This window comes from Dromiciops gliroides, chromosome 4, assembly GCF_019393635.1.
Source record: "Dromiciops gliroides isolate mDroGli1 chromosome 4, mDroGli1.pri, whole genome shotgun sequence".
Lineage (NCBI taxonomy): Eukaryota > Metazoa > Chordata > Mammalia > Microbiotheria > Microbiotheriidae > Dromiciops > Dromiciops gliroides.
This window is the reverse complement of record NC_057864.1, coordinates 322988017-323276374: the sequence shown is the minus strand read 5'-3', so window position 1 is coordinate 323276374 and position 288358 is coordinate 322988017. Positions and strand designations below refer to the sequence as shown.

Here is a 288358-nt window from a genome sequence, read left to right as displayed (position 1 = left end):
TTCTGTAGCTACAAAAATGTCTAATCTACCTTCCACATACAATATCTTCAAATGCTTGAAAAGAGTTGCAATACCATCCCTAATTCCTCTTTTTCCAGGACAAGAATACCAGGTTTCTTCAATCAGTCATCATATGACATAGTTTACCACCCTCTTAGTATGTTTGTTCTTGTTTGATTATTCCTTAGCATGTCATTGTCCATCTAAAAAATGTGGTAGCCAGAATTGAATACAGCACTCCAAATGTGTATTTAACATGGAAGAGTATAGTAGTACCATTCCTGCCCTTGTTCTGGATCCAAATACCCAAATGATTCTATAATCTCACTGATAATAAAAGTTCCCGCCAAAAGGCAGCCATCCTTTTTCATAAGATTTTTTAAAAAAATCATTTATATTCCAACCTAGTGCTACCTTTGGCAGCTCTCTCTCTACAACTGGCAGCACAGTAAGAAAGATTATTCTTTTTATTATGTTCTAACACTACAAAGTTTTCCCAAAATACTTAATCAATGTAGACTATCATGATGCCACACTAAGGTACCCATAGGAATACCCTATAAGTGTTTCCAAAGAGACTTCCTAATGGGCTCTTCTGCTATGAAAAAAATGTCCACAAAACCACGTAACTGCTTATTTTATTTTTCTCCCTACAGTTCTTTAGGTTAGTTCCCAAGCTGGCACCTTTTTTGGCTACCCACTTGGAATTATGTGAACAAGTTCTCCTTGGAACAATATGCCTTCTTTTCTTTGGCATTATTTAAAAAATGTAAGTGCATCTAAAATAAACTTTAGAGAATCTTCCTTAAGTGTCTTTCAAAGTTACTTGTTCAAATCAAACTCAAGATAATTATTTTAAAGCTGTTTCAGAGAAATTATAGAGACCAAAATTGGCAGTATAAAAAAATAATTGCCAATCACATATAGCTTCTTTTCACCTAGGTATTAGTACTTCAAAATTTGAGAATCCATTATTTTATGTGTTTGCTCTTTTCACTGATACAGATTATAATCCCTCGTACTTCATTAGGTGGCTTAAAGAATTACCAGGGCCAAGATAAATAAATAAATGAGCAAGCGAAGAAATATATGAATATATTAATAGATAGATGATAGATACATAGATATGGATAGATAGATAGATAGATAGATAGATAGATAGATAGATAGATAGATAGATAGATAGATGATAGATAGATAGATAGATAGATAGATAGATAGATAGATAGATAGATAGATAGATAGATAGATAGATAGAAAGAACCATCCACCAGCCAGCCCTCCATTTATGAGCTTTTCTGAATTTATCTAGGTTGTGAATACAGCCCATATTTAAAGCCTTTCTAGCTTGGTGGGATATAAGACAGACTGAGTGTGAAAGTGAAGCAACTTTAGAGATACCCAGCTCAACCTGCTAATTTAGTAGCCAACAGTCTGAAGGAGGCTGATTCACTCAAGATTACAAAGGACCCACCAGAACTTGGGTTTCATTGGCACAGCCTTCAGGAACCTAGGGTTACCACCACATATGAAATCCTGCCAGGTACATAATGTACATTGTTCTTTCTCTTGTTATTTTATTCTCCTTTAGATTTAAACCTAAGGCTTTAGTAATGAGGCAGTCATATAGCAGATAAAAGCCTCTGAGCCTGGAAAGATCTGGTACACTTGTTGGCTATATGACTCTGGGTAAGTCACTTCTCAGGGCACCAGACAGCTCTTAAAGCTGAAGCGCCAAGGCTGATATGCTTTGGTGGAGTGACTATCCTCTTCAGGAGTTTCCTAAACCAATGAATCCAGTTTCAATTTTTTTTACAAAAGGATTTTATCTGTGTGTTTAAAGATTTTAATAGCAGAGCCCCCATAATAAGATATAAGCATAGTAGCATCGGCTCATAGTATCATAGTTCTAGAGCTGGATGGTGCTCCAGAGTTGATCTGGTGTAACCTCATTTGACAGATGAGGAGACTAAGGCTAGAAAGGTAAAGCATCTTGCCTGAGCTCCCACAGATCAGAGGTAGGATTTGAACTTTGTTCCTTTGACTCCAGAAACAGTGTTCTTCCCACTGTGCTATGCTTTAGCAGATGATTAGTGGAAAAATAAAATAAAATGTGAATTTTGACTAACAGAATTGATTTGGCTTTCTCTTTCCAATTTTTTACTAAACTCATTCTTGACTTATGGAAATGAACTTCTCAACAGAGCTGTGTTATTGACTCTTTGTCAATAAGTGACCTTATTTGGGTTTCTCTTGGCAAGGATACTGGAGTGGTTTGCCATTTCCTTCTCCAGTTCATTTTACGGATGAAGAAACTGAGGCAAACATGGTTAAGTGACTTACCCAGGGACGTACAGCTAAGTAAATTTCTGAGGCTGGATTTGAACTCAGGAAGATGAGTCTTCTTGACTCCAAGCCCAGCACTCTATCCACTGTGCCACCTAGCTCAACAACTACTACTATCACCTCAACAATTACCACCATCACCTTGGAACCCTCTGGAAGCACCAGGAGATTGTCATAGTTGAGATTCTATTGTCTGGCTACATTTGGTCACCTATGTGTTCATTCTCTTTCACAGGACTTATGTTTAGAAGAGCATATCTACTCATAGATAACACCATACTAGATATAACTATTAAATAAAAGAAAACTATCTCATCAACTGGAAAGATGAACTCAAAGAATTAGAACCAGACAAAAACTGACAGAGAAATAAACCACCAATTTGCCCTTAAGGGATTTCAAAAAGAGATCTTTTAGGCTTTAATATTATCTTTGTATTTCATGGTAATTCAAAGACTGAGGAGAGATATAAAATATTTATTAAACAACATACTATATATGTCCACATTCCTGTCTGAAAAGACTGTTGCAGTGGGGACTAGATGTTAAATTCTTGGGGATGCTGTATCATCAGTTCTACTGTAACTAATCATATGCTTTCCTAAAAATTACCTTGCAATTCAAAATCTTGGGAAAGAAAACAAACAAACAAATCCTCAGGGCATATGGGGAAAACAGAATTGAGGCAGAACACCCAAAACTTCATCGATGACACATTAAAAAAAAAAACAAACAAGATTGGAATGTAATAAGAGTAGCACAATTTTATGAATGTTAAAAGGCTAAGAAATATGTAAATACAGGGTGGGCCAGAAGTCACAAAGGGATCTGATGTTTTAATAAATTTTTGAAAATGACTTTTTATTTTTTGCCATTTATGAGATTTGATTTTTCACCCATAATGTAAATTCATTTCCTATACACACTGTATATGATGCTATGATACTGTAAATTAAAAACAAAAAATAAAGGTGTTATTAAATATTTGTGACCTTTGGCCCACCCTGTACTACAATAAATAGTGGCAGCATCCCCAGCCTGGGGCTGCTCCTTGGTATGCTGCTCAGCCTGTACCCCCATTCCAACAGGACCCAGGAGAGTAGGTGGGAGGGTAGGTGGGGCCCTTGATCAAAGTGGGGCAGAGAGGAATAGTGGCTGGCCTCCTCATTGCACAGCTCCTCCTGTACAACAAATTTGGTACTTTACTTTGAAAAATACCTGGTTTCCCTGTAGAAGTGGGCATCAGAAGGGTTGCAGCTTGTGAATTACTATGAAGTGATACAGTTTTCTGTGTTTGCTCCCTGTTTTTGTTTTATTTTTTACAAAATCATGCATAAGGAAACACAAAATTCAATTTGTTATTCTCTAATCATTCCCTAATATAGCAATTATTTTGGAACAAATTCCTGTTTTCAAAATAAATGTTACAGCATAACTAACTGTAAAAGGAAGATGTGTTTTAGCAAGAGTTTATACAGGCTTCTTTTTTTTTTTCTCGGGGCAATGAGGGTTAAGTGACTTGCCCAGGGTCACACAGCTAGTAAGGGTCAAGTGTCTGAGGCTGGATTTGAACTCAGGTATTCCTGAATCCAGGGCCAGTGATTTATCCACTGCGCCACCTAGCCGCCCCAGACAGGCTTCTTTTAATGCTAATATTCTTTGACTCAGTTATTCATATTTAAAGATACAATGCTTGCTATATAAGAATTTAGAGGAAAACCTGTTGGGGAAAAGACACACACACATACACATTAAACTTGATATGGAATGATGATTTCAGCTAAAAGTGGGGGGGCGGTCTGTTTTTACTACAGAAACGAAGAATTCAATTGACTTATTGTTATCCTTTTTCATGAATAAAAACTAAAAAAAAAAAAACAAAGTTAAAATATTCCCCTCAGAACTGACCAAACATCAAATTAAACTCATGTCCCTGGGTATTTTCACTAATTAGTAATTAGTTTTTCCCAACTGGAAAGCTTTAGGAGTAAGACACTTAATGACCCTATTTCCTCTGGGGCTTGAGTGTCTATAGATTGTCGGGTCCTGGGGCAGTCACTCACTCACACTGCTTTCCACCTTCTCCATCCACATTGCTGGTTCAGCAGTCTGGCTCAGACATATGTGCCCTTTTGCTCTTTGGAAAGAATTTACTCCTTGCCATTCTGGTAATGGATGCTGTCCTTTCCCTCGCTATTTTATTCTCCTTAAGGTTTAATCAGAATTGTCAAAGGGTTTTCTTTTTATAGTTGTTAGGTCTTCCATGATCTGCTTGGATCTCTTCAATGAAGGAATTCTGCTTATGCCTTGGCATAAGCATGTCTTATTTTCATTTTCTTTTTTTAATGCGATAACCACATTGAAAGCCTCTCAGTATAAAATCTACACATATTTCCCCCTATTATTTGTCAGCAGATTCTAAGACTAGGTCATTTATCTATGAATTTATTTATTTATCTACTTATCCCTTCATTGATTTATTTTTCTATGATCTATTTATTCATTTATCTATTTGAGTAGTGTTGCTTACCAGAAAGCAGCTATTATTTATTTATTTCTTCTACATTTTGTTGTCAAGGTAGTCAGATTTATAAGGACTGATGAGAACTTTTTATCACCAACACCATTATATGTGTGTGTATATAATATACATGTGTGTATTATGTATACACACATACATATATAAACACACATGCCGGCACGTCCATGCATACATGTCACATACATGGTCTATGTGAACATGTAGGCTGTGTATGCCTGTGTGTATAGCTGGGCATGTATGTATATACATATGGGCACATATATATGAACAGGGGTATTTGTGTGTGTGAGAGAGAGAGAGAGAAAGAGAGAGAGAAAAAGTTGTGACAGCATTCATATTTCTGGGTTCTATCCCTGATTGATACATTTCAAATGGGAAACAAGATAGAAGTGGTGCTAAATGCTTAACAGTGATAACATTTTTTAAAATTGCAAAGCACCGAAATCCTATAGCTATCCCCAAACCAACCAAAATACACTCTTTCTGACTTCCTTGCATTGTTTTACCATCTTCCTCCATCTATTGACTGAAACCTGTGTACTGATATCTATGCTCTAATGACAGTCATAGAATATTTTAATAACTTCTTGAATCTCTGAGGTTTTCATGGTGGGTGCCTCCTTCACTAAAGCAGATAGCAATCCTTTGTTGCATTAGTATGTGAGAAAATAATGGGGTTTGGGGACTCCCAGAGACCCCCTCATTTGAAGGCCTGTCTGACTTTTTTTTAAGACTGGCCCAGAGTTAGTCAAGTGGGACCTGGGACTGTGAATAAGGATTAAAACCACACTGACTGGAAGGTTTTTTCCCCCTTGGAGGGCTCCATACTCTGACATGGGCTCCCTACTCTGACATCAGCATTCACTGCTCCGGACCACCCTCAAATCCAGTGAACCAATAGATTTGAATGATGCCAGCCAAATTAGCTTTGAGCAACGTGTAAGGGCGGGCTCTCCTCCAGTCCACAGGGAGCTTATACAGATACTTGCTCTCTTCGTCCTCAAATTTGATGAGAGCAGATGCAGCCCACTGTAGTTCCCCACTATCTCTCTCTCCTGTTTCCTAGGTAGGCTTTCCTAACTTTCTGAGCCATGTGTTCTCCTTATTAATATTTAATATGCTTTAATAAATGCTTAATGCCCCCACACTGGTGCAGTAGCCTCTAATTTCTAAGTAACAAATATATAATAAACCCCAGCTATGTTCCCTAAACTCAGGACAATAATAGGACGATCCATATATAATTTTATTCACCACAAGTACATCATCTTAGAGATGACCTCTACCTGAAAAATTGATCACATGGCTGCCAACCTGGTTATGAGGTTTGGACTTAGCTAGGTTGCTCCTAAAGTAACATATATACAGTCCACCATTGGGTATGTGTACTTCAGTTCAATTTAAAGGATATTATAGCCTTACTCTGTGCAAAATAAGAAATATAGTGGATAGGGATGACTTTTGAATCAGGGAGACCCGGGTTCAGGTATCATCTCTGACACATACTGGCTGTTAGATTCTGAGCAAGTCATGCAATCTCTTATTGTCCCAGACAACTCTCTGAGATGATAAGTTAAGGAACAGCATTGGTAGGTGGCATTTCCTTACTGGGAGCTCCTATCAATAAAATCATAGTTTCCATTAAAAAAAAGAAAAGAAAATGATGCAAGATAATATAGTGTGTAGGATCTGACAGAACCTGTACTCTTATGCCAAAGGTTTTGGTATCCCGAGGTTACCTCTTTGTCTTTATAAGTCATTAGAGTTGAACTATACAGGAAGCTTATAACCAGGCACTTGATAAATGCTTGTTGGTTAATTCAGTCTGTATTTACAGAAACTTGTTGACTTCGAGCATCTTATTGAATTGATAACCATTCTGTCACCTAATTATTTACTAGTTTTGACAGGTCAATTCATAGCAGTGATGCTGGTTTGGGTTAATACATAGACTCAATACACTGATAAATTATGATGTTGTTTGAATAGGTAGTATTATTCATTTATTTCTTCTTTCCCACCACTAGACACATAAGCCAGGTCATGTACTCCAAAGCTTCTTAAAATGTGGGTCATGACCTCATATGGGGTAACTGAATGTGGGGGTTGTGAAAAATTTGGCAACAGTAAAAGGTTATTTATACCTATTTTATATACCTATATACCTGGGCTCGGGTAGAAATTTCTCAGGCAAAAAGGGATCACGAGTGGAAAAAGTTTAAGAAGTCTTGATATACTCTCTAAGGTACTCAACCTACTTCTAAGTTGATTCTTTACAATGAACCCAACCTCCTGCTCTCCAAAGACTGTGGCCAAGGCCATTCTCTTCACCTGCTTAATTAAACCATATTATACCCTTGAATATTGAATTGATTCTCCATTGTTCTTCACATCAAGGCCAGCCTTGTAATTTTCTGTTTGCCAACTTTTTCTTTGCTATTCGATCACACAGCTTCTCTTTCTTGTTCCTAACACCTTTTAAGCTTGCTGACATGTTACCACTCAGAACTATTTTGGCCAGGTTTTCAAAATCTCAACTTGGTATGTTAGATAACTCCCTACAATTGAAATCTGTCCCCCTTTCTCAAACTGTTTAATAATAATGACTCACCTTAATATGGCATTTTAATATTTTCAAAACACTTTGAGTACATTATCTCATTGGAGCCTAACAACAACCCTGTAACAACATTCTCATAGGTATTATCAACTTTATCTTATGGATGAGGAAACTAAGGCTTAGGGTGGCTTGTGGTCACATATTGAGTAAGTAGAGAAGGTAGGATTTGAATTTAGGTCTTCCTGATTCCAAGGCTAGCTCACTAGCCACATTACCCATTATCCCTCAAAAATAAGTGCTTTGTAAATTTACACATATGCTTATACATATATTTATGACTAATGACAGAGTCAAAGTTCTAATAAATGGCACAGAATACTTTTGTATAGGTCTTAGAAATAGATCAGGACAATCAGGGCCAACAAAAATTTTGTTTGGTCTGAAAAATGTGTATGATCTGATTTCCCTCTGTCATGCGAGGGAATTGGGATGCTGTGAGGCTGAGTGAGGCAGAACTGGGAACAATGGGTGGAGGTTGGAGAATGACAGATTGAGATTTTATTAGAAAAGGAACTTCCTAACCATTTAAGCTATCCTAAATTAGAATGGGATGCCTTGGGATTCAAAGAAATTTCTCCTTATTCAAGATCCTTCAAGAAAAGGCTAGTTGAGCACTTGCTGGACATGTTGTAGGAGGTATTTTCTTTTGGGCTTGTAGATTAGACAAAATGGTGCTCTGGCATTCTGTGACATTTTTTCCTTCCCCATCTTCCACTAAGGCAGTAATGGATACAAGTGGAAAGCAAATGTTTGGAGTCCTAAGGGAGGTATTTAGAAGTCACGGGAACCATATTGGGGCTGGTTTATGTGCGTTGGGAGTTTAAGAAATAGCCTATGAGTTGTCAACATGTTGGTGAGAAAGGTGTTCAAGATTATACCATGACTGTAGAACTTGTGCAGTTTGGTGCAAGTAGGGAGGGAGTAAAACAGATATAGTGAAAGTGGTTGTAAGTTTAGTATTGGCTGGAGAGTAAGAGTTAGTGTATGCTAGTGTGAGTTTAGAGGCAGATAGGTGGCTCAGTGACTAGAGTGCTGGGTCTGTTGTCAGGATAGACCTTAATTCAAATCTAGCCTTAAAAAATGAGAAAGTAGCTGGGTGACCCTGGGCAAGTCATTTAACCTCTGCTTTCCTTAACCTACTGGAGAAGGAAAGGGTAAACCACTCCGGTATCTTTGCCAAGAAAACTCCATGGATAGTCTGGTCCACAAGGTCACAAAGTGTTGGATGTGACTGAACAACACCACTACCAAGTGTGACTTTGGAAACTTTAGCAATAGGTTTGGGACTTGGAGAGAGAGAGAGAGAGAGAGAGAGAGAGAGAGAGAGAGAGAGAGAGAGAGAGAGAGAGAGAATAGGGAGTGAATGTGAGTGTGGCTGAAGGCTGAGAGCTTGTAAAGGACATTTAGAAGGAAGAAGAATTCATGGTGTAAAGCCTGTGTTTAGATTGTTATCATCACTACTCTTGGTCCCCTGCCCCTCCTTCAACTCTTGTGATTGCACAATGTATTCTAGTATATGGAGTAAGTTTTTTGTACTGGCCAAAATAAAACACAAACAAGTTTTGTTGTTAGTTTGGGCTGATGATATTAAATGGGATTATATTTGTGAAATGCTTAACAGTACTTAACAATGCTTATTCTCTTTCCTAATGCAGGCTAAAACATAGAATATCAGCTTAGAATCCCAGAAAACAATGACCTTAACCTCTTTGCTTGATTTTTGTGCCTATTCAGATTAATTTGACTGCCAAGACAAAGACAATACTAGGAGTACAATGGACTTTGTATCTCCTAACTTTATGTAGCTTCTGTGAAACTCCTGTGGAATTTTTTTTGGCAGAGCCCCTAGAATTGGGTTTTGATGAGAGATTATTCATAAAGAATTAAATAAGAGGCACAAGAAATTTCTAACTGTAAGTCAGAGAGATGTCTGGAGCAATGGACTTAGAATATCAGCCATAGGTAGCAAAAGAAAAGACACAATTTCAGCTTGAGGGAGCTCTGCCTCAATTTTGTTCAACTGTCCTTATCTGGGGCTGGTTTTGTCTACAGGCTAAAAATTTGTCATCTTACCCTTATCAGGAAGAGGATGTGGTAACCTGTGGTATAGAGTACTCTATGTATAAGGGCAGGGGGGAGTACTTTCTTAGCACTTTATTTCATATATAGTATGATAAAATAGCCTTTGTTTTTGAATGTTTATTTGCTAGTAAAAGTAAATGCATTTTATGGGTTTGTGAACTATTCCTGTGAGTAGATTCTGGTTCACAGAATGCCTCCAGCCCAGGGTAGCTTCATGAAGGAGCTCATATTTGAGAGGAGGTGCCATAGGGTTGTGGTAAAAATTATTGGAATTTAGCTGACTCATTTGGGAGGGGCCACACCTGGCCCACCCTGAAGTTACATATGCTGCTGCGGTCAGAAGGAGAACTCTCCATAGGCAGTTTTTGAAGGACCTCCCCTTTTGGGGGAGGAAGATTGAATGCTCCCTGAGGGGAGGCTGAGGGCTTCCAGAATGCTAGCTTTCTCTCTCTTCTGCCTTTCCGGTGGTGCAAGCAACTGCAAATGTCCCAGGTGTGGTGAGTGAACACAAATTCCTTTGAATTAGCTTAATTGGAAATGATCTGGGGATTGCATAGACTTAGTTTAGAGTTAAGAGAATTTATCTGTATTTCTTTTTTCCCTATTTCCTTATCTTTGATTTTTATTAGTTTCACCTTTGTTGTTTAATTCCCAAGTAATAAAAATCAATCTTTTTGTGGAACTAAAGCTGTAAGGCTCCTTTCTTATTGGCCTGTGAGAAATATCTAAAAGGGCAGTTCAGAGAGGAGGGAGCTTTGAACCTAAAGGTCCCTCATTATTTCCAGGACCCCAAAATTTCAGCTAGTCACCCAATTAACTTTCCATATATTAAATTTCGGCCCCTAGAGTTTATATGTACTTTTAAAGATAAGAAGAGTCCCTGTATATTCCCGCTCTTAAAAAGAATGACCTTCATCTTTAAACTAGCTTTAATTTCAGTATAAATATAAACTATATAATTTCAGTATAAATATAAACTATGCTGACTGGAAATACTAAAAATTTATGTTGTTGTTGTTTAGTTGTTCAATCATGTTCTACTCTATGTGACTCCATGGACTTTTGTCCATAAGGTTTTCTTGTCAATAATATTGAAGTGGTTTGCCATTTAGTTCTCCAATGTGTCCCCATTTTACAGATGAGGAACTAAGGTAAATAAGGCTTAAGTGACTTGCTAAGGGTTACATAGCTGGTAAGTGTCTAAGGCTAGATTTGAACTCACATCTTCCTGACTCAAGGCCTAATATTCTATCCACCATACCACCTACCTCTCCCCAAATTTACATAAGGTAATCTCAAGGCAATTCTTTTATACCTCCCTATGTGACTTAAGTATCCCACTCACCACACCAGCATTTCCAATTTTTTAATTCCTCCTCATACTTCCTATGACTTCTCTTTCTACCCTCTAGGCTAAGAAACTTACCTTATATTTCACTAAAAAACTGAGGTCATTTACCAAATCTCCCTCTTAAATTCTGTTCCTCGTTTCATATCTCCCAGATGCTGTCTACCACTATCTCTTCCTTTGCTACTGTTTCATATGGGGATGAAGACCTTTTTGTCAAGGTAAACTCCTCTACACAGACAAGTGATCCCATTCTATCCCATTTCCCCAGTAGATTGTCCCTTTATCATACCCACCATCTCACTTATCTTTAATCTTTCCCTGTCTACTGGCTCTTTTCCTATTATCTACAAACACAACCATGTCTCCCCCATCCTAAAAACAAAACAGAGCAAAAAAAAAAACCCCTAAAAAACTGCACCTCATCCATCTATAACTACCGGTTAACTACCCTATACCTCTCCTCATTTTTGTGACTAAACTCATTTAGATGACTCTCTATGATTGAGTTGTAAGATGTTGCCAATTTAAACCTGAGAACTACAAGCATAACCATATCTTGGTTGTATTAAACATTGTTACTCAGTACCTAGTACTAACTTGTGAGCCAGAGTTTTTGCTTTTTCTCTTTTTCATCCTAGGCTATAAATACTAGCTGGAAATTGCCTGCAATCAGAGCTTACTTAACTGAAAGAGATTTTCTTTATGAAACAACTTCCCTCTCTCTTCTGTGCCTTGTGATATGAATATTTTTTGCCCAATTTGGATCCCAAGACTGTGAATCATGTGGTTTTCCCACAATATCACCAACATGAAATGAACTATGATGAAAGACTATAATATTAGACTCTTTCTAGTATAACACTCTGAATTATGGACTTCTGAACCCCCTCCTCTGTTCTTTTGGATATGGATATCGTTGGAGTGGGATAAAGGGGAGACACCAAGAAGCATGAGTGATGTGATAGTTATGCCACTAACCTCAAAGAGTCTCCTTCCTAGATGCTACTTTCTTGGATGGAATAATGAAGTTTGGTGAAGAAGTTAAGGAGCAATTCAGGAAACTCAGCCCTTATAGCTAAGCTCTTGATGCTGTAGAAGAGCTATCTTCCAGCAATACTGATTCTCAGGAAAAGCAAGAGTAGACCCTGGACTTTCTGGGACTTGTTTTGCATATTTTTAGTTAAGCAAACAAGATAGTCTTTGTTATGGGCAGGGTGGGAATAGCTGTACTTGCCTGGGTGGTGTACTTAGCAATCCTTAGTGCTTAGTACTGTGACTTTCATATAACAGGTACTAAGAAAAAAAATGCTTGTTGAATCTCATTTGATTTCCTATTTTATCCTAATTAAATAGCACGATTATTTACTTTATTAATGTATGGCTCCTGTCTGGTGGTTGGATAGAGAATGCAATTGAATGAGGGCCTTTACTGAATTGTTAACTTCCACATTAAACCTGAATAGCAGCATGATTTTAGAACTGAGAGAGATGCTTATTATACAAGTGTTTGCAAGAGCACTAATTGAAGGGTGGCATATTGAGGAGTGCCTGGAAGTAATCTGAGTCCTACCTAGTCACTGTGTCACATGCCTGGACTGAATTCTTGCCTTACTCCTGACTCACTGAATCTTTTTCCCCCCTTCAAGATGCAACTCAAGCACCATGATGTCTTCCCTGATCCTTCCCTACAACTGCTGGTGTTCTCCCTCCTGAACTATCTTGAATTTAATTACTTTGTATATATTTATAATTATTCACCTTAATTTATGCTATATGTATATGATTTATATGTACTTATTTCCCTCATAATGTAAATTTCTTTTTTTATGGGGCAATGAGGGTTAAGTGACTTTCCCAGGGTCACACAGCTAGTAAGTGTCAAGTATCTCTTTAGTCGGATTTGAACTCAGGTCCTCCTGAATCCAGGGCCGGTGCTTTATCCACTACACCACCTAACTGCCTCATAATGTAAGTTTCTTGCAAGTAGGGATTATTTCAATCTTTCTACTTGTTTTCCTAATGCCTACAGTGCTTGGTACTTAGCAGACACAATCAATCTGTTTATTAACTAATAGCATATATATAATTGCACAACACGTTGCCACTTTCACTTTTCTCTTTCTTAATCATAGGTGGTATATAAAAAGGTTTATAGTATATTTATATGATTAAAAGAGTTAAATAAATTATAACTGAAATTATAAAATTATACTTACCTGATATCATGTATAGGGCAGCTAAGTGGTATAGAGGATAGAGTGTCAGACAAGGATTCAGGAGGACCTGAGTTCAAATTCAGCCTCAGACACTTAATGTGACCCTAGGCAAGTCACTTAACCCTGTTTGCCTCAGTTCCTCTGTATCTGTATCATCATCTATGAAATGAGCTGGAGAAGAAATGGCAAAGCACTCCAGTATCTTTCCCAAGAAACTGCAAACTTTCCCAAGAAACTGCATGGGGTCATGGAGAGTCAGCCATGACTGAAACAACTTAGCAACGACAAAACCAACAATATTATATATGATTCAAGTGCTCACAGTTCTATGATCTGTTATGATTTATAAGGAGATCCCTTTACAAAAACTCTGTGAGATAGGCCATATACACAGACACACACAAATTTATAATCACACACTCAGAAATATAAAGAAGCTCCTATATCATCTAATTTAACCCATACCATCTCAAACACCCTCAACAAATGGACACTTCTGTTTAAATACTGGGAAATTACTACCTCCTGAAGCCAAACATTCTCAAAGCTCTAATTGTTAGAGGTTTATACTTATAATGTATTAGAATATGACTCTCAAATTTTTGCCCAGAGTTTCCAGTGCTGTTTTGATCCAAGCAAAAACCATTCTTGTCCCTCTTCCCTATGAAAGCCCTTCAAATGCTTGAACATAATTATTTTGTTCATCTAAGCTTCTCTTTCCCATGCTAAAAGCTTACAGACCCTCCAAATGATCCTTGTTTAGAATGGTTTCTACTATCTTCCCCATCCCCAGCACCCTTCCTAAGATGTACACTGAGAACTGAACACTTTGCACTTTGATAAGGGTGGAGAACAGCAGGCTCAGAGCCTCTCTAATCCTGGAAACAATGGTTTTTAATGTAACCTCAAGGTCATGAATTTTTTTGACTACTATGTCATGCTGTCTTAAAACACTGAAGAATTAAGATTGTGAGTCACCCAAAAAGCTTTTGGAGAAGCACATCAAGAATAGGAATAGTCAGCAACATATTACAGACAAAGAACTGCAGAAGAGATGTCCAACCCATGGTGAAATCAAGGGCTGATTTATAGATAGCCTGAATATTTCATTACTATCTTTTTTTTTATTTGCGGGGCAATGGGGGTTAAGTGACTTGCCCAGGGTCACACAGCTAGTAAGTGTCAAGTGTCTGAGGCCGGATTTGAACTCGGATACTCCTGAATCCAGGGCTGGCGCTTAATCCACTTCACCACCTAGCTGCCCCCCCCCCCAAATTTCATTACTATCAACACAATGTCATGAGAATGAAAGGAAGACTTCCAACTGGATGACTTAACACTCTGGAAAGAATTTATGAAATGACTAAGAAAAGGTTGTCACATAGGATGAGAGGACATGGACGAATTATAATAGGCGTCATTGAAAGGAATACCCACATTGTTTCAGTCACAAGTCCATTGAAATAGTGTGTCACCATATTGATTCATAGTGATCATATCGTCTGCTAAAATCTACATATCTTTCTCCTATAACCAATAGTTATTTAGTCCTATTTCCTACAGTCTGTACTTGTGCACTAAGTATTATTATCTCTATTTTACATGCAGGAAAACATTATAGAAGGGGAATGATTTGGCTACTCTCACATAGCTGATATGTATCAGAGTTAGACTAGAACCCATACCCTGACTCCAAGGAGGCACTTTCCGCAACAATAACTGGGTCTTACTAGACACACTTACCCATTATCCATGCACATCATGTAAATAACTGCATTCAGTATTCAGAGGAAGGGAAATGGCTAAGGAATATGTCTGAGCTGTCTCTTGAAAAGCTTATGTAACTATTCAGGTGTTTAACAACCTTAAAATGTCTACCTATGTTTTTTCATGAGCCTGTATCTCCAGCCTGAAGGATGGATTTTGCAGCACTGTGCTACTACATGAGATAAAGGCAAAGGAAAAAAGGGAGCCGACATCAAAGTCCCATGATGGTTGTTCCTGCATTACCTACTGTACTTTAGGTTATTTCAGTGCTGGGGGTGGTCCTGAGTAGCTGGAGCTTGCAGGGACTACATTTATCACTTCAATTCACCCTTCACAGCACTGAATTTTGTCACTTAGAGGAGGCTCTTTAAGCAGAGTCATAATGTACATAACAAGGCTCAGCAAGAACCAGTGAGTATAGTCATATTTCTCCTCTGAGGAGCATTATTTGTCTTATTTTAGCAAGATGGTTTTATTCAGACGACCCTAGAAAGTAATTAATTATATTTAGTCATAATTTCACTTATTTCTAGTCTCATATGAATAAGTGATCATTACAAATCACTAATCATTAAAAGACTATGTACTGTTAGAGGATAGGCCACAGAGTCAGGGAAATCTGGGTTCAAAAACTCTCTGATACATACTAGACTTTAGACCCTTAATTTTCAATGCCCCAGGCAACTCTCTAAGGTAGTGAATTTTAGAATAGTTGTTTATTTTCATTGGTAGAGGGAGTTGGAAATCATAGGTCCAGACCCTTCTGCCACCTCAAACCTGCAATTAAAAATAAAATAAATGACAGATAAATGAATAAGTAAACATTTATATATAGAAAGAGACAGAGAGATAGACAGAGAGACAGACACAGATACAGAGAGAGGAGAGAGGCAGAGAGAGAGAGACAGAGAGAGAGAGAGAGAGAGAGAGAGACAGAGAGAGAGAGAGAGACAGAGACAGAGACAGAGAGAGAGAGAGAGAGAGAGAGAGAGAGAGAGAGAGAGAGGGAGGGAGAGACAGAGAGAGAGAGGAGAGACAGAGACAGAGACAGAGCAGGTGTACCTACTTTCCAGTAATGGAGATTTCACAGTCTCACATATTTAAAGTAGCAATGGATTCCAGAGGTTCTACCCTTTTATTTTAAAGAAAATGAGACCAAGGCTCTAAGATATTAGGTGATTTGCCTGAAGTGGCACAAGTACTAATGTAACAAGGCTTATCTTTCTTCCTTAAACTCCATGCTTGCTTTTGACCACTGTGCTACTGAGTTCTATAGCTATGTCATATTCTCTAAAAGTAAGAAAAATGAAGAATTTTGTATTTTAAAAATCCTCAGTGGGGAAAATACAGTAAAAGGACCTCTTGGCCTAGTGGGCATGCGAGTCATCAGACAATAATTTCATCAGGATACCCAGAGCAAATGAGTTTCTTTCCTACTACTATCTGTTTTTTCTTTCTCACAGTTGGCAATTTAGTCATGTGTTTTATCTGCAATAGAGGTGAGGACCTCCTTATTGTTTTCCCTAGTCCCATTCGGTTTTAAATTCAGTGTATTTGTACTTCTTTTGATGTGGAAATTGTTTCTTTTCTTTTTTTAAAAAAACTTGTTCATTAAGGTTATAATTTCTATTAACTCAGAAAACCCTATGTTTTCCTTCCTCTGACTTTGCCATCATCATAAATTAAAACCATGAAATGTTTAACTATGCCTGACAACAATAAATAATTTTTCAAAATAGGCTGAAAAAATCCTCATTTGCTTTCAAAATAAAGTTTGACCTAGTAACATGAAAGCTAGGGGAATTAGAGCAATTCAGAAATCCTTAACTTGTTTCTAATGCATAAGGCATTTTTTATATGTGAACTGATCCATGTAATTATCCATTTCTGTTTATACTTTCGAATATCAGATGCACTTGTATTATGTGGGAAATATTTAGGTTAATTTTGGCTTAACTTTGTTAATTTCCATTCACTTTATAGCAGGCTTATTTCATGAAAGGCCTTGTGATTCAAAGGCCTTTCACTGGATTTGAAGTCAGAAGATTTGGGTTCGAATCCTAGCTCTTCTGCTTTCTTCCTCTTTAATCTTCAATGTCATTCAACCCTTTAAACCTCAATTAAACCCACGTAAAATGAAGCAGTTGGACTAGATGATTTTTAAGGTCCCTTCCAGCTCTATGACCTATGATCCTATATTTATAAACAACAAAAAATAGAGGAAATATATTTAAAAGGAAATTCTGTATGAGAAACAAGGATACTGAAACTAGTAATTTTGCCATTCCCCTCACCTCCCACCAAACAACAGGAGAGAAAATTTCCTCATCCTATCCATGTCAATGTTTTTGGTTTTTATCATCCAGACCTTTGGAATTAAGGGTACCTTAATACATGGGATGAAAAATGGGACCTATAAGAAAATTGGGACTGGACAAAAATAATTTGATTAAAGTTAAGCCTTGTAATGCCCTTCATTTATTGGAAAGTCTCTTTCGCAGATGAAGTCCTACTAGTTTTCTGTTTACTAGCTTACTAGTTTTTGATCAGTCATTTTTTTCATGTCCAACTCTTCTTGACCCTATTTTGGGGTTTGGTAGTTTGACATTACCATTTCCAACTCATTTTACAGATGAGGAAACTGAAGCAAAAAGAGTTAAGTTGCCCAGGGTCACAAAGCTAGTAAGTGTCTGAGACTGGATTTGAACTCATCTTCCTGACTCTATTCCATCTCCTATTACCCATAATAAATATATAATTATTAATGTTCCTCAGTTGTTCAGCTGTAGTCCTTCATATTATGATTTGTTAACATATCAGATTGAGAACTGGAAAGAACCTTGGAAATCTTATTTTACAAATGAGGGAGCTGAGGCTGGGAGAAATTAAAGGATTTGTCCAAATTGGCCAAAGAAGGATTGGAATCTGGATTTTGGGACTCTAAATTTATTTTTCTTTCTTACCACACTGCTTTTCACACATCAGCCACTAAAACCAAATGTTGAACGACAGATTTTTACATTTACATTTACTTTGATAGGATTTATGCTTTCAAAAAAAAAAGTGAGGGTAGGTAGGAAGAAAGTCTCTTAAGGGAGAGAATTGTGTGGTTCTTTGATGTCCTCATGCTTAACCTTTGAATCCCAATGAAGTTTCTTCCCTTAAAATAAAACAGAACAAAAGAGGACCAAAACAGCATTTCCTTCAATGTACTGACATTGGAGGTGTTCAGAGAGAAATTATCAGCAAAAGACAGCATGGGGAAGCTCAGAATTATAGTGTTCCAGACCAGAGGGTTTTAACCCAAGGTTCATGGTCCCTTTGAGATTTTAGGCTGTTCATGAACTTGGATGAAAAAGACAATTTATCTTTTTTCAATATAATGTATTTTATTTTCTGCATTCACAAACATTATTCAGAGAAAAGATCCATAGGCTTCCCCAAACTGCCAAAATGATACATTTGACAAACAGAAAAGTGAAAAATCCCTGGATGTAGGGGCAGCTAGGTGGCACAGTAGATAGAGCAGTGGCCCTGGATTCAGGAGGGCCTGAGTTCAAATCCGGCCTCAGACACTTGACACTTACTAGCTGTGTGACCCTGGGCAAGTCACTTAATCCCAATTGCCTCACTCAAAGAAAAAAAAAATTCCCTGGATCTGGATACATATCATAGGGTCTATTTCCCTGCCTCAGGGGAAGATATTGTGAGGAATGGTACAGTTCCCTATAGGAAAACCTGATTTTTTCTTTTTCCTTTTTTTGCCTTCTTTCTTTTTTTTTTTTTTTCTCTGTGGGGCAATGGGGGTTAAGTGACTTGCTGGTAAGTCACACAGCTGGTAAGTGTCAAGTGTCTGAGGCCAGATTTGAACTCAGGTACTCCTGAATCCAGGGCCGGCGCTCTATCCACTGCGCCACCCAGCCGCCCAAACCTGATCTTTTTTAAAAAAATATTTTCTTGGCACTCGCTCTCACAAGATTAATCTCATTATCCATTGTTCCCTTAGCTAGGGCACTGATGTCTGAACCACAATAGAGCAGTTACCACAAGTCTTGGAGCATGACAACCCAGGCTTTTTCCTAGGCCCCATGTTTGTTCATCTTACAGGTTGTTAGCTCCATGTAGTGAATCACAGAGAACACGGATGTGCATTCAATTAGTTGCTTAGCTCAAAGGCATCAATCTGTAGATTCACACATCCATTACCTCTTCTGGCAATAGCTTTTACCCAGTCTGACTGCTATTCTGAGACAGCAAAAAATTTAAGCTAAGTGACTGTACAGGTTTTTTGTTTTTTTTTTTCTTGATGACATAGTTAATTTCCAAGGAGATTTACTTTCAAGCAAGGGTCAGTATGCAGGAAATTAGTGAGGATAAGTTTTGTGGACTTGACCTACTTCCCAAATTCTTTTTATAAAATACTGCTACTAAAGTTCAGTATTTAGAGCAAATGACTCTGAAGTTAAAATGGTAGCAGGATGGGCGAGAGATTTGACTTTTCATCTCTTGGAATATCATACCTTTTTCATAGACTCAAAAAATCACAGGGGGGCAGCTAGGTGGCGCAGTAGATAAAGCACTGGCCCTGGATTCAGGAGGACCTGAGTTCAAATTCGGCCTCAGACACGTGAAACTTACTGGCTTGTGACCCTGGGCAAGTCACTTAACCCTCATTGCCCTGCAAAAAAAAAAAAAAAAAAAAAGAATTCCAGAGGTAGAAGACATTTTTTTAATCTAATTCACCCCCATACCAGATAAAAGATTCTACTCTGTAGTGTCCCTGACAAGGGATTTAGCAAGTCAGTCAGTCAGTCAACATTTATTAAGCACCTGCCATGTGCCAGTCACTGTACTAAGTGCTGGGGATACAAAAAAAGAGGCAAAAGACAGTTTCTGACCTCAAGGAGCTCACAATCTAATGAGGGAGACAACCAGCAAACAAAATATGGATGAACAAGTTATACATAGGATAAATAGGACCTAATTAAAAGAGGGAAGGCACTAGAATTATGAGAGGTTTGGAAAGGCTTCTCATAGAAGATAGGATTTTAGTTGGGACTTGTAGGAAACCAAGGAAGCCAGGAGGAAGAATAAGAAAGGGGAGTATTCCAGGTTTGGGGGACACAAGCAGAGAAAATTCCCCAAAGGAGAGAGAGTGTCTTATTAATGGAACAGGAGAGAGGCCAATGTTACTGGATCAGAATCACTGGCAGAGCATAAGGTATAAGAAGATGAGAAATATGTGGAGTGGTGGCAGGGGTGGGGGGAAGAGTAGGTTATTAAGGGCTTTGAACCCCAAACAGAGAAGTTTATATTTGATCCTGGAAATGATAGAGAGCTGCTGGAGTTTATTGAGTAGTGGGGAAAGAAAATCAGTCAGACCTGTACTTTCAGAAAATCACTTGGTGGCTGAAGGGAAAAATGGACTGGAGTGGTGGAACACTTGAAGCAGACCAACCAATAGGCTTGGCTTGGGCATTTCCAGTGGCAGGTAAGTGCCTATTGTCCAAGGCAACCCATTCCATTTTTGATAATTCTTAAGAATTTTCTTCAATATTGTCCCCAAATCCACCTCTTTTAACTTCTACCCACTAGTCTTCTTCAGTCATAATAACCATAACAAAACTAATCAAGACTACTATTATTAGAATTGGGCATGCAACTAAAAAAAATTAGAAAAAGAACAAATTAAAAATGCCCAATTAAACATCTAATTGGAAATCCTGAAAATCAAAGGAGATATTAATAAAATGGAAAGTAAGAAAACCACTGAACTAATATATAAAACTAGAAGATAGTTTTATGGAAAAAATAAGATAGATAAACCATTGGTTAGTTTAATTTTAAGAAAAGGAAAGAAGAAAGCCAAATTACCAGCATTAAAAATGAAATGGGTGGGGGCAGCTAGGTGGCACAGTGGATAAAGCACCAGCCCTGGATTCCGGAGGACCTGAGTTCAAATCCGACCTCAGACACTTGACACTAGCTGTGTGACCCTGGGCAAGTCACTTAACCCTCATTGTCTGCAAAAGGAAAAAAAAAAAAAGAAAAAAATGAAATGGGTGAATTTACCACCAATGAAAAGGAAATGAAGACAATTGTTAGGAGCTATTTTGCCCAATTATATGCCAATAAATCCGACAAATCTAAGTGCAATGGATGAATAGTCATAAAAAATATAAATTTCCCAGATTAACAGAAGAGGAAATAGAATACTCAGATAACCTCAAAGTAGAAAAATAAATTGAATGTCATCAATAAGCTCCCTAAGGAAAAAAAAAAAAACCAGAGCAGATGTATTTGCAAGTGAATTCTACTAAGCATTTAAAGAACAATCAGTTCCAAAACTATATAAACTATTTGGAAAAGGAGGCAAACAAGAAGTCTTACCAAATATGGTTCTGATACCTAACTGAGGGAGATCAAAAACAGAAAAAGAAAATGGCCAATTTCCCTAATGAATGTTGATGTAAAAATTTTAAATAAAATACTACCAAGGAGATTACAGCAATATGTCGCAAAGATAATACATTAAGACCATGTGGGATTTATACCAGGAATGCAGGACTGGTTCAATATTGAGAAAACTATTAGCATAATTAACCATAATAGTAACAAAATCAACAGAAATCATATGATTATCTCAATAGATGCACAAGAAGCTTTTGACAAAATACAATACACATTCCTATTAAAAAATACTAGAGTTGGGGGCAGCTAGGTGGCACAGTGGATAGAGCACCCACTCTGGAGTCAGGAAGACCTGAGTTCAAATCCGGCCTCAGACACTTAAGACTTACTAGCTGTGTGACCCTGGGCAAGTCACTTAACCCTCATTGTCCGCGCCCCCCCCCCCCCAAAAAAAAAACAAGAAAAAAATACTAGAGTGCCTAAGTGACCAAATGAAAGAATATTTTATTCTAATTGGACTGTGTGGGAGAGTTGTAATTCTTTAAAGAGGAATACCTAAGGACACCCACTACCAATTTCCCCCTGTGACATATTTCTGGCACCCATGGGAAATTCCTCTTTCCTCTCACCATAAAACCCAGAGGTAAGAACTCCTTTTGTATATTCTCTCCCACATGACTCTATCCCTTGCCAGTACTCGCTCACAGAAGAGTAGTGGGGTCAGCTTTTGCATGCAACGGCAATAGGTCTCCCTCCCTCTCAAAAAGCTTGGCCAGACATCTGAACCACATTCAGACCCTCCCCTGGGGCAGAAAGAGAAGATTCAGAGGGATTCCCCTTTGGGTGCATTCTGGACAAATGGGCTAAATTTGATCTTGGAACTTATAAACTTGGGGAAAAAAACAATTGAAATGATTTTATGCTAGAGAAAGCCCTCATGGCCTTAAGCCAAATCAAGTCCCTACCATACTGGCAGTGGGCCCTAGTTTGCTATCTCATAGTTGTTAGTTTATTTTTCTGTTTATATTTATCTAGCGCCATACTTGTGTTTCTGGAGAGAAAGTTCTTGCTTACAAGGTTAATCGCTGCAAGACCATAAGAAGGGCGAGTATGCTGGATCTTTTTTTAATTTCCAAAATGGTTACAGGGGAATAGAATCAAAATGGATGACATCATGTATCCTAAAGCCTCTCTTTCCACAAACAGTTTCTTCTATAGGGCTGAGCCCCTCTCTTTCCTCATGGCTTCTGCTATGGGAGAGGGGAGCAATCTTATAGCATCTAGTACCTAAGGATTTAATATGGTTGAAATCTGTTATATACTGCCACTTTTAAATCTTTTGTAGTGGAATAGTTTAAAATCAGGAATTATTTGTAATGTGTAAAAGTTGCAAAGAAAAATATTTATGTATGTAAGTATGTGTGTGTATACACACACACACACACACACACACACACACACACACATATATATATATATATATATATATACATGTCTCTTACCATTGAACCACACTAAGAGCAGCCTTTGGTTTTAATTTATTTAACTCTGGTAAATGGGCCATGCCCTGTCAGTTCTGCTAAGACCTGGGGACCACAAAAGCCTTGACAAAAAAAAAAAAAAAACGTAGTCACACTTTAACTCTGACTAGTTATCTGATAAGTTTCTAAGGTAAGGTCAGAGGTCCCAGCTATTTAGAGAAAAGGAGTAAAGAAATTTTAAACATAGCTGGGAAACTCACCATGTTATGTGAATTTATGGATGTCAAATTTTTAAAAATTCTATTAAAATGGGAAATCTGAGTTTATCTATGTTTGTTATTTAATCTGGAATTAGAACATGCATAGAATTGCATGCAAACTAGTTGAGTCACCTTAAATATGTTCCCACTGTGTTAAGGAATTCTGAAGGCAGTACACTTATCCCAACTCTTTTTGTTACTAAGCTTCTTAAAGCAAAATTCATTTGTGTAATACTAACTTAAGGATGAAAAACATCTGACATTATGGGACTGTTGTTATTCTGAGTCTAACTCCAGGTATGATCATCGAGGAATACTACTGAGCCAATGAGTCATGGTGCCAGCAGTCCTAAGGGGGTTTTGTGGATTGTCATGGGAAAGGCTGAGAGAACAGCTTTTATCAAAGGTTGCAGTAGGGTTCTCCTGACTTTCCCCAACATGACACATAGAATGTAAACTGTCCCACCTGGCTGATTTTAAGCCTGGCCCACTGCAATTGACTATCTATACAACCTCTGCCTGGAGTGCACATGAAGCTTGGAGAAGCATTATTCCCTGAGAGCTTTGTCCCTATAATCATGTCATCTGATCAGCATGAACACAATATTGGCTCTTCATCCCTTAGGTTAATACTGCAAATGGGTTACTATAGTGAGGTGCAGGTATAAGGTTTAAACTATTTAACCTAGAAATTCTAGTCCTTAGGAGTATACCTGCCAAGATAAATTGAGGAACTACATGAACATAATCACAGAATACTTTTCACACAAATAAAGTCAGATCTAAACAACTGAAAAAAATATTAATTGTTCATGGGTAGGCTGAGCCAGTGTAATAAAATGACAATTCTACTTAAATTAATTTACTTATTCAGTGTCATGTCAATCAAACTACCAAAATATTATTTATAGAGCTTAAAAAAAACAACAGAATTCATCTGTAAGAACAAAAGGTCAAGAATATCAAGGGAATTAATGGGGGAAAATGTGAAGGAAGGTGGCCTAGCCATACCAAATCTCAAACTGGATTACAAAGCAGTAATCATCAAAACTATCTGATACTGACTAAGCAATAAAGTAATGGGTCAGTAGAATGGATTAAGTATGCAACACAGTAGTAAATGACCATAGTGACCTAGTGTTTGATAAGCCCCAAAACTCCATCTTTTGGGACAAGAACTCACTATTTGATTAAAGCTGATGGAAAAACTGGAAAACAGTTTGGCAGAAACTAGGTATAGACCAAACACCTTATATTGTATACTGAGATAAGGTCAAAATTGAGAAATAAAGGGTGATACCAAAAGCAAATTAGGAGAGTAAGGAATAGTTTATTTGTCAGATATATGGAAAAGGAAAAAATTTATGACCAAACAAGAAATAGTGAGAATTATGAGATATAAATGGATAATTTTGATTATATTAAATTTAAAAGGTTTTTTTTTTCACAAACAAAACCAATATAACCAAAATTAAAAGGAAATCAGAAAGGTAGGAAATAATTTTTATGGCAAGTGTTTCTGATAAAGGCTTCATTTCTCAAATATATAGAGAACCAAGTCAAATTTATAAGAATAGAAGTCATTTTCCAATGATAAATGGACAAAGTATATGACCAGGAAGTTTTCAGATGAAGAAAAGAAAGCTATCAACAGTGATATGAAAAAGTGCTCTAAATTGCTACTGATTAGAGAAATACAAATTAGAACAAGTCTGAAGTACGATCTTACACTAATGACAGAAAAGGAAAATGGTAAATGTTGGAGGGGATGTGGGACAATTGGAACACTGTCAGTGGAGTTGTGAACTGATCCAACTATTCTGGAGAGGAATTTTGAACTATTCCCAAATGGCTATAAAATTGTGCATGCCCTTTGACCCAGCATTACTAGATCTGTATCCCAAAGAGGTTTTTTGGTTTTTTGTTTGTTTGTCTGTTTTAGTAATGCAATTGGGGTTAAGTGACTTGCCCAGGGTCACACAGCTAGTAAGTGTTAAGTGTCTGAGGCCGGATTTGAACTCAGGTACTCCTGACTCCAGGGCCAGTGCTCTATCCACTGCACCACCTAGCTGCTCCAGAGATTTTTTTTTAAAGGGAAAAGAATCTATTTGTACAAAAATATTTATAGGGGCTCTTTTTTGTGGTGGCAAAGAGTTGGAAATTGAAGGGATGCCTATCAATTGTGGAACGGCTAAACAAGTTGTGATTGTAATGATTACAATGGAATACTACTGTATTTTACTATAAAGAATGATTAGAAGGCTGATTTCAGAAAAACCTGGAAAGACCTATATGAATCAATACAAAGTGAAGTGAACAGGACCAGGAGATCTTTGTACACAATAACAGCAATATTATACAATGATCAACACTGAATGACTTACCTTTTCTCAGTAATGCAGTGATCCAAGAAAATTCCATAGGACTCAAGATGAAAAATGGTATTTATATCCAGAGAAAGAACTGATGAAGTCTGAATGAAGATTGAAGCATAATATTTTTCAATTTTCCTTCCGCCCCCCCCCATTTTCCCCGTTTTGGTCTGATTTGGTTTGGTTTCTTCTTTCACAACATGACTAATATGGAAATGTGTTTTACCTGATTGAATACATATAACCTATATCAAATTACTTACTGTGTTGGGAGAGGAGAGGTAAAGGAGGGAGAGAGAAAAATTGGAAGTCAAAAATTTTAAAAATTGAATGTTAAAAAATGTCTACATGTAATTAGGAAAAATAATATTTTTGAAAGAAAAAGAAAAATATTATTATTACTTTCATTATCATAGGTATATACTTTAAAGTTTGCAAAGCATTCTGCATACATTATCACATTTTATCTTCACAGCCACCCTGTGAAGTAAGTGCTATTGTTTTCTCTATTTTATAAATAAGCATACTGAAGCTGAGGAAACTTAAGTAACTTGCCTAGGGGTCAAAAAATTAATAAGTATCTTTGGCAAGTTTTTGATCTTAGGTTTCCTGACTGCAAGTCATATGAATTAAATCTAATGCCTCTCTCATGATCCTCAAATTCCTTTCATATCCCACCTAGGTTTTCTCCTCTACTAAATACTAGAACTTCCAATTTTGTTTTAATTTTATTTTTGGTGGGGCAATGAGGGTTAAGTGACTTGCCCAGGGTTACACAGTTAGTAAGTGTCAAGTGTCTGAGGCCGGATTTGAACTCAGGTCCTCCTGAATCCAGGGCCAATGCTCTATCCACTACGCCACCTAGCTGCCTGGAACTTCTCATTTTTTACATGAGAATTACTCTCTAGTTTCCTTTTCCTCAGCCTATATTTACAAAGTTGATTTTTTTTAAGTCGAAGAGAAGATTTTTTTCACTGTTAAAATGAACTATTTACTTATCTCTATTAAACTTTGCTAGGTTCAATTGGAGCACTCATTCCACCATTTCAAGAAAATGTTGGTTCTTCCTGAATTTGTCGTTCAAAGTTGTTATCTCTCCTAGCTGTGTATCTCAAGTATGGTTAACTTGCTCTCTATATATTCATCCACATTTTTTATCAGTTATCCTTGACTTCAATTCTTAACTATTTTTAAAAATTTTCTCTTTCGATGTGAAGATTTTTATCCATAATAGAGAAGAAAGAATCAAAATGAGTTTGGTAATTTTTTAATATTTCTTGACTATTTACATCTGTTTTAGCAATGAGTCTATCCTTTCTTTGTTGTTTTGCCCTGAAGATAGATTTAAAAGACATTGTTCTCAGAATTTGCTGCAAACTCACTGAACAATTTTTAAAAAAAATTATTAAGTACCAGCTATGTTTAAATCACTTTGTTATACTCTAAAGGCAATAAAATTATCTTAACTTCACAAAAAGACCTGAAAGACTTTACTCATGACTAAATAGTGGTGCCATTAACAGAATTAGAGAATGATGATTTCCTGATGCAAGTTACAACAGAATACACCACTTATACTACCTGATAAATCCAGACTCTAAAAGGAAAAGTAGCTCATCATTCATATCCTACATCATTAGAGGCAGATTATAGAATTATAGAATCCCACAACATCATCACTTCTTTCTTTCTCTTCTTTTATTCTCACTTGAATATTGTTGATTATATTTATTTTTCCTCAGTTCCATGAAATTCTCATTAACTATATATTTCCTTGATGTATAGTATGACACTACTTCTCTTTCTAGCATGTTTCTTTCTGAACAAGTCATAACCTTCCATTGTTATTTTCTAATCATGAGTCACATCCCACCAAGCATTAATGATAGCTGTGAGGTCATTTATATTATATTGTGTTTAAAATCTCAATTATACTTTCTTTACCATTGGTATGCACCTCAAATTAGTATTCATCATGCACAAGTAAAGTCCAATTTGTGTATTACTTTCTGTATCATGAAGAGGAGAAAAATAAAGGGAGCAGGGTTAATGGGAGTGGAAAGATGTAAAGTTATTTGTAAAATGGAATTGTATCATTAATTATAGTAGAAGCTAAATATATTGAACATTTATTTCATAAAATTATTTCTCTTATCTTTCCTGGATCATCAGCTTTCATCCACACTCAGGTCACTTAAATTTCATTAAAGAGAAATCTCTTCAGTGTAAATTTAACTTATTACTATTGTTTCATCATCACTCTTTTAAAAGTTATTGATGTGTAATCATACTTAAAAATGTGTCCCTCTTTACTAAGCAGTGTTCTTTTGAACAACAGCAACTATTCTTTTTTTTTTTTTTTTTTTTTGCAGGGCAATGAGGGTTAAGTGACTTGCCCAGGGTCACACAGCTAGTTAAGTGTCATGTGTCTGAGGCTGGATTTGAACTCCGGTACTCCTGAATCCAAGGCCAGTGCTTTATCCACTACGCCACCTAGCTGCCCCCAACAGCAACTATTCTAAATTTTGATGACAACCTGATTTTCTCCAGCAAAGTCACACAAATGAGGCCTATAATTTGATTCCTGGCATTCTTACTTAATAAAAGATTAAAAGGGGTAGGGTGAACCTGATACAGATATTTTCTAATTATAAGTAGCTAAAATCTTTTCTTCAAATTCCATTGATTTTTTTAGTTTTGTTTCCATTTTTAATTTAAAATGTTTTGATAACTTTTTAAAAATCAGCTTCATTTCCAAATATCCCCTTCGCAATCCTCTTATACCTATAACAATCCCAGATAACCAAGACTAAAAATAAGAAAGTTTTTTTTTTAAAAAGATAGTTCATCAAAATTAAGCAGAACATCAACTGAGTATTGTAGTACATCTCTGCAACGGTCCATACCCATACTTTTCCAGTTCTAAAAAGCAATGGAGGATATATATTCATAACTTTCCTCCAGGGTCAAGCTTGGTTAATCTAATTACATAGCATTCAGTTTATTTTCTTATTGTTGTTGTTACTGTTTGTTTATTCTTTCCATTTATATCGTTGTAGTCATTGTCTTATTCTTTTCCTAGTTATGCTTACTTCATTTTCCTCAGTTAACGTATTCCCGTGTTTCTCTAAATTCATGTTCACTATTTCTTATGGCAAAGTAATATTTTATTATATTCATGAACCACTATTTATTTTTATAGTTCTTTACTTTGGTAAAAAAATATGACTATGAATACTGTGATATATAATGCTAATTTCTATATTTTACCTCCTTGAAGTATTTGTCTAGCAATAAGATCTCTAGTTATAGGGAGGTTATAGGTTGAAATATTTAGAGAAGTTATAAGGTTGAAATATATGAAAAATTAAGTCATTTTTATAGCATAATTCCACATTGCTTTCCAGAATAGTTGAATCAATTCATAGCTTCACAATGGTGAGTTAGTATGCTTGTCTTTGATAGGACTTCCAAAATTAAATACTTCTGGATTTTGAAAGCATCAAATAATAATACAATAAATGAAATTGATTCTATCTTCATTGTTAGGAAACATCTACTTACCAGTGAACAGGTCATTTTGGAATAAATTAGCTATATACTGTCAGATCAATCCACTTATTAGCACAAAAATGGAAGTCAATAACAAATTAGAAGGAATCGTGATAGAGACTTCAAATTCTTTGAGAGCTTCTTAGAGTTGTGACTTGTCCAGAATCACATAATCAGTATGTGTCAGGTAGGAATTGAATACAGGTCTTCCTGGCTTTGAGGCCTGCTCTCAATACCAGAACAGAAGAAAGAATAAAAATGAGAGCATTTGATTTGCATTTGGGGCATTTCTAATCTGACATGTAAATAAATTGTTGAAATTTTGAGTTTTCACTTCACACCCAGAAAACTGTCAAAGATGACAAAACAGTATAGTTAATGTTAGAAGAGTTGTGGCAAGATAGGTACATTGATGAATTTTTAGTGGAACTCTGAATTGTTATAATCATTCTAAAAAGCTATCTATAATTATGTAAAAAAGCAACTAAATTATCCATATCCTTTTACCTAGAGATCCCAGTGCTAGGCATATAGCACAAGAAAATAAATTATGCGTGGAAAGGCCCTATATACACCAAATTGTTAATAGCAGTTTTTCTTGTGTGATAGCAAAGAAGTAGAAACAAAGTAGATATCCATTGATTGAAAAATGGCTAAACAAATTGTGGCATATGAGTATAATGAATATTACTGAGTTGTAAGAAATAATGAACATGCATACAGAGAATCATGGAAAAACTCATGAACTGATGCAAAATGAACTAAAAAGAAGTAAGAAAACAACATGAACAATGACTATGGCAATGTAAATGAAAAAACAATAAATCAAATGTAACTATGTGGAATTATACTGACCAATTGTTTCCCTGAAGAAATATTTGACGATACTTATGAGTACTCCTTTGGAATACCTTTGTATGTAGTACTACATATAATGTAAGGCTTTTTTTCTGTGCTATTTAGCTTCAGGAAGCATTTTGTTCTTCCATTTTTTTAACTTTATTCTAAGGGAAAGCTCTTAGAGGGGGTAGTTGTAGGAATATAGTGGGAAATGTATGTGATAAAAAACCAAAAGATTACAATTAACATCTTTGTTGACAAAATAGTCGTTGATGCCGGAAAATAGGAAATGAATTTTAAAAGACTCTGAAATGTAGACTATCCCCATTTCCTAAAATACTTTTTGAGTGGTCTGGACCTCTGATTTTATCAGTGCAAGGAACTACTGTTTATGGAAATTCCCTCTACTGCTTCATATATACTACTCCATATATTGTTTGGTTTTGCTAAATTTTCTTAATATATAAAATAAACTTCATAGGATTACAAAGGAAACAAATTATAATAAATTTATCAAAACATTTTTAAATGACTTCACAGATACCGGGTTGTGAACCCCTGGACTAGATCTTTAAGGTTCCTTTAAAACCTTAAATACTATAATATAGTATAATTGTGGAGCTGATAACCATGAATACCACTTTATATGCTCTCACAGGGTTTTGAAAATCTGTAGCAAATAGGCATCAGACCATTCTTTCATATCTAAAATTCAGTTCACTATAACCATGTAAACTAGCCTGCAAAAATTTCTGTCATTTATCCAGATAACTATCTACCTTTAAAGCTATTTCTTAGGAAAATAATATTAGTTAATAAGTTAATTACTAGTTAATTAGTTAATAATTTTTAAAAAGAAAGAATTAGAGAATATAAAGTTATTATGATCTTAAAGAATTATATTTAAATGCATATTTGTTATTAAATTTAAAAATTTTTAAATGATAAAAAAGATTTTAAAATAGGCTACATTTTTAGTCACAGGGTTGACTGAAAGATGGAGAATATAGAATTCCACTATTGTTTGTTAACTATTAAAAGTAAAAAAAGAATTTTCTTCTGTAGACCAAATTGCTGCCTTAAACTTCTTCAACCAGGTGTGTCTCATGCATATGTGAATATTTTTCAAAGGCCCTCTGATTATAAATATCAAGGAATTCAATGAACAGGGCAATATAACTTTGCCAAATGTATTTACCACCAATCTAGTAAAGAGAACAAATGGAATAGGAATTCTCTAATGATGGTAAAATTCTGTGTGCCTCTGTTTGCAGATGATGCTGTACTGATTGCCTCAAAGCTCAGAATATTCCAGAACCTCCTAAATGAGATCCATAATCACTCTAGAAACCCTGGCCGTACTTTAGCCCAAGAAAAACTAAGTGCTGAATTCCAGACTTATATACAATTGACTAGTCAGCAAATATATTAGATATACACTGTTGAATAGACAATTTGCTGGGCCTAGGGTAATCACCCCAATCTTCTTTTTGAAACAAAGGACCATATTTTTTAAAACAATAAACATTTTTATTTAAAATTTTGAATTCCAAATGTTATACCTCCTTCCCACCCACCCTCTCCCTAAGGTGGTAAACAATCAGATATAGGTTATACATGTAAAACATGACCATATTAGTAATTTTGTATAAAAACTTGAAAAAAAGAAAAAATGAAAGTGAAAAATGCTTCAGTTTGTGTTCAATCAATATCAATTCTTTCTTTGGAGGCTCATAGTATGCTTCATCATTAGTCCTTTGGGATTGTCTTGGATCATTGTATTTCTGAGAATAGTTGAGTCATTCACAGTACTTCTTTGAACAATATTGCTCTCATTGTGCACAGCATTTTCCTGCTCACTTCACTATCAGTTCATACAAGTCTTTCCAGTCCTTTCTGACATCATCCTGCTTGTCATTTCTTATAGCACAATAATATTCCATCACCATCATATACCACAGCTTGTTTAACCATTCCCCAATTGGTGGGCATTCCTTTGATTTCCAATTCTTAGCCACCCAAAAAGAGCTGCTATAAATATTTTTGTACAAATAGGTCTTTTTCTCTTTTGGGGGACAGGACCATCTTTTAAACATCAGAATTCTTCTAGTCACCCTATCTAATTATAAGTCATGGAATATCACATTTTCTAAAGATTAAAATCTTGAGTCACTGAAAGAGCAACAGAGAAATTAGCGGTATGTGTGACTAGATGATGACATATAGCCAATAATGAAGGGCACAAGAGAAACATATTTAAGGATATTCTCAGAGAAATATGTGACCAAAAAAGGAAGTAGGCTGTTTAGGTAGTGAGAAGAGAAACAACTGGTGGATGGTCTGTTTGCTCCATTGCTATCTATGCAATGGTAAGAGACCTAGAGGATAGCTACCAGTGTACTAGTTGAACACCCTACAGAATATTCTGCAAGGACATAGCAAAGACTCCTACAGTATGAGTAGGTGCGTATATATGATCTGCAGCACAGAAGGAAAGATCCTCTTCAAGGAGATCACAAATACCTCAAATTATCAAAGTATTTCTAGCCACATCCACTAAACCCCTACTGCAGTGCCTCAGACAACATGGAAGGAACCCTAATTTCTGGAAGTCAAATGACAACAGAGTTTAAGTCCTACCAAGTTGCAAAAAAATTTTTAGTAAGCGTTAAACAATGAAATATATGCTTGTTGTTCAAGAACCAAAAAAGCTAAGTTCAGAGTTGCTCATCACAAGGTTGGTTGCCAGATGGTTTATTTATTTTTTCCCTACCCACAGCAAGTCATGAAGATTGTCAAGATGTAAAAGAGTTGCCATTTGTATAAAAAAGAATGTGTACCCATACTGAGGAAATCATATATTCTTATAGTGTTGAATTATTCTTACTCAATCTTTCCCCATCTTGGTACAATTCATTGTCAACTTTCATAGGATATGTTACAGTACATGTCCCTATTGTATTTTTGTTTTCTTTTTGTAATTTTTTATTTATTTTAAACTTAAACACAAAACAAGAAAAGAAAAAAACTGCCATGTACACAGCAGAAAATAAGAGAGGATTCAATATGAAATGATGAATTTCCTTTTCAAGAAAACTTATGTAATAAATACTACATATTGTTTTCGATGCTGCCCAGCTTTTCTCTGCTTCCTTGTAGGCTTTCTTTTGTTCTCTGCTCTGTACTTTTTACTTTTTTTCCCCTTCCTTTTCCCCAACCCTCACCCTAAAGAAGGCTACAATTAAACACAGATACACACATATGTATTTGTGTGCACACATACATAGATATCTATAAACATATACATACATACACATATACACTCACACACATATATGTAACACCATACTTTGCATTCCTACTTGTCATCTCTTTTCTCTGAAGGAGGATGGCATCTTCCTTCATAGGTTCAAGTCTTTCCATGTTTTTTTTTAAATCAACCAGCTCATTGTTTCCTACACCACAGCAATATTCCAACACAATCATATCATATCTGAGAGACTGTCTATGAAAGATTCCCTCCTCATACCGTTTTATACATTCTTTCTATTCTTGGTTCTAGCACTACCTGCCCTACCCCCTACTAGCTTCTTCTGTATCAATTCTTCCTTTCATGCTTCATTTGTATGAGATACTCTTTTTTGTCTCTTCCTACATAGTTTTTTTTGAATCATCACATCATATACAGCTCAACCCAAGCCTTTCTTTCAAACAACTCAAATAATGATGACAGTCTTAAGAATACTAATAACATTTTCATATATAAGTAGTAAGCAGTTTGACCATATTGAGTACCTCATAATTGGTCTTTAATGTTTACCTTATATTTCTCCTGGATATTACATGTTGAATTTTTCCATTTAGTTCTGTTGTTTTTGTCACAGATACCTAAAAAGTCACTCAGTACTTTAAATATCATTTTTTTCCACTTTGCTGGGTAAGTTACCCTTGGGGATAACCCCAGCTCTTTTGTGCTAAGAAATATAGTATTCCAGGACCTATAGTCCTTCAGTTTTGTTGCTGCTTGTGTAATCTTTATTATAACTCTGAGATATTTAAATTTTTTTCCTGTTGCTTGCAATATTTTCTCCTTAATCTGGGAACTTTGAAACTTGGCCCTGATATTCCTGTAAACTTTCCTTTTGGGATCTCTTTCAGGTGGATTTTTTCTATTTCTGATTTGTCTTCTTGTTCTAGTACTTCAGGGCAGTTTTCCTTGATAATTTCTTATAATTTTGTATCAAGACTCTTTTATTTATCCTAAGTTTCAAGTAGTCCATCTATTCTTATATTATTTCTCCAGATCAGTTATTTTTCTGATGAGATATTTCACATTCTCTTCTATTTTTTCATCTTTTGATTTTCTTTTCTTTTTATCATTATTATTTCTTGTTGTCTTATAACATCATTAGCTTTTCCTTGCCTAATTCTACTTTTCAAGGAAAGTTGTTTTTTAAGTTTTTGATTCTCTATTTCAAGTTGGTTGACTTTCTTTTCATAATTTTCTTGATTTTCTTGGATTTCTCTTGTCTTTTTTCTTCTTCTAATTGTTCCTTGATCTTTCTTATTTGATTTTTCAAATTATTTTCGTTTTTCCAAGAACTCTTGTTTGTTCTTGATACCATTTGACATTTCTCATTGGAGAAAAAAGAGTGGCTTTTTAAGCTTTATTATCTTCCTCTGAATATGAATGCAGATCTTCATCTTCATAGTAGCTATCTATGGCTGAGTTCTTTCTCCTTTTCTTACTCTTTTTTATTTTGTTTTTAGTAGCTATTAATATAATCAGGTTCTAGTCCCAAGGTGTGGAGAATGATGTCCCAAATCTCAGGTCCTTCTTACTGAGGTCTGTCCCAGGGACCAACCTTAGGCTCTCCTCTTCACTCCTAAGTTATAGTTAGGGTCCCCAGATAGGCTATCCCACAAATATTCTTGCTCCCTGCAGTCTCTCTGATGGCTGCAAACCACAGCTATCCTCTATGCCCTGGAACTGAAACCAGGGACTTTACTCACCTGCCAAGTGTCTACAGCCAACAGAGTCCCCACCCCTCTGCTACCAGACTCACCAGGCTTGTGCTACCTCCTTCTCCTCTACCACCACAGCCTGGGACACATTTGGTCAGCACAGCTATGATAGCTGGTGTCCCTCAAGATGGAAGGTCCTTCGGTCCTCTCCTCTGTGAGATGAAAGTTTCTAAGGTTGAGGCTTCCTTCCAACCCAGCTGCCCACGGAGCTTGTTGTTTGTTGATTCCACAGAATTGGAGGTATTTGCACTTCATTCACAATTGGGGTTAGTGCTTGATGTGGATTTTTGTTTCTCTACTTTCACTCTGAGGCAGTCTGTCTTTTTTTGGAGGGAGGACCTACTCCTCACCTGACTTATTCAACCATCTTCCCTGAATTCCTCTCTATTGTATTTTTCAAAGATTTTTTTAAATGATGCCTTATGTTTTACATCACATTCAGTTTTATATAAATATAGAGATAGAGATATATAGATATAGATATGTATACTTTACCTAAAATATCATCATTGATAATAAAGATTAACAAGAAAAAAGGGCAGTTCAGCAAACCAACAGAGACTATTCTGACAGTATTCATGATATCTCACACCCTTGGCCCTCCACTCCTATAAAAAGGAAAATTCATTTTTGAAATTCTCCTCCAGCGACAATGTTGGTCATTTTAATTATTCAGCATCCAGTTTTGGGGGGGTTGGGTCTTTTTTTTCTTTGATTGCTCTACTTATATAGTTGTATTCATTGTTTTCCTTGCTTTGTTTACTTCACTGTATATTCATATGTTTTTCTATACTTATCTGAACTTTTTTTATTTTTAGGGTTTTTTATAGCACAGTAATATTCCAAGACATTAACATTCCACAATTTGTTTAGCCATTCCACAATCAATGGGTAATTATTTTGTGACCAGTTTTTCTGTTTGTTTGGTTGTGGGGTTTTTTCCTACCAGAAAAAAAAAAACTATTGCAATGAATATTTTGGTGTACATGAGAATATTTTTTTTTCTCTAGTTATACCCTTGGAGTATATACGTAGCAGTGGCACCACTGAGTCGAAGAGTATGGATATTTTAGACATTTGTTAAGCATAATTCCCATTTGCTTTCCAGAATAACTGAACAAATTCACAGCTCCACTAGTATATCTATCTTTCTGTAGTCCTGTTGCTGTTTGACTCTATTATATTTATTTTTTAAAATTTAAATAAACAAATTAACAAGGTCACTTTGCATTTGTTTCATCTCTTCCATAGCTTTGGCAAACCTGTCTACTGTGATATGAAAATGTTTTCAGGAAGTAGTAGGAATCTCACAGCATATGGTTTAGGTGCTTAGAATGGTGTTTTTAATCAAGATTAATGTAACATATACAGTGAAAATATCTCAGTCAGAGGTTCTTCATCCTTAAAAGGCCTCACCAGTTTGAAATAAAAAATTCCTGCCCATTACACCATTTGGCTCTATGAGGAAAATAATTTATCTCTAGAAAACTGCTCAAGAAAATTACTTCTTTCAGAGAACCAGATGGTTTATCAAGAAGAAGCCATTTATTTTAAAGAGGTGAATACCTTAATTCCAAGAATATGTATGTGGTATGACTATAAGGTAGTGAGACTGATTTTTTTTTTGCAATTGTATTACAACTTTTAAACCCAAATGAGTATTGCTCCCTTTTAAAAGTAATTATCTCTGAGAGAAATACATTTATTTCAGTAGTGCTTCTCTTTGTCTAGTCACCCAGTTTTGCAACATTAAAGTCATCCTATGGGGCAGCTAGGTGGTGCAATGGATAGAGCACCGGCCCTGGAGTCAGGAGTACCTGAGTTCAAATCCGGCCTCAGACACTTAACACTTACTAGCTGAGTGACCCTGGGCAAGTCGCTTAACCCCAATTGCCTCACTAAAAAACAAAAACAAAAACAAAAACAAACAAAACAAATAAACAAAAACATTAACGTCATCCTTTATTCCTCACTCTTACCCTATACATTGTCTAATCTTGGTCTCTCATATTTCCCTCTTTATTTCCTCCCACACAACTACCACCCTAGTTCTAACTTTTGGTTTAATAATTGTATTCATTTCCTCTTAATCACTGAATGGACATTGTCTCAGGAAAACTGAGACCTGAGAGAGACTTTAGCTTAAAAAGGGCAGTTTCCCACTGCATGGGGGTCATCTTCAGTCATCCTGATGTATATCTTGCCACTGGACCCAGCAGACTCTGGAGGAGAGAAAGAGGCTGGTGACTTTGTACAGCCCTCCCTCACTTAAATCTAATTCACTACAAGTCATGAATGACATCACCTCCCAATGTCATGGTCCTCTTCAGGAATGAAAGACAAACAACAGTAAACCCCTTCCTATTTGGTCTCCCTTCCTCAAGTCTTCCCACTCCAATACATCCTCCACCAAAGCTACAAAAGTTCCTTTCCTAATGTGCAGGTCTTACAAAGTAATTTCCCTACTCAAAAATTCCAGTCCATCCCTCTTACCTCTAAAATCAAACAAATTCTGATGGCATTTAAAATCTAGTCATATCAATCTACTCACTCAGGTCCTTGTATGTGACCCTCCATCACTGTCTTCAATACCTGGAATATTCTAATTTTTAGAACCTCTGGCTTTCTTCATGTTTAACTCAAAAACAACCTTCCACAAGAGGTTTTTTCCATCCCTCTCCCCCCATCTTTTTGTGCCTTCCCATCTAATTGTCTAATTGTACCGTGTATCTTCTCTCTCTCTCTCTCTCTCCCCACATACAAATATACATTATGTATATATCTCTAACTCTATTAGAATATTATCACTGTAAGAACATGGGCTCTTCTCCTTTTTCTCCTCTTCCTCCTCCTCCTCCTCTTCCTCCTCCTCCTCCTCCTTCTCCTTCTTCTCTTCCTCCTCCTTCTCCTCCTCCTCCTCCTCCTCCTCTTCCTCCTTCTTCTCCTCCTCCTCCTCCTTCTTCTCCTCCTCCTCCTCCTTCTTCTCCTCCTCTTCCTCCTTCTTCTCCTCCTCCTCTCCTCTCCTCCTCCTCCTCCTCCTCCTCTTCCTCCTTCTTCTCCTCCTCCTCCTTCTTCTCTTCCTCCTCCTCCTCCTCCTCTTCCTTCTCCTTCTCCTCCTCCTCTTCCTCCTTCTTCTCCTCCTCCTCCTCCTCCTCCTCTTCCTCCTTCTTCTCCTCCTCCTCTCCTCTCCTCCTCCTCCTCCTCCTCCTCCTCTTCCTCCTTCTTCTCCTCCTCCTCCTTCTTCTTCTCTTCCTCCTCCTCCTCCTCCTTTTCCTTCTCCTTCTCCTCCTCCTCCTCTTCCTCCTTCTTCTCCTCCTCCTCCTCTTCCTCCTTCTTCTCCTCCTCCTCCTCTTCCTCCTTCTTCTCTTCCTCCTCTTCCTCCTTCTTCTCCTCCTCCTCCTCCCCCCCTCCTTCTCCTCCTCCTCCTCCTCCTCCTCCTTCTTCTTCAGCACAGTGGGCACATGTAATAATGTGGGGTGTGGGTTGATTGACTGATTGACAGACTGAGATAAGAAACAGTATTTGTCAATTGCTGGATTTGTGGAGTGAGTGAATGTAGAGATTCCAGGATAATACAAAAGTTTTGAACCTCAGTGACTGGAATAAAGCACTGACAAAGCCAGGGAAATCTAGAGAAGGATACCAGAGTTGTAAGAGGGTTATATAAGGATTGGAGGGAGGGAATGAGGAAGTTTGGTCTGTCCAAAAGACTTTGAGGAGATAGATACTTGCCTTTCAAGACCATCTAAAATCTGGCCATATTATATTCCTTCCATTTATTCTATATCCTATTCAAATTAGACTATTCTCTCTATCCTTTCCTATTCTAACTCTATTCTCTCATTCATATAAAGTCCATGTCTGAAATGACCTTCTTCCACATCTCCAACTTTTGGATCAATAACAATAGATCAACAACAAACATCTCTTAAGGACCTTCTACATTCTGGCCATTGTCCCGGGTGCTGGAGATGCAAAGATGACAGTGAAACAATATCTGTCTTCTAAGAGATTACAGTTTTGGTATATGATTGTAATGGAATGTTATTGTGCAATAAGAAATGTCAAGCAGGATGATTTCAGAAAGGCTTGAACTTACACAAACTGATACTGTAGTGAAGCGAACAGAACCAGGAGAACATTGTACACAGTAACAGCAATATTGTTCAATGAAGAACTGTGAAAGACTTAGCTATTCTCAGCAGTACAATGATCCAATACAATCCCAAAAGACCAATGATGAAGCATACTATCTGCCTCCAGAGAAAGAACTGCTATTGATTGAACACAGACTGAAGCATAATGTTTTTCGCTTTCTTTTTTTTCTTTTATTCCAGGCTTCTTATACAACATGACAAATATGGAAATGTTTTACATAATTGTGCATGTGTAACCTATATCTGGTTGTTTACTGCCTCAGGGAGGGGGAAGGAGAGGGACGTAAAGAGGGAGGGATAAAATTTGAAACTCAAAACTTTAAATAAAAATGTAAATTTATTAAAAAACAAAAAAAGCATTTACAGTTTAGACAGGGAATATGTATGCGTATGTATGTATGTAGATAGATATTAAGGGAGTATATATGTATGTAGATAAATGTTAACAGAGTAAGAGAGTTTGAGAAAGAAACAAAGAAAGAAAGAAGGAAAGGAAGGAAGGAAAGAAAGAGAAAGGAGGAAGGGAGGGAGGAAGGAAAGAAAGAAAGAAAGAAAGAAAGAAAGAAAGAAAGAAAGAAAGAAAGGAAGGAAGGAAGGAAGGAAGGAAGGAAGGAAGGAAGGAAGGAAGGAAGGAAGGAAGGAAGGAAGGAAGGAAGGAAGGAAGGAAGGAAGGAAGGAAGAAAGAAAGAAAGAAAGAAAGAAAGAAAGAAAGAAAGAAAGAAAGAAAGAAAGAAAGAAAGAGAAAGGAGGAAGGGAGGGAGGAAGGAAGGGAGAAAGGAAGAAAGGAAAGAAGGAAGGAAGGAAGGAAGGAAGAAAGAAAGAAAGAAAGAAAGAAAGAAAGAAAGAAAGAAAGAAAGAAAGAAGAAAGAAAGAAAGAAAGAAGAAAGAAAGAAAGAAAGAAAGAAAGAAAGAAAGAAAAAGAAAGAGGGAGGGAGGGAGGAAGGGAGGAAGGAAGGAAGAAAGGAAGGAAGGAAAGAAGGAAGGAAGAAAGGAAAGAAGGAAGGGAGGGAGGGAGTTAGATCTATCTAGATACATAGATAGATAGGTAAAATAGATTCAGGGTAATCTAGGTGAAGCTAGATGGCACACTGGATAGAGTCCTGGGCCTGGAGTCAGAAAGACCTGAGTTCAGATATGGTCTCAGATACTAAATAGTTGTATGCCTCCAAGTAAGCCACTAAACCCTGTTTGCCTCATCTGTAAAATGAGCTGGAGAAGGAAATGGCAAACTTACCCAGTATCTTTGCCAAGAAAACCCCAAATGGGGTCACAAAAAATCAGACAGGACTGAAATGACTAAACAGTAAAAACAAAACATTTGGGGTAGGAGGAACTAAGAGTTGCAGAAAACAGGAAATGCCTTCACATAGTAGGTAGCCCTTGAGCTGAATGCTGGAGAAAACTAGGGATTCTAAGAAGTAAGGTGGGCGTTCATTCAGTATAAAGATATAGAGATAGTGGATAGAGCACCAGCCCTGGAGTCAGGAGTACCTGAGTTCAAATCTGGCCTCAGACACTTAACAGTTACTAGCTGTGACCCTGGGCAAGTCACTTAACCCCAATTACCTCCCTAAAACAAAACAAAAAAACAACAAAAAAATAAAACAAAGATATAGAGATAGGAAGGGGAATGTTGTATATGGTGAACAGTAACAAGACCAACATGGCTGGACTATAGTTCTTATGAAGGAGAATAGAATGGAGGAAGGCTAGAAATGTGGTTGCAGCCAAGTTGTGAAGGCCTGTAAATGCTGAACAAGAGATTATATTTCAACTGAAAAATAATAGGGAGACACTGGAGTTTATCAAATAGGAGTGACATGGTCAGGCCTGTGCTTTAGCGAATTTACCTCAGTAGCTGTGTAGAGAATGTTATTAGAGTTGGAAGTGATGAGGCATAGAGACAATTTAGGAGACTATGAGAGATTATGAAGGCCTAAAATTGGAATGATAGTTATGTAAGTGGAAAGGAGGGTTTGTGGGTAGAATGGGCTATTTTAATTTTGTTTTATGTTGTATGTGTTTAAATTATCATAAAAACAGTTTAAAAAAGTATTGTATAATTTTAACATGAAAAGGTTGTAAGTTCATATTAAGATAAATTTAAGTTCCTGATTTAATGTTCTTAAATTATAATTTTAAAGTATTTTGTATGTTTAATGCAAAGCAATTATTTTAATTTCAAAATATTTGCATCTGAGGTTTCAAAAAGAAAGGGCACTATGAAATGTGAAGACAGTGTCAACATTCCATTCTTTGGCTTATTTGCACTGCCAACACAACAAATAATTTTTTTTTTAAATAGGGGGCAGCTAGGTGGCACAGTGGAGAAAGCACCAGCCCTGGATTCAGGAGGACTTGAGTTCAAATCCAGCCTCAGACACTTGACACTTACTAGCTGTGTGACCCTGGGCAAGTCACTTAACCCTCATTGCCCCACCAAAAAAAATTAAACTTTAGTGTGGGATGGGAAGGTGAAAAGGGAATACACATTTATATAACTCTTATTATGTTCCAGGCACTGTGCTAAGTGTTGTTGTTTTTTTCTTTCTTTCTTTTTTTTTTAGTGAGGCAATTGGGGTTAAGTGACTTGCCCAGGGTCACACAACTAGTAAGCGTTAAGTGTCTGAGGCCAGATTTGAACTCAGGTACTCCTGACTCCAGGGCCGGTGCTCTATCCACTGCACCATCTAGCTGCCCCTTGTGCTAAGTGTTTTACATATATTATCTCATTTAATCCTCACAACAATCCAGTGAGTTAAGTGCTATTATCATCTCCATTTTGCAATTGAGGAAACTAATTCAGACAAAGGTTAAGTTGCCCATAGTTACATGAAGCTAATACGTATTTGAAGCTGGATTTGAACATAGGTTTTCCTGACACCAGCAGTGCACCATATAGCTGTCTCAGATATTACATATAATTAAAACAAAAATATTTTTAAATGATCTATTTCATGAAAACAAACATTTTTATCAGGTTGGGTTTTCAAAAAATTTTTGTGCAAGCCCTCCCTCCCAAGGGACTTTTTTTTAATGCAAAATGTGCTGAAACAGAGTTATGATCTTTGATGACATTTATTTGTGGTATTTTATTCTTTAACATAAGCTGTTGGAGTAAGAACAACATTTTCTTTGAATATATATGTGTATATGTATATGTATGTGTGTCTCTATGTATATATATGGGGAATGACAGTGGGCTATTCAATGTATTCTAACTTCAGCTATCCAATGGTGTAAGATACAGTTTCTGAAAATGAAACTGTATTTTTGGCATATGGAGGGATTTGGGGTAGTACAGGAATGAGAGGAACATTCACAGTGTAAAGTGTTTTCTTGTAAATACCTGGCAAAATAGTGCTTCAGATAGCTGGGAGGATGGATGGAGGGATTCCACTCTTTAGCCATCAATGGTCTGTACAGAATTGTAAGAGGAGTAGTCGCATGGACTACAATAGTAATCCAAATTCATACAGTCTTTTCAGCTCTGTATAGTTCAGTGTTTTAAATTACAATACTTAGGGCAAAAGTGAACATCTTAAGCTAATTGTTCTAAATCTTCATAGATAAAACATTATATTTCACATGGGTTCATGAATTTTGTAATACATTTGTAATCAAATTATTTACATAGGCAGAGGTCCCACAAAAATATTTACCCAGAAGCCCACACCCTAGGGGTGGGTTTGTGGACTTGATCAATGTTTGTTTTTCTCTATTCGGTTCAGAACACATGATTTTTAAAATTATTTTTAAATTATTATTTCCTGTTGTATAGTTTTAGGATTTTTTGTCAAGTTTTTCAAGGAGAAATAAAATCTTTAATCTATTTCCACACATCCTGTATTCAAGGTCATTTGCTTTGACCTATAGAATTAATATGTTTTTTGTTTGTTTTTTACATTGTAGTCATCTACTTCAATTCTGCTGGTTTCCTTTGGCATCATTGTGTTTCCAATCTGTTATTCTCTCTCTGAGATAATTCTTTGGAAAGATTTTCTATTCATATTTATTTTTCCTAATCCTATTTTTTTTAGATTAAGTAGTTCTCACTGCTGATCTAAATTTATTCCTAAATTCTGATTTCATTTTTTTCAATTTTCTTTTTTGAACCTTCTTCAAGCTGCTTATTGAATTCCAGGGGGTGTTCCAGATTCTCTTTTCACCTATGTAATTTTGCTTCATTTTCCTTTAGGCTATAATACTGATACAAGTTTCTCTGGTTTATATATGAGGTTTTACTCTTTCATCTAGCTTTATGATCCTTTCTGTTGGTTTATCTGCATATAAGCTAGGTTTTTATTCAGGCTCTTTTATCTATTAAACTCTCGATCTTTTAACCTTTCTTTGATATTTACTATAACTTGCCCTAAGTTTCCTTCCTTACCCTTTGTCTCCTCCCCTTTCCACTGCTACACAAGCTCCCAAGTTTCTCATACAGGTGGTCTTCAGTCTTCTTGAGATGGAGGATATGGGTATAAACTGGTCCACATCACATGAATGATCCAAGCTGGGTTTCTAGTTCTCTTGGTTCTTTGCTTCATTTCTTATCTAGCCTTAATCACTGAGTGGGTGTTGCCTCAGGCAAATTGAGACCTGGAAAATACCTTAGCTTAAAAAAACCAGGTCTGCCACTTCATCCAGAGCCATCCCCAGTCATCCTGATGTGTATATCTTGCCAATGGATCCACATGGCTCTGGAGGAGAGAGTGAGGCTGGTGGCTTTGCATAGCCCTCCCTCACTTAAGTCTAATTAACTTCGTCATGATGTCACCTGCAGATGTCATAGTCCTTTTGAGAATGAAGGACAAACAAGAACAATAAGCCTTAGCTGCAAATGCTCTTTCTCCTGTAAACTGGGATTTTGTCCTTCACTTTGTACTTATCACATTTTATTATACTCATATATTCTTCCCCTTCCTCCCTGCCCTCTATTCAATCTTCTTTCTCTTGAATGGCTACAATGAATCAGTCCCTGCCACCTCTTGTGGGATTGGAGTTGAGATTCAGGATTACTCATAGAATCACAATGTGATTCTATGCACTGTACCTAACCTAAGAAGTAGGTTGGGGAATGCTAAGTGATAGCTTTAATTATTTAAGGTTTTTAGTGTTATTTCTTTTTAAAATGTTTATTGAAATCTTATCTTTAAATTACCTTTATTCCTTACTATGTTTTTCCTTCTTCCTTAGCCTCCAAATAATAATTTATAACAACAAAAAAGAGAGACAAAAAAGGACAGCAAAACTAACCAAAATATCAATTACATCTGGCATTATATTCAGTGTTCTACAAACATAGTGTCTCATAGTGTTGACAAGGGAGGAGATTACCTTCTAATAGTTATTTAGGCCCAAGCATGGCCATTATAATTGCATAGATTTCAGTGTGACTTTGTTGTCTTCATTCTTTTCATTAACATTGTTGTAATCATACTTGTATATATTGTTTTCCTGGTTCTGCTTACTTTACTTTGTATCAGTTGATATATCTTCCCATGCTGCTCCAAATTCATTGTGTAATCTTTTCTTGTGCTACATTTATATTTCATCACATGCATGTTCCATAATTTAGTCATTCCCTAATTTGGGGGCATCTGCTTTGTTTCCTTTTTTGTTACTAAAACATGGTGCTATATTTTTGTGTTTGTTGACCCTCTCTTTTTAGCTTTGACCTTTTCAGGGATACACCTAGCAGTGGGATCTTTGGACCAAAAAGAATAGATTTTTTGGTCGCTTTCTTAGCACAATTCCAAATTATTTTCTAAAATAGTTGAGATAATGCACAGTTCCACCAACATTATATTAATGGACCTGTATTTCCTCAATCCCTCCTACAATGAACTTCTCGTCTCTCATCACTTTTAACAATTTTCTGAGTATAAGGTGAAACCTCAGAATTGTTGTGATTTGCAGTTCTTTTAAAATTAATGGTTTGAAGCAATCTTTCATCTGTTTGCAAGAGTTTTCCATTTTTCTTTTGAGAGCTGTTTGTTCATATCATTTGACAGTGTATCCATTAGGGAATTATTTTTTGCATCATGTAGTTTTTTTTTTAGTTCTTTATATGTATTGACATCTAACTTATCAGAAATATTTAAAGTAAAAACTTTTTTTCCTAGTTGAAAGTTTCTATTCTTATTCTAGTTTCAATGACTTTGCTTAGTACAAAAGCTTTTCAACTTCATGTTTCTATTTTATCTTGGGTTTTTGTGGGGTTTTTGGTGGGGCAATGAAGGTTAAGGGACTTGCCCAGGGTCACACAGTTAGCAAGTGTCAAGTGTCTGAGGCTGGATTTGAACTCAGGTCCTCCTGAATCCAGGGCCCATGCTTTATCCACTGAACCACGTAGCTGCCCTCCCTATTTTATCTTTTATAGTCACCTCTATTCTTGTTCAATTAAGAATTTTCCTTCTTCAAGTGCTATTTCATGAGGATTTTACCTTGTAGCTATAATCCCTCCATATCTGGTACATAAGTTTGTTTTATCTTATATTTGGGGTTATTAAAAGTTTGCATAGAGTTACTATGCCATTTTTGCCAGTCATGTGATTGTTTTTGCATGATTTTCACAGGCTAGTTCATCACCTCTAGTCAAGCTGCTGGTGGAATTAGTCTAACTGTTCCAAAAAGAGAAGTTTCACACTTTGGGAAGCTCCACAGTTTATAGGTGTTGCTACTTCTAATTATGGTAAATCACTTGGGAAGAAAAAGAACTGCACATACCACATATTGCTCTTATTCTTACATGATACATAAAACCTTAAGTGAAAGAAGAAAAAGTCCTAAACTTAGTAAAATATCTGGATGAAATGGAGAAATTTTGTTCTTACTTTGTTAGTGTATTAGATATAAATAAATGCCCCTTTCTGGAGTCTTCTCCTTATAGGGCTTAACTAGGATAAACTTCTCACCTCCCTTTCTCTGGACTTAAAAAAATAGAAAACAATGTTTATATGATTCTGTAAATCAGGTAGATCTGGGTATATGGTTTACAAAAAAGCCATTGTCAAAAACAAACAAACAAAAAAACAAAACATGAGTTCAATCTTTAAAATTAAATGGAGGGGGCAGCTAGGTGGTGCAGTGGATAAAGCACCAGCCCTGGATTCAGGAGTACCTGAGTTCAAATGTGGCCTCAGACACTTGACACTAGCTGTGTGACCCTGGGCAAGTCACTTAACCCCCATTGCCCTGCAAAAAGAACAGGAAAAGAAAAGTGGGATATGGTGTGACTTCAAGACCCTTCAAAAAAAAGATCTCTTTAACAAAAAATTAAATGGAGGGGACAGAGCCAAGATGGCAGATAAAACACAGAAATTAGCCTGAATACTTCCCAAAACGCATCCAAAAAACTTTAAATTGTGAGAAAATAATGGGTTTGGGTTTGCCCAGAGGCCCCTAGAGGGGATAATATTAAGATTGATTGGATTGACTTTGCTGGTTAACTCACTTAAAGTTAACTTAATTAAACCACACCTACCTGAAAGCCTGGCCCTCAGAGGGTGTGTTCTCTGAACTCTGACCTCAGCACATTCTTCTCATGGACCATCCTCAAGTCCAATAAACCAATAGATTTGAATGATGATAGCCAATTAGCTTTGAGCAGTGTGGAAGGACCGCCTCTCCTTCAGACCTCTGGAGGAAGCTTACACACACACACACACACACACACACACACACACACACACACACACACATGTTCTCAGACGTGCAGGTGGTGGAGGACTTGGAGAAAGAAGGAAGCCAGGCTGAGCTGAGCTTTAGGCAAGATAGGCCTTCTTAACTTTCTGAGCCATATGTTCTCTCTTTAGTAATATTTGGTATGCTTTAATAAATGCTTAATGCCTAAAACTGGTGCTAAAGATTCTAATTTATAAGTAGCAATATATTAGAAACCACAGCTAATTCTCCCTAAACTTGGGATAATAATAAGGTGTAAAGAATTAATTGTGATTTGAGGTTTTTATGACCCCATCTTTTGGCTAGAATTTTTAAAACCCAGGTGCACTGGCCCAGGGCTCAGGCGCTGTGCCTCCATAACAGCGCAGTGCTCCACCCACTGGCTGTAGCTGTCACCATAGTGCTGGCAGCTCATGTTATTACCACTCACTGATGCCTACGTGGGCCTGGCAAAATTATAATTACTGGAAGCCCAGTGAGAGCAGTCATGTGACTGTCAGTCAGGGCTGCCAGCCTATTAGCTTGGGGCTATGTGTGGACAGCCTTGGGTCTGCTGGGAAGGAGAAGGGAGGAGATTCGCCATTCTGGCATTGGAGCCAGAAAGAGAAGAGATGCAGCTGCATGTTCTGCTGAGCCCCAGGTGGTGGTGTGATTCAGGTCGTATTATTTTCCTTCCCCCATTCTTTTTTTTCCTTTCCCTTAATTCTACTAATCTTGTGTTTTTAAGTTTGTTCTTGTTAATAAACCCTGTTCTGATTTTGAAGGAGGCTGTTAATCACCTTCCTTGCCCCAATATTGTGGCGAGCCACCTAACTAACACTCCCCAATTAAAATTTGGACCTTACAAATACGACTACAATTAATTTTACTCACCACAAAATAATGCCTTAGAACAAATTCTGAAGTGGCAGAACCTACAAAAAATGGTGTGAAACAATTTTCCAGCTCAAGACAACTTAGAAGATCATGAGAAAAGGTATGTTACCCTGGGATGAGAGTGGAGCACACTACAGTACAGGCTGTGCCCCAGCAAACCAGGAGCAGTTCTTGGGAGCAAGTGAATCATTGGTGGCACTGGCAGTTTCCAAACTTCTTAGCCCACAGATAGTAAGTGGGTCAAACAACTGGTCAGAAGGAGATTACTAGGGTCCATTTGCTGGTACCAGGGACAGGACTCTGTCTCATTTCCTATACTTGGATCTGAGTCACAGTCCTGGGTCTCAATCCCAGGGTGAGCAGTAGCACACCAGACTTTCCAGCTTGCTCACAGTTTCAGGGTGGAAAAAAGTGCTTATGGTCACTCACAGACCAGAGCACAGGCCAGGAGAATAGTGAGCACACCTCTTCCTAGATCATACCATGTTGGAAGAACCAAAAACTTACAGATACCCAGAATTATCTCTGAAAACAGTTGTGCAAAAACCTTGAAGTTTGAGAAAATACCCCTCCACTTAGGAATAAGAGTCCTACTTTAGCATAGAGTTAAAAGTCAAGAAATAGACTAGAACAATGAACAAAAAGCAGTAAAGTATCCTGACTATAGAAAGTTACCATGGTGACGGGGAAGATCAAAACACAAACTCAGAAGACAACAAAGTCAAAGTTACATCCAAAGCCTCAAAGAAAAATGTAAATTGACCTCTGGTTCTGGAAGAACTCAAAAAGAATTTTCAAAATCAAGTGAGGATTTTAATTTATTTAAGAATTATTGAACTACCTTAACACCATGATTACAAAAGGGCTCAGATATCATATTTCAAGAAATTATTAAGAAAAACTGATCCAGAGAGTAAAATAGAAATGGAAAGAATACACCAAATACATCTTCAAAGAGATGCAAAATGAAACCCAAAAATATTATAGTCCAATTCCAGAGCTCCCAGGTCAATGAGAAAATATTGCAAGCAGCCAGATTTAATAGCTTCCACATTAAAGAATCAGAGGGTTTAGGATATGATATTCCAAATGGCAAAGGAGCCAGGACTACAACCAAGAATCACCTATTAATCAAAATTAAGTATAATCCTTCAGGGGTAAAAATGGATGTTTAATGAAATAGAGGACTTTCAAGAATTCTTGATGAAAAAACAAGAGTGGAATAGAAAATCTGACAAGATTAATAAAATTCAAGATTCAAGAGAAGTATAAAAATGTAAGCAGGAAAGAGAAATCGTAAGGGAGTCAATAAAATTAAAACTTACTCTCATCAGAATTGGCTCAAAGAGGGTATAACATATACACTCAGTTGGGTATAAAAATCTATCTTACCATACAGGAAAGTAGGAGGGGAAAGAGATAAGAGAAGAGGCAGGCTGACAGAAGGGAGGGCAGATTAGAGGAGATAAAAGTCAAAAGCAAAATACTTTTGAGAATGGACAGGATGAAAGGATAGAGAAGGAGAGTTGGATACATGGGGGAAACTAGGATGGAAAGAAATAAAGAGTAATCATAACTGAAAAAATTACAGGAAGTTTCTCTGATAAAAACCTCATTTTTCAAATATATAGAGAAACGAGTAAAATTTATAGAAATAAGAGCCATTCCTCAATTGATAAATGGTCAACAGATATAAACAGGCAGCTTTCATAGGACATAATCAAAGCTATCTATAGTCATATAAAAGTGCTCTAAATCACAATTAACTAAAAAATATACAAATTATAACAACTCTGAGCTACCACCTCACACCTATCAGATTGGCTAATATGACAGAAAAGGAAAATGACAAATGTTGGAGGGGATATGGGTAAATTGAGACACTAATGCTTTGTTGAAGCGGTATACTGATGTAACCATTCTGTAGAACAATTTGGAACTATGCCTAAAGGGCTATAAAATCATGCATACCCTTTAACCAAACAACACCACTACTACTAGGTCTGTATTCCAAAGAGATAAAAGACAAAAAGGAAAAGACCTATATGTATAAAAATATTTATAGCAGCTCTTTTAGTGGTGGCAAAGAGCTGGAAATTAAGCGGCTATCCATCAATAGAGAATGGCTGAACAAATTGTTGCATATGATTGTGATGGAATACTATTGTGCTATGAGAAATGATGATCAGGATGCTCTCAAATAAACCTGGGAAAACCTATATGAATTGATGCAAAGTAAAATTAACAGAACCAGAAGAAAATTGTATAGCAATATTGTATGAACAACTATAAATGACTTAAATGCTCTCAACAATACAATGATCCAAGACAATTCTGAAGGATTTATGATGAAAAATAATATCCACTTCCAGAGAAAGAACTGATAGAGTCTGAATGCAGATGGAAACATACTTTTTCTTTACTTTTCTCGGGTTGTGGTGTGGTTTTTATTGGGGGGGGGTCTGTATTTTCTTTCACATGACTAACAAGAAACTATGTTTTGTATGACTGATCATGTATAATCTATATCAAATTGCTTGCCTTCTCAATGATGGGAGGAGACAAAAGAGGGAGGGATAGAATTTGGAAATTAGAAAAATTTAAGAAAAATGTTAAAAATTATTTTATATGTAATTGGGGGAAATATTAAATTTTTAAAAGATTAAATGAAGGTTGTAAAATTTCAAGGTCAGTATTTTTTTGCATGGCAAGAGATCTCCTTTGAAAAATTATAATTAATAGGTCTGTGGCCCTGGAACAATCTACATAAAATGAAACTTTTGTGACAAGAAATGGAAAATACACATTAGACAAGTAGTCAGAAGACTTGTGTTCTAGGATAGATCTCATACTAGCTACATGACTTCAGGTATGTCATTTCAGTCATAACTTGGAATTATGCTAAGAAAGTGACAAAAATTCTATTCCTTTTGATCCAGTAGATTCTTTGTTTCTCAATCTAGCACATGAAAATAATAGTACCTGACCTCGTTTACATCACTGAGTTCCCATGAGGATTAAATAAAATTTATTTATTTGTATTGCAACTGTTTTGAAAACTGCAAACTTCCATGAAAATATAAGGTGTAATTGTTATGCTGATGATGACAATATTTTAAACAGGGAAGAATTAATTAAGCAAAAAACACCACTCAATAATTTTACACCAATGGCAAGTTGTCAAAGCAACTTTTAAGCTAATTTTCATGATGCTTTTGATGATATTGTGCTTCCATAAACATGGCATTGAGTTCTTATTTTTTTATAGTTTTATTGGTTTTATTTTTAGATTATAAACATTTATAGATCATCCTTAGTTCTTGAAAGGTGTTTTATAGCAAAGTGGAACAGTTAAGAAAACGAAATAATACACTGACCTCTTCTGAAATTTCATGCAACATTTCACACTTCTAGCAAATCCTCACCTTTTTTTATTTTACTAGCAGGAATCTATTTTCTTTCTTCCTCTCCCCATTGGGAAAAAAAATAGTTTCTTTTAACAAATATGTATAGTAAAGCAAAACAAATTCCCTCAATGTATACAAAATATATGTGTCTCACGGCACCCTAAATCTATCACCTCTTTGTAATGGATAGTATGTTACATCATTAGTCTCCTGGAATTGTGAATGTTTATTGTATTGATCATAGTTCTTACAGCTTTAAATTTAGTTGTTTTTACTGTATTGCTATTTTATAAATTGGTCCCTTTATTCTGCTCATTTCATTCTCTATCAGCTTATAAAATCATCAAAATAGAAAGGATAAAAGAAGATACAATGAAAAAAATTGATTATATGTAATCTTAAATATTTTTAAACAAATAAATCAAATAAGTTAAAATTAAAATAGAAGCAATTAACTAGGAAAAAATTTTACAGCAACTTTCTCAGATATCTCATATCTTAGATACATAAGGAACTAATTAAAATTTATAATAAAAAATCCATTTCTCAATTAATAAATGGTCCAATGATATGAACAGACAGTTGCAGAGGAGAGAAGAAAACTTTGTTTATTTTAAGCCATATGAAAAAAATGCTCCAAATAACTATTAATTATAGAAATGCAAATTAAAGTATTTCTGAGATTCCACCTCAAACACATCTGAATAGCAAAGATGATAAAATAAGAAAATGATAAATTTTGGAGAGGCTATGGGAAAACAAGAACATGATGCACTGTTAGTGGAGCTGTGAATTAGTGTAACCATTACAGAAAATAATTTGGAATTATACACAGAAAAGTTACTGGACAGTTATACCATTTTTAGGGCTATATCCAAAAGAGATCAAGGAAAAAGGGAAAGATCATATGTGTGTAGAAAATATTTATAGTAGCTCTTTTGGTGATGGCAAAAACGGGAAACTAAGGGATTGTCCATCTGCTGAGAAATATCTAAATATGTTTTGGTATAAGAGTGTGATGGAGTACTATTGAGCTATAGGAAATGAGAAAGTATATTATTTCAAAAAGACATGGAAAGAATTATATGAAATGATAGAGTAAAGTTGAACCAAAAGAACAATTTATACTTTAACATCAATATTACAGAAACTAACAATTGTAAGAAAGAGAAGAGAGACAAATAGGCAGGCAGGCAGATTGGAAGTCTAACCAGCCAAAATAGACAGAGACAGACTTGGATTTTTGCCTTTCCTGCCACAAAGGAGGGAGAATTCCCAAAAGAGACTATGGATGGCCTCCATATGTCTTTATTATATTTTATCCCATTACTTGTAGTCAAGATATTCTACCTCTGTTGTAGTTTATCTTAAATAAAAGTCACATATTAGGGTAATCTTACATAAAGTTGTCTAGTCCAAGTTCCCATGTGAGGGGGGACATCCCCCATCAACCTGTTAAAAATCCTATAATGTGTTTAATGTGTTTTTTTTAATCAATTACTTCATTAATCCTCTGGTTACTTCAGCCTGATCTATTCAGTTTTGACATACCTGTGGCCTCCTGGATCATGGCTTCCCTCCTTTTGATGTTCAATGTATCCTGCTGATTTCTGGTTCTTATATTGATTCTACTACCAGTAAATAAGAGTGGAAAAAAATAAGAATGAAGATTATAAGTGAGTGGCTTATAATAATGGCTTTTTGCTTTAAGGAGACAACTCTTTGGACTGGTAGCATTTGAATTAGTATTCACTGCTATCACTATTTTGTGTTTGTCTGTAGGGTAGAGGAAGACATTTCAAAGTCCTGACCTTGACACATTTTACCTATTTCTGCATACTCTCTTCCTTGGAATTGGATTCTCTCTAATTCTATTAATTGAGATATTAGCTGTATGCCAGTGATTCCCGAATCTCTATCTTAAATACATATTTCTTCCCAGAACTCCTGTATTTCTCACTATCTGCTAAACATCTTTGTCTGATATCTCAAAAAATTCAAACTCAACATATCCCCAAGTGAATTCATCCTCTCTACCTCCAGATCTGACCTTCTTCAACTAGTTTCTCTATTTATGTTTATGGTACTGGTTATCACTCAGGTTTGTTATTTATCTCTTCCCATTTACTGGCCATATTCAGTTGTCATATCTTGATGATTATACAGTTACAATATCTCTTTTACGCTTCCATTCCTTTCCATTTGAACTTTAGTTCAAACCATCATGTATCTTCACTTAAACTGATTTTTATAGCACACGTAGTTGTACGAAGAAGAAGAAAAAAAGACCTGGGATTAGTGATTTAGAAGATTCTTAAGTGTCAACACTGTGACCTGAACATCATAATCAATGTCAATGAATCTATATATTGGGCTGCATTAAAAATACAAATTATCTAGAATATATTTCTAATTGTTCTATCAGCACTTTACTCCAGGCAAGTAGGTTGGCCTTGGAATCATAAACACCTGAGTCTGAATCCTGCCTTAACATTTTCTAGCTGTATAACCCTGGGTAAGTCATTTAATCATCCTTGGCCTTTGATTATATGAAAGCTATATGATATAAACATCACTTATTGGAGTTTTAAATGGGAGTCCTATCTATGTACTTATTTGGATTAGATGAGATTGAAGGCCTGGAGAACTCTGAGATTGTGTGGTTCAGTGATCTTTCTATTCCATGCCTACCCCTTCCCTAATTCAGATTTATTATTACCTGTTCCTTTAAAAAAGCTCTTCTAGTTGCATTAGGAATTAAATCTGTGGGACAAATTGGGCACTAAATGACTCCTCAGCATGTTAAGATACAAGTGAATATACTTATGAATATAAATGCAAAGTATTCATAAGGGAATACAAATTAATAATTTTACTGCTAAGAGGGGGTATGGCTTATGTTGGAAAGTTCAACCTATGTTTATGAAAAGCCATATCAGAACAAGAGAGACAGATAGACAGAGAAGGAGGGAGGAAAGAAGAGAGGAAGGAAAGAAAAAGGGAAAAAGGAAAGAAGGGAGGAAGGATAGAAAAAAGAAAGAAGGAACAAAGCAAGGAGGCAAGGGGAGGGGAAAAAAGGAAGGAAGCAAAGAAGGGAGGGAAGAAGAGAGGGAAGAGTGGGAGGGAGGGAGAATCAAGAACATGAAAGAAAGAATGGAAAGGGAAAAGGAAGGAGAGGAGAGGAGAAGGGAGAAGAGGAAATGTCAAAGAAAATATGAAAGAGAGTAAGTAAAGCTCTCCTTTCATTTATACGAGGACATGCATTGAGCAATTAATTCATTTGGCTAATCTATTAGTTCTTTATGAAATATAATAGTAGTTGGAATTAAGTGGTTGAGGGGAGAGAGACTCTGTTACAAAGAAAGTACATTATTAGATCTTTATATTCACAATAAATAGGTAATATTTAACAGCAATGGCACAATTAGTTGTTCAAACCCAAGGAAGCAGCAACACCTGTAATAAATCCTTGTAATTCAACTGGGAGAGGAAACTTAGTTGCAATGAAAAGCCATTTCAAACACTTTTTCTTCTCCCTAGCTGTATTTGTTATTACCTAAATTTACATTTTTATATTTCTGTTAAAGGGTTAAAACACAAGTGCTGCACACTAAAGGAAACACCTTCTGTTTTCTCTATTTCTTCTATGTAGATCATGAAAATACACCTAAAATAATTTCAAATTTATCTTGATCCCTTAGTAACTAGATATGTACAAAACAGAAAAAACAATAATACCAAATGCTTTTACATGACTTTTACACACAAGTGCATCACCACCAATTGATCTGTTGGTATAATTAGTTTAATTGTGCTGAAAATGAAGCTTCACACTCAAGGAAGCTCCTCAGCTTCCAGGCTTGTACAGGTGTTGCTGCTTCCTTGGGTTTGAACAACTAATTGTGCCATTGCTGTTAAATATTACCTATTGAAAATTGAAAGGATAAGTGCTCATTCATTCATTTATATGCACCACTCAATTACTCATTCTTTTTTTAACAGCAATATAAATAAAACGATTTTATTCCAGGCTCTCCAAACATTTTACCAACATTATGGTTACACCAATTACAGTAAATCTCCCAAGATCAAAAAGGAGAGCATGTACCACGAGTTATTCTTAACGTTCCACCTTTTCTATCTTTTCCAGATATAAAAACCTGGGGAAATTTTGTACAAAGTTCCTATGAAAGAGTAAGATATGAATGAATGCCTCTTCTTGGATCCTCTCCGGAGCAGCTCCTGACAGAAATGTATTTCTCAACTTCTTCTTTCTGAATCTCAAAAAAAAAAAAGTTTCCCAGATGTGAAGGATATCACCGCTTTCTATCACATTTTGGAAAAAAAAAATAATTTGCTCAAAACTTGAAGCTAAACTATGTCTGTGGAAGTTCAAAGTCAGATATTTTATGTAAGAAAGGAGTTCCTAGCTCACAGATTGGAAATGTTAATAGATTTGTTGTCCTAGAAAAATTTATTTAAGATAAAACTTACATGACAAGAGATTGAAAAAGCACATTAAGCCAAGAATCAGAAAAATTCTGTTCTAGACCCAGTTCTTTACACGTTAGTAGTTCATCATTCTGAATCTGGATTTTAACCTATCACACCAGAATAACAGTACCTGATCAGATCAGAGATGTTAAATGACTTGCCAAAGGTCACATAGGAAGTAAATAGCAAAGGTAGGTGGGATTCAAACACAGGTTCTCCGACCCCAAAGCCAGGGCCTCTTCCAACTTCCCCAAAAATACTACCTCTTCCTCATGTAGATAGTTGTAATATATTACTTTGTAGAGAACTTAGAATGATTGTTTTTTCCACTCCAGAATTCTCCTTCCTTCGTCATTAATAACAGAGAGCAATATTAAGGAGACCTGTATAGGATGGGATTTGAGAGCTAAATTGACTTTCTTTTTCCTTAAGTAGCTTTCAAGATTTTTTTTTAATGTATCTGTTACTTGAATGAATCTGAACAAAACAGATGCAACTTTCTTTCAGAGGCAGGTGTTTAATGAGAACTTGTAAGCACCTGAACTTTTGGAGAAATTTCACAAATATTCAAACATATTAAAATGTACATTTATAAATTAAAAATATAATTTGAACAATAGGATTAAATTAATATTAAAGCAAGGAAATAGAATTAGAGGACAAAGTGATGCCTCTTTTAGAATCCTCTGGGAACAACTTACTTGATATGAGTCATGTGGTCTAACCAATTCCAAATCATGCAAAGAAAAAGGTAAAGAAAGAAGACCAGTGGCCAAGTCTAGGAGAGAGACAGAGAAAGGGCAAGAATTCTATCTGGCCACTGTTTTACCTACCAGAAAAAAGCAGAAATGAGGAGAAAAGCTGTGATTCAGCCCTTATCCTGTCCACCAACAAAGAGAACATGTTGATGGCAGATAGTAGGATGTTAGAGATAGTTTTTAAAAAGTGAGAAAAGGATGCTGTTGGACCAATGTCATCACTGCCAGAAAGAAGTATCTCCCAAAAAAGAACATTAGTATCCTGTGTGTCTCTTCATTACATATTTTCCTGTAGTTCCTGTTATGATGTCCCATTTCTGTTCTTTGACCTCATTATAACATAATGAAAATATAGTCATAATCTTGCATATATATCTCCTCCTCCCTGCAGGCCAAGTTCCAATTGGGGAGCTTCTCCATCATCCTAATAAAAGTACTGTAATGCTTGTAGTTAGTGACTCAGTTTAGCCTCTGGTTACCTATTGCTGTTATTTGTCCTGTGTTCTCAAATGACATCATGAGGGTGATGGCTTGCCTAGCACAGGGATTGGATTTAAATTCGGCAGAGCTACACAAAGTCCTCAGCAGCATTCTCTCCTCCAGAGTTGTGGCATGACAAGAGCCAATACAACTGGCAATGGCCCATGAAGGTGATGGAGAGAGTGAAACTGATGACTTCGTGTAACTGCCTCACTTATATTCAATTCATGCAAGGATCAAGGTATCACCCTGTGAGATCATTGGTTCTTTCAAAAAGAAAGGGACAAACAATAACTATATGCCAAGCAATTTACAAATTTGTCTCATTTGATCCTCACAAGAAACCTGCAAGGTTGGTGCTATTGTTACTCCCATTTTACAATTGAAGAAACTGAGGCACAGAGTACAAATAAGTGCCTGAGGGCAAATTTGAATTCAGGTTTTCCTAACTCTAGGCCCAGCCCTCTATGCACTGTGTCACCTAGCTGCCCAGTTGTAACTGAAATTATAGGCATTCACCACCATGCATAAGCCATATATACTCTTCTGTGAATTTTTTTAAACCTTCAGCGACCCACTTTTATTTCTTTCCTTCTTTTGGGGGTAGGGTGGGTACAACACTATTGCTAGTTTCTCTGCCCCTCAAAAAGAAAAAGAAAAGAAAGCAATCCTTATAACAAATAGTCATAAGTGAGCAACACAAATCCAGGCATTGGTCATGTACCAAAAATTATGTCTTATTCTGCATCTTGAATCTATTGCCCCTCTTTCAGGAGGTGGATTGCATGCTTCCTTGTCTGTCCTCTGTAGTTGTGGTTGGTATTGCACTGATCAAAATGCTCAAGTCTTTCCAAGTTGTTTTTCTTTACAATATTATTGTTACTTCAGTACATTGATTTTTAAAAAACCACTAATGAATTAATCACCTTTGAAAATAACAATCTCATTTCACCACAATATGAAAATGATAAAGAATTCAATTCCCCTTAAAACCATGTACATACCTCTTTACTTATAAATTTACAACAGATATCTAAAGTGGTTTATGGAAAATAAAAAGATAACTTTCCCCTGAAACTTTAATTCAGATGCTCAAACCAAACACAATCTGCCTTTTGAGTCAGATATAAATGATGAGGCATGTACACTTTCAATCTTTCTCTGGTTGACTAAAACCAGGAGACTTTGAGGGTCCTGGATTAGCTCCTCCTTTCCCATTCTTCCATATTGCCAGAAGAAAAAAGAAAGAGACCTCAACATTCTTTGTCACTTTCCAGTCCTGTATTCTCTCCATTGAGCACGATTTATGTATTTACTTCTCTGACAGGATGACAGGGTGATTTGCACTTCTTCCTGAAAAAGGCAGTAAAATGGAAAAGTGAGTGAGGAAGGAAAGAGCTCAAAAATAACCTCCGGATCGGCAGCACAAGGCTAGGCTCTGTTCTTGGATGCCAACAAAAACAACAAAGTTAATGATTTGGTCCACAGTTTGAGGTAAGAATTGGAGACCAAATAGGATAGGATTTAGCTCCCAGCGGGTGACAAGAGCCAGAAATTTGAACAGGCTACATTGTTCCCTTTGTTTCTGCAGCAATAACAGGTTGACAAAAGACTAGAGGAGAGCTTTTAATTTCTTTATTTAGCCTTTCAAAAAACTTTCATTTTGCTCCCCCATGACTCCTATGCTAACTGTGAGGCTGGACCATTGCAAATGGAATGAAAGTGCAGGGAGGGTCATGAGGTCTATGTAATTTTTTTTTTCCTTAATGTTATGGCTTGAAGTTTAAAACCTCTTAAGTGTTGTGCAGTAAAAGTATATATGCTGTCCTGTTTGGGGAAACAGGTCAATAAACTTTTTTCCTACTGTTGCCCATAAAAGAGAAAACCTATTCTCTTTAGTGTTTCCCCATGAAATCCTAGTTTTCCTAGGAGTCATCCCTCTCAACAAGCAAGAGAGGGTTTTGAAGATCTATACGTATATATTGCTATTTCCTACCGAGAAATAGCAATAAATCCTTCTAGTAGGAGTTTACGGTATAAGCTATAGTCACCATGACAAATGTAAGGTAAAAGTATTGCTGTAAATATTTATCTTAGCCCAAATAAAAGCTTTAAAGGTACTCTTCATGTGCTGTTAATTTCACTTTCCCCACCATAAACTTCCAACTACTCCTTGTCAATTTCACGCTGGGAAGTAAAGCAAGACCAACAAGAAAGGGCTTTTAGCAGTGTTCCAACCCTCTTCCCCCTCCCCCCCACCCCCCACCCCCCAAAAAAGCGGGGAAGAGACGGGGAAAGCAACCTGAAAATAGCTTTGAAAGTTGTACCTTTTGTAGTGAAGAGAATTATATGATTGGGGGGGGGGGGGTGCGGAGAAGGGGGGCCGCGGGCGGGCAGAGGCTGGCGACTTGAAATAGACACAGCTAATCAAGTGCTGAGTTTCTGATCAGTTCTCTTAAAGAGCTCATACTTTTTTTCCCAAAAGTGGTCATGCAATTTGTGTCTTTAACAATAAGAATGATAGACTCTGAAACAGGAATCTCTTAGGCCAGAGACCTATTTTTATGTATAATACTGAAATTCTCTCGTGCTGGGTTTTTCTTTTTTTCTTTTTCTATTATTCTTGGTGAATTATATCCTCCTTCAACTCATAATTAGAGGAACAGATGGCTGAGGCTTCTTATTGTAAAATCGCACGTCCATTAAATAGTAATTTACACATTCTTATTGATTATTCCTTGCAACAGAGAAAGTTATGGACTGATGCTATGAACAACAAAAAGGAAGAAAAATAAACAAAATACATCTCTTCATTAAACTTTACATTGGTGGCATCACAATTACTGTTTCTAGAGTTGTTTTAAGCCTAAGTACAAGTGCTAAATCTTTGTTTTAGGTTCCTCTCACACCTATGGTGTGGATGTAGGTTCATACTTCTATATACTGAAATTTGATCCTTTTTCAACTAATTTTCAACCATTTTCTCAAAGAAAATGTTGCAATTCCAGGCTGTCTCTCTTTATGACCATTCTGAAGGAACCACTAAAGTGATACTTGAGAGCATTTCTCTTTAGGTTTCAATAGAGGACATACATAACTGAAATAAGACCATGATTTTTCAAATTCTGAGAAGAATATATATTTCCACTCAGCAAGTGAAGCACTAGAATTTGTGTTAGGATGTTTTGCCTAAACATCTAAGTCCTTGACAAGTGATATTGCATCCCTCCCATCTTTGTGTTTTTGCACTTCCTTCTCCTCAAGTTTTAGAACCACTAGTTTCCTCCAAATGTCATCCCATGGTTCATATCCTACATGAAGCCCTTTTTTTTAAAAAAAAAAAAGATAAACATTTTATTTTTAATTTTTAAAAAATAAACATTTTTATTTAAAGTTTTGAGTTCCAAATTCTATCCTCCCTTCCCCCTCCCTCTCCTCCCCACTACCCAGGCAGTAAGCAATCAGATATAGGTTATACATGTACAGTTATGTAAAATATTTCCAAATTAGTCATTTTGTATAAGAAGACTCGAATAAAAGAATAAAAATGAAAGAAATTCCTCTCAGCTACTTATTTCCCCAATTAACTTGCATTTACTTTGTATATATTTTGTATCTATTTGTATGCATACTCCTCCTTGATTCCCCCTAGAATATAACCTTCTTGAGGACAGGAATTGCCTCACTTTTGTCTTGGTATTCATAGTGCTTAAAACAGTGCTTTGAACATAGTAAGTAGTTAGTAAAAGCTTCTTGATTGATTCCAAGTCTATCTCTACCACCACTGTTCCTCACAGAGCCTGGATCCATTTGCCATGTACAGAATAGCATATTTCTGTTTTATCTACATGAAATCTTATTGAATTACCTTCTCCAGGGGCAGGTGGTGGCGCAGTGGATACAGCACCAGCCCTGGATTCAGAAGGAGCTGAGTTCAAATCCAGCCTCAGACATTTGATACTTACTACTAGCTGTGTGACCCTGGGCAAGTCACTTAACCCTCATTGCCCCGCCCCCCCCCAAATAGAATATATTGTCTTATTATAAACTCAGTGGGTGTGTCCCAGGGCCTCACTACTTTGGAAAGAAGTGAATACTTTGGAAAGGAACTTTGTTTTCTTTACAAGATGTAAAATTCCTAACTTCTGAACCCTGATTAGGGCTGTGCTCTGGCATGGCTGTTCAAAGTTCAAAAGTTCTAATTTGTTCCAATTATATGGCTTTAGTTTTGGCACTGATGAAGTCTCCTCAATAAAATGTGGATTCTTCACCTTGATTTGTACTGCTGCATTTAAACCCTGGTGAAGATGATTCATTCACAGAAAAGTTTATGTACTTGGGATAGATTCTTCAAGTTGGCCTTTAAAATAGAGGGCAGAAGTCATTCCCCAGTTCAGAAATGGTCAAAAGATATGAACAGTCACTTTTCAGATGAAGAAATCAAAGCTATCTATTGCCATATGAAAAAATGCTCTAAATCACTATTGATTAGAGAAATGCACATTAAAACAACTCTGAAGTACCACCTCACAGCTATCAGATTGGCTAATATGACAAAAAAGGAAAATAATAAATGTTGGAGAAGCTGTGGAAAAATTGGAACACTAATGCATTGTTGGTGGAGTTGTGAATTGATCTAACCATTCTGGAGAGCAATTTGGAACTATGCCCAAAGGGCTATGGGACTGTGCATACCCTTTGACCCAGTGATACCACTAATAGGTCTGTATCCCAAAGGGATCATAAAAAAGGGGAAAGGACCCACATGTACAAAAATATTTATAGCATCTCTCTTTGTGGTGGCAAACAATTGGAAAGCAAGCGAATGCCCATCAACTGGGGAATGACTGAACAAGTTGAGGTATATGAATGTAATGAAATACTATTGTGCTGTAAGAAATGATGAACAAGCAGATTTCAGAAAAACCTGGAAAGACTAAAGTGGATGGTTGCTGAGTGAAGTGAGCAGAACTTGGAGAACATTGTACATAGTAACAGCAATATTGTGCAATGATGATCAACTGTGATAGATTTGGCTCTTCTTAGCAGTGTAGTTATCCAAGATAATTCCAAAGAGCTCATGATGGAAAATGCTCTCCACATCCAGAAAAAAGAATTGTGGATTCTGAATGCAGATTGAAGCGTACTGTTTCTACTTTTTGGTTGTTTTTTTTTTCTTTTTTGAGGTTTTTCCCTTGTGTTCTGATTCTTCTTTCAGAACATGACTAATACAGAAATATGTTTAATGTGACTATACATATGTAGACTATATCAGATTGTTTTATGCTTTGGGGAGGAGGGACAGAATGGAGAAAAATTTGGAACTGAGAATCTTACGAAAACAAATGTTGAAAACTATCTTTACATGTAACTGGAAAATAATAAAATAATTTTATGCTTTAAAAAAATAGAGGGCAGAGACACAGGTACATACCAAGAGCCAGAGGCAGAGTTTGAGGATTGGACAGAAAAAGGCTGAGATCAGATATACCTGGGCTTTGTTCCAAGGAGGTTTAGATGAGTGGGTGGTCTTGGAGCATTTTACATATTCAACTTAAGTTAGAATTATAAATGTGGAACGCTATCCAGGTTTCTTGAAAGTGAGGTTCATTAGGAGGGTTGATGGATCAACTTTCTAGCAATCCCTTGGGTTTGAAGCCTATTTCTGCTACTCTGGGGCAGCAAGGTGGCACAATGGATAAAATGCCAGGCCTAAAGTCAGGAAGATTCATCTTCCTGAGTTCAAATCTGGCTTGACACTTGGGCAAGTCACTTAATCCCATTTGCCTCACTTTCTTTATCTGTAAAATGAGCTGGAGAAGGAAATGGCAAACCACTCCAGTATCTTTGCCAAGAAAATCCCAAATGGGAGCAGCTAGGTGGTGCAGTTGATAATCACTGGCCCTGGATTCAGGAGGACCTGAGTTCAAATCCGGCCTCAGGCACTTGACATGTACTAGCTATGTGACCGTGGGCAAGTCACTTAACCCTCATTGCCCCGCCAAAATAAAAAAAAAATCCCAAATGGGGTCATGAACAGTAGGACATGATTGAAAAATGACCGAACAACAAATCTTCTATGTGACCTTCTTTTACACCCTTTACTTCTATGGGTCTCAAATTCCTCCAATGTAAAAAAGAAGTAGATGGTGTGTGTCTTTGTGTGTGTGTGTGTGTGTGTGTGTGTTTAATTACTCTTATCCCTCTCCATCCTCCCACACAAAAGGAAAAAGAAAAGGGGGGGGGGGTTTAGACGATGACCTCCAGGGTCCCTTTCAGCTCTAAAGGTGCCATTAGAACTGTTGCTCCCTAGATTTTTTACTCAGACCAACCTTTTTTTTCAAACTTCAACCCTACAATTTTACTGCCAACCAGGCAACATTTGGATCTGTTCACACTTTTATCTACTTTACGTCCTGCAGTGACCAATACCAGCCATAATGAAAGAAAGGACCCTAATGCAAGAGCACAAGGAATCCATCTTAGAAGTTGAGCTTTTGATGAATGGGTCTCACTTGAAATAGAAAATAGGAAGAGCTGGAGTTTTTGACAATGGCAGGACTCAGTAGTTGAATAATTTTCACTTTTTTTTTATCCTAAGTCAAGGTCTAGTTTGGCATTAAGACTGATCTACAACTGTTGCCTCCAACATTATAACATTGAATGGTGATTGATGCACATGACGAATTCTGTCAGGGAGGTCTTGGATTCTAGACATCAATAATCATAATTAGAGTGGTAAAAAATGGTCCAGAGCCATAATCTTTTCATTCTACCATTGTATTACCTACTTTATTGGGGGTTTGTGAGAAAAACACTTTATAAACATCTGATTACTATAAAAATGAAAGCTATTTTGTTGCTTTACATCAATTTAAACTACCTTAAACCAATGATCGAAATTACAAATTAAATCTGTTTTCTTTCACAATTGTTCTTTCACAAACTTCCCTTAGAGAAGAGGGATGTCTCTACATTTGAACAGATATTATGGAGTATGAAATAATGTGTACACTCCCTTGTCTAGAGATTTTTACTCTACATATAACTAAAAGAATAAATTCTTCTGGAGAAGTGTTAAACATGGGAGAGGGACATTGATAGAAATCTAGGGAGAGAAGCTAATCAACCAGTCTGAAATTTAAACATAAATTAGAATAATGTTATTTCTGAAAGATCTCAGAATTCTTGGGTGAAGCCAAAAGGATCTTGGAATGAGGACTAAAATATGGAAAGAGACACGAATGCTTATCTGTTATATGTTACTGGTCAGAGAATTAAATGTACAAAAGTTTTCTCTTTTGAAAAAATAAATAATTTCAGGGTTTGAGCATTATTAACAGGCATTCTGAATTCCCAGAAGCCTCACTGACTTCTTGGGATAACCTCAAAATCCAAGACAAATCCCTTTATAATAGACCCCAAGAAAATGATTAACTTCTTTTATGCCAAAAGACGTGCTTGTTCAGGATAATGAAGGGAGAAGAGGGTCAAGTGATTCTCTGAAAAAATGCGCAGTGTTTGAACTATGGTCTCTAGTGTATCATTTAAAAGAAGAAGATAAACCACATGCAATTACTGTGCAAAGAAAATCATCCTAAAAAGCCATAACAAGGATTTTTTTTTAATCTGGGACTATAACAGTTAATAGTAATGTTATAGGAGACAGTCTGACCATTAGTGCAGTCACACTGGGAGAGGGGCATATAAGTCCAATGTTGTAAAGAAAAGGAAGAACCCAGAAGAGAAGTTGCCATGGTATCCTGTGTCTAGTGGCCTAGAAGCTGTTGTATTGGTAGATTATAAATTGAACTATGAAGATGGTTGTTTGTCCTTAGTTCTCAAAGAGGACCATGAATTCAGGAGGTGATGTCATGATTTACAGTGAATTGGATTTAAGCGAGGGAGGGCTGTGCAAAATCACCAGCCTCACTCTCTCCTCCAGAGCCATCTGCATGCAGTGGCAAGATACATATCAGGACAACAGAGATGGTCCTGGATGTTTGAAGCAATTGGGGTTAAGTAACTTGCCCAGAGTCACACAGTGTCAAGTATTTGAGGTCAAATTTGAACTCAGGTCATCCTGACTCCAGGGCCAGTGCTCTGTCCTCTGTGCCCCCTAACTGGCCCTTATGAACATGGTAGGCACTTCTAGGGAAGAAAAAAAATCTGCCTACTGTTTGTTGGTGCCCAGGTCAAAGTTCCATTTGCATTGTCATACTTATACCTCTGCCAGCCTGAACTAAGAAAATTGATTAGTCCTCTCTTATCTTGTAAAGTGTTGCTATTCCTTTCTCTTGCCCTCTTTTTCCTGAATCACAGCCACTTCCCACAGAGGGACACAGCTCTGTTCTGATCCTCTCTGCAGGTCACCAGGATCTTCATAAGTCTCGGTATACATCCAAGGGGGCATAATGAAGCCAAATTTACTACATCGGAATGCTGTTCAACTCTTTTTAAATAGATCAGAATTTATTCCCAGAGTAATGGTTTCATGACCTGATCGAAACTAATAGTTTTGTGGAGGAGTTTTTATTCTTTGTGTACGTAGCTCTGTGTGTTTGCATACACACATGATGTTTTTAAATTAAATTCTTCAGTGAAACGTTTTTCAAACACATTTTCTCTGAAGCTTTTCTGTGTAAGACTAAATAGAAATGAATTGTTAACATAGATGTATTAACATAAAATGAATGTAGATAAGTTAATTAGACTGACTTAGGGTTACTTGAATTTTGTTTTTCATGTCATTCATTCTTTTCTAAATTAAATTAAATTTTTTTTATTTTTTGGCAGGGCAATGAGAGTTAAGTGACTTGCCCAGGGTCACATAGCTAGTAAATGTCAAGTGTCTGAGGTCAGATTTGAACTCAGGTCCTCCTGAATCCAGGGTCAGTGTTTTATCCACTGTACCACCTAGCTGCCCCCAATGTCATTCATTCTTCATAAGCAAAACCCCACTGTTTTTACTCAGAGAATCATGATAATCTGACACCTTTCCTGTTCACCTCCCTTCCCAGCCTAGCCCCTTACTCACCAGTCATGTTGGAGGAGGTGGAATACTCCATGACCCCCTTTCCTACTTCCAAGCTCTCCCTTTACTACCATCACTCAGTAATCTCTTCCTTTGAGGTTCATACAATCCATATTTATCACCCAATCAAGACTTCAGTGGCTATTATCTATAGACTTTCAGGATACCTTTCTTCCTTCTTCAATGAATTCCATGCTTAACTCGGTCTTTCTCTCCTCATCAGTCCTGACTTTATACCAGGGGACTTCCCCACACCTGTTGATATTCCTTCAAACATTCTAAACTCCCAGTGCATCAACTTGCTGCTTTCAGCTGACTAGAGTCTGGGGAGTGGTGTACAATGTGATTATTACACTCAGGTTCAAGGGACTCTTTGGTATCTCCTAGTAGTCAGGTAGTTCTACTGCTAGACCCCAACACCAATGTGTCCCTCTGGTAGAGGTAAAAGGTAAAAGGGAGAAAGAGATTCCCTTTCAACGCTTGCACTTTTCCTCTAGAGCTATTTTTTTGCCTTAACTGTGTCTCTCACAGCTGACAAAATTACTTTTTTACAGGCCATCAAGGCCATGACAGACCTGCCAGATAATGGCAATGCTTCTCTGACTCCATTTATGAGAACTCCTTTATACTTGTTTGACAAATCAACACCTTATTATGTCTGGATTTCATGAATTGGACAGGGAGGGGGTGGAGAGATAAAATCACCTGATCAGGGGTGTCCTGACCAACTCTCTCTAACTACACATTCTATGTAGGAGTCATCTACATTTTTTTTTTTTTTTTTTGCGGAGCAATGGGGGTTAAGTGACTTGCCCAGCTAGTAAGTGTCAAGTGTCTGAGGTCAGATTTGAACTCAGGTCCTCCTGAATCCAGGGTCTGTGCTTTATCCATTGCACCACCCAGCTGCCCCCCTACATAGAGATTCTATTTGAACTTAAGGGATCTGATGAGATAGCTGAGGCAAAATAGAGAAAGAGAATAGAGGAGGCTCAAGTTTCAGGACACTGACACTTAGGAGGTGAGAAGAGAAGGATAAAATCACTAAGGACACTAAAGAGAGCATAGTATCAGGGTAATAGAAGAAACAGAAAATATCAAGCAGGTGGAGGTGGGTATTCAGCATAGTCAAATTTCTGTCCAGAGATTAAGGAAGTTTAAGACTAAGTCAAAGTCATAGAATTTAAATTTAAAAAGTGACCTTGGAAAAAAACAGTTTTAGTACATGGATGGAAGTCAAGTTTGGAGGGATTGAAGAGTCAGTTTATGTTTATTAGACTTAAGCAGCATGTTTAGACTAATAGTTAGATGTTTAACTGTGAAGAAGAGAGTCATAGTTAGTTGACAAGTCAGTCAATCAATCAAAAAACATGAATTAAGTTGTTTCTATGTGCCAGGCAAACAGGATGATACACTGAGAGTGCCAGGGTTAAGAGAAGGTTCCTGGAGTTGGGAACTGGTCCAACCATTCTGGAGAGCAATTTGGAGCCAAGCCCAAAGGGCTACAAAACTGTGCATATACCCTTTGATCCAGCAATACCACTGCTAAGTTTATATCCCAGAGACATAAAAAAGGGTGGGGGTAAGGACCTATTTATACAAAAATATTTAAAATAGCTCTTTTTGTGGTGGCTAAAAATTGGAAATCAAAGGAATGCCCATCAAAGGCTGGGCAAGCTGTGGTATACAATTGTGATGGAATATTATTATTGTGCTATAAAAAATTACAAGCAGGAAGATTTCAGAAAAACCTGGAAAGATTTTTACATGAACTGAAGCAAAGTGAAGTAAGCTGAATTAGGAGAACCTTGGACACAGTAACAATAGTATTATACAATCAAAAATTATGAATGACTTGGCTATTCTCAGCAATACACTGATCCAAGACAATCCCAAAAGGACTAATGATGAAGCATACTATCTGCCTCTAGAGAAAGAACTAATATTGTCTGAATACAGACTGAAGCATGTTATTTTTCACTTTCATTCTTTTAAAAAATGTCTTATACAAAATGACTAATATTGAAGTGTTTTACATGATTGCACATGTATAACCTATATCTGATTGCTTACCATTTCAGAGAAGGGAAAGGGAATAGAGAAAGGGAGGGAAAGATAGAATTTGGAACCAAAAACTTTAAAAAATGTTAAAAAAACTGTTTTAATATGTAATTGGGAGAAAAGAAAATATATTTTTAAAATGGAAGATGGCAGAGTAGGTCAGAAATTCCCACCCTCTCCAGATTTCCTTAACAAACAGACAGAAAATCACCATGAAATGAACATAAAGAAGCAACAATAAAGGGGAAAATGATAGGAGAAACATAATAGGTTGAAGCATATTACCAGTGATGATTTGCATGAAAGACATTGCATTTTTAAAGAATCATTGAAGACACAAATGCCCAGAAAAGAAAGTGGGCTAGCTACATACTGAGAAGGGGTGGATGATCCAAAAAATTGTGCTGATGTCCACAAAATGTTTAAAGATTCATAGAAAATTCATGGATAATGTATTGCACAGAATGACAAGGCACAGATGGGTTGTGACCACTATTGGTGGAGGAGTTGAGAATATAATGTGCTCATGGTTGTGACCAAATATGTGCTACTGAGAACAAGATGGTATTCCTTCCTTGAATAAGTTGTATGGCAGGAGGAGGCTGGCCCAAGAGAGCCGACTTTTTCGATGTAAGCATTATACCTTGTAAATTGGCAAAAATTTTAAGTTAGTGCTTGAAGTATTGTTTTGTTAATAGAGTAAATTTAAGAAAGTGATGGAGAAAATATGAATGATGCAGATTAAATTGAAAAGTGAATCCTGCATACATCTCCCACACCCTAGAAAGCCAGCTGTTAAATGTTTACCAACATATCCCTATACAGAAATTTTGTATCCAGAGCAGTGATTGGCAGAACCATGTTGACATTTGACTTTTCATCCTTCCATACTAATCTTCTAAGAATTCTACAGAGTTTTCAAGCATCATTTCAACAACAGCCAGCAAATGAGAAAATGGTGTTTGTTAATTTTGATATTAAATCATTATTAATAGTGATAATTATAATGTCTTAAAATAATTTCTTGCGCTCTTCAGCTAAATAGAGATACCTTAGAGAGTTAAAAAGGAAGGACTGGAAATACCTTGCTGCAAGTGTTTAAGTGCTTTTTAATGCTTTCCATCAGTGGAGAGAAATAGTCGAGTCCTAGATCAAACTGCAGCCCTCACAAAGTGAAACTGTTCTCTGTAAGTAGATAAAAGACTTCCAGTTTATCCTTATAAAATCTGTAGGCACTCTGAGAACTTAGTTAACTACCTTAGAAGAGGTCTTTGCAATAAGTTAGAAAGACCTTAAAAATAGAGCTTCAGTATGTCTGTTTTATAAAAATAATAGGGAGCCTGAAACTCCACCAGTCAACATAGCACAGATGATTTCTATATAGAAGGGAATCACCCTAGAGGTTAAAGTTTATATCCTGTAATTTTTCTAAAAGGTTCTGAGCAATTATATTAAGTAATGTTATTTTCCAGGGTCAACACAAATAAGATGACAAAGAATACTTCATGAATCAAAGAAACGAAGGCAATGTGCTTAAGATTTATTATTCATAACACGTCTTTCCTCAAACAAGATATTATATATTAGGCATACATATACACATGCATATATTTACCACATATATATGAAACATACATATAAAATATATGTTTACCACATGCAGGTGTGTGTGTGTGTGTGTGTGTGTGTATATATATATATATATATATATATATATATATATATATATATATATACACACATGCAAATCAACTTAATCTCATTATAATTCAACTTTGGGCCCACCTAATTATACACAACATATTCGTACATGCACATATCTCTATCTCTATCTCTCTATCAAATAATACAAGAATTTGCAAAATATCCCTATGGAGATAACTGTTCATGGCTTTCCTAAGAACTTGAGCAAATTACATTAAGTAAATTCCAAAACAATGACACAAATACTCACATAAGATATTAATAAGCATGAAAGAAGTTGCCCTGCATAAATCCCAAACTGCAAGAGGATAACTCATTGAAGATGAGGTTCTCCATCATTGCTCTTTCCAAATCACATAATCTCAGAATCTGAGAGTTATAAGGAACCTTAGCACCCATCTGATCCAACCCATATATAGGAACAACCCCTATAATATACCTAACAATCTCTGTCTGAGGACCTTTGAAGTAGGAACCAAGAACCTTTAAAGGCAGTCCATTCCAATTTTAGACAGCTCTATTATGCCATTTTCCCCCTCTGAAATCAAGCCTAAATTGACCTCTGAAACTTCCACCGATTGTTCCCAGTTTTGAGTCTGGGTCTAACAGAACAAGTTTTTGTTTGTTTGTTTGGTTGGTTTTCTCTTCCATATGATAGCACTTCAAGTAAAGACAATGATTATCCCTCTCTCTACCCCTGACTCCTACACACACTTCAGACTCTTCTTCCCCAGTATAAGCATCGCCAATCTGGATCTTCAAATGATTCTCACATAACATGGACTAAAGGCCCATTGCCACCGTTTTCCTTCCTCTTGGAGCTCTTCAGATTACTAATGTCCTTTCAAAATTCTGGCTCACAGACTTGAATACGACTCCCCAAACATAGCCTGACTAGGACAGAATACAGTGGAATTATCACTTCCCCATTCACAGAAGCTATATCTCTCTATGCAGCCCAAGATCACATTAGTTTTCTTGGCTGCTATATATTGACTCATGATATTATAGTGATCACGTTAAACCCAAGAATACTGCAAAGTCTCTTCAGTCAAATATATAGTAATAAAAAAGAAATTGGTCTAATTATATATACTGCGGAAAAACAAAGTAGAGGAAATAATGTATATTAGGCTGAAATTCAGGTTGACAAGGCAACAGGAAGTACATTTAGTGTGTTGGTGTATAATCCATTTCATACATATGTATGTATATATACATATATAGTCCATTTAGTATTATTCATCTATATATATATATATATTCATATATACATCTGTATATATGTATGCATGTGCATGTATGAAGAATAGAATTTGAATTACTTTAAATTTTTTAAACTTTTAAATAAAAACCCTAATTTTGTTTTAACATGAGATATGTGTGTGTGTATGTGTGTGTCTGTGCAGAACAAAAGCTGAAGGCTAAATATGGGTAATTAGGTGGGCCCCAAATTGAGTTTTGATGAGATTAAGTTGTCTCGCATATGTGATACTGAATAGAGCTTTCTATCTCCCCAAACTTCTCATTGTGACAAAATACTGTCTTTTTAAAAATATTTTTGTTGTTTTGTTTTTTGGTCATTTCAAGCACGTCCAACTCTTCATGACCCGATTTTGGGGTTTTCTTGGCAAAGATACTGGAGTGATTTGTCATTTCCTACTCCAGCTCATTTTATAGATGAGAAAACTGAGGCAAACAGGGTTAAATGACTTGCTGAGGGTCACGCAGCTAGTAAGTGTCTGAGGCCAGATTTGAACTCACAAAAATTAATCTTCCTGACTTCAAGTCTGACCCTCTATCCATTGTACCCCCTAGAAGACCACTTTTTAATACTAATGCTATCTTAAACAGTGACTAGAACATGGCAGGTATTTACTAAATTCGAGTTGAATAGTTGATAGATGCTACATGACTACAAATCATGAGACAACATGAATTTAGGAGAATCAAAATGATAAATGACACAAAGAGCTATGAAAAGATGCATGGTAGTGGTAAGGGATATATATATATATATATATAGAGAGAGAGAGAGAGAGAGAGAGAGAGAGAGAGAGAGAGAGAGAGAGAGGCTCTATCAAGTTATCTATGATGATTTTGGGGTAAAATTTATTATAAAAGACTGTTGGAAGTCTGGTCATCCTTATGAAACATAGATCTTCATGGTTATGGACTGTCCTACTAAATAGGCTTAGGGAGGAGAGGGCAACTGGGATGGAGTGGACATCTAGTGCAAGGAGACCAGGATCAGAGGATGAGGAGATTATTGAGATATGGTGAAGGAAATCTGGAGAATCAAGAATTGAGCCCTAGAGAAAATTCAATTCAATTGAACGAATATTTATTAGGCATCTGTTATTTGGAAGGCACTATACTAGGTGCTAAGGATACAAGGAAAGATATCACATTAACCTTGCTTTCAAGGGATATATAATCTTGTGGGGGAGGGGGAGCTAGTGAGGTAGGTAAGCCAGTGATGCCAAGGAGAATGGTATAGATGGAAGACAGCAACCCAGGCCAAAACATTATGAGAAATGTAGCATTTAGGGGAGGACAGTGAGATTTTCATGGAAAGGATAACATCTAAGTCGTATCTTTAATGATGAGAAGGAATTCAACTGGTGGAAATGGGAGAAAGTGGGATTCATGAGCTATGATAAAGGACCAGGTGAGTGCCAGGCAAGAAACTGAACAGAAAGTAGTTCAGTTCAATTGAAACAATTTAGTTATCAGATGACATTGATAATTCCTCCCTGGGAAGTCCCATCCTCGCCCTGGTACTTTGCATGTGCCCACTGCTGGGAAATGCTGAGAAAGTATTGTGCTTTTTATGATTTCTCAGAAAGTTAGGGACTTTCTATCCCTCAGCTCCACCTCTCTCTACAGTATGGTGCCAACTCATTGTCAAAGGATCAATCTACTTAACACTTAGCTCTGAACCCCTACCCACTGGTGAAATCCTACCTCCTTTCAGACCTGTTTTCATTATGTTCTAGTCATGGTGAACTTGGCATAATGGGTTGACATTCTACAGGTTACAGGATTCTGTTTTATTGGCAGGAAGAATGAAATGAAAGATATTTTCTACCCCAGGTATAAGGTTTTTTTTTGTTGTTTGCCTGTTTGAAGTAGAAACATCGAAGTCTCAGAGTCACCTACTAATTTGGTAACATTGGGTGTTCATGATCAGGAAAAAAAATGTTTTAAGAAGACAAATCAGGCTTTGGTGTATAGGATGGCCTGGTGATTAAAAGAATTTTCTATGGGAGGAATTGTTTGGAAGGTCTTGGAATAGTTCCCATGAGAAGTAATGAGCATCTGAATTAGAATAATGATGATGAACATGGAGACGAAGGATCATTGCAATAATTTTTGCATGTGGTAGAATGAAAAAAATCTGCATATTAATAAATGTAGTGGAGAAGGGAGAAGGAAGACTTAAAGATAAATCTAAGATTCAATTCTATTTGATATTTGAAATGGAAGCTTGATTTCCATTATTACAAATACTGAAAACATGAGGACAAACTGGTTTGAAGAAAGACAATGAGTTTTGTTTCATGCACATTGAATTTGTGGTGCCATCTAAGGAAAGACACCTAATGAGGGGAATAATCATTTATTAAGTTCCCACTATGTGTCAGGTACTGTAAGTGCTTTATTTTTTTAATTTTTTTTTTTTTGGTGAGGCAATTGGGGTTAAGTGACTTGCCCAAGGTCACACAGCCAGTAAGTGTTAAGTGTCTGAGGCCGCATTTGAACTCAGGTCCTCCTGACTCCAGGGCCGGTGCTCTATCCACTGTGCCATCTAGCTGCCCCCTGTAAGTGCTTTATAAATATTAATCTAATTCAATTTAATAGACAGTCAGAAATGAAGGGCTGGATTTCGTAAGGATGACCAGACTTGTAGATATATTTAGAAGTAATCTCAAAAGAAAGAATAGGTGAAATAGTATTATCTTATTTTTACAGATGAGGAAACAGAGGTTGAGTCGAAGTGACTTGCACAGTGTCAGTGTTGGGAAAATTCCACTCAGAATAATAACAACTACAATAACAAGGATAATGGCGGGCATTTACATCACATCTCATATGATCCTCACAACAACCCTTGGAGGAGTTATTATCCCCATTTTATAGTTGAGGAAACTTAGGAAAACATAATTTAAGTGACTTGCACTTGGTCACTGAACTCAAATCTTCCTGACTTCTTGAAGTCCAACACTTTATCCGCTGAACTATCTAGCTGCCTTAAAACCTAAACATCTCAATCCCTGTTTTTAATGCCTCCTCAGATCAATTCAAAGTAGGGTGGCACAGTGCCTAGTTCATACTAGGCACTTAATAAATGTTTATTGGATTGGAAAAGAGGTAGCCTTAGCTGTAAATCTCATCACAAGTTTTTATATCTTGTTTAAATATTTTTCTATGTTACTTGATATTGCTAATAAATTACATGGTCATTAATGACTTTGAGCATATAAATGCATTGTTTTTGATTGAGAGTAGGGAATCTAGCCCATGGGAGAAGATATTACCTTGGTTTTATAGTTTCATTTCAGGAGAGGGGTGATCCAATTAGCCACAGAGTACCTGCCGTGTGGGTAATTTACTGAGATCATTCCAGAGAGTACTATACTATGTATGTGTGGAGAGAGACACACACACAGACAGAAACAGAGAGACAGACAGAGAAAGACAAAGAGAGCAAGAGTGAGAACAAGAAGGGGAGAGGGAGAGAATAAATAAGGGGATAAGGCAATAGAAGAGAGGCACGGAGGTTGGTATAGTTGATCCTGAGTATACCCTTCCTTACACATCCATACCCCACATTACAACATCTGACACATAACAGGTACTTAATAAACCCTTCTGGCTATTTGACTCAGGAAAATCACAAAATTGTAGTTTCAGTGTTGGAAGGACCTTAGAAGCCATTTATTCTAATAAGTGCCTGAATAAGAATGCAACATATGACCATTGTTAGAAAATGTAGAGTCAATCTATTATATTTTTGGAGAGTTCTTGTTGGAATGTTCATTTTATCAAGCCTAACGCTTCTTCTCTGAAACTTTCACCCACTGCCTAATTCTGCCCTCTGGAACTAAGCTGAAAAATGATCATCTGAGGTTATAGAAATTTATGAGCAAATGAGGCAAAGTGTTTCAGTAGAAACAGTAGTAGATTTGGAAACCTGACTTTGCTACTTACTACCTGTGTGACTTTGAACAAATCACTTAATACTTCTGGTTCTCAGTTTCCTCAGTTGTAAAAATGGATAAGTTGAATCAGATAAATTCTGACTTCCTTTCTGGTTCCAATTCTATAATTATATCTACCAGATTTTTTTTCTATAATCAGTAGGTTTCAGAGTGGGAAGGAATCTATAACTTATATGAAAAAAAATCCTCAAAGACAACCCAAACTCCTGTTTTTCATTTGGGACCCTAATTAATTTGGCCCCATCCAGGGAGGTAGTATGACACGGTAGAAAAAGCATTGAAGTTGGAGTTAGAAGTGCAAGATTCTGATCATGAATCTCCCATTTTCAATATATGCCAGATTATTCACTGTTCCTCAACTCCTTTAGTCACATTACTCCTGTCTCCTGGAGAGTTTATCACCTCTGCTTTTATCTCTGTGAAGATATAGAGAAACTTTCTTCTCCTGTTGATAGTATTTTAATTTTTTCCAATTACATGTAAAGATAGTTTTCAACATTTATTTTTGTAAGATTTTGAGTTCCCAATTTTTCTCCCTTCCTCCCTCCCTTCCCTTCCCCTTCCCAAGGCAGCACGCAATCTGATATAGGTTATGTATATACAATCACGTTAAACATATTTCCACATTAGTCATGTTGTGAAAGAAGAATCTGAACAAAAGAGAAAAACCACAAGAAAGAAAAAATAAAGTGAAAACAGTATATTCCAATCTGGATTCAGACCCCACAGTTGTTTTTCCGGATGTGGAGAACATTTTCCATCATAAGTCTTTTGAAATTGCCCTGGATCATTGCATTGTTGAGAAGAGCCAAGTCTTTCACAGTTGATCATCATACAATGTTGCAGTTATTGTGTACAATGTTTTCTTGGTTCTGCTCACTTCACTCAGCATCAGTTAATCTAAGTCCAGGTTTTTCTGAAATCTGTCTGCTCATCATTCCTTATAGCACAATAGTATTCCATCACATTATTATAACACAACTTGTTCAGCCATTCCCCAATTGATGGGTATCTCCTCAATTTCTAATTCTTTGCCATCACAAAAAAAAAGAGTTGCTATAAAAATTTTTGTACATGTGTGTCCTTTCCCTTTTTTATGATTTCTTTGGGATACACTAGTAGTGTTATTGCTGGATCAAAGGATTCACAGTTTAATAGCCCTTTGAACATAGTTCCCAATTGTTCTCCTGAATGTTTGGATCAGTTCACAGCTCCACCAATAATACATTAGTGTTCCATTTTCCCCACATCTTCTCCAACATTTATCATTTTCCTTTTTTGTCAGAGTTGTTTCTTCATTTGAAAACTGTCTGTTCATATCCTTTGACCATTTCTCAATTGGGGAATGACTTGTATTCTTATAAATTTGACTCAGTTCTCTATATATTTGAGAAATGAGGCCTTTATCAGAAACACTTGCTATAAAAATTATTTCCCAGATTTCTGCTTTCCTTCAAATTTTGGTTGCATTGGTTTTGTTTTTGTACAAACTTTTAAATTTAATGTAATCAAAATGATCCATTTTGAATTTCAAAATGTTCGATACAGAAAACATGTGAGTGAAAGATGTGAAATTGATGAAGTTCATATCAAATAGTCATCATATTCTCTGTATACTTCATGAAATGAAGTGAGGGCAATGGAAATTGAAAGTTTGAGGAGAGAGGAAAAGATTTGAAATGGGAATGGAATAGAGGGTCAACAAGAGCTGAATAAAAGTATTGTGGAGCATCAGTGAAGGCCTAGCTGATACCAGGTAGGTCAATTTGTAAAAGACTCAATCATAAAAATTTTTTAAAATAACTTTCTCTGGTTACATTTGGTATCCGGGAAGGGGATATAGGAAAATTAATGTGTGGGTAAAAATAATACTTGTAAATGTGGTCAAGCAAGAAATAGGAAAATTTCTAATGTTGGAAATTGTCATGGTGGAGTCCTGAGAAAATTGAGGGATTTTAGTGTTCTAGTTAGAGCATTAATAACATAACTGACCATGAGGTAGGCAGCTAGGTGATCAAGTAGATAGAACGCTGGGCCTGAAGTCAGGAAGACTCAGTTTCCTGTATTCAAATCTGGCCTCAGATATTTACTAGCTGTGTGACCCTTGGTAACCCACTTAACTCTTTTTGCCATAGTTTCTTCATTTATAAAATAAACTGGATAAGGAAATGGCAAACCACTCCAGTATCTCTGTCAAAAGAAAAAAAAAACCTAAAATGAGGTCATAAAGAGTTGGACACAACTGAAAAGCAACTGAAGAACAACCATGAGGTCCAATCTGAGGAGGGAGAAGTATAAAGTGAGAAACAGTTTGATAAACTGCTAAAGTAGGGAAGGATTGAGGGAATATGCAAGTCAATCAATCAAGTCAAAAGAATTTGTGTGGTAGGGGTGGGGGTGGGGGAATGAGGGTTAAGTGACTTGCCCAGGGTCACACAGCTAGCAAGTGTTAAGTGTCTGAGGCTGGATTTGAATTCACATCCTCCTGAATCCAGGGCTGGTGTTTTATGCACTGCATCACCTAGCTGCCCCAAGTTAAAAGAATTTTTAAAAGTGCTTACTATATGCCAGGCTCTGCATTAAGTGCAGCAGATAAAAAGACAAAGCAAAAACTATGCTGCCTTCAAGAGCTTACATTCCAACAGAGAGGAAAGCAGGTAAAAAGAACTAGTAATGGGGCAGCTAGATGGCGCAGTGGATAGAGCACCAACCCAGGATTCAGGAGGACCTGAGTTCAAATCCGACCTCAGACACTTAACATTTACTAGCTGTGTGACCCTGGGCAAGTCACTTAACCCCAATTGCATCACCAAAACCAAAAAAACTAGTTACAGAAAAATTATATGCAGAGTGAATAGAAGGCATTCTGAAAGGGGAGGCATGAGTGGCTGTGAGGACTAGGAAAGTCCTCTTGCTGAAAGTGAAATTTGAGTTGTGGTCACAATGAGGCCAAAACAATGAATTTAGTTTAAAAAGTTTGAAGGAATGAAAGGTGTGGGGACAGTCAGGAATTTGTGTTTAGAGATTTGGAGAGTTCAAGATCTTGGAGGTTAGTTCAGAGTTATATGAAGTCCAAAACATGATTGTGATGGTAGATGGCTGAAGTGGAAGTCATTGGAATTGAGGATGCCAAGGAGCTATGGGATTCAGGTATTAAAAGCAAACAAACCAAAAGAAAAAAAAAGACATATAAACATGAAGAAAAAAATTTAAACAAATAGTTTTATGGAAGTACATTTGTAAACACTAATAATTCCATCATTCTACAGCCATTTATCAAGTATTTTTATGTGCTAGGCACTTTGCTAGGTACTGGGAATATAAAGGAAAGAAACAAAGACAGAAAGAAAGACAGATAGAACAAGAAAGAAAGGAGGAAAGGAATGAAGGAGAAAGAGGAGAAAGAAAAAATGAAAGACTAAGAAAGTAAAGGAAGGGCAGAGAGAGAAGAAGAAGAAGAAGAAGAAGAAGAAGAAGAAGAAGAAGAAGAAGAAGAAGAAGAAGAAGAAGAAGAAGAAGAAGAAGAAGAAGAAGAAGAAGAAGAAGAAGAAGGAAGGAAGGAAGGAAGGAAGGAAGGAAGGAAGGAAGGAAGGAAGGAAGGAAGGAAGGAAGGAAGGAAGGAAGGAAGAAATTATTTCCCTCAAAGAGCTTACATTTTATTGGGGGAGAAAACATATAACTAGTGGGTCCTTGAGAGTGATGCACAGGAAGGCTTTGAACATTGACTTAGAATCCACATTTTCATGCTGTGTTACAACTGAAGCAATGATATAGGAACACTGGATTCCCAAGGAGGCATTTAAGCAGATGGGTATCAGGATGATGAGTTCTCAGCTATTTGAACTCTCTCATTCAGAGTTGAAATTCAGACACTGAGAAATGGCCTTAAAAGTAACTCCAATTGTCCAGTTCTTGTGTTGTCTCACTATATAAGAAGAAATGGTTTCATTTTAGTCACCTGTGAACAGACATCCTGCTTTGAGCGCATTTGAAGCTATATTTTGCTCCTATTGACAAAAAGACTTCCCATTTGCTAAAATTGCTGGACTGCAGAGGACCTGGTGGTGGGGGATGAAGATGGGGTAAAGCTGTAGAGCTTTTAGCAGACACTGTGTCTGGGAATAGATGGGAAGGGATTAAAATGGATCTTTTCAGAAAGAATGGGAGAAAAGCCAAGGATTTGTACATTTGAGTTCCCATTAGCCAATTAATCTCTTGCTGTGAAGCTTAATTTACTTAACCTTCCTAGGAATAATATGGTTCCTACATACCCAAGCGCCAAACAAATGGCCACAATTTCTTAAAAGTCCCACAGCTTTTCTAAAGATTAAAGTAGGAAAGAGTTAAGGGAAGGGAAGGCAATCTATCAAAAAAGAATTTATTAAATACTTACTATATATGTGCCAGTCTCTGGGCTAAGGCTTGGTGAAGATGCTTCTGGAAGTGCATGATGGAGGGGCAGTTCTTTACCTCCCTACTTCATAGTATTCATAGGTATTCTATGATTATTTCCTGTGAGCTTTCTTCATAGTGATGAAAAGTCTTTTAACTGACTGCTGAGCCACAATTGAGGGTATATAACAGAAGCTCCACTGGGGAACTGCTTGCTCTCTCTCTCTCTCTCTCTCTCTCTCTCTCTCTCTCTCTCTCTCTCTCTCTCTCTCTCTCTCTCTCTCTCTCTCTCTCTCTCTCTCTCTCTCTCTCTCTCTCTCTCTCTCTCTCATATCTTTGAGTTAGGATGATGAAATACTGAAAACCTCTAAATGACAGAAATCTCTAGGGAAACACCATTTGGTTATAATTACATGGCATCATTGCTTCTTCTGTCTCTGTGGTATTTTTTCTTTTTTGACCTTGCATAAGTGCAAATTAAAGATGACCTTGGGATCTTTGTGAAGAGTCAGCAAAGATCCAAGAACTAGAGTGTATGGCAGAGTCTGCTGGTAGCCATCTCAGTTGAGTAGTTTGAGGAGCCACCATAATCCTGGGGAGCAACTTGCTTAACCAGCCCTATAGTGAATCAACCCAAAAGTTGATCATGTCTTGCAAGTAAGGGAACAATTCATTTTTCAGCTACCATAACCCAAATAAAGCACTTGGTGGGAGAAAATGTTTATGGTAATCTCTTTAAGTTTGAGCCCATTTTCTTAAGGAACTAAGGTATAGAGCCAGAGTGATCTCTGGTTCAGGGAAGGAGAATATGTTTATATTTCTGTCCTTACTATATTTTCTCAGTAAATATCCCTTTTAAAAAGCTAATTGATGTTAATTATTTATCAAGGAGATGTCACCTTGTCAAAATGCTATTGGAGTTCAAATCACTGCTTATACTGAGGAGATAGTATTGTGAGGAATATATCAGATGGGGGTTCAAGAGCAAGGAGAAGAATACATCAATAGTTCCCATAGAATGTTCTATAGACACTCAGGATCATCCATTAGTCACAGATGCAGAAAGTCCATAGTTGTGTTCTTGCTTGACTCATATCAGGGGATCATAGAAAGTGGGATGCAGTGAGAAGCCAGGAACATTGGGTCTTTTCCTCTGTCAGCCAACAGAACACTGGCAGAGACTTCTGATCCTATCTGGTCTCAGCATTCCCATCATAGGGTAGAGTGAGTGGAACTGGTAGCCAACTCAGTAAGGAACACACTCACATTTCCCCTCATCTTTTCCACTCTGACCTTGATTTGTTCCCCTAGTCCAAAGCCCATGTAACTTCTTGAAAGGGGCAGGGGGAGGGAGCATCTGTAGCATTAGGAGGCATTATATGTTAAATAGGAATGATGCTCATTATTATGATAGTAATAATGGTACTCATACATTCTACCTCTTGGGGTATATGTGAGAATCAAGTCATTTTATATATACATATATATATATACATATATACATATATATATACATATATATATATATATATATATATATATATATATATATATATATATATATATATATAAAGGGCTTTGTAAACTGTAAGGTACTATGTATATGTAGGCTATTATTTCCCCCATATACTTAGAATTTAGGAAGCTTTTCAGTACTAAGAGAGATATGATTTAAAAATCATGGATTTCCCTGTCTCCTTCTGTGTGGGCATCTCTTGAACGTGAAAGAACCATTGATCAATTTTTTCTGCCTACTTTTATATACACTCTTGTCAGCACAGCTGATATAGCTGACAAATAAGCCTAGTGAGGTGACTAACAAATAAGCCCCATGAGAGTTTTAGGAACTGGAAGTCTTGTGGGCTGGTCAGGATGCTCTTGGCAGAAAGCATAATTCAAACTCATTGAAGTTTGGAAACTTCAGTCATTCAGTAGCCTTGGGTTATCCATGCAAGATGATGAACATGAAAGTAATCTGAGTTAGCTACTGACCACATAATGAAGAAAGAACACTCTTTTAAGTAGACAAGCCATGCGGTCAAACTTCATAGCAGATTGATACTGTTTAGTATGCAGTATACCTCACTAGCTTCTAGTGGCAGAATAGCCACTTTAGAATTTATTGTATACATTAATTTGACTGTGTAGTGATATACTTGTCAGACAAATTACTGTAGCTCTAATTAAAAGGCTGTCCTAAAGCCACCTGATTGCTGGTTTACATTCATTTCATTTGATTCTGATGTATTTGTGAAGATAAATTAGTTCTAATTTAGAGGTAATAAAATTTAAGGGCTGTGAAACCTCAAGGTTACTTGATCACAAATGAATGGGAAATAGCAACCACATACATGCCCAAATAAAATAATCTATATAGAGAGAGCTAAGGTGGAGATTCAGTAAACTGGAGCAGGGCTTAAACTTTTTCCACTTGTGACTCCTTTTTGCCTGAGAAACTTTTACACAACCTTGGGTTGTGGTATATAAAATAGATATACATATATACATAACTGTGGCCAAATTTTTCATGACCGCCACATTCAGTTATCACATGAGGTTGAGACTCATGGTTTAAGAAGCTTTGGGGGGGCAGCTAGGTGGTGCGGTGGATAAAGCAATGGCCCTGGATTCAGGAGGACCTGAGTTCAAATCCGGCCTCAGATACTTGACACTTACTGTGTGACCCTGGGCAAGTAATTTAACCCCCATTGTCCTACCCAAAAAAAGAAGAAGAAGAAGCTTTGAACCAGAGGCTCAGAGATTTTCCAGTTCCTTTTATATCAATGACCCAAGGGATGTCCTCAGGCAAAATCAAGATCAATGACTCAACTTCCTCATCTGAAAATGGATAATCCTGATTCATTTGAGCTAACTGTAAAGACTAGCCAATAGGAAGAGAACACTTTCATCTTATAACATCATAATTTTGATTGCAAATGAAGTGAGTTGGCTTTTTCTTCACAAAAAATAGCATACCATCATGTATCCTTAAGCAAATATAATTTGGTTTATTTGTTGTGAAGTTATGGCAAATGTGTATTTATTTGTATGTATCCTGCTTGTGTGTGTGAAGCACATACAGAACACTAATTACAATATGAATGCAAAGGTAGCTAGAGGTTATAATCAGGTAACAATACCAATTTGTACACTGAACATGGACCAGTGTTTCAATTAAAAATTATTGAATGGAGGGGAGTAGTGGGAGACAATCCATTAATTATGAATCTGTAATTGTTTTTTAAGGTCTTTTTGAGTTTTTCTTTTACCAGTGATTTGTGTGCCTTTAAATTACTATTATGGGGTTAGGATTAAAGTTTAAACTGGCCAGCTAAAATGAAGGACAGACACACCTTGAGAGGCAAGAGATAGAAACCCATTAGTCATGGCTGCTGCTTGAGTGGTACCAAAGGGACAGAGATTACTCCAGAAGTCCTCTCATTCAAGCCTTCACTCAAGCTTTCCCCACCCTCAAAGGGAATTTTCCATTGTTAGGTGGTGACCCCCCATCTGGTCACCCCATCTACCATCTGTAAAAGCTATTGTCTTTCTTTTGTTCGAGGAAATAGGTATATCAGAGAAGCATGTCTCTGGAACTCTCTCCCCTCAAGACTCCTCTTGAGGTCTCCTTTTTCTAGCATTTAAATAAAAGATTATTTTATTCTAATTGGATTTGTATGCGAGGGTATAATTCTTTTTTTTTTTTTTTTTTGGTGAGGCAATTGGAGTTAAGTGACTTGCCTAGGGTCACACAGCTAGTAATTGTTAAGTGTCTAAGGCCGGATTTGAACTCGGGTCCTCCTGAATCCAGGGCCGGTGCTCTATCCACTGCGCCACCTAGCTGCCCGGGTATAATTCTTTAAAGAGGAATACCTAAGGACCCTCACTACCCATTTCCCCCATGACATTAAGATTGGCTTATAGAGATGGGCATATTCACTGTTATGATTATTCTCTCACTCCACCTCAATGGACGAAGCTCAGATTCAAACCTAAGTTTTCTGATTGTCATCTAGGTAGTCTTGCCACTATACTACACTATACTTAAATTTGATTTGTGTTTCAGTCTACAATGATGAAGTAAATGGGGCATATAAAAGTTGACCACTGGTTCTAGAGAGGGAAGGCTGCTGGTTTGTACTGAAAGGGATGTAGGACAAAAGTCATTGATTCTTTTGCTGGAAGATATGTATAACAAAGGCATGAATGCAAAAAAACCAAACAAATGCCCCCCAAAACAAACAAACAAACAAAAAAGGTGGGAATTGATGATCATTCTGGTTTCACATAGACTTTGGTACTTGCCTCTTGGTTCATTTGCATACCAATAAGGTAGCATTATGGACAGTATGGGGAATTTCATCATTCCTGACCTGACCTGATGTTCATGTTTAGTCATTTTCAGTTGCGTCTGATTCTTCATGACCTCATTTAGCTTTTCTTGGCAAAGATACTGGAGTGCTTTGCCATTTCCTTCTCTAACTCATTTCATTTTATTTTATTTTTTAAAATTTTTGCAAGGCAGTGGGGGTTAAGTGACTTGCCCAGGGTCACACAACTAGTGAGTGTCAAGTGTCTGAGGCTGGATTTGAACTCAGGTACTCCTGAATCCAAGGCCGGTGCTTTATCCACTGTGCCACCTAGCTGCCCCCTCTAACTCATTTTATAAACAAGGAATTGAGACAAACACGGTTAAGTGACTTGTCCAGGGTCACATAGCTAGTAAGTGTCTGAGTCCAGATTTGAACTCACAAAGATGAGCCTTCCTGACTCCAAGCCCAATGTTCTATCCACTGTGTCACATAGTTCCTGTACATTTGGGGGGAAGTATAGTACCCTCAAATGAGCTTTGAGAATGCAACTTGACAATCAGAGACTTAACAGGCACAAAAAGGAATTTTCTAACCATAAATCTGGGAGGCAGAAATGGAGTTAGTATCAAGAGAAAAATGATCAAAAGGAAACCTAATCTTAGCCCAGGCACTTCAAATAGCTTTGACTACATATATGGCTTGATATTAAGGCTTATAGTACTAGGCTACACACTAAAAGCTTCACACTAGGTTGCCCTTTTCATGGGGAGATTTACTAAGTGCTGCACCCTAACAGGTGTCCTTGAGGAGGCAAAATCAGTGAAGCCTAGTAGATAATAGCAGGGAGCAGTTCAGTGATCACAAGACCAACAAAAATGTCACCAAAGTTGACTCAAGGGAAATTAAAAAAAAAAGATCAGAAGAGGACACAATACACAACTAAGAGCAATGTGATGATAGATAGCATCAGAGAATATTAGCAGCTCCACAGTATCAGAGGTTTGAGCAGTACTGGATATGTCTCCTGTGCATGTGTCCTTCAAACATGGGCCTTGGTAACACACTTTCCTGGTATGTACTCCATGCACGTCTCTTGGTCAGATGCGCTCCTATATGTATGCCTTCCGTATATACTTATGAATGTTCTCTGTGGTTTTGTACTTTCTCACTGGTGATAAGACAACCCACAAGGAGGTACTCTGAGTGTATTGGGAGAACTTTTTATGCCAATCACTTATGACTTTAGCTTTGAACTAATATATACTTTGGTTGGTTGGTTAAAGTAAATATATAGATGGGGGATCATAAATCTGAGTTGGATTTCTGAGGGCCAGTGTATAAAGGAGGACCTTGGTATTACATAGCTTCTGTGATTTTACAGAGCCAGGTCCATTGTCCACAGTTCACATCAACAATTGGTTTTGGTGTTAGACTAGAATCACTAACAACCTCTCAGATAGGATTGCTTATGTGACCTTGAGCAGGTCCTTTAGCATATTTCTTTTTTTGCCAAAAACTTTATCAGATTAAAAAAAACAAAGACCCAATGGACTTTTATTCTGAAAAGACTCAGGATTACTTTCCATATAGTAGAGAACGCTTCCTTTATCTCCTTGGTCTCGAAACTTCCAATTTGTTAACCCTGAAAATCATTCTTAACTTTTCACATATAAAAATTATAGTGTTTACGATATTGAAAGGAATCAGAAGAAATGTTTTTTTTTTTAATGTAGATAGCCTTTCCTCCCCAAAGAAAACATTTATCTAATTGTAATCATTGGTGCTCTTCAGAATCTGTGTATGATGTAAGGACATGAGAAGTGTCAAATTGTGTCAAAGTGATAATCCATCCTCCTCAGGATGCTAGCCTTGCCAGTGGCTTCAAGGGCAGGTTTAGCAGTAGGCATGGTAAGCTGTTCTTTATGCAGCTAACCAGAACAACAACAGGAATGAAACAATAATGGCAATGTCTTGCATTTACAGTGCTTTGAGGTTTACAAAGTACTTCTCTTTCAATCACACAGTGAGTAAGGTAACATACACATTCATACTTCCATTGCACTTTAAGAATCCAGAGAGTTTCAGTGATGTTTCCAGAAGCATACAGTAGAATTTAAATCCTGGTTTCCTGACTACAGGTTCAGAGTTTGTTCTCCAGGACCATACTTCCTTATAGAACTCAAAAAGTCAAGAACTCAAAAGCTGTTGCTCAAATATAACCTGCCTTATTCTTCATAACGCCTCTTCTGATTCCCTTCATTGTTAGTGAGCACAACTTCCTGAAATAGCCTGATAATTACTGCACTATCTTCCAGTTTTTCTTTGTGGCTTTTTTTTTCTATCACATTGCATGTACGTAATTAATGTTTGTTTATTTGAATTGAGTTGAACCTTGGATTCCCTTTATTTATATCCATTTATATTTATTTATTTCTATTATTGGTCCTTCATCCCTATAGCTACCTGATTTACTTAGTTCTTGCCAGAACCAGTTTCTAATCTCAACAATTACAACCTCCAGGAACAATAAATTCAACAAGCATAATGCTCAAGGGATAAAGTAACATTTCCTTTTATTTTTTCTCTTGAAATTAGCTCCTTAAAATGTTTTGCACGATTGCACATGTATAATCTATATCAAATTGTTTGCCTTCTCAAGGAGGGGGGAGGGAGGGAGAGGGAGAGAATTTGAAACTCAAAAATTTTAAAAACAGATATTAAAAATTTTTGTTTACATGGAATTGAGAAAAATAAAATAAGGAAGGAAAGAAAAGAAAGTCAGTGAAACATTTAATGCACAGAAAAGAGAAGGAAGAGGGAGAGAGAGACAAATAGGAGAGCATTGAAACTATTGTATTGGATTCGTTATACACTTTAAAATATAAGCTATAAATAACAGAAGTTCAAAGTTTCAGATTTAATACTCTTTCTTTTTCTACATATGGAAATATTCATGTTAGTGTTTGTCAAGTTCAGAATAACAAAAAATACAAATGACCAAATCTTAAAAAAAAAAAGGCAACCTAAATCTATCCCCATTGTTGTCAAAATCAGCAATTTCCTTTTGAAGCTAAATATGCTAAAACAACCTCAAAGTAAAAGAAGTGGTAACCAGAAAGCCATGTATTTGATTCTGAAATTTGTATTTGTATGAACATGGTCTTTCCACTAAAGTCTACTGCAATGCCTTATCATAATAGATGGAGGCAACTCTGAGCACTTGAATGCTAAGTCACTGGAGTGGAAACCCCAAGACAGAGGTATCAAAGGCAATGCCTGGAGCTAATGTGGCCTACAACACTCCTGAATGCAGCTCAATCACATTAAAATTAAATTGGGAAATATTTAATGAAATTTAATCAAATAGAAAAAATACAAAAACCCCTATGGATAATGTTAATATGTAGTTTTCTAAATTAATATGTAGCCTGCAGGGATCCTATGTTGGGCTTAGTGGCTCCTGTTTCTTTTTGAGTTTGACATGATTGCTCTAGGAGATACTACCAAGCAAGAAGAGGTCTCAGTATAGGCTCAGTAATAGACTGTTTTTAATCCAAAGAACAATTTAACCAAGTTCGGAGAAATCCTTCCCCAGGTTTACTGAGAGACTGAACAGTAGCTCTCAAAGGCCATTAAGTGAAGTTAAAACACCACCTGTATTGGTGGTGGAAGGGTATCCTTTGATGAAATCACAGATTTCTCTTAAACCAATTGAAAACAAGCAAAATAGTTAGATTAGTCTGTGTATTTATTTTCTACATCCTGATTTATAGAAATTGTCTTTCCAATTAGAATATAAGCTGAATGAGGATAGGTACTGGGTTTGTTGGGTTTTTGTCGTAGTCGTTGTCGTTTTGTTTTGTTTTGTTTTGCTTTTGCTTTCTATTCTTAGTGCTTTGATAGCACAGTGGACCTAGATGGCTCTGGAGGAGAGAGTGAAACTGGTGATATTGCACAGCCCTGCCTCATTTAAATCCAATTCACTGCAAGACATGATATCACCCCAATGTCTTGTTCCTCTTTGAGAACAAAAGACAAACAACAACAACCCTGGCATATAGAAAGTACTTCATAAATGCTTGTTGATTTATTGATTAGTTTTATATCAATGTTCTATGTGACTCAATATAACTTCTGGTATCATATTTTATTTTGGCAGAAGACAAATCCAGATTAATAGGTTTTTTTTGTTTTATTTTGTTTGTTTTTTTGCAGGGCAATGAGGGTTAAGTGACTTGCACAGGGTCACACAGCTAGAAAGTGTCAAGTGTCTGAGGCTGGATTTGAACTCAGGTCCTCCTGAATCCAAGGCCAGTGCTTTATCCACTGCACCACCTAGCTGCCCCCAGATTAATAGATTTGTTTGTTTGTTTGTTTTTGGTTTTTTTGAAGGCCAATGGGGGTTAAGTGACTTGCCCAGGGTCACACAGCTAGAAAGTGTTAAGTGTCTGAGGCCAGATTTGAACTCAGGTACTCCTGAATCCAGGGCCAGTGCTCTATCTACTGTGCCACCTAGCCATCCCCAGATTAATAGATTTTAAATAGTGTTTTCAAAAAATCTGAACCTGTTAGTCTATTAGTGTGGGGAGCTCTCAGTGTGTAAACACTCTCTTTACCCAATACCAATCAACAAATAGTCTATAAATTATTATTATAAAGAGCACTGAGAAGCTAAATGACATGCCCCATTGTCACATAACAGCTAGATGTCAGAGACAGGACATAAGCTTGTTGGCATCTTGGTGCTAAGGCAAGCAAGCCTCTTATCTGTCACACTGCCTTCAATAGTTATTCTTGTTACATTAAAACATTTTTTAAAAATTTAAAGCCCAAATCAATAGCCTGCTTCTTTCAAGCAATAACTTAATAAGCTCCAGAACAATAAAAATTCAGGATGTAGTGTTAACAGGCACTAATCTAGATTTTTTCAAAATTCCACCTTTTGTCCGGAGCTCTGGATACAAATATCATGAAGGCATTCATTACCCATTTTACAAACTCGGAAAATATCAGCTTCAATAACAAAATCAAGGCTAATATAAAAATAGCACATCATATAACTGTGTAGGCCACCTTCCTAAGATGGGGAGCTTTGCATTTTGTCTGAAAAGCCAACAAACCCCTTAAGTTTGTAACACATTGGTCACCAAAAATAAAATATTATAGAACTCTGAAGTGTATTCTATGGTTAGCATAACATGTTAATTCTAGGGCCTATTAATAACGAAAAGAGCTCCTCTCATAGATTTGTATGGAAAAAGGGGGTATCACACACTAATTCTCCAAATGAGTAGAGACCTCATGCCATCTTTCTTTCCCCCCACCCCTCACAACACTATTCTGAAAGAGATAACTGAAATGGGTATTTTACCCTATACTAGGTTAAATTTATATTCATATTAATTTTACTTGGGGAATTTCATGAATTAATGAGCACATTCTGTATCTTTAACTGGTTTAATTATTTTTTTAAAATCAGAATGCCTGCCTTTATCAATCATCTTTGAACTAAGAAGTCTATTGGTTCCCCATTCCATTAACCCCATCCATTCAAAACTTGGGCAGCTAGGTGCTCCAGTGGATAGAGTACTGAGCCTGAAGTCAAGAAGACCTGAGTTCAAATGTGGCCTCAGACACTTATTAGCTATGTGACTCTGGGAAAGTACTTTAACTCTGTTTGCTTCAGTTTTCTCATCTGTAAAATGAGCTGGAGAAAGAAATGGCAAACCACTCCAATATCTTTGCCAAGAAAACTCCAAATGGGATCATGAAGAGTTGGATAAGACTGAAATGACTGAATAATAAAAACAAATCCCAAACATATGCAATCCCAGTCTTTTTCCTTCTCTTTTCTCCCTTCCCATTGTTTTTAAATATTGTTTAGTTTTTAAATATTGTTTAACATAGTTTGGCTCCCTTCACACTCTTTCCATTTTACCCTCACAGAAATTGTACATTCTATGGAAGATACTTTACACTGTGTTGTTTGAAATTTTATGGGGGTGGGGCAGCTAGGTGGCACAGTAGATAAAGCACCGGCCCTGGATTCAGAAGTACCTGAGTTCAAATCTGGTCTCAGACACTTGACACTTAATAGCTGTGTGACCCTGGGCAAGTCACTTAACTCTCATTGCCCCGCAAAAACAACAAAACAAAAAAAAGAAATTTTATGGAGGTGCCCATCTTTGTCCCAAGTTTTAGGGAAACTTAGCTGGGGTTTCTAATATATTGTTACTTAGAAATCAGAGGCTACTGCACCAGTTTTGGGCATTAAGCATTTATTAAAGCATATTAAATATTAAAATTAGTAAAGAGAGAGCACATGGCTCCAAAAGTTCAGAAGCTCTACATACCTAGGATGGAGGGGAAAGAGAGTGGGTCGTGGTTGCTTCCTTCAGTGTTCCGGGCCAAGAGAGTGTGAGAGAGCATAAGCTCCCTGTGGTCTGGAGGGGAAGTGGCCCTTACACACTGCTCCAAGCTAATTGGCTAGCGTCATTCAAATCTGTTGGTTTACTGGACTTGAGGGTGGTCCATGAGCAGTATATACTGAAGTCAGAGTCCAGAGGACAGAACCTCTGGAGGGAAAGGTTTTCAGGTAGGTATGGGTTTAATCTCTATTATCTCTATTCACAGTTCAAGGTCCAACCTAACTGACTCTGTACTAGTCTTAAAAGGTCAGGCAGTTAGACCCTCTAATGGGGGGGGGGGGTCTCTGGGATCCCCCAAACCCACTATTTTCTCACAACCCCAAGCCACTCCATTCATTGTTGTGTGATCATTCTCTCCTTTCTCCTGATATTCTCAGGCAGGGGGAGGAATAAACACATCCCCTTATTTCCCCACTGACACTTCTAGACCACCTCTCCTCCTTTGAGGTTCACCTTATCAATCTCTATCACCCAATCCAAATCTTTTGTTTACTCATTTAACCTTTCCTAAGTCAGTGTTTAGAAAACTGTCTGGCACACAGTAAGAACTTCATAAATGTTATTATTGATGCTGATGCTGATGCTGATGTTGATGCTCTGTCACCCTTTCATCTATCTATTCATGGTTCTAACCCTAGAGTTAAACAGTCCAGCAGCGTACTCTCTGTATCCCTTGCCTACCTTGTCCAGTTGTAATTCATATTCTTCCAGTAATTGCTTCCATATTATACACAACTCTGTATTTTTCACCACAGTTATTGAATATTTATAGGCAAAGTCAGACCGTCATTCTGACTTGGTCCTGTTTTCTAACTTGACTCAGTCCTCAGGGCTGCAAGACGCAACTTTAATTGTTTCCAGATTGGCTTTTTATCCTACTTCCCTCAATAACTCTTCTAAACTTTCTCTTCTCTTCTTTTTGTCCTCCAGAATATCATATTCCAAACCCTCTGATCCTTTAATGTTGAAGCTGCTAGGTCCTGAGTGATCCTAAGTGTTGCTCCTTGATATTTAAATTGTTTCTTTCTGGCTCCTTGTAGTATTTTCTCCTTTACATGATATTTCTGGAATTTGGATATGCTATTCCTTGGAGTTTTCCTTTTGGGGGGTCTCTTTCAGGAAGTGATCGGTAGATTCTTTCAATGACTATTTTTTCCTCTGGTTTTAAGGCAGTTCTCTTTGATGATGTCATAAAATATGCTGTCCAGGCTCTTATTTTGATCATGGTCCTCAGGCAGTCCAATTATTCTTTTTTTTTGGTGAGGCAATTAGGGTTAGGTGACTTGCCCAGGGTCACACAGCTAGTAAGTGTTAAGTGTCTGAGACCGGATTTGAACTCAGATCTTCCTGACTCTAGGGCCGATGCTCTATCTACCCCCAGTCCAATTATTCTTAAATTGTCCCTCCTGGGACAATTATTTTTCTGAAGAGGTATTTTACATTTTCTTCAATTTTAAATTCTTTTGATTCTGCTTTATTTCTTCCTGTTGTTTCACTGAGTCATTAGCTTCCATCTGCCCAATTATGATTCTTAAGGAATTATTTTCCCCAGCCAACTTTTGTACCTCCTTTTCCATTTGGCCAATTGTATTTTTTAATGAGTTGTTTTCCTCAGTCAATTTTTGTCCTTCTTTTTCCAAGCTATTGACTCTCTCTTATATAACTCTCATTTCTTTTCCCAATTTTTCTTCTACCTCTATAATTTGGTTTATAAAATCCTTTTTGAGCTCTTTTAAGAGGGCTTTTTGGTCTTGATAACAATTCCTCTTTGCCTTTAAGTCTTCATGTGTAGGTGTTTTCACATTGTTGTCCTCCTCTGAGTTTATGTTTTGATCTGCTCTGTTGCCATAGTAATTTTCTATGGTGAGGGTTCTCTTCTGTTTCTTATTCATATTTTAGCCTCTTTCCTGCCTTTTAAAGTTGAGTTCTGCTCCTGGGGTACAGAATGCACTGTCCCAAGCTTCTTTTGCTGGGGGCCAGGGGTTGAGTTACCAGCTTTCTGCTTTGAGGCCTCAATTTCTTGTAGCTTCCTCAGTGCACTGCAGAGGCCCAGCTTAATTGGACTTGTTGAGTAGCAGATATCCAGCTGGAAGATTGCCATCTGCATTGGGGCTGGAGGCCTCACAACTGACCTGCTGTGCCACTAGCTTGCTGAGCTAGGACCAAGGGTCCTCAGCTGCTGATTTGTGCTGTGACTGAGAGCCTTCCACTGGCTTGCCCAGACACCCTCTACACTGAGCTTGTGCTCCCATTTTAAGCAGATGAGACAGACTTTTCATGAAGATCTTCTAGGTTATCTTAAGATGGAAGACTGTTTCACTCAATCTTTTTGCAGGTTATGCAGCTCCAGAATCAATTGAGAGACTTAATTTAATGTTGTTTCTAAGGGAAATTTGGGAGCACTCGGGTAGCTTCCTGGCTTCATTTTGCCATCTTGGCTCTGCCTCTGGAATTCTTCCTTTCTTTTCTCAAGCACCCTATAATACCTTCTCCAGCCTCTCCTCTCCTCTCCCTTTCTCTAAAGAAGCCATTCTACTTTAGTGAGTGCTTAATAAAGCCTTTTCACTGACTAAAATAACCAAGAGAGTAGAAACCATCTCCATCTTTTCTCCACATTATGTGGTAGATCCTTGTAAGTCTTTATCCATCCTCTAGTATTACAGAAGACATAGCCCATCTTGTCAAAACTAATCACTCTATGTTTCCCCTTGATCCTTATTTTCTTCTGACTTCTCAATTTGTTTGCCCCATTACTCTTTCCATCTTTCCCCTCTAATTTCTGATTTCTTCCTGTCTGCTGACTCTTTCCCTGATGCCTACAAATATGCTTTAATATGCTTTATTTGACCTAACATAACTCTTCTCTTTCACTGCCAGACTCCAAAGAATTATCTAGATTCATTACCTTCATTTCCACATGTCTTAGTAACTTCTCAAATCTTTATACTCTGGAATCTGATCCTACCACTCTTCTGAAACTCCTGTCTGCAAGTTCACCTTTAACTACTAAATCCAACTACCTGCTCTCAGTTCTCATCCTTGCTGACCTATCTTTAGCTTTTGGTGTCATCTTTTCCACTTGAAAACTCTCTCTCTCCTCTTACTTTTGTAACAAAGCTCTCTTATAGCACTCCCTTTACCTGTCTGACACTTCCTTTTAAGTCTCCCAATACCGGAGCATTCATTTAATTTAATGAACTATTCATTAAATACCTACTATGTGCTAGGCACTCTGTTAGATGTGGGGAATCTAAATGTAAAAGGCAAAAACAATCTCTGCTTTCAGGAGTTAATAGTTTACTGGAGCATGTGTGTTGGAGTTGTGTGTGTATATGAATATCCAGATAAATTAACATCATACATATAGAAGTGAATATATAGTAATATCAGAAAGGGGAAAGAGAAGAATTATGAGGATCAGGAAATCAATCAATCAAATCACAAGCATTCATTGAGTGTGTACTATGTGACAAGAAGTGTATTAAGCTCTGGGGGTACAAAGGAAAAATGAAGCAGTCACTGCTATCAATGAGCTTATTTTTTTATTATTTTTTTTAATGTGTGGGGCAATGGGGGTTAAGTGACTTGCCCAGGGTCACACAGCCAGTAAGTGTCAAGTGTCTGAGGCCGGATTTGAACTTAGGAACTCCTGAATCCAGGGCCGATGCTTTATACATTGAGCCACCTAGCTGCCCCATCAATGAGCTTATTTTTTAATGGGTAAGATATGATATGCATTTGATGTAGATACAATGTAGCCCTTTAGAGGGGAAGGCTTTAGAAGGGGCGGGGGGGGGGGGGTTAAAGTAAGAAGTGGGATAGGCAAGAAAAGCCTGCTGCAGAAGGTGCTGCTTGAGATAGCTTTCTGTGTGTGTGTGTGTGTGTGTGTGTGTGTGTGTGTGTGTGTGTGAGTGAGAGAGAGAGAGAGAGAGAGGGAGAGAGAGGGAGGGAGAGGGAGGGAGAAAGAGAGAGAGAGAGAGAGAGAGAGAGAGAGAGAGAGAGAGAGAGAGAGAGAGAGAGAGAGAGAGAGAGAGAGAGAGAATATGAATGAATTGGGGTTAAGTGACTTGCCCAGGGTCACACAGCTAGTAAGTATCAAGTGTCTGAGGCCAGCTTTGAAGTCAGGTCCTCCTGACTCCATGGCTAGTGCTCTATCCACTGTACCACCTAGCTGCCCCATTTGAGCTAGCTTTTGAAGGGAACTGTGGATTTCAAGAGGCTAAAGTGAGGAGGGAGAACATTCCAGGTATGGAGGACAGCCAGTGCAAAGGCATGGAGAAGGGGGATAAAGGGTCATGTATAAGGTACAGCAGGTACACAGAGAAGGGACTAATATATAGGATTAGAAAAGTAAAATAGGAATAGGATTATGAAAAACTTTAAATGATAAACAAATGAGTCTATAATTGATCATAAAAATAATAAGGAGCCATTAGAATTTATTGAGAGGAAGAAAGTGACCTGGTTAGATTTAAGAACACCACTTTAGCAAATCTGTGAGGGATCAGAGCAGAGATCCATTAGAGAAGGGAAAGACTTGAGACAGGGACACCAAATAAGAAACTACTGTATTAAATGATTTCATACGTATAAAATATAATCATACATAATTTCACTTATATAATTTTGCTTGTCTTCTCAATGGGTGGAGGAGGAGCTAGAGAGAGGTAAAAGTTTGGAATTGAAAGTTTTTTTTAAAAGTTAAAATAATCATTTTTTAAAAAGATATATTCCAATAGTGCAAATGAAGAGTGATGAGGTCTTGAACTGGTGGTTGCTGTGTGAGTGGTGAGAAGGGAACATATAATGAAAAATGGTTTTGAGATTGAAACTACAAGATTTGGCATTTGATTTGATACATGAGAAGAGAAGAGTCATGATGACATTGCTGTTATGAGCCTGGATGATAGAAAGGTGATAGTGCCCTCAACAGTAATAGGAAAGTTGGTAAGAAGGGAGGTTTTGGGGGGAAGGATAATGAATTCTCTTTTGTACATGTTGAGTTTGAGATGCCTACCAGACACACAGTTGGAAATACCAAATAGGCAGGTGATAAAATGATACAGGAGCTCAGCAGAGTAGACTTAGACATAAATCTAGGTGATCTGCATAGAGATAATCAAATTCATGATAGCTGATGAGATCATCCAAATGAGTGTAGAAAGTAAATTAGAAGAGGGACAAGGATAGGACAATAAGGAATGCCCACAGTTAGGGGTGAATGGTATGGTTGAAATTATAGCAAAGGAGTGGTCAGACAATTAGGAGGAGAACAAAGAGAAGAGTGTCACCAAAAAGAGAGAGGATAGAGTATCCAGAAGAAGTTGGTTAGCAAGTGTCATTTGTTGCAAAGGAATGAAAAAAAAATGTTTGATAATTAAGAGATCATTGATAGGGGCAACTAGGTGGCACAGTGGATAAAGCACCTGCCCTGGGTGCAAGCTGAGTTAAAATCCGGCCTCAGACACTTGACACTTACTAGCTGTGTGACCCTGGGCAAGTCACTTAACCCCCATTGCCCCGCAAAAAACAAACAAACAAAAAAAAGAGATCATTGATAACTTTGAAGAGAGCAATTTCAGTTGAGTGATGTAGTCAAAAGAGAGATTTCAGAGGATTTAGAAAAGAGTGAGGAGAGGAAGTAGAGTCAACTTTTTCTAGGATTTTGGCTGAAAGAATAAAGAGAAGATAGCTAGAGGGCATGGTAGGATATAGTGATGATTTGATTATTTTTCTGATTGGGAATGGGGTAACTTGGACATATTTTTAGGCATCATGAAAGAACCTAGTAGATAGGAAGAACTTAGAGATGAGAGAGATAGGGGCGGCTAGGTGACACAGTGGATAGAGCACTGGCCCTGGAGTCAGGAGGACCTGAGTTCAAATCCAGCCTCAGACACTTAACACTAGCTGTGTGACCCTGGGCAAGTCAATTAACCCCAATTGCCTCACAAAAAAACAAAAGATGAGAGAGACAGGGACAGGGACACACACACACAGAGAATATGACATTAGAATAATTCACTGGGGAATTTCAATCCATTTGTGGTTTCAGCCTTTGGATGGGAGCCCTAGAAACTCCTTATATGTGTGGGTTAGATAGTCTGGTTGACCTATCTATTGGAGGTTCCTCCTAAATGAGAGCAGCTCCAAGGACACAGCAGTGGGATTCCAAAACTGGCGATGGAAATCCTAGTCTTGTTTTGGCTTTGGTCTGGAGCCTTTCTAGTTTTCAGGATACTGAAAGACCATTATTTTAAAAAATAATTCACCAGTGCTGATTGGCATTGAGGCTTACCTAGGGGGAATGATTTAACATTTTGTACTCTTCCTGTCAACAAATGCTATGGTAAAATGTGGCTGGGCCTTTGGGTATCCTTTGAAGCATTCAATTTTGATGTAACTCTCACTCTGGGGTTCTCCACAGTGATCTTAAAGTTCTCAAACACAAGATTCTGGTTAAAGGATTTGGTGAAGGGGGTGTCCATCAGTTGGAGAATGCCTGAACAAATATATGAATGTAATGGAATATTGTTGCACTAACAATTTATAATATCAATATTGTGAAAAACATCTTCAAAAGACTTTAAGAACTATGACCAATGCAATTTCTAGCCATTATTCCAAAGAATTAGTGATGAAACACATTTTTCTTTCCTAACCTGGAAGTGATGAATTAAAGGTACAAAATGAGCCAGACATCTCTGCGCATGGCCAAGGTAAAGATCTCTTTTACTTGACTATGCCTATCTGATGCAATATTTTATATTCTTTTCACTAAGACAGCTTTGTGTCTGTGTGTTTATGTGTGTAAGGGAGGGTAGAAATGGGTTACCAAAATGAAAAAAAGAAAAGAAAAAGGACAATAAGAGGGTCATTGAAACAATTTTAAAAATATATGGAAAAGAGGGGAATGAATGTCTGGAGGAAACATAGGCAAGCAAGATATCTTTGAAAACATGATGAATTTATTATATCCTTAAAAAGAAAAGCAAGCTGTCCATAATATAGATTTACAGTTTCATGCACAATCTTCTTTTTTCTGTTTTATTATTTTTGACATCTACTTTGCATGTGGAAAAGCTCATCTTATTTTATGTTGATTAAGTATAGAATAAAACACATCAAAAATTAAAAAATAAAAAGGCATTTGCTGAGTGGTCATATGAGCTGTCTTTTATTTATACCTTTACTCAAATACTCAAATGTGTAATCTCATCAATTTGGGAGTTTTCAGGATACTTGCAAGACCAGTTTACCAGCAAGTTTACCAGAAAGCACTGATTGGCATTAGCATCTTGTGCTCTTCTGGTCAAGAAATGCTGCAGTAAAAGTTGGCAAGTCTTTGGGTATCCTTTGGGGTACTATATTTAAATGTAACCCTTAGTCTAGAGCTCTTGATAGTGGTCTGAAGGCTCTAAGACACTGCAGATCCAATCCAGTCATACCTGCCCACTCGTATTTTCCCAAAAGTTTTCCATAAAGAGTCCACACATCATATTGGAAATGTTTTTTACTTTCTCTCATCATTTCAAGGGTGTTAGCTGTTTACCCATCATCCCTCACTCCTGCCACATGATTAACCCATCTTCTCTTCCTATCATACAGTTCTTTGATAATTTCTTTTACTCATGTTCTTATTTGAAATTCCTTGTTAGTTATATGTTGCAATCTATTTACACCCACCATTTATGCCTCAAACTCTTAAAAAAAATTGGTCCCTAAGCATAGTATGAGTGTAAATGGTTTGCATAATTGTCACCCACAGTATTTAAATGACTTTTGGGGATGCTATTTAACTTCTATGCCTCAGAAGACTTTAGGGTACCTGTGTGAATTGCAACAGTTCTTTCCCACTAAAGGAAATTTCCCACTGTGTGGGAGAGAGAGCAGCAGTGCTCTGATGATTCTGAAGATTTGGCCTAGTGGCTTAGAAGTTTTGGATTTACTCAGCCAACTGTCACATGATTCTCTTTACAACCAGCTCATGGGAATTGAGGAATAAGAAGCAGAAAATGAAGATAATCTTCAGTAATTATCAATCAGAAGCTGTGAATGGTATCAGTAATTATCACCTTGAACAATTCCTTCCATTCCTCAAATCTACATGCTACAGAGGAAAGACACATATAGCCTTCCCCTAGGCCAGTTCTGTGCTCCAAGAAAGTTTTTGAGAAACAGAGAAATAAGATGAATTTGTGAAGTACCATAAGTTCTGGTTGGGAAACACATATAGCAATCGCTGCTCTTAATTGTATGTCAACAAAGGATATTTTTCAGAACTTTTCTACACCTACTACAGGTCATCATCAACTGTGAGTTTTCCAGGCAAAATAAAATGTCTATTCTTTTTATATAGCTGAATTTGGTAGGTCAACCTCAACATCAAGAAATAATTCCAAGAATTAACACGAAAGTGGGGAGGGGAGGGGGAGGAAGATATTGGTTAAAAGGAAGAAGTGGGAAGAACTGTGGCATCCAAATTATAAAACCATGATTCAATAGAATCATAAAATCTCAGAATTAGAAGGGACAGACCATATATGAATAGGAATCCCTTCTGTAACATTCTTGTAACATACTGACAGTCTTTATTAGAATTTCTAATTGGGGGCTGGGGGTGGGACGCATTATGTCCTGAGACATCCCAATCCACCTTTGGACATGTCTAATTGTTAAAAAAGTTTTCTATACATCAAGTCTCAATCTGCCTTTTGGGCAGCTTCCACTTATCACTCTTAGTTCTGCTCTCTGAAGTGACAAAGAACAAGTGTGATCACTTTCTCATGACAGCCCTTCACATATGTAGGGACAAATGCCACATTCCCTTTGTTTTGTCTTCTGAAAAGATCTCAAAGCTTTTCACTATCATGGTTACTCTCCTCTGGACACTCTCTACCTTAACAACATCCTTTCTAAAATACAACTCTAGCTGCAGCCTGACCAGGACTACTATTTTCTCCAGTTTTTTGAGCATTTGACTTCTTTTAATTTAGCCTAGTATCACCTTAGCCTTTATCATACCATGGTCATATATGTACATTTACATTAATGTATAATATATGTAGTATATAGTGTGAGTATATATATATATATATATATACACACAAAAAAAAAAAAAACAAACCACACCACACGACAGTGTCAGTCAACTAGACAACTCTTGCCAAGCTGATAATTGACCTATTTCTGAGTATACCTTAGGTCTGGCCTTCCAGTCACTTCAAAATACAACTAATTCAACTATTGTCTAGCTCAGATAAAGCATAAGAAAATACTTGCTATGTGTCAAACACTGTGTTAACTCCTGGGGTACAAACAGAAAACACAGACAGATCATGCATTCAAAGAGCTCACAGTGTAACAGAGAGGCTGCTGAGGGATGATGATGGACAGAGGGTATGAAAGTTGCAATGAAAACAGAGAAATATACCTATTTTTTTCTTACTGGCCCAGCAAAATTCAGATATTAATACTAATGATAATAATAGTTAACATTTATATATTTTAATGTCTGGAAAATGCTTTTTAAATATTATCTCATTTTATGAAACATTAGAAAAGAAATATCTAGTATTGGGGAGGATTTCTAGAAGTATAGTATGTTCCAGAGGGAATCAATTTTCTGTGAGTGCCAAGACTAGAAAAGAATGAGAGGAAGAGATTTGGGGTGGAGTTTGTACATAATTTGCAATTTCATGTGCTATCATCTTTTTTTGTTATACTATGTTCTGGTAATGCTTTATTCCATAAAATAAAAATAATATACACACACACACATACATATATAAACCCAAGGGAGTCGGGGGAAACATACTAAAGGGAGAGGTAATTGAAGGACAGAGGAGGAAATGGACAGCAAGTGCTAATGTAAAAGTGATTATCTTACACCATGACTATCTTTCTTTGATTTAGAGTTTTGTCATGTTTAAACACTGAATCTTTAATCTGTGAATTATATTTAGTTTTGAAGTAATTAATTAAATATACTTACGAGCCACAGGGAATCTGATGGTGCATGTAAGTGCTGATGGATCTCCAGAGATGAATAACTACAACTGGAAATGTACTAAATAACCAATGGCAACGATTGTATGTTTAAATTGTTTCCTTTTATTTTAAATATACCCATTACAGCAATTTGTTAGGTATGTAGAGAGCATTGTTATTTACATATCCAGTGTTTACTCTTTTAGGGATGATTCCTGGGCTAACTCAGTGAGGGGTTTACAAGTAATGCAGGAAATGAGACTCCTAGAAGGAGATATCTTTTGCAACAAGACTGAGAAACTTTGATATAGTTCTATACACCTCCTGGGATCCAAGTATGCATTTCTGAGGTTAGTATTGATATCTGAATAAAATGTCACAAAATTAAAGGTATAGCAATAATTCAATTTCTTTACTAAGTCCAGAAAGACTTCAATAAGTAGGGTCCACACTGGAATAAGTTTTGAGGGGAAAGCATTTCAGATGTCATTTCCTGCTTGAACAGAGCTTTACACGTGGATCAAACAAGAGTTCTCCAAGGAGTAACTGAATGGATAGATATGCTCTGGCATTTTCCCATTCATGGCTTAGTAAAACATGTCACCCAAGTTAGCTTAGCTGCCTTGAGAAAATTCTATGTTATGTACATGTGATTGCAACATTAGGAATACAGCTGACTCCAGGGAGGGAAAAAGTAAAGGTCTCAGTCATTATTTGTTCAGTGATAAGTACATCTGATTCACCAAAGGGCAGATCAGCTATCTGTATGTATATGAATGGCAGTTTGCTGGCTCATCATTTGGGCCAATGTTCTTCTATTGTGTATCAAACCTTTTTTATATTAGGATCTTTATTTGTTTGGAATATTGGCCATCAGATCTCTTTACCTTTCATTGAAGTAGCTAAAATGATCTCACAGGAAGCTATATTCTATAAATAGGATTGCCACCATTTATTTATAGATAATGCAGTAATGAAATTCCCTTCTAACGATGTAAATACTAATATTGATGTTTCTATAATAAATAACATTATGTTTTGGACTCAATTTTGGTAGATGATTAGTTTCCTTGGGGCAAGGGAAGATCTATACATAATTTAAAAAATAAAAGAATCCTTACAAAAGTACTGCACAGGATGTTTCTGCACTGGCAGTGTCAAGTATATTATTTCCCCCAAATGCACCCTGAAAAGTCATTTTTGTTATTACTAGTACTTCTGAACATCACGAGCATTTTTATCCTAGATGTCCATATGTAAAAATAACCAGATGATTTAAACAAAATCCCAGTGTTTGACCTGAATGTCCCATGCGATGGATGGGAAAAGTGTTGGGGATTTCTTTCTTTCTGTTTTTGGCCCAAATGATGCAGATCGACTATGTTGCTTGCCATTTCTTTGTCAACCTCACTTTGAACTGTATAGATTTGGTTTCACATGTCTTTGTCAGTAGTAGTAAAGAAGGTCTACCTATATGCTCTTTCTATTTGTATCAATTAATTAATTTTTGTTTTAGGCCTTTGATTCTGGCAGGATAGAAAGTGACACGTTTTTATTGTAGAAAAATAAATGCTTCCAGAAACAATATATTTGTAATATGGAACTGATTAATGAGAATTACTTACTTTTGGTATTTCTTAATACCAAATTGCTGCAAAACATGTCCAACATAGTACCCCAAGATGGAGAATGGGGTAAGGTAGAAAATTTATCACATTTCTCTGCAAACCTGTATAAAACCAAAACAACACTGGTAATTGGTCCATTGGCATCAAAGCTAATATTTCACATAACTAAACACAATGAGCTTTTGAAAGGGCTTGAGTCATGCACACACATTCAAAGGAGGAGCTTGTAGGTGGTTTGGAGTTGAGTACTGGCAGTGTGTAAATGCTCCTGAAAGAACATGCTGGACTCACAAGTCCTCTCTATTTCTCCACTGAATATAAACCCAATGTGAGTATCTCCACTATCATCTTTCTTTTCCAACACTTCTGCATTCAAATGTGCATTAGTTGCTAAAATAAGTACTCTAAAGGAAAATTGATGCTCAATATAAAACAATTATGTCACCTTTAAGTGTGGAAAAATACTCTACAGAAAAATAAGTAGAAAAGTAATTTCTGATTAATGTGTGGCTTTATCTTTATAAAAAATCAAGATGATTAGTTAGCATGCTTGGATTGGCCCTTGAGAACATCACAATGATACATCACAGTCACAGTTTATATCATACTACTATTGTTGCAATGTAATGAAATCCAAGTCAAAAATATTAATTTACAAACTGTACATTTGGCATATGTTTCTGGGTATTTTTTTCAGTGTTTGCTTAAAAAAAACAAAAGCAACAAGGTAGTGCAAGATTACAGTGCATTGACACAGCATAGCATAAATATCATCACAATCATTTGTAGAATGAGAATTTTTTTTAGCTTATTCATTGGCTCAGTGGGTTCTCTTTTGTGTGTGTGAGTTGGGCCCTTTGACAGTCTGGTGAATCCTATGGAACTCTTCTTAGAATAAAGTTTTCAAATGCGTAACATTTAAAAAACCCAGAATCACAAAGGAAACCACTGATTGAAATATAATCAATTGAAATCATTCATCTATAATTATCCATTGAAATATAATTATCAATTGAAACAAACAAGTTACTGGATGCCAGGGTTAAGAACACCTGGGCTAGATCATGGAGACACAAATTGCCTAAATGTTTACACAGTCCTGCCTTGCTATATAAAATCCTAATTCTCTGTGATAATGAGAAATAGAGATAAATGAAGTACATGGATAACCACTGAGCCTCATAGTAATTTTAGCTTCCCATATTTTTTCTTTTTATCAAAGTTTCCAAGTTTTGGTAAAATCAATGTGAATATCACCATCTTCCTCCCTTCCTTTTCCTTAAGACAGAGGCCTGAGGGTTTGATGACATGGTCAAATTATAGATAGGGGAAAAAAAAAGAAAAAGATGAGACATGAAGGTCCCTGGGTGATCCAGAAACTAGGTAGTCAGCCCTCTCCAGTGCATCTTTAAATGTAGTGAAATAGCTAAAAATAAGATAATAGATTTAGTTCTGGGATGTTAGAGGTCACCAAGCCCACAGTTCCTTATTCCCATTTGACAATCAAGTAAACTAAGGTACAGAGAGGTGACACGACTATCCCAAGGCAGCAAAAGGGCAGAGCCAGCATATAAATATAGCTCATCTCAGATCCATCTGTATCATCCTTCATCTCATTTTAAAAATCCCCTTTCTCCTTCTCTCTTCACTCCCAATATATGAATACATTTTGCAGATGAACACAGCAAACAGTGGTATATGAACCCAGAAATATTTACTTATCCCTGATTTAAATAATTAGGTGGTCTTTCTATTCCTAACTGCCAAAGCAAACTGGGTTATGAATCATGGAATCTGCTATAGTCCCTGTGGCAGAGTGACTGAGATTTATGATGTTAGCTTTGGAAAGGCCATTAGAGATCATTTAGTATAATTCTCTAATTTTACAAATGTGGAAACTGAGGACCAGAAAAGCTGTCACTGCCCAAAGTCATATAGTGAGTTAACATCATTTGGTAAATAAAACAAAACAGATATTTTGACTCCAAGCCCAGTTTTTTTTTTAATTGAAGTATGATTAGAATTTGGTAGCAATTTAATGCCATGAGTTCAGAAAGAGGGATGTAACCATGGCATTGCTTTTTGTCTCTATACTTTGTATGCATGGCTATGCTAGTCCTTTCCTCTCAATAAAAGTTTAATTGAACCACTAGTATGCAATGAGTAGCAGGATAGTCAATGTAAGGAAATTCAGGGCCATTCAACTTTTAAAAAAAATACAGAACTTAAGACTTTCACCCACTGGCTTGAGAAAATACAGACACTGACAAAATACTAACTGGCCTTTGGATGCATTAGATAGAATGCAATATTTAATAGAATGTAATAGAATATTAAGTTCCAGAAGGAATGCTAGAGATCAAGTACTCCAACCTCCTTATGTTGCAGATGAAGCCAGTGAAATTCAGAGGTTAAGTACCTTGGTCAAACGAACATACAACTATATAGAGACATGCTGAACAAAAGCCTGTCTCGACTTCTAGTCCAGTGAAATTTCCACCAATCTTCTCTACCTATTTGTTTTTTTCCCACGTAATTTTAAAAAATTATTTAGCTCCATACATGAATTTACCCACCTTTCACTTTCTAAAAAAATCTTTTACCCAGAGATGTTTGTCTGGAGCTAGAATTAATGCATGACTCATTTCAGTGATTCAGATTCATCTCAAGAATAACATATAAATATACTCTGACCTGGAGCGTGACCTGACAGCATGCTTACTATTTGCTTAGACATTTATTGAAAAGCCTTATGCAGAATAGAGAAATATCGTTTTTATTTTGGTAAATTGGCACAAATGCTGACATAACATGACTCTTTCCACAAACAAAACTTAATGAAGAATTAGTACTTGTGAAAGATGCCACAAGATGGATGACTCTAGAGACAGAAATCTTTTAGTCTGGAAATAAAACCTGAGTATTTTTTCCTGCCTCCTTTATATTCCCATGGCATATAACTTCAAATAGTTTCTCTAAATCAAGAGCTCACTTTAATGTAATGAGGATTAACTCCAAACTGAGATGTTTTCTTATCTAAATAGTGTAACTTAGCCTCAAACACTTTGGTCCTTGTCCTTAGATGAATTTTTTCATGTATGCTACTTATCACAATATTTGAGATACATAAATCTCTTCTCTCAAAACTGGATCACCTACTCTTTTTACACTGAGCTAATCAGACATTTTGGACTTACTGAAGGGCTCTTAAAGTGAAAAACCAAAATAGGAAAGTCCTCTCCATCTCATTATAGGACACTGGAGCCACTTTTCCCTCTCTAAATGATAGTAATCTCTTCTTTGGCAACCTCTCATCGAATGAGGATGCTATCTTCTAGGATTGTCTTAATCTACTGCACTGATGACAGCTAATGAGGCCAATATGAGCTTGAGCACCTCTGTGGTAGTTTGAACACATATTTCTCAGCATAATGAGCAGGTCAGGTTGTTAATTTAGTCTTCAGCAGCAGTTTCTGTAGAGCCTACTCTTTTCTTTCCTTTACTTTCATTAATCAAAATAGAATATGGTCATGTGTACAAGCTACCACATGCACATGATATGGGTTTTTTGTAGATATCACCTTTAGAGAAATTAACTATGACAACTGGGTCTTGTCCAAAGTGAAATTCCAAGAAACTTTTGGCCACACAAATTCACAAAGAGTCTAGTGCCCATTTGGTTTCCTGTGAACTCAGGGAAAAAATTCAAATTGATTCCACAAGTTTTGTGACATTTTGACTAAAACAATAAATGCTTATTTCCAACAGATTTTTTAGGGTATACTATCACTATCATTTAGTATTTCTAAGGTCATTTTTTTCCCTTATACACATTTATATAACTATCTTCTTATGGCATCTACCTTATTTTCTTAGCTGTCACATTATCTCTTCAAAGATTGTATTATTTCTGTGGTACAGATTATCAGTATTAATATCCTATTTATTATGTTATTCAAAATTAAAGTGATATTAATAAATGACTTGCTGATAACCATGTCATTTTTGTCTCCTACATTAAACATATCCCAAATACATTGGGATTTTACATTCTTAATCAGAAGTCAAAGCACTATCATTATTTTTTCTTTATCTCCATGGAAAGGAGATATTAGATCAATTTATAACTGACTTTCCTTGAGTCAACAAGTTAATCTGATTCTACATTATATGCAGAGGAAAAATGGTGCTTAACTTCTCCCTAAAACAATGTTTGGTGATGTCACCCAAGAGGAATCCAATAACATTACCCATATTCACATGCTATTTTATTTATCTATGAAATACAAAAGTCATGAATATGTCTGCTAATGTTATTTTCTTTCCTCCAAAGACAATTCCCTTGGTTTGTTAAACTTCCAATGTCTTCCTCAAGCTGTCTTTTTATTATTTAAGAAAAATTTTAGAGAAATAATTGAGTATTCAATTAACTTTTAATTATCTAAATAATTGAGTTTTAATAAAGCAGATTCTCTAAAAATACAGCTTAGCAGGGATTCTTAACAGTGAGGAAGAGCCCATCATATACAACTGATGTATAATTCATGGAATGGTACTCAAAAAAATGGACATGGAATGTATCGAACATCATCTAGTCTAGACTCCCAATTTTTCAGCTTATAAACTCAGTTTCAAAGGGGAGAAATCATTTAACCAAGGTTTCCCAACTATTTAAGAGAAAAGCCAGTATAAGAATTGATATATACCCAGACCAAAGCTCAAAGCTTTTTCTGCAACAACTTCAGATGATCCTTTTATTGACTATTCATGAAGTCCCTGGTTGAGGAATGCATTTACCAGGCTTTGGAATGGAATGGAACTTGTAGATAAGGAAATTGTGATCCATAAAGGTTAAGCGACTTGCCAATGGCAATACAACCTAGTCACTCTGAGGCTTCATTAAATTACCCTGTAGGAGGGATGATGATGGTGATGATGGCAACCATGAAATCATGGGTATCTTCATAGCATCTCTGTAGTTCATCTATAAAATGCCTAGTAAATGCTGTATCAATTATTGAGTCAGAAAACATCTAAGAAAGTGCCACAAGTTGCATGTGTGTGAAATGAAAACAAAATGTCTAGATGAGTCTCCACAGAAATACTGAATACCTATCTCTATGACTACTTGAACTTAGCAATAAAACAGTCTATATAGTTGAGGCAAGTAAGAGGTGACATGTCTTGTAATGTGTAGTATTTATGGGATAATAGAGATTTAGAGCTGACAGGGATTGCTGTGGCCATCTTGTCCAACCTCCTCATTTTTTAAGATGAAGAAATTGAGGTACAAAGAGGTTAAGTGATTTGACAATCATTATGGATAGTGTTGGACACGGAACAGTAACACTGAGTTCCATTCCAGCCTCAGATACTTGCTGTGTGATCCTGGGCAAAATGGGGATAATAGCCCTTACTTCCCAGGGTTGTTGTAAGGATTAAATTTTATTTGTAAAGTGCTTTGCAAACCTTAAAGCACCATATGAATGCTAACTATCATCAATTATTATGAATTATCAAAGTCATAGTATGGGCTCAGGTTCTCTGACATTAAAAAGCCAGTGTTCTTTCCATTTTATCACCAATAGGTACCATTAATATAGTCCCATCTTGAACAGCATTTGTGTACTAGCCTTTTCCAAAGTCCTTTGAATATAGCTGATTTTACTTTTTGAAAACAGTAGCCCTGTTTTAGTAATACATGGTTAAAACATGATGATCCCCAGGGTCCTTTCTGGCCTTACATAGAAATATCATGGTGGTAGAAGGTAGTTTAAGAGATCTTCCTGTCCTTATTTCTGCCTTCTAGAATGGCAAGTAGAACTAGTCCCCTTTAAAGTTGGAGAGTCTTACCACAATCCCTCAGAAATCCATTCAATTATTATATTATAGCTTCTGCAGGTAGCTAGGTAGTGCAGCAGATAGAGTACCAGGCCTGGAATCAGATAGACTCATCTTCTTGAGTTCAAATCTGGCCTCAGACACTAGTTCTGTAACCCTGGGCAAGTCACTTAACATATTTTGCCTCAGTTTCCTCATCTGTCAAATGAGCTGGAGAAGGAAACGGCTAACCGCCCCAGTATCTTTGCCAAGAAAACCCCAAATGGGTGTCACAAAGCATCAGACACCACTGAAAATGCTAAAAAACAGCTTGTATGATATAGGAGTTTCTATTATTATACCCAAAACACATATTAGAGGAAAACAATCATTCAGTGCCCATAAGTAGGCAAAATAAAGTGTTTTAGTCAGTCATTATGAAGTGTTGTAGCAAAATATGGAACTATCGACAAGCAAGGGTTGATCTTGGCCTCCCAGGGAGTCAACTGGCCAAATGGATACATAACATTAAATAAAATGTGGAACATTACTTACATTTAATACATGTGGATCAGAACTATGACATTTCATTAAAAAAATCCCCTGAAGAAATGAAAATCCATTCTATATCCTTCCTGACACAAAGGAGTATCCTGTAGGCTATTTTATTATTTAAAGTCATACAAAATGTTAAGCATTTTACATCTTACTGAAATTTCATTGTGAAAGTTCAGTGGATCTCAGAGATAGGTTCTAAACTGAGACTGTTTCATTAGAAAAGAGATGAGACATAATTTCTGAACCATCAACCAATTTTTAGTTCTCAATACCTCTCCTTAATATCTTGGTAGGTAGTTTGAAAAATGGCAGTCAAATAGCTATTATTCCTACCTAACATAATTTTCTGATCTCCTCACAAAGCTTTTGCAATGACCTGAGATGCAGAGCAAGGACTGGGGAGACTGAAAATTGAAGAAATAAATGCCTGAACCAATAACTCCTATATGCCCCAACACTTGAACTAGCCCTTAAAATGTCATGGACCTTCTAAGGTTCTGAAATAGATGATATTTTCCAATATTCTGTTTTAGCATTGGTACTTTTATAGAAAAGATCACCATTCTAGGTTTACATTGGTCTTCCCATCTGATTTTGTTTTTGGAAGCTTAGACTTAAGCGTGCCAAATTTATGCCTATTATGGGTTCTTTTTATATTATAGTGCTGCTGGTTTAGGAATATTGAAGGTATCCTATCATTCTTTTATGACCTTAGAATAAATATGATTTAAAGAAACATCAGAACACCGAGAAGCAACTCTCGTAACATTTTGGAACAAGAACACTAAAATTCTGTAGTGTGCATAATCTTTATATCCATAAAGCATCTATAGCTTTTAGTATTTCATTTAAAAATTAACAGCAATCAACATCAAAGAATCAACACACCCTTCACAAGTATAAAGTTATTTCAAATTTTGATAGGCATTATTCAAGTTATTTGAGCATGAATGATCTCCATTGTATATGTATTTCCCTTAGTATGTATTGGTAGCACATTTAAACAATGTTTCCTGAAATATCTTATCCAGAAAGACAACACATTTTAGATTTAGTATTTTTCTTCTGAAAAGTCAAAGTCTACATGGAGGATTTCAATTGACTAGGGCCTACTCATATCAATAAAATCTTTTCTTCATTTGCATAATCAAGGCAGCATGGTTTACTGGAAGGAGCAGTGGAGAAAGATTCAGGAAATCTGGGTTTTGGCTTGACTTTGCCATTTCTGAGTTGTATGATTGTGGGCAAGTCACAACTTCCCTGAGACTCAGTATTTTCTTCTTTAAAATAAGAGATGACTTTATTATAATCTTAAAATTATTTAAAGATTATCTTAACATAAAAAATTATCTCTAAGGTCCTTTCCATTTATAAACGTCAATGATCTCAAGACAGAACAGAAATGTTGGTCCATTTTCTTTAATATATTAGGAGCAGGAGGGGCAGCTAGATGGCTCAGTGGATAGAGCACTGGCCCTGGATTCAGGAGTACCTGAGTTCAAATCCGGCCTCAGACACTTAACACTTACTAGCTGTGTGACCCTGGGCAAGTCACTTAACCCCAACTGCCTTACTAAAAAAAAAATAATAAAAAAAAATAATAAAAAAATATATTAGGAGCAGGAAAACTGATGCTTCTAGGTTGTGTGGCTTTGCAATTCTGCTGGAGAGATGAGCCAATGTGAACAAAGAATTTTGGTTCTGGTTATTTCATCATCATAAACACAGCCATTGAAAATAACTTGCCTCAAATCAGACAGTTAGAAGCAGAGGCAACTAGAATATAGTTCTCTTGATCTCCAGAGCTGCCCCCACTATATTTATAAGGACACTACCAGTCAGCATAGATTGGATTTGTGAATACTATTTAGTTTTTAGCTTTCAAAGAAAGTCAAATCTATAGTCTCAATCTGAGTTAGGCCTTTTTGAAACATGCATTAGCTATCCTTCCTCTTTAGATTTTATTTTTTTCCTGACATGACAAATAATGAAAACCTCAAGGACAAATATTTAACTTCATGTATTTTGAAACCCTGAAATAAATTAATATGAAATTTTTGTAACTCCGATGTCTAGATAGTCACTATTATACAGTATGGTATAGTTAGAAGATAAAAAGACTTGAGAATTCTTTAAAAGCAAACAAACCCAAAGAACCAAAGAAAACCGAAATCATAATCACCTTTAATCTCAGTATGGTTAGCTATGTAGAATGGAGGATTATGCTGTTTTCTTATTAAGATGAAAACTGTTCATTTAAAATCCACTCAATAGTACATACAAGTATGTGACTTGTAACCCAAGGATGGTAAAGGACTCCAAATCATCTAAGCCCCATATGTACCTAGTAGACTCAGGACCAGAAGTCATCCAGCTTTTACTTGAAGACCTCTAGTGCTAGAGAACTCAGAATCTCCAGAGGCAACCCCATTTCTACTTTTGGACAGCTCTGATGGAATGAAAGCACTGAAGAACCTTCCAGCGACACATTCCTGTGGTTCCTCCTCTCTCTCTTGCTTTGGTCTCTTCCTCTCTTCCTTACTTATAACCTCAAAGATGATGTACCATGTCGAGTGATCATATTTGATTCCTGTTTCTCAGGGATCTCTGTAGTTCTGTAAAGCACTTAGGAACTATGGCCACAAATATCACAAACAGAAGGAATACTGGAATGAAACATGGAAGAAATTTCTGATACTTAGGCCTATTCACAGTAAAGATAATTTCCATTCACATAATTTACCTATATTGATGCACATCTTTACATTTATTCAGATGTTATTCACATATGCTATTATAGCAAAAATAGATTGGTTTGTATGTAAAATATTTTTACATTATGATAACATTCATAATATTATTGGCATGTTCTCTATACAGTTTTCCGTTCCTGTTGGGGGCAAAGTCATCTTTTTTTCGTTGTAATTGTTTTATCACGGTGGAAACAGTCTGGTATTTCATTTAAAAGGTATTAAAATGCTATTTCCTGGACCACAGGAATGTGAGTGAATAGTACTTCAAAATTTTATCTAAAGATAATGAGAGTAAACATATACAGCTTCAAGTTATCATAATGAAACAAATGGTAGGTCAGTTGGCTCCTTGGATAACACACTAATACTCTGTTAGAGCTTGTTCTTTTTCCCTTTTTAATATAGTAATAACTCTGCCTTCGCAAACAGAGTATTCAGATAAGATGAAAAGAGAGGCAACTATGCCCTGTGTTAAACTTGGGAATACAAAAAGATTAATTTTAATTCAATTGCAACATACTCTTTCCTTGTTACATTGTGGAAAATTTAACGTACAAAGGAAAGAATTAAATGGAAATCCTCCATGATACTATAATCTGGGCCTTAATTTTCCAAATAGATTAAGCAGCTGATCAATGTAGAACCACAATAATCAAATAACAAATTTACGTTTCCGACAACCTAACCCAAATGTAGAAGGGAAAAAAACCCAACATTGATTAAAAATGATAGTAAACAATAAATTATGTTTCAGTGCAGGTAATTAGCTATATACAGTATAATTTAAAATCGAGTGCTGAAGACTGCTGATGTTGATCTCTTAAAACTCTGACAAAATATAAATAAGGTACCCAAGAGAGGATGGTCGAGTCAGCTGTGGCACAGAACACAGACTGATGTCTCTCTTTTTATTATCACAGCTTGAAATAGATTCCATCAGAATCTTCTACTAAGTGTGCAAGAGATGGCAAATATTAATTCCAAAACCATTTCTCTAGATTACCAACAGACTTGTACTCTTGGTGTCTCTTCACATGGTCACAAGCAGAGCACGCATGTGTTTCCCAAAACCGTGGGAGATTCACTGTGAAACTCTTCCTCCAGTTAAAGTAACTGAGGTATAATTTATCGTTTCTGTCTAGCTCCTTAAGATATTTGGCTAGCTCACTGGCTGAACTGTAATCTTCCACATGAATGAAGGAGTCCCCTGGAATAAAATTCTCATAGTTTTCCCTAGATGGACCCAGCACAACAGGGACTGTACCAGCCAAAAAAGCATTGTAGAGTTTTTCAGTGATGTAATCTTTGTGGATTGAATTTTCAAAGGAAAGGTAAAATTTACAAGTAGATATGGTGGGAATCAAGCTTTTATCATTCACATATTCTCCAAATGCTTGCCCATAGGTATGAATTTCAATGCTTTTACTCAGTTCACTGTAATACTTGACTCTTGCATGCTCAGGATTCCAGTTACTGACAACCCAGCACACCAATTTCTTCTTGCTTGGCACTTCAAACACAAAGGAGTTTGTGCTTACTGTCATGAAGCCATAAGGCACTTGTATATCAGAGTCCCGGCGATAAGTCAGAGTTAGATTGAAGAGGTGTTCAATGCCGCTCTTCTGGGGTGTGTGGGTAGGCGATTCCAAGTTCATCCAAATCCACTTCTGGAATGGTGGCCTAGCTTGCTGGGGTAAATTAGTGAGATCCCAACTGATGTCTCGATGATGAATCAGAACAGCATGGGATTTGTTGTAAAGGGCTCGATCAGTGGTGAGACGACAACCATGGATGTTAAACATTGCTTGACAGGATGAAAGGTCAAATGTCTGCCCAAAGGCCATACCCAAATCAATATGATGGTTTCATTTCACATCATCAGTTTTGCTGGAAAAGAAATTTTTCATTTTCAGAAACAGAACTGGTTGTCTCTATGGGGCCAAAGATCCAGCTGTTGGTGGGCTTGATGTAAATGAGCAGACATGCCATGAAACAACCAGGATGATGCAGGTGATTAAAAAATGGGCGAAAAATTCCTTTGGATGTCGATGTCATAGTTTTTTCTGTGAAAGAGACAGAAAGGAAAGTAAAAATTCGTCTGATATGTATCCCAAAATGTTACTTGGTTAAAAACAACTGCCTTTTTGAGTGTCATCCTACCAACTGGAACAAGGGTTTTTAACCTGAGTCCACAGATCCTCAAGGAGTCCATGGATAGATTTCAGGGGGTCCATGAACTTGGATTGGGGAAAAAATACATCTTTATTTTCACTGACCTCTAAAATTCAGTATTTCTTTCCTTTATGAATATAGGCAACAAAATATTATTCTCAGAAGAATTCATAGATTTTACCAGATTGCAAGAGGTGTGTGACACAAAAAAGGTTAAGAACTTCTGGTACAAACTATTTTCAAAGAATTTATCCTTAGCCCTATTTTTGACAAGAAAATGGTTTTCCTATAAGTCTTCCACAACTCAGTTCGGAGCCAGAACCTAACTTATCTCTCCTAGTTTTATTTTAAGCCCAAACCCAATGTTTCAGTGATCTCTTTTAGAGTTGTATATGGTAAGTATAGAAGCTTAGGGCAAATCCAATTTGGGGGTGGTAGTGATAGATGACAACGGACATCACAGATTTAGAGTTGGAAGGTACCTTGGAAGTCATCTAGTCCCACCTTCTCACTTGACAGAGTGTTTAAATGCCTTGTCCAGGGTCTCACAAGTGGCAAGTGGGAGAGTCAAGGTTTGAAGGTCTTCTGTCTCCAGATCCAGCACTCTTTTCCAGGCATCCATGCCAGTCTAGTGCAGTTGTGGTAGGGGAGGGGCAAACAATGGATCCTTTTAAACTTGGGGTCTGTGAACTTTTTCTTTAAAATTGATAACTGTATTTCATTATAATTGGTTACCTTTGTAAGCCTATATATTTCATTTTCTGCCTTTTGATGCATTATTCAGTGAAGGGGTCCATAGGTTTCACCGGACTAATAAAGGAGTCCCTGACACAAAAAAAGGTTATATTTTTTAGAAAGTCCAGTAAATTTTATGGTCCTGCCAAATACCTTTGACCCCTAGGAAGAGGTGGGATGTATGAAGTGACAAGAACAGCACAAGGAGAATGGAGGTCCTCAGGACACCACTCTCCCCCCCTTCCCCTCCCTTCCCCCCCCCCCACTTTACAACAGTAATGGAGCTTCAGTGTACTAAGAATTTCTCCAAAGTCCCTATTGGTCTCCTGTGTTACTTGAAGCTGTTATTTGAAATCAGTGAAACCAATAGTTCCCAGGCTGACCCATTCCTAAAATCCTCTCTGAGATAAGTTTTTAAAGATTTATTATCATTCATCAAAAAGAGTAAATGTAGGGAAAGTACTAGCTATCACAGTAATAAGTAAGGAGGTTAATATACTTGGAGGCAGAAAGCAATGGGTTTCCAATCCTGACTCTGATACATACTCAATGTGTAATAGTGGGCAAGTTACCAAAACTGACCGAGCCCCAAATTACTCCTCTGTAAAATGGAAATAATAACTTGCCTGACATGATTGTTTTGAGGCTCAAAAGATATAGGTTATGTAAAGCAGGTTGCAAACTTAAAACTGCATATAAATGCTAGTTTTTCTTGTTATTCAGTGACTATAGTACTATGAGAAGGATCAGGGATCTCACTGGTATTCCCTTATGGAAACTGTCTCCCATAATGCAGAGCCCATTTTTGGTAAATTTACTTGAAGGAACATAGAAATTAGATAACTGGCCCAAGTTTATGCACAATTTGAGTCTTTTTGATTCAAAATTCAGCATTCTAATACCCAACTTGGTCTCCTGTTTTGATGATGATGGTAACATGGAGGATCAGTCCTGGATTTGAAGTCTGGAAATATTTTAGTTTGAACTCTATAATGCTTCCTAGTGCATCCTTACACAATCCTCATCTATGACATGAGATAATAACTCCGTAATTCACAAAGTTGTTGGATCAGTGAAGTTAATATATGCACAATGCCTTGTCTATCCTTGAACCCTATAAAAATGTCAGTTATCTATTACTAAAATGAATAGTTCCAGACCTGGTTCTGAAACATGTGGTTCTGTTCATTGAATTGGCTATATTTCCAGAAACTCTACTTTTCAATTCTTGACTATTTTTTGAAGAATGTGTGACCTCTGCTGTCACTTTATGGAGATTTAATTACTTACTCATATCCATTCAATTTAATTCATTTAGATAACCATTTATTGAGTGCCTACTAAGTATAGGGCACTGTGTTAGACATACAATCTATTGGAAGATTCCCTAGACAAGATTTTTTTTGCAGTCACCACTAGATGTTAAACAAATCTCACCTATTTTCCAAAGCCCTCCACAATCTGTGGCAAATTTACCTTTCCATGATCTTTTCATATATAGTATTCTAGCCAAACTGGACTATTCATTCCCTGTATATGTCCTATGCTTTTCTGATTCTGTGCTATCATTTTTGCCAGGAGCTGTAACTGAAGTAGGGAAACGGGATTTTCACATGGACCTGAAATTTAGAGGGTATTCCTTCAGCATGGTAGATATAACTGACCTTACCACTATGTTAGTGAGAATAATGAATTAAAACAGTAAACTACTAAATGTGCCACCTTCTCCCATACCACTGCAGTTATGTGCCCTCTTCTCTACATATCTCTGAGATCTCATCAATTTTGATTGGTTTGGCTATCATTTTTATTTAGATAACTCCAAGATCCAAACCTAAACTCTGTCCAGAACTCTATTTTCACATCACCAACTATCTACTGGGGACTTTCAACCAAATATCATGTAGATAGCATAAACTCAACACACACAAAAAAAGACTAATTAATTTATTAATTAATCCTAATTAACTAATTAATTGATCCTCTAACCTTCTCCACTTCTTTTGATGACACCACCACTCTGATTCACTCAAGTCTCCAACTTTGGAGTCATTCTCCTTTCTCCCCTTTTCCTCAAGTCTTATATCCAATTAGCTATCTAGTCTTTACAAGCCTAACTCCATAACACCTCTTACATTTATCCCCTCACAATACTCTGCTTCTCTATTCACACTACTCCAGGCTTCTATCCTAGTCCAGGATTCACTTTACCCTACTGCAATATCCTTCTAATTTGTCTTGCTAATTTTAAGTCATTTCCTTCCCCAAACTTGTTTTATACAGCTGCCAAATGGATCTTCCTAAAGCCAGATCTTAACATATCACCACCCCACTAAAAAAACTCAAATGACTCTCTATTACCTCTAGTATAAAATACAAAATCCTTAGCCTAGCATTTAAAGCTCCCTATATTATCTACTTGTCTCTTAAGGAACTTCTATGTGCCTCAAGAAGCAACAAGGTCAAGAACTGAACATACAGAACAACTGATTGGTTTGAGATTGGTAAGGGGTATGATGAGGCCATATACTGTCACTTCATTTATTTTACTTATATGCAGAGTTCATCATGTGAAATACCAGGCTGGATGAATCAAAAGCTGGAATTAAAGTTGCCAGGGAAAAATAACAAAAATCTCAGATATGCAGATAATACCATTCTGATGGAAGAAAGAAGAATTAAGAAATTTCTTGATGAGGGTGAAAGAGGAAATGATAAAAGCTGAACATTTAAGAAGGGCTTGAAGCTTAACATTAAAAAAAAACCCAAATTAGAGCTTGGCAACTGGTTCCACTACTTCTCGGGAAATAGAGGGAGAAGAAGCAGTGTCAGATTTTATATTCGTGCGCTCAAAGATCACTGAAGAAAGTGACTGCAATCATGAAATTAAAAGATGCTCTTTGGTAAGAAATATGGCAAATCTGGACAACAGACTAAAAAGCAGAGACATCACCTTGCTGACAAAGGTTGTATAGCAATGTGTAGTTGTGAAGAGTTGAACTATAAGGAAAGCTGAGTGCCCACAGAATCAACATTTTCAAACTGTGGTGCTTGAGAGGACTTTTGTGAGTCCTTTGGACAGCAAGGAGATCAAATCAGTCAATACTTAAAGAAATTCATTTAGTGATTGTACATATATAACCTGTATCAGATTGCTTGCTATCTAGGGGAGGGGGGAGGGAAGGGAGGGAGGGAGAAAGTTTGAAACTAGAAATCTTATAAAAACAAATGTTGAAAACCATTTCTACATGTAACTGGAAAATAATAAAATACTTTTATGATTAAAAAATTAATTTAGACTATTTACTGGGCAGGTAGGTAGCATAGTGGATAGAGTGCTGGGTCTGAAGTTAAGGAAGACTCATCTTCCTTAGTTCAAATCTAGTCTCATACACTAGATGTGTGACCCTGGGCAAGTCACTTAACCCTGTTTGCCTCAGTTCCACATCTGTAAAATAAGCTAGAGAAGGAAATGGCAAACCACTCCAGTATCTTTGACAAGAAAACCCAAATGGGGTCAAGAAAACTCCAGCATAACTGAAATGACTGAACAACAACAACATTCACTGGAAGGTCAAATACTGAAGCCATTGGAAAAGACTCTGATGTTGGAAAAGACTGAAGGCAAAAAGAAAAGGGGAGAGCAAAGGATGAGATGGAGAGTGTCATGGAAACAAGGAACATGAACTTGGACAGACTTCAAGAGATAGTGGAGGATAGAAGGGCCTGGCTATCCAGAGATTTAGCAATAGAATGGATCTTAGTAGTCATTGAATCCAACCCTCTTATTTACAGATGAGGAAACTGAGGCACAGAGATGTTAAGAGATTTGCTCAGTCTTGTGTCGGCATCCCCCACCCCCACTTCACATTCCATTTAAGTTAAACTTCTTGAAGGCAGAGATTGATTTTTGGTCTTTGTATCCCCAGTGCCTACCATAGTACTTACAGGTGCTTAAAACTGTTTGTTTTGAATTAAATTTACTAGCAGGTGACTGATCCTCTGGTAATGATCCCTCTGATCACTGTGTGAACCAGGTCTTCTGGGCCTAAAGCTGTTTTTTAAAAAATTTATTGGGGAACTAAGCTGGGTTTTCTAAAATATTTACTACTATAAATTAATGGCTATTGCACCCTTTAGGCAGTAAGTATTTATTATTAAAGTATGTTAAATACTAGTAGAGTATTGACCAAACATAAGTTGAAACCCTACCCAGGGCCATATTGTCTCTAAGAAACCACATGGCCCTCAATCTACCCTGTTCTAAGAGGGAGAGCACTCACCAATCAAACAGTGGGTCCAGACCAAGAATGTGTTCCAAGATGGTGCTGGCCTGGAGCCTTGTGTTCCTGACTTTTATCCTCTTTTGATAGAGAAATGTCACTCCACACTGATCAAAGGTCATTGTCATTCATTCCCATTGACTGATGTGACTTGAGGGTGGTCCACATTAAAATGAGCTCTAGGGGCAGCTAGGTGGAGCAGTGGATAGAGCACGGGCCTTGGAGTCAGGAGTACCTGAGTTCAAATCCGGTCTCAGACACTTAACACTTACTAGCTGTGTGACCCTGGGCAAATCACTTAACTCCAATTGCCTCACTTAAAAAAAAAAAATGAGCTCTACCTTGATGACATCAAGGTCTAGTAGGGAGACAGACCCCGAGGTATGGTCTTCTATCTCCATTCTTTGTATGCCCTGCATAGGATTAGGCCCTGAGTTTAGCTGAACCTTCTGAAGTAGGGGTGAAAAGAAAAAATGTCCCCCCAAAACCATTATTAATAATTATTTTCTCACAAAGCCTTTCCTGCTTGTTATATTCTCTGCTAGAGCTTCAGCTATGCTGGCTTAGTTTTAAGAGTCCTAGATCATATGAATCACCATTTTAGATAGAAAGATAGAAAGATAGAAAGATAGATATCTCTATCTGTCTAGAGATAGATGTTTAGATAGATAGGTTGGCAACCTCAGTCACCCTAGGCTCTTCCCTTTCCTTCCTATTCAATTATCAAGTCTTATTTGTCCCATATGACCCCTTTTCTTTACTTATATAGCAACCACCTAGATAAGTGGAAGGAAGGAAAGAGGGAAGGGAGGGTCATTTATGAAACACTTACTATGTTTCAGGCATTGTGCTAAGCACTAGGAATACAAACACAAGCAAAAAGAATGATAGCCCTACTCTCAAGGATCCTATATTCTAATGTGAAGGGAGCTGTGAAGATGTGGAAGTGAAGAGGAGGAGCTGGACTGGGTGGAGAAGTGTAAAAGTCCAGAACTTCAAGAGGAGAAGCAGCAATAGTGAGCATGGATGGCTTGGGCACTTACTCCAATAGATGTTCTGGGCAGGAACTTACTAATCAGAGGAAGGTACTAACAGCTGGAAAGACTGGGAAAGGCTTCTTACATAAGGTGGGAGTGAGTTGAATCCTGAAGCCAGGAAAACTATGAGGTAGAGGGACTCAATTTTAGTTTCTTCATCTCTTACATGAAGGGTTCAGATAAATGTCACTTGAAGTACTTTCCACATATAATATAGAGAATTCAAACTAATTTAGTTTATTGTAATGGGGAAAGTGCTAGACTTGGAGTCAAGAGGCTTAGGTTCAATAAGGACTTACGCTGGATAAAAAAGCAAAAACAAAAAACAGTAATGACATGAGCTAGAAAAAAGTTTCCCTCATTCTTTCTGAGACAGTTTCCTTAGCTACAAAAATAGGGATAATAACACTGGGACTTCCTGTTTCTGGTGTTGTGGGAAAAGAGCCCCAAGTAATTCATAGTTCCTTTAAAGGTTCAGCTCAAATCCTAGTATGTCTCCTTAGTCACCCAGTTGTTAGCATATTAGAATATTGGCTCCTCCTGACCCCCAATTTACTTGCTATGTATTTGTATTTACCTATCTGTATACATTGTCTCCCCATTCTCATTCATAGTGGGGTTGTTGCTGCTATCTTGTCTCAGAACCTACAGGTTGCAGGGTAGAGTGTCTGGTAAACTTTTAAATAGTATAGAAGCATAAGCTGTTATTTAGAGAATTAAACAGTAACAGAAGGGGAACAAGCATTTATGAATCACCTACTATATGCCGGGTACTATCTGCCAAATTGATTTACAAATGTTATCTCATTTGCTGAAGAGCAATTCGCACAAATAGAGATTTAAAACACTTATGAGTTTACTTCACAGTAAGATAGATTACCAATTCTTTTCATATCTTGATAAAGGTGCCTTTGCAGAATTTTTTAATGTTGAATTAGAGGAGTAAAAGAGGTTAGTTATCCTTTCTAAACCACCCGTGATCTGGAAAATCCATGTAAAAATTTTTGCCCTCCCTTTGTACCAGAGAAGAAGTCTGACTTATCATGGTATTAAAAGATAAAATGTGTCAATCTTATGCAATACTATGCATATATTTTGTGCATTTCTGAGTTTCTAAACTTTTTATGTGTCATCTGCTAGCCTTTCCTTGCACGTCCTCTGTGGCTTCTGCAAAACTCCCCAAATTTCAATTAATTTCTTATGCCAACTCATAATATATTGAAACTGTGATGGGGAAAGTTGCAATGTGGAAGGGATAAACTGTAGATCTGTAGGGAAGGGATTGTGTAAGATGTGGGGGGAGAGGATCTTGATGGATTCTTCTCTAGACTTTATCATAGACTACTTCCCAAAAAGGAATAGATGGCTAAGTAACTATCCTAACAATGTATGAAGGGAAAAAACCCACCCAAAACATGAAAACAATACCAAAAAAAAAAAAAAAAACCATTCCAATACAATGTTAAGTAGGTGGGAACTTGACCATTTATCACATAACCAGCCACAGGACCAGAAATGAATGACTGCAAATAAAGTTGCAAAGGGGTTAGAGTCCATTTAGTTTTCCCCGTTAATAGCACATGCTGTTTTATTTATTTCTGTCAGGATGCTAGTGTGCTGTCTCAGACAAAGGCCCAGGTATCTGACAATTAGTGGTACTCACAATTCAGAAAACTCAGTTATTTCTAGGCAACACTTTAAAGGAAAAGCAACTCCAATTGGGGATTTCTAGTGAAAGCAGAGCATCATAAAGTTGGATAATCATGCCCTCTGGAAAAGGCAGGGAAACACCATATAGTTTGTAAGTCTGACTTCCTCTAAGTTACACCTATTCATATTTGCTACTAGACAAACTTTGCATTATGAACATGGTATCAGTGAAATGTTTATAATTGAGTTTGACTTTTATACTTATGATTGATATGGCTTTAAAAACTCTTTTCATTGTCCTCTGGTGGAAAGAGAGAAAAGATCGTATTACTTATATGTGATTTTATCGAAATATATTAACATATTTCCCAAATCACATACTGTGGGTGAAATTATTTTTTTTTCTTAATAGTGTTTTTCTGAAGATAATGAGAATAAAATATCAGTTTCCCAAGTTATTTCTGTTTGCTCTAATGCTGATCTTTTGCTTTCTATCTTAAGGTACCCTTTTGGGTTCAGTATAAAAGATGACAATTTCCAAAATATAGACAAATCTCAGGACAATAATTCACTATTAAAGAATTCCCAAAATATAGAAGAAAGTAAAACAGTGAACAATAAAAACCAGAAACATTTTAGCCATGCAGAATGAATCCCTGAAACAAAATGTTAAACAACAGTTTTCAAACACATCATACTTAGAGGATTCATCTTTGTGCTCTGTAACTGGGTCCCCAGAATGCACTAATAAATATCATGAAAAAATAAAACCAAACAAACCCAAAGGACGAATTGTCAATAAATTAAAAGCCTATTCTTTTTTCCTCTTTCTTTCTGCCACAGATTTGGAAACAGAAAGCTTCACTACTGTCTGAATTTATATTGCCTACTGTAACCATAAGTCCCTTTGAAGTTGGCCAGACTTGGAAACCACTGCTGGCCAATTTCCTGACTGAGCCTTATAGTTTAATTTTCTGAAATGAGAGAAGTGAAAGCATTTACATTAATAAGTATTAATATTTTCCTTAGTGTTTTACAAGGATATAACTCTACACTTCATTTAAAATTTTCTACATTGCAATTCTCTGTAGTTTGGGACCCTAGGGGGAAAATAATCACTTCCTGAGGTTTCTTTAGGTTCTAGAAATTGGCACGTCCACTCCAATTCACAGATGAGGAAACCGAGTTTCACAGAGGTGAAATGACTTGCTCAGGATCACTCAGAGTGTTAACAGCAACTAAGACACAAAGTCCAAATCCTCTGACTTGGGTCTTGGGCTCCTTTCCAAGGCCCTCCTGAGGACTTTGCTATTTTTGCTCCTTTTTTTTCATTAGTTTCTTCCAATGCTTCCCTCACTGATCCCAGGAAAAGCTTGAGTATTATCCACATCTGGGTTCAAAGAGGCACCAAATCATCTCATGAGCAAGAAACTCCTTGGAATACCATCACCATTTCATGCACCAGAAAAACCATCTTTTCAAAGATGATAAATTAAGTCCACAGAATTAGAAGGAGAAGGGACTCAAAAGAGCCATCTTGCCCAACACCTCATTTTGCAAGTAAGGAAATTGGGCTCAAGGGGGTCAAGCAACTTGGCCCTTAGAAATCTGTATCATTCTAAAGGATGCACTTAACTTTTACATCTACATGGCATCACCTGCTAGAGTATTGCAGTTTTCATGCGAGTCTAGGTTAATTCCTGGGTACCTCTGGGTAGTCCTTGAAGTCTCTCCTACATAATTGGTACAGATTCCTCTTAATCTTCCGAGTCTCATTCACCTTCCAGTTTCAGGGATGACATCTCCTGGGTTCTGACACAGCTCAATATGCCCTCTTCTTTGCTTCCTCTCAGGGGACAAAACAATATGAATTGCCTTTGGTTAGTGATCTTCTCTTCACCTGCTTTGCAAAACTCCAAAGCTCCTTTCTTTGAAAAAGATTGCATATTCACACTCTTGAAACTTACTTTTCAGCTTGGAGACTTGATCTACTTCGTTCCATTTATCTCCCCCTTTTGTGCTCTCTCTCTCTCTGCAACTCACTCTGAATCAGCTCCCAATCTCTATAGCTCTCTATTCACCTCTGTAGTTTTATTTACCTGCCTCTGCTGTGCTTAAAGCAATCAGATCTGGCACCAGGCCCCAAGTAATCTGGCCCGTGTACCACACAAAGACAATGTAGCTGGAGCTGATGCATGGTACAGATGGACTATTTCCTTATGGTGATTTTCCAGGGCCTACTTTCTGACTCTCATTTAGCCATCCATGAGTTTGCTGTTACACACAAATAGTTATGGCCTTTGCTGTCACAGACTTTTCATACTGGAGTCAATCGGGGAGTCACTGACTCTTTAGGATGTACCTGGGAGGACCCGGAAGATCTCTCTCACCCCCATGGGAGCACAAGTTATATGTACTACTAAAAATAAAGGGATTAAAACTGCCCAAAAGACAAGGCAAATAACAATGAATGCCCCAGAGAATTTTGCCTTCTATCTCTCACCACCATGTAGATATAATCTTTCAGGAGGTCTTTTATGGGATTAACTCAGAGCTAAAACAGGTCCACCCTATTTGATGTCATTCTTCAGGTTGTACTCCTTTCACACACGCATTAGCAAAAGCTCCATCCTATGAACCACGGCTGCTGGTTAGGGCCCCTCCATCCATCCATACTTGTATTCTTCACTTATCATGATGATTCTGCTACTGTTAACTCATCATCAAGGTTTAGTAATTACGCCGGTCAGCTTCCTGTCTCACTCACCTTATTGGTAGTCCCTGTTCTTTGTCTTCTGTTGGGAATATGCTCTTTTATTTTCCATGAACAGAATATGCTCTTCTCTTCTAATTTCCATAACCACTTCAGTTATTACTGAACTGTCTGCACTTCACAGTTTAATGCCTGATTCCTGTATATACTACCTTGTATTTCTTTTTTTTTGCAGGGCAATGAGGGTTAAATGACTTGTCCAGGGTCACATAGCTAGTAAGTGTCAAGTGTCTGAGGCCACATTTGAACTCAGGGACTCCTGAATCCAGGGCTGGTGCTTTACCACTGCGCCATCTAGCTGCCCTACCTTGTATTTCTTAATCACACAATCTCAAGAGTTGAAGGGAACTAAGACCTACCTCATCTGTCCCAATCCATGCGCTAATACACTAGAGAATCTGTGATTTCACCAATTTGGGAGTTCTAAAATCACACCCCATTTGTGTGTACCCCTCCTGTGTGACTTTTGTTCCTGTCTTTCCATAAATTTGCATTGGAGGGTCCACCTAATGGCTTGGAGGCCCGCCTTGTTCTCTCTCAATATGGAAAGTGAAACACTCTCTTGTCCCATGTCATTACTCGCTATCTAATTCCTGTTCTTTGGAGCTCCTTTTATTATATGTTTACATTATTATTGATTATATGTTGCGGCCTGCTTCCAAGCATCACTCCTTTGTACCTTCCGAGTCAAATTCATCTTTTATTTTTCAAAAGCAGTTGTGGCCCATGTTTCAACCCATGAAATAAAGGCATTCCAATTCATTCCTGTTCAGAACAAAACATTCCCTTTACTACATACCTGGGGACATTTCAGCCAGCCTCTCTTGAAAACCTCCACTCAGGGGCACTCACTTCCTCTGAAGAAAGTCTGTTCAACTTCAGAAATGCTCTAAATGTAGAGAAGATTGTCTTTTTATCAAGGCCTAATTCAACTCTTTGCACCTTCAATCTACTGCAACTTAAACTGTTCCTGGGGACTGAGACGAATAAATATAATAACACGTCCGTGTGGCAGTCCTTTACCTGTTTTAACACTGCTATTGTGTCCTCTCCATTGTCTTCTCCACACTAAACCAACTTATTCCCTAATTATTTCACCAGGCTTAAAAAAACAAAACAAAAGGAAAGGTCATAGCTCTGAGGTCTTTAAAAAATTTTATCTGATTTGTCTACCTTCCTCAGCTCTAGCAGAATATGAAGTTCTTAATAGATGCTTGTTGATTAACTGATCAATTAATTTAAACCTGTAAGGAAATGCTGAACACTTTTGTCTCTACTTACACTGTTAGGACTTACCATCAACAACTCTTTGAATGGAGAATCTGGCTGCTAGTAAGCCTTAATGGTACTTCATTCATTCATTCATTGAGTGCACTTCAGCAAATGAGTTAATATTTATAATTCATTTAGCAGATAGTGCCTGGCATATAGTAGGTGCTTCATAAAGGGCTGTTCCCCTTCTATTACTGTTGAATTCTCTAAATGACAGCTTATACTTCTATACTAATTAAAAGTTTACCAGACATTCTATCATGCAACTTGTTGCTTCCGGGCAAAGATATGATCATCACCATCACCACCACTACCACTATCAATGAGAATGGGAAGACAATGTATACAGATAAGTAAATACAAAATACAGATCAAGTAAATTGTAGGTCAGGAGGAGCACTAATATACTAACAACTAAGGAGAGATAGTAGGATTTGAGCTGAGCCTTTAAAAGAACTATGACTTACTTGGGTCTCTTTTCCCACAACACCAGAAACAAGAAGTCCCAGTGTTATTATCCCTATTTTTGTAGCTAAGGAAACTGTGTCAGAAAAGATGAGGGAAACATTTTCCAGCTCATGGTATACTAGCTGTGTGATCATGAGCAAATTATTTAGATTCTCTTGAGTCTAATTTTCTCATCTGTAAAGAATGATAGTACCTACTTTCACAGGATTGTTGTAAGAATCATGTGAGATGATGGATGTACAGTACATAAGAACACTTTGTGAATTGTAAAATAACTATATAGTTGTCATTATTAGAATAAACCAGGTGAACAACAGTGCTAGGATAGAGTGCCAGGCTTGGAGACAGGAAGACCTGAGTTCAAATCTGGCCTCAGACACTTACTAGCTGTGTGACCCTGGGCAAATGACTTAACTTTCTTTTCCTGTTTCCTCATCTATAAAAAGAGTTGGAGAAGGAAATGGCAAAAAACACCAGTATCTTTTCCAAGAAAACCCCAATGGGGCCAACAAAGAACCTGTACATGACCTAAACAACTGAACAAAGGTAAACAATAACATGTAAATACTTATAAAAGACAAGATAAGTGCAGCTCAAGTGAAGGGTAGAAGCCATCCCTGCAGTTATATATAAGAAATGGATTATGAGGGAATCCCCTTCTAAGGCTTTAGATTTTAGTGTGTCTCTCTGTGTGTGTGTGTATTAATATTTGTAAGCAATTAGAGACTTGAGTGTGGTCTACTACTCTCAAAGATATAGGAGCTAAGGGCATCTATGTATTCTGTATTGTGGCAAGGTTCAAATCTTACCTCCTATCCTTATTATCTATGTGACTTTGGACAAGTCCCAACCTCTTTGCAACTCAGTTCCTCACTGTAAAAGAAGAAGCTGGATTAGATGGCCTCTGGTGCTTTCCAGCTCTAGATTTATGATTCTATGTTTTTAGAATTGGGGAGGTCTAGAGAACCATCTAGTTCAGCCCACTACCTAGAAAGAAGAGCCCATACTTCTACCTGACAAATGGTCTTATAAAGCTTCTGCTTGGAGACCTCTTATCTATAAGGGGAAATGCAGTTACCTCCCCAGGCAACCCATTCCCTTAGGCATAGTGCTAATTGTTAGAAAGCTGGCAGCTTCCCTTCTAAGCTAAGACTAGGAGCAATCTAAGCAACTAAAACCAATCTCTTAGTTCTAGTTCTGCCTTCTGGGGCCAAGCAAAATAAATCTAATCCCCTTTTCTTGACAACCTTTCAGATGCCACTGGCCTCTTTGAATGCCAGTATCAGTCATTCTGACAACTCCTAGAATCCCATTCAGAACACACCTGAGAATGCTGCTCACTAGACTCCTATGTCAAACTCTTTTGCCTGGCCAGCTCTGTGTATGTGTGTGTGTGGTGGTGGTGGTGGGGGGAGTAGGAAGAGTAAGTGATCCTTCCATTTACTCAGGTTTTGTAGCCTTGGAGTAATCTTCAACTCTTCTTTCTCCTTCATTGCCCCTATTCCCTATAAGCAATTGCTTACCAAGTAATAAATTCTATCTCTGCAATACAACAATAATGTTTATCTCTCATCTATATCCTTTTCTGGCCACTTACTAAGCCACCACTCTAGTTCAGGTTCTCAGCACCTCTTCCTGGACTATTGAAATCACCTACTAATTGACCCCTTTGAAGAAAAATACTGGACCTTATTTTTCTTTGTATCCCTCAGTAGTGCCTCTAAGCACAGTATCTTGTACACTTCATAGCAGTTAATCCAGTTTCCACTCAACCACTGTCCTGCTCTATTGCCTCATTGGCTGCCTGCCCCCTTGGGGACTACTCCACTATGAAGCCAACTCAAATATTGTTGAATCCCTTGCCTGGTCCTGGCATATCAATTGAAGGCTTATGAGATGCAGACTCTCCACTTCCCACCACTCTCCCTCCAGCCTGTTCTGACCATACCTGTCTGTTTATTCTACTTTTAGTAGTATGTAAGCTTTTGATGCCCATCAATTGGGGAATGGCTAAACAAGGTATGGCATAGGATTGTGATGGAACATTATTGTGCTATAAGGAATGACAAGTAGAATGATTTCAGAAAAACCTGGAAAGATTTTACATGAACTGAGGCAAAGTGAAGTAAGCAGAACCAGGACATCTTACACAGTAACAGCAATATTGTATGATGAAGAACTGTGAATGACTTAGCTATTCTCAGCAATACAAACAATCCAAAAGAACTAATGATGAAGTATACTATTTGCCTCCAGAGAAAGAACTGATATTGTCTGAATACAGACTGAAGCATGCTATTTTTCCTTTCTTTCATTCTTTTTTTTTATTCGACTTTTTGTACAAAATGACTACTATGGAAATGTTTTACATGATTGCACATGTATAACCTATATCTGATTGCTTACTTTCTCAGGGAGGAGGGATGGGAGGGAAGGAAGAATAGAATGTAGAACTCAAAACTTTTTTAAAATGTCAAAAAATTGTTTTAACATGTAATTAGTGAAAAAATAAAATGGTATATATATATAAATAAAAGTAACGACCCTCTTGTTTTTGTGTCCCCAATGTACATAGCATAGTGTCTGTCTTATAGGAAGCACTTAATAAATACTTTATCTATCTGTCTCTATATCATTGATCAACTAATAAATATTTGTAAATGTATGAAGTACAAGGAAGACTTCAACTTCATTACATTTATTTCATGCTCATTAAGTGCAAGACACTGTGTTAGGTTGTGGGATATACACACAAAATTTAGAGAAGATGTAGGTTTTAGTGTCATGGAATTTACAATCTTTGTAAAGGATCCAATACACACACATATAAATGATGCATGATATGGAGCAACCCAAAAGCTATGCAAGAACTGAAGGGGAAAGTTTATTTCTAAATAGGGGAATCAGAGGCAGCTTCAGGAAGGAGATAATATCTGAGTTGGACTTTAAAGGTCAGGTGGTGATAATTCTACTTATTAGGAGTGCCAGTAGCAAAGAGAAGTACAAAAGTGTGGTGGTGGTGATGGGGAGGGACTTTCAGAGGAGTGTAGGGGAAACTGCAAATTTGGTTGGGATATAGAGTAATTACAGGGGAGTATTAACAGGATAATTCTGGAAAGACATGAGAGTGACAGATTGTATAAGGGCCTTGAATGCTAGCTGAGGCAATTTGAATTTTATTCAGCCATTGGAAGGTTTTAAGCAGAAGACTAAAAACATTAGAGCTGTGTACAAGGAAGATGAATTTGACAGTAGTATGAAGGATGCATGAGAGGAATTTGAGAGCAGAGGCAGGAAGATTGCTTAGGAGGTTACTGACATGGTCCAGGTGAACCCTTTCTTGGGTGTTCACAAACAGCAATCAAAAGAATGGAATAGATACTAGTAAGTCCATCATGGCTTGTTCTTGTATAGAGAATAATGAGATGATTGGTTATATATACAGATGAATATATATATGTATACAATATTAACATGGACCCTGTAATGACTATGCTAGAATTTCCTTCTTCACAGGAGAGGACATCAGTGTCACACAGCAACCAGGCAATATTATAAATACAGAAATTAATTACAAAGGACATATGAAGAAAGATGCTATCTGCATCCAGAGAAAGAACTGATAAATAGAAGCATGTATAGAATGACTCTACATATATTTATATGTACTTATTTATATATATATATGTATATATATATACCTATTTGTGTCTATTGGTAGCCATCTCTAGGCCAGGGGGAAGAAGAAATTTATATGATAATTTTGTTGTATATTTAAAAGGAACAGCAAGTAGATTTACAGTTTCATGTGCAATCATAATTTTTATTATCCTATATTATAGAAATGCTTGTTTTTATTTCCATAAATTAAAAATTGTAAAAATAAAAAATTGAAAACATCCCGCTACTTGGCTGATTGTGTTTACAGATGTCATCTTCCTTAACCCCTCTACACTCCTTGCTGCAAAGTCTCTGGAAAGTATAACATATCATTCTTTTTCCACTCCCCTTTGGGCAGCTGAGAACTCTCTCTGCCTCTGCCCACCCCCCCTCCACCCAGGATCTCTCTTACAAGCCTTTTCTCAGACAATAAATAGCGTTTCAATTCTGGTCCCTTTATGAGTCTGTCTTTAGTTAACACACATAAACAATAGATGCGAGATACACATATATACACATACACATATCTACATGTGTGTATTTATACACACACATGCATATGTGATATTTTCATGTATTATTCCTTATTGGTATTATTAATAATTCAAAAAACCTGTATTACCACTCACGATACAATCATGTTACAGATAGACTACCTGGCTTTATAGTGTGTTGATGCTTTGATGGAATTACCATAGGTACATGATCTGCACCTCAGTTTTCCTGTTTTAGAGGCAGTGGAGAGTTCTGAAAATGGAGTTTCGAGAAATCTGGGTTGGATTCTCATCTCCCACACTTAATAGTTGCCTTTGCACAGCAAATATCTGGTCAGTTGGCCTCTCTGAGCCTCACTGTCCTCATCTGGAAAATGGAGCTAATATCTATAATGTCTGCCCCCCAGAGCAGGCGTGTGGATCAAATGAAATAACGCTTTCAGGTACTTTTGCTTTATAAACCTTAAAGCTGGATATTATGTAGCAGTGGTAAAGGCTGATGTGGGGATCAGGGTTATTCAACTGCTCCCCTCCTCCTCCCCTACTCAACACACACTCTATTACTGATTTTTTGACCTGATGGGTGCCTGGTATAAACTCCTCCTTCACTCTGGGAATAGGCAAGGCAAGAGACATTTTTATTAAACACTCTGTGCCAGGCACTGTGCTAAGTAGAGTAAAAGTAGTTTCAAAGATCGTAATTCTCTTTATCTTTTTGTTAGCTCCAAGCCCCAGCCAGAGATAGGGTTTTCTGACAAACCAACTCAGTATTAGATCTCTCTCTTTTTTCTCTCCAGGGATGTTTTCCCCGCAGTGGTTTTCCTCTCAACGTTCTTCACAAGTAGTTACACCCCCAAACGAGGAGATGCCAGTTTTTACCACGGTTTATAAAAAAGTCAAAGAAACCATTGAAAACCAAGGAAAGTTCTACCTCTCTTTCTGCAGAGAAAAAAGATTAAAGCATTCTGGCTCCCAGAAAAAAAAAGGTGCTCTAGGGGAAAAAGAAGATAGATTACCTCCTTGTAATACCTCCTTGGGTTCTGTAATTGGTGCAGTGGGATGGGGTCAGCAACATAGCTTCCTCCTGATTGTCTCAAATTGCATTTCTCTTCCTGGAGTCCAGAGCCTTTTCTTTGTGGTTCGGCTCTCTCTCCTGACTCTGTACATAGCTTCTAATAGCTCCCCTTTTTCTAGCCCTAAGCTTATTCTGCTGACCCATTCTCTTCAGAGCTGGCTTCCTCCAGTTGGGTCTCCTTTACTGAGGGAACTTCTTTTAAAAGTCACCCTGAGGTTTGTTAGATTATTCTTCATCCTTTGTTTTCTTTCTGATTCATTCAAGGGATTAATTTTCACCTTGTAGTTAGTTTGGCATCTTTCTGTAATAGGTTTTAAGTTTTCGAGGACTTCTTTCCAAATAAATATTAGCTATTATTATCAGTTCAGCTAGAGTGGGCTGGCTTCCGGAAAATGAATTCACCAAAGCTGAATTTACAAGACTAATTTAGGTTACAGAAAGTCAGTTTTGCTAAATTCCCAAGTGAGATATACCTGGAACAGGAGTGACACTGTAAATGGTACTCTTGCTTGATGAGGACAGAATTGGAAAAAAGAGAAATGAATATTTTGGAGGGGAATTTCCATTAAATTATTATAGTTTAATGAACTGACTTTATAGGTGTGTATAGCATATTTCTAACTCTTTTGCTCAAGTTTTAGAGGAATATCGAGAGAGTGGCCCTTACATAGCCCAAAAACCCTGTTTCTACTGTTGAACCCATTCCCCTCCTATTTCTCTAGGAGTTTGCTCTATCAACTCTCCCTAATTGCCAATCACTCCTTATTTATTGTTTTCAAATATGCCCAAATGTTATCAGTCCTTAAGCCTTTACTTGGTCTCACCAGCTCCTCAAGCTAATGCCAAAATATCCCTTTTCAATCAACTCCTAGATGCCTATATTCCCATTTCCTAATCACCTCTTCACTTCATTTCAATTTGGTTTCAGAGATCATTATTTATTTGGAATTGCTCTTTTTGAAGGTGCTTAAATCTCTTACTTGCCAATTTGTTGGTCATTCTCAGTTCTTATCCCTTCTTGACCTCAAATGTAGTATATAATACTGTTGTGCACCTTCTCTCTTGTTTTCACATATTATTTCTTTTAGCTTGACTCTCCTATCTCTCCAGTGTTGGGAAATTCCTCAGTTTAGAGATCCTAAGATCCCCACAGGAAAGTTTTCCTCCCAACAAGATCCATTTGACTAGAGGTCAATAATCTAGAGGCAAAGATACAGATAAGTTTATTTAGCAATTAGCTGATTGGCAGTTGCCAGATAACTAGCAACAGTACAGAACCAGGGAGATCCACAACTATAAAAGGTTTTACATAGCTTTAGGGTATGCAGCAAAAGGTGAAGCTACTCAGCCACTTATTTCAGAGGTTGAGTACACAGAAAATACTCAGCCAGGTACCTGAGGTGGGGAGTGGGGAGTGGGGAGTGGAGAGTGGGGAGGAGAGGGAGAGGGAGACGAGGGGAGCAGGATGAGAGGAGAGAGGAGAGAGGGGAGAGGGGAGAGGGGAGAGGAGAGAGGAGAGAGTGAGTGTTTATTACACGTGGGCCCAATGGGCAGTGAGTCTTGTAGCCCACCTGGTTGATGTGGTATAGTGGCAAGTTTATCAAAGATGAGGTCTGTTATTCACAGAACAAAGGATGCATAGTGGTGCCTAGTGGTCAGGGGAGGCTTGTTGTTGCAGCTGGGGTACCTCAAGGCCAGAGCCTGTCTGTGACAGAAAAGGTCAGAAAGCAGAGATTATAGGCTGTAGGTGCAGCTTGGAACACAGCCAGGCCAGGGTCTGTTTTGAGATAGACAAGATCAGAGGTTATGTGTGATTTTCTACATCAGAGTAATAGAGACAGGTCAGGTGATTTGGGGGAGGGGGGCAGTACAGCCTCTAAATTAGGTCAGTTCTGGTAGGAGAGTTTCTTTCTAGTTAATCTCTTCACACCATCTAGTTTTCAGTTAATTTCATCCGAATGGCTGAATGAGACTAGAGGCTTAAGACAATAGAGAGATCTCCCTTTAAGATGGAATCTGACCTAGAGTCAGTCTATAACAACACACAGGATACATTTTTTTGACCTCTCAGGCTAAAATTTCTGGGGAGGTTTATTCTAAATTGAATGAACACAGGCAGGTTTTGTACATCTCCTCTACATGAGCAACTCTTTGTTGGAGTGACACCCGTGCTTATCCTTTCTGGGTAGTTATAACCCAAGACTCTGTTCAGGGTTCTCTTCCTTTCCCTAGCTGCCCTGTTTCTTGGTGAAGTCATTTGGCTCCAATGGATTCAATTACATTCTATACAAATGACCCCCAAATCTATATATGCAGCTTCAGTTTCTTCCATGAACTCTAATTCCAAATCACCAAAACATAGGCTGTCTCCCTATGCTTGGAATAAACTGCTTTCTCATAGAATCCCTAGCTTCCTGAAAAATGTAGGTCAGGTGCTATCTCCTACAGAAAACTTATTTGGTTTCCTTGCACTGTTGCTAGTGTCCTCCTCCAGATATTATTTAACATGTATTTTGTATTTAATTTTCTTTGAACTGGTTGTTTTTCCCCAAGAGAAGATAAATTCCTTGAGGACAGAGCTTTCCTAATTGCTTTTGTATGTTTAGTTCAGTGGCTCCTGTCTTAAGTGCTTAATGCCTGGTTTTTTTTTTTTTTTTTAGTGAGGCAATTGGGGTTAAGTGACTTACCCAGGGTCACACAGCTAGTAAGTGTTAAATGTCTGAGGCCGGATTTGAACTCAGGTCCTCCTGACTCCAGGGCCGGTGCTCTATCCACTGCGCCACTTAGCTGCCCCTACATACCATTTCAGTTTAATTTAAAAAGCATTTGTTGGGGCAGCTAGGTGGTGAAGTGGATAGAGCACCGGCCCTGGAGTCAGGAGGACCTGAGTTCAAATCCGGCCTCAGACATTTAACACTTACTAGCTGTGTGACCCTGGGTAAGTCACTTAATCCTCATTGCCCCACAAAAACAAAAACAAATTAAACTGAAACTACACAAAGCTCCTCATTTTAAACTTGAGGAAATCGAAGCTCTGTAAAGGTAAGTGACTTGTTCAAATTCATAGATGTAGTAAATACAGGGTCTAGGATTCAGACTCAACTGGAGACAAATTATGTATCTTATATTCTATTGGGGGAAGTGTGTGTGTGTGTGTGTGTGTGTGTGTGTGTGTGGGAGGATGCACTCAGTTTCAAACAGGGTACATTGCCACATTTAGAACACAAGTTCAGCAAATATCACCTTGTGAAACTGATACTAGTAAGATTCAAAAGGAAATGGATGACTGTCCAGATGCCTAAGCAAACCACACTAGATGACTAGAATTTGAAGATACCCTGACCTCAAAGCCTTAAGAGGTCTGGAAGAAGAATCAGCCAAGGAGATAGGAGTTATTAAAGAGGTAACGTCACAGAATCAGTCAATCAATAAGTATTTATGATATGCCTGTTAAGTCAAGGTAAAGTGTTAATATCAATGGATATGCAGTTAGAGGATTAGAATTCTAATTCTACCCTGTCACTTGCTACTTCTGTGACCTTGGGCAAATAATTTAGTATCTCCAGAGCCTCAGTTTGCCTCATTTATAAGACAGGAGGGTCTGATTTGATGACATGTAAGGTTCCTTCCAACTCTAAATCTGTGGTTCTGTGACATATCAGGCATTGTGCTAGGTACTGGGAATAAAGAGTAAAAATGAAGAAGTTCCTGTCCTCAATGAGCTCCTGTCATTCTACTGGTAACATAAATAGAATACTCCAAGTAAATACAAGGTAATTTTGGGAGCCCTAGAGAATAAAAGCATGCCTCTTGTAGAGTGGTGATATTCTGCCTGAGTTTTGAAAGAAGCTGAGGATTCTGGGAGTTAGAAGTGAGTAGGAATTATATCCTAGACATGAAGGGACAGCCTCTGTATAAGCACTGAGGATGTGGGTTGCCAAGTGAACAGGAACAATTAGAACAGTTTGGCTGGGAGCACAGAAATAAAAATAGATAAAATTTATATAGCACTTACTATGGGCCAGGTACTATGTTAAACAGTTAGAATTATCTCATTTGATCCTCACAACAACTCTAGGAGACAGATGCTATTATTCTCCTCACTTTACAGATGAGGAAACTGAGGCAAACATTGTGAAGTGACTTATTCAGGGTCAAAAAGCAAGTAAATGACTGAGGCTGTATTTAAGCTCAGTACTCCATCTACTGCACCGCCTAGCAGGCCTAGCTGTGTTGAAGGAGAGTAGTGTATAAGATCCTTAGAATTGTAATATCTCACAAGGCAAGGGAGAGAGTGTCTACAGAAGTAGTCAGTGGCTTGAGCAGCTTACTTCCATGACTCCTTCCTCAACAAAGTTAGTTTAACAGATTTACTCAATTCTATCAGATACAGTGTTTAGCCTAGAGCAAATTTTGTGGGGTAGTATTTTTATTTTTTAAATAATAAACATTTTTATTTATGGTTCTGAGTTCCAAATTTTATCCCTCCTCTCCCCCCTCCCTGAGGCTGTAAGCAATCAGATATGGGTTATACATGTGTAATTATGTAAAACATTACCAATGAAACAAAATGAAAAATAGCACGCTTCAATCTGAGTTCAATCAATATCAGTTCTTTCTTTGGCGGTGGATACTATGTTTTAAATCATTAGTCCTTCGGGATTGTCTTGGATCATTGTATGGCAGAGAAAAGTTAAGTTACTCACAGTAAACCATATTGCTGTCACTGTGCACAATGTTCTCCTGGTTCTGCTTACTTCACTATACATCAGTTCATACAAGTCTTTCCAGGCCTTTCTGAAATCATCCTACTTGTCATTTATTATAGCCCAATAATATTCCATCACCATCATACACCACAGCTTTTTTAGCCATTCCCCAATTGATGGACATTCCTTTGATTTCCAATTCTCAACCATCACAAAAACAGTTGCCAGGGGCAATGTTTTAAAAAATTATCTGCAAACAATTAATCCACCCCACACACACACCCACACACCCCTGTCCTCCCAAAAAGAAAAAAGAAAAAACAATTAATTCTAGGCTTAAATAAAAAAGATCTATGTATTCACAGTCTCCCCACTCAAAACTCTATTTACTGCAGAGAGCAGGCTTAATGGATAGAAGCCCATTTTTGCCTATCTTTGTACCCCTAGGGATTATTCAAGAATTTGACAACACACCACCACCATCCCCATCACCATCAAGTGCTTACTATGTGCCAGGCACTATGCCATGTGCTTTACAATTATTATCTCATTTAATCCTTACAACAACCCTGGAAGGTAGGTACCATTATTGTTCCCATTTTATAGTTGAGAAAACTGAAGTAAACAGAGGTTGTGACTTGCCCAGGCACAGCTAATACCTATTTTGAGGCTGGATTTGAAATCAGGTCTTCCTGATTCCAGGCCCAGTGCACTCTCTACTGTACTACCTAGCTGCCACATAGTGCTTAATAACTCAACCAGCAGTCAATAAACATTTATTAAGCACCTACTAGATGCTAGGCACCATGCTAATCACTGGGGATACAAACAGAAGTAAAAGATACTTTTTCCCCTCAAGGAACTCACAATCTAACTGGAGAGACAACAAATAAGTATGTACAAACAAGCTATATACAGGATAAATAAGAAATATTTAAGAGAGGTTTGGAAAGGCTTCCTCTTGAATATGGGATTTTGGTTGGGACTTAAAGGGAGCCAGTAAACAGAGACGAGGAGGGAGAACATTTCAGGCATGGGAAACAACCTGTGAAAATGCCCAAGAACTGAGAGATGGAGTATCTTTTTTGTCAGAAAGTAAGGAGGCCTAGGGCGGCTAGGTGGCGAAGTGGATAGAGCACTGGTCTTGGAGTCCCGAGGACCTGAGTTCAAATCCAGTCTCAGACACTTGACACTTATTAGCTGTGTGACCCTGGGCAAGTCACTTAACTTCAATTGCAAAAAAAAAAAAGAAAGAAAGAAAAAGAAAAGAAAAGAAAAGAAAAGAAAAGAAAAGAAAAGGAAAGAAAAGGAAAGAAAGAAAGGAGGCCTGTGTCACTGGACCATGTTGTGTAGTAAGGTGTAAGAAGACTGGAGGTAGGAGGGGGCTGGGTTATGAAGGGCTCTGAACACCAAACAGAGGTTTGTATATTTGATCTTGGAGGTGATAGGGACTCCTGAAATTTTCTGAGTGTGTGTGTGTGTGTGTGTGTGTGTGAGAGGGCAGGAGGGGTATGTGACATGATTGAACCTGCTCTTTAGGAAAATCACTTTGGTGGGTGAATAAAGGTTAAATTGGAGTGGGAGAGAAATGAGGCAGGCAGACCACCAGCAGGATATTGTAATGGGCCAGGAATGAGGTAATAAGAACCTACCTGCACCAGAGTGGTGGCAGTGTCAGAGACAGCAGGACCATATTCCAGAAAATTGCAGAGGTGAAATAAGCAGGCCTTGGCAATGGATTGGAGATGAGGAGTAGAGTGTGTGAGAAAGATAATGAAAACTCAAGGATGATACCTAAATTGTGAGCCTGAAGGAGTTGGAAGATGGTGATATGTTCTATAGTAATAGGAAAAAGAGGAGGTGGGGAGGCTAGTTTAGGGGGAGAAATGAGTTCAGTTTTAGAAATACTGAGTTTACATTGTCAACTTAAGGCATTTGGAGATGAAAAATTGGATGTCAGCAGAGAGGAAAGGGCAGGATAGATTGATTTGAGAATCATTAGTACAGAGATGGTTATTAAATCTATGGCAGCTGACTAGAGATCATTAAGTGAAGTACTATAGAACAGGGCTACTTAAACTTTTTCCACTTGCAACACCCCTTTTTGCCAGAGAAGTTCTTCTGAGACCCCAGGTATATAGTTAGATAAAATTAGTATACAAATCAAATATCTGCTGCCAAATTTTTCATGACCTCTGCATTCATTTATGGTTCCCTATATGGAGTGGTGACCCACAGTTTAAGAATTTTTGGTATACAGAGAGAAGAAAGTGAAGAACAGAAATTTATGGAACTGTGGTTAGAGGGTGATACCTGGATGAGGATCCAGCAAAGATCTGAAAAACAGAGAAGGAATAGTGCGATATAAATAAATACTTGTTGACTGACTGGGTGACTCAAGGGAAAGTTGAAGAGAGTACATTTTCAGGAGAATTCCTGGGGAAGAGCCAGTGTAAAGCTATCTAAACAGGAGATAGAGCAACATTTTTGAGAAACAGTAAAAAAGTCATTTTGTCAATTTGACTGTTAAGAGATTGGGTGATGCCATAGAAAAAGAGCTAGACTTGGCGTCAAGAGAAAATTGAGTTTAAATTCCACCACTAATACCTATTACCTGAATGACAAACTATGTAACATCTCTGAGGTTCAGTTTATTTATCAATAAATTAGGAATAATGATATCTGTGGTACCTACCTCATAATGTTGTTATAAGGAATAAATGACACAACTTCAGCTTAGATTTTGAGTATACTACTGTATGATATGATTATGGATTTGGGTCAGATTAAACTCTGAGGATGGGGTCTGGAAGGTACCCAGCCCTGACCCAATATAGTTTGTTTAGAAGTATATTGCTTGTCAAATTCTCACTGTCTCCTTTAAGTTTAATTGCCAATTATTTCTTTGACTTCCCACATAGCCTGAAGATAAATTTTAACCCTGTCATCCTTATCTTTAGAGACAGGGGCCTGGAGAGGGGAAGTCAGTGGGAACTGTGAGATTTGAAACATCTGACTCTCACTCCCCTGTTTCCTTTTCCTTTGGTTTGACCTTGTTCCCCCTCCCCTTTTCCCCCTTGCTCCTGGAACACGTATGCATGTCTCCATACATTGATCATGAGCTGAACACGCACCTTGGATGAGACAGGATTGGATGTTAGATTGTGAGCTCATCCACCCTAGGTGTACGTGGGGACAGTCCTTTTCAAGATTACTATAAAAACCTAGAGGATTGGGCATATCTTTGCAAGACTTCAATGTGTAATTGGGTTTTGCCCGTCCTCATGAGGATGTAATAAATCTGTCTCTGCTTGACTTGGTGGTCTCCTCGAGTTATTTGGGTAAACTGAGGCAGTTTGCTCCATACACTACCATCCCTTAGAGGCAGCTAGATGACACCATGGATAGAGCCTTGGAGCTGCAGTCAGTTGGACCAGAGTTCATATCCTGTCTCAGACCAGCTGTGTGACCTTGGACAAATCATTTAATCTCTTCCAGTCTCAGTTTCTTCATTTGGAAGCTCCAGTTGGACAAATACAGCTCCTTTTTCATACCTTCTTCCTTTCTTTTTGTCTCCTCTCCTTTCTTCTTTCTCTCCCTCCCTCCTCTCCCTCTGTTCATATAGAAAATCATACTCTTACCCAAGGGTGCTGTCCAAAGAATATAAATTTTGATTGCTGAAACCTGTTAATGTGAATCTATGGATCACCTGGATTTGATGGAGGTACCTTATTATCCAAAAGTATTTTTATGAAACCCTGCATTAATAGGATTAATAGGAGCAAAATGTCCTTCAACTGAACTCCAAACTGAACCCAGATTGCTAGCAGATAAAAAACCCTACCTAGTGACTTTTTCCCCCTCAGGATAGTAAGTCCCTATCTTATGGAAACATCTAGGCATCCTCATCCTTGCCAAACTCTTGTTTGGAATCCTGTAATCTTATCATGATGCTTCAGTATTTCCTCCATACTTATTATAACTGAAATTGTTAAACTGCTTTTTGCTTCTGGGTTGATTTCTGTATCATACTATTGAAACTGACAATGCCCTATAATCAGTGGACTAAAAAACCATATATACCCTCAAAAATGGGAAGTCTCTACATGATCATGTGTTATATATTTCTTCTTGGGACAAAATATTAAATTGATACTATGTTTTTCTGTCTCTGATCTGGTTTTGTAGGAGATATTATAATTTCTCTAATCTGTTTATTAATTTTGTAGGAGAGATTAAAGATTATTTCTCTGATCTGTTTGTAGGAGACAGACAGATACAAAAACTATATTTTAATATTCAACAAACCTTAGAAGATGTCTTGGGTTCACAGGCTAGCTTTCTTTTTAAGGACCAAGCCTTAAACCCAAATCACTCTGGCTCTCCAAGATTGGCCAACAATAGGTGCTCAAGCCTCAATTGGCCATTATTTGGCCTCTAGATGGCTCAGAATGAGTGTAAATAGCAATTGTTTCTGTATCAGCCAGAAACCCTGAGGGTCTTCTCCTCTCAGATCCATCCATCTACCTACCTATCTAGTTTAGTTTTTTTTAATTAGGTAGAGACCTTTCCTTTACTTTTTTTTTTTCCGGGACAATGGGGGTTAAGTGACTTGCCCAGAGTCACACAGCTAGTAGGTGTCAAGTGTCTGAGGCCGAATTTGAACTCAGGTACTCCTGAATCCAGGGCCGGTGCTTTATCCACTGCACCAACTAGCTGCCCCTTTCCTTTACTTCTTACCTAGTCTTAGGTGCTGGACCCAGAAGGTACTCTAGGAGAGAGTGAGGCTGGTGACTGTGCACAGCCCTGCCTCACTTAAATCCAATTCACTGAAAGTCAAGATATCACTTCCCTGATGTCATGGTCCTCTGGGAGAACAAAGGACAAGTCTCAGTTTCTTCAATCTATAAAATGGGGATAACAGCAGCACCTACCTCCCAGGATTGTTGTGAGAATTAAATGGGACAATATTTACAAAGCACTTTGTAAACCTTTAATTATTACTATATAAATGCTAAATATTATTAGCTAAGAGATGCATAGGATGGGCTGGGTGTCATTTGTACCACTGGATATAATACATATACATAGATGAGATCAGAGAGTCAATGGAATATTGAAGAGTACGATAATCACCAGTTACAAAAAAGATGCCCAAGAGTTAACCATTTTACAAATAGCTAAAATGGACTAAAAAAATGAAACTGTAAAGTATAAAAATAAAAGGAGAAAACATCAATTATTCTTTACTGAGCAAAGTGGTAAAGTATGATGAGGTTACTTAGACAGCTCTTAACTAGTGTTCCAGTCAATCTGTCACATTTTAAAAAAAGAAAGCTGACTTTTGGGGGGTGAATATGTCACCACTTGTCAGCCGGCCACTTTGCAAAAGCAATTTGCTCCATTTTTATTTGATTTCCTTCCTTCTTTTAGAGTAATTATGGACAATTATTTTGTCGCAGGCCCTGTGAGTAATTGGTGAATCTGGCTCATGGAGATTTAGGAATGCATTCCTATTGATGTGGAGGCATCTTTTTGACCTTTGTTTTTGAAAAGTTATTTCTCAAGTGTTCCCTTTTGTAATAGGAGGTTTTCACGGATTCACCATCTTTTTGCTCTTCAGTGTTATTTTGGCTTAATATTCCAGCAGTGTCTTCCCATCAAAGCAAGCCATGCCTCTGCCCTCTGCCCCCCCCAATCATTTTGTATCTCCAGAGTCTCAGTTTCTTGATCCATAAAACAAGAAGGTTTGACTTGATGACATGTAAGGTTCCTTTCAACTCTAAATCTGTGATTTTGTGACATACCAGGCACTGTGCTAGGTGCTGGGAATAAAGAGTAAAAACTCAGAAGTTCCTGCCTGCAAGGGGCTTGCATCATTCTCCTGGTAGAAAAATGTAGATAAACAGAATATGCAAAATAAATACAAGGTAATTTGGGGAGCCCTAGAAAATCAAGTCCTCATGTAGTCATAAATTGCTGTCTATAGATTAATATCTTTTAAGGATTTTTTTAATTTAAAAAGAAACATTAAACTGAACCTTAAGCCAGTCTCCATTCATTTTCACTGTGCTAAGTAAGGTCTCTGGGAGACTGTGGGGAAGCATATTCTAAAGGCGCTTAGGGCTCCCATTATTAGGAAACTCCAAGCTATAATAGCTTCTTCCTTCTCAAAGAACATGGCTTCTTTTCTAGGGGTAGAGAGTAGAAGTAGTCTTAGGCTCAGGTCCTGTTTCAAGTCTCTAGCTTTAGGGAAGAGGTAAAGTACTCCAGCTTCCTCAGTTAGTGGCCCTTTGATTAGAAGCCTGGAGGATGGAATACTAAACTCCTCCCAAAGCTCTTCTTTATAGAGGACAGAAAATGGACTTTCAGCTGACTCTACTTCATATTTGCAGCTCTGCCTATTTTGAATTCTCTAGAACATCTGGTTCCTAGCTCCTTCACCAAGTATCCCTTCATGTTCCATTTCACATTTCCATATCCCTGCATCCCTCCCTCCACCCCCAGTTTCCTTTTATGTGCTTTCCCCATTAGATTGTAAGCTTTTTGAAGGCAGGGACTATTTTTTTATTGGTATTGCCAGCACATAGCATGATGCTTATCACATGGTAGGGTGCTTAATAAATGTTTATTTAGTTGAACTGAATGGCTATCAAACAGGAAAATTGAATTCTAGATACAAAAGGAAATAGCTCTAACTAGAATTTAGTATTAGGTTTAGTACATACTTCCCGATTAAAGATGAGGAAATTGAGGCATGGAGAATTTAAATGACTTGCCCAATATCAGAGAGGTAGTAAGTGGTAGAACAAGCTGGGATTTGGTCTCAACTTCTCAGACTCCAAATGCAATGTTCTTTCACCTTTTCAACTATTATTAATGAACTATTAATGGCAGACATTATAAATGCCTTCTAGTCAGCAATAAGAATGGACATGGGGGGCAGCTAGGTGGCGCAGTGGATAAAGCACTGGCCTTGGATTCAGGAGGACCTGAGTTCAAATCTGACCTCAGACACTTGACATGTACCAGCTGTGTGACCTTGGGCAAATCACTTAACTCTCATTGCCTTACAATAATAATAACAATAATAATAATAATAATAATAATAATAATAATAATAATAATAATAATAATAAAGCAATGGACATGAACTTTCTGACTATATGAAACTACAAACTGATCTGGGAGGACTTGGCACATTACTATGCATATACATGCATATACAGAGGTCCATCCTTAGTGGAAGCTAGGTAGTGCAGTAGATAGAATTCAGGGCCTAAAGTAAGGAAGACTTGAGGTTCAATCAAATTCCACCTCAGATACTTACTAGCAGTGTATCTGGGCAATTCTCTTAACCTCTGTTTGCCAGCAGTTTCCCCAACTGTAAAATGGAGATGATAATAATTGTATCTACCTCTAAGAGTTTCTGTGAGGATCAAATGAGACAGTTCTTAGCACAGTGCCTGGCACATAGTAGGTACTAAATAAATATTTCTTTCCATGGTACTTTGGTGAAACATTTAATCTATGGATAAAGGTTCAAAGGCTTCTCAGCCTCAGAACCTACATTTGTGGGGGTTTGGGGGGATATTAGCCATTTCCTCATTTCCCACCTAGCTGCACTCCTATAGAATTCTCCATCATGATCTAATGCTGGATACCTTCCCCTTCTTTTCTCTGCTATTGTTTGTGTATTGACTTCCCTCATTAGATAGTAAACTCTTTCAGAGCAGGGCTTGTCAGAGCTGTATCTTTGCTGTGTTTAGACAACATTATCCTCCTTTGTTAAATGTTCAATGACTCATAAGTGCTTCATTTCATCCCCAAATCAAGCATGAACTAGGAGTGTGCTGGCATTAGAGCTGGGCCCACAACAGGCTGCCATTTTATTGCAGTCTCCTCAGTACTTATTCAAATGAACCTCTATCTAGCTATGTCTCCCTTATATTGTATTTGTGCAGATGGTTCGAAAAAAAATTTTTTTTTTAATTTTTGGTGGGGCAATGAGGATTAAGTGACTTGCCCAAGGTCACACAGCTATTAAGTGTCAAGTGTCTGAGGCCGGATTTGAACTCAGGTCCTCCTGAATCCAGGGCCTGTGCTTTATCCACTGAGCCACATAGCTGCCCCCGGATGGTTTTTTTTTTCAATCCCAATGTAAGACTTTACATTTCAGTCAGTTACTTGGTTAATAAATTAAACATTTATCATCTCTATTAAAAATTTCATCTAATTGGATTGGGCCCAACATTCCCTTATTGAGATATTTTTTGTTTCCTTACTCTGTCACACATCATGATAGCCATACATCCCTAGCTTTGAGTTACCTGTTTATTTGATAAGTACAATATCTGTTCCTTAAGTGACTGATAAAAGGTGTAAAGAGGAAGGTGTTGGGGAATCCATAGAAGACCTTTTCTAGGTTTGCATCAACATTAACATATTCTCTTTGGATCTAGACATTGAACTATTTCTGAATCCACTTCAATATATTCCTTATTTGAAAATTTGAATGGATGCATCTAAAACCTCTTATCTCATTCCCTATGTGCAAAAGAGGCATTTGGGAGCTGTGTGACTGGGGTTATAAGGACAGAATATTAGAGCTAAGAGAGACCTTATATCTGTCATTTAATATAATTCCTTCATTATACAGATAAGGAAACAAAGGTTCAAAGATATCAAGTGATCAGTGTAAGGTTTCATTTTTAAAAAGTCAGTATGGTGTAATGGAAAGAGCATAAAACTTAGAAAAATTGGGTCCAAGCCTCAATGCTTTCATTTATGAACTATATGATCTTGAGCAAAGCACTTAATTTCTCAAAGCCTCAGTTAAATCATCTGTGAAATGTGAGGCAATACCTACCTCATAGGCTTGTTGTTAGGAAACATTTCAGAAACCTTACATTTATAAAGGAACAAGAGCTATTATTTTTAGAAGTTGCAGAGCTAGTATGTGAATCTAGGTATTCTGATTCCAGGCTCTCATAGTTCTTCTACACCACAGGACTACAATCATAGTTTTGAAGCTGGAAGACCTCAAAGGACATCTTTTCCAACTCCCTTATTGTACAAATGGGCAGATCAATCCCCAGGGAATTTGTGTCAAGTAAGAAAATATTAAAATCAGTATTTGAACCTAGGTTCTCTACCTTAAGAGCAACATTCTTTTCCCACTATATCATGTGGCCTCCAAAACCTAAGCCAATGTAAAAGTTAACTGACAATGAAGTTTATGGCTTCATTTGCATCATACTCTTAAAAGATGAGCTCACCATCATGACAGACCTTCCCCCATAGGTCTCATAGATCCTGATTAACATTCATAAACCTACAATCCCAGAGCCCTAATGTTGTTAGCACTGCCAACTCATTACACAGTTCTAAATTTCAGCTGGAAAAAAGTAATTATGAATCATTTTGCAATGTGTTACAGAAATTCTAATGACAACAATGCAACAATCAAATTCATTAGGATATCCAAAGACATTTTACCAATAGGATAATGAAGTAGTAAGGAACATGAAAGGGATGGTATTAGGAAAAACACAACAAGATTTGTTGAAATGTTCTATATCTGTAAGCTTATTAAATTGCTACAATGCAGATGTAAATGACCAGATGTTTCTACTTGCTAAAGCAGTTTCCCATATTTTTAGGGACAGGTGCAAGAACTTATCTCATATGATATTCTTTTCCTCTTAACCCTTTTAAAAAATGCACTTCACTTATTTGTTTTTTAATGTTTTTCTTTAAATGTGTTTCTTTAAACACATGTATGAATATAACTTCAGAAGTGCAATTTATATAGGTCAGCATAGAGTTCTTTTCTGATGAATATAAAGAAAAAACTTGGGGAGAATGAAATGCCTTAAAACCTTCCCCTTCCAGGTGTCTTTTAAAGTTGTTGCTTTTGCAATACCAGGTTAGAGTAATGTGTATGTGTGCATGTGTTGAGAGTAAGGCAGTGGTGTTGAATATCTTATGGTGAACTCTTTTCAAGTAAAGGTGGGAAATTTCATAGGGAAAAAGGATGAAAAACATCTCCATTCCTCTTCTTTAATTAAATCTGGCTTTATTGGGTTCACCTTTTGTAATAAGTCTGCCTTTTATATAAAATTTCATTTTATAGTTTTAATACGTGCAGATATGATTAATTTACATATTTCTGCTTCAGCCCACTGGGACAAAATGCCATCTTTTTAACCAGAAATCCAAAAAAAAAAAAAAAAAGATAGTGTCGATTCCCAAGATATCCTTATCTACTTTCCCAGAGGTCCCCCCCCCTACACAAGAATACTGATAGGATAAGAATACATTTCCAAAATAAGAGATCAAAATAATGCAGCTTACTACGAACTATCCCCCTAATAATTGATGAATCAACACGAATTCTTGATAAATATTCACAAAGAAAATACATTTCCTCAAATGAGTACAATGTCCCAAGAAAGTAAAAACTGATCTATAATAATTGATGCCAAAAGGATGGAACTAAGTGCATTGACAAGCTATATTACTTTTCATGGACAAGAATTAATCTATATGGGCCTTTATTCCTTTATATTAAATACACAATTTCAAAATGAACAAGATACCAGTTATTAGATTTATTCATATTAGTGTGAATCATAATTTTCTTTGAATAGAAATGGATAGGGGCAGCTAGGTGGTGCAGTGGATAGAGCACCAGTCCTGGAGTCAGGAGTACCTGAGTTCAAATCTGGCCTCAGACACTTAACACTTACTAGCTGTGTGACCCTGGGCAAGTCACTTAACCCCAATTGCCTCACTAAAAAAAAAAAAAAAAAAAGAAGAAATGGATAGTAAAATACTGATATTCAAGTTTTTGGATGCTTACTCTAAACTTCCACAACTACATTCATGTTTGAGTAAAGATACGGAACACCAGACAAAAGAATAGATATCACAACACCTGATTTTTCTTGGGCAATTCTCTTTCCTTCTGTAGCTCTTCATAGATGCATGCATGCACCCACTTGTGCTTGCACACAGAATAGGAGGTGTTGGACTAGATGACTAGGTTGTTTCCTATAAGTGCTGATATTCTAGTATTCTGTAATTCTAAGGTTAAATTTACAGTTTCTTAAATTTTCAAAAAAAATTTCTCCAAATATATTGTGTCCAGATATAAAATCTATAGATTCAGAGCCAGAAGTAACCTCAGAGGCCATCTAAGTGCATCCTCCTCATTTTATACATGAGGAAAGCCTGGAGAGACTCAAGGACTTATCCACAATTATACAGACATTCAGTATCAGAGGCTGGATTTGAACCCTGGTTGCAGAGCCACTTTTCTTTCTACTGTACCATATTAGTATCAGGGTATAGAGATGGCTCTCAGAGTAACAGCAGCAGTAGCAACAATAACAACTCATTTATAGGGCGCTTTAGGGTTTACAAAGTGTTTTCACATAAAGGATCTCTTCTGAACAATCAGGTTGCTATGGATTCTTAATTTCATTCTCCCTTTCCCTATCTAGATTTGTTCCTAACTTTGTTCATACTGTTTCCCTCCCCAGGGAATAATCTGTTTTCTACCCAGGGGTCTAGCTCTTAGACTTTATTTAAAGACTCAGTCCAAATCCTACCTGCCCTCTCATTATTCCAGTTCTCAATAGTCCTTTATGAATTTAAATCTCTATAAAACTTCTAACTGACCTGTACAATCTGCCATTTGATTACATACTTCTCTAGTTGCTTTATATATACATATTTTAGCTCCCTAAGTGATTGTAAATGGTCTGAACATGCAAAGCATATCTTTATTTGTACATTGCCATGGTGCTGACCTAGCACAACTAATTAATGTGTAGTATAAAAATAATAGTTCAGATATTTTGTGTTTAGATATTATGTTAGATTAAAACCACTTCACACCTGCAGAGATGTTTGGATATTTAGTGACAATTCATTTTGGACAAGCTGCAGTAATGGTTACCAAGTACTGATTGGTAAAGCTATTAAGCAGAAGGATTAGCTTTATTCTGCTTGACCCTAGAAGATAAAACAAGGAATGATAGGAGAGATTTAGGTTTGATGGAAGAAAATACTTCCTAATAATTAGAAGATTCCCAAAGAGAAATGGTTGCCTCAGGATGTGTTTAGTTCTGCTATAACACTTGTTTTAAAAACTGTGTTCTAACACAACTGATATATTAGGGAACAATTTAAACATAATGTAAAATTCATGTTTGTTTATGCATGATTTCCTCAGATAGAAATGCCAGGTGAATGCAGAAAACTGTACCTAACAGAACCAGCCTGGGCAGGAATACACAAAATGCACACACCTCAAACATCTACTAGCTGCCTCAGTTCAGTTATCCTACAAGGTTCTTTTTTGCTGGTTCTTTTCACATTTATGACCTCTCTATATAATTTTTTTAAAAATCAACATTCCCAAACATGTCTAAGGTATCCTGGTCAAAACTCATTTATGGTAGGCACTTTATGGTTGCAACGTGTTTTCATCTAAATGATCTCTGTTGAACAGGTCCCAATTGTTACACTTAATTCCTTCCTCCCTTCCCTTGTGCTAGATACGTTCTGGATTTTGTTCATTCTGTTTCCCTCTTCTGAAATATTCTACTTTTTATCTATAGGTCTAGTTCTTATACTTTATTCAAGACTCATTTCAAATCCTATGCCTTAATACCATTTATCCCAGAAGCCATGATTTTATATAGTGTAGTGATTTTTAGAAACTTATGTTGAGGTATAGGATAATTAACTATAGTGGATTCCCCTCATTGGAGGTCTTAAGAAATGGCTGAATCACTACTTGCTAGATATTTTATAGAAGTGATTCTTATTTAGGTATATTTTGAACTAGATGGCCTCTGACCATCCTTCAACTCTGGTTGTGGTGATTTTGTTACCCTGGAATCACCAATGACTTGTACCTTTTAATGAAACTGATCATTTTTATTTTTAGTAAAATATGGATTTGTGGTGGGACAGACATGAACCTGTGAGTTAGAATAATTAAATAATTTTGATCTGGTTACTGATTAGCTGTGTGACTTAGGTCAAATTATTTCATTTCTCTGGGTCTCAGAAGCCTCCTCTATCAAAGAATACTAGATAGGAAGTAATTCTTCTAGCTCTAAAATTCTATGATCTTATTTTCCATTCCTGAAAAGGAAATATAGCTAATGTTTATAGAACTAGTACAGTAGAGTATAAAACTTGAGGAATTGTGAAGCTCAATTGCCTTTCTTCCTTCTTTCCTCCTTTTCCTTTTCCTTTCCTTCTTCCCTTCCCTTCCTTCTTCCCTTCCTTCTTAGTGCTTCTTAATCTGTAGCTTAGATGAATAACCTGCTTGTTTGTTGTTAGTTGTCAGATCACAGCCTGAAACATACTGTGACTGTCCGGTTTCTTGCTTTTAACAGAGTTTCTTTTCTAGCTTGTCCCGACTTTTGGCAGAGGAGTCTGAACACTGATACAAACCCACATTATTAAGACTGCCGTATGCAAATAAGAGGGCAAAGGGTCCTAGAGGTCAAGTGGATAATCAGCTGAACATGAGTAAGCAATGTAGTGCTGATTTCAAAAGGAGACTTCTGCAAAAGACTCATTGTACTCTGGCCTCTACACAATCAGTCTGCTGAGAATCACTTTGGCAGCATAGGCTCGTGGAGGTAGAAAGAATGGTAATGTCTCAACAACAGAATCCATTTCTCCAGAAGAAACATTTTAGGAAAACGTTTCATTCGAATCATGTATTGCATGCTAGTCTTTGGAAGGAAGGTTTCTGAACTACCATATTGCTTTGGTTAAAAGTTTCAAATGTTCTTGAGCTGCCTGATTTCTAGGTTCAGATTTGGGATGAATCTCATTATGATGAGGTAGACCATTGAAGGCATTGCCCAAACCTTAAATACAACCGAGAAGTAATTAAGTCCAGGATTTGGGATTCGGCTTCATGGTTAGCAGATGCACAAGTTACAACTTCCATACATTATTGGACACCATTTTGAGCAGCTTTTCAGGCTGATTAGCATCTCACTCTATTTGTCATGCCTCATGAACATGAGTTTAGAACACTGCTCATTCTTCTTTTTTTCCTATGTGGATAATGACCACATGGTCAGTGGTTGGGGAAAATTATTAGATCCCTCAATCCCCTCCACCCATTCAATAGTTGGGAGTTACATATCAAGCCTAAGGCTGTCAGCTATCTGGAAAGGCAACAGACACTGAAAGAAGATGGGATTTTATCAAGAAAGAAGTGGAATCATTCCACAATGGGGCAGAATGTTTCAAATATATCAAAGGAGATGGTTTGGGAAACCCACCAAAGTTGATCACCCTATGGAAACAGAAAGTTAGGCACCTCCTCAGCTTTCATGTCTCATGGTTCAATGGTCACTTTGTAGCTGTTCCATTTAGCAGGATTTCATGATGGGCATTTGAACTAGAAGACATGAAACTAGAGGCACTCTAGATAGGTTCTTAGATCTCTAGCTCAGAAGTTATCTTTTCCAAATCTCTCATTTAAAAGATGAGGAAAGTGAGGTCCAGGGAATTTTTGTGAGTTATCCAAATTTACAAAAGAAATGTCAGAGATGGGATTTGAACCCGGGTCCTCTGACTCCACAGTGGGTATTCTTCAATTAGATCATGTGGTCAAATCACTATTCCCACTCAGACAAATGAGCAAACTATTCTGTGGCTTAGTGTTCATAGGTTTCCTTTCCCTCTATTTTGCTAGTGTTTTCCCCTCTAGCATCTAACAGTGCTTTTTATGTAGCAGATATTTAACAGATATTTGTTGAATTAAATAAAAATAATAGTGGTCTCCTACTCTACTTTACATACAAAGCATGGATTTGAAAGTAAATGAAATATCTATTAAAGTTAAGATTTAATTTGGAAAAGAAAATCAGTGGTCTAGTATTCTTTCCATTAAAGAATAACTCTTAGAAAACATACAGGTTTGGTTCTGGTTCAAACTGGTTCCTTGGGCATTGCCTTGAAAACAACAACACTGCCACCAACAAAATCCTTATTTGAGTCATGATCCAATAAAATACTAATAAGAATAATAAAAATAATAATAGCATTTGAGTTTGCTTCAGAAAATTAGTACAGGTAACATTTTGTTCACAGATCATAGTTCAAATCCCTCCTATAAACATTACATTTTCCTATATATCATACCATAAACTTTTACCAATGGCAATATTGAGTTTCTTGCCATTTATCAAGTTCTAAATTGAATTCTCTTGCATCACAATCTCTATTTGACCTGTGGTACACGTTTGAAACTACTTCTATTTAATTCCCATGAAACTCAGTATTCTTACTTGATTTTTTGAGAACTCTGTTTTCTTTCATGATTTCATATTACCTTCTAGTACTCAACTGATAACCCCAAAAAAGTGAGTATAAAGACTTCTTTAGAACTTCTCATATACTTGGATTTTTAGCTTTTATCCTATATTTTTGCCCGTTATTTAAAAATAATCCTATCTGTGATCGTCATGAAGTGTTTCAAAACCAATCCAAAATGTAGAAATTTTCAAAACTCATTTCATAGGAATAGAAAATGAATTTACTTTTAGAATTGGTATTTTAATTTCATTAAGGCAGAATTATGTATTTTATAATTATCCCAGAAATAAATTGCCTTTGCTCAGTGTCTAATGAAGATATTACTTACTCAGAATTATTCTAAATGTATTCAGTTTGGTAGGAAAGTCATCTCGTCATTCATCGTTCCCTTAGGTACTACTCACCACTTTTCTATTCATTTAAAACATTTCCACACACTCCTAAAAATGAACATTAGTGTCTGAGGTCAGATTTGAACTCAGGAAGATGAGTCTTCCTGACACTAGGTCTGGTACTCTATCCACTGTGCAGTGTAGCTGCCCCTTTTTACTCATACTATAGCACTATTCTTTGCTGTAAGGAATTGCAGCACACAGAACATTTAAACTAGCAAACAAGATTCACAGAAATCCTGGGAAACTAGCTCCTATGTGCAGCTCCGTACAATCCCAACAGCATGACATGCCCTTTGAAAACTACTGCTCTCCATCTTTGATTCGATGGCAGAAGTCTTGTAATTAACAGTGATGTGCATGTATAATACACACACATGAATGTATATTGTATATACATATATGTGTATATATTCACATGTATGTATAAATGATGTATGTGTATATGTGTGTGTGCATGAATAAAACATTTTAGTGGAGCCAAAGAGTCAAGGTTTTACAGATAATTACTGCCATACAAATGTATACTCCGGTTTGTGGACTCCTATAAACATTTCTGAGTGAAAAACACTTGCTTTTCAGAATTGGAATTAAATTTTAAAACAGTTGAATTAACTAGAATATTTTATGTTTATTTCAGGTCCCCTCAATTAGACGTCTTATGTTGAATGATTCACCATGGATTGGAGATGAACTTGGGCTCTCAAAATGCTATATAAGAAGAAGAAAAAGCTCTGAAAAAATTCTGTTGACCTGAAGGGTTTTAAAGCATATGTCCACAATGGACTATGGGTGTATTTTCCAAAACTCTCAAAAATCAGAAAAAAAAATTACTGCTATAGAAGGTTGGTCACAGTGAGGATGAAATAACCTGCACCAAACACATCCTAGTAATGTGCCTAAAGATTGTGCTCTAGGTTGGGAATACCAAACTGGTACAATTATGGGGTCCTTGAAGTACTGAATGCTATGAATAGCAATGTCATCTTTTTCATAGCTGGATTGGGTATCTGGTTTTTGTAGCAAAAATGACTAAGGGGTCCATATACATAATTGTGACATAGTTTTACATTTTGGACCAATCAAAATTCAACTTAACTTAATTCAGCAAATATTTACTAAGCACCTTTGAGCAAGGTAAAATAAAATATTAAAAACTTGTACTTTTGTTAATTATAAAATAAATGTTTAGAGGATAAAACCTCCTGCTTTGCTGAACTCTTTGGGAACACAAGCAAAATCGGGGGAAATATTTACCCCTATGGCATGTAAGGATGAGTGTGCACATGCTCATTGTGTGTATGTGTGTGTGTATTGTTTCTTTGGTGGAAGGGAAAAAGAATGAAATTTTTTTGGTTTTTTTTTTGTTTTTTTAGTGAGGCAATTGGGGTTAAGTGACTTGCCCAGGGTCACACAGCTAGTAAGTGTCAAGTGTCTGAGGCCGGATTTGAACTCAGGTACTCCTGAGTCCAGGGCCGGTGCTCTATCCACTGCTCCATCTAGCTGCCCAAGAATGAAATTTTTAAAAAAGGTTCTGGTCCTAATCCATCTATCCAAATCACTCACAAAAATTATTGTAGTATTATAGCTGGAAACTATTTTAGAATTCATTTAGTTCAAGGTCCTTATTTTATAGGAAACTGAGAGAAATTAAGACTTGGCCAAGCCTACCCAAAAGATTAGTGAACAAGCAAGCCAGTATTAGCACACTGGCTTCCTGATGCACAATCTAGTGCTCTTTCTATCACACTGTGCTGTTCCTTGATTGACCTCAAGAAGTTCTAAATACCTTTTGAGAGGGAACTTCGTGTTCTTCTGCTCAAAAACACTAACCCTTCTAATCCAATTGCTTAGTAAGGGATTCTTCTTGGAGAAGTTTAGCAAAAATCTAACCTTTCCAGTTTTGAGTAACGTTAAATGACAACGAATACGTGGAAATGTCCATTGATGAATGAATGAATGAATGTACAAGTTCAAGGAAATTTTTTTTCTAATTACATATGCTACTCTTACCTCTTAAGTATATTAAGACAGCAAAACTGTATTAAAAATTTGGAGGAGTGGGGCAGCTAGGTGGCGCAGTGGATAGAGCACAGCCTTGGATTCAAGAGACCCGAGTTCAATTTGGCCTCAGAGACTTTGACACTTACTAGCTGTGTGACCCTGAGCAAAGTCACTTAACCCCCACTGCCCCGGCCAAAAAAAAAAAACAGAGGATTCACACCCGCCACCCGCCCTTAAACTAGAATTGCCATTATGGATGGACATTTATATATTCTTAGTAAAGGAAGCATTTAAGCAAAAAGTAAAAAGGGTCACTAGAAAAACTTAAAGCATAATCTGTGATATGTAGCCACTACGTTGAATTTTTACATTAAGGAATCAGTAATAAAGTTTCATCTGCATTGGTCAAATGACAGTCATTATTTGATGAAACAACTAATATGGAAAATGGGGGAAAAAGACTTTAAATTTAAATCAACTTGATCTTCTCTACATTTAGTCTGTAGATGTTGAACTGAAGAGTGCTCAGCACTGTGGGTCTGACAAAAGGAGGAGACTGTCCACTACTTTTTGGTAGTGACTGCTGACAATAGGTACTTGAATTCACATTGTATCCTTGCCTATTAGTGGCATAGTTATGTGTCATTTCCTTCTAGCATGTTGGTTATTCTCTTGAGTATGTTCACAGATATACTGAATGAATTACACAGCATTCATTAAGTGTTTATTATGTGCAAAGCACAATTCCCGTTGGTTTGAGAGAAAAGGACCTTGCAAAACTTAAAATGCCATACAAATGTGAGATGGGGGAAATGTATTATTTTATTATATTTTTATTATTATTTTAAAATGATATGATTTAATTATTCTTTCATTGTCAATTTCCTATTAAAAAACTGGCATTCTCACCACTGTCTTTGCTTCCTTAACACCAAATAACATCATCTCAACTCTTTACAATGTGGTTTTCTACTCAACCACTCTACTAAAATTGTATTATAAGAGGTAATTAATAATCTCTGAACTCAAATCAATTGGCTTTTTATTAGTTCTCATTATCCTTGACTCCTCTGAATTTTCTGAAACTGTCGACTAACCTTTCCTTCTAGATATTTTCTCCTCTTTGACTTTCATGACAATGTTCTCACTTGGTTCTTCTGACTGTCTGACAGACAGTTCTTCTATTGTCTTTGCTCTAGTTGATTATCTCCTACCTCCTAACCTATTCTCCTGTGTGTTATCTCCCAGGGTGTGTTGTGGGACCTCTTTTTCTCTCTCTACATTCTCCATTGGTTATCTTATCAGCTCTCATGGTTCATGATCATCTCTTTCCAAATGAGATGTGTGTGTATATATATTGAAAATATGTTTACTGAACTTTAGTACCACAGTACAGTTACCCGATTGACATCTCCATTGGAATATCTTACTAATCCCTCAAACTCAACATGTCCAAAATGGAAATGGTCATCTTGCCTTCTACAAATGAGTTCTAATGAGAGTAGGACAATCCTGCCTTAGACTCATCCATGGACTTTTCCCTTTTCCCACTTTCCACATCCAATCAGCTATCAAGTCCTATGGATTATACCCCCCATAATATTCTTGATCTGTCCCTTTTCCTTTACTCACATGTCCACTTGCTTGGTTCAGGCTCTTATTTTATTTTTCCAGGACTATTTAATAGACTCCTAAATAGTTTTTCCTGCTACCAGTCTCCTACCTATACTTGTCAGTTTACCATGAAGTTACTGAAATAATTTTCTTAAAGAAGAGGTCTGAACATTCTATGCCTCTTCTTAGAAAAAAGTCTTCTTAGTTCTTTATTGCCTTTAGGATAAAATGCAAACTCTTCAACTTGACTTTTAAATCCTTCCACATTCAGGTCCCCACCTACCTGTTCCAGGCTTCATTTGTATTATTTTCTTTCACATACACTACCATATAGGAGAGAGCTCTGTGTTCTCCAATCTTAAATTCCATCTCTAGACATTTGCATGGTCATCCTTCATCCTGGAGATGCACATACTCTTCCAATCTGAATTTTTACTTTCTTCAAAGCTTAGGTCAGGTGCCTACATCCTATATTTAGCCTTTCTAACAGTGTCCGTCCTCCCTCCCTTCCTCCCCCCCCCATCAAATTTTATTTTATTTTTTAAAGTAATAAACTTTTTTATTTATAGTTTTGAGTTCCAATTTTATCCTTCCTTCCCTCCCTCCCTCTCCCTGAGCTGGTAAGCAATCAGATATGGGTTATACATGTGGATGTATGTAAGACATTACCATAAGTCTCTTTAAGATCAGGGACTGTTTTATCTTGGCCTTTTTATCCTCAGTACTTTAAGTAAATGACTTGGCCAAGCTCATTAGTGGTAGAGTCCTAGACTAGAACTTGTGCCAAGTGCTTTGGCTCAACACTTGTCTTTTTCCAAGATCAACACCTAGTGATGACCTAAAAGAGTCACCCTAGTGGCCTTGGGAATAGTTATTACCTTTTCTTTGTAGGGGGAAACTTCTGGAGAGGTTTTGCTGCTCTCCAAAAGACTGAAAAGAAAACATAAATTATAAGTTATCCATGTGATCCATCTTGTGAAAATAGTAACCACAGAAGATACTATGATTATAGAGAAAAATAAACTTTGAAGATGTTAAACTCTAATCAGTATGTTAAATCACCAGTTCAAAAGAAGTAGATGAAACCATGTCACCCCTGACAGAGAGGTGACCTCAAAATCCAAGAAGAGGACGAGTGTTTTAAGCATGGTTAATATGGAAATTTGTTTGGCTGAGCTATAAGGATATGTACGGAAGCATTTTGGTTTTCTTTATTTTGTTTTAGTTGTTAGTGGAAGAACAGATTGACAGGAGAAATATACTTGTTACTGGAAAAAAAAAAGGATTATTCTGAAAGATGCACGGTGCATGCACATAGTAGATTGGTTAATATGAAGTATACGTTAAATAAAATTAATTGCTATGTCCAGAGCCTATGTTGTACTAAGTTGTACTCTGTGTGAGACTTGTAATCAAGCTCTTTCAGGCTTTAACATAATCCAGTAACCAGGGCTCTGAGAACTAGATTATAGGAAAAGAGTTTCAGTGAAGTTAAAAAGTTAGGAAAATATTATTCTAACTCGTGTTCTCCATAGATATGGCCAAGTAATGTCAGTTGTCTATCAATAAAGTTATTTCTATTAGCATATATCTGGCCCTTTTGGGAGATTCTTGACTTTAGTCTCATTATCTGGACTAGCTATACATGATTTCCTATCTTGGTTCCCATTCCCCCTTTTTGTCCATAGATTTCATCAGGTATAGTCTAGTTTCAGCCCTCTAGGGACAACTATCTTTGCCCTGAGGTATGTTAAATGGGGGTAGGGAAGGAGTTAAAGGACTATAACTAATAACCAGGTCTGTCCAGTTCTCCATTATTTCTGATTCATGCCTGCCTGTCACTTCCTAAAATATTGGTCCTCATGATTCCAATTTGTTGAACTTTATTGACGCTTGACATTTTGATTATATCCTTAAATGATGGGATTTTGCTTTGTTTAATAACAATAATGACATTTTACATTTACATACAGAGGAAAGAGGCAATGACTTGGTGAGCTGGAAGCCCGGGGTTTTCAGTCTAAGCTCTGACACTTAATAGCCCTATGACTATGGACAGGTCACCATCTACCAGTCTTCAGTTTCCTTACTGGGTAAGATGAAAGAATTCCTTATTGAGCCTAGGATAATCTGTAGGAATTTCTTTCATTTATAAATCACTGTAGTTGATTGAGTAGGGGAATCACATGGACAAATTTGTGTTTAAGGAAGATTATTTGGAAGCAGTGAGTAGATGGATTAAAGTGGTGAGACATCTGAGGCAGAGAGAACAATCAGAGAGGGTGTTGCAATAATGAAAATATGAGGTAGGCCTAAACTAAAGGTGGTAGCTGTATAAGTTGAAAGAAGGGCTCAGATGTGAGAGACTAGATGAGACGTTCTGAAGAATTGGAAAGTTATGGGACATGTGAGATGAGGGATAACGAGGAGTTAAGGACAATACTAAGATTATGAAATTGTGAGACTGGAAGGATGTTGATGCCTTTGACAGAACTAGGGGAGTTTGGAAGAGGAGAGTTTGGTGAGAAAGGTAATGAGTTCAATTTTTATCAAGCTGAGTTTAGAACATTTCTGAGTTATCCAGTCTGAAATATCCAACAGGAAAATGGTTATGCAAGTCCAAAAAAGGAGAGAAACTGGGATTACACGTAGAGATATGTGAGTCACCTTCAGAGATAATAGTTAAACCCATCAAAGATTAGCAGAGAAGAAAAAGTTTAGAGGGAAAAAAGAGGACCTAGGACAGCACCTTGGGGAACACTCATGGTTAGGGGCTATGATATGGATGATAAGCTAGCAAAGAAGACTGAAAAAGAAGGGTCAGATATGTAGGAGAATTATGAGGAAGTACTGTGATGAAATCCCAGAGAGGAGTATCCAGAGGAGGAGGACTGTCAACACTCTCAAATGAAGGACATAGGTCAGGAAAGATGATGCCTAAGAAAAGACCAGATATGGCAATTCCAGTTCAGTTTCAGTAATTTTACTTAAATAATGAGGTCAGAGAGCAGATTGCAAAGGATTGAAGAGAAGTGGAGGCAGGCAGTGAGTACAAGAAAACAAGCTTTTAAAAGGATATTTTGAGGAGAGATTCTGAGCAATAGCTTAAGGGCACAATCCATCAAGTTAAGGTGTCCACCTCCCTTTCCAAAGGCAATTTCACAAAATAACCTCAGTTGTTTCTACTCTAGACTATAAAGAGAAAACAATATGAGCTGGGTTTCTATCCATGAACCAGTTGATTCATTTTCTCTGGGCTTCAATTTCCCAATCTTCAAAATAAAAGGAATTGGACCAAATGATCTCTAAGATCCTTTCCCACCTTCAAGATCTAGGTTTCTATGCTCTTTTGTGCTGAAATAATAGCTAACACATCTATAATGCTTACTATTTGCCAATATTTATAAATTAATGCATTCTTTTCCAAAGAGCATGTTTCTAGTAACAAATGCCTGGAATGATACTGTCCATGATAGTGAATAAAAGGGAGAGAGGAAAAGGAGAACAGAGGGAAGGAAGGAGGGAAAGAAAGAAGGATGAAAAGAAGGAAAGGAGGGGCAGCTAGGTGGCGCAGTGGATAGAGCACTGGCCCTGGAGTCAGGAGTACCTGAGTTCAAATCTGGCCTCAGACACTTAACACTAGCTGTGTGACCCTGGGCAAGTCACTTAACCCCAATTGCCTCACTAAAAAAAAGAAAAAAGAAAAAAAAAAGAAAAGAAGGAAAGGAAATAAGGAAAGAAAGAAAGAGAGAAGGAAAATGATCTGTTTTTAGAAACCCCTAAACAGAAAACAGTGACAAAAATAAAGAACACAAGATAATGCTCAATGTGATGCAACTGGTCACTTCACTGACCAAAAGGAAAGCAGCACTTTTATTAATTGGAGCCGACTACAAAAGTTTGTTGGAGATGAAGATAAGAGGGCTAGCTACTAGACGTAGAGGGTTATACAAACCAGTACAGTTTAGGGTAGTCTTGTTTTTGGTGTTGTTGGTGTGATGAGGGGCAGGGAATATCATTCACTACAATATGGCAGGGGCAGCTAGGTGGCGCAGTGGATAAAACACCAGCCCTGGATTCAGGAATACCTGAGTTCAAATCCAGCCTCAGACACTTGACACTTACTAGCTGTGTGACCCTGGGCAAGTTACTTAACCACCATTGACCCACAAAAAAACAAACAAAAAGTAAACAAAACCCCAAAAGACAACAATATAATATGGCAAAAAATGAAGTAATATGGTACTACAATATACTTGCTTGCTCATTAGTGAAGATACACATGGAAGAACAGAATCTGTTATAACATAGAAACAATCTTACCATAAAGACTTTAAATTTTCTTTAGAGAAATATCTTAGGGTACCTTTTCCTTTGGCCCAAAATCTAACTAAAAGGCCAATTTTAAGAGCAAATACAATTGCATATGTGTTGTGTGATACATGACTTTGATATGTCAAATAGGTACAACTTTGGAAGGCTAGGTATAATTGGTAAAATTCAGTAAATCATAATGTTGAACAAACAGTTTTGTGGCTTTTTCAAAGAGCTAATTTCTGAACATAGTCTATTCTCTGAAGAGTTTTTACCATTTTGATAAAATTGGTCTGAAAAAAATCTATCTAAATTTTGTCCCAACAGGATCTAGTGAATCAAGTACTCCAATTTTAAGTGAAATTAAAATAACATGACTGTTCTTGCATGTATTCATCTTACAGATTCACAGATAATTAAGCATTAGGTGATTCAAATATCTTATCATTTTAGCATATTCAAAAGCCCCATATATTTACCAGGGCACAAGCTAGTATATGAGTGGACAAAATCATTCTTCTTGTTGACTGGTACTAACATCTTTTGTACTTTCAGTTAAAGATAATTTTAGATTTATAGGCATGCCAAAGAACAGCAAAACTATTATATCACTATATAGTAGTTTTTTAAAGCTTACCCTGAGAAAACAAGCTTAATATTAGGTAACATTTCTTTTTAACTACTTTACTGCCTGCCTTACATATTTTATTTATTTAGATTGGGGGGGGGCAATGAGGGTTAAGTGACTTGCCCAGGGTCACACAGCTAGTAAGTGTCAAGTATCTGAGGCTGGATTTGAACTCAGGTCTTCCTGAATCCAGGGCCAGTGCTTTATCCACTGCGCCACCTAGCTGCCCCCATCTGCCTTACATATTATTACTTCATGGATTAAATCTAAGGACTAGGTACAATTCAGAATATGAAATGTTATTACCAAAGAGATTTGATGAGAAAGTTCATCTATTATGCAGACAGAATACAGGGTTTTCCCTCTTATTATGGCACTGAAAATAGAATTACAAGGCTGGTTATACCCAGCATTCTTTTAGAACCAAGACCTTGGAGAATGTTGTAGTCTGGTGTCATAACTGAAGAAGTGTCACCTTTTTCTTCTTATGCATATGCTTTAAAGTATGGCTTCTCCCAAGAATCCCTACACAGAACCTTGAAATAGGGAGGGACATTCTTTAACATGCAATTAACAAAAAATAAAGCAAGATAGGAAAGTGGGTTCAAGCTGACTTTGAAATCCCCGTGATTTATTGGGGTAGGGATGTAGAAATAATAGATGAGGTTTGTAAAAATGTCAACAAGTTAAAGACACCCATAGAAACAGTGAAGAAGATTTTTCTGGTGGATGTGAAAACCAATTGGGAGAAGGTGGCTTCAATTTTTATTTTAAAAACTCATTTTGCAAAGAGGGAGTTGTATTATACTGATCAAGAGATCGAGATTTTACTTCTGTCATACCACCTTTATTTAAAAAAAATAGAGACATGAATCAAAGTCAAGCTAGGTGGTGCAGTGGATAGAGTGTGGATTCTGAAGTTAGGAAGGCTCATCTTCTTGAGTTCACATCTGGATTCAGATACTTACTAGTTGTGTGACCCTGCACAAGTCATTTAATCCTGTTTGCCTCAGTTCTGCATTTATAAAATGGGCTGATGAAGAAAATGACAAACAACTCCAGTAGCTTTGCTAAGAAAAGCCCAAATGGGGTCAAGAAGAGTAGAACACAACTGAAATGACTGAACAGCAACAATAAGGATTTAAATACATCCATGATTTTCTGGGTATTTTCTGTGGTAAGCATTCCCTGTCTCTCCATATCTATAGAATGGCATAATAATTGGCAATCACAGTAATAAGCCTGATTTACCAAGAAAAGGTTAAATTATGTCAGCTTTTTAAGATTAAAGAGAAACAGAAAATAGTATTGATGAAGCGTTTAAAAATACACAGGACACAGTAGAAGTAAATTTGGATGGGAATATGGACAAGTAGATTGACTATTTTGTAATTTTTGTCTTAAACTTAATATATACTTTAGAAACATACTATGAGAGGTTGTAATTTCATATAATCTCATATTTTTTGTATAACCAAATGCTCATTTCTGTTGATTTTTAAGTTCTTAAACCAAAAAGAAAGAAAGAAAAAAGCACATAGATAAAGATGCAATATATTAGAAAGACTGGCATAATTAAAAAAATGTTTGATGCTAAGTGTATTACACTTCAACTATGTGGAACAATCTCTTTTCCACTAGTGCCATATTATAGAGGCAAGAGATTTTTTAGATTGCTTTTTTGGTGCAGAGGGAATTATAATTTTATTAGTATGGGGAAATCTAGGTGTCGATATTCCCTCTACCAATGCAGATCAATATGTATAATAAAGTCTAGAGAACTTCTGGGGGCATTGAAAAGCCTGGTCTAGTTACCTAGCCAATAAAGACACAACTTGAACCCAGTTCTTCCTGACTGCTAGGTTTTCTCTTAATCTACTATGCTATGCTATTTCTGAGCAAAGGAGAGAGGTTGCTGCATTAAAAATGAATGAGATTCTTATGTCTTAAGGGGATTTTCCTCTTTTGTGTTGGTCCACAGCTACTGATGGGAGCTATTTTCATCCAGAATTCATAATTCACCATTTCATTGTCTAGGGACAGGTTATCCAAATTAAGAATCACCCAGAGAACCATTCTTCTCATTTTTCTTACTATGGTTAGATCATTTGTCTACTTTTTAGCACCTCCACCAGGAGACAGAAATGTAGAGGAAAAGAGGAGAAAATTCAAATGCATTTACTTTGTTGGTACTCAACGATTAGGAGAAAGCTCAATTCCTTTGGTGAAATTGAGATATAAGGATTATATTTGTAGATTTCACATAATCATATGATCCACATTATCCATTAACACAGGCAAATAAAATTTCCTATAAGTGAATAAAGATGTAAAATCTCAGTTCACACCTGGGTTTACTAACATGGGTCAATTCAGTGAGTCACACACTTTGATTTTTTTTTCTTATTCACACAGAACAATTAAATATTCAATCTGATACTTTGAGAATATATGAATTCTGGTGGTTTGGTCAGATCCTCCACTGGTGAAGATTGCAACTCCCATATGTCTTACTAGATGGTCTTTAAGTACCTGAAAAATTAATTCCTCTTCAGCCAACCTGCCTTTGAGCCTCTTCAAACTTAGGCTGGTTCTCAGATGATAGTCAATCCATTACTGGACTCACTATTAGAAAAGATAACTAATTGGGCATCTTTTAGTCCCCAGAGCTACACAACTTGGCCATGATGAGTTGAACCGCTAATTACTCTGCATAGACTCAGTCACATTCCTTTTGTACTTCCCCTTAGGTCCTATGCATTTTCTCCATTTTTAAAAAGACATTCAGGGGCAGCTAGGTGGCGCAGTGGATGAAGCATTGGTCCTGGATTCCAGAGGACCTGAGTTCAAATCTGGCCTCAGACACTTGACACTTACTAGCTGTGTGACCCTGGACAAGTCACTTAACCCTCATTGCCTCCCCCCCCCCAAAAAAAAGAAGCAACCTGAAAAAGACATTCAGGTGCAAAGATATGTTTAATATCTACTTAGTCTACCTTATTGCCTGGTATAAATCAGGAGGATTTTTAGGATTATAGATTTAAAGTGAAAGAAACCTCCAAAAGAATCTAGTCCAATTCTCTCATTTTACAGGTGATGAAATTGAGGCACAGGGAACTTCAAGGTCTCTTGACTTGTTCAAAGTCACATAGACAGTAAATGTGAAAAGCAGGATTTGAAAAAGGCTCTCTGACTCCAAAGCCAGTCTCTTTTCAAATGATCTCAGAATTGTTTTTTTTTTCCTTGGATAGATGGTGCTAATGTCCCAGGAACTCTTGTCTGGATGGTGCAGATGGGACTGACGGGTAAAAAAAACAACAGATTTTTACTTTAACCAATGAGGCCCTGCTCTTAAAAGTATGGATCAAGAACATAATATCTGGGGTGAAGTCATAGCAAAACTACTGTCATGAAGTATGCAGATCTTAATGATCACTCTGTCTCCTAGGAATGTCTGATCATCAAAAGAACGGTTGATTAATCATTCCTTATCCCTAGAGTCACAGAAGTGATTAAGAAATTAAAGACATTTCTTTTTGCCCCTCATAAAATGATTTTCTACCTGAGAGAAGTGAATAATTCCCCTCAGCCAGATCATATACTCAAGTGGATTAATATTTTATATCTAATAAAGAGCTGCAAAAGAATATTCTGTCTTATCAAATTATTGCTTTAGGTGTCAGATAATATAAATATCACATTAAAAGTTTTACTTACATTGTACAAGGTGTACTGCAGGAATACCATAAGATTACACTGTGGCAATAATTCTCTTGTCCAATCCACCCATTATAGTATGGAGGTGATTAAGAGCAGCCAAGAATTAATCCTGTTTATTAAAATACAAATTACAAATGAATTAAGTGGTTGCAGCTTGTTTTTAAGAGGAATGAAGAGTGAATCAAAAGGAAAAAGCAGTTTGAAAGAAGTCCTTAACACTGCAAATATTTGTCTCAATATCATACTTCCAAGAATAGAATTTAGCTTTTCAGTCATCATTATAGCATATTGATACTTAATGAGAGCTCAACAAATGCTGACAGTATTTCAGAAGGATAATATTAAGGAGAAAAATGGAAATAATCAGTTTAGTAACATTTAGCACACACATCTCACTCTTAACTTCAATATGGCATTGTAACAAAGCGTGATTAAAGAAAATGGCCTGGCTGGCTCTACAGAGAATAGAGTTGCTCAGTTTTACAAAGCACAATCTGAATTTTCACAAGGAAAAATGATGCTTAGCAGAATTGGCCACTCAGTGGCTCAGTAGATAGAATACCGTACTTGAAATCTGGAAGATATGAATTAAAATATTTCCTCAGGCAGTTCTTAAGGAAAGACATTCAACTTATCTCTAAGCATGAAAAAATGCACCAATCTCTAATAATTAGAGAAATACAAAGAAAAAGATCTCGGAGACTATATTTCACACCTATCAAATTGGCAAAGTTGACAAAAAAGAAAAAAGACAGATGTTGGAGGGGCTGCAGAAAAACAGGTACATTGATGCATCCACTGCTGGTGGAGTTGTGAAATGATTCAGCTATTCTGGAAAGCAATTTGAAACTATAGCCAAAGATTTACTCAATTGTGCATACCCTTTCACTCATCTGTAACACTAGGCCTCTACCCCAAAAAAGATAAAAGGAAAAGCTTCTATATGTACAAGAAAAAAACATGTACAGCAGCTTTTTGTATTAGAAAAGAAATAGAACCTAAGGGGCTGTCCATCAATTAGGGAAAGGTTGAACAAATAATGGTATGGTTATATAATAGAATATTGTCGTGCTGTAATAAATGAAGAAAAAGACAGTTTAAGAGAAAGCTGGGAAGACTTGTATAGTCTGATTTAGAGTGGAGCTATCAGAACTAGGAGAACATTGATGCTATAGCATCAATATTGTAAAAACAGTTTTAAAAGACTTGAGAACTCTCATTCAAATTAATGATCAACCATGATTCCAGAAGAAACAATGAGGAAGAATGCTACCCATCTCCTTGCTGGAGAAGTAACAGACTAATACGCAGAATGAGATCTAAAACTTTGGATGTGGCCAATATGGAATTAAAAAAAAAAATTAGTGGGGGCAGCTAGGTGGCACAGTGGATAAAGCACAAGCCCTGGATTCAGGAGGACCTGAGTTCAAATCCGGCCTCAGACGCTTGACACTTACTAGCTGTGTGACCTTGGGCAAGTCACTTAACCCTCATTGCCCCGCCCCCCCCAATTAGTATTTATTATAAGAATTTTGTTTTTCTTTTTTTTTCCAGTGGGGGTGGGATAGAGATAAAATAAATACTTGATAATTTTACACTTACTAACTACATGACCCTGGGCAAAGTCACTTGACATTTTTCAGCTTTAGTTTCCTCTTCTGTTAAACCAGGATAATTATAGCACCTACTTTTCAGGGTTGTTGTAAGGATCAACAAATGCAATGGGTTTGGCCAACCTTAAATCATCATATAAGTGATAGTTATTGATATACTATCTGAATGGTTTCTAATGTAAACCCATAATGTCAGAATCGAAAAGTGCCTAGTAAGTAACGTACTGACTTTCTGTTGTGGGAAACATGTCTAGAACGAATGCCAATTATAAAAAAGTCCCTATCATTTATGATTTTGAAGTGGGTTCTTAGGATTAACTACTCAGTTCTAATTAACCTGCTCATTCTTAAACACAGTATCTTCCCATCACTTTGAAATTTTATCTCACTTTGAGATTTTTTTTTAAAGACCTTAGTAGATTTTTAACCCTGTCTAATTTATGAAGGTTTGCAAAGTCCTCCTCTAAAGTCCTGCTCTGATACATCAAACATCAGCACAATCTAAATTTCTCCAGGTCACAGAAAGCTGTGAGAAATCTTCAGGCATTTGGCCCAGGAGCATATGAGCTCTGTCATCCCAGAACTTGCCTGGATAAATGAATAAAAGCTCATAATCAGAAGATTGGTCACAAGGATAATATTTTTCAGTTATAGCAACTAAAAAGGAATTTTAGTAAGATAGAAAAATATCATTTTAAAAATTGGGGAAAAAAAAACTCCAACTCCAAAACAAAATGTACTTGAAGCAAGTATTTTTATGATCTCCAACAAACAGATGAGGAAACTGTGGCTTTGAAAGGTTAAACAATTGTTCAGGCATCAGGGGCAAGATTTGAACTGAGATCTTTACTCCTCCAAAATGCAGTTCTCTCTCCACTATACTACATAGTCTCTCTAAGAAGTGGGGCTGTGATATAAATTGATGCAGAGTCTAACCACACTGATGAAATCATGAAACTTGGAAGCACTGTAGAAAGTTTCCCAAACCTGACCAGTCCTTATAAATGATAGGATTCTCCCAAAGCCCCAAACATAACATACACAGATGTGTGTGTATATATATATTCTTCCCATAGATTTTAAGTATTTTAAGTATAATATTAAGACACTCTTGAAGGACATAAGTTTGAGGAATGTGAGTGATACTTTGCAAAAAGAAGTGTAGAGATAGAGGATCTCAAAGTGACCCCTACAGCCTTATATTCTTGAACAAATCCATTTTCTGCTGTATATTATATATATTATTATACTGCATATTATATTTGACTAGAATGTAAGCTCTTTGAAGGCAGAGACTATTTCATTTTTTTCTTAATATCTATAGCACCTGGAATATAGTGTGGTAAAAGAATGGAATTTGCCAAATTCCATTCTTTTACCACAATACTAAGGACTTAATAAATGAACCATATTTATTTAGAATAACAGAGTGAGGAGAAACTCAATATCTTCCTCTTATAAGGGTTTGATTCAATTGTCCTTGTGGGAGACACTGTTAGAAGGAGGCCTGGACTGAGAAGGGCACCAACTAAATGTCACCCAACAGTGTAACTTTGGAAAGTCTCTTGAGGCCTCAGTTTCTTTGTCTGTAAGATTAGAAAGCTGAACTAAAGTTCCTATCAATTTAAATATTCTATAATTTAAAAATCTTGACACTATTTTCATAGGGGAAATCTGGTCATTTCTCATAACCTAAGAGAGATAATGAAATTGAATGAAAACCATTTATTTACAGCATCACACATGATGAAGCTATGAGAAAACTGTATACTACAGTGCAAAGGACATGACAGAGGGAATCAGAGGACCCAGGTTCAAATCCTGACTCAGCTACTTACTTTATGTAATGCTGGGCAAATTAATTCCCAAGGTCTCAGTTTCCTAAGCAAAAGAGGATGATACTAGACTAGATGGATTCTAAGATCTCTTTAAGACTCTGAACTTTAAAACATTCTCAGAACACCTGATTTTAATCTTCCTCTTCTTAAGATCGTTTATCTAGGGCTAGAAGAAACTTCAGAGGTGAGATCTAGTCCAACTGATTCCCATTCCATTTTATGGATGAGGAGACAAGTTGTATGACTTGCCATTAGTAGTGATAATAAGTAGTATCTGAAAACAGGTCCTTGGATGCCGGAGCCAGTGTGCTCCCTCTTTCTCTCTATGGTTTCTCTCTTTCCTTCTCTCCCTTTATCCTCCCCCCCTCCCCAATCATCTATGAGTAACTTACATAGCCACTTTGGGGCAGAGGGATGAGGCAAAGAATTTTTTTAAATTATGAAAACAATTTCAATAAAAATAGAGCAGAAAGCAGCAAGAACATTATCAAACATACCTTTTAGACCCATAATTCTGTGTAATGAGAAAAGGATACAATACTTTACATTTATAGACAATTTTATACATTCAAGATATTATTAGCATGCTAAATAATTTACTGATCATAATTTTTGAACAAGCCAGTCAGGTGCAAGAAATGTAACATTAGACAGCCAGTAGACTCAGATTTAATTCTCTTCATTGCTGGTTGTATGACCTTGGGTAGGTCACATCTTCATGGGTCTCAGTTTCTAATCTGATAAGTTTTGCAGGAACAGGCCTACATTTCCAAAACTGAATTCATTGTCTCTCTCCCCAACCTCACCCATCTCCTCTTCCTATCTTCCCTATTACTACTGAGAGTACTACCAACCTCCCAGCCACTCAGGGTAGGAAGTGAGGTATCATTCCCCATGCTCAATCTATTGCTGAGACATGCCATTTTTACCTTCCCAACATCTCTTCTACATGCCTCTTTCTCTCCAACACTGCTACACTTGGACTACTGTAATAGCCTACTGGTTGGTTTCTTTACCTCAAGCATTCCTGTACTCCTACTCACAGCTCAAATTGATCTTCCTTAAGTGCTGACCTCATCATGTCGAACCACACTCCCCACCCCCCCTTCATCTGACCCTCACCCTCCTGTTCCTGCCCTCTTCTATTAAGTAAATTTCAGTAGGTCCTGATTTGCCTTCAGGATCAAACACAAAATCTTCTCTTTGGCTTTTAAAGCCCTTTATAACCTAGAGTCTGCCTACCTTTTCCGTCTTAGACCATTTTCTTCCCCACACGGTCTGAGATCCAGTGGCCTCCTCAGATGTTCCTCAAACAGGACACACCCTTTCCTGAGCCCAAGCATTTTCACTGTTTTTATTCCATTCCTGAAATTCTCTTTCTCCTAATCTCTGCCCTCTGGCTTTTTTCAGGTTTCATCCAAAATTCCACCTTCCCCAAGAAGACATTCCCAGTTTTGTTCCAACCCACTGGTTGCTCTGGAACACACCGGGTTTATAGTTATCTGCATATTGTCTGCACCTTAAAATAGTGAGCCCCTGGGCTATTTGTTTTGTTTTGTGTTTTGATTTTCTTTGTTTCTCAAAGACTTAGCACATAATAGTTACTTGTAAATGCTTGCTAACTGACTAACCTAGAGTTCTGTGGAGCAGAGAAATTGTATATTATTATATTATATTGTATTGTATTACACACGTGTTTATGTGTATGTGTATGTGTATGTGTATGTGTATGTGTATGTGTACATGTATATAAAGGCATCATCACCTCTGCTGGGACTAGTTGCAACCTCAGACCTCACAGACTAAAAGTTGGAATATTTGAGGCAAGACCAGTTGTTTCTTTCCCAAAAGTCTTTATGCCTTACCCTGTGTTTCCCTTTCTACTGTTTCTTGGCTTCTGTTTTCTTTTCTTTTCTTTTTGTTCTGTTTTATTTTTGCAATGTCTACTCTGCATCATTCCAGTTGGGCTGAAGGAATTCTCTTTTGTATTAGACTAAGAGATCCCCAAGTTTATATCCTCTTCCATTACTTTACATGGTAGTGAAAAGATTGTTGTCTCTGAGTCAGATTTGAAATCCAGTACTATCACTGATGTTAATTGGATGAGTGCTGGGTGACCTCAGGCAAATTAAATCACTCCTTTGGGACTCAAGTTTCCTCTTTAAAATGAATGGGTTGGGGGGGCAGCTAGATGGTGCCCCATAGAGCACCCTCCCTGGAGTCAGGAGGACCTGAGTTCAAATCCGACCTCAGACACTTAACACTTACTAGCTGTGTGACCCTGGGCAAGTCACTTAACCCGAATTGCCTCACACACACACACACACAAAAAAAATATGAATGGGTTGTGTCAGAGGTCCCTTTCAGGATCCTATGCAAAGTTAAACTTTGATCCCTTTGTTTTCCTCTTCTCACTCCTTTACAAGGTGTGAAGCTTACTTGTTCCTCATTTCTTCCTGCCTTCCCACTGTAGATCATTTCCAGTTTATTCTGGCTATAGCTTATTTGCAAATAACCATGTGGTCTCCCCCCTAAGACTGTGAGCTCTTTGAAAGCAGAGACCATCTTTTGCTTTTCTTTGTGTCTCTACAGCTTAGCACAGTGCCTGTGACAAAATAAGCAAAACAATAATATAATAAACACATGATATAAAAATATAACAAGATATTCATAAATGTTTATCAGCTGACTTTTTCCCAATAGGTGTCCCATGACTGCTCTTAAGGACAGCTGGGAGGAAACACACAGGGGAAAAGCCCCTTTTAAACTCTTCTCTAAGTTACTGTCAAACTTTTCTGCAGCAGGGCATAGAGGGAACAGTTTTGGCTTCTCTCCCTTTCATTTCCAAACTTACAGTGAACTGCCACATATAGCTTTGCATCCCTTTTTTTATTGGTTCCCATTGATCCCACAAATGAGACTGGTTGTGGAAGAAAACAATCATGACTCTTATAGACCCTTTTTCATGTTTTACTTGCAAAATTTGAAATGAAAAATTCAAGTTTGGACAGGATAAAAGAGTTGTTCTTACAGTAACAAATAACATTGGTTCTTGAGGCAGGGGACCAGGATTCAAATCCTACCTCTGGTACTTATCTGAATGATTTTGGGAAAGTTATTTAATTTTTCTAAGCCTCAGTTTCCTCATTTGCAAAATGAGGGGTTAGACTAAATGGTTTACAAGGCCTCTTTCGGATCTAGATCTATGATCCTAATATTCAACTAAGTCTATTTATGTTATTTGGTACATTTAATAACGTGCCCCTTAATTCTAGTGCCTTCCTTCTGTTGATTACTTCAAATGCATCTTGTATGAACTTGTTTTTACGACAGTTGTTTCAATGTTGTTTTCCCAATTGGACAGTGAGTTTCTTGAGAGCAGGGACTATGTTTTGCCTTTCTTTGTATATCCCAGGCACTTAACACAGTGCCTGGAACAAAGCAGATGCTAAAAAATGCTTGTTGACTCACATGCATTTTAAGATATCATCTAAAATATTTCAGACTCATAGATGTTGAGATGGCAGAGGCCATCTGGTTCAAGTCCTTTATTTTACAGATGAATATACTGAGACGTGAGAGTTTAAATATCTTGGCCAAGGTCACAGAAGAAGTGGCCGATGAAGGATTTGAACCTAGGACCTATGTGTCCTAAAATCCAGTACTCTTTACAATGCACTATAAAGTGCCTAGGGAAATACCTTAGGTTAATAGGTATGGTCCAATGTTCCTGATCTTTTCTTCCCAGGCTATACAAAAAAAAGGGGGGGGGACCCCTATTCAATCAAGCCCCAAGTATAATATAGTCTAGTACTTAGTTGAGATTCTTGATGTATTTGCTGGTAGGGAAGGACAATTATCAGTCCTGGACTATGCCAAAGAAAGGCTGTTAAAACTTGCAAGTACTTCCATTATAATTCCACTTGAAAAGAAGAAATACATCAGTCCCAGCAAGTAAGAGAGATATCTCTGGAAGCAATTATGGCCTCCTGTGCAATCAGGCACCTCAGCTGCCACAAAACCCTAAATTAAAAGTCAAGAGATAACTAGATTTTATAGCCTTCAGCGATTTAAAAAAGAAGAAAAAAAGAAAAAAGATAGACTGCAACAATGAAATCTTGGGCATGAAGTGAGGAAGTCCATCAAATAAAAGAGAAAAGAATGGCTATTTCTAACATTCAGACATTTGATATTAGAAAAGCGCTTCAGAGCTATCATCCTGAATTATGTGAATGGTATTTCTTCCTTTCTGCACTGATTCTAGAATGAAACTTAGAAGATTTGCAGTCTCTCCTCTGAAACTGCAGACCCTCATCAGCTCTCTGCTGGGCAACTGTAAAAGTCTCCTGCAGGTTGGTCTCCCTGACTCAGGTCTTTCCCAACTCTAGTACATTCTCCACTGAGACTGCAGAGTGATTTTCCTAAAGTGCAGGTCTCACATTGTCACTCCTCCTCCCACCAATAAACTCCAATGTTCTATTTCCTCCAAGATTGAATATAAAATCTCATTTGGCTTTTACATCACTTCATATCTTGGCTCCTTTCTTTTCTTTTTTTTCTTTTTAGTGAGGCAATTGGGGTTAAGTGACTTGCCTAGGGTCACACAGCTCAGTAAGTGTTAAGGGTCTGAGGCCCGGATTTGAACCCAGTTAATCCTGACTCAGGGCAGGTGCTCTATCCACGGTACCACCTAGCTGCCCCTCCTTTCTTTTCTATCTCTTTAATTCCCTTTCTACATTCCTTTGTTGATGTTATTTATTTATTAAGTTTCTATTATGTGTAGGGTATTGTGCTACGTTCTAGGGATCCAGAAAGAAAAATGAGGGAATTGTTGCCCTCAAGCAGCTTATACTCGAATGTAGGAATGTAAGCTTTTCCCACTTGAGACCCATTTTCGCCCAAGACATTTTTATGTGACCCCAGGCATATAGGTGTAAAAAATAGGTATACATAACCTTTTACTGTTGCCAAATTTTTCACAATCCCCCACACTGAGTTATTCAATCTAGGTTCTAATGAGGGATATAATACATGTAGAGGAAAGCTTTCCTAGGAAGGGAGTTTTGTTCTAGTCTAAGGGTTCTAAACCTTTTTTGGGCAATGGACCCTTTTGGCAATCTACAAACCACTTCTCAGAATGTTTATAAATGCATACTACAAAATATAAAGGATCACATTAGAAATTTATTTTATTAAAATAAAGATATAATCTCTTCCCACCCCTCTCACAAATTCATTGGATCACAGACTAAGACCCTGGTCTCTAGGTTATCACAGGGATTGGGAGTTAAATCACAGAATGATCAATCATTATACCCTTTCCAGTAGTGAAGAATGACAGTAATGACTTAATTATTATTCTCAGAGAAAGAGGAAAATGTATTCCTCTACTAAAAAATGGCTCTTTATACTCCCAAATGAAGTATGTCTATCTCTTTTCAGAGAAATAATGGGGACTGATGAATGGGATGACGGATGACTTGGGAGTCAAGAATTCTTGGGATCAAGGCCCAATGTAAGTACTGTTTCCTCCATAAAACCTTTCCTGATGAAATTTAGCTTTCCCCTCTTTAGATTCCTCATATCACTTCAGATAGAACTCACAGTTTTTCTTCATTCTATGCTTATTTATGCACGTGTTTCCTATTTTTTTCCTTCTCTCTTGATCATTTCATTGTAAGCTTGAGAATATGTAACTTTATATATGTGTGTGTGTGTAGATAGGTAGATGATAGATAGATAGATAGACAGATAGACAGATAGATAGATAATATAGTTGTTGTGTCATTTCAGTCATGTCTGATTCTTCTTGACCCCATTTGGGTTTTCTTGGCAATGATACTGGAGTGGTTGGCCATTTCCTTCTCTATCTCATTTGTCAGATGAGGAACTGAAGCAAACAGGGTTAAGTGACTTACCCAATGTTAGTAAGTATCTGAAGCCAGATTTGAATTTAGGAAGATGAGTTGTCCTGACTCTAGGCTTGGCACTCTAGCCATTGTACCACCTAGATACCAATATATTATAATATATAACATATATAATATATTTTTGTATCCTCAGTAAATAATTGTTTTGTATACATTAGGCACTTAATGCATGTCTATTTAATGAATTAATCTTTCTAGAGGGAGAAGATTGAAAAGGCAAGTAAACCTCAATTATTTCATATTTGAGAGGTCCTTAATCCTACTCACTTGATGTTTATTTCTAAACATAAGAGATAGCATGTGGTGTGTACTGGTAAATGTTTAATAATTAGCTCTCTGAAAAAAATGTATGCATGACACATTTTAAATTTTAATCTGTATTATTAACATTTCCTCCATCACTTTCTTAAGTCTATACAGTCAACAAAACAATAAATGAAATGCTAATTTGTAGTATTTGCTGATTCCCTAGGCACAAATGCTTGCACTGCAAAATTTTAACAACTGGCCTTTGAGCTGGTACAAGCTGGTACACCATTGATAGTACATGTATAATTTAGAAAGGCAAAATATCTGTGTTCCTGAGATTACTATGTGAGATGAAGAAAATAGGAAAAATGAATGTTAAAGGGAAATTATTGATTTGAATTTTGCTTAACATATAGTCCTGGATGCAGATGGACCTTTCTTCAAAAAAAGCAAATGATTTGGACTTTTTTTTCTTTTTTTTTGGATGAGGCAATTGGGGTTAAGTGACTTGCCCAGGGTCACACAGCTAGTAAGTGTCAAGTGTCTGATGCTGGATTTGAACTCAGGTACTCCTGACTCCAAGGTCAGTGCTCTATCCACTGCGCCACCTAGCTGCCCCAATTTGGACTTTTAAGAAAAATTCACCTGTATACCCACAACTAAAATGACTTCTCCTAATTATGTGTTTAATTTAGGAGGAAAAAACAGGTTTAAAAAATCTGAATTATTCAGTTGTGTTAAGAGGAGCATGTTTTATCTAGATTGGGCTGGTTTTTCTTTCTAGAGGTAGAGGAAGATGTGTCTTTGGGATCTTATTGGTCTTGGAGACTAGGGCTTGAACCGGCCACCCAAGGGGAAAAAAAAAAAAAAAAGAGTCCCAGGCAATGGAAAGTCAGGGCTTGAAGGCTTGCTGCATGTTCAGTTGCAAGCCAGCCCATCAGAACTCTGATTGAGCACATTGCTATCACAGATGTGGAGATAGAAGAAAGTCTTGTCAGCATGAATCAATGTTGTATTCTGACTGATGTTTTCATAGTTGAGTAAATTTCTCTTTAGAGAAGCTAAGTGGTGCAGTAGATAGTGTGATGGCCCTGGAATCAGGAAGATTCATCTTCTTGAGTTCAAATCTGGCCTCAGACACTTGCTAGCTATGTGATCCTAGACAAGTCACTTAATCCTGCTTACCTCTGTTTCTAAATCTGTCAAATGAGCTAGAAAAGGAAATGGCAAACCACTCGGGTATCTATGCCAAGAAAAGCCTAAATGGGGTCATGAAGAATTGGACACAACTGAAACTACTGAACATTCAAATTTCTCTTCATTAAATATTTTATAGGCCATGAGTATGCCATTGTGTTCCAATACTGAGTCTGAGTCAATGGACCAGTCTGCAGGGGCCCAGAACATCAGATTGTTGAGACAATGAAAAAAAGTCTCAGATAAAGAGTTTAGGATTTTCAGTAACTGACCTGGAGGGTAGGGAGTGGAATTATTTCACCCTTCTATATTCCCTTCCTTTTCCTTGAGGATATTCTTCTAAAGAACATAATCAAGATGTACAACATGGAAGTTTAAAAGTGCTTTGAACTCCAATTTGCAAAGTAAATTTAGAAGTGTGGTATCAAACGAGATTAACTATCTGACTGAAGGAAAACACTTCACTTTAAGGCATCATGGCTCCTTACGTTGAAGACCAATACTGGAATAAGGCTCATGAAGCATGCAGTATAGGGGATTCAACTGAGGGAATTTCTGTTCCAAAAATCCAGAAATCCAAGATAAATACAGAGCAGTTATTACTCAAGGAGAATTAGTAATTCAATCATTTCTATCAGAGGAAGATAACACAACAGTGAGAAAGACAAGAAGAAAAATAGAACTGCCTATCACTGAGTGACAGATTTCGATTAGCTGTTGGCCATGACTAGCCTAAAGAAATCCATCTTAGAAAGGCAATAAATTAAAATGCAAATGTAACATAGAAAGAGGTAGTTCTCCTTTCCCCCAAGCAAAAACAAAAATAAAGTATTGTTTTTAATATTAGTAGGTCAGAAAAGAACTAGGCTTTGGGGGGAAGTCAGAGTCTAGATATACCAATAAATATGACCAGCAGCCATAGTATTTACCATAAACTCACCCAAGAAACCCTGTATGCTTAAGCCAACTAAACAAAACACTAGGTAAGCACTTGAGATATCATTTGGTCATATTGAGGCAATGGAGAGTTTTCAGCAGGCAAAAAATTAAAATACTGTTTTCTTGCTTTAGCTAACCCTGACTTTGTTGACTGTTTTGGATATCTTAAAAGACACCTCATCCCAACTCCTCCACACAACCAGGAAATCCAAAGCAGGTATCACTAGTTTTAATGCTAATCCTATTTGTTAGAGATATCTATTCTTCCTGAAAGTCCTACTCTGATGCCCTATCATGGTGCTTTCAGAGGTTCTCAAAGGCCAAACACATGCAACAAAAACTTGCGGCTAACAACAATGGATTTACATGCTATTCAATTCAGAAGCAGCCTAGCTAAGTTTATGGGGACTTAGAAAGGATGATTTATTTATGGGGAGAGACCCATTAATCCATCTCTTAAAGAGTTGTGATTAGGTCCATTCAGGGAGTACCCAGACTGATGAAATCTCTCTTTTTAATAAGCACCTACTATGTACCAGGAACTGTGATACAAAAATAAATCCTGCCATCAACAACGATAAAAAACAAACAAACCCACAATCCCTCTTCAAGCAGATATTGCTCCAATGTGTAGATAGGCAAACAAATGTATCTTAAAGGGGGTGGCATGGTGGGGGTGGGGAGTCCTCCTAGAATACAAACAGAAGTGAATGTTAGAGAAAATCAGTTTTCTAGAGTTGTGCCAGTATTTTACTGAAAAATTCCAAATTGATTTCTTTCTACTAATTGGGTCTTTGTTCTTTATTGTCTATATTTCCCATGAAATGGAATAGTTTACCTTACTTTTCTACCTGATAGATTATTTTTCCCAGCTTCAGGTCTATTATGAGAATAAAAATGTGTTTTAATAAGCTTTTTATCGCTTTTATTGAAGATAGGAGAGCAGCAAGCATTATGATAAAACATTTGTTGCCCACCTATCGATTCATTTGGTACTGATTTTAACTTGATTTGTGCAGTGGGCAATGGGCAATGACCAACTGTCTGTTAGGTACAACTCAAACTTTAGCTAAACCATATTGGTGTGTATGTATGTATTATATATGTGTCTACATGTACATATGAACATCTACTTTTGGGGGGGGGAGGCAATGAGGGTTAAGTGACTTACCCAGGGTCACACAGCTAGTAAGTGACAAGTGTCTGAGGCCAGATTTGAACTCAGGTACTCCTGAATCCAGGGCCACTGCTTTATCCACTGTGCCACCTCGCTGCCCCCATGAACATTTACTTCTTAATAAAAAGAAAAACAACTCCCTCCTCTATTTTCTTATTTATAGAGCCATAGTACCTCAGCACTGGAAGAAGCTTCGAGGTCAGATATTACAACCTTATTTTAACACATGATGTAATCAATCAACAAGCATTTATATAGGCTTATTATATCCCAGGCACCGTGGATAAAGGACAAAGAACAAAACAACCCCTAATTGCATACTGAGAGGGTGATACTATGTCAGTACATATATGATAAATAAAAAGTGAATAAAGAGAAATAAATGTGAAGTAGTTATACACAAAATAATTTGGGAAGGAGGTCTCAGAGTCAAGTTTTGAGTCTCTGCTTTCTTTAGCTGGGCCATCCTTATCTTTACAGTCAAACATTTATAAAACAAAGAAAACAGAATACTTGTCATTTGATTAAATATTCACAGGGCAATCTACCTGGTAGCTTGTAACCTTAAAGGCAGAGTAAAGGGGAGACCAATACACTGGTATATGTGAGTAAATGCGGGTTGAGCTCTTTCCAAAGAGTAGTAGCAGTATCTCAGGTGACAATATAACAATTTGCTGAAAGCAGGACTTCATTAAGGAAGGGACTGAATCTTCAGCCTAGTCTCAAGATTAGGTTTCATCTTTGTGACTTCTGAAAATCCATGTGTAGCCTCCATGATTGCTCCCTGCATAAAGATGGCTGTAGTGTCAACTTCAACTTACAACAATCAATCAATCAACAGGTATTTATTAAGTGCTCACTATGTGGTCACTGTGTCAAGTGCTGAGTGCACAAAGGAAAGCCAAAACAACACTCTGTTTTTGAGGATCTCAGATTTTAATGGAGGAGACTACACATAAATGTCTATGTAGATAAAAGGAAAATACAGACTAGATCAAGGGTAATTTCAGAGGGAAGGTACTAGGAGGAGGGAGAAATAAGCTTGGTCTCATGGAGAAATTGGAATTTGAATGGTGTTTTAAAGAAAAGGAAAGGGGGTTGCTAAATGGTACAGTGGATAAAGCACTGGCCCTGGATTCAGGAGGGCCTTAGTTCAAATCTCACCTCAGACACTTATTGTGTGACCCTGGGCAAGTCATTTAACCCCAGTTGCCTCCAAAGAAGGAAAAAGAAAAAAGAAATCGAAGCCCGAGAAGCTAAGAGGTACTGTAGAACATCACTTTGACCTGATCACTTTCTCTATTCTAGAATTTCAAGACAAGGTTCTCTTCTATTTCACGGCCTGTCTGTTTTATGGTTCCTTCTTAATTTCCTTTCTTGGGTCACCAAATATCTTCCATGCCCTCACTGTGGGTATTCCCCCAATTCTGTACTGTTTTCTCTTCTTTCTCTACTTACATTCTTTATCTTGGATATTTTATCAACTCCTACATACTTTTCTACTTATCAACTGAATCCATTGTTATTTCTATCCAAGACTGCAATCTGTAGTCAGCCCAAATCTCTCTGCTGAATATCACACCTATACTGTCAATTCCCTAGCACTTTGATGCTTTGGAAGCTGCTGAATTGAGGCACATAAACTTGCCCCTCTGCCCCCCAATCTACCTGTACTCCAACTTCCCCATTTATTTTAAGGACACCATCAGCCTTCTAGTAACTCAGGTTCTTATTATCAGCATCATCCTAGATTCTTACCTATTCCATACTCACAGAAAGACAAGTAACAAGTCTTATGCATTCTATCTGTTGTTGTTTGTTCAGTTGTTTCAGTCATATCTGACTCTTTGTGACCCTATCTGGGGTTTTCTTGGCAAAGATACTGGAGTGTTTGGCCATTTTCTTCTCTAGCTCATTTTACAGAGGAGGAATTTAAGCAAACAGGACTGTGATTTGCCTAGGGTTGCTCACACAGCTAGTTAAGTGTCTGAGGTCATATTTGTATTCAGGCCTATCCTGACTCCAGGCCTGGTGCTCTATCCAGTGTATTACCTCACTGCCTTATGCATTCTATCTACCTCTACATAATTCACTTTTATCACCTCTCCACACATATAACCACCACCCTATTTCAGTCTGTTAACATCATAACATCTACATAATATCCGTCCTTCTAGTGTCTAGCCTCTCCAACCCTTCATCCACATGGCTGACAAAATAATCTTTATGGGAGAAATGGACAGAATCACCTTCCCCAGATGAACACCAGAGATACCAGCAGTTTCCTGAGGCTGGCAGCTTCCAGTGAGCTTCCCTCCTACCCTTGACTTAACACCCCATACCAAACCTCTTGTTACTGCACCACAAACTTCCCTGACATGTTTGTGTAGCACTTAGCTCCTCCTCTTGTCAGAAACATCCCTACTTCAAGGAATACTGACCCTACCTTTTCTGCTTCAGTCATTTTGTAAATGGCCCCTAGTGAACTGAAAGTATAGCCAAGCCATAAGGCTGGTTCCTTTTGGGTCTTTGTCTCTCCTCTTATTAGTACAAAAAGACTTAGCTGCTGAAGGTGGAGGATTCCAGAGTCCTGGGAAAGTTCTCCCATACTGTCTGGGCAGATTTCTTTGAGAACTTGGATTCTTTAGTATTTATCTTTGTATTTCCAGCACCAGCTGAACTGCCAAGCATTCAAACTCTACTGCAGAGTGCAACTCTGATGCACTGCCCATGCTGTTTGAATGTCAAACGTACATTTTCCTAAAAGACTATTTTACAGGGAACTCACACAAGGTAGGTGCTCACGTGGTGATCAGAAGTGATACTAGGACACTCTCAAGGTCAAGCTGAAGAACCCTGGAATCAATGAGGAGACATAGGAGACACTGGCACAGCATGGCATGCCCACATCAAAGATGATGCTATGGTCTATGAGCAAACAGAACTTCAGTAGCTCAAAAGAAACGTGAGATGAGCAAATTTGGAGACATCTCCACTCCAAATGTGCATACAGACTATTGTGCTATCCGTGGTAATGCTTTCTGAGCTGGTATTGGTCTGATCAGCCACAGACTGACCTTGACCCTGATGCAGTCACATCACTTTGGTGACAACAACCAATCTAGCACCTTGATGTTTGCTTTGTATACGGTGATTCTGTGAGTGGAGAACCTTCACAATTCTCATTGGCCTCCTCTGGATACTGTCTACATTATCCATGTCCTTCCTAACTCACCAGAATACTCCATAACAGAACTAGACATATTTCTCTAAATGTGGTCTGACCAGGGTAAATAGCGGTACTCATCTTCTTCACCCTTGAAATTCCACTCCTAATGCGTCATAGCATGATGTCTCATATTGACCCCAACCTATCTGTGGCCAGGCTGATTGTACATTACTCCCCTTCGTAAACTCTATGTTCGATCTCTCTCCCTCCTCTTGTGTCTACCCTCTCCAACCCTTCATTCATAGTTGACAGAATAATCTTTGTGGAGAAAGTGGACAAAATTACCCTCTCTAGATGAATTCCAGAGACTGACTTCAGCAAGTTTCCCGAGTCTACTTGATCCCATACATGAACTTCTGTCCTTCAAAATTAGAAAGTTTCCCCTCTTGGATTCCAAGCTCCCTTCAAGGCTCAGTTCAAGTGCCTCTTCCTTGCCTTTCCTGGGGCAGCTAGGTGGCACAGTGGATAAAGCACCGGCCCTGGATTCAGGAGGACTGAGTTCAAATCCAGCCTCAGACACTTGACACTTTCTAGCTGTGTGACCCTGGCAAGTCACTTAAGCCCAAATGCCTCACAAAAAAAAAAAAAAGAAAAAGAAAAAAAGAAGCCTTTCCTGCTCCTGCCTCATTTACATACATAGAGAAAGGATGTCAGACACCATCTAGCCCAACTACTTTACTGATGAGCAAGCTGAGGAAGTTATATGGCTTGTCATTCTTGTTCTCTCCTTACTCTTCTCAAATTACTCTGTCTATATTGATGTTGAATATTTTTGTATTTACATGTCACTATGCCCTTGTTCCCTCAAATAGAGTGTAAACTGCTTAAGGGCAGGAACAATTTTAGTTTTTTTTTTCTTTTCATCTCAACTATCCATTACAGGTACTTGTTGAATTGAACTGAATTGAATAACAGAATGTGGGAGTTGGAATGATTTTTCCAATTGAGTGATAAATAAATGTATTCTTTGTGTCTTAATTTGAATGTATTCCCAAATCAATCTCCCTTCATCCCTTCCTGTCTTTCCTCCTTCCATTCTACATGAAGGTTAAATAAATGTTTCATGTTTAAGAGATTTTTCTGTCAAAAACTAATAGCAGGTTTCAAAACTCACAGTCATATCCTGGTTATATAACTCTTATTTTTACAGAGTGCTAATTACATAAGGACTTAGAATATAAAAGTCCTTGGTTCTCAAAAATCCAAGTTGGGTCTGAAAGAATATTCCAATCAGGTAGGTAGGTAGAGACAGACATCTAAAGGAGAGGAGGAGAAAGGAGAAAGAAAATCTACTGTTAGAGGGTCATTACTTTTCTAGACCATTCCCAGTTTTTTTGTTTTATTAGACTTCTGTTGTACCTAACCTTTGCTGCCCATTTCTTGGGGAACTGGGTCACTGACGTGCCATTCATTCAAAGAAGCATAAAGCAAATATGCAGGTGGAGCTAGCTAGTCTTTATGAATCATAATCTTCTTTTTTAAAAAGAAGCACTGCTTAATTACAGCCTGACCATGCCTAAGAGTAGTGATTTGCCTTTATACTTACTTTCAGGTAGCCAGAAAATTAAAAAAAGTCACTGTAGCTTCTTATTTTTCTCCCATCCTATTCTTTCAGACAAGCTGGGGCACTGACTTGGCCAGGATTACATAGTTCATATAGTAGCTAGCATTTAGATAGGCTTTAAGGTTTGTGAAACACTTCCCAAGTTATTTCAATTGACCCTCACATCAACCTTGTAAAGTAGGTACTAATAGTAATCATTAATCCCATTTTACAGAAGAGGAAACTAACGGTGAAAGAGGTTAAGTGACTTGCCCTAGGTCACACAGCTAGGAAGTCTGAGACAGGATTTGAACTCAGGTCTTCCTTGGTTCCAAGACCTGAGCTCTAACTACTGTATCTTGTTGCCTACTATGCAACAGAAGCAAGAAATGAACCCAGGTCTTCTGATGCTAGGTCAGCTCTCTATCTACTATGCCAGGCTGCCTCTAAATCTATCAAAACGGGGAGAAGATATTGGTTATCATCAGGCAGCTAGGTGGCGTAGTAGGTAGAGTGGTGGACCTAAAGTCAGGAAGATTCATCTGCCTAAGTTCAAATCTGGTTTCAGACACTTACTAGCTATGTGACCAGTTTATTATCTGTAAAATGAGCTGGAGAAGGAAATAGCAAGCTACCTCGGTGTCTTTGCCAATAAAATGCCAAATGAGGGCCCAAAAAGTTGGACACAACTAAAACAACTAAACATTGGTTATTATGAGATTCACCTCATTTCATGGTCTATGAAAAAAAAAAGCACAGTATAAAAGAAACTTTCATAAAAACTAAGCTGTACTTTGAGCTGTAATATACCATGAGGACAGAGAAAGAAAAAAAAAGAGAGAGGGGGAAGAGAGAGAGACACAGACAGACAGATACAGAGAGAGAGAGACAGAGACAGAGATAGAAATAAAGACACACACACACACACACATACAGAGGCAAGAGTCATGGGTTACATCTGTGCACAGGAGATGGCATAAGGATTATGAGCCATGAAAAAAGGAAACTTAGAAATTGCCAGACAGTAAGAAGAAAACTAGCATGAGAAGCTAGGAAGGAGAGAGTATTTCGAGTGAGTGGTTGACAATATCAAGTCACAAATAGGTCAAGAGAGATGAGGACTGAGCAAAGTCCATTAGATTTGGCATTTAAAAGCTACTGGGAGCCATGTAGAGAGTAGTATCAGTTGTGAGATGAGTTGGGAAGCCTGATTGCAAGGGACTGGGAATGAGAGGAGAGGAAGTAGAAAAAAGGACTTATAAGATAATAGCATGAAATCAAGGTAGGGTCAGGTGAGGTTTTTATTGTAAGGATTGGCAAAAGTGCATGTGTACTGGCAGCTAGGAGTATTTATATAATATTTAGAGACTGAACATGAGGGAGGGAATGTGGATCATCAAAAGGGATAAACTAGAGGAGATAAGAGAAGATGGGATCTGGAATACTAGAGGGGTCAGTTTTGGTAAACTGAAGGATTACTCCTTTTTTAAAGAATGGAATAAAAGAGTCAGGAATGGTGATGGGTTTTCAAATGTAGAGTAGGTAAGAAGAGGGATTTCCTGGCATATGTCCTTTATGTTGTCAATAAAATCCAAGAACAAGTCTTCTGTTGAAAGGTGTGGAAGAAGTTGTATGTGATAGTGAAAGAGAAACAGATTTAGAATCAGATTTAGAATGGATTTAGAAACAGAGGATTCAGATTCAAGACTTTTTGTTTTTAGTCCCATCCTTTTAGCATAGTAAGGATTCCTGGCTAAATTTCAAGTCAATAATTGCATTCTGCCCAGAAAAAAAATACTCTTTATAATCTTCACTAAAGAAATTTTATTGGGGGGAAGGGAGGGAGGTCAGCTGTTTCTAAACTATTGTGTAACACTGGCATATGTTATGGAAATAAATAGCCATGTATCTTTTTTTAGGAAACCTGCCACATGTGCATGAGTACACAGAACTATATGCACATATGTGTAGTTGAAAGTTTGTGCACACACATATTATTTATACATAGCTGTGATCATCATAATACCAATCATCTAGTTTTCTATGGTTTTCTCTTTCTATTTGTCTGCCTCTTTGCTCCATTTTTGCCATTCTAAAAGGAATTTCATGTTTTTGGTATGCCTTGACTTGGTATGCCTTGGAAATGGATGCCTCTGTGGACATGAAAATAGTTTCATATCTATTCAGGAGCATTTAATTCGAATCTTCACTAAGGGGCCAACAAAATGTTTAAGAGTCCAAAGATGGGGCAGCTAGGTGGCACAGTGGATAGAGCACCGGCCCTGGATTCAGTAGGACCTGAGTTCAAATCTGGCCTCAGACACTTAACACGTACTAGCTGTGTGACTCTGGGCAAGTCACTTAACCCTCATTGCCCCACAAAAAAAAAAAAAAGAGTCTAAGGATGGTCTGCTATTTCCATAGCCTGGTCAATAATAGCTTTTAATCCTGGCTAAATTAGAATGAATCCAAGTATTATCTAGATAGGAAAAGTCTGAGCCTGTCTCCATTAGCTATCAAATGTCACTGCATGATAGAGTAGATAGAAAAAGTGATCCACTTCAAGTCTGGTAGACTTCAGTAATAGCATCACAGCAGGAGACCTTTGAATCCTATCTCTTCTAATAGGTGAGGAAGCTAAAATTAAGGGAGATTATAAGACTTGCCCAAGGTCACATAGTTTGTAAGCAACAACTGGCAGATTTGAATACAGGTCCCCCTCTCCACTATTCCAAGATGCCCTCATACTACTTGAGGGACCTTGGGCAAGTTCACATAGTTAAAATGGGCATCAGTTTCCCTATTTACAAAATTCAACAAGAGGGCCTCTGAGGTCCTTTCCAGTTGTAAGTCTGCGATCTTTACAAAACCTTCCTGAACTACTGTGGAATCAACCATATCTATGGAATGTGTTATTTCATGGTCAATTGGTTAGTTTTTATTCCTAAACCCCTCAGAGCTCCACGCTGAGGTTATGGAACATTTTCAGAAGCCAGAAGAAACCCCAAGTTACAATAGTTTTGTCAGACATGAGGCTAATGAGAAAGAGTCTATATAAATTCTAAACTGGAAGCTCTGTGAGGTTCACAGGAATATAGATTTAGAACTTGAACAAGAAAGCTTAGAACAGAAAACGAAGCTGAGTCTGAGAACAGTTAAATGAGTTGCCTAAGGTCAGACTAGTAGTGACAAACGCATGATTTAAAAAGACAGAGAGAGAGATTGATTTACAGATCTGGCAGGGATAGGAGAGCCTCTTTAGTCTAATCCCTTCATTTGAGAAATGAAGGTACTCAGGATAAGATAAATCAAGTGATTTGCCCAAAGTCACACTGTAATCATCAGAAACAGCATTTGAACTCAGGTCCTCTGACTCCAAAGTCAATGTGCTTGCTACTATATAACAGCAAGGACTTTTGTCTTATCTATGATACTGAGAACAAACAAGGAGAGTTGAAAGGGACCTCAGAAGCCACCTAACACAACCCTTTCAATTTACAGATGAAAAACAAAACAAAACAAAACTGAGGCCTAGGATGGTTAAGTGATTTAACTAGGTTCACACCTGTAGAGAGAACCAGAGTTTTCCTTGGTCCATTCAGTGCATTTCTGTTTCTTAATATTTCTCCTTTTCTTCTCTTTATCTCCTGAATTATAAGGATGATGAATTACAGTTACTGGGCACAAGTAGGAAAAGAAGGCCTGCCAGTCTGATTTTGGAAAAAAAGAAAGAGAACACAAAGGCAAGTAGTGTTGTGTTTCTTCCAGGAGAAAATAACTGCATTTGTAATGATTATTACTCTTGGTCTATGAATGTACTTTATATTTTTTTCCCTAGGGAAGCATTTACAACAAGCGATTTCATATTTCTTTATGGAATGGTAAGGGAACTAAGGTGAACTTGATTAGATTATAATTATCCCAAAGGAGGAAATCCAGATTTAGCATTGTACAATTGGGATTGTTAATTAGTGATAATTAAATCATGGTTTATTGGCCTCCTGGGCATTCTCATTGACTGTTAGATGCATCAGCTGAAATAGATTTACAATTAATTTTTAAAATTTTAAAAGAAAAATCAAAGTTCCAAAGCCACAGAAAATAATGAAAAAGTATATTAAATGGGAATGGAAGGTTATCCATTTTACCCAGTTGCTGTAATAACTCAGTGCAAGGCAATTAATCAAGGATTAGATGTTCCTATGGAAAAAAAGTTTATTTTCTGTATGAAAGTATGTATAGGATTTTAGTTAGAACTAATTCTTATGAAATACAATAATTGAAACTAGAAAATTATTTTACCATCTTTTTCTATAATAAAAAAGTTGGGAGTATTAAATGCTATGGAACATTAAAACATTAAATATTAGAGTATTAAAAATTAGAATATTAAAGATAAAGCTTAGACATTTCAGGCAAAATAAATTTCTAGAATAACAACTCTAGAATTTTAGAATGATATTTGAATAGGGGCTTAAGGTTTTTGTGATACAGACCACTTTGGCAGTCTGGTTAAACCTATTTAACCATTAGCCTATTAACCCTTTTAAATGCATAATATACACACATATATGATTACAAAGAAAATAAATTATAATTAAAGTTATCAAATATTTTTCAAAAAAGTTAAAAGCCTCAAGGCTAAGAATCCATACTTTAGTGCCATTTCTCCATTCTATAGATGACAAAATTAAGAACCAGAATTGCTAAACTCATACAAACAAGTAAATGGTGATGTTGGAACTAGAACACAGGTTTTCTGACTCACAGTTCTCCATTCCTTCCACTGTGCCATACTACTTGTCCCTAGAGAAGACTATAATCACTGAATATCAGAGGTTGTTGGTACCTCAGTGGCCATCTTGTCCCTTTCATATTTAACTCAAACTCCTTCTACATCATACTTAATGAGTACTCATTCAGGCTTTGATTGAAAACATCCAGTAATGGGGGAACCCCTTGTGGCCAAAGGTATTCCATTCTACTTTAGGTGAGTCTTAATTGTTTGGAAGTTTTTCTTTACATCAAGCATAATTTTGCTTTTTTAGAACTTTTACCTGTTGTGCCTATTGTCTTTGGGAACCAAGTAGAACTAGTCTCATTCCCCTAATCAGGCTTTCAGATGTTTGAGGATAACTATTGTGCCTGTGTCTGACCACTCCTAATCCCCATCAGCAGTTCCTTTTCTTTTCTTCAGGTTAACTCTCCCAGTTGTTTTGAGTGGTACTCAAACTGCATGAGTTTAAGGACCCTCACCATCTTGATTGCTTTCATTTCTATACTTTCCAGTTTAGAATCATGGGATCATAGCTCATAGAGTTTAAAGTAGGAAGGGAACTTATAGGCTATTGAATCTAACTCCCTGATTTGAAAGATGAGAAAAATGAGATACTGAGAAGTTAAGTGACTTGCCCAGGATGATATAGCTAGTAAGTATCTGAGCTAGGATTTGAACCTAGGTCTCCCTGACTGCAAGTCAAGCACCCAAACTATTATGGAAAGAAATGCAAATAATATCCCAGACGTAGTCTGATCTGGGCAGAGTATAGCAAAACCATAGCCTTCCTAGACCTGGAAACACACTTTCATTAATACAACCTAATACTGCTTTAGTTTTCTCAGATGCTGTGCCCCACTATTGAATGATGACAAGCTTAGGGTCCACTAAACCCATCCCTTGATCTCATTCAGAAGAACAACTGCCTTACAATGCCTCCTCCATTTTGTATTTTTGCTGTTGATTCTTGCGTGTGTGTGTGTGTGGGGGGGGGGCAATGAGGGTTAAGTGACTTGCCCAAGGTCACACAGCTAGTTAAATGTCAAGTATCTGAGGCCAGATTTAAACTTAGGCCCTCCTGAATCCAGGGCCAATGCTTTATCCACTGTGCCATCTAGCTGTCCTCATTTTGTATTTTTGAAGTTGATTTTTAAAACCCAAGTTAACATGGATCTCTGTTACATTTCATTTTTTCACAGTTGTATCAATGTTTAAGTTTGTCAGGATCTTTTTGAATGCTGACCATGCCATTGAGTATCTTTAATTACCATTTACAGCTTTCCAGTCACATGAAAATTTAATATAAGAACTATCAACAAAGAATGTTGAGTTCCTGCTTTGTACAGATAGTAACTGTTTAAGTCCATGCCCTGAAGAGTCATGATATATTTGAGGAGATAGGATACTTATGGAGAAAAAAAGCCTCTCATTTGGCCTTGAACTCAATCTCCCATTATGAGGGTCCCCTAGCCTAGCAATGATCTGAGGCCAGACCAGAATTTCACTGGTGGCATGGAGATCACAGGGTAATCTTCAAACTTTCCCTAGACTGGACCATAGCCTCGGGTATGTCTCTGAGCTGGGATACTGGTGTTTTTTCAGATTGTAATCCAGATTTCTATGTCATGTAAAATCTATTCTATAATACTATGCAACTGGAAAACTAATACCTGGTAAGGTTAGATTGAATTGTTAATACCCCCAAAGCATCATTTTAAACCTCATACTATCCAAACTTATAACCCAATGCCAAGAACATTTCCTTAATTTCTCAATGAGTTGAGTGTGCAAAATCTTTCATTCCTTTCTACCTCTTGTGTTAATATAAGGGAACTTCAACATATATATTACATATTGATATTTTTTTCAAAAACCCTAATCTAGGGGGCAGCTAGGTGGCACAGTGGATAGAGCACTGGCCCTGGATTCAGGAGGACCTGAGTTCAAATCCGGCCTTAGACACTTGACACTTACTAGCTGTGTGACCCTGGGCAAGTCACTTAACCCTCATTGCACCACCAAAAAAAAAAAAAAACCCAAAACCAAAACACAACAACAAACAAACAAAAACCCTAATCTACTGAATCTACTCAAATTACCAAGATCTACTACTATACTCCACCTCAGCTACAGACATAAAAAGTCATCCTTGGCCTTCCCCATATCCACAAGCATCCCACACTTCCTTGCTTATGAACTCCAAAATTACTTTATCTAATAATAATCTTATATAATTCCATCTCTCCCTATGCCTTATACCCACTAATCCTGTCCTCACCACAATCTTCATTCAGACCACCCCTCTCTTCTTTCTCAGGCCACAACTCCTCTCTCCTCCCTTCCCTATTACAACCCTCTGTGTGAATCAACTCAATTCTTAACTATCCTCTCTTCCTATGGGGTTCATTATGCCTTGCCACAACCCAACACCAGATTACTCTCATTATCAGCCTAGACAAACATTCTATTCTCCCTTAATTGATTTGCTATTCAACTCTTTACAATGGGTATTCTAAACTTCTCATCTCTTAAATCTCTAAAAATACTCCTCCTAATCAACTGAAGACTTCACATACTACACACACACACACACACACACACACACACACACACACACACACACCCATTCAATGAGAGCTTTCCCTACTCTCATTTCAAAATATTCAGACATCTTCCCCAACAATCTCCCACTTTGCTCAAGTCTCAGATGGAGAGATGACACTTATCTTTTCCAAAACTAACCCTATTACATGCCCTCCTAATCCTACCTCTTCCTAATTTATCCAGCAGATTTCCCTCGCTATTATCCCTTTTCTCTCTATTTTCAATCTCTTCCTATATATATTTACAAACGTGCCTCTGTCTCCCCCATCCCTAAAAACAACAATGAAACCCCCTTTTTTGCTCCTACTATTTTCAAGAGGAATGTATTCCTCATTTGTTACTAAACTTTTCTTTGTTTTGTTTTTTGCAGGGCAATGAGGGTTAAGTGACTTGCCCAACAGTTAGTAAGTGTCAAGTGTCTGAGGTCAGATTTGAACTCAGGACCTCCTGAATCCAGAGCCAGTGCTTTATCCACTGTGTCACCTACATGCCTCCTGTCACTAAACTTTTAAAGAAAGTTATTGACACTAGGTTTCCCCACTCCCTTTCTTCTCACCCCTAAATCCGTTGCAATGTGGCTTCTGACCCCATCGTTCAACTAAAACTGCCCTCTTGAAAGCTACCAATGTTCTCTTAATTGCCAAATTTAATAGATTTGACACTGTCACTGACCTCCTCCTATATAGTCTCTCCTTTCTCAATTTTTATGACACCCCCTGGCTCGCCTTACATCAATTTGATCACTCCTCAGTCTGCTTTGCTGGTTATTCATCCATGACATGTCCACTAATCAAGAGTGTACCCAAGGGGGCAGCTAGATGGCACAGTGGTTAAAGCACCGGCCCTGGATTCAGGAGTACATGAGTTCAAATCCAGCCTCAGACACTTGACACTTACTAGCTCTGTGTGACCCTGGGCAAGTCACTTAACCCCCAGTGCCTGCAAAAAAAAAAAAAAAGAGTGTACCCAAAAGCTCTGTCCTGGATTCCCATAGGCACCTCAAATTCAAGATGTCCAAACAGAACAGTTTATCTTTTCCCCCACAACCTCTCCACTCACAAACTTTTAATGTTCATGTTATTCTCAACTCTTCAGACAAGCAATCTGTTGTCAAATCTTATAATTTCTACCTTCACAACATTTCTTGTGCATTCTCCTTTCCTTTCACATAGCCTGAACCAGAATTCAGGCCCTCAGAACATCTCATTTCACCTCTCCTCCTTCTTGATAAGCCTCAGAGGTTCCCTATTATCTCCAGGATCAAATACAAAGGTCTTATTTGTTCTCTTCCTACCTTTTCAGTCTTACATTTAGTCTCCTTCAAATGCTCTAAGTTCCAGCCTATTTGCAATCGACATTCCATCTCCCATATTTGTGCCTCTGCACCTCGTGGCAGGACCAACATTTCTGACACAGCTTCCCCGATCCTTCTTCTATGCAGCCTGGTTGACACCAGCCTCCTTGATGTAGCTTTCTACTTTGGGGACACAAAAGGCCCAAACCTCATGTAGTTGCTGCCTCTCAAACTTGGTGGGTGCCTGAAAGCATGAAAGTCACTCTATACCCTAAGGACTGATCAGACCTTTTTCCACCATCTTGGCTCCTAACACAAGTCTCTTTTAGAGCTTACTTTTGTTTTTTGGGTTTTCGTTTTGGTTTTTTGGTGGTTGTTTTTTGCGGGGCAATGAGGGTTAAGTGACTTGCCCAGGGTCACACAGTTAGTGTCAACTGAGGTAGGATTTGAACTCAGGTCCTCCTGAATCCAAGGCCAGTGCTTTATCCACTGCGCCACCAAGCTGCCTGCCCTCCCAGACCTGTTTCCAGGTGAAGACTAAGGGGCTGCATCCAGAGCAGCTCATACCTTTGGTGCATATTCTTGCTGTGTTGGGGCAAAGTAACCCTCTTCCTCTGTTAATTGTTCAGTGACTTGCCAGTGCCTCATTTCATTCTAACATTGAACTTGACCTGAGAGGCTCTACAACACACTTTCTGTCCCCATGTTTGGTATGTTCTTCTCCCTCATCTTTGCCTCTTACATTCTCTGACTTTAAGGTTCAGCTCAAATTCCATTTATTCCAGGAAGCCTTTCCCAGTTCCACCTCCTCTCCCCAAGTGTTAATGCCCTCCCTTCTCAGATTGTCTCCCATCTATTCTGTCTATATCTTAAGTATCCCTACTTGTATACGTGTTGTTTTACCCGCTGGTACATAATCTGCTTAAAGGTAGAGAACATATTTGTGACTTTGTTTGTACTCCTACTGCTTAGCACAATGCCTGGCACATAGTAGATAATAAATGCTGCTGATTCACTGACTAATTCCCATTCAAATGGAAATGATATCTCTAGATGAAAAATGCAGAGGGGCATAGACTTCTGTATGCTTCTTCTTCCTTTCAGAGCCTAAGAATCAACCCAAAGTTGTTACTTCAATGTCAAAGCAAAGTCAGGCAGGAGATATGATATAGGACACTCTATTTCTACGTTTCTGAGGTGGAAAACAGGTGATATTTATAGAAACCCTTCAGAAGACTGATGACATTTTAATCTGACATTAGTATAAAAAAATTTCCAAAAGCCAAATGCTACGCTTTAATAGTACAAATGTGTGCTCCCGTTCAATTCCAACAAATATTTTTCTCTTCTTATCAACAGCCAATGACAGGATAAGGACATTAGAATGAATCAGGTGAACATTATCTATAAAATATATGGTCCTGGCTATGTGTTATTCAATACAGAGTATCTTCTTGATATAAATCCACTCTGAGCTAAGTGTTTAATCTAAACTAAGGCAGGCTTGTCAGCTCACAACTTGGTCCAAAGTTGAGAGCTGTTACTAAGTGAAAAGAGAGATCAGAAAGGCCTAAGATAGTGCTGTCCATTATCTTTTTTTGTTTGTTTGTTTGTTTTTTTGAGTGAGGCAATTGAGGTTAAGTGACTTGCCCAGGGTCACACAGCTAGTAAGTATTAAGTGTCTGAGGCCAGATTTGAACTCAGGTACTCCTGACTCCAGGGCCAGTGCTCTATCCACTGTGCCACCTAGCTGCCCCTTGACCATTATCTTTTTATCTAAACAAAACAATGGATGGAACACATTTATAATTTCTGTCAAGGAAATAGGACAAACACCAGTGTTCCACACAAGCACAAAAGGAAACATGGAATTCCTTAACAGATGCACTAAGCTCTTACATGGTCTGGCCTTTGAGCACGAGTATGGACAGGTGAGAGACTTTTCAGTGTTCTCTTATACATCGAAATATAGACTCTGGGAGCTCCCTATCTATCTAGTTACCAGGTGCCTCACAGATAGTGATGAGTTAATGTTCATTAGGTCTTGTGATTTAGGGTGATGTAGAAAGTAAAAGAACTACTGCTATTAATTCTAAGAAAGAAAGAATTTCATACATCATCCAAAGAAAACTAAGGATATGACTTTTTTTTCAAAGAGCAGAGATAAAGATACACAGCCCATTCATAGTCTAAGTAATTTTACTTTTGAAATATGCAACATTTGATAATGGATCTTAAATACCAAATTAATTTCTTCTTTTTTCTTCTAATCAGTTTCCTCCCTTTTGTAGCCTTACTAGCTAAAATAACTGAGAGCCATCATGTTTTTTAATCAAATTAGCAAGCAGATTTTCTCTTTTATTGCCCTTCCATAAAAATCTATTTAGCATAAAATAAGGATGCTGTAGCACTTTCAGGCAAAATTTGATTATATACAGGCTTAACTGCTTCCAATTCGAACCAATTATTGGAGGATGCATCTAATTATATCTTCACTTCTAATTCAGCAATCTGTTTTTCCAGTTGTTTCAATCTGGCATTCCACTCCTTTCTCTTATCAGCAAAATAAATAAAGAAAGAATGAACTAATAGCACTGCAAAACATTGATTGAGCAATTTCCCTAAACAAAACTGTTCATTTTTTTTAAAAAAATGAATAACACTGGATATTGCAAACAAATCTCATTATTTCTTCAACTAATTAGAAAATAAGGAAACTTATAAAGAAGACTAAGATCTTACATTCTGCAAAAACACTGAAAAATTACAGTTGAGGAAACAATTTCATGAAGCAAGAAAATACTATAGCTGTCTTCATAAGAACTGGAGTTAGAAGAGAGGTCGAAGATGGGGACAGAAATACCTTAATATCCATGTTTTAGAGAAAACACGAAGTGATCAGAAGAGTTCATTATAAAACTTTTTAAAAAAATAGACTTCATTTTTTCCTAGGCAAGTGGTACAGCACAGGGAATGTGCAGTCAAAAGACCTGGGGTAAAATTCTAGCTCTGCTATTTATTACCAATATGCCCTTGTATATGATTCTTCATTGTAAAATGAGGTTAGACTAAGTGGTCAATAAAGTTGCTTTCAACTCAGAAATCCTATGATCTTAAATCTTCCTTTGCAAATCCTGACTTGCCTTAATTCTCTGGACTGTTGGTAAAAGGTATGTAAATAATGGTACCTTTCCTTATATTCCTTCCTCCCAAACTACTCTGTATTTAACTAGTACTTTGCACTGATAAAGTAGTTTGTAATATTTGTATAAAAGGGGCATGTAGGGGCAGCTAGGTGGTGGGGTAGATAAAGCACCAGCCCTGGATTCTGGAGGACCTGAGTTCGAATCTGGTCTCAGACACTTGACACTTACTAGCTGTGTGACCCTGGGCAAGTCACTTAACTCTCATTATCCTGAAAAAAAAGGGGGGAGATATAATCCCTCAGGTGTCTTACAGACCAGAAACAGTTAGAGAATAATTCCTAGACCTGCTCCAAAGTCTACATGGAGGTTGCATCAGAACGAGCATACTATATGTATGTACTATAAGGACTGGTTTCCCATTGGCTAATACTGTACTCCCATTAGATTTACATGCCCAACCCTTAACAAGGTGCCTGGTACATTGTAAGCGCTTAATAAATGTCTGCCTCCTTGTCTGCTTACTAAATGTTTGACATAATAAATTGAACTGAAGAAATGGGAAGTTTTATTTGTCTTCTAATTAGAAATTTTTTGTGTTACATGAATTATATTGGAAATCATTTAAAATTTAATTTTTTTAAAATTAGACCTTTGATTTCACTGGGGTAGGGAGCTCCCACTATAGAAATTTCCTTAACCTAGATATATTCGTAACTTAATAGCCATACCTGTGTCAGTAAGAGGTCATATGACTCTGTCCATGCTCACATGGTTAGTGTTATTCAATGTAAGTATTTTTCTTTTTAGAATGTAAACTCCTTGAAAGTAGGAACTGTATTTTATATAAAAATACAAGGAACGAAACAAGTATTTACTCTGTTCTAGATACAGAGTAAACGCTTAATGAATGTTTGTTGATGGAATCAATCAATCAACAGGGGTTTTATTAAGTAACTACTTTGTATAAGGCACCATACATTGGACATATAGAGTCAAAAATATAACAGTACCTACCCTCAAAGAGCTTACATTTTATTGTGAGAGAAAGTATCAGAAGTAGGGCATGTTCCCAGGTCTTCCTGACTCCAAGACAAGCTATCAAACTAAGCCACACTTCATCTTAGAAATCATCATACTTTGAACTATTAACACTCTAATTTGGTGAGGGTTGTCCGTTGACTCCCAAATGTAACACTATTCCTGTCATAGGTTTTGGGTGGTAGTGATGATAAAAAAGATCCCAGACTTGAAACTCAGCTAGACAAGATTAGATCTAGCAGGTGTTTTAAGTCTGGTGGGCCAGTGGTTGAATACAGAGAAGTTGGCAAAGACAGGGTGAGGGAAGCAGGATCTTTAGGCAAAGGGTTCAGTATGAAGGCAATCAGGAAAAAAGTTTCCAAAACCTAGCCTAGGAACCTGTAAGAGGTAAGAACCCTGCCTCTCTATGCAAGGGTGTAGGACTTTGGCTCTCCCCGTAATTGCCCACATGATGTTTCATAAAGTTCAGCATTCAACCTTATTTTCTTCAAATGTAAAATGGGCACAATACTATTTGTATTACATGCTATACAGGATTGTTGTGTGGGTCAAATGGAATTAATACATAGAATATACTTTGTCTGAATAAAAGTGTCATCTGTAAAAAAGGGGGGTTACATTATTTGGGATCTATTCCAGTTCTGTAGAATAGACCTATGAGATAAATATATTAGAGATAGGGACTAGACCAGAGAATGTTGGTGGAAAGAACTTCCAGTTCAGAAAAGGTTGTCTAGCCATGGAAGTTGGCACCTTCTCTGCAACTTACAGTATCAGTGAGTTGACCAGATCACTGAGACGTTAAGTGATTTGTCCTTGGTTTTATATATATATTTTTACTTATTTACTTATTTACTTACTTACTTACACACACACAGCCAGGTTATGTCAGAGGCAGTACACAACTCAGGTCTTCTTGATAAAAAGACTCTCTCTCTCTCTCTAGCCACTGGAACAAGCTTCCTCAAAAATGTGTGTGTGTGTGTATGTATGTACTTATGCACAATACATACATATGTATATATGTATGTGCATATATGTATATACATATGTACTGAGAGAGAGAGCACGCACGTGGGAGTGAGCGCCCTTTGTGAACAAAAGTCAGATACTAAAGCTATTTCCAGCAATGGACTGTGATTTTTACTTTAGTAGCAATAACTACTAATTTTATCAAGAGAGTAATATAGGTGAAATCTAATCTATAAACTTGCCTCAGAACTATATTTCAGTGGGATGGATTTTTCCCTGCTGCCTCCCTCTATCTTCCTCTTTAGTTTCTAGTTTCCTAAGTGAATTTCTTTGCTTCCTAGGCTTTGGCTGGCTGGCACAATAGACTATCCAGTTTTATAAGGTTTGGCCCTATCTGATATACAATAAAAATATTCCTGTTTTTAAAAAAAAGTTTTAACCTGAAATGTGGCTTCTTCAGCTACTGCACTGATCCTTGAAATCTCAAAAAAAAAAAAAAAGCTTATCAGAATAGCTAAAATTGATGTTAACACATTAAGCCTAATTTTAAAGGAATGCTTAAAAGTGTTTAAACAAAATAGAATCCTGCAATGCACTGACTCAAATGGCTAGTTTTTTTCTCTCCTTTAAAACATGGACACAGTTTTACACAGAAATTTTATCTCCTCATCACACTCACCTACTTAACCTTGGCATCAAAATGGACCTACCACTCCTATCCCCATCCTTTAGTAACTTGTCACCCAGCTCAGGTTTTGATTTACTTCTATTTAGGGAGTTATCTCACCAAATACTTTGAGCTAGTCATGAGGGAGGTATCTACCTGCATTTCTGTCTCTTTTCTTTAGCCAGAAAATACATCTGGCTCCAGTTCTCTCCAAAACATCTACCTTTTGCCAACCACAGATCTTTTGAAGAAGGAGCAAAGTGGGCTCTCATTTTATATAGAATGATTCTCTTTCCTTCTCTCTCCTTTCTTCTTTCTTTCTCTTTCTTTCTTTCTTTCTTTCTTTCTTTCTTTCTTTCTTTCTTTCTTTCTTTCTTTCTTTCTTTCTTTCCTCACTCCCTTCCTTCTTTTCCTTGTAAACAACTAGCTACATACAAGATTTTATGTATACAGACATATATATACACATATATACACACACATATAAAATGTATGTATGTACACACAGAGAGTAGATAGACTTTAATCTGATAATGGAAGGCACTAGTATCTGGGAAGATCAGCAAGGTCCTCCTACAGAAGGTGAGATTTAACTGAGGACTGAAGGAATTCAGGGAAACTAAGAAGTGTGGGGGTGAGAAGGCAGAGAATTCCAAAGATGATAGACAACCAGTGCAAAGACGGAGATGAGAGATACAGTGTTATGTTTAAGAGACATTAGACTGGGGCAACTAGATGGCGCAGTGGATAGAGCACCGGCCCTGGAGTCAGGAGTACCTGAGTTCAAATCCGGCCTTAACTAGCTGTGTGACCCTGGGCAAGTCACTTAACCCCAATTGCCTCACTAAAAAAAAAAAAAAAAAAAAAAAAAAAAAAGAGAGAGAGAGAGACATTAGACCTATATGGTTGTACTGTAGAGTGTGTGAAGGGGAGTAAAGTATCAGAAAAGTTATAAAGGTAGGAAGGAGCCAGGTAACAAAGAACTTTAAACAAAAGAGTTTATATTTGAACTCACTGGGAGGAGAGGTATCAATGAATCAACAAACATTCATTAAGCACCTATTTGTATCTGCTCTCAAGACAAAAATGAAAGTCTCTGTACTCAGGGATCTTACATTCCAGAAGGGAAGAAACATGGATATATGAAAAGGAGAGCCTTTAAAGTTGCCTTTTACGCAATGATTTCTTTTTTTTTTTGGACTGGGCAATGAGGGTTAAGTGACTTGCCCAGGGTTACACAGCTAGTATCAAGTTTCTGAGGTGGCATTTGAATTCAGGTCCTCCTGAATCCAGGGCGGGTGCTTTATACACTGAGCCACCTAGCTGCCCCCTTACTCAATGATTTTTAACATAATTAACAAACAACAAAGTGGGATATTTTATTTTTTGCAATTTTAATGTAATTATGTAAATAGGAAGCTAGCTGTGGTCTGCTGCAGAAAAATGCTAGTAGAAGCCTGTTTTCTTTTTTTCATATGTTCATCAAGAATACTCTCAGAATGTCAGAGGCCATTCTCATAATGAATAGGATAAATGAAAAGCCTTTATCAAGTACTTTGTTCTGTGCTAAAGCTCTGGGGATATCAATATCAAAATAAGAGTCTTTGCCCTTCAAATGCTTATATTTTTAATAAAGGAAGTCAAAGGGATGGTCAGTGGCATCATAGGAGCCCTGACTAATATTGATTGATGTATGATAACTGATTAGCTCATCCTTTCCAGGAATGGGAGAGTTGATTTACTAACTGTTCAACAGAAAGCAGGGAGAAAAGGGGTTTGGCATAGCATGGCATGGCCAGCAGTTTCATGGGTAGAGTTACTTAAGAAAAATTCTCACCATAAAGATTTCATAGAAATAATAAAGTAGAAAGACAGGTTGTTAGTTACTGATTTTTGTGTGTGTGTGTCTATGGTAATAATATCACCGTAAAATTATAGAGAAGGTGCCAACCTTCATTAGTATCTCTCAGAAGACTCTAGAATGATAAAATCACAGGTTCTGTAAAAAGAGAAATCAGTATAAAACAGGGAAACATATGCTTGCCAAACATGTTTTTGGCCTTGCCTGGGGGGTATCCTACAAAGCTGGAAAGGTTTGTGTATTAGCCAGGTAACAGACATTATTTGAGGATCAGGTGTTGTGGTTGAGGTACAATCTACATCTATGCAGGGAATACCCACAAAGATGAAAATAAAGAATTGAAGGTAATTCTAAATAAATGGATCAGACTCTTCTTACCTTGAAGATTAATAAGCCTGGAGCAAGCAAGGCACTAGGTCTAAGAATAGTTTTTCTCCCTCTCCCCCCTTCAAAGTTAATTATTTCTATTCTATTTTGGACCCATTCCTGAGGATATAATGAGCTACAGCACACATTCTAAAATTCCTTCATATAGATATGAATATATATTTAGTCAAGCCATTTAGGCACAGAGGGATTGGTGTATTTGTAAACATATGTTTATGAGAGCAGAGAAGAAATTGTCTCACAAGGGAAGGTGGCTCTGAGGTCCCCTCTCTAGGCAAGATGGTATTGAAAGTATCCCAGAAAGGGGGTTGGGAAGCCTATTTGTGGCAGACTTTTGAAGGTCATTGGGGATTCTCTTCTCTAGTAGTTAGCCTAAACAGATGATAAACACATGGGCATCATAATAAAATCTACCAATGCCCTAGGGATTGAACTGTTTTCCAAAATGAAATTCTTTTGCTATTCTGGATCAGGCTCCCGTTTTGTTCTTTATCTTACATTTTCAATCTAAGTGCATGGACTTGCTGAGGGCAACCTTCTATCTTAAAGTGTCCCTTGATTAAAATAATTCACCTGTAAACATAAAAAAATTTAAATATCGTGGTACTGAGCTATATGGTAGGTAGGTAGGCAGGCAGGCAGGCAGGAAGGCAGTCAGACAGACAGAAGCCTTATTAAGGCAGCAGGATCAGGGCCACCTCCTGTTTCCTCAGGTTCCCTATTACTGTTAGACTACACATTGGTGCAATTCCAGTCTATTAATTGTGCATTCAACCTTGCTGCTAGCCATCTGTACTAACACTCCTTGCTCTTTTTTTGCATCATGATGTGTCATTTTAAATTGTGCTTTTCCTGTTTGGAAAAAAAAGTGTGAAAAGGAAAAAAAAAACCCAACAACTTCAGTTGCACAGGTTTTGGGACTTCATTATCCAACTGTATTCCCATCGCATTTAGCTTATTGGATGCCATCAGCTTTCACTGTCAAATTCAACATCACCCTCATAGCAAGATAAAGGGGGAAACAGTTGCGTAAAAGGAAGAAGTAAAATAACAGAAAAACAAAAAGAAAAACTCCTCCTGAATCTCAGGGAAGCATTTTGTTTTCTTTGAAGACATTTTTTAAAAAGTGAAAACAAACAAAAACTTCTACATAATCTTTCCTACCCATATTTGCTTTGGAAGACCAATGCCACCTTGTGGGTAGCTGAAAATATGCTTATATGCTTTAGGACAAATATAGTCAATGCCCTTTAGAACAAGGGTTCTTAAACCAGGGTCTGTGGAGAGATTTCTGTAATAATACATCTTTATCTCTACCTGAAATACAACGTTTCTTTCAGTTATCTAAAAGGCCCAATAAGCTTCACCTGATTGAATGCCAAAGGAAGCCATCTCTCTCTCTCTCTCTCTCTCTCTCTCTCTCTCTCTCACACACACACACACACACACACACACAATGGTTAAGAACCTCTTCTCTAGAAGAGACAATAACAATGTGGAGAAAGAGGAAAATAGTTATACTAACAGTTGTGCAAACATCAAGGGCAAGGAGAGACAGCTAGACAGATTACCCTCCACCGATGTTTGTCTACAGTACTTTTGGGGCACCTACATTCCAATTCTTCAACTGTTCTTGCACATTCAGAATAAAGTGGTGGCATAGACACTGCCTGAATCATGGGGGCAGCTAGGTGGCACAGTGGATAGAGCACTGTCCCTAAAGTTGGGAGGACCTGCGTTCAAATCTCACCTCAGATACTAGCTGTGTGAGTCACTCACTTAACCCTAATTGCCTTAAAACATCCAGGGCCATCTCCAGTTGTCCTGATAAATATCTTGCCACTGGTCTCAGATGGCTCTGGAGGAGAGAATGAGGTTGGTGACCTTGTACTGCAAGTCATAACATCACATCCTGATGTCATGATCCTCTTTGAGAACGAAGGACAAACAACAGCTTGAATCAGAAATATCTGTAGACAATAAAGAGATGACTTGGTCATTAAATTGGTAAGCCAAAAACAAGTTGGTTGATGCAATACTGGCAGACCATACTCCTCTACATCTTTAAGGTTTAGAAAACATTTTTTCTCACAATACTATAAATTGGGTAAAGCAGGGCAGGTATTATTATACTACTTTTATAGATCAGGAAATGGAAATTCTAAGAGATTTACAGGAAGTGGTGAAATAAGCCTTAAACTCAGATGAATGTGTGTGAAAAGTATGTTAACCGCTATGTGGAGTCTGCAGCTGGACTTAAGGTCATAGACAAATGTTTCAATGAATAAACCTGTGAAATTGCAAACCCTTAGTGATGGAACAGAATTCAAAAGCTATCTAGTTAAGTAATCCCTGAAAAAGAATCCTACCTATAACAAATCTGACCAGTAGTCAGCGGGTTTTGCTTGAAGACTACTTCAGAGAACTTCTGAGAATAAAGGAAACTTTACAAGTGAGAAAAGACAGTGCTTCCCTGCACATGAACACTGCCTTAATCATCATTGAATGACCTCACAGTATCTAGCAAAGGGCTTTGCACATGGTACGTGCTCAACAATTGATTGTCAACTGATCTGAGAAAGATTTCACTCTATCTTAGAAGGGACATGGAAACCACAGTGGAGATGGTGTGAGATTCATATATACTATGAAAGGGATTCCATTGATGCTTCCTGATCTCAGTGCTTATTTTCTATTTGATTGTTCTATGTGCAAAGGAAGCCAGGTTTCATTCTTAAATACTGTCAATAATATTAATGTCCTTAGTACCTACTTCCTATTCCTAAAAAATTTCAAAATAATGATCTATACCAGCTGTAAACATCTGCATTGTAATAAAGCAGTGATGTGGCACAGTGGATAGAATGCTGGGTCTGGAGTCAGGAAGATCTGAGTTTAAATTCAGGCTCAGATACTTACTAGCTGTGTGACCCTGGCTGGGAAAGTCATTTAATCACTGCCTGCCTCAGTTTCCTCATCTGTAAAATGGAGGAGGGGTAATAACAGAACCTACCTCACAGGGTTGTTGTGATGATCAAATGAGATAATATTTGTAAAAAGCACTTAGCACAGTACCTGGTATATAGTAGGCACTATATAAATGCTTATTTCCTTCCCTTCTCTCCCGACTCCTATACATTCACAGAAGTCAGTCTGTATTGCAATGGATAGGAGAAGAGATGGACATACACCATGGATTGGTTTTTCTTAATGATTTTGTTTTGTTTTTGCTTACACAGAAAGGTTCACTGGGTAGGCTGTGGGTAAATATGAAAATAACTAAAATATAAAAACAAAAAGTTTTTCTCCCCCTATGAATATGATGAGTGAGGTTGGATGGCTTAGTTTCTCTAATTTCTATACAATTCCTAGCAATAGGCCTGATATAGTACAGCTTCTCAGTATATCCAAGATTAACACCATCACGATTGATATTACCACTTAAGTGAGCAAAAATACTGAAAATCCTAAATGAGCTTATAACATTTTTGGCAAATAATTCATGTAAAATAAACACCAGTACAGATAGTCTTCTTCTTTTGCTTCGATTAAAATCTGGAAAGAAAGTTCTTGCTACTAAAGTCCTTGGCACCATCAGATGGTTCAACATTAGAATGGATATGATAGTAACAACAATAACAATTTATTAGCACAGATATGGTTTTATCAATTCCTTGAAATATTACAATCAAGCCAAGAGAGAAGATCATCATCTCATCTGCACCCTAGGGAACACTGGGCCTTGTTATTTGATTTGCAGATAAAACATCCTATATGTGCTTTCTCTCTCTGTTAGAATGGGAGAGCCTTAAGAGAAGGGCTAGTCTTGCTTTTGTCTTTGTATCCCAGTGCATAGCACAGTGCTTTGTACATAGTAAGCACTTAATGAATTCTTTTCTATTCATTCATTTCGTGACCTCTTTTTTTTTGGGGGGGGGGTGAGGCAGTTGGGGTTAAGTGCCCAGGGTCACACAGCTAGGAAGTGTCAAGTGTCTGAGGCTGGATTTGAACTCAGGTCCTCCTGAATCCAGGGTCAGTGCTCTATCACTGCGCCACCTAGCTGCCCCTCCATTCATTCATTTTGACGGGAAAGGTGCATAATATTTTCATTGCTCTTAGCCCTCTTTTTTCCCCCTTTAAACACTGAAGTAATAGTTGTGAAGATGATTGGTCCAATAAAGGTAATAAACTCTTACTCTTTTTTTTTTTTTCAGTGAGGCAATGGGGGTTAAGTGACTTGCCCAGGGTCACACAGCTAGTAAGTGTTAAGTGTCTGAGGCCAGACTTGAACTCAGGTATAAACTCTTACTCTTATCTATAAAGACTCTGGTCCAAAATGAATGTTTAAGTTAATGTCAGAAATATGTGACTAGAATTAAAAAGAAAAAGCATTGCTTTATTCAGCAAAGAAAGTAACTGCCGGGTGGATACTGAAATTATTTTTATTAATAATCAAAGAATATGTGAAAATGGCTTAACAATAATAAGACTTAACTTTACCCAGAAAACCAGTTGAAATGATTTCCTGACGTTCTATAGCTAGAAAAACTTGAAGAAGGTGATTGATGTCTTACCCTTTGTTAACTTTAAAATAAACAGATATCCTGTCCCCTTGAAATGCAGAGGCAACCTAGCTCAGTGGAGGAAAAAGTAAGATAACAGACAGGAGCTGTCTACCTCATTCTAATACCTGCCCTCTGATTAATTTTTAATTCTTTATAACCATTATCATCATAGTTATCATTAATATCCTTCTTATTAAGTCCCACATACTAGGCAAAGTACTTTACAATTATCTCATTTGATTCTCACAACAGCCCTGGGAGGTGTTTGCTGTTATACCATTTTCATATTGTAGATGGGGAAACTGAAGAAAATAGAGGTTAAGGGACTTGTCCAGGGTCACACAGCTATTAAGTGTTCAAAGTGGGATTTGAACTTGGGTCTTCCTGAGTTCAGGCCTTTTACTCTATTCTCTGTGCCACCTACCTTCCTAATATTTATATAATGCTTTAAGGTTTGCAAAACACCTTATTTATGCTGTGTATCTTATTTCTTATGTTGTGATTCTCACAACAACTCTGTGAAGTAGGTGCCATCATTACCTCCAAATTACAGATAGGGAAACTAAGGCTGAGAGACTAAATGACTTGTCCATGGCCCCCAGCTAATACTTATTTGAAGCAGAACTTCCTAGTCCAGTACTTTCTCCACTGTGCCGTTCACCATCAGCAAATGTGAAATTACTATAAATCTAGAGGGGTTAGTTTAAGGGGATGTTGCATTATAAATTCAAAATTCTATGAACATCTATAATATTTTTTTTGGTATTCTTTCTTGACAACATAAAGGTTTTTTAAATAAACATTTTTATTTTTACTTTTTGAGTTCCAATTTTTATCCCTCCTTCCCTCCCTGAGGCTGTAAGCAATAATATATGGGTTATACATGTACAATTACGTAAAACACTACCATTATTAGTCATTTTGTAGAAGAAAACTTGAATAAAAGAAAAAAATGGAAGAGAGTGAAAAATAGCATGCCTCAGTCTGTGTTCAATCAATATCAGTCTTTTCTCTGGAGGTGGATAGTATGCTTCATCACTAGTCCTTAGGGATTGTCGTGGATCAATGTATTGCTGGGAATAGTTAAGTCATTCACAATTATCCTTCAAACAATATTGCTGTCTCTGCACAATGTTCTTCTGGTTCTGCTCACTGCACTATACATCAGGACAATATAAAGTTTAAGTGGTAATCCTCCTATTGAAATTCCTTTGTTGATCTCTTAGGATCCCTTCAATCTTTGAAACGTTAAACCTTGCCAAGATAACCTGACCTAAGGTTCTATTTCTTGAAATATTAAGATCAAGTATTTCACACACCTGTTTGACTGAATCCAGTTATGTGCAATAAAATATACTCTTTTTGAAGGAAACATCCACTCATGAAAACTGTTATTTCTTTTCGGTATTATTTGGGAGCATAGACGAGGTAATGTACCTCACATAAGTCAATATTCCTGACAGAAAACTTATCTCCACTCCATATGGGACATTTTTTTTTAAATGAGTCTAAATAGTTGGTGAAATTAATTTTAACTGCACAAAATCTTATGGAGAATCTTCCAAATATCAATCTTGGGTTACAAGTTGAATTAAGCTTAGATGATGATGATAGCTAACATTTAAATAGTGCCTTGAGGTTGCAAAGCAATTTACAAATATTACCTCATTTTATCCTCACAACAACTCTGGGAGGAATGTCTTATTACTCTCATTGTATAGGTGAGGAAAACGAGGCAGAAAGAGGTTAACTGACTTGCCTAGAGTCATGCAATTAGTGAGGTAGTATTTGAGGTAGCATTTGACCTCCAGTTTTCCTGACTCCAGGTTCAGCACTCTTGACCCACTGTTGCCATCTAGTTGAGGAGATTAAGCATTTCATTGTTGCTTGTTTGATATCCTTTCTCATTTCAGGGCATGTTTGCATTTCTAAATTCTAGTGATAATTTTTATAATCTTAAAGAAAATGCAGGTGTTTATAATCTTTAATCTTTCTTTTTTCTTCTGATCAAGGAAATGGGTGCTTATTGCAATGCTTTGCAAGATTTTGTGGGAGGGGCAATTAGGCTGTGCAGGGGATAGAGCAATTGGCCTTGGAGTCAGGAGGGCTTGAGTTCAAATCCAGCATCAGACACTTACTAGGTATGTGAATCCCTGGAAAGTCACTTAAGACCAACTGTCAAAAAAAATAAAATACTGTGGGAAGTCAAAAGAAGTAGGTGCCAGGGGTCATAAACATACTTGAGGTATTTGGTTGGAGACATCACCCTCATTAATTTAGAGTCACTTTGGTCCACATAGAGTCCATGTCCCCGTCTCAAAGGGTACTTACAATTTCAAATGTCTCAAAACTGCTACTGCAGTTCTTCTACTATAAAAATGTTGGCATATGTCCTTGAGTAGAAGACATTGCCCCTGCTCTCAAAAAACTTCTACTTTAACTAGGGAAAGATAGCATTTCCAGATGAAGAAAAGGGAATCACTGCCCACATGTTCTCCTTAAGTTGAACTTATGTTTGATTTAAGGGGAAATGTGTTTTATAGCTCTGAAAGTTTCCACCAGTGTTTGAAGAATAGGGAAGAAGAGAGAAAGTTTAAGAAGGAAGATGGTTAAATTCCCATAATACTAGGTTACTAGGCAGAAGTTCCAAATAATCTTTGTTTTTACTCAAAAGGTAAAAACAGTTTAGGGCAGGTATGTGATATAGTGGATAGAATGCTTGGCCTGGAGTCAGAAGGACCTGAGTTCAAATTTGACCTCAGACACTTACTAGCTATGTGACCCTGGGCAAGTCACTTTAACCCTGTTTGCCTCAGTTTCCTCACCTGTAACATGAGAGGAAGCAGGAAATGGCAAGCCATATCTTTGACAAGAAAACCCCAAATGTAGTCCCAAAGAGTTGGACATAAATGAAAAACAACAAAACATTCAGTTTATCCTATATAACTAGGGAAAAGACCTTAACTCCTTTAGGTTAATATAACCCTGCCTACTAGTATACTCCTTATGTGCACAAGATATAAATTTGAAAAAGCAAATACCTATTTAACATCTAGTAAAAGGTGCACTGGAGCCAGTTCATACAGGCTTGGAGAGCCGATTGTTAAATTTTCAGTGTGAGTATTGACTCAGAAATTATCAAATGCTACAAATCAGGTCTTGATTCTTTGTTTTGTTGATTGTCTAGAATTAAGAAAGTGATAGGAAAATTTTTAATGAAGCAGATTAAATTTAAGAGTATGTCATGAATTACATTTTTTTCCTCCTGAAAGCCAGATGTTAAACATTTAATGCAAACACCTCATTATTTGCAGGGAAACTGAGATAATTGCTGGAAACAAAGACAAAAACTAATTATTTCCTACTCTTGGGGATCTCACATGCTTTAGATAAGTGAATGAAAAACATATACAAAGTAATACTAAGTAATTTCAGTTAATAACCGTGGGAGTCAAGAAATACCTCATGCAGGAAGTGGTAAGTGGACTCTACTTTGAAGGGTGCTCCAGAATCTATGAGTTAGAGATAAGGAAAGAGAGAGGCAAGAGCTTAAGTATTTTGGCTAGAAATAGAAAGCCAAGGTTACTGGAACAGAAAGTATGCAAAAAGTAGTAACATGAAATAAGACTGCAAAGGCATATGAGAGCAGACACCATCCCTATTCTGTACAAACTTAGGAGAATTATTTTTCTAATTAGAAATGGTTGATATCATAACTAGTGGCCCTTCTCTACTCATGAATCAAAACTGGAATTATTTATATGTGCCCATATAAAATTAACTTTTATCACTTTAATTTATTTCCAATTAAATTATTCTACAGCCAAAAAGTCAAGCAAAGTGAAAATATTTTTTCTTAATAGCTGCAACTTCTTCAGTATACTATGAATAAATATTCCAATCCCTATCCCTTCACAGACCTAAACAAAATAAATAAATAAATAAAATCCTCTTTATTCATAAAGTGTTTTGACTTTGTGGAATGCTTTCAACAGGAGATAAAGTATGCATACAATGAAAAAAAAGTTGCTTCTCTTCAGTACTGAAAAGACTGAAATAAATGTTTTGCAATCACTCCTGTGGTGCAGTGTTATATGTAAAATGCTTAACAGTCAATGACTGGAGTTTTCAGATATGCTTGTATTCATTTAAAAATCAGTCTTGCTTGACAGCAATCAATTTCTTTTTTAGTGATCTCAGTCATCTCTGTTTCTTTTTTCCAGGCTGTTTGCACACCTATAGCTATAGCACCTTGCCCTGTTCCCTGACATGCTCTTGGGAACTGAGACTGGAAGTATGCATCTGCAGCTTAGAAGGAATTGTCTGATACATATCATAGTCAAATAAATTCCATGATATAATTTCAGGGATGTCTCTGAAATTGAATTTATCTCTTTGCACTAAGATATCTTTGTTAATTGTATTTATTATTCATACTTTACACATGATTATATTTATTTATAGCTATCTGGATGGCTACTAGCTGATACCAAAGAACAAATTTCTATTCAGATGAAAGATGGTAAGGTGACCTCTAAGGTCCCTTACAACTCTGAAACTGATTACAAAGTATAACTCATGAATACAAAGTGTCATCTGCTGGTAAAAATTCATTCCCCCAGTTGGGTGTGGTGGTACATGCTTGTAATTACTGCTACAAGGGAGGCTAGAGCTGGTGGATTGTTTGAGCTCAGGAGTTCTGAGTTCCAGGGGGCTAAACTGGGTGAGTGTGTGTGCACTAAGTCTGGTACAATATGGTGAACCTTCAGCATCAGGAGGCCTAAGTTTTCTATGGAGGACTGAACCAGTCCAGGTTAGAAACAGCAGATCAAAACTCCTGTGTCAATTTGAGTGGTACCCTACACTTCCAGCCTGGGTGATGTAAGGTGATGTCTTTTGTTCTTAATGCCCCCAAATCACAAATAGAAAAACCAAAACTAGGAAAACTAATTATTTACCAATGCCTATAGATAAAAATGTGAGAAAAAGCTTCTGAATCCAACTTCCTAAGTATTCATCTAGTCTAGTATACAGGGCAATATCTTGATCTATTTTTCTATTTACTGGTTTAAAAGATAGAGAAGATTCCCTCAAATTTTATATATTTTGATACTGCCTTTTGAGATGATAGTAATAATCACTACAAAGCAAAACTAGATAGAAATATAATAATAGAAGTGGAAAAGAAAGCCTCTAGTTGGGACAAACGATCAAAATTATAATTTCATTCAGCGTTTGAACTAATATGAAAATATTTGGGAAGGGGCAACTTATACTTAGAGGTAGCCAACTTCAGTTTATCATCAGCACTTAAATAAGAGTACAGTGCTGGGCACTGTACTAAGCACTAGGCATACAAATAGGCAAGACAGTCCATACATACCTCAAGAGGTTTACAATCTAACAGGGGAAAACATATAGGAAGGAGATATGACCCAAACATACATGTATATTTTCTACAATAGAAAAGTAGAGATAGGGACTGGAAATGTAATCACATTGATTTAGGGAAATATAATAATCTATTTCAAAACTGGCTTGATTCTTCCACAAGGTCTTATAAAACATGTGCAACACATTCTGCAAAAGGAGCTGACTGGTGAATTTTATTGAAAAGCTGAAAAATACAAATACTAATAGAACATCTCTTTTGAGTCCAGAAAATCTATAGATATTCATATCAAATATATAAAAGGCTATCTACATAATGTATAGATTTGATAGACTTCTTGGTGTGAATTTATCATCAATGTATCCCAGGGTCATTCACAGGGATCCTTGTGAAATGTAGTCCACTGTTGTTAGACAGTATGCCCTTCTTAGCCTGGGAAATGATAAAATCTATTAGGTGGTCAGAACTGGACTGGGTTAAGTGAAGTGGACTGAGCCAGTAGGTGGGACTGGTCTGAGAAAAGGACCACAGAAAGGAATTGGGAGTGGTGGAAGCTATGAATATGGTGGTGGTAGGTGAAAGGAAAATGAAAGTGGAGACAAAGATGAATTCTAGGTTGGAAACTCAAGTGAATGGGAAATGGTGCCTTCCGTGGGTGACAGGGAAGGTACAAAGAAAGTAGGTTTAGAGGGAGGGATAATAAGTTCTGTCTTCCACATAATGAGTGTGAGTTGCCCCTGGGAATCAGATGGTGATGTCTAACAGGCAAGGGGGGCTCTAGGACTGGAAATCAGGAAACAGATGAAAGCTGTGTATAATTGGAATCATTTACTTAGTAATGACAGCTGAATTCATGAGAACCAATGAAATAAAAGATATAAGATGAAATCAGACTGAGAGGCCAACACAGAGAGAGTAACAGAGGGAAACAGACAGAGATAATGGCTAGAAGAAAATTCTGTGGTATACCTACACATGGTTGATGATTTTTCAGAGGAGCCTGAAAATGATTGGTCAGACAGGTAAGAAGAAACTACTATACAGCAGTACCACAAATAGGGAGGATTAAAGTATTCAGAAAAATGAGAAGGGGTCAACAGTGTCAAACTCTTCAGACTCTTCCTTTTTTTTTTTTTTGATGTCTCTGATTATTATCATTGTCATTGAAAAAAGCCTAAAGGAAGTTACTGCATGCTTGCTAAAGGTTATTTGCCATTATCATGAAAGACATCTCGCACAGTTTAAACAAAAGTGAGATTTCCTATTGGTATTGAGGCCTCCTAGTTTCCTCTATTTGTGAATGGCTTGTGTTGATTGTATTAAGCCCTGTAACAAACACTGCCAAACCTCCCAAATGATATCAACAATCAATCAAAACATTTTAGCCTAAATCACCACAGAGAAAAAAACATGCATATAGATTTTCCCAAAGCTTGGATCTGACCATATGATGTTACCCTCCCACCCCTATTCAATAAACTACAGTGGCTCTTCGAGCTAATGGGCTTCAGGGTTAAATATAAAATCTTGTTTGGCTTATAAAACTCTGTGTAACCTGACTTCTTCCTTATCGTTCCAGTCTTCTTACACTTAATTCCATCTTCAGACTCTTATTAACCAGAAATATGAGGACTGAAAAGAGTCCAATGGATTTATCAATAAAGAGATCATTGGTGACCCTCATCATCTTATATCTGGACTGTTGCAACAGCCTGCTGGTTGGTCTCCCTGACACAGCTTTCTTCCCACTCCAGCCCATCTCTCACTCAGCTGTCAAAGTGATCTTGCAGAAGTGCAAATCTGACCATGTGACCCTTCCTCCCTAACTTCAGTAGCTCTTTATTGCCGCCAGCATCAATTACAAACTCTTCCGACCTTCAAAGCCCTTGATAACCTGCCCCAACACCCCACCTTTCCATTTTACATATTCTTCAACCATGTACTCTTTCTTCCAATGACATTAGCCTCCTTGCTGTTCCTCTAAAAAGAAACTATTTTCTGCCTCTTGGGCATTTTTACTGGCTATCCCTCATGTTTGGAGTCCTCTCTCTCCTCATCTCTGTTTTCCGACTTCTTTGTCTTCCTTCAAATATCATTTAGTCTTACTTCTGCAAAAATGCCTTTCCTAGTCCTCCTTAATACTAATGTACTCCCTCTGCTGTTTATTTCCAATTTCCTTATATCTAATTTATTGTACTTAGCTGTTTGTATGTTGTCTCCACCATTAGACTTTGTTCTCCTTGAGAGAAAGAACTATCTTACCTTTCTTTGGATGCCTAGCACTAAGCACAGTTCCTATGGAAGAAAGTACCAACTTAAGGAATGTTGATTAACTGAATGACTAACCTAGGTGAGAACAGTTTCAATTTAGTTGCTGAGTTAGAAGCCAGATTTCAAGTGAATAAGAATGAGTGATGGAAAAGATCTGGTCATGACTGTAGGTATTGGGGATGAAGCCACTTGATAAGGGAAGATTAAAAATCAATGAGAAACAAATGGGATGAGGTTTTGTTTTGTTTTGTTTTGTAAACTAGAGGGGATGGGATCAGAAAGGAGAGAAAAGCAGGAAGGAATGGGATATGATAGAGGGTATTTCTCATATAGAATTAAGAAAAAGAAAGAGCTTGTGATATATGGATTAATTTTTTTTCAGGGAAGTATGAGGTAACGTTCTGTGCCTCCTTATCATGCATTGCTGTTGTTGTTTGTCCTCTGTTCTCAAAGAGGACTATGACATCAGGAAGTGATGTCATGACTTACAGTGAAATGCATTTAAGTGAGGGAGGGCTGTGCAAAGTCACCAGTCTCACTCTTTCCTCCAGAGCCATCTGGCTCCAGTGGCAAGATATGCATCAGGATGACTGGAGATGGCCCTGGATGTCTGAGGCAATTGGGATTAAGTGATTTGCCCAGGGTCATACAGCTAATAAGTGTCAAGTGTCTGGTGCTGGATTTGAACTCACATTTTCCTGACTCCAAGGCCAGTGATCTATCCACTGAGCCACCTAGCTGCCCCAAAGTTCTGTGCCAAGAAGGAGGGAGAGAGTTAATTAAAAAAAAAAAAGATGTAGGGGGAAAAATTTTTTGCTGGACTTGAATAAAGCAATAGCCTTTTCACAATATTAACCAAGCCTTTATTGTGTCTCTACTCTTCCACCAACTATGCCCATTATTTATGAATAGAGATGGAGGATCTGTGAATGGCATTAAGAAGGGCATTTAAACAACTTAGGAAGGACTTTATAAAGATTACTATTGCAAAATTTACCCCACTGTGAAAGTAATCCCAGTCCCAAAGCTGATTGGTATGGAACTCTCTCAATGATGGAGATCAGTACTCTGAGCCTCAGTGGGACAGAGTGGAGCTGGAGAGAGTGGAAATTTCATGTCATCTTTAGAGGAGTAGAGGGATACCACCAAATCTGCTCTCTCTTTTAAAATATATTTTAAATTGATGTTTTCTGTTTTTTACGTCACCAAAGTATCCCATGAATTCCTCCTCCTCCTCCCTGAGAGTCATCCCATATGACAAATATTTTTTTAGAGAGGGGGAAAAAAGTGAGCAAAATGGATACACTGAAAAAGCCTGAAAATGTGCAGTGTGAGACACCTGTGGATCTTCCACCTCTAGAAAGAGGTAGGTGGGGGGAAAGAAGTCTTCCTATATCTCGTCATTTGAGTCCCATTTGATCTTTATAACATTCACTTTTGCTTTTTTGGTGCATTATTGTTCTTTCCATTTGAAATGCTGTAGATACATGAATATTGTTTTGTTGGCTCTCCTCACTTCACTCTACACATCATATAGATCTTTTCATGTTCCTCTGTATTCTTCATACACATAATTTCTTTTAAAAATTATTTATTTATTTATTTTAGTTTTCAATATTTGTTTAGATAATATTTCCAATTTCAAATTTTTCTCCCTCCTACACATAATTTCTTAAAGCATGTAGTATGCCATTACATTCATGTAACAATTTGTTTAGCTGTTTCCCCAACTGATGGGCATCTACTTTGTTTCTAATTTTTAGCTATCACAAAAAGTTCTGCTATAAATATTTTGGAGTATATGCGGACTTTTTCCTTGTTGATGGCTTCCTTGGGGTATATGCCCAGTAATCTCTGGTTCAAAGGGTATAGAATATTTTAGTCACTTTAATGAATAATTCCAAATTGCTTTCCAAAATGGTTATACCCTTTCACAGCTCCATCAACAATGTATTAGCGTGTCTATCTTTCCACAACTCCTCCAACATTGACTTGTCATTTTTTTTTCCATTTGCAGAGTATGATGAGGTAAAACCTTAGAGCTGTTTTGATTTGCATTTCTCATATTCATGACTTGGAGCATTTTTTTTCTTATAAACCTGTTCTCTTTTTAGGAAACCTAGGTACTGTCTAGGAAGCAGGTGAGCAAAATACTCTCTCATGGTTTAAGCTCAATGTCATCCACAGGTCAGGCCTCACAAATTTTCTGCTAGGTGCTCTTTTCCTTTTCCTTTTTTTTTGGTGGGGCAATGAGGGTTAAGTGACTTGACAGCTAGTAAGTGTCAAGTGTTTGAGGCTGGATTTGAACTCAGGTCCCCCTGAAACCAGGGCCAGTGCTTTATCCACTGCACCACCTAACTACTCAGTGCTCTTTTCCTAAGGCCCAAGACAACTTCTTATTACATACATCTGGAGAAGTGTCTAAAAATTAAAACATTAGAACCTTAAATGTAATATCTCACCAATGCAGAGAAAAAATTCTTTGGATGCCTTAGTATGTATTCCCATAACCAGATTCTCAGGATTTTTTAGTAGCGAGAATAATTATGTTTCCATCTACCCACCAAGAGGGTCAGTGGATAGTTTTCAGGGACTCCATGAACTTAACTAGGGAAAATTTGATTTTCACTAACTTCTATTTGAAAGTTAGCATTTTCTTCAATTAGGAATTTTTAAAAAATACATCTTTCTGAAAACAGAATCCAAAGGCTCCATCATACTTCTAAAGGGTCCTAAGAACCCCTTCCCTAGATGATCAGCAATAAATGCTGAATGTGAAGGTACCATGGTGTTAGCACTTTAAGCAGTGCCTGAGAAGGCCTCAAAGTTCATTCTATCGTCTCTCAGTCCATTTCTACTATGATATAGGATGGGACTAAATGTGCTGTCATCTACGAGCTGCATTATAAACATGAAATGCTACATGTCTGATTCTGTGACCCCCATTTGGGGTTTTCCTGGCAAGATACAGGAATGGTTTGCTATTTCCTTCTCCAGCTCATTTTACAGATAAGGAACTGAGGCAAAACAGGGTTAAGTGACTTGCCCAGGGTCACATAGCTAGTAAGTGTCTGAGGCCAGATTTGAATTCATGCAGATGAATCTTTCTGACTCTAGGCCCAATACTCTATGATGTTACCTATCTGCCCACAGGCATATGAACTATCACTATTATTGTAATGATATCCTTGAAATAGTAGACCTCTTATTTCCAACAGCAAAATTAACACACAGAATATCATAAACAACCAGGAAGTAAACCAAGTAAAAATATTCTTTTCATTCATATTCCTTTAATATTTCTTAAATAATAAAATGTGTAGTAAGGGGGAAAGTAGAAACAGGTCTGTAAGTACTGTTAAATTAATTTGCAACCCTTCCCCCAAAGGACCTACGACCAAAATCTCAATGTATTTACAAACGTTTTCCCAGAATTGGGCTACTTTTTCAAGTAGTACAATCTAACTCCTGGCCCTGGAGTACAGTCAGCGCGAAGAATGGCCCATTACTTTTTAAATGAGGTCTTCAGGCTGCATGGATTTCTCAATCAAATTGTGTTTGAATATGAGCTACAAATTTACCATGTGCTCTGGAGTGTTTTGTAGAAAGGAATAGTGGTTACATTTTTTATCATCTTTGAGCAACTGAAAGGATAAGCAAGTTAACTAAACATACACACATATATTTTAAAAAGCACTATGGCACTGAATTTCTTAAGTATAGGAATATTGTGCCCTATATTTATTCAACATTGAATCTGTTAATGGTAGAGACATTACTCCTCAGAATCTTCCCTTTTCAGAAGGCAAAGGGCATCATTCCCTTACCTTTGCATAATGGACAAATCTTAGCTTAGGCAGATTCTAGGTCATGTGGGAGATGAAACTAAGTGCAAGGATCTCAACAGGTTAGATCAAAATTCTTGATGTCTACCAGGCAAAATTATGTATGTGTGACACGTTCTTATTGAAATCAGGTAATGTAGTATGGCTAAGCCATGCATGTTTATAGGAGCAATATTTTAGGACCTATCTTTATCATAAAGAGGTGTGGAACATATGTAACATATGTACTGAAGTTGCTGAGGAGCCAAAGGATCCAAACCACTTTTTACAAGTACTTCTTTTAACAATCTGCTAATTTTTTTTTCATCAAATATTTTCCAATAACAATAAATTTTTTTAACATTCATTTAAAAAAAAAAATCTTGAGTTCTAAATTTTCTCTCTCCCTCTCTCCCTTCTGCCACAACTTGAGAAGGCGAGCAGTGTGATGCTGATTATACATTCACAAGTACTTCTTTTTTTTTTGGTGGGGCAATGAGGGTTAAGTGACTTGCCCAGGATCAAAGAGCTAGTGTCAAGTATCTAAGGCTGGATTTGAACTCAGGGCTGGTGCTTTATCCACTGCACCACCTAGCTGCCTCACACAAGAAGTTCTTCTTCTCTTCCTCCTCTTCCTCCTTCTCCTTTTTTTTTACAAGTACTTCTTAAAACCACATTCTCTACCCAATAGACTACCAAGTTGGCACTGGTTCTAGAAGGGGATGAAATAAAGATTGTTCAATAAATCTTAGAGTGTAAAAAGATAAGGGACTGAAGGTTATGCCTGGTATATTGAGGGGGATGGTACTGGCCAGAAGACAAAACCTCAAAAGGATAGAGGTGCATTTGGGCGGGGGGTGGGGGTGGGGGTGCAATTTATTCCACTACTATCACTAGGAAAAGGCCCAACTTCCATGGGATGGTCATATACTTTGGTCTCGAGGAAGGAATTCTATAAGTAACTCTGGTGCTGATCAGTCACTAATAATGGTGATTGCATATATGCTTCAGTATTATTGGCAGATTATTAAACAAGCTCTCTGTGATAATGCTTGTCCCACATACTATTCAAGTCACAATGATCTAAGACATTGTCTTGATTTGAAATTATGTAGGAAGAAACAAAGGGAACCAAATGCCTATGACAGAGTACAACAAATCACAAAATCTCAGAGTTGGAAGTAGTTTTTACCTGAAGAAGAATTCCCTCTACGAACTAACCTAGCTATTGCATGGAAACCTCTACTGAGGAAGAAACAACCCATTCTATGTTTGGATAGCTCTAATTTTCAGTCAGGCCTTTATGTTACATTACTGAGCTGCTAGGGAAAAAAACCAACTAATTAACTGTGTTTAAGTAATAATTAATTTTCTCAACCATTCATTATCATCCCCATCAGGTTTCACGTCCATTCTAATTTATTTAATCTAAGACTAAGAGCCATACAGGGGGCAGCCTAAGATTCTTCTAGTTTTCTACACAACTGAAAAACAAAGGATTTTCCTGACTGGAAAGAAAACCAAATTTTAATTTTATTGCTAATTTGTCATCAAGTAAATTATTTAATATAGAGACATGAGAATTTAATCTTTTGAATTGCCTCTGGCAAGATAGTTGATTTTAATCTGGGGAGGGGGGTAGGGCAGGTGGTATAGTAATGAAGAGATTCTGAATTTCTTCCAATATCTTTTTGTTATTGTTGCTTCCAAAATAACAAATACTGGACCCAAACCAAGCTTTGACAATACAATAAAAAGGATGGAGTATCAACAAAGTGAATCATTTGCCACATAATCTCTTGGGAATGTGTCTATTGATTAGTACACTCGTTAAGCTGCCTATTATTTTAAACTAATACCGCTTGTTTGAAAATATCAGTTATTTAAATATCATATTCTCTATAGATACTTTTGAAATAAGTGTTTCTAGGAAGAAAAAAACCAAGCAAAATAATTAACATTCAGGTCAAATAATAATCATTTTTAAAAATCTTGTCTCCTTCATTGTTATACAGGTTAATAATCTTTGACCTTCAAAATTTTAGAGCAAATTCTGCTTTCAGTTATTTGATATTGCTGTTGATGATTGTTCATTTCCTTCTTAATCATCAGTTCATACTTCTTGATTGCTCACTTACTGCATATCACTATGCTAAGCATTGAAGGGAATTTAAAGAACATAGACATGATTCTTTTCTTGTCTTCAAGGATTTTATTTAGATTAAATAGATATGCTTCTAGAGGTAAAAGATAATGTGCTATTGGGCAGCCAAAGAATACAGCTCTCAATTTCTGGAGGGTATATGGAGGCTACAGGCCATCTAAAAACAATTTAGACTTGGCTTTGGAATGCAACAGTTTGGCCTTCTCAATGATGTTTCAAGTATTACCAATATTAATGTTTATATGCCCTAGGCATGCTTGCCATCTGAGTGGTGGAAGAAGGTGGACCAGAAAGTTGCAGGGCATAAACAGTTCATAAAATATAATTGCCAGTTTTCTGTATAATTTGGCCAGCTGAGAGAAGTGGTATTGATGTGAATCCAAGGATTATTTTGCTTAGTTGAATAAGGTAGTATAGAAGATCAGGACTCTGAAGGGTGAGAAGAATGAAATTAGACAAATGAAGAAGAGGGGGGTAGAATGCCTGTGAATACTCATATGGAGGAAAACTTGGAAACAAATTGGGTTGGTGAATAAGGAAGGAGAAAACAGGCTATGGAAAGGTTAATGTGATTAAAGCAGGGAGTAGAGAGAGGAAGACAGTAGTAAGAGGTAAGAAAGACGAGGCCTGGCAAGGTTACCTTTCTAGTTCATGTTCAGTACCCATTATATTTGTTCATGAGAAAGAAAAGGGTCTTTGTAGTGTGAGAAAATAATAGGGTTTTGGGAATGCCCAAAGGCCCCAGCTGAGGGGATTGGTTGGATTAAAATTGATTGGATTGACTGACTTTGCTGATTAACTCACTTATGGTGAATTCAATTAAAACCACACCTGCCTGGCCCTCAAAAGGGTGTGTTCTCAGAGGGTGTGAACTATGACCTCAACACGGGACCATCCTCAAGTTCAGTGAAGCAATGAATTTAGTTTATGCTAGCCAATGAGCTTTTAGCAATGTGGAAGGACTGCCTCTCCTCCAGACCCACAAAAAGCTTTCATACACAGTTATTGGAAGTCAGGCTCTCTGAGCTCAGCACTAGTGGTGGCAAATGATTTGGAGGAAGCAGGCCAGGCTGCTTCTTAACCTTCTGACTCAGGTGTTTTCTTTTTACTGTAACGATTGGAATGACACCACCTGCTGGAGACTTACTGTAGAAGAGTTCCACCCATGAAGCGAAGGTCTTTGAGGGCAAGACCAGGAGTCTTTTCTTTGGCGTCAGGAAGTGACGCGGGCTAGTGGGAGGAGGAAGGAAGAGACTGGCGCTTGGGCTCACTCTCTTTCCTTTGGACTCTGGTGGAGAGCGGAGCTAGAAATGTGCTCTCCCTTTAATAGATAGGAATCTAGGCCTTTCTCTCTCTTTACCAAATTCTTATTCTCCTTAATAAATGCTTAAAAGTCTAACTCTTGCTAAAGCTTATAATTTATTGGCGACCATTCATTAGATATTTTAGACAGTTTAGCTAGAATTTTAGCCCTTAACATTACTAATATTTGGTATGCTTTAAAAAATGCTTAATGCCCCAAAACTGGTGCTAACATTTCTAATTTATAAGTAACAACTATATTAGGAACCCCAGCTAATTTGCCCTACACTTGGGACAGAAATAAGTCGACCCCATATAGTGGTTTGTTTTTTTTTGTTGTTGTTTGTTTTGTGGAGCAATGGGGGTTAAATGACTTGCCCAGGGTCACACAGCTAGTAAGTGTCAAATGTCTGGGTCAGATTTGAACTCAAGTCCTCTTGAATCCAGGGCAGGTGCTTTATCCACCTCGCCACCTAGCTGCCCCTGACCCCATATAGTTTTACATGCCAGAGTAGGGTTCTTAAAAGTATGAGTACAATCTTTATGAGGGATTTGAAAGGATGACAAAAATGAAGGAAAAATTAGAACAGAAATTCCCAACTGCTTTTGGTCCCTGTTTCCTTTAGCTTACAGTAAACTCTACCACAAGATAGGAAATATGAAATAAATTAGTTTGCCATGCATATGTACATAAGAAAGAAGTTTTATTTTTAATTAAGAAAAAAAATTATTTGCCTTAACAAGCTTCTTGTAGCACCCTAAGGGTATGTTTACCTGAGGTTGGAAACTCCTGAATGAGAAGAAGTATTATAGAAGAAGAGCCAAGATTTTGCAGCAATCTTGTTGTGAAGGAAAAACAGTTTTAGGTTCAAACAATATAGTTCCCCAAAGTGGGGGACTGTCTAATATGTTTTCAAGAGAAGAAGCTAAATGCTACAGAGGATTTTTTTGGGGGAAACCCAATCCAATGCCACCTTTGTGACATTAAACTAGAAGCAATAATGACCAGGAGCCTACATATTAGAACACAAATAGTGCATGTGTGCATATAGATTGTGGGAGAAAGTTAGATAAGTAGATTAGCCTGGAATCATCTTTACATAAATAGTAGCCCAAACCTCTTATTTGGCCTTTCTGCCTCAAGTCTCTCCCCTTTCCAATCCAATGTTTACATAGCCGCCAGACTGATTTTTCTTAAACTACAAGTCTTATCCCGTTTTCCTTCTAGTGGCTCCCTGTTGCCTTCTGGATCAACTATAAACTTCTCTGTTTGACATTTAAATCTCTTTACATCTCCTTCCTACCCTTTTCAGTCTATCACATTCTACTTATCTCCCTGAACTCTGAAATCTATTGCTATTGGCCTTCTCTGTCTCTCTCTGTCTGTGTGTGTGTCTGTCTGTCTCTGTGACACACACACACACACACACACACACACACACACACACACACACACAGAGCTTCATTTCCCATTTCCATACCTTTACATTTGCTCTCCCTTATGTCTGTGATCCACTCTGTTGTCATCTGTGGATTCTGCTCAAGTGCTACCTTCTACATGAAAATTTCCTGATCCCCCAGCTTCTAGTGCATCATCTCCCCAAACTAACTTATATTCACTTTGCATGTATATCCTATATGTACTTTTTTCTGTTCATATTGAGTCCTCTTCATTAGAATCTGGCACCTTGAGGCAGTTGTTTTTAAATCTGTCATAGTATTCCAAGTGCCTGGTCCATAATAAATGCTCAATAAATGTTTTTTATTGGCTGAAATAAACTATTAAGTGACTGTACAGAGTTAGGGGGGAGAGAGAGGGAAAGAGAGCAAGACAGTGAGAGAAAGAAAGTGAGAGAAAGAGAGAGAGAGAGAGAGAGAGAGAGAGAGTGTGTGTGTGAGATTTCCAGAGAAAGAGGGGGAGAGACACAGAGATAAAGGGAGAGAAACACAGAGAGAAGGAAAGAGATGCACAAAAAGAAAGAGACAAAGACACAGATACTTGAGGGAGGCCCATAGTTAAATGGAAAGGAAAGATTGTACCAATATGGTTGCTTAAAGAGTAGTCTGCAGAATGCAGAGGGCAGAATTTCAGAATTTGAATATGGAAAAAACCCCTGACATATGAGATGATACTCAGATGTGTTGAATATGATGAAGAAAAATAAGGAGGATAAAATATCAAGAAAAAGCCTCTGGATTTGACAGCTAGATTTCATAATGAATCATAGCAGCTGAATGAGGAGATGGAAGTCATCCTTGAGAGGAATATGAGCTGACAGAAGTAGAGAAGCTCATATATCTGAGCGGAAGCTGGCTTATTGAAAATTACACTCCTAGATAAGAGAGGGATAAGAGTCAGGAGGGTGAGAAAGACTGATAAAGAAAGCAAAGAAAGTCACCCCCCCAGAACCTCATTATGTCCATAATAATCATATATGTGTTCTTAGTTCTATTTCTTTATTCTACCTTCCCTTATCATTTAATCATTTCTCCCTTATTTTGTTCTGATGTATTACTGTTTGTTTATTTTTTGCTTCAAAAAGAAAGGTGGATTTTAAGGTTTCTCAGTTTTGCCTGTGGTGGTAGGGGAGTGGGGTGAATTATTTCTGGAGATTGTGAGGTTGTAGAGTTTTTCAGGTGAAGTGGAATTTAATCTTATTCTACTGCTAGCATGAGATGGAATATGTACCCGAATGGAATGGGGGAGTATCCTTGGTTAGGAAGACAGAAAAACTACTTAGTAGGAAGAGAAGGGGGTGAGGGGAAAAGAGGAGAGAAAAACATTGAATACGAGTATTTCAGACAGTATAATTTTAAAAACCTAGTCCTACAGAATTGGCATGTCTTGCACATGGTTGACTAGAAAGCCCACAGGGCATGTGTTCACTGTTTTAAATTTAAAAACTTAGGGTATTTTTATCTATATGCTTCTTATTCTAAGAACACAGTGACTCACTGGCATCAATATCCCAGACCATATTTTTTTCTGGAGGGGCTGGTCCATTGGGAAGTCTTTTCTTGTCTCCTTCTTCACAATATAGCTAACAGAGGGAAATCATAGTCTCCCAAAATAATAATAATAAAAAAGGCACTAGTTGAAAAGGACTGATTAAGAGTTTCTAAAAATCCTTACCCTCTAATTCCTTCTCTACAGCATGCAATTTAGAGCATGTTGGAAACTGTGACTTAGAGAGCTGGGACACACTTAAATGTGCTCAACACATCTGTAAAATAGCTGATTGATACATTGTTAATAAAATGGAATTATCAATAAGTAGTCATTTAATGACTATATATGATAGGGGATTTTCTTCCTAAAGACCAAGGCATAGATTCTATCCTTGTGATGCATTCAATAGTGGCCATTTGAGATTATTGTTTACTAACTAGGGGCCTAAGAAGCCGTCCTAGGCAGGGAGGGAAAAGGGATAACATAATTCCAATTCTCCAAAGTCCCAAGTATCTAACTTATAATACCTGTGATCCAGTGATGTCCTTATTGCCAAATCTAATGTGCCTTTTTTTTTGTTGTTGCAGGGCAATGAGGGTTAAGGGACTTGCCCAGAGTCACACAGCTAGTAAATGTCAAGGGTCTGAGGCCAAATTTGAACTCAGGTCCTCCTGAATCCAGGGCTCTAATGTGCTTTTTTCCTCAATCCTTATTGTTCTTGACTCTTTTTACATTTCCAAAACTGAACTTATATTTATCCCCAAGTTTTCCTCTCTTTCTAACTTCTGTTACTACAGAGGGTACCAACTTATGCCCAGTAACCCAGACTCTCAACTTAAGATGTCATCTATGACTCCTCATTTTCCCACCTTACCTATCTAATCTATTACCAAGTCCTACTGAAACTCTTTTTTTATTTTTTGGTGAGGCAATTGGGGTTAAGTGACACCCAGGGTCACACAGCTAGTAAGTGTCAAGTGTCTGAGGCCAAATTTGAACTCAGGTCCTCCTGAATCCAAGGTCAGTGCTCTTTCCACTGTGCCACCTGTCACATCCTACTGAAACTCTTTATCTCTTTTCTTATACTGCCATCACCCTAGTGCAGACCTTCACCTCAAGCCTACACTATTACAGTAGCTTTCTGGTTCATTTCCCTGAGTCAAGCCTCTCCCCACTCCAGTCTATCTTCTACTCAAATATCAAACTAATCCTCTAACAGGCAGGCCTGTTAATGTCCCCCTATACCACCCTCCCTCCAATTCAATAAACTCTAGTGGTAACCTATTATGTCTAGGATTAAATATAAAATTCTCTCTTTGGCTCTGAGATTCCTTTATAACTTGGCCCCTTCCTACTTTTTCAGTCTTACATCTTATTCCCCTCCATATACTCTCTGATCCAGTAACACTTGACCTCTTGATTTTCTTCACATAAGACATTCCATCTGCTGATTCTATGCATTTTCACTGGTATTCCCCATGCCTGGAATGCTATTATTCCTTTTCAACTTCTGGCTTCAAGTTTCAGTTAGCATCTCACTTTCTGCAAAAAGCCCTTCCCCAAACACCTTAAAGTGTCTTGCTTTTATTATATCCAGTTTAACTTGTAGATATTTTGCTAGTATGTGGTTGTTTGTATGCTGTCTCCACCATTAGACTGTGAACTCCTGAATGGCAGGGACTGTTTTTGTCTTTTTTGTATCCTGCCTGGCACCTAAAAGGTGTTGCACAGACTTGTTGGCTTGCCTTTCCAGAAGGCTGTACCTCACAATAGGATTTTTGTCTGCAGAACTATGCCATCTTTTCACTTATGTAAGAAGCTAAGAGGTATCATGGAGAAATCACCAAAACAATATATTTCCTACAGTACTGACCTTCCTTGATTGACATTCTTCAATGTTTGTTTTAATAAATACTTATTTAATGCATGTAACATTTTAAGACATTACACTATGAATTATAAAGGACACATACTTATATACATATGTACATATGTAGGTATGCCTATTTGTGTTTATGCATGACATAATACTTGACCTACCAGGGGTTACACTCTGATGTGGGAGATGAACTGTACAAAAAAAGCTACAATCCTAAACCATATTGGATAAGTGCTACAATGCATGATGCCAAATAAGTGACCTACCTCTAAGTTCATAGAAGGAAAGATTGGTAATGAGTCTAAATGCACAGATTTGTGGGCAAACAGCTGAACTGCCAAGGAAAGGCCTAACTCTATATCCCATAAGAGAAGAAAGTGATTCTTCAACCTGCTACACTTTCTACTCCATAACTTATCACAGCTATGGAATTAATCTGTTACCCCCCCACACCCCCAGTCACATGAAATTAATGGCTCATTTGAGGTTTGTTGACAATTACACACCAGAGAATTCCTAATCTGGCTCCTCTATGTAAACCAAACCACAAGTAGCAGTACAAATTCATAAATCGAAGAGCTGGAATTATAAGCAAGACATAGACCAGAAAGAGTACCCAAAGACTGCACTGGAAAGACATCGTAGAAGACAGAAAACTGTGAACAAACAATATTACATTATCATTAGAAATAGGGGGAAAAAGATAAACATAATAGGAACTGGGATTATGTGGACTGGCTCATTTATTTATTTACTTATTGACTGAACCTCTGATTTCACCAGTGGAAAGAGCTTCTAGTGAGGAATTCTATAAATGGAGACCAGATTCTTCACCCTACCTTAGTGATTTAGAGAATTGTCTGCAGGTAAGTGACTAGCCTAGGTTCACACATCTATTATGTACCAGATGCAGGACTTGAACCCAGTTTTCTTGACTCTGAGCCCAGCTATTTATCCAATATATCACATTATCCTTCATAATTTCATACCCTAATAACTATCAATTTTAAATTATTTTTCTGTTAAAATACACTGAGACCTCCTTAAGTCTTATTTTGTTGTTGTTCAGCCATTTCAGTTGAGTTTGACTCTGTGAGCCTATTTGAATTTTTCTTGGCAAAAATACTGGAGTGGTTTGCTATTTACTTCCCTACCTCTTTTACAGATGAGGAAACTGAGGCAAACAGGGTTAAGTGATTTGCCCAGGGTCATCCTGCAAGTAAGTGTTTGAGCCCAGATTTGAACTCAGGAAGATGGGTTGTCTCTATCCACTGAACCAGACAACAAAATTTAAGAGAACTCTGGAATTTTTCCCCAAGGGAAGGAACAACAACAACAACAACAAAAGCTACAGGGTGAAAATCAGAGGCTTATAAAATACTAGAACTCAAAGGAGATTTAGAGTGATACTGCACAGATAGTTTAGTGAAGGAACTGGGATTATTACAACTCATGTTCAGTGTTCTTTCTACTAGACTAATATATATTCATAACTGGAATTTGTTGAAAAAGATTAGTTATAATAAATGTATATTTTCTGAAATAGCAAAAGCTAAAGGTTTACTTGATGATCTTTGGAATAAAAGTAAGAATATATTTATATGATAAACACATAAGAAAAAGAGCATATTATCTTAAGAAGAGTCCTACATTTGGAATTAGGGAGATCTTAATTTGAAACTTGGCTTTACTTCTTGAGCAAGTCACTTTCCTCATTGGGCCTAAATTATCTTAAACTGAGCTCCCATTCTAACATCTTAAGGTGAATAAGCTATTTCCTTATTTTTAAATGAATAAGAAATTAATAAAAATTAATAATTAAATCAGAATTTTTAAAATTCTCATTTTATTTTTAATATCTGCCTTCCCAGGATCATGGGAACAGGACAGTATCAAAACTATAGTCAGTAATATTTCAGTTCTTAATTTTAAGTCAAAGTTATTATATGACACATGAAGAGCAACTATTTTGATGATCTCTAAGACAAAAGACAAGAAGGAATAGGCTTAGAGTATTCTGAGAAGGATTTAGGCTAATTGTGAGAAACGATTTCCCAACATTAAGTACTCTAAAAAAGAGAGAAATAACTATATCTTAGTTCTGGAAACTCCTTTTTTAAAGATCTTTATGAACTTGAGAGATACCTTATTTATAAAAAGAATTTACATATAAAAGATTAAAAGATTCTAATCATTGAATATTATTCTATCATTTAAAAGTATATTTAAAAAGGTTTTATCTTCTTTTTTGTACATCTTCCTCTCACATACAAGGGGTTTTTCAAATGGTCCAGTTAAGTTTGTTTGTTTGTGGGGCAATGAGGGTTAAGTGATTTGCCTAGGGTCACATAGCTAGTTAAGTGTCAAGTGTCTGAGACCAAATTTGAACTCAGGTCCTCCTGAATCCAAGGCATGTGCTTTACCCACTGTGCCAATTAGCTGCCTCCCAACTGAGTTTTAAAATTAATTCTCTTAATAGATAATTTGCTCATAAAGCAATAGTCTTAACCCTGAGTTTTGATTTAATGATAAGGAACGGATATACATTTTTTCAACGTGAAAACGGCCTATGATTTGGGAGGCCATTCTAATATGATATTGTCATGATTATGTGCAAGTATTGATAATAATGCAAACTCTTATGGAAAGGATTATTATGTGCAAATGCAGATATAATTCACTTTACATAAAGAGTAGATTTCTGAATGTTTTATGTGAATCCAACTTTAGGAGAATAATTATGGGAGCATATTTCCTATTTAAGGAAACTCGTGGTCAATACTTTTGTAAGATAGTTCAAACCACAAAAATAAAAGCTATGCCTTAATTGATCAATTTTCTAAGTTTGTACCATTTTTGCATAGTGTTCAGGGTACAAATAAAGTAATGATAGTGATCTTAAGAATATCCTGAAACATAGTAGGCTCTCAATAAATGTTTATTAACTATTAATAAAGCTTAAAAGTTGTGGTTCAACCATAAAAATTCTGTTATGATTTTAATATCTCTTAAATTTGATTAAATAAATTAGAAAATTAAAAGCATAAAAGTCTTTAATTTTAGACAAGGGAAGGAAAGTTATCATGATATGTTCTCTTTTAATAAAATAATAAATACTTTAAAGTCTAATATCATAGTATTTTTTTGCTGTAGGCTTTTTTACCCCTATAATAAATTAGAATGCAAACAATGATCTTGAATGTCCATCCCTATTTTTATCTTTGGAAACACTGAGAATTGTTCCAAATGCAAGTAAGTAGATCACGTTCACTTCTATTAGTTATGTTTGTAATTTCATTGATACCATGGCATTCAAACTTTTTTGCTGTTGTTATCGTTGTAAGTTTTTAAAAGGCCAATTTGGACATTATGATGATAAAACCCATTTGCAGCAGAAATTACTACTCATAACACTGTTTGTCACATTCCAAGATGATACAGAAAATTTGTAGCAGCAAAGGGATAACAGTAATAATAGATAGTATTTATATAATGGTTTTAAGTTTGCAAAGAGCTTTACAAATATTATTTCATTTTGTCCTCACAACAACCTTGGGAAGTATATGCTTGTATTATCCTCATTTTTACAGATAAGGAAGCTGAGGCAGAGAAAGATTATGACATGCCCAGCTAGTGGAATTTGAATTCAGGACTTCTTGATTCCATCCAATGCTTTATCCACTTTGCTACCTAGTTGCCTGAAATGGAGGCATATAGATCTTATCTGGTTTACTGGCTTTTTCTCTGAAGCAGTTCATGTTTCAATTTTTGATTCTGGTACTGGTATGTGAACTCAGGGTAATCTCTTACCCCATTCTATAGAAAGAGGAAATGAAATTAGCAATATAGTCTAGAAATCTCAAGGGAAATTTAAATAGGATTTTATTTGCAAGCACTGAAGATGTCTCAGAAGAAGGGTGATCCTTATAATTAGAAAACATTATTGTTCCTTCCCTAAATAGAAAGGTACATCATACAAGCATGGTATAGCCATACATGTCGCAAAGGAATGAATCATAATTTGAAGGAAGAGGGGGAAGGGAGATACAACTGGCTACTGGGAGAGGGAGAGGGAGAGGGAGAGATGATCTGATTTAGGTTATCAATCAAATATACCCAATTAAGATTAGTCTACATAAAGTTCATTTTCATTGTTATTGACTTATAGTAGGCTTTGATAGAGCTTTAATAACTGGTAGAATAATGTACCAATCCTTCTTCTAATATTAATCAAATAAGTGAAGTATTTCCCTGGCAGTGTCTCCACAAAAACCTGTAATAAACTAATACAATCATATGGTATTTGGGAATTGTCTCAGGCCTCAAGTCTATGTGACCACAAATACACTACATCCAAATACCTGGTCAATTAACTGATTCAAGTCAATCAAGTTAGTCTCCAATGTTTAGAGATCTGTATAGACCAAGTATCTGCTTGACAGACTGTATTTTTTACTGAAATAACTTAACTGATAAAATGTTTTAGTAAAGTTTCAATAGAACCAAGACTACTTTTGCATTAATGAAAACCTTTAGATTTAGGAAATATACTGACCTGGAAGAAACTGTCTTATTAGAGATCATTCCAGTGGAATTGCCATTTTAGCAGCAAATACTTAAGAAGGCTTCATTTTAACCTCACTTTGAAGTGTGAACAAGGATCCAAAGTTTTCAAAAATATTTTAGTATATTTAAAAAGATTAGAAACCATATAGGAAGCACCACCCTATTATAATGTGCAATTTTTCATAATCAACTTTAATTTTTAACTATATAGATTCTGAAAGCGGGTTCTTAAAACAACTGCTCACATATATACATGTTAACGGGAAGAAATATTTTCTATAACTATTCTATTCTCCTAAAGAATTCTGGATGATCATTTACTGAAGCAGCCTAAGTGTTCTGTAAGATCCAGTTTCACACTTCCCCCCTCAAACTCCATCATCAAGTTTATTTACTTACAATTTGAAGAACATATCATGGATTATTACAAATGGCAGGCTGGTTTTTATGTGACACCAATTTGTCATCCAATCCCTGAACTCTTACATTATAAATCTATGGGAAAAGAAAGACAGGAAGAAACACTTTTATTAAAGATTTTTAAAGATAACGAGAAGAAAAAAAAAACCTCATTTTTCCTAAAAATGTAAATCTTCCTAGGTATAATGTGCTAGCTAGCTATAATTTTTTCATGTTAATTTTATAGTTCAGTCCAATGCTATTACAAACCATTTATACTACTGTTAATAATGGCTAGCATTATGTAGTACTTACTATGGGCCAAGCACTGTGCTAAATATTTTTTTTACTAAATATTGCTAAAAACATTCCATTTCATCCTCACAACCCTGGGAGATCCGTGCTATTAGTATACCCATTTTTACAGATGAGAAAACCAGGCCCCAGAGAGGTTACATGACATGCAAAGGGTCACACTGCTAGTAAGTATCTGAGGCCAGATTTGAACTCAGGACTTTCTGACTCCTATTTTCTGCCACCTAGCTGTCTCTGATCAGCTAGCCTTAGCACATAACTACTGCTGGCCCTAGCCCTGATAACTAATCAAGTCTTCACAATGTCAACCTCACTAAATTTAGGTAAACATTTTGTTTAAATTTTAAATGTCAAAAATACAACAGATGTAATTTTAAGGGTTGAATAAAAATTTTGTCATTATGAATCCCAGCAATGTTCATCAAAATTATAAATAATTCATTCAACTTTCCACATATCTGGAAAGAAAATATAGTTTATGAATAACTTTAAAATAAAAAAGTAAAAATACTGAATGAATTCTATTATGCTGTAAGGTAGGTAAGTGGTTACCACAAGCTAAAAGACATCATGTATCTTATTTCGGACTAATATTCTGGTCTGTTTTGCTTTGTTTTTGAGACAGTGAATCATATTTTTCATACAATCATAAAATAATCTATCAAAAGATTAATCCAATTCAATTCAGCAAATGGATGGCAAGCATCTGCTACATGGAAAATATTGTGCTATGAAACTGAGGGAGATAAGAGTAGATAAGTAAGACACAGTTCACATCCTAATGGAACTCAACATGTAATCTTCAAAGTACAAGCCCATTTGCAAATAGCTATAACACAACTAGATCATGGTTATCCAGTACAAAGTGCTACAGACAAGACATAGGTGGGGTGTAGTGGGGGATGCTTTTTCACTTAAGTACAGGAGGGGATCAGGGAATCTAATAAGGGAATTTTTAAGAAAGGCAAAAGAAGGTGACTAAAATTTCCCCGTATCTTGATATTGAAATATTTGTATGGAGTCTATTTCTCATTGTTGTCTTTTCACTATAGATTTAGTTACATACAGTAAAAAAGATGGAATGAAAAGTGAAAAATATAGTAAATGGTCTAGGGTATATGCAAAATTTGTAGATTTTACATCATAAAAATAAAATGGTAAGATTTCTCACTTTCTATACTAAATGAGCACCTCAAAGCTAGATTTCTACTGAGGCAAGCAGTTCATTTTTGCTGAATTATGAAGCTTAAGATCTATTAACTTTCAGGTGAGGTGGGAAGCTGGTCCGATAATATTCAAAGGAGGCTTCGTTGTGGAAAACTATTTTCAGAATAGAATAATCATCTACAAAGTAATAAGTTGCAGGATATGGTTGTGATGTCATACTACTGCGCTCTAAGAAATGATGAGCTCAATGATTTTAGAAAAACAGACACCTGCTGCTTGATCCCCAGTGGCACCACTACTCACTCAGGTGGAGCATCAAGTTCAGAGGATGATCGGCCATCCCCAGAGACAAGGAGGATGAGGAGCCCAGACAAGTTGGGGGGCTCCACCAGTGCTTTGAGATCAGCAGTGATGATGGCTTCAGTGTGGGAGTTGAGAGCCTGGAGGGGGCAGGGCGGGGGCCAGGGGTTATGCCAGGATCTCTCCTTCAGTGGGATGAGTGGTGCGTGGCTCTTGGGGTTCCTAGCTGGGCAGCTGCCGGGGTCCAGCGCTGCCACTACTACAAGCTCCGATACCATCAGCAGGTGAAGCCTGCCCTGAACCCCCCACGGTGCTGCCTGGGCAGAGGTCTACCTCCAAAAACGCACCCTTGCTACGTTCAGCTTCCTGGCATCCCACCATGGGGGCTACCTGTGATGATGAGGAGGAGGAAGGATAGCTCAGGTCTACCAGGAGGGCCACCAGTTTGGAGCTGCCAATGGCCCTGCGCTTCCCTCACCTTAAGAAGACATCCAAAGAGAGAGAGAGAGAGAGAGAGAGTGTGTGTGGGGGGTGGGGGGCCGTGGACTAGGCTTGTTTTGTGAAAAAGCAACATCAGTGCCGGTGAGATGGTCACTGAGTGCTCGGGCATAGTCATCCATCCGCTCGGTGGTCACCAACAAGCGAGAAATGTGCTACGATAGCACTGCGCTCTACATGTTAGGCGTGGATGACTTTGAAATGGAATGCCGCGTGTTTCATCAGCCACTCATGGGAGCGCAGCTGCTTCTCCCCCGGTGATCCACTTGGTGGGTGGGAAGCACGTGGTGATCTTCCCTCTCCCACGCATCCTGGGGGTGGGGGGATGGGAGGAGCTCACCTACGACTATAAGTACCCTGTCGAGAATGCCAGCAACAAGCTGCCCGCTGGTGTGGGGCCAAACAGCATTTCCCATTCCTCAATTGACCCCCTCCCTTCTCTTCTCCTCCCCTCCAAATTCAACTAGTTCGCCCCTGGCCTTGCCCTGAGGGGATCCCACCCACATACTTTACCATATTATTTCACCCTCCCCAATCTCAGCACGTGTCCCCCAGGGAGCCTTACCCTGCCCTCTTCCAGTTATCACCTGTCTGCCGGTCCAGGATGTAGATATATGGTACAAAGGTTTCTAAATCCCTTCTTTTCTTTGTATTTTTTAAATTTAAGGGGCAGCTAGGTGGCGCAGTGGATAGAGCACCGGCCCTGGATTCAGGACGACTTGAGTTCAAATCTGACCTCAGACACTTAACGCTTACTAGCTGTGTGACCCTGGGCAAGTCACTTAATCCCAATTGCAAAAAAAAAAAAATTACAAGGTAGGGTCCCTGGGGGACCCCCCCCCCAAAGGCTGTCAATGTTTGAGGAAAAAAAACATAGAAAGCCTTGCATGAAATAATGAAGAGTGAAATGAGCAGAACCAAGACAACATTGTATGCAGTAAAAGCAATATTGTTTTAAGAATGACTTTGAGAACATAAGTTATTTTGTCTGTTATAAATACCCAGATTAACAATAAAGGACATACGAAGAAATAGGCTATCTGCATCCATAGAAAGAACTGATAAATAGAAGTATGTATAGGATAATTTTATATACACACACACTTATTTGTTTCTAATAGCTATCTCTAAGCTGGAGGGGGAGGAAAGAAAAAAAAATTTACATGATAATTTTGTTGTATATTTGAAAGGAATAGCAAATAGTAGTGGATTTGGAGTTTCATGTACAATTATCTTTTTATTGTATTATGTTATGGAAATGCTTGTTTTATTCCACCAGTTAAAAATAAAATTTTAAAAAACAATGTAAAGGGGGAATCAAAGGTACAAACAATCACTTGTGGATTCCATTTCTGCTTTAACATTCTACCTAATAATAATAGCAAACATTTATAGTGTGCTTACTATGTGCTAGGCATTGTGCTAAGCACTTTACAGTTGTTACCTCATTTGATCCTCACAAGAACCCTGCTAGGTGCTGTTGTTGCTCTTCGGTGGTTTAGTTGTCTGAATCTTTGTGACCCCCATGGACCATAGGACACCACTCCTTTTATTCTCTACTATCTCTAGAGGTCTGTCCAAGTTCATGTTGTTGTTTGCATGACATTATCCATCCATCTCATCCTCTGCCATCCCCTTTTCCCTTTTCCCTTCAATTTTTCCCAACAGCAGGGTCTTTTCCGATGAGTCCCATCTTCTCATTGTGTGGCCAAAGTATTTAAGCTTCAGCTTTAGTATTTGACCTTCCAGTGAATAGCCTGAATTAATTGATTTGACCTCTATGCTGTCCAAGGAACTCTCAAAAGTTTTCTCCAGTACCACAGCTGAAGAGCACTGATTCTGTGGTGCTGAGTTTTCTTTATAATCCAACTCTCAGTAATACATTACTGCTGGAAAAAACCATAGCTTTGAATATATGAACCTTGTTGGCAAGGTGATGTCTCTGCTTTTTAGTATGCTGTCCAGATTTACCATAACTTTCCTTCCAAGGAGCAAGCATCTTTTAATTTCATGGCTTCAGTTGCTGTCTGCAGTGATCTTTAAGCCCAAGAATATAAAGTCTCACATTGCTTCCCTTTATTTTCCCTCTATTTGCCAGGAAGTGATGAGACCAGTTGCCAAGATCTTAGTTTTTCAATGTTAAGCTTCAAGCCAGCTTTTACACTCTCCTCTTTCACCCTCATCAAGGGGCTTTTTAATTCTTCTTCATTTCCTTGCATCAGAGTGGTATGTATCATCTGCATATCTGAGGTTGTTCATATATTTAATTCTGGCTTTTGATTCATCCATCCTGCCATTCTGCATAAAAGTTAAATAAATACTATGACAAAATACAGCTTTGTTGTACTCCTTTTCCAATCTTAATGTTCCATGTTCTATTCCAACAGTTGCTTCCTGGCCTGCATACAGGCTCCTCAGGAGATAAGTAAGATGATCTGGGACTCCCATCTCTTTGAGGACTTGCCAAATTGTGATCCACACAAAAGCTTTAGTATAGTTAATGAAGCAGAAGTAAATGTTTTTTTTTCTGTAATTTCCTTGTTTTCTCCATGAGAGGTAGGTGTCATTATCCTCACTTTACAGATGAAGAAACTGAGGCAAACAGAGTTTGAACTACTTGCCCAGAGTCACAAAGGTAGTAAGTGCTTGAGGCTACATTTGAACTTGATCTACCCAATATACCACCTTGCTGCCTCACTATCTCATAATACCCCTATGTGGCAGAGAAGACTAGCTAGATTTCCTTTCCACTTTCCAAACACATAATTTGCAGAAATGAGAAATGCCCTGCAGCAAAATTAGGTGACATGGAAAAAGCTAATGCTAAAAAGTTGGGAAAAGGTAATTGCAGAACTCATCATTTCATTCACTACATCTCATTTGACAAGTTCCTCCATGGTTGGTTGTAATTTACTTTCTTTGAAGTTTCAGAATAAAATGATTTCAAAAAGAAAAAGCCCTGCCTCTTACCAGTTGATGCCCCTCTGCTAAAATGTGCCCTTTCTTCCTGCAACATGCAAGCTTCCAGAGAAAGCCTGCATGTTGTCAAGAGCTGGTTGATAAGTGGTTACCTGGTATCCAGCAGATCCCAAATAAACAAGTCTCCCTCCCTCTCTTAATTCACCTCACCCTTCCTTGCACCTGTTTGTTACACAGACCTCAACTGCTTAAAAAAATATGAATTCAGTTAAAGTGGTTTTATGCATAGACATAATCATAGCCCAAGATAATGCTTATGCAAGCCAAGAATTTCAACCATACTCTTTAATTTTCCAAATTGTACTGTGCCTCTCTGGGCTTCAGTTTCCTTTTCTCTAAAATACAGAGGTTGGATGATCTGTATGGGCCAATATTCTATACTTCTACATGTACCCCCCCCACCCCCCCACCCTCCATATTGTTTTGCTCACTCAAACTTCTGGTAAAAGATAAGATTGACTTTAAACTGGTCCAAGCAATATATAGCTCATATTTGAGTTCTTGGAAACAAATTTTACTTTCACTCTGGTTCCTTGATGCTTTCTAGAGAGCTTATATTGATGGATAGATAATCGACCTTTTTATAAGTGAGATGTTACTCTATTGTTATTAGCATTGTAATTATTTTAGTTCAGAGGAGACATTGCTAGAATGTAGGTTGCTTGAGAGCAAGCATATTTTACTTTTTACCTTTGTATCTACTAACCTGGTGAGGCAGTGTGGTTTAGTGAATATTACATAGAGGTAGAAATCTAGGGTTTCAGTACCAGGAAGACCCATCTCCAGGTCTGGCCTTTGGAACATACTTGTTTAACCCTTGGTAAATCACTTAATTTCTCAATGACCTCTGCTGCTCTCTATAACTTAAGTTATATTGGTAGAGAAAGTTCCCTATGTCATTGTAATAACAGATCCAATCCCTATCTGTATTCTTAGCACTTAGCACAGTGCCTGGAACATAGTAGGCATTCAATTAATACCTATAGATTGATGGAATAATTTTTCTATTCAATAATTGCTAATTAGGTTAATTAAATACGGTACTGAGTAGTATAATAAGGTATTGAAAGGAAAATTCTTCATTTGGGCTTTCACCCAGATTAAGAAGGCAAAAGTCAGGACCAAGAGAATTAAAAGGATTTTATTATAAAAGGATTTTATTATAAGTATGTCAAGGTAGGAATACACTGACAGTTGATCACTCGAGATCAACAATAGCTTCAAGGTGGGAAAGAGCTTTTATTGGAAACAAGATAATCCAGATAGGTCCACCTCAGCAAAAGGGGGGCAGGGCTTGAATTTCAGTTCCACACCAAGGTAGCAAGACCTAGACAATTTGCAGGGAGGGGTATTTGACAAAGAGCAGGTGATATAATAATTGCAGACTTCCCTATCAGAGCCTCCCCCAACACTGTCTGATAAGCAGGGCCGGGAACAATGAATAATTGAGTCAATTTAACTTTCAACAAAAGGATCTTATTACATTTTAAAGCTAAAAGCAAATAATAATTGCTTATTACTTAAAGCAACAAAAGATACCAAAAAAAAAAATACTATTTCATTAAGCCTGAATTGTAAGGTTTTGAGGTAGCGGAGGGTCAAGCTGGAAATTTTAATTTAAAATGAAAACAGCATTTATACAAATGAATGGATGTTTCACTTGAGACAGGTAGAAAAGCACATAAAAATGTCTGAAGTTTTAGTCATGTAGTTTGGGAAGTGAGTGAACCACACGGAATCCAGTTTGCGACTAAATTCTTGATCTAGCTCAGTTCCCTTTCTATTCAGTTATGGGTTTAGTCCAATTTCTTTCATGTGAGAGAACTTTATTCAATTGTGGAAATTGTAAGAAAACTTTATTGTATCATTTGAACATAGCACTGCATTGCTGGGAAGCCAGACTACCTCTACATGTTGCTTGGAGATCCTTAACTAAGGGCCTAGTTATACTATTAGAAAGCCAGTCAGATCTGAAGACTGATGCACATAGTTTTCTCACAATTATACATCTCGATCAACCCACATGTATTATCTGAAAACTGGTCCTATCCTGGTCTATCATTTACTGTTTCCTTGTTCCTTTGATTGAATACAGACATTTGGTGTGGAGTAAGATACCTCTTTTTCTGATTTCAGGGAATTGTACCTTTTACTCTTCCCCTCCCAACTCAGAAAATCCCATATTTTCCCCTCAATTAGAAATCAGATGACCTAATCTTATGTACTTGCTTACATCCTGTTAACTGATTGCTTTTAATGCATAAAAATCTGTCTCCCCCTCTATTTGAGATCCAGTGCTAAGCTGAGGAGACCTGGTCCCGATTTGTTATGCAATTGACATGTACTGCTTAATAAACTGATATGCTTGGAAGCTGGAACCTTTCTTTCCTCAATCATTTCAATCAATTCACAGGTCATGATAGATTGTTCTATCTGATTATGATTAACTCAATTAAATGAGGATAGAATGAATAATGAAAAGGTCAGAGATTAAGAAAAAAGATGATTATAAGTGCCACGTAATGGGATTTAAAATAAATGCAAAGTTTAGAGATGTGATATAACATAACATCAAATACCTTACAAAGTATGCGATCAGAAACAACCTTTAAATATATACTTTAAAATTTCAAGAACTTCTTGAAAAATGACAGCCATTCCTTATGATCCTATACCATAACAAAGGAATAGAGGTTCCTTAATGAAATTCACCTGATGTGACTAGAAGAACATGAAATTTAGAACAAATAAAAAGAAAATCATTTTATGCTGTTTATAATAAAGAAACAGAATTTGCTGCTTGAGGAGGTCATCAAGCCAACTCCTGTGGTTGAATTTCAAAAAAAGGAATTGAAGATTCGGAATCATTAATATTGGGAGCTATGTCTTCATAGAAATGAGGACAAATTACATGCTTTGGAGCACTCAATTCTCCACAGAATAGGCTTGCCTACTGCACATAAATAACAAGAAGACTGATGCTTTATCCACTGCTCCTCCCCCACCACATGCTATACAATACTAATTCTACTGCAGTTGGATGTAGGTAGAAATGGGGACAAGAGTTTGAAATTCTTAGATCTAGATCAGAGATATCTTGATGACTGACAAAAGATGGCAATGAACCAAAAGGCCTTCTCTCAGGGAACACTTGGAAGATTCAGTCAGATGATGAAGGACTCCTGGCACCAACAGGAAGAATCTCACTAGAAAAAAGGTGAGCAGAGGAAAGGCTGACAAGCTGGGCTTCAATACAGGGAAGATAAATCTTCTGAGAGTGATGGTTGAACAGAAGAAGCACACAGAATACAAGACCTCAGGGTGTCCAAAATAGAGTCTCACTTGCTATGAGATGTAAATTTGATCAGTCAATGCCTCCTTTTTTATTTGTTTGTTTTTTTGGTGAGACTTCCCCAGGGTCACACAGCTAGTACGAGTCAAATGTCTGAAGCTGGATTTGAACTCAGATCTTCCTGACTCCAGGGCCCATGCTCTATCCACTGCACCACCTAGCTGCCCCAATGCCTCCTTTTTTGCAATGGTATAAATGTGGCTATACACACCAATGCATTTCCTCTAGGGAGTCTTGCAGAGTTACCAGTCTAAGATATATGGTTAAAGCCACTGGAATACCCTAACCACTAAAAAAAAAAAAATGTGGAGTTGTGACCAGGTCCCCAAATCTTATCCCTCTAGTCCATATCTCTCCCCAAAATCAGATGTGAAGCTATTTCTATTGTCATTGGGAGTCCAGGGTTTTTATTTACTAAGAGGCCTTAAAGGCTAGTGGATGAGGCTTAAAAATCCTGTAGATTAGGCCAAGTGGATAGAGCACCAGTCCTGGATTCAGGAGGACCTGAGTTCAAATCCAGCCTCAGACACTTGACACTTACTAGCTGTGTGACCCTGGGCAAGTCACTTAACCCTCACTGCCCTGCCCCCCCCCAAGAAATCCTGTAGATTTTACATAATAAAACTCAAATGAAAGACAGAATGAGTTCTTTAGTTTTTTAAAAAAAAATTTTTTGGGGGGGCAATGGGGGTTAAGTGACTTGCCCAGGGTCACACAGCTAGTGTCAAGTGTCTGAGGCTGGATTTGAACTCAGGTACTCCTGAATCCAGGGCCAGTGCTTTATCCATTGCACTACCTAGCTGCCCCTCAGAATGAGTTCTTAAGGAAATGTAAAGAGTTCAAAAACTATTAGAGTGGCCATATGAGTAATGGGAAACAGCCGCCAGTAAGATTTGTGAAGTGCTTAGCACAGTATCTGGACCTTAATAAATGTTTATTCCTTTCCATTCTGCCCCAAACATGATCTGACAGTCCCTAAAGAAGAGTTAGCTAAAGGAAGATCCTTAGTAGTCAGACCTGGTTTCCAAGATTTACCTCAGTAGTAGCTCCCCCTAAAATTCTGTGGTGATAAGGTTCTCTTCCTATCTCTCTGACAACTTTTTCTCACCCCTTTGTGATCATCATTGAAGACTTATCCCCTAACTAAGAAGGTTCTATCCTAGGCTTTCTATTTTTTCCTTATTGACCTGATTACTTTCCATAGGTTAATTTATCATCTCTATACAATTGACTCCAGGTCTATAAATCCATTCCTAATCTATCTCTTGAGTTCTAGTTCTGAATCACCAACTCCTTGCCAGGCATACCCATCACACAGAAAACAGTTAAGAACCTCTGTTCTACTGCATGTGTGTAACCTGTATCAAATCGTTTGCCTTCTCAATGAGTAAGAAAATTTGGAACTCAAGAATTTTGAAAAAATGAATGTTAAAGATTGTTTTTGCATGTAATTGGGGGAAATATATATATTTTGGAGGGGTAGAGCAATGAGGGTTAAGTGATTTGCCTAGGGTCACACAGCTAGTAAGTGTCAAGTATCTGAGGCAGGATTTGAACTCAGGTTCTCTCCAGGGCCAGTGCTTCATCCACTGAGCCACCTAGCTGCTTCTGAAATATATAAATATATACATATATACATTTTTTAAAATTAAATCATTAAAAAAAAGAACCTCTGTCCTAAATGGAATATTTGAGTTTTATCCCTGGATAATAAGACCAAGTACTCAAAAATGAACTTCTGAACTTGTTCCTTGATGCATAACCTATCATCAAAGATAAATGTGTGATAGGAAGAGGAGATGGGATGGTTATTGTATAAAGAAGGAAACCTAATGGAAATTTATCTGGTACCTAAAGGAATTTTTTTTTAAAGACAATTAAAAGTCCTGAGGAATACCTTCCGCCCAAGAAAGAAAAAGTCACTTTGTAGCTCTGACTTTGAGTAGAACAGTCTCAGGATCAGTAAAAACCCTAAGAAACACCTTCAGTACAGCAAAGAAATAGTAACTGTGTTGCTCTGACTCCAGGAGTAGTATAGAGTCTCAGTTCCAGCTTCTAGCTGGAAGCCTGTAGTAAAATAATCAGAACAAAATGGGGCATGTAGTTCTATCACTGTAGAACTTTCCAGTTGTCTGATAATGGTTGAGTCAGGAAGTCGACTGGAACTGCAACTAGGAACAAGCTCAACACAAGTAAAGAACATGTAGAGCTCAGATTAGGAGGGTAGCAATCAGAATTTGCTCTGGATCAGACTACTTTGGGAGCAGTGAAAGTTTATAGGTCCCCAGTCAAAACCATTTCTGAAATCCTGGGATAACACAACATTGAATACCTCGCAAAAGCAGCAGTAGAACCAGTACTGATATTCCCTTTAGAAATATACAGAGCCTGGCCTTAAGGCAAAGTCTCAAATTAGGAAGTGGCATGGGAAAACATGCAAACAAAAAAGCAAAAAAAAATACTGTCATAAAAACCTGTTATGGTGGTAGGGATGTCCCAAAATGAAACCCTAGAATAAGAAATTACTTGAAGATATCTACAAGCAAAACATCAAAGAAAAATACAGGTTGAGCACAAGTTTAAATAGAATTCCTAGAAAAAAATATGCATCAAGAGTTTAAAAAAAGGAGTTTTTTTTTTTAATTTGAGCTATATATTGGGACAGAGAGACAGAAAGACAAAAATGGAGGCAGGGAGAGAAGCCTAGGTGACATAGTGGGTAGAGTGCCAGGCCTGGAATTAGGAATTTATGAGTTCAAATCCAGCCTTAGTCATTTACTAGCTGTGTGGCCCTGGGCAAATCACTTAACCTTGTTTGCCTCAGTTTCCTCATCTGTAAAATGAGCTGTAGAAGGAAATGGCAAAACACTCCAGTATGTTTGCCAAGAAAACCCCAGACAGGGTCACAAAGAGTCAAACATGATTGAAACAACTGAACAATAAATTAATTACATATAATTATATATATTTAGATAGATATAGATATATAGAGAGATATAGATATATTACATATATATGTATATACCCTCAGAACCCTTTCATCATTATCAGGGGGCATAGAAGGAGTCCTACTAGACAGAGGACCTAGGAGTGGCTCTGTTATATTTTGATGATCTTCAGAGCAGAATAGGAAAAAAAAGAGGAATATCATAGAGAGAGGAAAATCATCATACATAATCAAGGTACACTAATAGAATAATACAATAAGGGAGAAAGGGCAGGGAGAGTGCGCAATACTTTAATTTCATTCTCATCTGAACTTGTCAAAAGGATGAAAGTATACATACACAAAGAGCTGGGTACAAAAACTCCCATCTCATTCAAAAGGTAAAACAGGAGGGGGCAGCTAGGTGGCACAGTGGATAAAGCACCGGCCCTGGATTCAGGAGGACCTGAGTTCAAATGCTGCCAGCCTCAGACACTTGACACTTACTAGCTCTGTGACCCTGGGCAAATCACTCAACCCTCAATGCCCTAGGGGAAAAAAAAGGTAAACAGGAAAGAAAAAAGAGAAGAGGAGGAGCAATAAGAGAAAGAGAAGATTAAGGGAGGCATTAGTTTTAAGGAAAAGAAATTCCAAATAAGGAGAATGAAATGGTAACATTATAAACACATTAGAGGAGTAAAGAATAAATTACCTGTTGGATCTATGGATCTGAGAAGAGTTCATGACACAACAAGAGACAGAGAGGATCACAAAAACTTAAAATGGGTAATTTAAATTGAAAAGTTTTTGCACAAACAAAACCAATTCAACTAATATCGGAAGAGAAGCAGATAAATTGGAAAAAATATTTGCAGCTGTGGGGCAATTTCTCTGATAAAGGTTTTATTTCTAGGATGTAAAAGGAACTGATTCAAATTTATTAGAATAAGAGTCATTCCCCAATAGACAAATGATCAGAGGATATGAACAGGCAGTTAAAAAAAGAGAAAGAAATCCATCCTATCAAGTCATATAAAAATGCTCCAAACCACTAACAATTAGGAAAGTTTATATTAAAAGAACTCTAAGGTTCCACCTCACATCCATTAGATAGGCAAGATTGATTTTTAAAAAGGAAAATGACAAATGCTGGAGGGGCTATGGAATATGGGCACATTGATTCACTGTTGATGGAACTGTGAAATGATTCAGCCATCCTGGAAAGCAATTTGGAATGATGCCCAAAAAGCTACTGAAATTTAAGAATAACTTGAAAAAACAAGCACATTTTTGCATCAATTGACAGGTCTACTCTTTATAATGTTAAAAAGCTCATATCTTGTGTGTGTGTGTGTGTGTGTGTGTGTGTGTGTGTGAGAGAGAGACAATTGGGGTTAAGTGACTTGCCTAGGGTCACACAGCTAGTAATTGTTAAGTATCTGAGGTCAAATTTGAACTCAGGTCCTCCTGACTCCCGGGCCAGTGGTCTATCCACTGCACCATCTAGCTGCCCCAAGCTCATATCTTTTAACCCAACAATACTACAATAGGTCCAAAACCCAAAGAAAATTAAGAGGAAAAGGACCCATGTGCAAAGTATTTATAGCAGCTCTTTTTGTGGTTGCAAAAAAAAAAGGAAAACAGAGAATTCCCATCTACTGGGAAATAGCTGAACAAGTTATAGGATAAGAATGAGATAGAATACTACTATGCTATAAGAAATTATGAAACCAATAGTTTCAGAGAAACTTAGGAAAACTGATATGATGGGGAGTGAAAAGAACCAGTTGAACAATTTATACTCTATGATCCTAATGCTCTTTAATAAATACTTAAACACTTAAATACTCTTGCTAAATCTTATAATTTATTGGTGACCACTCATTACATTTTAGATAGTATAGCTAGCATTTTAGCCCCTTACAATACATTAACAACAATAATGTAAAAAAAAACCCATCAAACTTAGAAAGACTTAGGCACTCTGATCAATGTAATAACCAACCAAGATTCCCAAAGATTCACATGAAGCCTAATCTAGTGGTTTGTTTGAACCATGAACATCTGATAGAACCAAAGAACATCTGATAACCTTGGCCCAGTCAAAAGAAAGATCAGGGTTTTAGTTGGACTAAATTCTAGTGACTGCTGATTCTGAGACAAGAAGTCAAGCAGCTTATCCATACTGCCCAAAAGTTTATACATGTATATGTAGCTGCTATAATGGTGAGCAAGCAGGGAAGAGACTTGATTGCCTTTTTTTTCAAGGCAATTGGGGTTAAGTGACGTGCCCAGGGTCACACAGCTAGTGAGTATCAAGTATCTAAAGCTGGATTTGAACTCAGATCCTCCTGACTCCAGGGCCAATGCTCTGTCCACTTCGTCACCTAGCTGCCCCTGACCTGAATGCTTTCTAAATCAGGTAGTTATCAGGTTCCATTACATTTGTAAGATAGAACTGGAATACCTTGGTTTACAGGGCCACATCCTTCTCTTAGAGCTTAGTTAGTTCTCCTTGGCATGACAACAGGTAGAAGGTCTTCTCTTCCTCCTTGGGGATGAGAGCAGAAGTAGAACACAACTGTCCTGGCTACCAAGACAAGATCACCATCCACCAGAGTTCCCTCTTGCAGAGAGTACCTGGGAGATTGTCATCTTCAGTGACAAAGTTGAAGGATACCTCACTAATAGAGAGAATCAGGAGAGATACACCCTAGTTTGGGGAGATTCAGAGTTCTCCCCTTCTTCCAAAGTCCTGATTTTAAAAGTTCAGTCTCTTGAAGGACATTGGTGACAATGAGATTGGACTAACTTTCTTGTTCAAGACCCTACCCTGGTGGATACTATTGTGTTCCGCTCAGCCTTGGGTGAGGTATACATTCCTTGAATTGGTAGCCCAAAACTGTGGTTGGTCTGGTATAGCGATAGTTTCTTTGTCCAAGGGTGACATGATGTAACTCTAAGCCCTTCATTTTAATTTGGTTCACCTTCCATTATGTTGTTCAACCAGAGTTGATTTCCACCCCTCAGGAACACCTACTCTTTGAAGGGTATATGATGAACCCATCTGCTATAATTGTCTTCATTCTAAGACCTAGATTCTTAAACCATGGGTTGCAACCCCATATGGAGTCATGTAACTGAATGTGGGGGTTGTGAAAAATTTGTCAACAGTATATCCATTTTATATACCTGTATTCCTAGGGTCACAAAAATTTATTGGGCAAAAAGGGAAAAAGTTTAAGAAGTCCTGGTCTTTTATTAATAACATGCTGGTCTTCTTAATAAAATGATTAAATTATCCAGAAATTATGTCTCTTGAACCTTTTAAATAATCACACATGGGATCTGGAACAGGTGATCAGAAATGATTTTTTTGTGTGTGAGGCAATTGGGGTTAAGTGGCTTGCCCAGGGTCACACAGCTAGTAAGTGTTAAGTTTTTGAGGCCGCATTTGAACTCAGGTACTCCTGACTACAGGGCTGTTGCCTTTTCTACTGCGCCATCTAGCTGCCCCTATCAGGAATGATATTAATAAGCCAGGCTGATTGACCAGGGTGATCAAATCACTGGGGTAAATCACATACAAACACAGTGTCAGTGCATCTCAAATGAAAAACGAAACAAAACTACTGTGTTCCTTATCTGCGCAGCTGGGGAATTCCACATTTGATGGGTCACATGGTCCTTTTGTGGAGTTATGAGTATATGGCTGTATGCACTGGTCCAAGTAGCTTATAAATAGTACAAAAATGTGATATTTGCAAAGTGCTTAGCACAGTAAGTATTTGTAAAGCACTTGGCACAAAGTGCTATATAAATGCTATTTTTTTCAAACTGTGTTTCATGGAGCCCCTGAGTCTATAAGGCATTCTTTGAAAGAAAAGGTTGTTTCTAACAGTGGTGTCAAACTCATATAGAAAAGATATCTGCAGGTAGCAGATATCTTAAAAAGCCACAAGTTAACATTATTTATGTTGTATTATATTTTTATTATTCTGTTAAATATTTATCAATTATATTTTAATCTGCTTCTGGCCTCAGTTGGGAGTTTTGCAGATAGCTTATGGACAGCAGGAGATTGACACCTCTGTTTTAGAACATATCAAATTGTATAGGTTTCAGTAGTTCACCCACACAAAATGGGTTTACACCTCCCCTGCAACACCTACTTCAGTATAACCAATGAGGAAATAGTCTTTGATATATATTTCTTTAAAAGAAAGAAGTGAAGATCTGTGTGGTGAGGTGTGGACAAAGCCTTGCATTAATTCCCAAGCTATCTTTGACATCTAAAGGTTTGAGATCATCAGACTTTAAATTGCTGCCTGCATTTCAATGACTGAGCTGCTCTACAACTCACAGAGCAACTAACACAGGAAGACTAAGGACTGATAAATTTGAAAATTTGGCTGAATTATAACAATATGACAATTCATTAGACAAAATTGTTTAAAATTTTGTTATAAATTTCCATTAATTAAAAAATAAATCACATGTGACATATCAATCCTGTAGAATGCTAAAGTTAGAAATAATAATATTAGGATTCATCTAATCCAATCTCCTTCATATATACAGATTAGGAAACTGAGACCCAGAGAAGTTCAGTGCTTAAAGTCATATAAGTCATTGATATTTTTATTATGTAATTGTTTCCTTGTTGACTTGTTTCTTAGGCCCTGAGAACAAAGTCTTGTATGGGGGTTTGATGTAAGTCCATGGCAGGGATTAGGGGAAAATTGTGTGAAAAAATGTCTAAAGATTATGCAAACTCAAAGAGTTTAGAATACACTCACTTCTATAACTGGAAGTCAGCTATAAAAAATGTAAAATCACTGAATAAAAGGAAAAGAGGAAGCATAATCACAAACATCTATTTATTTAAAATCTTCTATTCCCTGGACAATAAACACACAGCTATAATATTCAATGTGTTGAAAAATTCAAGTCACACATTCAATCTAGACTCTTGGGAGGTAAATACTCATGATAGCTAGACTTAATGTAATACATGCTTTTGTTGATCAACAAAGAAGAAACATTAATACTGACAAAAGAGTTAATTTAACATTTTACACTTTGGAAAAATGATTCAAGCATAGAACATTTCCTCACATAGCAAGGGCTACTTGTACTGATGAAAGATTTTGAAAATCAGATTTATATATTAACTTCTCCATCAGGAAGATATGAATATGCTATATATGAAATAGAAAAGATTCAGCCTTATTTTAGATATAGCTATAATATTGTGCCACATTAAATAAAGTGACTTATTTTTAGTACAAGTGAGATGTGATTCAAGAATTTTTTTTTTTGGTGGGGCAATGAGGGTTAAGTGACTTGCCCTGGGTCACATAGCTAGTAAGTGTCAAGTGTCTGAGGCCGGATTTGAACTCAGGTCCTTCTGAATCCAGGGCTTGTGCTTTATCCACTGTGCCACCTAGCTGCCCTGATTTAAGAATTTTTAAAACTTGTAAAAGCACAACTGCATGTATGGGTTACATGACTAACAAGATGGAGGATTGACTATTAACTCTAAAAACTTTTCAAAAGAGGAATTATGTACTATAGCTAGAGTAATTACAGCTATATCTTCAGAGGAAAACACCATGAAGCCTAACAAGGTAAAAACCTTATGAAATAACAGCAGAGATCTCTAATCCCTAATTTCTTAAATCAGCACCAACCTTATCCTTCACCAATTTCTATATTCTTTGGAACCTGACCCATCAGCTTGTTCTCTGAAATCCATTCAGCAATTTCTCTGATGTTGCTATAGTCTCCCATCAGTATATCTTGCCCATGCCCTCATCATACCACTCTGTTGCCACAGAAAGGAATCTCCAACTCTGCCCACATATGAAGGTGAGAGTGTACTCTATAAGTACACTCTGTCTGGGGCAGCAGTCAGAGAAACTCAAGAACTGAAGAAACTACAGTAGGGCAATAGTATGAATGTGGGGTTGCTCTAGGCCTGAAAGAAAAGGGATAGGCATCTAGCTGGGATCAGTCTTATACTCCTAGATAACATTTTCAAAGAGGTTAGGAAGAAGAAAATTCAGTTAGAAATATAGAGCACAAACAGATAAAACAATAGGGAAGTTATTAAACTGGAAAGGAAGATGGCTAGCTGACATCTAAATAACAAAAATGTCTCCAAAATTTTGAACAAGAAAGGAAATTAAATTAAACCTGGAGGAACCCTAGATTCCTGTGGATACCCAAGACAGCATGGAATTTCAGTAGGATATTCCCACATGGTTCAAGAAAGGAATAAAAAATCTTAAAAGAAGATTTAAAAGAAACAAATGGCAGAGTTTATGGACTGCCCATCAGAAATAATTAGCACAGTGGTGAGTCTCTCCAAAGAAGCAGAGGAGAGAAAAACTGTTTTGGAATACTAACACACTTAATTAAAAAACAATCTATGAAAAAAGAAAAAAAGCAAAACAAAATAATTTTGTAAAAGTATATTATCTCTATATAAAAATTTGATGTTTAAAAGATCTAAAAAATCTCAAATACATAAGAAAAGAAATTCAAATATTGTTTTATACTCATCTGAAGCTGCAAAAGGGATTGGAATAACATTATAAAAAAGCAAAGGACCTGAAGATGCAACCCAAAATTACATAATCAGAAGCCTGAGCATAATCAACAATGAAAATATATGGAAATTACCTCATCTAAAAAGACTATTTTAAAAAAAGAATCAGAAAGGCACCTATGGGACTAAAAAAAAAGAAATAACAATAGAGGAACCATTGAGAGATTTCTTCCCAAATAACTCATAAGAGATGATAAAGAAGAAAGTGAAATAGGAGAAGTGATAGTCAAGAAACATTTAACAGGCACCTACTATGTGCCAGGCACTGTGCTAAATAAACTCTGGGAATATGAAAAAAAAAAAAAGTATAATCCCTGCTCTCAAGAAGCTTACAATCTGGACAGCTAGGTGGCGCTGTGGATAAAGCACTAGCCCTGGATTCAGCAGGACCTGAGTTCAAATTCGGCCTCAGACACTTGACATTAGCTGTGTGACCATGGGCAAGTCACTTAACCCTCATTGCCCTACCAAAAAGAAAGAAAGAAAGAAGCTTACAATCTAATGGGGAAAGATGATACACAAAAGAATGCTAAAAATTGAAGGGGACAAGGTGCACAGCTTGAGGGTCCATGAAGAAGTCAAAGTCCCAAATGAGCATTGCTGCGTGACACATTTGTGAACTTGTTGTGTTCCTCCTCATTAAATGGAGGTTGAGGAGTTCATGGTTCCACCCTCTAATCAGAAGGGAAGAGGGTAGAGAAAGAACTGTCCTTAAACACCATGAACTAAATCTTAAAACCCCCTATAAATCAATCAATGTATTTTGTGGGACAAAGCTGCAGAATGGTTGAGTGCATTAAAAGGGAGAGGGAAGACAAGATAGAGGGGAATACATGATGTAAACTCATTAAATCAATGGTATATAATGGAGGAAAAATAACTCCCATAGTCTCTCAAAAAAGAAGCACTATAGAGGAATGAGCAAGGAGGCAAAAGAAATGACCAAAACAGGGTAAACAAAAGGGAGAAATCTCTACTACATGGTGCAAGGGGATCCCACTGCAGAATACTCCTGTGGGAATAGAGATAAATTCTATAATGGGAGAAAAGGATATTACAGAGGACATAAATAATCTAGAGGGTTGTGGTGTCCAGGTATATTTTCAAACTTCAAAGTAATGCTGTTTATTTTAGGAAAAATGTAACTTGTATATATGGCATATCTTGGTAAAGAAACTTTCTGATACTAATCACCTGATACCATGAACAAAATCATTTAAGCCTGAATTTCCAATTGTAAAATGTGGATAATGATCTTGTTCCCACCTCATAGGGTGTTTGTGAGACTAAAATGAGGATGTATGTAAGGTTTTTAGTAAACTTAAAAGTGCTAAAAAAAAGATGGTAAAAAAATCAAATCAATAAATAGCATGACAATGGTGAAATCATAAATCAGAACCACTGTGAGTAGTTACTTGCTAACAAAACTGTGAATGAAAAGGAAATAGAGTAATATCTTTAAAATATGCCTAAATTAACAAAAGATCAAATAATAAAATATTAACAAAATATACAAAGTATTATTATACATATAATATACAATAATAATTAATATTATACATATAATATACAAAGTATATTATTATTATTATTAACAAAATAATAAGAAAAGATTGTAAATAATTTAAAATCAGAAAAAAGGATAAAACAAGCCAACTACCAAAGGAAAAAAATTGGATTAATAGTAGAAATTTTACTACAAATTTAAAAAACAATGTCAATATGACACAAATGTTATACAAACTACTGTTTATATAAGACATACTGTCAAAGAGCTACAGCAATTTATCCAAGAAATCATTCACAATGATCAAATTGGATGTGTACTAGGGAGGTATAGATGGTTCAATTATTAGGAAAGTAATTAAAATAATTAATCATTAAAAACAAAAATAATCCAAAACCACATGATTAAATTAACAGATACATGAAAACCCTTAAAAAGTATAAATATAGAGGGACCTTTTTTAATGTCATAAAATATCTAGCTAAAACCAAAAGGAAGCATCGTTTTTGATGGGCATGTGAGCTTCCTCAATAAATAAGTGAAAACTATTGTATATGGAGCTTATAGATAGAATAATAGACTTAGAAATAAGAGGCACCTTGTAGCTTATCTAGACTAGATTACCCATTTTAACATAGGCAAATTGAAGCTTATTATGGTTAAATGAGTTATCCAAGCTCAAACGTTGACAGATTTGGGAGTAAAACAGGTCCTCCAATCCCAAATTCAGATTCTTTCTAATACACCAAAATCTAAGCTTACATCTACAGCAAAGTACAATGAGGGTTTGAAATGATTATGTACATAATTTTGTTAAACAAAGGCACTTTTACATACATTATCCACATGAATGAAGTGAAAGTAAAGCCTTTTACATATAATTCACAAATTTTAAAAAACTCAGAAATTCTTGAAATCTCATAATTGAAATGATAATAGGATCATAGACTAGAACTGAAAGGAACCTTAGAGATCATCAAATCTGATCTCCTTATGATGGTAGCTAGCATTTCTATATTGCTTAAAGTTTTGCAAACCATTATACATAGACAGGTGCTATTATCATCCCCATATTACAGGATGAAGAAACCAAACCTGAGAGAGGTTAAGTGACTTACTTGCCCAGAGTCACATAATTATTAAATTACTTAGGCAAGATACAGACATATCTTTCTGACTCCATGTTCAGTGTTCTATCCAATATGCCACCTAGCTGCCTCAACCTAACAGATAAGGAAACTGAGGTACAGAAAAGAGAAAACACTTGATCAGTGTCACAAAATAGTGTCAGAGGCAGTATGGAACTTCATAGGTCACCTAGTCCAATGTATTTATTCTCTACAATATACAAAAAGTCATGGGTTTTGGTGTGTGTGTGTTGTTGTTGTTGTAGTTTGTTTGTTTGTTTTTGCAGGGCAATGAGGTTTAAGTAACTTGCCCAGGGTCACACAGCTAGTAAGTGTCAAGGGTCTGAGGCCACATTTGAACTCAGGTCCTCCTGAATCTAGGGCTGGTGCTTTATCCACTGCACCACCTAGCTGCCCCAAGTCATGAGTTTTTAAAGTGGAATCTTTTCTAAAATAATCCAATCCACACTTTACTTGAATAACTCCTCACCAAAATATCTTCTTCACTTTTCAATCTCACTTCACTAGTTTATCTTCATATTATGTAAAATAGGGATCAGTAATTTTCCAGAAATGTGTGCCATATTACTGCTCCCTATTCTTCTAAGACACTTACTAGCTGTGTGACCCCAGCAAGTTACTCATTCACTGTTTGGCTCAGTTCCTTATCTCACTTCCTAAAATAAGCTGCAGAAGGAAATGGAAAACCACTCCAGCATCTTTGCCAAGAAAAACCGTTAAATGGGGTCATAAAATCAGACACAACAGAAATGACTAAACAACAACAAATTCTTCTGACATGATGCAGGGATGAGCAGGGTGCAAGGAAGCATCTGAGGAAGTAAGAAACTTCACAGAGACTCTTTGCCTCAAAACTATTACTCAGAATCTAAGATTATGTCAAATGGAGAGCAGTAGGGCACCTGAAATTACATGGACAAAAAATCTGACAGTTTTGCTTTGGGACTTTAAAAAGATGATGTGGGGGGAAAACAAAAACAAAATTAAAAACAAAAAAATGGACAAAAAACCCCCTAGACTTTGGGTGTTCATTGGGGAGGAATTTCTTTGAACAGGAGAGAAAGGGAATAAGTTGAAGTAATAATAGTGTGAAGGTGTGTAAAACTTGGGAAAAAACTGTATGTGTTAAAACTAAAAGTATCAGTGTGTGCTGCTGGGGTATGCAGTGCCAGGAGCTGCATTGGACTTATGTACAAATGAGAGTATTTCTGTCAGGTGCTATGTGATATTCTTGATCATAGTATCCCTCCTGTCCTCCTAACCATGCCTATGCAATTATATTAGAGGTACAATTGTTAAAGAAAGCCTGGTCACATTCTCTTTCACAGTATATATGGATGGCAACTTTATAAGTGTCTTTGACACCTACTAGCTGTGTGACCTTGCCTCACAAAAAAACCCCCAAAACAAACAAACAAAAAAACCCAATCACTTTTTGTGAGGGAAGCTAGGTGGTCCTGAATCCAGGGCCAGTGCTTTATCCACTATGCCACCTAGCTGCCCTGAGAAAATTTCTTGCATCAAACTTTGAATTTGACTGAATTTCTGATCAGCATAACCTAGATCTCTAAGCAACAGTAGAGACGGTCCAATTTCCCAACCATGCAAGGCCAGGTTCAAACAATGCAATAAAGTTTTCTCACGTTTCCCATAACTAAATACAATTTTCTCATAAGACAGAAATTGGATTAGACCTATAACTGAATAGAAAAGGACCTAAACAGAATTGAGTCACAAGAAGGATTCAGTGTGGTTCACTCAATTCCCACAATTCCCTCAATTCTTCCTGAGAATCAGAGCTGTTTCCTTGTAAAGCAATAAGTTCTCCATCATATGAGGTGTTCAAGCAGAGTTTGGATGATAATCTGCCAGGGATCTTTTAGGTTTTTATTTATTTTTTATTTTTTTTAGGGATATTTTAGAAGTGGTTCTGTAGTCTATGTAAACTCTATGTTCCTTTCTACCATCTAACTAATTTTATGACTGTGTTCTATCATTGCTTTCTGTGACAAAACCATCCCTATAGTCCTATGAATGATATAACTACAACAACAGAAATTGAACTGCTGGAGAGAAGGAACCCTAGAAATCATTTGGTCCAATGTTTTCAATATTCTTTGCCCTTAGTGGACGCATTCCTAAAAGCAATTTCTTTTTTAAAATTAATAAAGTATTTTATTTTTTTCCCGTTACATGTAAAGATAGTTCAACTTTTGTTTATACAGGCTTTCCAATTTCAGATTTTTCTCCCTCCCTCCCCTCCCTCCCCCCTCTCCTAGACAGCAGGTAATCTGATATAGGTTTTATATATATATATATATATATATATATATACACACACACACACACACACATAATAACATTAAATCCTATTTCTGCATTAGTCATGTTATAAGAGAAGAATCAGAGCAATGATGAAAATCCTCAAAATAGAAAAAACATCAGCACCCAAAACAAAAGAAATAGTATGGTTCATTCAGCATCTATACTCCACAGTTCTTTTTTTTTTTTCCTTCAATTTGGAGATCCTCTTCTATCATGAGTTCCTTGGAACTCTTCTGTACCATTGCATTGGTGAGAAGAATAAAGTCCATCACAGTAGATCAACACTCAATGTTGATGATACTGTGTACAATGTTCTTCTGGTTCTGCTCATCTCACTCATCATCAGCCCACGCAAGACCCTGCAGGTTTCTCTGAACTCTTCCTGCTCATCATTTCTTACAGCACAATAGTATTCCACTGTATTCAAGTACCACAACTTGTCCAGCCATTCCCCAATTGATGAGCATCCCCTCAACTTCCAATTCCTTGCCACCACATAAAGAGCAGCTATAAATATTTTTGTACATGTGGGTCCCTTTCCCCTTTCCATGATTTCTTTGGGAAAAAGACCCAAAAGTGGTATTGCTGGGTCAAAGGGTATGGACAGCTTTGTCACCCTTTGGGCATAATTCCAAATTGCTCTCCAGAATGGTTGGATCAGTTCACAGCTCCACCAACAATGTATTAGTGTTCCAATTTTCCCACAGCTTCTCCAACATTTATTATTTTCCTTTTTTGTCATTTTAGCCAATCTGATAGGTGTCAGGTGGTACCTCAGAGTTGTGTTAATTTGCATTTCTCTAATCATTAAATATTTAGAGCATTTTTTCATATGGGAATAGATAGCTTTGGTTTCTTCATCAGAAAACTGCCTGTTCATATCCTTTGACCATTTCTCAATTGGGGAATGTCTTGGATTCTTATAAATTTGATTTAGTTCCCTATATATTTTAGAGATGAGGCCTTTATCAGAAGTTCTGGCCACAAAAATTGTTTCCCAGCCTTAAAGAAATTCTTAGAAGGTAGTAGAATTGCCACCCTCTTAACATCTGAATGGTTGCCTTGGTTCAGAATATAATTATAGCATTAGTTTTGGGGTTTTTAAGTCTCACCACTTCCTTTCATCAAACTTACTCATTCTCCAACTCAAATGCACAAAACATATCAAAGGGAAAGAAACAAATAATTCTTAGATGTCTGGCCATCCCAATAACATCATCTGTGCAATACATGAGATTTTTTTTTTAAACTGGAAAATAGACTAAGTAAAATTAAAAACCAAAAACATTTTTGAGATTGTACTAGACTTAGAGTAATAAAGATTGTTATTAAATCTTAACTCCACGATAATGCAGTCATTTAATTTCTTTGTGCCCCAGTTTTCTTATATGTAATTGGAAAAAATAATAATTCTACTTCTTTTCTCATACAGTAAAGCGAGGGAAAGTGCTTTCTAACACAGCATTAGGTAAATGTTGGTTACTACTGCTGCTGCTTGTCATTACTTCTCTTCTTCCTCCCAACTATTCATATAATCTGGATGCCATCTTTTGCTTCTCTTCCTGAAAATATGGATATGAAGAAACATCTAGAATTCTGAAGATAAAGAATTAGAGAATTTTGAACTTTTGATTCATATTTACTGAGGAAGAAAAGTAGGATGGTTGCTATCAAAGAATCAATAAGCATTTAGTAAGCTCTGACTATGTACCAGGCACTGAAAAGAATGAAACAATCTCTGTTCTCAAGGAACTCAAAGAGAGAACTTTCAAGATCAAATACAAATCCAGTGAGATAAACCATACATTATGTGTGAATGTGTATTCCCTTTCTCCATCTTTCTGTAATGTGATACTGAAGAAATAGCACAGGACTGGCAGTCAGATAATGTAGATTCTAATTCTAACTCTTTCACTTATGTGCTATACAATGTTAGGAAAGTCACTAAATGCATCTAGTTTCCAGTTTCTTAACTGATAAAATAAAAGGGTAGGAACAGATGACAATGGCTTTTCCAGCTCTAGTATTCTGTTACTATCAGATTTCTAAAGGTTCACAATTTATTCTCATGTACTCAAAATATTGATCATACAATGCACCAGCAATCATCTTTCCATATGGCGATTCTATAAGCAATGCTAGCAGGATTTCTACAGAACAAATTTATTCCTGGGACATTTAATGGATGTTTAGTAAATGAAATTTTAAGGGACCTGTCAAAATCTTATATCTAATGATATACATAAAGGGATTGGACCAGATGACAAGGGCCCTTCTAAGAGCTAATGTTCTATGATTTTAGGATTTTTAAAGTATCACAGTGCATCTTCATGAACAAAAATATTGACTATATACATGAGCCAAAAGCAGTATCTCTTCCACATAACTAGTAACAATTCCGTGTGTGTATACAAACATATGTATACACATATGATGTTTGCCCTTCGTTTTCAAAGATTACCAATGACTTCACAAGGTGATGTCTTGACTTGCACATGAATTGGATTTAAGTGAGGCAGTGTTGGAGCATCTGGGTGGCTCAGTGGATAAAGCACTGGCCCTGGATTCAGGAGGACGTGAGATCCAATCTGGCCTCAGACACTTGACCCTGGGCAAGTCACTTAACCCTCATTGTCTCGCAAAAAAAAAAAAAAAAAAAGTGAGGCAGTGTTGTACAAAGTAGTCAGCCTTACTCTTTCATCCCATCATCAAAGTCCAGTTGCAGGACAAAAGTTAGGATGACTGGCAATGGCTCAGGATGAAGTGGCTGACCGTGGCATCTTCAATGTCTGACCAGGCTGTAAGCACTCCACAGGCCCTCATACCAGAGGTGCTAGTCCTCCCTAAACACCCCATATACTTACAAACATACATATTCAAATGTGTGTATGTATATGGCAGAAGCTATGGCATAACAAATTGAAAATTGGTCTTGAACCCAGGAATATATAGGTTCAAGTTCATTCTCTGACATACTGGCTCTGTGACCCTGGGCAAGTCACTTAACCTCTCAGTGATATAGGAAATTAAGACTGTAAGTTTCAGAAAGATGTCATCCATAAACTTCTTCCTATACCTCCAATTCCTGTCTTCAGCACTCCCTCACTCCCCCCAAAATATCCCTTCTTTCCTGTCCTGGTCATCCTTAACCTCAGAAGCCCTTCATATTTCAACCTTATCCCTCCTACCCCCGTCCCCATTCTTTGTCTTTCCTTCAAACAATCATATTAATGGTAATGGATATAATACTAATGATATATGTCATCTTTAGAATGAGCACAGATCATATTCACACATTTCAAAGAAATCTTTACAAGGCTATTACACAGCCTGTCAAATTTGTACTATTGAGTACTTCTAAGTCTGCATATCATTGAAATAATACAGGAGGAAATCCCACAGTCATTCATACAGATATAAATTATCCTTTGGGATTTAGTATTCCATTGAGTTGTCTATTAAAGATCACATGAAAATTTCTAGGGCTAGTTTAGAATTCAATTAATATAGTACTATATATACTGTATACATATATGTATATGTGGAGAGAGAGAGAGAGAAAATCTTTTGGATTCTTTCCACCAAGTTTTCCAGCCTGTGCTAATTATTAATTATTATATATATATATATATTCACAAGAAAGTATTTTTCTCTAAAAACCTCCCTTCATATACATATGCATTTATATCCGTATGCATGTATCTATATCTCTGGATTTATAGAATATATACACATGCGTATATATATACATACATACACATACAGTCACATGTGTGTATGTACGTATATATAGACATTCACATGCATATGCCTGGCCTATATGTGTATGTGTACACCTATGTGTTGATTATGTGCATATACACACAAATATGCATGTGTGTGCACATGTACCATATAGTAATAATATATAAAATGTTAGTTTTGCAACATGTATATGTATATATACACATGTATTATATTTGTAGGTATTATGAATTTGTTTATTGTGTATACATTGGATTTGGTGAGAGCATGGTGTGATGGATAGAGCTAGGCTTGGAATCAGGAAGCCTAGAGGTTCTATTCCCAACCCCTCTATGATACTTACTGCCTGTGTGACCATTTAACCTCTCCACATCTCAGTTTCCTCATTTGAAAAACTGGCAGTAACAATACTAGTAGAACCTACCACGCATAGGCTCATTTTGAAGCTCAAAAGAGATAATGAAGATAAGTGCTATATCAATTCCAATTTTTCTATGAAATCATGATTTTGCATCAGATAATCAAAATACAAGCATGAAAAAGGACCTATTTTCTGTTTTCAGAGCTATAGATTAGTTCTATTACAAGGAACAGAAAATCCAATGTACTTCTTACATACTATAGTACATAAGTGTGCAAAAAACCCCCAACAAAAACCCAAACCCCACGGTTAGTCCACAAAACCCCACAGTTAGTTCAGAGGCTTCTTCATTTTCATGAATTTGGTTAAGCCTTTTTTATTTGGATAGTACCATTTAAAATGTTAGGACTATGAATGGAAATTGTGCCCACTGTTCTTCTCCAAGGTGTGTTAATGAGAAACTGTTCTTCACATTTTATGAAAAGTACAAAAGATGCAGTATACTGGAGAAGGGGACATGGAACCAGAAAAATAAGTACACTTTTAGTATGAAAAATGATGAAAAAAATCTTCACGACACAAAATTCACTCACACTTTCCATACTGGCAAAGCACTTAAATAGTAAGAACATTTAAAGTGAGACACAAGGGAATGAAGTGATATATCCAAAGACCTTCTATGTAATATCAAGTGATGGAACTGTGGAAAAAGTCAAATGTGGGGGCAAACTGGAAACTGCATCCAGGCCTTCCAACCCAACTATCATTAATACATATGGGAATCTTTATACCTAGTGGAAAGTTTATACTGAAGTTGATTGACATAGGTCAGCTTAATTTTACATGTGCATATGTACTCAGAACCCATATCACTCCCAAACCACAAGAAACTAGGGAGGTCAAAGACACTGAAATAATTAATTTCCATATAATTCAAAGATTTTATGATTTTGATTCTATCCAGGACATGATACATGGATTTTTCACAATTTTGGCATTCACTAAACCCATTTTTTTTTTTTGGTGGGGCAATGGGGGGTTAAGTGACTTGCCCAGGGTCACACAGCTAGTAAGTGTCAAGTGTCTGAGGCCGGATTTGAACTCAGGTACTCCTGAATCCAGGGCCGGTGCTTTATCCACTGTGCCATCTAGCTGCCCCCACACATAGTAAATTCTTAATAAACATTTGTTCAACTAAAATGGGTTTAGGGCAGCTAGGTGGCGCAGTGGATAAAGCACTGACCCTGGATTCAGGAGTACCTGAGTTCAAATCCGGCCTCAGACACTTGACACTTACTAGCTGTGTGACCCTGGGCAAGTCACTTAACCCCAATTGCCTCACTAAAAAAAAAAAAAAAAAAGAATTTACTATGTGTAAGACACTAAATAGGAGCTGGTGGCATAAAAAGGAAAAACTCTATGGCTGCTACCCTCAGGATGCTTACAGTCTAACAGGGAGGGGTGATTTGTCTAGAGTGACTTTAATTCCCCTTACTTTGTTCTATCCTTCTTGATTTATTAAAAAATAACTAAAAAGCTCCTATTTGAGAAAACTTCCTCAATTCCCCAAGTCAGTAGTGATCATTAATTTTGTTCGTAATGCACTCATCTATTGCTGCTTTGGAGATGTCAAATCTCACCACTCTATATTCCACAAAAGAAGGGACTGTGGTTTATATAAAGGTTGCACCTCTCCTATGGCCTCGCAGAAAGTGCTTAATTGTTTAAGTGTTTCTTGAATTGAATTATTTTGCACAAGGTATCGAAATGGAAAGATAGCACCTTAATAATGTTTCTGCTGACTTTTAATTCATTTTTTTTTTCAGGAAATAGTATAAAACTTAGCTACCAAAATAACCTTTCCAACACCATTCCCCAATTCAAAAGCCTTCAATAGTCCCCTTTCTCCTTCCTATCCATTGAAAGGAAAACTATTTAAGGTATCTATATTCCTTAGTCGTCTGAATCCAACCTCCCTTTCCAGCCTTCTTCCATCCTACTGCCTTCACACATTCTGTGTTCCAGCCACTCTAGTGTATTAGATGTTTCTCGACTTTATTTTGGATTTTTCTACCTCTGTACAATCATGCAAACCATGACTGCAACATACTCTTTCATCTTTGCCTCCTAAAATTCTTCTCTTCTTTTAAGTACCAGCTTGGGTTCCCCCTTAATCAATCAATCTATCAATCTACAAACATTTATTAAATGCCTAGTATGTGCTGGCAGCTAGGTGGTGCAGTGGATAGAGTGCTGGACCTAGAATCAGAAAAATATCTCAAGGAGTTCAAATCTGGCCTCAGACACTTACTAGCTGTGTGACCCCGGGCTAGTCACTTAACCCTGTTTGCCTTCGTTTCTTCATCTGTAAAATGAGTCGCAGAAGGAAATGGAAAACCACCCCAGTATCTCTGCTAAGAAAACCCCAAATAGGGTCACAAAGAGTCAGCCACAAATGAAATGATTGTGCAACAGGGCACAATTGAAATCACTGAACAACACATATATTTTATTTGCATGCATCCCCCTCATAAGCACATTAAGGACAAGAACTGTGTTGTTTTTATTTTATTTTATTCTCAATTCCTAGTGCAATGATTTGCACTTAATAAGAGTTCAATTTTTTTGTGGTGAATTGAATCAAGTAAACATCTAATTATTTATATATACCTTGGCTGAACTTTTTGGCAAAATCAAAGACTAATGGAAATTTTGCTTTTCCTTTAAAATTCTTAAGTTGCTCAATTGTGTCACCACTTATTTTTAAGTACTGGTATTTTAACTCTCCCCCATCCAAAAATTGTGAGAAATACTCATTAACATTAGACAGCAATGCTACTATACATGAACCTCTTTGTCACTTACTAAGCCAAAAATCTCAGGGAAATTACTTTCCACACATAGTTATAGAAGTGAATGTTTTACAAATGCCAATTCCCTTTTAAGAATTGGACACTTAAATGATGAAAGAGGCAGTAGGCTGTAATGAAAAGAGAGCTGGTCTTTAAGTCAGAAAGACTTAGGTTCAAGCCCTGTCTTTGACATATACCACACACTGGCTATATGCGAGCTTGGACAAATTATGAAAACTCTATTGGTTGGGCAATTATCCAAGGCTAAAGCTACAGAGCAAGTGCAGATCTAAAATGTTTAAAAGGTTTTCTTCACACTGATGAAACCACTGGTTTGCTAAACAAAACAAAAATTAAAGAGGCATCCCTGAGTTCTCAAAAATAATGTTAAAAAAAGTAGCAGAGGTGCAGCTAGGTTGCACAGTGGATAAAGCACCGGCCCTGGATTCAGGATGATCTGAGTTCAAATCTGACCTCTGACACTTGACACTTACTAGCTGAGTGACCCTAGGCAAGTCACTTAACCCTCACTGCCCTGCAAAAAAAGAGTAGCAGATCCCAAGCTATAAAAACTAAATCATTAGTGAATTATCATATGGGGATTTAAGTTTGGAAAGACTTCATCTCCCAAAAGATGGTGGCCATCTCTTGGCTGCCAAAGTGATAAACTGTTTTGCCATACTAGATGATGCATTGATACCATCTTTTAAATCAGAGGCCTGTGATCTGCATTTGCAGGGGGAGTGCTCACCCAAATAATAATGATGATAACGACAGTAATAATAATGAATAATTATATAAAATTTATTATGTGCTTTACAATTATTAACTCATTTGATCCTCACAACAGCCTTGGGAGGCAGGTGCTGTAATTATTCCCATGTTACATATGAGGAAACTGAGGCAAACAGAGGTTAATTGACTGGCTTAGACACATGCACAGTTAATAAGTGTCTGAGGCTGAATTTGAACTCAGGTTTTCATGACTCCAGGACCAGCATTCTATGTATGTCCTTTACCACCTACCTGCCTAGATAATAATTAATACTCAAATGGATCTGTGATTTCACCAGTATGAGTATTCCCTCCACTAATATAGTCTGCAACCCATCCCTCTCTTTTCTTTTTCTTTCTTTCTTTCTTTTTTTTTTTTTTGCGGGGCAATGAGGGTTAAGTGACTTGCCCAGGGTCACACAGCTAGTAAGTGCCAAGTGTCTGAGGCCAGATTTGAACTCAGGTCCTCCTGAATCCAGGGCCGGTGCTTTATCCACTGTGCCACCTAGCTGCCTCCATCCCTTTCTTTTCATTCTACATTATTCTTATCTATGCCTCCTAGTAATGATAATTATAATGATGACAATAATACGAACGCCAATACATATTTATATAGCACTTTAATTTTTCCAAAGCACTTTATATACATTATCTCATTTGATCCTCATAGCAACTCCTGAGATAAATGCTGTAGTTTTTATCTCTGAAGCAAGATTATGTGAGATGCCCAGGAGTAAGGAATGCTTCATTTTTGTCTTCATATATAAGGACTGGGACAAATCTTTCTAACCATGTAGGTCAAGACCAACCTTCTTAGTCCACCCTGGGTTGAGTTGGTTTTACCAGTGCCCCTGCATAATTGCTCGACTCACTGACACCCACAAGTAAAGCTGGTGTATGTTCTTTTTTGTTGGCTGCTTTGCCAGTTTTAGTTGAGCACAGGTGCTAAGCAATACTTGGCAGCTTGTATTTCACAGTACATTCTATCTCCCCTGCAGGAAACCTATTCTGTGGGCCAGCAGGGATCCACTGCCATCACATGTCTCTTCATACCTGATTGCACAGGCCACTCTGGAGGGGAAGAGGGTTTACCAAGTAGGGAAGTGGGCAGAGCGGAAAATGTCAATTCATTAAAAAGTGGTATTTGATAGAAATGGGATTCTTCGCTGCAGTTCAAATCAGGGAAATGAACTCAGGGACCCTGTGGGCCACAGACAAAAGAGATAGTACACTGAGAAAGGAACAAGCCTTGATATTTGAAAAGTTACTAATAGGATCCTGATATTTGTAGGGATCAAGCATAAATGGCCCTAAAGGGAAAATAGCTTCCCCACCCAGAAAACAAAACAAAACAAAACAAAACCCCAAACCTGGTAATTCAACATTAGAAGTCAAACACTTAATGGCTATTATCTTGAGAGCCAAAACAAAGTTGATCCTTGGATCCATTCTCTAAGGACTTCAGGTAAGCAAACAAACAAACAAAAACAAGAGATGATAGCATTTGGGGTGAGAGGACTAACTCAGACTAGAATTAATTTATTTTTCAAAGCTTTATCCTTAAGACTTTGCCTTTCCTTAATTAAATGGCTAAACTTAATTTATTTCCCATTTTAAAAAGAAAACTTCGCACCTGTGAAAGATGACAGATGGCCTTTTGAGGACATTTAGGGAAATGCTATATTTTGTGGGGTTTATTTTTTTGTTTGCCTGAATTCTCTAGAGAATCTCCCTCTGACATCATTATAATTGTTGAAAGGAAAAAGGGAGAAGCCATCCTCTATATTGTGTGTGTTTTTTAACTATAATTAGAAGGCTTCTTATCTCCTTTTGTTACTTATCCAAGTTACCAAATGCTCTTTTTTAAAGCACAGGATATATGTTGTCTACTACAGCAGAGGCTTTTAAATTTGTGGTCCATGAACCCCATTAGGTCCATGGACCCAAATGAAAAAAAAGTTATATTTTATTTCGATATAATTGTTTTCCTCGGTGATCTTACGTATTTTACTTCATTCCTTTAAAAACATTATTCTGAAGAGTCCATAGGCTTCACCAGGCTGCTAAAGGCTGTGAGGATCAAATGAGATAATATCTGTGAAGTGCTTAGCAAAGTGCATGAAATAAAGGAGGCACTTTTAAAAAATGCTTGTTCTCTCTTTTTCCCTTTTTTTTTTTTGCAGGGCAGTGAGGGTTAAGTGACTTGCCCAGGGTCACACAGCTAGTAAATGTCAAGTGTCTGAGGCTGAATTTGAATTCGGGCCCTCCTGATTCCAGGGCCAGTGGTTTATGCACTGCGCCACCTAGCTGCCGCCCTTATTTTCTTTTCCTTCCACAAAGCGGTCTACAACACAAAAAATGGTAAGAAGCCTTGTTTTATATGAAAAAGGGGCTCAAATCTATACTGAACTAGTAGTTACTGCATGTAGTGGATATTCAAGTGAATTTGGGAGGTTCGTTCCATTCTCACCTCAATTCAATCATGTAGTAAGGTCCCCAAAATGGAGTGGTACTCTTCACTTCCCCAAAGGCTCAACTCACTCTATGACCTTTTATCACTGGGTTTTTTTTTTGTTTGTTTGTTTTTTTTGCTGTTCTCATTTTCCCACATTCTAGTGCCTTCCCTGTTAATTACTTCCTATTTTTCCTTTAGACAGAGTACATTGAAATGTGTGTTTGCATATTGTTTCCCCATTAAGGTTGTAAGTTTTTTGAGAGCAGAGGTTTCTTGCTTTTTGCCTCTTTTTGTATCCTGGGCACTTAGCATAGTGCCTGTCACATAATAGGCACTTAATAAATGTTTACTATTGATTATTGTTTGTAAAATATTCTGACAAACAAGATGAAACCTGCCAGGTAATTGTAATATAATATCAATTCCTCAACTAAAATCTTACTTTTTGGGGGGGGGGGCAATGGGGGTTAAGTGACTTGCCCAAGGTCACACAGCTAGTAAGTGTCAAGTATCTGAGGCTGGATTTGAACTCGGGTACTCCTGAATCCAAGGCCAGTGCTTTATCCACTGCGCCATCTAGCTGCCCCAAATTCTTACTTTTGTACCTCACCAGGACATGGAAGTAACCATGGGTTCTCAAGCAAGTCCTGGCCAAAACAAAAAAAAAATATATAGCTATTATTTGACAAAATATTAGGAGACCCCCTGTTTTCAGGAGTTAAGGTCCAGAAAGCAAGCTGTGTCCTGAGCTTGGCAAAACAACAATCCTTTACATGCACTCTCTGGATGATCTTGCTGTCTAGCAAAGATCACATAATTCACTAGGTATTTTCTGAGCTGGACAAGCACTGGACAAACTCCGAAAGTTCTGTAATGAATCAAACTTGCCACAATTCTTGCTGCTCCCTCATTGTCAGAGCTACAGATCACTGCGCAGTCACTAGTATATAAGAATTGATATCTCCCCACACTTTCCCGGGCCTCCCCACTAGGGATGAGACCCCAGCACTGTGTCCTTGCTTGCAAGCCATTTTCCTCACTTTGAAAATTAAATTTTTCTTTGATTTGAGACTCACCTGTCTCTAGCCTGCTCTGTTCAGCTTCGGCCATTCACAGGTTAGAGGCCTGATCTATTCTGTGCAGAGATGCTCAGTCCTAAAGTGTTGGCCATTACTCAGTCAATAAACATTTATTAAGCACCTACTATGTGCAAAGCACTGAGGATACAAAAAGAGGTAAAAGACAAATTCCTGCCCTCAAGGAGCTTACAATCTAAGAGAATTTCACTCATTATTCATCACCTAGCTTTCTACTCATTCATTCATTCATTTAAAAAAACCCATTCATTTATTATTTCATTACATTATTATATTTATTATATTACATTACATCTTATTACAGCAACTCACAAAGTTATTAAACTCCCAGCTTTATTGTACAAACCGATGAAATCAACTAACTAAAGCTATATTTCTTTGTTGTTTGTGTATAATATTAGGCAACATGTAATGGTTCTTCAATAACTGTTTACATTTTACATTTAGTTAATAAAGTTCACATTTAGTTTACATTTGATTAAGAAAGACTAGCTGAAAACCTCTCTCTCTCTCTCTCTCTCTCTCTCTCTCTCTCACTCACACACACACACATACACACACACACACACACACACACACACACAATCTCTTCTTTCTGTGCTTTTAAGATTAAGATCCTGACATAAATATGTCCCATTCATTTAGGATACTGAATTGACTAATTTCTCTGTGTTTTCAGTGGAATTATTGCAAGTCACCTCCACCTGAAGCAAAAAGGAATTTCAACATTTGTTTGATCCTGATCATTCCTGACATAAATAACTTGAGTCACTTTTGAGCTAGCAGTTTTATTTAGCTATCATTAAGAATTTAAGTGACATGAAGTATTTCACATTATTTCAGTGCTGCGATATCCCTTTGGATATGACAAGAGGAGTAGAGGTTAGGTGATTAGTCTACAAGTGCACTGCATAGTAGTATCGAAGTTCAGTGGGCCTGATTCCCAGAATTATGTTTTAAATCTACTGAGTCACTGGAACTTTCTGATATCTATCTGCTTGCTGAATTTTGCATAGTTATTTCAGAAGCTTTGTTTTTTCATATTAAACATAAACCCATGTAGAATTTCATCATGAATATTTGCCTCTCTTTCCCAGTGCTAAAATTTTTTTCTAATATTAGATTATGGCAGATTAAAGGAGGGAAAAACAAAAAATAAATAGAAGAAGAAAAGAGTAAGAAGAAAAAGGAAGGAAGGAAGCACTTAGTCCAGTTGGATAAACCTAATGTAATTCAGTCTCATCTTTTTTCACTATTTCTTCCACAGTCTCTCATCTTGATAGACTCCTGAGAAAATAATCAGTGCCAGACTTTCAAGAAAATAATCACTTGTATGATGACAATATGCAAATAGGAAGGCATTAACACATTTTCTTTCACTCAGACTATTTCCATTTACTACTCCCTGTCCTAGATTTTCCTTCTTTGTTCCCCACTCAGATCACAGCCATTAAAATTGTGCTGCTTTTCCATCACGGCATGGAGCTGCATCACCTATTCTCCAGGTTTCTCTCTTAATTAGTCAATAAGTATTTACCTCTCAGCTGAGAAACTTGCCTCATATTTTCCTGAAAAAAATTAAGCCATTCACCAAGAACTCCCTTTTTTCCCTTTTTCCTCATCTCATGTCACTCAGATGCTTCCTGCTACTATCTTCTACTTCACCCATCTCACATGAAGAGGTGGCCCTACTCTTTGTCAAGGTAAACCCTTCTATTGCACAAGTGATCCTATTCTGTTCTCTTTTCCCCTCTGTCATCCCCACTCACCGTCAACCCCTATCGCTTTTCTTTGATTTCTCCTTGCCTACTGGTTCCCTCTCTATTGCTTACAAACATATCCATGTCTCCCTCATCCTCAGAAAACTCTGGCTTGATCCTTCCATCACTGCTATCATCATATCTCTTCTGTCCTTCATGGCTAACTCCCTGAGAAGGCCATCTACAATAAATGTCTTCACTGTCTCTCCTCTCATTTTCTTCATCTTCTTTTTGTTTTGTTTCGGTGGATCAATGATGCTTAAGTGCCTTGCCCAGGGTCACACAGCTAATAAGTGTCAAGTTGTCTGAGGTCACATTTGAACTTGGGTCTTTCTGAATCCAGGGCAGGTGTTCTATCCTTTGTGCCACCTAGCTGCCCCTCACTTTCTTCTTAATTCTTTACAGCCCAGCTTTTGACCTCATCATTCCACCAAGACTTTTCTGTCCAAAGTTACCAATGATCTTTTTTTTTTTTTTTTTGCTGAGGCAATTGGGGTTAAGTGAATTGCCCAGGGTCACACAGCTAGTAAGTGTTAAGTGTCTGAGACCGTATTTGAACTCAGGTACTCCTGACTCCAGGGCCGGTGCTCTATCCACTGCACTACCTAGCTGCCCCTACCAATGATCTTCTAATTGCCAAATCCAATAACCTTTTCTTAATTGTCATTTTTAAGCTCTCTTCGGTCTCTGACATTGTTTATCACCCTCTTCTCCCTGATACACTCTTTCCTATAGGTTTTCAGGATACTCATCTTCTGACTCTCCTCCTATTTATCTGTACATTTATCATCCCTCACAATTTCTATAAATGAAAGGCCACATAGCATAAGGAGAGAGAAACCTTCAGAATCAGGAAGTCCAGGGTTCATTTCCATCTTTGACAAATAAGGGCTGGTAAACTCAGTAAATTCAGTCAAACTCTTAGTGCACTCAGCAACTCTTTAAGAATCTAACTTGTAGGGGCAGCTAGATGGCACAGTGGATAGAGCACCGGCCCTGGAGTCAGGAGTACCTGAGTTCAAATCCGGCCTCAGACACTTAACACTTACTAGCTGTGTGACCCTGGGCAAGTCACTTAACCCCAATTGCCTCACTAAAAAAAAAAAAAAAAGAATCTAACTTGTAGGAGGTTCTTCAAATTCACTTTGGTGAATGAACCTACACCAGTGAAATAATTTTGTCCAGACCAATAAATAAAATCTCTACATTCCTGGTTCCCATCATTTTCTTTTTTCTTTTTTAAAATTTAATTGTTTTATCTTAATGGTATTTTTTCCAGTTACATGTAAAAATAGTTTTCAACATTCATCTCTATAAGATCTCATCATTTTCAAGTCATACATCTTGATGATGTTGTTTATGTGATTTTTAAGACTATAGTTCATTATTGCTAAAATAATAGAGCTTGCTTAGTTCCACCACATCTCTACCACTATTTGGGTCTCTTGATAAGTGGAACAGTAGTTAGAGTGGACCTAGGGTCAAGAAGACTTAGAATTCACATCTAGCCTTAGATATTTATTAGCTATATGATCCTGGACAAGTCACTTAAACTCTGTTTGCTTCAGTTTGCTCATCTGTTAAATGGGCATAATAATAACAGCAATTACCTCTCAGGGTTGTTGTGAACCTAAAATGAGATAATATTTGTAAAGCATTATGCCAATCAATCATAAAACACTATATAAATGCTAGCCATTATTTTATTATTATTACTTTTATGAGATAGTGGTATTCCATGACTCAAATGGATCACTCACCAGAAGATAAACAGTCATAAAAAAGAGAGGCTTTGGTGCTCATTTCAGCAGCACATATACTAAAATTGGAATGATACAGAGAAAATTAGCATGGCCCCTGCGCAAGGATGACACGCAAATTCGTGAAGTGTTCTATATTTTTGGGGCAGCTAGGTGGCGCAGTCGATAAAACACTAGCCCTGGATTTAGGAAGACCTGAATTCAAATCTGGCCTCAGACACTTAACACTCACTAGCTGTGTGACCCTTGGCAAGTCACTTAACCCCAACTGCCTCAAAAAAGAGAGAGAGAGAGAGAGAGAGAGGCGCTTTGGTGGTAGCAAGTAGGCCTCTCTCAATTGCCTTTTCACAGCATCCCCCTCCTTTCTAATGTTTTACAAAACATTAATCCTAGATTACATGGTGTCACCCTTGACTATTTTATTTAACAAGGATAGAGTATCTGCTTTCCAATGAGGTTTCAGATTTGGGGGGCTGACTGTGTGGGGTCAACAGCTTATTTAAGCAGGTTGGATTGAAGTTGCAATAATTGTATACTGTGCCTTTTCTTCTAATTTGATATTGTACACAGATAGTTAATTCTTACACATATCAGTAGACAGTTATTTTCTGTCTGCTAAAATAGTCTGATTTTTTGTTATATGTTAGGAGCACCAAATATCCAGTGATTTTAGTATACACACATGTAAGTTAAATGTATATATGCACGCAGATATTACACATGCACATATGCATACATACACACATATTACATACATATATGCATATGTTTTATATATACATCTATACACACTGGATATATGCATATAAACATATGTAAATATATATACTACTGATAAGAAACCTCATATATGCAGATATAAAATCAGTAGATATGTATACCTGCATTACACCCAAACACACACTGATTTTATGTATGCATTTATGAGGTTTCTTAATAATTTATAACCGGTGGTCTCACTGATTGCTAGATTTAAAACCTTATTTTCCAACATATTTGTAACCACCATCCCCTGCATCTATCTTTATGTCGAAGTCACTATCAAGGTTAAGATTAACTTAGTTTGGAGACTGTCACATTCTTTGATTTTTTTTCTGAATGCAGGATTGATAATTACCCTAGAGGGCATCTACATTGTGGTTTCATATATAAGAAAACCGTGGTCTAGATGGATTAAAAGATTATGATTTTGTATCTTATACTACCTTCTATCCCTTACTACCTCAAAACAAGTAATGTACCAAATAAGAAAATAATCATTACCCCCCCCCAAAAGTGATGAAATTAAACACCTTTCCATAAGGCAATTCCTACTCAAAAGATAAAAGAAGGTTGAATTACTTTCCTACTATACCTAGTTTTACCTACTACACTCTGCTTTCTAGTTTACCTGGCTCAGATTTTGAATTTAGACAATAATAGTGTCTATCTTGTTCCCTGAAAGTTTCCCTTAAGTTATGATCACATCTAACCCTCACCACCCATTCATTATAAAGGAGAGTATCAAAATCCCTCAGTCCTAGCGGGAGAGGAAGAAGCTAACTGTGACTGGGGAAGGTGCCTATCAGTACAGAACTACTTAGAATGCTGTCTAACACAAAGAAAAGGGATCTCTATATGAATGTCAAAGTAAAGAATTTGAGGACCAGCTGAAGTTGTCTTCTCTTAGACAATGACAGGCATTCTGCCAAAACCACCCTTAATGATAAATAGATTAAAGTCATCCAGCATTGACAGAATGGGGGAGGGGCCAAACAATATAAGGCTTGACAGGTTTTTTTTAGCCTAATTTTTACAGATGAAGAAACTAAGGCAAACAATGATTAAGTGACTTGCCCGGGGGTCACACAGCTAGGAAGTGTCTGAAGAAAGATTTGAACTCATCTTCCTAACTCCATGCCCAGTATTCTGTCTGCTTCGACACCTAGATTCCCTAATCAAGCATGAGATTTGAAAATGTATAAAATAAAAATCATAAAATCTAATAGTGATTTTCTCAAAAACAGGAAATTTCTAAACGGAAAGTAATTTGTCAGAACTGAATTGAAATCAGAAAATATGAGAATAACATGAATTCTATAAAAGGCAAAGGAATGAACTTTCAATTCCGTTCACTTCCACAAAACAATCATTTATTAAATATTTCCTATGTGCCAGGAGATATGTTATGCATTATAGATGCAAAGATGAAAATGCTAAATAGGCCCTGCCTCAATAAGTTTATACTCTACAGGTGGTAAACATCATGTAAACGGTCATACACACCAAGTATCTTTGCCAAGAAAACCCTAAATGGGTCACAAAGAGTCAGACACAACTGAAACAACTCAACAACAACAACAAAATATACACAAGCAAACACAGATACACACATATATACATACACACATATATTTGAAATATGAAATAAAATATACATTAAATATAAAGTATAAGTTCCGGGTGAAAGAGAGATCACTAACACGTTGGGGAATCAGGAAAATCCCAGGGTAGGAGTCAGTACCTGAGCTAAGTCCTGAAAAGAGGTAAGGATTCTAAAAGATAAGGAGAGGGGGGAATATTCAAGTATGGGGGACAATCTATGTATAGGAATGGATGTAGGAGATAGTGTGTCATGACCAGTAGGCCAATCTCATTAGAATGAAGAATAATGGGAAGTAATGTGAATTTGAAAGATAGATTGACGCATGATTGTGAAGGATTTTACATTTTAAGTAAGAGTTTATATTTTATTCCAGAGATAATAGGGAACCCCTGAATTTTCTTGAGCAGGGAAATAGCAAGGTCAGATAAATAGTTTAGGAATTCCAATTTAATAGCATAGTGGAGGATATCAATACAACTGGCATGAGGATGTTTTAGAGAAGCAGAAAAAATTATAACAAAATTTATTTGTAGTAGAAACAAAGGTTTAGAGTTCTAAGACAAATAATGAAAAGATAAGAATAAAGGAGCCCTAACATTACCTTATATTAAACTATATTCAAAAGCAATCATGGATTGCTTACTTTTATGTTAGCTATGTTAAAAAAAATAATTGACTAGTATGAGGCCAGTTTTTAGATAAGACATATGGATTGTTTAGTATATATAATTGTAAGAAAACTTCTTGCATCAGTCTTTAGATCTGACTGTTTCTGGTCAGCATAACCTAGGTCCTTAAAAGATCTCTAAGCAATAGGTAGAGATGGTCCAGCTTCCCACCCATGCAAAAACTCACATCTATGTTACTATCTGTGTGACCTTGGACAAGTCTCAATCTTTCTGAGCCTTAGAATACTCATCTGACAGCTAGCAATAAGAGATATTAGCTGCCCTAAATTCTTTATAGGGTTGTTTTGAAAAACTTGATATTCCAGTTAGTCATTAAGTATTATTAAATGATTATTATAATCTAAGTACTGTGCTAAGCACTAGGGTCAAGTCAACAAATATTTATTAAGTATCAATTACATGTGTGGCACCATACTAGGCACCTGGGATACAAAGAAAGGCAAAAGATAGTCCCTACCTTCAAGGAGCTCACAGTCCAGTGGAGGGACCAATATGCAAACAACTGTGTATAAACACAATATATCTGTGATAAACTGGAAACCTCTTAGGCAAGGCAATAAGATTTAAAAAGGACTAGGAAAAGCTTCTTGAAGGGGGGGGTGGGCTTTATTATAAACTTAAAGGAAACCAGGAGAACCAGAAACGAGGAGGAAGAGAATTTCTGGGATGGGAGACATCCTGTAAAAATAGCCAGCATTGGGGCAGCTAGGTGACACATTGGATTAAACACTGGTCCTGGATTCAGGAAGGACCCGAGTTCTAATCTGACCTCAGACACTTGACACTAGCTGTGTGATCTTGGGCAAGTCACTTAACTCTCATTGCTAGGAAGGAAGGAAGGAAGGAAGGAAGGAAGGAAGGAAGGAAGGAAGGAAGGAAGGAAGGAAGGAAGGAAGGAAGGAAGGAAGGAAGGAAGGAAAGAGAGAAAGAGAGAAAGAGAGAAAGAGAGAAAGAGAGAAAGAAAGAAAGAAAGAAAGAAAGAAAGAAAGAAAGAAAGAAAGAAAGAAAGAAAGAAAGAAAGAAAGAAAGAAAGAAAGAAAGAAAGAAAGAAAGAAATTAGCCAGCATTGGGAGATGGAGTGCCATGTGAAAGAGATAGTAAGGGTACCAGTATCTCTAGTGGGATCTGAGTTGAGTCTTGAAGGAAGTCAGGGAAGCTATGAGGCAGGAGTGAGAAAGGGAAACTAACCTAGGTATGGAGAAAAGCTGATAAAAATGTAGAGTAAGGAAGTGCAATGTCATAAGTTTTGGGGGGGTTTTTTGTATTTTGGTTTTTTGGTGAGGCAATTGGGGTTAAGTGACTTGCCCAGGGTCACACAGCTAGTAAGTGTTAAGTATCTGAGGCTGCATTTGAACTCAGGTCCTCCTGAATCCAGAGCCAGTGCTCAATCCACTGTACCACCCAGCTGCCCCTGCAATGTCATATGTAAGGACCATCAAGCAGGCTCTTTGAAGGCAGGGGCTATCTTGCTTGCTTGTGTTATTATCCTCAGCACTTAGCACAGTACTTGGAATACGTTAAGTGCTTGATAAATATCTATCTATCTATCTATCCATCATCTATCTACCTAATGTATATGAAAATCTTGTTAAAACTGTTATATAAATATATGAACTATTTTTACAATCTTGAGGAGAAAACACAAAATAATTTTAAAATAATGCCTATCAATTCAATGGAAATTTTTCTTTTTTCTTTTTTTTTTGGGGGGGGAGGGGTTGTGGGAATCAAATTAGAATTTTCTTTCCATTAAGATGCTTTAATGTAGTATTAACAAATTTATGTTTATAATACTCTTTAAAATAACTTACTTTCTTGAATTGCTATTTTCTCCTCTTCCTAAGCCTCCCCTCCCCTTTCCTTAGCTGGTTTAATTTCCCTTAGGAATTTGCTTTTAATGGAATGGATTAGTTTACAATTAATTTGCCATGATTGATTTATGCACACATTCTTAAAGCAAGCCATTTGAAAGGCAAGATAAATCTATCATTAAAAAAAATTTTTTTGAGTCTTCAAGGCCTAGCCTCACAAGGCTACCTCAAGATGTTGTCCACAGTACAAAGACAATTATGACAAAGGCATTCTTCTTCCTGCTGACAGTCTTTGATCTTCCATTCACTTTAGCTAGCTCAGGTTGTCTATATCACTCTGTAACTTTACTGTTTTTCTTTCCCTCACAGTTTACAGCACTGAGCAATCAACTTTCTTCAAGATATTCACATGCATCAAGAGAGTCAAATTCATTGTCACTGCCATGATATCTCTACCCTAATTCCACAGATGCCCTTTTCTCTACCTTTTGAAAATTCAGTTCTTCAGTATCAGAGAACTGGACTGGGATAAGGGGAGAGATAATTTGATACTGTCACATAATCACAGCATCTTAAGAGATAGAAGAGACTAACTACTCCATCTATGCCCCAACAGACATAAGCTTAATACAATATAAACTTTTCTAAAATAACTCAATAGAAAAGAAGGAAAATAGAAACAAGGAGATGGAAAATGGTGGAATGTTCTGCGTCTTCATGGGTTTGCAGAAACTTTGAGATTTTCCCTCCTCCTTCTGCTGAGGTTGAACTTTTGGTATTGATGTAGCAGTAATGATGCAGTGCTAAGAGGTGTGATTACATCTACTTATATATGGCTTTCAGACAAAGCAATCTATATTCTGCCAGTCGCTAAACAGACTTCCCTTCTCACTTGGAAATAATATTCTTATGGCTTCCAGATTATTGACCTTCTATCATGACCTTTCATCCCTAGGAAGTTAGCAAGATACAAGACAGTTTGCTTAGTGACACTAGTGTTTAGAATATGTCAATGAAGTATTAAAAATTATTATTTAAAGAAATGGGTTCTTGTGTTTTATTGCAACATGAGGTCAAAGTTTTGCTTTTGTTCTTTGATGTTTCTATGGATCTACCTATAAGGAAATGCCAGTGGGTGGAGCTGAACCAAAGAGCTTGAACCTAAGCCCCAGGTAGACCACAAGGAAGTGATATATATCTACTCCTTCCTGTTTGTTAACAAGTGATCATTCATTTATGACAACCTCCAGCAATGCAACACAGACTACCTCATGAAGAAGCCCATTCCACATTTGGACAGCTTTAATTATTATGAAGTTTTTCCTTGCATCAAAATTAAATATGCTTATTTGAAACATTAGCCTTTTCTCCAAGTTCTGCCTTCTACTTCTTTTATTTTTAAAATTTTTAAAATTTAAAATTAAAATTAAATTTACTACTTCTTAAACAGTAATAGTCAAATTCCTCTTCTTCCCTCTTCTCCCTTCAAATATTTGTAGATAGCTACAATGTGGTTAATCTTAATTTGTACCTAATATGGTTTGGGGGTTTTGGGGGGTTTTTTGGTGAGGCAATTGGGGTTAAGTGACTTGCTTAGAGTCACACAGCTTGTTAAGTGTCAAGTGTCTGAGGTTGGATTTGAATTTAGGTCCTCCTGAATCTAGGGCCAGTTCTCTATCCACTGTGCCACATAGCTGCCTCAATTTGTACCTAATTTGAAGACAGATATAGTCTTCTAGACGATATGGCCTTCTCTGTATTCTCACACTCCTGTTCCAGAGCATGTAGTTGCTCTGTTGTTGTTGTTTTTAATTGTGTCCGACTCTTTGTGACCCTAATTGGGTTTTTCTTGGCAAAGATACTGTTTTGCCATTTCCTTCTCCAGCTCATTTGATAGATGAGGAAACTTGAGCCAAAGAGTGATTAGGTGACTTGCCCAGAGTCACACAATTGGTAAGTATCTGAAGTCAGATTTGAACTTAAGAAGATGTCTTTCTGACTTGAGGCCAGGCACTCTAGTTCATCTCTAACAGGGATTCTTAACCTGGGGTTCATAGACTTATTTTTGTTTTTCAAATATCATTTATTTCCTTAGTAATACTATGCATTTTATTCTGTCCACTTTAAAAACACTATTCTGAGAAAAGGTCCAATGGCTTTAAGCAAATAAAAGGAAAATACGACTGTCAATGAGGTCCATGACACAATAAAAGGTTCAGAACTCCTAATCTATAGAAATAGGGATGGGAAGTGACTAGTTATTTCACTAGTATCAGGAATTCCCAGATGAGGAAACTCATTCTACCAATGTAATTTAGCACCTTCTCTGCAATTTTTTTTTGGTGGGGCAATGAGGGTTAAGTGACTTACTTGCCCAGCTAGTAAGTATCAAATGTCTGAGGCTGGATTTGAACTCAGGTCCACCTAGCTTTCTGCAATTTATAATCTTGGAGAGTTGTCTAGAGCAAAGTTTCTTAATCTATGGGTCATGATCCCATATGGGGGCCATATAACTGAATGTGAGGGGTCACAAAAAATTTGGCAAGAGTAAAAGGTTTTGTATACCTATTTTATATACCTATATACCCAGGGTCTCATAAAAATTTCTCAAGCAAAAAGGGGTTGTAGAGTGGAAAAAAGTTTAAGAAGCCCTGATCTAGGCAGATCACAAAGTCAATATGTAGAAGAGGTCCCAGACCATTTCTCTATACACTACATCATGTTGTCAATTACCTATATCTTTCCAAAATTTTAGTACTTAGAAGTGAACACAGTAACCTCTACATGATTTGGTCAGGCACAGACTACGCTGGACAGCTACACTCAAGGAAGCACAGTGTTAGAGCACTTTAAGTGCTGGCCTTACCATCAAGAAGACATGTTTGAAAAAATAGAAAGACAGCAAAGCAGAGAACAGGGTCGGGCTTTCCCTTGTCCCACCTCCCCAAGCCCTGGAGTGCCAAGTCCTGCCCTCCCCAGGGGCACCCAGGCTCAGTACCTGCCAGAGACAGGAGGCGCAGTGAAGCTGAGGGAGTGAGGTAGGGCTGTTGCTGCGGCCGTATGGCTCGGGGCTAGCCTCGGTGCCATGGGCAGTGTGCAGCAGAAGGCCTTGGGGGTAGCTAGGGTGATGCCAAGGGAAGGGGGAAGGATTCAAGGCCTGGCCTTCTGGAAAGAGGCCCTGGGCCAAGGGATGGAAGCCTGCCACAGCACCCCCTCCCGTCGAGCCCCCATTTCGAATATGCCAGTCTCAGAGACCCTCAAGAGCCAGAGCCTTGTGACCACCCTGGGGGTCAGCAACTACTTGCTCTGGCTGGCTGTGGTAATGGCTTGGCCCAGGACCTGCCCAGAAGGAACCATTTCTCTTGTTCCTTCTCTTATCTTTCTACTCCTCTCCCTTGCCCTCCCCACATCCCAAGACACTACGCAGGCTTCCTGTACCCCCCGGAGCAGAGCTCCCACTTAAGTGACCTGGCATTGGAGGGGGACCGGCCCCTGGACTTAGATCCTCAAACCCCAGGGACATTGGTCTGACCCTTCTGCCCCTGGAGACGCTGGTCTGACATGCCAGCTCCACCCTGGGGATGTTAGTCTGGATTCGTAAAGGACCCTTACAATGCTAATGTTATGTCTTTGTAACCCTGACCCTGCACAGAAGCCCCCTTGTCCTGCCCTTTGCTTCCTGAACACCACCATTCCTCCCAAACCCATTTCTCAACTGGTGTGAGCTGGGAGGGACCTAAGGATTGTGCAGGACCCTTCCCTGTCTTTTCTATCTGTTAGGAGGAAGTGAGAGAACCTCATACTATGTGGATATTGAGATGATCTGTGACATTCCCAAAGTCTTGTGCGCGCCCCCCCCCCACTCTCCCTGTATGGAAGAAGGAGCTTGGGCTTCTGGGGAGGGGGGATAGGGCTGGATCGCGCCTAACCTATTGCCTCTGTCTCCTTCTTTTGTTGACATCAGGCCTCCAGATGGAAGCAAGGGCCAAGCTCAACCACCCTGGTTTGGGGGTAAGGGGTTGCTCACGCCTTTGGAAATGGAGTTCTTCCCGTCCTCACCTTTTTGCTTCTGCATCTGCTCCCCTTCTGACCCCATCCTGGGGGGCAGGGGTAGAAGGCCTAGTAGTCATCAGAGGTCCCCTGCATATTGGCTGTGAAGATACTGGGGCGGGGTGAGGCTCCTCAGTGAGGAGGAGCAGCTCCCACTGAGCTGTGCCCCCCATCATAAGGAGTCCTCCCCAGCAGGATAAAGACTTCCCAGTGTTGCAGTGGGTGACACCCACTTGGCCCACATCTCCTGCAGATGAGCAGTGTGTAGGGGCCTCCCAGGCTCTCGGCTTCGCCTCTACAACCCACATAAAGCCACGCTGTTGACCCTTTCTCCTGTCTAGCAGTTGTGCCGTCTATGTGGAGGCAGGAGGAGTACAAATGGCCCCCTGCAGCAGATTGCCCTGGCTTCTGCTTGGCATCGGCACTGGAACGTCAGGGGTTTCTCTAATAAACAGGTGAATGGTAAAAAAAAAAAAAGACATGTTTGGATCTTGCCCCAGATACTTATTCTCTATGTGAATCTGGACAAGTCACACAACTTACTTCAGTTGTAAGGTTTTTATTTTGTTTTTGTTCTGAAAGCCAGTTGTGCAATGGATAGAGGGCTGAACCTGAAGTCAGGAAGACGTGGGTTAAAATCCTGCCTCAAATACTTACTAGTTGCCCATTGCCAAGTGACCTTAGACAAGAAATAACGTCTCTGGTCCTCTTTTTCTTCTTCAGTAAAAATGAGGGGGTTGGATTCAATGTTTTCCAAGGTCCTTTCCAACTCTTAATCTATGATCATATAATGCTACGGATCCTAAGACTATCACCTTCCTTGGTCTGAACATTATGCTTCTATTACTGTAGTTAAATACAACATTAGGTTTGTCTATTGGCTTGTTTGTTTTTTTGTGTTTCGTGAATAATGGTGCTTGAACCTCTCAGTAGAAAGCTGGCCCTAGAACACGAAAGACCTGAGTTCAAGGCCTAGCCCTGACATAGAATGGCTGTTTGACACTGGGCACAGTGTCTTCTCAATGCTATTAATTTCTCAACATTTAGACTGGTCTCTAAGACTATAAGTTGCAGAGAAGGTGTAGACTTAAATTGATAAAATGAGGTCTGTGTCTAGGGAACTTCCTACACTCATAAAATTACTATCCCAGGGAGAGTGAGGTGGCACAGTAGATAGTGTTGGATCTGGAGTCAGGAAGACCTGACTTCTAGCTTTGTGATGTTGGGCAAGTCAGTTACCATCTGTTTGCTCAGTTTCCCCAAATGTAAATGAATATCAATAGCACCTTCTGCTCAGGGTTACTGTAAAAATCAAAATATCTGTAAAGTGCTTAGCACAATGCCAGGAATTTAGTAGGTGTTTAATCAGTCTTTTTTTCCTTTCTTCTTTCCGTTTTATTCCTATCTTGCTACCAGCAGAGGCCTAATGAAATACCAGTCTGGAAAGGGATCTCTTATCTGTCATAATGGAATATTTGGAGCCTGAGGGTTCAGGTATAACAGGCCACTTCTACCAAGCAGAGATACAAGTGAGCACAATTCCCCTGGCCCTTCTCCTATCAAGGTACACTCAATGATCCTCAGGTAAAAGTAGTAAATCCTAAGCCTAATATTCAATGCATGGTTTATTTGATCAATTAATCAACAAGCCTGGAAAAATATACTAAGGTCTGGGGATAAAAAAAAAGACAAAATCACAAAAACAGTCCTTACCCTCAACGAGACTGCCAAAGATAATATTTAAATAAATCAATATATAGAAGAAGGACCTTAGAAGGGAAGGGCTTGGGGCAGCTAGGTGGCACAGTGGAGCCCTGCAGTCAGGAGTACCTGAGTTCAAATCCGGCCTCAGACACTTACCACTTACTAGCTGTGTGACCCTGGGCAAGTCACTTAACCCCAATTGCCTCACTAAAAAAAAGAAGAAGGGAAGGGCTCATGTGTTTGCAGACTGGGAAGGTTCTCATATACTTACCACAATGGGCTAAAACATGAGTTTCAGCTTCTGAGAATCAGTCCAGCTAATGAGATTGGATTCAGCCACATCAATTCTCAAAAGTAAGCTGAATTTTATTTTGTTTTTTGTTTTTTTTTAGTGAGGCAATTGGGGTTAAGTGACTTGCCCAGGGTCACACAGCTAGTAAGTGTTAAGTGTCTGAGGTCGGATTTGAACTCAGGTACTCCTGACTCTAGGGCTGGTGCTCTCTCTACTATGCCACCTAGCTGCCCCGTAAGCTGAATTTTAAAGGGACTGCACTCTGTACTGGTAGAGAGGGTATCCATATCAATATAACAGCAAAGTCTTGTATCTAACTACTGAATCATTTTGAGGTTTTCTACCACATGACATCCCCAGATTCCTTTCACAGAATCTTTGTCTCATGATATTGCCCCCATCATGTACCTATACAAGACTGTGTATTTGATTTTTTCATTTATATCCACTAAATTTTATATCATTAGCTCTGTCCCATCCTTCTAGCTTGCCAAGATATTTTGGAGATTGACTCTACCACCTACCTTGTTACTTGACTAGTCCATTTTTGTCTCATCAATAACCATGATGAAAGTAACCTTACCTTTGTTCCTGGATAGGGTGTTTTAATCTATTCTTCCATAGTCCATTAACCATCTCTGGAATTTTCTGACCAAAGTGTGGTCTCTATCTCCCAAACCCTTGCATCTGTTGTCTCCCCATATTAAAATGTAAACTTCTTGTTTGGTAGACAAACATAGTAAAATACACATAGTAAACACTTAAGAAATTGTGTCCTTCCTTACTCCCTTAATTCCTTTCCTTCTTCCTTCCTTCATCCACATCACTACTACAAACACCCAATAGCACAGGACTTAAGGGCAGACCACTAGGGCATTGCACTAGTTATCTCTTGTAAAGTTCCGGTTTTGGTTCTACCTCCAAGTGCTAGGAACTCACAGTGTTTCATAGTGTTCAAGGCATGGCTCTACATATAAAACAAGGAGGCTGCAACATGGGAAAATGATCAACGCACGTATCCTCAGCCAATTGACTTTATCTATTTGTAAAGCTGACAGAGAAACAATATGATAATCTGGGTCAATAATTTTAGCAATCATCAATAAATTTTAAAGAAAAGCAATACCTTATCTATTCAGTTCAAATAAAAAACATGTTCTAAGTTTCTCAACAAGAAAAATGAAGAAAACAAAACCTGGTTTTAAGTAACTATACAAAGCAAATATAAAATTAATTAAAAGAGGGGGTGGCTAGGTAGCGCAGTGGATAAAGCACCAGTCCTGGATTCAGGAGTACCTGAGATCAAATCCGGCCTCTGACACTTACTAGCTGTGTGACCCTGGGCAAGTCACTTAACCCCCATTGCCCTGCCAAAAAAAAAAAAAATTAAAAGAGTTCAAGTCCAACTGACTTAAAATTGAATAAAGACCAAAAAACCCACCAGCCTCCAATTATGGTAAAGCCAGTAAATATGGTAAACTAGAGGGGGGGGAGGGGGAAGGGAATAAGTACTTATATAACACCTACTGTATGCTAGACAATTTGGTAAGCAGTTTACAAATATCTCATATCTCATCTGATCTGCGCAATAACTTTCAGAGGTGGGTGCTATTATTACCCCCATTTTACAGTTGAGGAAACTGAGGCAAAGATTAAGTGATTTAAATTGGGTTACACAGCTAGTAAATATCTGAGGCCGTAGGTGAACTCAAGTCTTCCCAACTCTAGGCTCAATGCTCTATCCAAATGCACCACCTAGGATAGGAGGGAATGGTCAGGCCCCATCACTAGCTATGGAATTCCCATCTTTAAATACTTAATAGCTCATAAGAATCTGTCAGTTAAGAAGCTTTATTGATCTAGCAGACACAGTAAAAAACACAGAGATGCATTCATGCAATTCACTCAAACATTAATATATATACACACACACACACTTTCAATAGTTACCAGACGCACTGAGAGCTAGATATTGGTGCCACCAGAGAGAAGCAGATTTTGCTGAACACTTGGCAGCTTCTGGGGTGTATATAATTGAACCTTCAGAAGAATATAATTTATTTTATATCAATTTTCAATGGGTGTTGCTCAAAAGATCTTTTGTATTATATTTATATCCCTGCCCCATTGACTCAGAGATAAAGAATGCTTTTTTATTCTCTGACTTCCTTAAGGTTTCGAGGTGGAGTGCTACTATGGAATTAGGTCAGAGATCTTCAACCATCCCTATTTATAATACAAAAATTAATAATGAATCCTTTTATCCTTTTGAAAAGTCTAGATGGTGAAAAAAAGAGACTGACCTTTGCAGATCGCTCTCCTTTTGGTCAGGAACCATCTTTTCTGCCACTGTTTCCCAAGTTCCTTGGATCTTTTATATTTATTCTAATACTTTCCCTGTCAGAATCTAAACATCACCTGGCCTTTCCATCTGTCATGAACTGAATCTGCCTTTATATACTATCTTCCCCAAATAGAGTGAGTTCTTTTAGAGTAAGACTCTCTCCCCTTTTTATTTGTATTCCTAAAGCTTACCACAAAACAATAAAAGGAAGTACTTAAAATGCCTTTCCATTCCACTTTTACTCACAAGATATACATTAAGAGGTCATAGGAAGGCCTTAAGTAGTTTTGAGAATACCAGGAAAAGCATCCAATCAAGCAATAACATTGGCCTTGATGGGGAGTACAGATATTTGAATCATCTACATTAATTTTTGCCTCACATAAACATCAATACGCTATATCCACCAAAAGGAAATAGTTTTCTTATTACTTCTGAAGTCCAAAAGGTAGGAAAAGATATGACCTTTGAGTATACCTTCAATAATTTAATTGTGGATATTTTATTTTTGGCCTCTCCTGATATTATGTTCTTATAGTTCTCCTTCCTCTCTATACAATATTCTTATTTCTCATCTGCTGGCTCTTCATTCTCCTTCCAGCCCTTATATATGGGTGTCTCTCAAATATTTGTCCCTGTTCTTCTTCTTTCTACACTCTCTCTTGGTAGATCTTACCAGTGATTCCCGAATCAAAGTTTTCAGGCTCTCATCTGCATCATATATTTAGATTTACTATCTTCCTAACATATTTACATTCTTGTCATGAAATAATATGGCTGTGAATTATGAGACACCATAATCTCCGAAGAATTGGAATTCCAGGTAATCCAGTGGAAAATGGAGAGATGTATGATAGGCATAAATATATAGAAATAGAATAACAATAATGGGTTGTATTCTGGAAGTGGTATAGAAAATATTACACAGAGGAAGCATGCTTAGAAGAGGTAATAGCTTCATTGATGTAGTTAGCATAAGGGATAACAGAAGTACGGTCTGAGGGCTACACATTAACCTTTCTGGGTAACAAAAGACACCATAGTAAAGTTCCAAGGCTCTGTTGTCACCAAGGCTCAGAGTCTGGAATAGCAAGTACCCCAGAGAAAAACTCAGAGGTCAGAAAGCTCACCAGGGCTGGGGATTGGCGGAAGGAGAGGGACTTCAGAACCCCAAAGAAGTGACATAGCAGTATTTAGGGCCAGCTCAGGCCCAGGGGCTCTAAGGTCATAGAACTGTCAGGAGATAACAGATTCCTGAAGTTACAGGCCTCTAAACCTCAAAGACTGGGAATGGGAGAAGGTTGGACTAACTTCTGGAGGTGAGATCAGTGCAAGAACTCAAGAGAAGATCAATCTGGCTGACCAATGTACCCAAGAGCTCAGGATGGGTCAGTGTCTAGGCCGGGCATGAAGTTCCAATTCAGGAACTAAAGCTGAGGATATGAGTAAAGCGAAGAAAATACAGTATAAAAAATTATTGTAGATCTAGAAAACTCTGAGAAGGAGTAAACTACAAACTGCAAGCAGAGATTAAAAAAAAAAACAGAATTTTCCACAACAATAATGTTATGGAAATATTTTTACTCCTTTTTATTATTTCGGACTCTACCATTCCTCCTACAAATTTTGGTTAAATATATATATATATATATATATATATATATATATATATATATATATATATATATATATATATATATATATATATATATACACCTGTTTTAATATTAACCTCACCTGACTAAAACTCATCCCATGTAAAAATTTACTTAAGAGCCTTAAGCCTTCCTTAGATAAGAAACCAGAAGAATAATGGCTGTGTCTGATTCTTTGGGGAGGTGTAAATTCTTCTCCTCTGTCAGCCTATTTGTTAATTCTCTAAATGTAGTTTAATCTTTAACTTGACTTAGTTTACTTATAGAGTTTGATGAAGTTTGTTTCCTTGGGGGAGTATTGGATTATAGATCTACTCTAAGAGGAATATATGAAATCACAACATAGAAATGAATTATTTCTGTCATACTGATATAATTTTACCTACAAAAAGCATGGTCAGAATTCTCATAATTGTTCAGATTTTCTCTGAGCCCTTGCAACGATACTTGAGCATCATAATAAAACCTAAGTTTTCCCTCAATAATTTCTGTATTGTAGTAAATACCTGTCTGGCAGCAGTTATCTACCAAATAAACTCAGAGAGGAGATATTTCTTCCATAATAACACTACTACTAGATAAAATTCATATAGCACTGTGCTAAACACTTCACAAACATTATCTCATTAGATCTTCACAACAACCCTGGGAGATAAGTGCTATAATTTTCCCCATTTCAGAGATGAGGAAATTTGCCCAGGGTCACACAACTAGTTGTGTCTTAGGCTACATTTGAACTCAGGTCTTCCTTACTCCATAGGCCCAGTGCTCTATTTACTATGCCACCAAGCTATCTCTGACTACATCAATACTCTAGAAAAGATGTACAGTAAAATATGAACAAGACTGTTCATATGGCATGTAATTAAAAAATGAAATAAAATATCTGGAGAAAATAATCACAATAATTAGCTAAGAAGATAAAGTGATAAACTTTATTTATGGAACCAACTATTAGAAAACTAAAATAAACCAAAGAGAAACTGATGACTCCATGATACAACAAGATGTATTAGGACCAAATAAAAGTATAGGAAAAAAAGAAGAAAATGTAAGGTATCTGATATAGAAAATAACTGACTGCAAAGGATAAATAAAATTGATCAAGGATAAATAATCATTTGACTTACCTTAAAGCCATGATTAAAGAAAAAAAAGCCTGGACACAATATTTCCAAAAAAAATCACATAAATGAAAGCTGTTTAGATCTATCTAGAACTCTATTCACCCAGGCTTGAGACTTAAATAACCTTTTACCCAACATAAATAGTCAATTATCTAATCCTGTCAATTCTATCTTCTCTCCACTCTGCAACTACTCTAGTTCAGTCTTTCTTCCCAGACAATTATAATAACTGTCTGGTGTCTTAGCTGCTGACCTATCCTCATCCAACCCAAATAAAATTCCTAATGCTCCATTTTGATGCAATCACTTTTCTATTAAAAATAATTTTTCCCTCTCCTCATTAATTTCCCCAAAGCTCATAAAATATAAACTCCTCCCTGCTTTCAAAATCCTCCCCAATTTGCCTTTTGCCTTCTTAGTCTTGGATCATATCATTATTCTCATTCACTTAACAGTATTTCTTGTCTATATACTATTCTTTCCCTTTATTCTTGTCTTAAGCTCCTCATAGCTATGCTTTTGCTCACATTGTCTCCCATATCTGGAATGGTTGAAGTTTCTTATTTCAAGGTACTACTGAGGTAAGGTTTCTCCATGAAGTCTTCTTTCATTCTATTTTTTTTTTTTGGTGGGGCAATGAGGGTTAAATGACTTGCCCAGGGTCACACAGCTCATAAGTATCAAGTCTCTGAGTCCAGATTTGAACTTAGGTCCTCCTGAATCCAGGGTGGGTGCTTTATCCACTGTGCCACCTAGTTGCCCCTCCTTTCATTTTAAAGAGGAAAACGAAATCTCCCTTCTCCCATATCTGCTGTCTCTTTGGATCTTGTCTTTGTATTTACTTTATTCCCTAATTTCCTTATATTTCTTTTACCCCTTTGGACATTTTCATAAATGTTTTATTCTGAATATCAGTTATTAATGTTTTTGTCAAAAATAGAAATAAAACTTAGCACTTACTAGCTGTGTGACCCTGAGCAAGTCACTTAACCCCAATTGCCCCGCAAAAAACAAAAACAAAAACAAAACAAAAACAAAAAAAGAAATAAAAATAAAATGTTTATGTCTTTCCTTTCCTTTTATATATTCCAATTATATATTTGTCTTTCCTTCCCTTACAATGCAAGTTCTGAGAGGTAAAGGTCTGTGTTTTACCTGTCCTTTTCTCTCCCCCAGTATTGTGAACATTATTGTACAAGGTTGTTCAATTTATTGAATTAAATTTGTTGAATGATACAAATACAAAATCCTTTTTATTACTTGCCATTTTTAAACCTCAATCTTGTTTAGATTTTCCTGTCAATTTAAATAGGAATATCTTCTTAAATAATTTTCCTTTTATTTAGGAAGTGATAAAATCCAACAGTCCTGATAATTCTTAGCAGTGACTCTTCCTGCAAACAAAAAGTATATAACTTTGTTACTTTCTTCCCAACAGTGAAAATAGTCTGGATATATTTGCAGGGAAATTCCCAATTTAGCACTATTATTTAGAAAAAAATTCAAATAGCATGTAGACTGAATTATTCACAAGATATTGTAAATTAAGAAACCACATGAAAGCCCTTAGGTAATTTTCAAAATCCCAGGAAGGCATCTGGTCAAGCAATAAAACTGTCCTTGACAGACTGTGAAGTTATTGAATCATCAGAATTATTTTTTGCCTCATGTAAACAGCCATTCTCTAACTTCCAGAGAGAACTGATGAACTGCGAGTGCAGATTGAAGCATATAACTTTTTACACTTTCTTTTTCTTGCATTTGTTTTCTCTTTTTTTGCAACATGGCTAATATGGAAGTATGTTTTGCAAGACTTCACATATGTAATTGATTTTATATTGCTTACCTTCTCAATGGGTGGGGGAAGGAGCTGGAGAGAGGTAGAGAATTTGGAACTCAAAATGTAAAAAAACAAAATTATTGTTAAAAATATTGTGCCTGGGGCAGCTAGGTGGTTCAGTGGATAAAGCACCAGCCCTGAATTCAGGAGAACCTGAATTCAAATCTGGCCTCAGACACTTGACACTTACTAGCTGTGTGACCCTGGGCAAGTCACTTAACCCTCATTGACCCTCAAAAATAAATAAATAAATAAACAGATAAATAACTAAATAAAAATATTGTGCCAATGATGTGCCATGCATTTTGCTAAGCACTGCTCAAAAACTGTTCTTACCACCTTCCTGGCTTTGAACTTATGATTTTAGAAATCCAAATTATTTGAATAACTGCCATGTGTGCCAGGAAAAACCCAAAAAACAAAAAAACCCACTCATTCTCTAGCCCTGCCAAAAGCAAATAGTTCTTTGATTACTCTTGAAGACTTGACAACAAATCTTGCAAACTATCCACCGTACCACCCAGCTGCCTTTCTAACTAATCTGTTACCAGTGCACCACGCTTCATTCTTCTTTCTCTCACAATATGCCTGAATGGGATAGGAGGCCCGGCAGATAAATGCTCAGGTTAAGTGTGACCAACGGTTCTTTTGGTCTCTGCCATTTCATTACAATTTAAGAATAGCTTAGATTGTGCACTTCCTCTCCTGCATAAACTATGATTTTTTAAAAAAATTCCAAATCAGTCATGCTGTAAGAGAAGAATCAGAACAAAAGGGGGAAAATGCAAAAAAGAATAAACAAGAACAATAACAAAAAATTAACAACAGAAGTGAAAATAGTATGCTTCGGTCTACATTCAGACTCCACAGTTCTTTTTCTGAATGTGGAGTGCATTTTCCACCCTAAGTCTTTTGGCATTGTCTTGGATCATTACATTTCTGAGAAGAATTAAGTTTATCAAAATGGATTATCACACAATCTTCTTGATACTGTGTACAATGTTCTCCTGGTTCTGTTCATTTCACTCAGCACCAAATCATGTAAGTCTTTCCAGGTTTTTCTGAAATCCATCTACTTATCATTTCTTACAGCACAACAGTATTCTATTACTAAACTACGATTTATTGCTGTTTTTCCAGCTCATTTTATAGACGAGGAAATTGAGGCAAACAGGATTAACTGACTTGCCCAGGGTCACACAGCTAGCTAATAAGTGTCTGAGGTCAAATTTGAACTCAGATCTTCTTGACTGCAGGCCTGACACTGTCCACTATGACATCTGATTTATAGGGAAAGTAATATTCACACTGTAGGTATCTTCATTTCATTTTTCACTTTTCCTTTTAACTATGTTAGTGCCAACAGAGCCTGCAACTTAAGGGTTTTCAAAGGTCCTACAGGTCCTTACCTATTTTCCAATGTATTTTGAAGATCATCTATAGTATGGCTCAGTAATTCTATTTGCTATTTCTTTCAGTACATTTAGAATTCACTAAGAACACCTAGATGCTATTTTGTTTTCAGTTTTCCGTCCCCTGACAACCATTTTTCTTTCATCTTTCCCAGTTCAGTTCAAAGTTAATTTTGGTTGAAAGAGAAAACAGAAGCAAAATATGAGTCCAAAGGTTTAGCCTTCTCTCAACTGCCCATTATTTTCATGTCACAGTGAGTCAGTCAATAAACATTTATTAAGTTCCAACTAATTTCCAGGCACTGTAAGTGCTGGGTATACAAAAATAGGCAAAAGATAATCCCTGCTCTCAAGGAGTTCACAATCTAATAAGGAAGACAATGTACAGAACAATTATACACAATCAAGCCATATACAGGATGAATGGGAAATAATCAACAGACTGAAGGAATTAGAATTTGAGGGATTCTGGAAAAGAAGTAGGTCTGTCCTTTCTTTGATTTTCATGTTGACATCAAAAATAGCAGAGCAATAACAACAACAACAATAACAACAGTTTTTTGGTATATTCATAGTGTGGAAGGGAAAAATCAGTATTTTGCATTCTGGGCACAAGCTTACTAGAGACAAATTTTATTAATTAAACTAATGTAATTCTAAGCATCTCTACTTGGAGAAAAATTCAAAAGGAGGCAGAAATCCATTTCAATATTTCTCTGATACAAGTCATTTTACTTACAATTCATAATCTGCCCAAACCAAATTCCAAAAGACAAAACAATTAGAGAGTTGAAGTGAATGCTCAGTTAAACAATATAGATTTATCAATTTTTTAAAAATCACTTTAACTTTTGAGGTCATCCTGGAGAATAATTTTACTAAAAACTTCAATCAGGTCAAGGATGGAGAGGGGTAATGAATGACTTTGATCAGGTTTTCCCTTCTGAAAGTAGTTACATATCTTTAGTAAGGAGGGAGTGGGGAGAGAATTGGAGCCCATGGTGTTTTCCTAGACCTTTGATTAGGTACTGATAAGGTTTTCTCCATTCAGTTACATCTGGAAAGGACTTTAGACTAGGATACTGAGGAAAAGAATTCCTTAATCTTTCTGAAAGGGAGCACAGCAGTTAAGACCATTCCAAAATTGTTCCGGTGCTCCCCAAACTACTCTTCTAAAATTATGCTTCTCTTTTGTATACATCTTCAGTTGCTTGCCCTTTCTTTCATTTGGAAAACATTGCCCTGTTCTATATTTGAACATTTAATGTTTTCATCTATCTTTTTTTTTTTTTTGGTGAGGCAATTGGGGTTAAGTGACTTGCTCAGGGTCACACAGCTAGTAAGTGTTAAGTGTCTGAGACTGGATTTGAACTCAGGTCCTCCTGACTCCAGGGCCAGTGCTCTATCCACTGCGCCACCTAGCTGCCCCCTTTCATCTATCTTTAGAAATAAACAAAGTAGATGTGATATTAAAAGTTAAGAGTGCAAAATTAGTAGGTGGGTTTGGTTTTTACTTTTTTCCAATCCTGTTCCTAAAAGCAAGAAATGTATAATGACATTACCATATTAACAAGATCTTTATCTTATTATTATTACTGTTATGAGATTAATTTTTTCAGAGGTTGAATTCATTATAAGGGGGCGGGAATTCTCTTCTGCCATTTTAAGGGCTTAATTATGCTGGATATTTCTGTTTATTTTCAGATGAGGCTCTGTACTAAAATGAAATTCTATGGCTTTTTTATTTGTTTTCCACAAGAGGTTCATTTCAGAGTAGTGTTTTTTCATCATCCTTTTCCATTTGTTTGGTGATCATGCATCCCATATTTTCCAAAACAGCTCTCATAAGAGGAGAGACCATCTTATCTCAGCTTTGTATCTTCCCCAGTACCTACTATAATGGTGGTCATAAAAAGTGCTTACTAAACATTTGTGGAATTGATGAAAGTTTTCTTTAGTCATTTATTTCATACAATTTTGCTTTGCTCAATAAACTTTCTGTCCATGCATTTTAGTCAAGATTTGGCATAGATGTCTTGAATCCCCAAGGTGTTATCCTTGACTTCTCACTTTGACTCATCGTCACATTCTATTAATTATCAAGTACTGTCCTTTTTCCCTTTATAATATCTTTTATATAGACCAGCTTCTCACAGAAGGAGGCAGATTGTCATCACCTTGGTGCAGGCTTTTTTCAATAGTCCTCCTGGATCATTGCAATAGCCTGCTGGTTGTTCTCTTAACTTCAAGCTTCACTCCACTCAGATCCACCCTCCACAAAACTATCCAATTGATCATCCTAAAATGCAAGTCTGATATCCTCTCCCTATTCAATAAAGCCTAATGGCTCCCTATGACCTCCAGATTCACATTTAACATCCTCCATTTGGGTTTTTAAGCGCTTCATAATCTGCTCATTCCAATTTTCCTATATTCTTACATCGTTAAACCTCCTCCCTACCCCCGATATACTTTGTGATTGAATGACACTGGCCTCTTTATGGTTCCTCAAGTAAGATACTGCATCTTCCACCTCTGTGTATTTTCACTGGCTGTTTTCCATGTTGGAACTCTGTCCCTCGTCCCCTCCCCCACCCCCATCTTGGTCTCCTGGTTTCCCTGGCTTTCTTCAAGTCTCAGCTAAAGTCTCACTTTCCCCAGTCCACCTTAATCTTAGTACCTTCCCTCTGAGTTTACCCTCAATTTATCCTGTATGTATCTTGTTTATACATAGTTGTTTGCATGCAATCTCACCTATTAGACTATGAGTTCCTTGAAGGCAGGGCTATTTTCTGCCTTTGTTTGTGCTTAGCACAGTGCCTGGCAACAGAAAATATGACCATTAGTTGCAGTCACCACCATTTTAAAATGACCACCAGGTCATGTGAGCTCAACGTTTCAAAAGGACAATAGGATAGTAGGTGCCTTTCTCATTTAAATCTTCACATCATCCCTATAAATGATGGGCAGGAATTATTATGATTAGATAGATTGTGCTCTAAAGGGAGTAGTCAAGAATAGTAAGGCAATTTTTTACCAGCATCATATGTTTAGTAAAATAACTTTTAATAGTCAGAATCATCTGGCTCCTGTTCTATTACTTTATATGCCAAACCAATGTTCCCCAATAAAATCCTTGTTCATTACAAAGATATATTTTTTGACACTGGGCCCTCACCCATGAAATGAGTCTTCTCTTAGAAAACTGCTTATTAACAGACTAAAGAAAACATATATTGGTGTAAGCATTCCATATTAAATGCCACATTAATAAGTGCATGTTAATCTGGCAAATTGAACACTAACCCCTAATCAAGTTTGCATGTTCGGGAGATTGAAAATTTTATTCTAAAAGAAATTGGAAATGTTCACTGAAACTCTATAAAAAGTGAGTTTGCACCGTGAAAACCCCATTGACCCCCTATACAAAAACATTAGAAAATAGCACCGTCATCCAAATTTATTCAACATTAGACCAACAACTAATTCTACTAATGCACATGCATGCATAGTTTCATTACTTATTCATTATATGACTATTGTCATACTTTTGTCATAAAAGAATGGCTGTTTCTTGAGAAGGAAGCCATTTTCTAAGGAATTTATCCCATGTATGACTCTTTTTTTTTTTTTTAATGCGAGGCAATTGGGGTTAAGTGACTTGCCCAGGGTCACACAGCTAGTAAGTGTTAAGTGTATGAGGCTGGATTTGAACTCGGGTACTCCTGACTCCAGAGCCAGTACTCTATCCACTGCGCCACCTAGCTGCCCCCCATGTATGACTCTTAAGAAATCACCTTTCCTGATTTCTTTAACAGCAAGGTCATATTCATCTGACAGTACTAGCCCATATAAAACATCATAAAGACAAACATAAAAAAAATATTAATATCATATTGAAGCACATTTCAGATTTCTTTGTTTACTTGAGGAGGTACATTATATGAAATAGTTTTGGAGTAATGACCTTCACATACCTGTTCATCATCTTCATATCTATGTACAATCTATCATTTGTTTTCTCCCCCTTCACTGGCTACACTCTCCCCCTTTCTCACCTTGACCCTTTGGCTAAACCAGTTTTAACTCTACACTGTCCTTGGTTCTAATAGAAGATCTTATCCTGCCTTGGATGACTCCCATCATCTGCTCAACGAACCTAGAGAATATCATGAAACTATGCTGGCTGGGTCCACTACAAATTTATGTTACATAACCTCAAATGGGCCCTCATAGTGTCAAAAAATCGTTTTATAGATCTCTAATTGATTCACCATCCCACTCACCATAGGGAATTAATTTTACAGTCCTTTTCATTTGTCCTCAAACTTCTCTGGATTCCCTCTACCCCTCGGGCCCTCAGCTGAGAAACTT

The 288358-nt window shown here is 37.3% G+C and overlaps 1 protein-coding gene and 1 non-coding gene across 2 annotated transcripts; one reads left to right on the top strand and one right to left on the bottom strand.

Moving 5' to 3' along the window:
• Positions 1–107509: 107509 nt before the first annotated feature.
• FUT9 (fucosyltransferase 9) lies at positions 107510–240810 on the bottom strand. Its single transcript, XM_044002155.1, is given in 8 exon segments — positions 107510–112463; positions 112466–112496; positions 112498–112539; positions 112541–112689; positions 155206–155257; positions 162987–163098; positions 226763–226858; positions 240767–240810. Coding segments are annotated over 6 exon segments (1167 nt in total). The 5' UTR covers positions 163017–163098; positions 226763–226858; positions 240767–240810; the 3' UTR covers positions 107510–111600.
• A 23920-nt stretch (positions 240811–264730) lies between these two features.
• On the top strand, positions 264731–264837 carry LOC122726868. The gene has a single exon (XR_006352861.1). It is a non-coding gene; the product is annotated as a U6 spliceosomal RNA (small nuclear RNA).
• Positions 264838–288358: the final 23521 nt, after the last annotated feature.